Source organism: Homarus americanus, unplaced genomic scaffold, assembly GCF_018991925.1.
Source record: "Homarus americanus isolate GMGI-L3 unplaced genomic scaffold, GMGI_Hamer_2.0 scaffold8240, whole genome shotgun sequence".
Lineage (NCBI taxonomy): Eukaryota > Metazoa > Arthropoda > Malacostraca > Decapoda > Nephropidae > Homarus > Homarus americanus.
In genome coordinates, this window is record NW_024711224.1 from 1 (window position 1) to 242500 (window position 242500).

At 42.7% G+C, this 242500-nt stretch overlaps 1 protein-coding gene across 1 annotated transcript; it reads right to left on the reverse strand.

Annotated features, from left to right (window-relative positions):
* Positions 1–55665: 55665 nt before the first annotated feature.
* LOC121861063 (guanine nucleotide exchange factor for Rab-3A-like) lies at positions 55666–167297 on the reverse strand. The gene is made up of 9 exons (XM_042358635.1): positions 167119–167297; positions 135627–136426; positions 75540–75735; positions 74677–74834; positions 73231–73445; positions 67595–67615; positions 66440–66542; positions 65861–65927; positions 55666–64380 (listed from the first exon to the last, which is right to left on the reverse strand). The coding sequence occupies exons 2-9, from the start codon at positions 136398–136400 to the stop codon at positions 64313–64315; spliced, it is 1602 nt and encodes a 533-aa protein (XP_042214569.1). The 5' UTR covers positions 136401–136426; positions 167119–167297; the 3' UTR covers positions 55666–64312.
* Between the last annotated feature and the right edge of the window lie 75203 nt (positions 167298–242500).

The window sequence follows — 242500 nt, forward strand, 5'->3', positions numbered from 1 at the left end:
GTCAAGAGCGATCAGCAAAATAAATAAATAAACAAATAAAAACAATGACAAAATCCCGGGAGACAACACAACTAAATGTTACCAAGAAAGAGGAGACGAGAGAGTGAAACATGATGCGGAGACAAAACAACAACAGGTGGCGCAATGACAAGGAAAACAAACGATAATACAAGGCATGAACAAACAAAGTCCTGCATTGTTTATTCATGCTGAGCTGTATACCTGCATTGTCTATAAACATGCTGAACTGTATATGCTAAACTTACTATTAGTTTGTAAGATGATTTTTACTGAATATCATCATTATTATTATTATTATCATTATTATTATTAAAGCTATCAAAGGTACAAAATATAATCAGTCATCAGAATAAAAAAAAATATAATCCACTACAAAGACAAATAAACTAGACAAAAAAAAAAGACGTCCACAGACTCAGCTGATGAGATAAACATAAGTCAGCTGACGATGGTGCTAGTGTCTGTCACCAGGCGGCGCGCGAGACACCTGGTTTATTATGCATTACGGGAGGAGGTGAACAAGGCGGCCCTCAGGAAGGAATGTTGATAACAAGAGGAGGAGGATGGAGATGAGGATAATGATAGGAGAGGACAGGATAAAAGCTAAAGTGACGAGAGAGAGAGAGAGAGATGAAACCACAAAGAATTGATGAATAAACGGGCGATGGGGAAAAAATAATAACAGTAAGAGAAGATGGATTTAGACGACGAGGGAAGTCATGAGTGGGGGGAAAGGAGAGGATGAGTGGGGAGGGAGGAGGCGAGGAGAGTGTAGAGTGGGAGAGGAAAGCATGGAGAGGAACAACAGGGGGGTGGGGAAGGGAAGAAGAGAGGATGGAAGGGAGAGAAGCAGAGAAGAAGGAAGAGAGATGGGGAGAAAAGAAGATGGGGAGAGGGACCAGGGTGCTGTAGGCGAGGGGGGATGATATGTGGACAGCGTAAGACTAGGTGGAGAGAGAGGGGGGAGGGACCGGAGAGAGGGAGGAGGGGGGGAGGAGGAGGAGGAGGAGGGGGAGGGAGGAGAGAGGGAGGGAGGGAGGAAAGGGGTACAGGACTTTGATGGAGGGAAAAGAAAAGAGGAGGCAGAGAAGAAGCAGGAAAATAAGAAATGAGACAGGCGAGGCAGGGAAAGAGTGGTAACAAGGGCGAGGCAGGGAAAGAGTGGTAACAAGGGCGAGGCAGAAAAACTGCCAATGGGAAAGTGTGTGTGTGTGTGTGTGTGTGTGTGTGTGTGTGTGTGTGTGTGCAAATTTAGCCATCTCACACTGCTCACACTGAACACGACCTACAGGAGACCCTGAACACCTACGCAGATCCGCATGCACACTTCGGCCTTGAGGTGAATGTACATAAGACTCAGATTCTCCTTCAGCCTGCCCCTGGTTCAGCCACACCTCCACCATCCATCCAGCTTAATGGTACTACCCTCACTAATGTTGCCCACTTTCAGTATCTCGGCTCACACTTGTCCACCACCGCGGACATCGATAAAGAAATTCAGCATCGGATCAGATATGCCTCTCAAGCCTTTGGTAGACACCGAAACGGTGTCTTCAGCTGTAGGGAGTTGAAATTATCTACAAAGTTACACGTATATCGAGCAGTGGTCCTCCCCACCCTGCTATATGGCAGTGAGACATGGGTCACATACAGGGGGCACTTCAAGGCACTTGAAAACTTTCACCAGCGTAGTCTACGTTCCATCCTCCGAGTTCACTGGGAAGACAAGAGAACAAATGCCAGTATTCTTGCTGACACCAACTGTAGGAGCATCGAGGCTACTATTATCCATGAACAACTACGCTGGACTGGCCATGTTACCCGCATGGACGACAGTAGACTGCCAAAGCAGCTACTGTACAGTCACTTAACGAATAGTAAACGTAATGCTGGCGGGCAAGTGAAGAGGGATAGGATATCTTAAGACAAACCGCAACGCTTGGAGGAGCACCACACAAGAAGGTGTCAATACTTTCGAGTTAGTCCGACTGCATAACGAGGCAGACAAGCCCCAACGCCGGAAGACGCTGCCGCCGCCCACAATCATTATAGTCTTTTTAGTCTACCTCCTTCACCAACCTCCTTAATAACTCATATCATTATATCATAGCTGGACGATCGTCATACTCGATTCAGTGACAGTAAAATAATTGTGTGGGGACTAGCACGATCGTCATACTCGATTCCAGTGACAGCAAAATAGTGTGTGTGTGGAGGGGGCCTAAGGTGTAAATGTGTGTGTGTGTGTGTGTGTGGGGCCTAAGTGTGTAAATGTGTGTGTGTGTGGGGGTTAGTGTGTAAGTGTGTGTGTGTGTGTGGGGGAATGTGTGTGTGTGGGGGGTTAAGGTGTAAGTGTGTGTGTGTGTGGGGTTAAGTGTGTAAATGTGTGTGTGTGTCGCTATGCCTATACCTGCATGATCTTGTTTACCAACACCTGATACACTGTCACACACTATGGGGGCCTCTGGCTCTTCTAAAACACAATCTCTGGTAACTTCACAAAAGAGAGTTGTACGGACAATGACCTACTTGAAAAAAAAAACAGATCACACAAACGAAAAATTTGCTATATTGAAAATTTTAAATTCAATGATATAAACACCTACTGCTGTGCCCTCTTTGTTTACAAATATATCAATCACTTGCTTGACAATAATTATTTCCAGTTCCGGAATAATCAGAGATACAACTTAAGGCACCCAGAGCTACTAAGACCACCCCCCATGCGCTCCTCTCAGTCCCAAACCTCCATAAAATATCGCGGTGTGAAGGTGTGGAACAACTTACCCCACCCAGCTCTTAAAAAATATATATTGTCTAAGTATTAATATTTCTTGTAACACCTACTATATTTACAGTACCTGCTTTTATTGTACATCAAAACCCTTTTATCGGAAATTATACTTGATTTTTTTTCAATTCCACTGTAATTTATGTATATATAAATAAATACATAAAAATAATAAATATTAAAGTGATAACCGTGGTAACATTATGAGATGTTCATATTACCACCATGTACTATTCCAGATGATACTAAATGTTACATAACACTTCCTTGAGATAAATGTATAGTATATATCAGGTGCCTAAAAGAGAGCTCAGGTTCTCAACTGGCTCAGCCATATTAATATTGTTATTATTATCCACTCTGTATCTGTGTTTTTCTGGCTAAATAAACTGTTTCAATTCAATTCAATTCAACATATCCTCAGGCCAGGTAAGCTCGTCAATACACAAACATGCAAATCAAGGCAACACACGAGTCTTAACCCACCCCCACACACGCCCCCTCTACCACCACACTCCACACCACCAGAAACAACAATGGCAATATTCCATCCACTCCACTGAATACTGGAGGAGTTAATTAGGTCCATCCACTCCACTGAATACTGGAGGAGTTAATTAGGTCCATCCACTCCATTGAATACCGTAGGAGTTAATTAGGTCCATCCACTCCATTGAATACTGTAGGAGTTAATTAGGTCCATCCACTCCATTGAATACTGGAGGAGTTAATTAGGTCCATCCACTCCATTGAATACTGTAGGAGTTAATTAGGTCCATCCACTCCATTGAATACCGTAGGAGTTAATTAGGTCCATCCACTCCATTGAATACTGTAGGAGTTAATTAGGTCCATCCACTCCATTGAATACTGTAGGAGTTAATTAGTTGCTATGGGAATGGTAAACGTTAACAGTGGGAGTATTATTAAAGGTTTTAATGGGTTTCCAAGGCACCATTAAGCACCAGTCAACTAGAGGTCTACAGTAGTGGTGTAATGTGGTTCATATAACTCCACTAAAACGTGTAGGAGTTTATTATATGGCCACTTCATCATAGGACCATAGATAATACAGTTCAGTGCCTGGGTGGACTGGGAGTACCTGGGTGGACTGGGAGTACCTGGGTGGACCGGGAGTGCCTGGGTGAACTGGGAGTGCCTGGGTGGACTGGGAGTGCCTGGGTGAACTGGAAGTGCCTGGGTGGAATGGGAGTGCCTGGGTGGACTGGGAGTGCCTGGGCGAAGTGCCTTGATGGACTGGGAGTGCCTGGGTGAGTGTCTGGGTGGGGTGCCTGGGTGGACTGGGAGTGCCTGGGTGAAGTGCCTGGGTGGACTGGGAGTGCCTGGGTGGACTGGGAGTGCCTGGGTGGACTGGGAGTGCCTGGAAGTGCCTGGGTGGACTGGGAGTCCCTGAGTGAAGTGTCTGGGTGAAGTGCCTGGGTGGACTGGGAGTGCCTGGGTGAACTGGGAGTGTCTGGGAAGCGAGCTAGTGACTCTTAGGACTGGAGGAGGATGGCCCTATCGATTCGACAGCTTCTGTATAGGTCTACTAAATGACTGTATAGGCCTACTAATGTAATGTAACCCGACATAATCTACCAAATCGAACCGAGCAATAAATCATAACCTAACCTAACCAAACTAATCCCATCACCCATCATCGTTATAGGGTCACTTTCCACGCATGCTAAGCCTAACCTAACCTAACCTAACCTAACCAAACCAAACCTAACCAAACCAAACCAAACCTAACCTAACCAAACCTAACCTAACCAAACTAAACTTTTAAAAAATCTTCAAAACTATTTTTCATTTCAGTTTTTATATTTTGTAAGGTTAGGTTAGGCCAGGTTAGGTTAGGTTTGGTCGGGTTAGGTCAGGTCAGGTTAGGCCAGGTTAGGTTGGGTTAGGCCAGGTTCGGTTAGGTCAGGTTAGGTTGGGTTAGGCCAGGTTCGGTTAGGTCAGGTTAGGTTGGGTTAGGCCAGGTTAGGTTAGGCCAGGTTCGGTTAGGTCAGGTTAGGCCAGGTTAGGTTAGGTTTGGTCGGGTTAGGTTAGGTTTGGTCGGGTTAGGTCACGTCAGGTTAGGTCAGGTTAGGCCAGGTTAGGATGGGTTAGGTTAGGCTGGGTTAGGTTAGGTTGGGTTAGGCCAGGTTGGGTTAGGCCAGGTTAGGTTGGGTTAGGCCAGGTTCGGTTAGGTCAGGTTAGGCCAGGTTAGGTTGGGTTAGGCCAGGTTAGGTTGGGTTAGGCCAGGTTAGGTCTGAAGGGATTGAGTCGTAAACACTCATGAATAATTTAGGGTCGTAACCCCCCCTCACTTACGTCGTGTTTACAGCGAAGGCGAGTCGTAGTAAGCAGAATCCAGGATTATTTACTTAACTTTACATTCATTCTGTATAATTTGACGTCACTCTTGAAACACTATAATCATGCTGGACAAAACAATGAGAGAGAGAGAGAAAACCAATATACCGCCCACACCGACAAATCCCATAATAAATAAATAAACAAATACAATAATATACAATAAAAAAAAATTCCCAACGTTAAGAAATCTCAACATCTGACATGACAACAACAAAAAATAACCCGTCTGGAAACCGTCGCTCTGATACGGCTAAAAGTCAGAGGAGGAAAAAAAACTAGAAATCCGGCACGTCAGAATTTTCCCTCGATCATGGACGCACCCGTGAAATAAATGGACGGTCCCGGAATCTGAGCGGAACCAAGTTGTCATAAACACAAGTTGAGACTCACCGGCGCCCGTAGTCACCAGGAGAGAGAGAGAGAGAGAGAGAGAGAGAGAGAGAGAGAGAGCATATATAAGACCCAAGAGTCAGACACAGACACACACACACACACGTACAGAACTGGCCGGGGTTTATCGTCATAAATCACTGACGTATGAGGGAGAGACCTGAGCTAGGTTACCCATCCATGGCACCGTTCCAGGGTGAGCAACACACACACACACACACACCTCTCTCTCTCACACACTCACACGCATTAACTCTCTCTCTCTCTCTCTCTCATTAAGGCCTACACTACCCCATCTTGCCAGCCCCGGTAAAAGCCTGCACGATATATTACCACTTACAGGTGGCATAAACTGGCCAATGGCGTGTTTATGTTGCTCTCTTCACGTATACCGTTCACCTGTGCACCGTTACCTCAGTTTTGTCCAAGGAAATGACGAAACATAACAATAATAACCGTAAACCAACAGCAAGAATAATAACAACAATGACAATAACAACATTAATAACAAAACTATCAAGACAACAACAAAAATAATAATAATAATACCAATAGTAGTAGTATAAATAGTAACAACAATAATAATACTGTAATAAATAATAATAATATCAAGAGTAACTCCACAATCAACAATAAAAAGTAAGGTAGCTCTATCGTGAAATATATATACAGTGACCACAACAAAAATATATACGGTTTACACTACATAAACCCAATTCTATATACAACCTCGCCATCTACTATTTGGGGGTCATGTACTGTAGGTAAGCAGGAGTGGGATTTTACCATTAATTTATATATTATTTCTATTCTCTAACTTTCATGGTATTCTATAAACCAACAGCTATATATGACCCACAAGGAAATGCCGGATACCACTAAGTATCAGGGAATTTGGCCTTAACTGTGCATAAATTGTCCTCCACGGGTGAAAATGTAGCCCCATAAGCCCTGCCAGTGGTACAATGTTCACTCGTAAGCTACGGTGTAAAAGATTCCTCGGTCTAATACATGCCAAGGGGTGGGGCCGGATTCTCTTAGGTTCTTGTGGTAATGTATATAATAATGATGGTAATAACGAGTGTGGGGCCGGATTCTCTTAAGGTTCTTGTGGTAATGTATATAATAATGATGGTAATAACGAGTGTGGGGCCGGATTCTCTTAAGGTTCTTGTGGTAATGTATATAATAATGATGGTAATAACGAGTGTGGGGCCGGATTCTTTAAGGTTCTTGTGGTAATGTATATAATAATGATGGTAATAACGAGTGTGGGGCCGGATTCTTTAAGGTTCTTGTGGTAATGTATATAATAATGATGGTAATAACGAGTGTAGGCGGATTCTCTTAAAGGTTCTTGTGGTAATATGCCGTAATGATGGTAGCAATAACGACTGTGGGGCCGGATTCTCTTGGTTCTTGTGGTAATGTATATAATAATGATGGTAATAACAGTGTGGGGTGGATTCTCTTGGGTTCTTGTGGTAATGTATATAATAATGATATGGTAATAACAGTGTGGGGCCGGATTCTCTAAGGTTCTTGTGGTAATGTATATAATAATGATGGTAACTAACAGTGTGGACGAAAGTTCTCTTAAAAGGTTCTTGTGGTATGTATATAATAATGATGGTAATAACGAGTGTGGGGCCCGGTTATAAGGTTCTTGTGGTAGGATGGTTCTTGTGGTAATGTATATAATAATGATGGTAATAACGAGTGTGGGGCCGGATTCTCTTAAGGTTCTTGTGGTAATGTATATAATAATGATGGTAATAACGAGTGTGGGGCCGGATTCTCTTAAGGTTCTTGTGGTAATGTGTATAATAATGATGGTAATAACGAGTGTGGGGCCGGATTCTCTTAAGGTTCTTGTGGTAATGTATATAATAATGATGGTAATAACGAGTGTGGGGCCGGATTCTCTTAGGTTCTTGTGGTAATGTATATAATAATGATGGTAATAACGAGTGTGGGGCCGGATTATCTTAAGGTTCTTGTAATAATAATGATGAACATGGGCCAGTTCTCTTAGGTTCTTGTGGTAATGTATATAATAATGGTAATAACGAGTGTGGGGCCGGATTCTCTTAGGTTCTTGTGGTAATGTATATAATAATGATGGTAATAACGAGTGTGGGGCCGGATTCTCTTAAGGTTCTTGTGGTAATGTATATAATAATGATGGTAATAACGAGTGTGGGGCCGGATTCTCTTAAGGTTCTTGTGGTAATGTATATAATAATGATGGTAATAACGAGTGTGGGGCCGGATTCTTTAAGGTTCTTGTGGTAATGTATATAATAATGATGGTAATAACGAGTGTGGGGCCGGATTCTTTAAGGTTCTTGTGGTAATGTATATAATAATGATGGTAATAACGAGTGTAGGCGGATTCTCTTAAAGGTTCTTGTGGTAATATGCCGTAATGATGGTAGCAATAACGACTGTGGGGCCGGATTCTCTTGGTTCTTGTGGTAATGTATATAATAATGATGGTAATAACAGTGTGGGGTGGATTCTCTTGGGTTCTTGTGGTAATGTATATAATAATGATATGGTAATAACAGTGTGGGGCCGGATTCTCTAAGGTTCTTGTGGTAATGTATATAATAATGATGGTAACTAACAGTGTGGACGAAAGTTCTCTTAAAAGGTTCTTGTGGTATGTATATAATAATGATGGTAATAACGAGTGTGGGGCCCGGTTATAAGGTTCTTGTGGTAGGATGGTTCTTGTGGTAATGTATATAATAATGATGGTAATAACGAGTGTGGGGCCGGATTCTCTTAAGGTTCTTGTGGTAATGTATATAATAATGATGGTAATAACGAGTGTGGGGCCGGATTCTCTTAAGGTTCTTGTGGTAATGTGTATAATAATGATGGTAATAACGAGTGTGGGGCCGGATTCTCTTAAGGTTCTTGTGGTAATGTATATAATAATGATGGTAATAACGAGTGTGGGGCCGGATTCTCTTAGGTTCTTGTGGTAATGTATATAATAATGATGGTAATAACGAGTGTGGGGCCGGATTATCTTAAGGTTCTTGTGGTAATGTATACAGCCAACGGTAGTTCATGGAGAGACACAGAGGGAGCCAAGTCAAGCAAGTAACTCACGTGGTTGCTGGGGAACTTAACTTTAAGTATTTCTTGTGAGCTAAAATACTTGATGGACAGAAATATAAGTTTTGAGAGATAAACGACCAAGTACTATAAGTGGAAGCTTCCAAAGATATCAAACTACTACAGGTGGAGTTAGTTAGGCCTATCAACTCCAACTATAATATCCGGCCGATTTTTTTAAGCTATCTGGTTATCCGACCTACTGGTGCTCACGATGAACAGTTCAGCTTACCTCAAGATAAAAAAATAATCAAATTAGTTAACTTAAGCCAAGACACAAAAATATAGTACAAAATGGCATTAAAATTCTATTTTTGAACGATAGTTTTGTGTTTTAGTTTAAGAAACACGTTATTACATCTGCCGATACCAGATGTGTTCAACGAGCGACCCTCGGAGGCTGAGATCCGTGGTCATAGTGTGTAAGTTTCCTTCAGGCAGCCGGGCGAAATACCAGAGGAAGCATCTTTAAAAGGACTCCACCAAGTCTGCCGGAGGAACACAGCGACGGTGGGAGAGATACAAGGAAAATAAACATCAGTGTGTGGCAGCGTAAAGCTCAGTGTTGGTCAAAACACGAGGATCGCCTCGTCAGCGAGAATTATGGCGGATCTTACTCCTGGGAAAAATGGAGGGAGCAGCTGGCCTGGGTCCGCCTCCCTGATACTGCTTCTTATTCTAATTATTCTTATTCTTATTATTATTATTATGAACATTACTTAACTAATGGCTCATAGACACAAGTCGACATACTATGTTTAAAACCCGATATTTTCACTAAATCATAACAGACAAAGAAAGAAGTCTAGAGACGAAGAGATACGGCGTAAAAATATCAAGTTTCATTTCATACCACACGAAATAAACTGGGTGTGTGTGTGTGTGTGTGTGTGTGTGTGTGTTGGTCTGGCAGGTAATCACTAACCTATGAGTGTAATGCAAATTATGGATCAACATATGAAGTAAAAATGAGCTGAAATATCATAACATCGAACCATATCAAAGAAAACGGGTACAAAATATCAAAGAAAATGGGGGTGGAATATTATATACCAAAACATGAAAGAGAAAAACAAAGAAAATTTGGCCAAATATAAAAAAATATGGCGATAATAACACGGAAACCTAATAAATATATAAATAGAGGAAAATGGGACAAAAAAGGACAAATATCACAGAAAAAGGAGAAATAAAAAATTTAATAAATAAAAAAATAGACAAAAAGTTCACGGGGTAGGAGGGGGAGGGATAGGAGGGAGGAGGGAGTGCAGTCTTCCTTTGTACGACCGTTTGGGAATTTTATAGGGACGATATTACGTGCTTGACAACTTCATTACCCTTTACAACTGGCAGCACTAGGGGGTGTCATTCATTGTTGGTAACGTTGTTGTTGTCAGTGGTTGATGGGTGATTCGCTACGACCATCGCCGCAGTTGTCACTTCCAGCTTGGTAAGTCATTGATACCACCACAAATGTTGTCAATACCCACTTGGTGCGTCAAAATCACCCCCTCCAATGTTGTCACTGCCTATTTGGTGGATTACTGACCATCACAACTGTTGTCACTGTCTGCTTGGTAAACCACAGCCACAGGGACTATTTTAGTATCTCACTGTTGGCAATGATGCAGTGTTCAGGTGTTGGCAGCACTGGTGTTGTTTGATGAAGGAGTCAGCCCAAGGTGGAATATTACCTTATCGAATATACTGTAATACGAACTTGTGTGTGGGTGTGTGTGGGTATGTGGGTGTGTGTGTGGGTGTGTGTGTGGGTGGGTCGAATCCTTTAACCGCATCTCTCCAAAAAACACTTTCCCCCGCGCGTGTTCACTTTCTCCCAGGATACAAGGCAACTTTCTCCCCAACTTCCTAAAACAGTGGTTCGCTTTTATGACATTTCAAAACATCGTCTCTATTACACCTACACAGTTATATAAGGTAGAACATATAGTGATAATGTTGGTCGCTTTTACCTCACAAACAAACAAACAAACACAGAGAGCACGACCAGTAAGTCAGTGCTCGGCCACCACAGTCAGCAGCAGTGGTGGCGGGAGCGGATATGGGGCCTGGGGGGTTAGGGCGTGGGCGGGTATGGGGGGGTCAGGGCGGGGACAGGGACGTGGGCGGAAACATGGGTGGAGGCGGGGGCGAGGAGAGGGGGGGGGGGCTGGCATCCCACACACACACATATATCACTGGAGGTCAACCATTCACCAATTCCCCCAGTCAAGGAAAACCTCCGAGTTTTTCCTCACCTACAACTGAACTGTGTTTCTTCACTTATAACCAGTGTTTGTCTTCACCAATAACCAAAGTGTTTGTCTTCACCAATAACCAAAGTGTTTGTCTTCACCAATAACCAAAGTGTTTGTCTTCACCTATAACCAAAGTGTTTGTCTTCACCTATAGCCAAAGTGTTTGTCTTCACCTATAGCCAAAGTGTTTGTCTTCACCAATAACCAAAGTGTTTGTCTTCACCAATAACCAAAGTGTTTGTCTTCACCTATAACCAAAGTGTTTGTCTTCACCTATAGCCAAAGTGTTTGTCTTCACCTATAGCCAAAGTGTTTGTCTTCACCTATAACCAAAGTGTTTGTCTTCACCTATAACCAAAGTGTTTGTCTTCACCTATAACAGTGTTTGTCTTCACCTATAACAAAGTGTTTGTCTTCAATGTTTGTCTTCACCTATAACCAAAGTGTTTGTCTTCACCTATAACCAAAGTGTTTGTCTTCACCTATAACCAAAGTGTTTGTCTTCACCTATAGCCAAAGTGTTTGTCTTCACCTATAACAAAGTGTTTGTCTTCACCTATAGCCAAAGTGTTTGTCTTCACCTATAGCCAAAGTGTTTGTCTTCACCTAACCAAGTGTTTGTCTTCACCTATAATAAAGTGTTTGTCTTCACCTATAGCCAAAGTGTTTGTCTTCACTATAACCAAAGTGTTTGTCTTCACTTATAACCAAAGTGTTTGTACCTATAACCAAAGTGTTTGTCTTCACTTATAACCAAAGTGTTTGTCTTCACCTACCAAGTGTTTGTCTTCATATAACCAAAGTGTTTGTCTTCACCTATAACCAAAGTGTTTGTCTTCACCTATAACAAAGTTTTGTCTTCACTATAAACCAAAGTGTTTGTCTTCACCTATAACCAAGTGTTTGTCTTCACTATAGTGTTTGTCCCTATACCAAAGTGTTTGTCTTCACCTATAACCAAAGTGTTTGTCTTCACTATAACAAGTGTTTGTCTTCACTTATAACCAAAGTGTTTGTCTTCACCTATAACCAAAGTGTTTCCTATACCAACACAAAATTGTCTTCACCTATAACCAAAGTGTTTGTCTTCACCTATAACCAAAGTGTTTGTCTTCACCTATAACCAAAATGTTGTCTTCACCTATAACCAAAGTGTTTGTCTTCACCTATAACCAAGTGTTTGTCTTCACCTATAACCAATGTTTGTCTTCACTTATAACCAAAGTGTTTGTCTTCCAATTTCTTCACTATACAAAGTGTTTGTCTTCACCTAAAAAGTGTTTGTCTTCACCTAAAAGTGTTTGTCTTCAACCTATAACCAAAGTGTTTGTCTTCACCTATAACCAAAGTGTTTCCACTATAAAGTGTTTGTCTTCACCTATAACAAAGTGTTTGTCTTCCTATAACCAGAGTGTTGTCTTCACCTATAACAAAGTGTTTGTCTTCACCTATAACCAAGTTTTGTCTCACTATAACAAAGTGTTTGTCTTCACCTATAACCAAAGTGTTTGTCTTCACCTATAACAAAGTGTTTGTCTTACCTATAACCAAAGTGTTTGTCTTCCCTATTAAAGTGTTTGTCTTCACCTATAACAAGTGTTTGTCTTCACCTATAACCAAAGTGTTTGTCTTCACCTATAACCAAAGTGTTTGTCTTCACCTATAACCAAAGTGTTTGTCTTCACCTATAACAAAGTGTTTGTCTTCTCTCTAAAGTGTTTGTCTTCACCTATAACCAAGTGTTTGTCTTCACCTATAACCAAAGTGTTTGTCTTCACCTATAACCAAAGTTTTGTCTTCATCTATAACCAAATGTTTGTCTTCACCTATAACCAGAAGTGTTTGTCTTCACCTACCAGAGTGTTTGTCTTCACCTATAAAACCAAAGTGTTTGTCTTCACCTAACTATAACCAGAGTTGTCTTCACAAAACAAAGTGTTTTCACCTATAACCAAGTGTTTGTCTTCACCTATAACCAAAGTGTTTGTCTTCACCTATAACCAAGTGTTTGTCTTCACCTATAACCAGTGTTTGTCTTCACCTATAACCAAGTGTTTGTCTTCACCTATAACAAAGTGTTTGTCTTACCTATAACCAAAGTGTTTGTCTTCACCTATAATTGTCTTCACCTATAACCAAAGTGTTTGTCTTCACTAAAGTGTTTGTCTTCCTATAACCAAAGTGTTTCACCTATAACCAAAGTGTTTGTCTTCACCTATAACCAAAGTGTTTGTCTTCTAAGTGTCTTCACCTATAACCAAAGTGTTTGTCTTCACCTATAACCAAAGTGTTTGTCTTCACCTATAACAAAGTGTTTGTCTTCACCTATAACCAAGTGTTTGTCTTCACCTATAACCAAGTGTTTGTCTTCACCTATAACCAAAGTGTTTGTCTTCACCTATAACCAAGTGTTTGTCTTCACCTATAACCAAGTGTTTGTCTTCACCTATAACCAAAGTTTTGTCTTCACCTATAACCAAAGTGTTTGTCACCTATAACCAAAGTGTTTGTCTTCCCTATAAACAAAGTGTTTGTCTTCACCTATAACCAAAGTGTTTGTCTTCCAGTGTTTGTCTTCACCTATAACAAAGTGTTTGTCTTCACCTATACAAAGTGTTTGTCTTCACCTATAACAAAGTGTTTGTCTTCACCTATAACAAAGTGTTTGTCTTCACCTATAACCAAAGTGTTTGTCTTCACCTATAACCAAAGTGTTTGTCTTCACCTATAACCAAAGTGTTTGTCATACACCAAAGTGTTTGTCTTACCTATAACCAAGTGTTTGTCTTCCTATAGCAAAGTGTTTGTCTTCACCTATAACCAAGTGTTTGTCTTCACCTATAACAGTGTTTGTCTTCACCTATAACCAAAGTGTTTGTCTTCACCTATAACCAAAGTGTTTGTCTTCACCTATAACCAAAGTGTTTGTCTTCACCTATAACAAAGTGTTTGTCTTCACCTATAACCAAAGTGTTTGTCTTCACCTATAACCAGGTGTTTGTCTTCACCTATAAAAGTTTTGTCTTCCTATAACAAATGTTTCACCTATACAAAGTGTTTTTACCTAAAAAGTGTTTGTCTTCACCTATAACCAAGTGTTTCTTCCTAAAGTGTTTGTCTTCACCTATAAAGTGTTTGTCTTCACCTATAACCAGTGTTTGTCTTACCTATAACCAAAGTGTTTGTCTTCACCTATAACCAAAGTGTTTGTCTTCACCTATAACCAAGTGTTTGTCTTCACCTATAACCAAAGTGTTTGTCTTCACCTATAACCAAGTGTTTGTCTTCACCTATAACCAAGTGTTTGTCTTCACCTTCTAAAGTGTTTGTCTTCACCTATAACCAAAGTGTTTGTCTTCACCTATAACCAAAGTGTTTGTCTTCACCTATAACCAGAGCGTTTGTCTTCACCTATAACCAAAGTTTTTGTCTTCGTCTATAACTAAAGTGTTTGTCTTCACCTATAACCAGAGTGTTTGTCTTCACCTATAACCAGAGAGTTTGTCTTCACCTATAACCAAAGTGTTTGTCTTCACCTATAACCAAGTGTTTGTCTTCACCTATAACCAAAGTTTTTGTCTTCGTCTATAACCAAAGTGTTTGTCTTCACCTGTAGCCGAAGTGTTTGTCTTCACCTATAACCAGAGCGTTTGTCTTCACTTATAATTTATATCCAGTTTTAATGATAAATTTGGTAGTAATTTAGATTATTAATTTATTATAAGAAGCTATAGTAGTTTAGCTTTTAACTTTAATCAACACCCTTCAGTCCTAGGAGCATAGTCATGATACCTAAACCTTCTTCAGAGATCCCTAAGTAATTAATATCAATTTAGTTAATAATTCCATATAATGATCATTACTTCTGTCATTACTATAATTATTTTTATTCTACTTGGCCTTATAAATTATCTAAAATAAATCTTTCAATCTACGACTCCTGGCAACTAAGAACTCCATCACCTCCCTGTAACACAGTGTAAAATAGACAGCCGCCTCCTCCTCCTCCTTCCACACACTTCCTCCTGCTGAACTAAGACCCCCCACTGCCCTGTACCTCCCCCAGGAGCTTAGTCTTCTTCACCATCAGCCAAACTTGCTGGCTTCGTCACCTCCTTAAAGCTGAGGCCGTCTAGAATCACCACCAAGTCCTACCCCCTACCGCTCCCGCCCGGAATTTCACATAGACTGACCAACCATCCAGAAATTCCAGCGACCATCATCAAGGCCCACACGAGGTAGAAAATACCATAACATTAATCAGGATATAATCTACTTTTCCCGTTTATAAAGCAGATATTACTACACTGTTTGACTACCAGGTAAAATACGCAGTAATAAATGACGTTCACCCCAATGGCAAACTTCATATAAAGTTGCTAATTTAATACTGGTAAGCTGTGAACTGAAAACGAATATTTATATACTTTTTACACACCAATATCCTTCTCTTTTAATAGTACTTTGCGTATCCAAGTTATAAATTATTACATAGCCAATTGTGCATCATTCTATCTAAAAATGCTTCGGATTCACGAGTCTGAATCTTCGGGGTTCGTGGTTCGTGAGGAGAGACGACATGACTGTACTGTACCAAGGTTGTGTATGTGCTTTAGGTTAGGTTAGTTACTACAGTGAGATGCAATATAACTTCAATGTGAGTTTTACGTGAATCACAAGCTACTTAATGCTATACGATGACCTAAATAGTTGACCTTTTCCATGTTCCACCACCAATAATAGTTGACCTTTTCCATGTTCCACCACCAATAATATTTGACCTTTCCCATGTTCCACCATCAATAATATTTGACCTTTTCCATGTTCCACCACCAATAATATTTGACCTTTTCCATGTTCCACCATCAATAATATTTGACCTTTTCCATGTTCCACCACCAATAATATTTGACCTTTTCCATGTTCCACCACCACCAATATTTGACCTTTTCCATGTTCCACCACCACCAATAATATTTGACCTTTTCCATGTTCCACCACCAATAATATTTGACCTTTTCCATGTTCCACCACCACCAATAATATTTGACCTTTTCCATTTTCCACCATCAATAATATCACTCTAACACACAGGTAATCCCCCACACACTGCCAATAAACCTGGTCATGACAGTTAGTGATGGAATTTAAGTACGGATCACCTGAAGATCAGACACTCAGTTTATTTCACCTGATGATTGATAAACACGAACGCCAGATTAGGGTAGGGTAGGGGTAGGGTAGGGTAAGGGTAGGGTAGGGTAGGGTGGGAATGGGTGAGGTAGGGTAGGTTAGGGTAGGTTAGGTTTGGTTAGGTTTGGTTGAGGGTAGGTTAGGTTTGGTTAGGGTAGGTTAGGTTAGGTTTGGTTAGGGTAGGTTAGGTTAGACTTGCGTTTGATTAGGTTAGGTTATATTAGGTTAGCATAGACTGATGAGGTTAGGTTATATAGGTTATGTAGTTAGAATTAGGTTATGTTAGGTTAGCATTAGGTTGTGTTAGGTTATCATTTGGTTGTGTTATGTTAGGTTACGTGAAATAAACTGGGGTGTCTAATTACCAAGTGACCCGAGCTCCACTAACAAGGACAGGTGAGGATGAAGTCAATTCCAATCTCACGCTGGTTAATTTACTTTACCTCCCAATACTGTGATGGAGGAGCTATTGGAGGTGTAATGAAGGAGGAGTAGGAGTAAAGAGGTAGGAGGAGGAGAGAGAGAGAGAGAGAGAGAGAGAGAGAGAGAGAGAGAGAGAGAGAGAGAGAGAGAGAGAGAGAGAGAGCTGAATAAAAAAGAATAAATATAACGGAGAAAATAAAATAAATAGAGGAGAGAGAGAGAGAGAAAAAGAGAGAAGACTACCGCATAAAACCATTATACTCCGTCCGTGCCCTAAGAATATTTCCCCATAATAACAATATATCGTTGAGGCAGAGAGAGAGAGAGAGGAAGGGGCGCTTAAGGTGCTCGCTTGACCGCACCGATAAACAATTCAAGAAATGTCGCTCGTTCAGAAACTCAATTGACTCGACGAATTGATTGAATCTAACGTCCGTATTTTAAGAATTCTATTGTGGTATAAATATTTCAAATACAATCACGTCTTTAGAAATGGTTAATATAAAAGTAAAATGATGATTCTGATTGTCTAGATTGGACCCTGTGTGTGTGTGTGTGTGTGTGTTGGTTAGATTAGGTTTAGAGTAAAGTTTAATGACTTCACCGACAAAAATTATCAACGTCTTCTCACACACACACACACACACACAGTATCGTGACAACATGAGCCCCTGATTGCACCTGGTGACGAAACCTATAATTAAACAAAAAAATATTAACAACATCTATAATCCATTTTTTTCCGTCTTAACACAATTAAAATTATCTCTCATACATAGATATATATTCCACATCTTTTCACATAACTAAGACAATTAATAAGTATAAATTACCCAGTTCTAAAATTAAGTAAGGACATTATTTTTTTTTTATAAACACATCGAATAGCAACGTGTAATTTCAGTGTCACAATAATGTTAAGTTCAGTATACGATCACGCAATATCTCAAGGAATAGTCCGGTTAATGTCTAAGCCCCTAAGGAATGTGGAGCTGCCCGGTGTTTTATTTATATCTGTCACGACATACGAGGCACTTGGGTATACAGGTTAATATAGTTGAAGGATAGGTCAAGGGTTAAGTATTACTAAGGTCAGAATAAAAGGTGATTAGTTATGTTTAGTCGACTAACCATGAGGTATTCGTGACCTGACTGATAATGTCTTTCGTGCAAGATATTTTTATTCCTTTACATGCAGTCTAAAACATAACCAATTACTAATTTTTAATCGACAATTTTTAGGTTAAGTAAAAACTACAAATGGAAACCCCGTCAATATGTTATCTTTTCCCCGTTCTTGAAGTGACCTTATACGCTAAATAAGGCTAAAGGTCAAAAGGTCACGTGTGATCTGTACTCCTACCTACTCTTTGGTGGAGAGGATCACTAAGACATAAAAATCTCGAAGGTTGAAAGACTATGAGATGCGATACAAAGATAAGGTGTAGACAGCGAGAGGATAGGGGGAAGTAGACTAAACAACAGCTAGATACACCACACATACAGCTGAGGGGACGAACAACTATACATGTGGATATTTCACTCACTGTCTACCACACACACACACAACCTTCCAAGCTCCCGTTTCACTTGATCTACTCTACTGTATACAACAATAAAACAGAATAACAATACTTTTAACCTCTGATCATAAGCCCATAAAGATAATCTCGTATGGGCAATTTATATTCTAACTTTAATCACAATACGGGAAAAAAAATAACTTGAACTCGTTATGTTATTCGTCTGTTTACATTGACGGACACAACCTGAGGTAAATATCAACAGATGTTTGAGAAATGATAAGATACGTCACTTAAATATTTACGCATCATTTATACCTGACATAATTTATAATGAAAAACGAAATTCATTACCAATAAACCAAACACGAACATGATCTATACTCGTTTGTGTTTGATAATGGTAAGGTTCGGAGGGAATTTCAGCAGCGACTACACATAAAAGTCTCAAAAGGTCAAGAAAAATGGGCCTATTACGAGGGTCATGAGTCGCAGTTTTCAATGTCATCGGTCTAGGCGTTGGCGTCGTGTCGTTTAGGAAAAAGTGCGGCCCTAAAAAGACGGAAAATGGGTTTCCCAATACTGCCACCAGGAGGGAGGGAGGGAGGGAGGGAAACACACAACGCACTTAAACACCCATACACACACATAAACACATGCAAACACACAAACACATACATCTTTACATACACACATACACACTCTAAAACAAACATAACACCTATATACACACACACACACAAACATACGCATATACACATATATTCACACAAACACGCCACATATACATACATGCACACTTAAAACACAAACACACCCACATACACACAGGCAAACTACAAAATATTTTGGAATTCATGTCCGACATATTAGTAAACAAGAAAAACAAATAAAGAAGGAAACGCTAACAAATAACGATAAACAAACAAAAACAAAGTCAAATAAACAATAACAAACAAAATATCAAGCAAACAACAAAACCAAAGAAAACTCACACAGCATACATACATACACACACACAGATGAACGTTGCCCCCAGCTAGCTAACACTGGGTCCTCTGGCCCGGTCTTCAGGCTCAATATTGGCAGTCGTACCGATATTGATGTCAGATGAAGAGTGAAGGGATTACGATATTCATCAGTGAGCCGCTCCGGTGGTCTGATTACATAAGAACATAAGAAAATAAGGAGGTGCAATAGGCCGGTTGGCCTGTGCATGGCAGCTCCTGTCGAGAGTTACTACCACTCTCTATCCTCCATGAATCTATCTAGTCTCCTTTTAAAACTTTCCAGCGTTCCAGCACTTACAACAAAGTTGCTAAGCTTGTTCCACTCGTCCACCACCCTATTTGTGAACCAGTTCCTTCCTATCTCCCTCCTAAACCTAAACTTATCCAACTTAAATCTGTTGCTTCGAGTCCTATCCTGCTCGGATATTATAAGAACTTTATCTATATCCCTTTTATTGATTCCTTTCACCCACTTAAATACTTCTATCATATCTCCCCGCACTCTTCGTCTTTCTAGGGAATGCAAGTTAAGTTTCTTTAACCTATCCTGATATGGAAGGTTTCTAAGTCCCGGAATCATTTTGTCATTCTTCGCTGCACCGACTCTAGTGAATTTATATCCATTCTATAATAGGGGCACCAGAACTGAACCGCATCAAGGTGCAGCTAACTAACAAAGACATAGTTGCAGAAAGACCTCTACACTCTTGTTACTTACACTTCTAGATATAAAACCCAATACTCTGTTTGTCTTATTTCGAATATTAAAGCACTGTTTTCTAGGCAGTAGGTCCAGGCTTACAAGTACCCCTAGGTCTCTTTCTCAAGTCGACTTCTCTACGTTGATGTTGTTAAGGCTGTATACATTGACAGTATTTGTTCTTCCAATGTTAAGTACTCTGCACTTGCTGGTGTTGAATTTCATTTGTCAATTTTCAGACCACCCCTGCAGTTTATTTAGATCCTCCTGTAATACATTTGCATCCTGCCCTGAATTAATCTGCCGCCCTATTTTGGTGTCATCCGCAAACTTGCTTATGTCACTGTTGATCCCAGTATCTAGGTCGTTTATGTAGATTATGAACAAGAGTGGGCCTAGTACTGGCCCCTGGGGAACCACACTGGTTACACGGCCCCTCTCAGATTTAACACCATCTACGCTGACCCTCTGCTTTCTATCGGTGAGCCATGATTTTATCCAATTTAAAACTTTCCCTCGATACCATGAGCCTTAATTTTTCTTAGAAGCCTCTGATGCAGTACTCTGTCAAATGCTTTACTAAAGTCTAAGTAAATAACATCGTAAATTTCGTCATTATCTACTACCTCGAAGACATTCCTAAAAAACGTCGGCAGATTTGTTAGACAATATTTTTCCTTTGTAAACCCATGTTGAGAGTCGTAGATTAATTTGCTTTTCTCTAGATGCGATCGGATGCTATCTGCTATAATTGATTCAAGAAATTTCCCCACTACTGACGTCAAACTGATCGGCCGTAATTTGACGCTGATGCTCTGTCTCCCTTTTTGAATATGGGTACTACATTTGCCTGTTTCCACAACTCTGGCACAACTCCAGTGTCTAATGATTTTGTAAATAAGTTTACGAGGGGTCCGCTAATCTGTTCCCTACACTCTTTTAAGACTCGAGGAAAAATTTCATCCGGCCCTGGGGATTTTGTATTCTTTAGTTTATTTATCTTCTTAAGAACATCCTCTTTTCTGATAGTGATATTCTTTAATTTCTCTTCTTCCTTTCCCTTAAATATCAGTTCCACCTCTGGAATTTCATAGCAAATTTCTTCTGTGAAAACTGATAAGAAGTAGCTGTTCAATGCTTTGCTTATTTCTTCACAGCCATTTATCACTTCTCCCCTCCCTGACTTTAAAGACCCAACTTTGTCCTTGACCTTTGTCCTATATACCTGGATTACTGCCCATCAGGCTTTAGGCATTCCTATGTATGACGTAGGTACTCTGATCATCCTTCTTTCTCCTTTCTTTATAATTTTTGTCTTTCTATCATTATCATCATCATCATCATTACTCTGTGGTGTTCGTATGATGATATTCTTACATTATTATCATTAAGTAAAAAAGTCTTGTACATATAAATCATTATCACCATGTACTTACGAGTAGTGGCAGCAGCATTAGTCCTAGCACCGCAGTTATCATTAACAATCGTCGTAAACAAGACCTTTACTCTACATGAACTACAGTACAGTACATGTTGACGCCCACACCTCCCGCTGAAGGGGGGGGGGGATTAGTCTTGTAAATAAAAGAATAATTGTCCAATGTGAAGGAAAATTATATAAATATTCACCCGTGGAAATTACGAGAGGGAGGGTTGGTCCCAAAGGTGTTTGGTTCCCCTCTCCATTATTGCTCTCTCTCTCTCTCTCTCTCTCCTTTTGTGTAGTCCGTCATAGAGCCGAAAGGCACTTAAAAAAAATTAATATTCATTTTGTCCATTCAGTACCCACATACTACACTACGCGCGCGCTCACACACACATATATTCTCCCGTGTGCTCCTCCTTTGTGGAGTCACTGTCGATTACAAAACACAATGTTAAAAACTTGGATCCTGTATTAATATTGTCTTTCCAACGTAAACATCAAAGTATCTCTCTATATACACACACACTCGATATCCTCTCTCTAAATATCCACTTTGAATTTCGTCACAACAGAGCGAACATTTCCCCGGAGCTCCACCACAAACAAAGCAGCTGGTCATGACGAGACCAACATGTTGCGTCTCGCTGCCGTACTCCACTAGTCCACGACCCCGCTCCTCCCTCCCCTGTACTACCCTCACATTACACTGCCTCTCCCTCCCTTAAGTCGATATACGCTGTGGAGGGTAGGGGAAGCGTGGCTAAGGGGAAGAGGTCATTATAACCAGGGAGAGAGAAAGAAGGGAGAGGGAGGGAGGTAGAGAGGGAGGGGTTGTAGGTATGGGGTTCCAGGTCATGGAATTGGACAAGAGGGAGGGAAGGAGGAAACAGGGAAGGTTAGTGCGTGACTCAGGGTAGTGGCAGGGGTTCGTGTGCTGATGACTTGTGGCTCGGCGGGGAGTTGACGCGGCGTGAAGTATTCGACAATACCCTGAAGGAGGCGTCGGCTGTAATCTGGTGGCTGCAGGTGGCGCGTTCCAACTTGCCCTGACTGAGCACGTTAGTAACCAAGAGACACTCACTCCTCGTCACTCGGATGATTAGGTTTCCAATACGGCTGTGTCCTGTTGACAACGTTACTGACTGTTCCTCGGCGACACAGAGACCAGGCGACCAGCCATTCAAACAGCTTTTTAATGTATAAATAACCTAACCTAAAACAACCTTATCCAACAACCTGACCTAAGATAATCTAATCTAGCAACCTAACCTAACGTACCACATTCTAATTCATCAACCTTAACGTAACCAAATCCAACAACCTAATCCAAACTAAACTAAACTAATCCAATAACCTAACCAGACCTAATACATCAGATCAAACCAACCTAACCCAACCTTAAAACCAACCAAACACGTGAGACTGAAAAACCAACTTATCCCTAACCTACTTAATTAAAACTCTACAACGCCTGGGTACACCACAGCAGCGGGGAAAAGAGTTCACACACACACACACACACACTAAACTTTTGCACAGACTCCTAAAGATTCTTGCGGGTCAATAAAGATCCATACACGAGGGAGGGAGGTAGTACCCCCACCCACTCACTCACCAACCTGCCCACCCCACCCGCCCACCCAACCCACCAACCTGCCCACCCCACTCGCCCACCTACCCACCCGTTGCTAGTCTGAATGATCTGAGGTGTGAGGAGACGTAGTGTTTCTTATACGAGTTTGTGTGGTTACAGAAACATTCTATATTATCCTAAATACATTTTATTATTTTTTTTCCGTAACACAGGGATCTATATTTCCACATATATACATACACATACTCACATAAATACACACAAATATAACACATACACACACCTGAACGGATAGACATAAAAACACTTGATACGTGAATGTGTGTGTGTGTGTGTGTAGGCGTGTGTGTGTGTGTGTGTGTGTGTGTGTGTTAAGCCTACACCAACACATTTCTCAAGTGCAATTTAGGATCCTTCTGACGCGTTAATACAGTATGGTGGATAATTTCTCGGGTTGTATTCCAGCTTATCACTTGAGTGGTTGCCGTGACGTGCAGTTAAGTAGGAAGGTGTGGAAGGAAGATATACAGTATTTACCTTAATATAACACCCGGAATAATATATACGGCGGGAGCAAAATTAAGAGTTAAATGTGGGAGGGCTGGAGAGAGGAGGAGGGAGGGAGAGAGGGAGAGAGGGAGGGAGGGAGAGAGGGAGGGAGGGAGGAAGAGAAGAAAAGGGGAGAAATTGAGGGAAAGAAAGAATGGGGGGTGAAGGGGAGTGAGAGAAGGAAAGAAGGAATGAAGGAAGGAGGGAAGGAGGGAGGGAGAGAAGGAAAGAGAAAGAAGAGAGAAAGGGAAGGAGAGAAGGAAAGAGAGAAGGCTAGAGGGGAGTAACAGGTACTCTTCGTGGCTGCTACTTGCACTTCACACGAGGCTACTCAATTATTTAAAAGAACCTTGAGTGAGTATGTGTGTGTGTGTGTGTGTGTGTGTGTGTGTGTGTGTGTACGCGCATCACCACACCAGCCAGGTACGTACTGTATATACTTCACATCCTATATCTTAGACAATTGGTTTTATGCCAAAATTTTTGTTATTTGTTTACCACTAAAAACCTTTCCAATGAATCTCCGGACCAATGGCTCTGTGACCTATGAATCTCCGGACCAATGGCTCTATGACCTATGAATCTCCGGACCAATGGCTCTGTGACCTATGAATCTCCGGACCAATGGCTCTGTGACCTATGAATCTCCGGACCAATGGCTCTGTGACCTATGAATCTTCGGACCAATGGCTCTGTGACCTATGAATCTTCGGACCAATGGACCTATGAATCTTCGGACCTCTATGAATCCCCGGACCAATATGAACCACGGTTTGTGACTCTAGAATCTCCGGACCAATGGCTCAGACCTATGAATCTCGGACCAATGGCTCTATGACCATGAATTTCCGGACCAATGGCTCTGTGACCTATGAATCTCGGACCAATGGCTGTGACCTGTGAATCTCCGGACCAATGGCTCTGTGACCTGACCTTCGGGACCAATGGCTCTGTGACCTATGAATCTTCGGACCAATGGCTCTGTGACCTATGAATCTCGGACCAATGCCCTATGACCTATGAATCTCCGGACCAATGGCTCTGTGACCTATGAATCTTCGGACCAATGGTCTATGACCTATGAATCTCCGGACCAATGGCTCTGTGACCTTGAATCTTTCGGACCAATATGACCTATGAATCTCTATTAATGGCTCTAGACCAGAATCTGGACCAATGGCTCTGTGACCTATGAATCTCCGGACCAATGGCTCTGTGACCTATGAATCTTCGGACCAATGGCTCTGTGACCTATGAATCTTCGGACCAATGGCTCTATGACCTATGAATCTCCGTACCAATGGCTCTGTGACATATGAATCTCTGGACCAATGGCTCTGTGACCTATGAATCTTCGGACCAATGGCTCTGTGACCTATGAATCTCCGGACCAATGAACCGTCGGATTACAGAACCGAAACCGACGTCTACACAATAAATAATGATCCCGACAGCATAGAGGGAGCTGTTGTATCTACCAGACCACAGAGGGTGAGGGTAAGTGGTGCTGGGGTGAGGTTAAGTGGTGGTGGGGTGAGGTTAAGTGGTGAGGTGAGGTTAAGTGGTGGTGGGGTGAGGTAAGTGGTGACGGGGTGAGGTAAGTGGTGGTGGGGTGAGGTTAAGTGGTGGTGGGGTGGGGTAAGTGGTGGTTGGGTGAGGTTAAGTGGTGGTGGGGTGGGGTAAGTGGTGGTTGGGTGAGGTTAAGTGGTGGTGGGGGTAAGGTTAAGTGGTGGTGGTTGGGTGAGGGGTAAAGTGGTGCTGGGGTGGGGAGTAAGTGGTGACAGGGGTGAGGTAAGTGGTGGTTGGGTGAGGTTAAGTGGTGGTGGGGTGGGGTGAAGTGGTGGTTGGGTGAGGTTAAGTGGTGGTGGGGGTAAGGTTAAGTGGTGGTGGTTGGGTGAGGTTAAGTGGTGACAGGGTGAGGTAAGTGGTGACGGGGTGAAGTAAGTGGTGACGGGGTGAGGTAAGTGGTGGTGGTTGGGTGAGGTTAAGTGGTGGTGGTTGGGTGAGGTTAAGTGGTGGTGGTTGGGTGAGGTTAGTGGTGGTGGTTGGGTGGGGGTTAAGTGGTGGTGGTTGGGTGAGGTTAAGAGTGGTGTGGTGGTTAGTGAGGTTAGTGGTGGTGGTTGGGTGAGGAGTAGAAGTGGTGGTGGGGTGAGGTTAAGTAGTGGTGGGGTGAGGTTGTGGTGGTGGGGTGAGGTTAAGTAGTGGTGGGGGTGAGGTTAAGTAGTTGTGGGGTGAGGTTAAGTGGTGATGGGGTGAGGTTAAGTAGTGGTGGGGTGAGGTTAAGTAGTGGTGGGGTGAGGTTAAGTGGTGATGGGGTGAGGGTAAGTGGTGATGGGGTGAGGTTAAGTAGTGGGGGTGAGGTTAAGTGGTGATGGGGTGAGGATTAGTGTGGTGGTGGGGTAAGGTTAAGTGGTGGTGGTGGTTGGGTGAGGTTAAGTGGTGATGGGGTGAAGTTAAGTGGTGATGGGGTGAGGTTAAGTAGTGGTGGGGTGAGGAAGTGGTGATGGGGTGAGGTTAAAGTGGTGATGGGGTGAGTTAAGTAGTGGTGGGGTCAGGTTAAGTAGTGGTGGGGTGAGGTTAAGTAGTGGTGGGGTGAGGTTAAGTGGTGATGGGGTGAGGTTAAGTAGTGGTGGGGTGAGGTTAAGTGTTGATGGGGTGAGGTTTGTGTGGTGGTGGGGGTAGGTTAAGTGGTGGTGGTGGTTGGGTGAGGTTAAGTGGTGATGGGGTGAGGTTAAGTGGTGATGGGGTGAGGTTAAGTGGTGATGGGGTGAGGTTAAGTAGTGGTGGGGTGAGGTTAAGTAGTGGTGGGGTGAGGTTAAAAGTAGTGGTGGGGTGAGGTTAAGTAGTGGTGGGGTGAGGTTAAGTAGTGGTGGGGTGGAGGTTAAGTAGTGGTGGGGTGAGGATTAAGTAGTGGTGGGGTGAGGTTTAGTGGGGTGGGGTGAGGTTAAGTAGTGGTGGGGTGAGGCATCCCTAACAACAACACAGCAACACATGGAGAAATAACACAACACCCTCCACCCCCCCATCAGATGATCGATACGTCATACATGTCCCTTCACCACCTCCTCCCCCTTCAACCTGCCACCACTTGAGGGAGAGGCACTGCTACACACCACACCCCCGTCAACACTACTCTCCTACACCTCACCAGGCCAGCAGTGAGAGGGAAGGGAGGGGAGAAACTATAGAGAGGGAGAGTAGTCACCTGTTAGCGTCTGAGGGAGGGAGGGAGGGAGGGAGGAGGAGGATATGACACAATACCCTCCCCTCCTACCTGTAATTATCCTACAGCTGGAGTGTGTTGTCACCTGGTCGCGTGATGTAAACATTAGCGGGTTGATGCTATTACCGTACTGTGAATAATTATCCTCTTCCACCTTATTACTCTCTTTGTACACAGATACATTACAATGTTTATAGAGCATTAGTTTCATATTTTCTGAAGCATTATCTTGTTCGGTCTTATTTCCCCTGAGCTAGAGTCGTATTGAGTGTTTATACAAGAATTAGTTCAGAAATGATTCGTATATTCAGTGTAAATCAACACGACCACTCATCTGTTTCCTTGTTTATATATATACAGTTAGGTTAGGTTTTGGTTAGGTTAGGTTCTGTATATAATCTTCTTTTAACAATCTTGTACATAACCCTCGAAGATTTGGGTACGAGTATTGAAGATTAAGGCAAAAATCATTAAAAATATTTAGGTACGAATATTGAACAAAATGATATTGGGGGAATATAAATAACAAGGCCCCGTTGAAAGTGACCAGGATATTGATTAAGCGTATGAGTCAGTGGACGGACCGAGGACACAGCGGCTAGTACTAACTTAATGGGGGAAAACGACTGGTTGTAATATATTGCCTATACACGAACGGCGAAGAGGGTGGGAGGAGGGGGAGGAGGGGGATGGTAGGAGGAGGAGGGGTGGTAGGAGGGGGTTGGTAGGAGGAGGGGGTTGGTAGGAGGAGGGGGTTGGTAGGAGGAGGGATGTAGGAGGAGGGATGGTAGGAGGAGGGGGGGGGAGGAGGGGGTAAGGAGGAGGGGAGGGATGGTGGAGGAGGGAGGAGGGAGGGAGAGAGGGAGTAGAGGAGGGAAGAGGAGGGGTTGGTAGGAGGGGTAGGAAGGGGGTAGGGGAGGGAGGGAAGAGGGGGAGGAGGAGGGGATGGTAGGGAGGTAGGGAGGAGGGTTGTAGAGAGGGATGGTAGGAGGAGGGGATGGTAGGGAGGGATGGTGGAGGAGGGATAGGAGGAGGAGGGATGGTAGGAGGAGGGGGTGGTAGGAGGAGTGGTAGGAGGAGGGGGATTGGTAGGAGGGGGGACGGGGTGGAATGGGGGGGCTGGGGACGAAATAAAATAAGAACTGAAGGATTTAGGCAGCGATAAGTTGGAGTATTGACTGTATTGTATATCGTAATCAAGACAGTAGCCACTAGCCATATAAGTTTCCTGTTGGGAGATGAACACCTTCCTTGATCTCCTGTGTATAGTGAGGTCTTATACACAGTCCTCCCAAATCTAAAGTCGTGTTGGTCGTTTAACTCCGTTCACAAAATTCTGCTATAGTCTCATACAGATCAGGACCAAACTGGTAAAAAGCTAAACCCATGAATTTCAGAAAAGGTCCCAAGGTGGTCGGAGGTAACTGGCCAAATGGATCCCAATCTTTACCTAGCCATTAAGATTGGGGCCCAGTCCTAAAGGTTAGACTGGGGGGAGGGGACATTTAACTTGCAACTGGGTGAACGTCTCGAGGGTGAGATTTTGTACCTGCACATCTCTTAAACGGTTGGTTCACATTGATCTTCCAGGTATTAACAATATTTTTTTACTGGGTTCCTAAATATACGACACCACCAAGGGTTTTAGAACACCTGGGACACACTAACTCCACCAACACTGGCAGCCAACAAAGAGTTCGATCACTATAAAGGCTAACTTGTGAGTTGTCGAGCAAGTTGTAGTTGCCTCATGGTTAACAAAGGTAATCTTAGCCAACTTGTGTGCCTACCGTCTTGATACTGTACCAAGTTAAACAGATATTGGTCACGCTCATGGAGAGTCTCAAAGGCTCGTTAGTCCTCCCCAGTAAACATATAAGAATATACAGTACCTAAATGGTTGACTTTTAATTGAAAAACCTAACCAAACCTGACCTAACCTGACCTAACCGAACCTCTCCTAATAAGACCTAACCTAACCTCTCCTAATAAGACCTAAACCCAACCTAACCAAACCTCTCCTAACCTAACCTGACCTAACCAAACCTAACCTAACCAAACCTCTCCTAATAAGACCTGACCTAACCTAACCAAACCAAACCTAACCTAACCTAACCTCTCCTAACCAAACCTAACCTAACCAAACCTCTCCTAATAAGACCTAACCTTTCCTAATACATGAAGACTATTATTGTTGTCACACATCCCAACTTGTGTGTCCAGACTACAGACAGGCAGGCCGCCCCTTTTGGTCAACAGGCTGTCAAGTGAGTGTGAATGAATGAAGGTTCCACATCCAAACACAATATATTCATACGATCACCTGAAAACGAATCCAGGTAAAAAAGTCACAGGTAAAAAAAGTCACAGAAAAAAAGTCTCAGGAAAAAAAGTCACAGGAAAAAAAGAAAAGTTAACTATCGAATTCTCACAATTTTTTAAGGTTAATATGTCAATCAGTTTCAGTAAAGGAATATGCAGAACCTAACCTAACCTAACCTTACCGGCCACCATAAATTAATTGTGACTTTTTTTCCTAGCCAAAATTGTGACTTTTTCTGTGACTTTTCCTGACATTTAATACCAGCCACCTAACTCCCCATAAGCTAATTCTACCTTATGATTAACCTCCCAAATGCTACCTGGAGGGAAGAAGGGGAGGGTTAAGGTAGGTTAGGGTGGTTAATCTTTAGGTGATATAAGCTCGTCGGGGGAGGACAATTTTCAGGTGATACGAATAATGTTGTGTGGAAGACCTTGGAGAACACTACTGTTGTTGATGTTAACCCTTTGAGGACGATGTTTTGACCCCTTTGAGGACGATGTTTTAACCCCTTTGAGGACGATGTTTTGACCCCTTTGAGGACGATGTTTTGACCCCTTTGAGGACGATGTTTTGACCCCTTTGAGGACGATGTTTTGACCCCTTTGAGGACGATGTTTTGACCCCTTTGAGCACGATGTTTTGACCCCTTTGAGGACGATGTTTTAACCCATTGAGGACGACGTTTTAACCCTCCAGGACTCAAATGGTTAAAAGTCACAAGATTTTGAACGCTTTTGAAAATTGATAAGGTGCTGATTTTTATGATGGCAGGTGCATAGGGAAAAAACATCAGGCAAAATCCTACGTGAACAAAATCCCCACCAGATAATTTCCCTTGAAGAAAATCCCCACCAGATAATTTCCCTTGAAGAAAATCCCCACCAGATAATTTCCCTTGAAAAATCACCAGATAATTTCCCCTGAACAAAATCCCACCCAAACAAAATTCAATAGAAAAAAAATAACACTAAAATAACAAAATACCAATAACATTAAATAAACCGACCATAATGTTACCCAGTCAAGTTCCTAGCCTCAACACCCAACAGTACAGCATCACATTAGGTTAACGTTAAAGGCTAAGTGTGATTACGTTCCCTTAGCTCTCTGCGGTGTCGTGACGGAGGCTATCAAGAGCTCGTTCACTCTAAGCAGCTAATTGATCGACGTCCTGGAGTGACATTGTGAGAGGGTTGCCGTCTTGTTTATAGTTATTTCCTTATTTCATTTATTTATTTTAATTCTGTGACGAGTCTTGGTTTTTCTGTGTGATCCAGGATTTGTTAAGGTCTCAAAAAAGGTTGGGTTAGGTTAGGTTAGATTAAGTTTGGTTAGGTTTTGATTGGGTCCAAATGGGCTAGGTTGGTTAGGTTGGGTCAAAAATAGGTTAGGTTACTGTATTAAGCTATGGTACGTTGGGTTAGATTATTAAGCTGGGTTTAAGTTGGATTAGATTAAGTTAGGTTAGGCTGGGGTGGGTTAGATTAAGTTAGGTAAGGTTAGGTTAGGTAAGGACTATAGTTCTCCAATTAAATTCATTAAACAAACACTGACAATTATTCCATTTCCAATTATCACAGTCATTCCAATTATTCCAGTCATTCCAATTATCACAGTCATTACAATTATCACAGTCATTCCAATTATTCCAGTCATTCCAATTATCACAGTCATTACAATTATTCCAGTCATTCCAATTATCACAGTCATTCCAATTATCACAGTCATTCCAATTATTCCAGTCATTCCAATTATTCCAGTCATTCCAATTATTCCAGTCATTCCAATTATTCCAGTCATTCAATTATTCCAGTCATTCCAATCATCCCAGGCATTTAAATTATCCCAGTCACCTCAGTCATTCCAATCATCCCAGCCACCAGACCACCCTCTTATTAAATCCTTAAGAGGAGAGAGGAACGTGTTGACAATGTCCTACTAAACAAGAGGCCTCCTGCAGACGTCATCTCTACGGCTGCTGGGGAGACCTGAAACACCTTCACTCAACCCTCATATTTTTCTTCTCTTCCCAAATAGTTTCGGTATCTTGAGTGTTGAGGAGATGAAGGTAATTATATGTACTATAAACATTGTAAAAAGTTATAATGATAAGCTACGAAGAAGAAGAAGAAGAACAGTAATAATAATAATAATGATAATAAAAATAAAAATAACAAATATAATTCTAAAAATAATAATATATAGCGTAAATTTCAAGCTGTAAATTCACTAATAGACCTTTTAATTTTTGGTAGATCTATAGGCATCAAAACTCGACTATACTGTTTATGTATGAAGTATGATTATGTGACCCGTATCTATGTTAGTCTTTCCATAATAAATTGTCAAAAAATGGGGAAGATCATTTGTAATCACGGGGGGTATAATTGGCATGTTGGTTTTCCCGCTGCTAAGTGCCAATTAAGTGCCGATTAACAAGTGTCATTAATCTGACTGAATGTATGCAGTTAAGTGCCAGTTTTGTGGAGGAACTCTTCTTTTTAATAATGATCTGATATTCGACTTTTTACAAGACCTGATTGGCTGACTGATTAGAGTATTTGTTTGTTAAAGGACCTTAATAGTGAGTGATTGGGTGAGTGAATAGACCTCTTGTTAATGATTGGCAGATTGGAATATTGATTAGATTACCACTTTTCAAAACGACCTCCCATGTTTTACTTACTTTCATACAATATTTACTCTTACTTACGCCAATTTCTCCCTCACTGCAGTGTGTGTGTGTGTGTGTGTGTGTGTGTGTGTCCATCAAATAATTCCCCAGTGGACGAGATCCCATCATCAAAATGACAAGAGATGCAGCTTGTCGGAAGAGAGGAGACAGCTCACATTTCTTTGTTTTTTTTTTTACATTTTCTGGATCACCTGAAGATTAGCCCCCCTCAGCGTTACCTAGGGGGGGGGTGGATTAGGTTAATTTGGGTAAAGATGAAGCTCGGTTAGTGATGTAAGTTGAGTTAGGTAATCTTCAAGGGACCATTTTTTTCCCCTTCGTAGTTTCAGTAAGAACATGAAAATTCCTTTCTTTTTTAGGAAGGATGGGAGAGGGAGGGGGGTGGAGGGGGAGGGGAGAATTAATTTAAAATATAGCAAAGTGAAGCACATATACTAGGCATGGCCAAACCCTAGCTCGTAAACCACACGAGTTACCGGGGGGGAAAATTAACCAAAATACCCCTTTTCAGTCCCAAACCAATTTCAGCAGGAAATAAAAAAAATAAAAAGTATAAAAATATAAAATCAATTACAACAAATCGTGTGTCAGTGATTTGCATAAATTCATACCATTAAGGAGGAAGATACTGATACAGGAGGTCATAAGGGTTCATTACTGTTACAGGAAGTCTCGTAGATCTCCTTCCTGATTGTAAATGTTTGGAAATTGGGCTGCAGGAAGGAACTCCGTCAGGTGCAGAGTCTTAGGGACGGCACAATGTTTCGAATTTATATTTTTTTTACAAGGTTTAGTGAATCACGTGCCGTAAATATGTCGTGCTAAAAATGGAAATGGGTCGCACGGTAGTTTTCATGAGTTAGGGGATATCCTGTATACCCCGTTGCTGCCAGAACTCGACTAGATTATAATTTCTGCATCTGGTCCTCCTGCAAGTCTAATAGTTATATATATACATAGCCGAAATATTCTCATTACCATCGGTTTGAGAATCAGACAACCATCGTAGGTCACATCAAATATAAAGGGGTTTACAAGAAAGGCGAAGAAGGTTATTAATTTGTGTAAGTCATTAAACCTTGCCCAAAAACCACCGAGTTTATCTGTATACTGTACTTCTTGATTTTGTATCGTATCTGCCTTACTGTATTCTTAAAGCTTTAAACTGCCTGAGTAATAATCCTACCCTTCCCCTGGAGTGCCACCCTGATGTTACATAATTCAGAAATAAATAATAATTGGTCACCATCCAGTTGTGAAGAGGAGCTTGTATTGTTTTCAAGAGAAGCTGTGTGAAAGGCTCCCAACAGTCTCACAAATTAATTCCAAATATTTCTGGTTGTTTGCTGCCTCTCAGTACAACAGAAAGAGACCTCGTTAGGGTTCTCCTTAAGAGCCAACACTTAAATGACGCTTTTAATTGTCGATGAGGCTGCCCATTTAAGCAGAGGAAGTTGACAGTTTCAAGGACCGTTTTTATAACACGTTCCTCCTGGCACCAAGAGGCTCACGATAAATGGTGCGATAACGATTGAGAAACTCCAGAAATTTGGGAACGGTTTTCAAGAGTTCAATTAGGTCTACAAAATTTGTCACCCTTACAGGAGGTCGTCCCGTCACAACACTGGCGAGTTTATCCTGTGGTACATCTGTATTAGTGTTCCGTCAAGTGTGTTCTTGACGTTAACACTAAGAGTTAGTTTTTGTAGCGCCATTAAGTCCAACATGTCACTCACCGTTATGTCCACGGAAACGTAATTAACAAATAACGCTAATTATTGATTATCTTGTACACCTCCGTAGTGTGACTGAAGTATTGAATTATTTCCATCTAAAACTGCAACAACTTCACCATCATTCTTCTTACATTCGCCATCAAAGTTTGGTCGTTAATCACCACATAATAAAACAAGTCTCGGTAGTTGTGTCAGCTTCGTCGTTGACCTTTGACAATGATTTGAGCTTTTACAGCTCACCAATACACAGTACCCCTCATGTTTGACTGTAGTGTCCCAGAAAAATGTCCCTGCCTGCTCTCTCTCTCTCTCTCCTACTCACAGTGTCTCAATGAGCAGGCAGGGAGGGACACTTTTCTGGGACACCTTATATAGAATACTTACTACGATATATAGTGTTCAGAATTATCCATAGTTCTTTCTCCCTTTAAGTTTTATATTTTCCACCATTATTCTTGTTACTATAAATCCTCAAATTTAAACAATACATTCATCAATATTTTTCTTTTGGTCTAATTAATTTCTTAACAATGTTCAAAAAAAAAAAAATATTTGTAAATTTTGCATATCTTGCGGCTTTGGAATTTCTGAAAATTATTACACCCCGGCTGTAAGGATCAATAGGCCTAAGTTTGACCCCCCCCCCCCACCCACCACCCCTATGGACCATACGCCATAAAACATTATTCTCGAGGCAGGATTTATACTCAGTGCAGCCCTACCCTCGAACTCTGCCCAAGTAGGAAGCAGACGATGAAGCTGGTCGACGACAGGTAGAGTAGGTCCCTCTGATCCGAGTTGGCGAGCTAATGGGTTATACACAGACCAAGTTCCTGAAGTACTGATGGGATACGGTGGGTGGGTTGGCTTAAGATGAGATGGGTTGGGATGGGTTAGACTGGGATGGGATGGGTTAGGCTAGGATGGAATGGGTTGTGCCGGGATAAAATGGGTTGTGCTGGGATAGACTGGGATAATAGGGACTTGGTTGGATTAGACTGGGAGAGGATGGATTTGGCTGGATTTGGCTTGGGTTAAATTATATTAGATTAATTAGATCAGGTTAGGTTGGGTTGGGTTAAGTCAGGTCAGGTCAGCCAGGAGTCGAGGGGTTACCACTAGTTCATCCCGTGCTGGATGACGTCTAGGTGTAACCATTACTGTGTGAAGTGACGCGCGCGCGCACACACACACACACACACACACACTTCCATACTATACTGACATCTATGATAACATTACGCAAGGTGACTGGGGGAGTTGGTTGGGTTAAGTTAAGCTGCTGCTCGTAAGGGTGTTCAATCAAGTGAAATAAGGTGGAAGGACTAACGTTCAGGTGATGCAATGAGGTGATTTATATAGGCCTATAGATGAGACAGCAGGAAAGGTTTATTTACACTGCATGATCAGGCTGAATTCGTCTTAGTAACCTGTCGCCACATCATGTCAACCTCATCGAGTCCATCACCAGTAGCAGGTAAGGAAGACGCACGAGAGGCAACATTAATTTACTAGCCGGGGTACGTAGGTGTCCTGTAGGGCTCGGGAGGTGGTAAAGGCACGTCCTCACTTACTCATGGCTAGTGGGTGAGTGGACGAGAGGCTAATGGAGAGCAGGAGTGAGAGGCTGGAGACACGACTAATAGACAGCAGTGTGAGAGGCTGGGGACGAGAGTACACCATTACTGACAGTATACCATGAGAGGCTGGGGATGAGAGTACACCATAACTGACAGTATACCATGAGAGGCTGGAGACGAGAGTACACCATAACGGACAATACAGAGGTTGCACGTATCGTCATCATAAAAGGGTCCGCCATGTTAGAAACACTCCCACAACCCGAGGCAGTGGCAGCAGCTGAACACTGACGAATTTATTGAAATTTAGTCGTCGGAGTTAATGAATACCGAGGCTGGGTGACAGATTTCAATGGTACTCAATTGGTCTGGATGGGAGACTGAACTCGATGTTTGAAATATAATTTTATTTGCCGTAAACCTTCTTATATCGGCAGCCACGATAAACGACATTACTGCAGGACATTTATTTGTTTACAATTGTTATAACAGCAAACCATAGTGAAATATATAAGCAGTCGGGTCTGTATCGTAACCTTGGAAAACACAGAAAGGTAAACACTGTAACCTTAACACGACGCTGGTCATGACTAGCCAAGATGAACTAACGCAACACAAGTTAAGACCTACAGTAGACATTTAAAGACTGTTCTCCGGTCGCTTTGTTTACATCAGGTACTGTCGCTTTGCTTACATCAGGTACTGCACTACACTCCTAACTTTACACTAACCAAAATAATGTGCTGACGAAGACGCGGCTTGTCGTCGTGGAGCGCTGTACTCCATCACTCGCCACGCCCGACAATGTAAACTTTTGAAGTGATTTATTTTATGCCCACCTCTCCCCTCCAGCCATAATTTACACCCAGTCCTCGAATTATCAACCTCGTCTAGCACCAGCACGCGAGGCACAATCTACAGTATGTGGTATTTACCTTAACTATCACCACAAAAACTTAAGTACCCAACCCAAGGCAGACGAGCTATATGCCTGGATGAACTCGGTAACTATCTGCGTTAGCGTGTAAATTGAAGGCATTACTTTCAACTTGTCTTTGCACACTCATCATGTTAGGGACAGAAATTTCTCATGTGTGATTTAATGTCAGTGATAATTTTCACCACGTTTCACCAATTTCATTTAGTCATTAACAAATATAAACACCACGGCATCAAGTTGCGCTTAAGAGACGCGGCGTTTATACCCTAGATGGTGGACGGTCTCCGTTACCAAGGAAACGTGACATCACTCAACCCTTATAAACAAAGCACAATACGAGGCTGAGAACGAGAATACAATGGACGGCAAAGATGAGAGACAAGAGTAACTGTATAATGAACAGATGCGAGACAAGAGACGTTAGTACAAAGGACATGTCTGAGAGGCTGGGGAGGCACTGGTATAATGGATCGGTGCTGGGTACAATACAAACATTGTATTACGAGGTGCTGAATACAACTACTGCGGACAATAGTGGAAGAGACTGGGAACGAGAACTTTAAGGGGAGCAGAGAATGAGAGGCTGGGGACGAGTATTGTTGCCAGTATCATGTGAAAGGCTGGGGGGAGAGAATATACAGTGAATGTTGACACAGTGACAGGCTGGGGACGAGATCATTCCACACCGCTGCATAAAAACAAGAGTTTATACGGTATCACCAGAGTAGAAAATAAGTGAAACATCATTCAGAGGAGTGTAATCAATCACCGCATGCTCCCTTGTTGACGGGAGACACATTCCCCCTCCCTCACCACAAAATGTAAACAAAACACCTTTTACCGTCACCTCAGAAGTGTATTAAATTTCAAACGTAATATTCCCTCCCTAAATGAATTACCTTGTTTCCACAGACGTTTCCCAATTGAGTTATATGTTCACAGTAAATGCTCCCTCCAGTGTTGTAATTTCACATTAGATGGCTACCGGTACTAATTGAATTATGAACCTCACTGATACTACAATAAAGCTGAAGGTCTTTTAATGACTCTCGGCTATTATTTCTGTATTAATGATTGGTAAACAACAGCTATTTATGTTATTTTATTACAATAGCGTTAATACCTCATGATGACATCACGAATCATACATAACTTGCATAAATACAATCAACAACAACTACAAATGACAGATGTATCGCCACTAACCAAGTCTTGCTTTTCATGGATACTTTCCCAAGCGTGTGTGTTTGTGAGACGACTCAGCTTTACACTCAGCTTTTACCTCACAGCTTTACACCAACAAATATAAGCTAAATTTTTCTCAATGGTAAAAAAAATAAAATAAAAAAATCAATAAATAATGAATAAACACTAACACACGTGGATATGTATCACAAGTTGACGATGGCCACATATGTACAGTGTGTCCCAGAAAAAATGTCACTACCTCCGTCCAACTCGCAGTGTCTCAAGGAGCAGGCAAGGGAGGGAGGGAGGGAGTAGACAAAGAAGGAGGGAGGCAGGGAGGGAAAAAGGAAAAGAGGGAGCAGGCAAGAAGGGTAGGCAGGGAGGGAAAGAGGGAGGCAGGGACATTTTTCTGGGACACCTTAAATACTGTATTAGTATCTGATGACTTACAGAGACCATTAACAAAATTGTGTGACCATTTAGCGATTTGGTCACTAAGTTAAGAAGTTTTTATCGTCGTGTTAAAGTACTCTGACGATTTAAAGACCCAGAATCGTATCAGTGACATGTTTTACTTAAGAAAATCACTAAGTCAAAAAAGTAATTTTATTTTATTTTTACACGTACCTAAAAACCCATCTGAAAAAAATCTTCGATATTTTTCAATCACCCTCATACAGGTATACACTTCATACACTATCACAGTACCTCATGTATCTTCCTTATACGGCCTATCATACATCATATAGACATCTTCATACATACATTCATTCATACTACCATACAACCTAATGTTTCTCCCTTGTACACCTATCATACATCAGTTACCCTCATTCATACATCAGTTACCCTCATTCATACATCAGTTACCCTCATTCATACATCAGTTACCCTCATTCATACATCAGTTACCCTCATTCATACATCAGTTACCCTCATTCATACATCAGTTACCCTCATTCATACATCAGTTACCCTCATTCATACATCAGTTACCCTCATTCATACATCAGTTACCCTCATTCATACATCAGTTACCCTCATTCATACATCAGTTTCCCTCATTCATACATCAGTTACCCTCATTCATACATCAGTTACCATCATTCATACATCAGTTACCCTCATACATTCATAAACTTCATACAATACCCTATACCCTCCCTTATACATCACACACTCATACATCCGATGGAGGAAATCTGTCGTCACTCACCGACGGAGGAAAGTTGAAGGAAAATAGATTATCACCTGACCTGACCTAATTCATCTCAGGACTAAAATGACCTGACCTGACCTAATCCATCTCAGGACTAAAATGACCTGACCTGACCTAATTCATCTCAGGACTAAAGTGATCTGACCTAACCTTATCCATCTCAGGACTAAAGTGACCTGACCTAACCTAATCCATCTCAGGACTAAAGTGACCTGACCTGACCTAATCCATCTCAGGACTAAAGTGACCTGACCTAACCTAATCCATCTCAAGACTAAAGTGTCCTGACCTAACCTAATCCATCTCAGGACTAAAGTGACCTGACCTAACCTAATCCATCTCAGGACTAAAGTGACCTGACCTAACCTAATCCATCTCAAGACTAAAGTGACCTGACCTGACCTAATCCATCTCAGGACTAAAGTGACCTGACCTAACCTAATCCATTTCAAGGCTTAAGTGACCTGACCTAACCCAATCCATCCTGACCTAACCTAATCCATCTGAATATTAAAGTTTACCTGATCTCACCTAATCCATCTTGACCTAACCTATCCATCTCAAGGCATAAGTGACCTGACCTAACCTAACCATCTCAAGACGAGTGACCTGATCTAACCTAATCCATCCTGACCTAACCTGTCCATCTCAAGGCTTAAGTGACCTGACCTAGTCCATCCTGACATAACTTGTCCATCTCAAGGCTTAAGTGACCTGACCTAACCTAATCCTTCCTGACTTAATCTGTCCATCTCAAGGCTTAAGTGACCTGACCTAACCTAATCCTTCCTGACTTAATCTGTCCCTCTCAAGGCTTAAGTGACCTGATCTAACCTAATCCTTCCTGACCTAATCTGTCCCTCTCAAGGCTTAAGTGATCTGTAAATTCAAATAAACTAATCTCATTTAAACTCAATTTAAATGAAATGACGGAGCAAATTGGATCTCTTAGCTGACTCTGTGTAAGAGTAACTCCCCTTGGTTTAACCCTTTGAAGATGTTTTAACCCTTTGATGATGGCGGCTTAACCCTTCTGAATACGATAATTTAACCCGTTAATAACTGATTTAACCCTTCCTGAATAATGGATTAAACCCTTGAGAACGCAGGCATAACACTTTGAATACTATGGTTTAATCCTTTAATGACGATTTAACCCTTTCAAGACGATAATTTAACCAACTACGGTCTATCTATTTCAGGACGATGATTTAACCCTTCCATGACGATGATTTAACCCTTTGTGGAAGATTATATAACTCTTTCAGGACTGTAATTCAACCCTTTCAGGACGATGATTTAACCCACTAAGGACGATGGTAATCCTACTCGTCCTCAAAGCGGTATATACAGTAATTACTCTTCAGGAAGCCTTTACACAATCTTTTTCTCTCCTTTTCCTACACAATGATACATTAGTTTTTATTTTAATGTGTAATGTATTAACTATGTAATTTTTATTCCTGTTAAAAAAATAACAACAATATAACAACAATTTCCTCCTGCTTTTCATACATATTATAAACTCTCTATATTTTTTTATTTACACCGATATCTTTATGACAACTATATTCAAGGTTTATTATGTACTGTATTTAAATTATTTCACCTGCATGCAATATTTTCCTCTAGTTCACTCTTATTAAAGTACATGAGTTACCTGAAGATTAAACACCTGAGCTTATCTCACCTAATGACCTAACAACCTAATCCCCAGGAAGTGTTAGGGTGTTTTATCTTCAGGTGAAATAAACTAGGGTGTTTAGTTCTCAGGTGAAATAAACTGAGGGTGAACTGATTACACTAGCTTATGTAAAGTGTCGCTCTTAACAGATATTAAACCTGCAATCACGGGAACTACCTCACATTACAAGTTCTCGGAGTCTCAGCTGTGATATTATGCTAACAATTACACAAAACACTTATATTTGACCACAACAATTAGTCTCACCTCTTACCCACACAAACCACAGTTAAGAACATACTGTGTAAATCATGTCCGTTTACGAAAGATAACCACTAGAGTACGATGTTCACCTCTTTTAATACAATGAACCAGCCTTCGAATAAGTTGTCAACCCCCAGAGTACAATGAATTAGTCCAGTAAGCTATCTTGACCTCTTGAGTACAATATCCACGCCCCAGTGCAAGTTATTTCAATCTTTCGAGTACAATGACTTACACCCCTCGATCCCTTGAACAGAAGTTATATCGCTTGAGTACAATGACTTAATCCCTCGAGTACGATGTCATAACCCCATGAGCAGAGGCTATACCGCATGAGTACAATGACTTAATCCCCCCGAGTACGATGTCATAACCCCATGAGCAGAGGCTATACCGCTTGAGTACAATGACTTAATCCCCCCGAGTACGATGTCATCACCCCTGAGCAGAGGCTATACCGCTTGAGTACAATGACTTAATCCCCCCGAGTACGATGTCATAACCCCATGAGCAGAGGCTATACCGCTTGAGTACAATGACTTAATCCCCCCGAGTACGATGTCATCACCCCATGAGCAGAGGCTATACCGCATGAGTACAATGACTTAATCCCCCCGAGTACGATGTCATAACCCCATGAGCAGAGGCTATACCGCATGAGTACAATGGCTTAATCCCTTGAGTACAATGTCATAACTTTTGCAAAACGACAACTTATTCCCCGTGAGTACAATGATCCTACTTAGAGTACAGTTGTTATCGTACTCTTGGGATTAAGGTCATTACTTACTTACAGTTATCGATTCCCAGTCACAATATCTGTCATGAAGCCTCAGTCATGAAGCCACAGTCACCAATGGCTTATGTCAGTCACTAAGACATAGTAATCATGTCTCAAACAGTCACTAAGTCTCACAGTCAGTCACGAAGACACAGTCAATAAGTCACAGTTAATTTTAAATAGTAAGCAGGACTCAAACAATCACAGTTAGTCTCAGTCACTAAGTCTAGTCGTCATTATTGTCACTTTAAGTTATTAAATCTCACACAATCACTACGACTCACAATCACTACCGCCTTATAAGTCACAACACTCGTCACTAAACAATCTAAACGGGAACGAGAACAATAACACGTAACATTACCTGCAGGAGACTGGTCGTGAAGGTCTTCTCTGGAGGCGGAGTAATATTGACAGTCAATTCACAGTAACACCGGTCAAGTCACTCGAGGCAGCCTGCGGAACACACTAACTATCAAACACTATGTTCATATTTCACAGAACAGTCTTGTCAATATTATCGTTGGTATACTAAAGTAGTTTTTGTTGGTTCAATGGAAATGCTTGTTTGCCCTTTATCACTGTGCGTTTAAGGGGGCACCGGAGACTGCATGAAACATCACCTATTGATAGAAGTTCATCAGAGAAGCATAACTGACAGAATGAGAGGGAAAGGGAAGCGGTTCAATGAACGAGTGTCCGTCATCCTCCATCAACAGCGTCAGGAGGGCAACTGAGGGTCGGAGCTCGGGTCGGACCTTCGGACGGTGTTGTGAGGTGAGGGAGTTGCCAGGTCGTTATTATTGATGAGCGACTGTGTGTAGCATCCCACTCACTATTCTTGACCAAAAACGTTTATTAATGTTTGTCAAAAGTACGTAATAAATATATATTCTCACACTACAGTATATATTAAGTATATATCGTACGCTTTTACAGACCACCATATAAATAGCCCTGATTTATACAGTACTCGTGTAGTAAACTGACAAACCCAGTGAGTTGAACATCCCACTGCTACAATTCTTTCCAATCTACGGACCAAGAGGCACACATTTCACTATACTTTTAGTAATATGGATGATAAACTGCATTTGTTTACACACAAATATAATACTACAAACACTTCTTATTACTATATTAATTCATTAGAACTTAAGAAAAAATGAGATGAAACTTAAACAACTGAGCAACGCCTCCGACTGTTTAGATGATCATTAACAATTTCACTAGAATAGCTGAGCAAAATTCAAGTAATGAAAATTTCAATATTTAGCATCATATTTCCTGAAACTTAACTTAATCCAAAGAAGTCGAAAAACACTTCATTGGGCAAACTGTGCTGAGCATGTGAGGCAGATGTGTGTTCTACAGTAAGTAGTGAGGCAGAACACATCCGTCTGGCATCTGGTATGTAGCACTGCTGTTATCTGGTAAGTGGCACTGTTGGCATCTGGTATGTAGCACTGTTGGTGTCTGGTATGTGGCACTGCTGGCATCTGGTATGTGGCACTGCTGGCATCAGGTATGTGGCACTGTTGGCATCTGGTATGTGGCACTGCTGGCATCAGGTATGTGGCACTACTGGCATCAGGTATGTGGCACTGCTGGCATCAGGTATGTGGCACTGTTGGCATCTGGTATGTGGCACTGCTGGCATCAGGTATGTGGCACTACTGGCATCAGGTATGTGGCACTGCTGGCATCAGGTATGTGGCATGTGGCACTACTGGCATCAGGTATGTGGCACTGCTGGCATCAGGTATGTGGCACTGTTGGCATCTGGTATGTGGCACTGCTGGCATCAGGTATGTGGCACTACTGGCATCAGGTATGTGGCACTGCTGGCATCAGGTATGTGGCACTAGGCATCAGGTATGTGACACTGCTGGCATCTGGTATGTTGCACTACTGGCATCTGGTATGTGGCACTGAGGCATCTGGTATGTGACACTGCTGGCATCTGGTATGTGACACTGCTGGCATCTGGTATGTGGTACTACTGTACTACTGGCATCTGGTATGTGGCACTGAGGCATCTGGTATGTGACACTGCTGGCATCTGGTATGTGGTACTACTGTACTACTGGCATCTGGTATGTGGCACTGAGGCATCTGGTACGTGACACTGCTGGCATCTGGTAAGTGGCACTACTGGCATCTGGTATGTGGCAGTGAGGCATCTGGTAAGTACTTTTTTCTAAATAGAGAATATATAATGCAAGTACTGTACAGTATGTGGAGTGGACAAGGTACTGTTCACAGACCTTGATATTTAGCGCAGACGACATCTTTTGTGCACTTTATCTAGTAATATTAAAAAAAATAATGTGAAGTTTTACCACATCCGTATCGATACATGACCAATACCCTGCACAAGGTTTTGACCTCTGGCCTCTCTGTGACCTTGATCTATAAGTACAAACTTCAACTTGGTGTTTCGCACATCGCCTCATTATATAAGGCACGTAAAATTTCACTCATATCGGTCAAATTCTCGAAAAGTTTCAGATGTGTACTCGGCGATTCCCAAAGTTCAATTATGTGATGGAGATTAAAGTAAAGAAATAAAAACCTAAACAGTAAAAAATAAATAGGTTCACCTACCTTAACAATATATAAAAAAAAAAAAATTACTTGTTTATAAAAATATTAATACTACAAATAAATGAATGGACATTTGAAATAAAATGAAATGCCAAGAGTAAAGGGAAGGGCCCTCCGTGGCCTTTGAGTACGATGACTTGACACTTGAGTACGATGCTTTGACCCTTTAACCCTTGAGAACGATGCTGTAACGCTTGAGTACAATGACTTGACTCCGTAAGTACGATGGCTTGATCTCTTGCGTATGGTGGCTTGACCTCACGAGTACGATGCTTTGATAGTTATTTAGTGGGTCCCTTATTTTTGACCTGACCTGACTAGTCACGTCACCCCCTTCTCTTAAGCTCCTCTACGTGTGTGTTGGTGTGGGGATTAGTGGATGACATCATTATGACCTGACCTCATGTTTTTAAGGTAACCTAACTTCATAAAGATTAGAGGCTCGTTAGGTTGGGTTAGGTTAAGTTAGGTTTGGTTAGGTTAGGGGTTATCAGAGATGGACCATTATCATGTTGTTTAGGTTAGGTTAAGCTTGGTTAGGTTAAGTTAGGTTAGATTAGGGGCAAATGAGAAGTGGACGCCCACGTGACCTGTGTGTTATCGTCAGTCACTAGAGGTTGGTCGGGCATGACCCTTAAATTCGTTCTACTCCGCGGCCCCGTCACTCTAAAACTTGGCATTTCTTAAAGGTGACCGTCGTGGGTGATGCTGGCTGGATAATGTCGTGTTCTCTCCTCACTCTTCAGTCTCCCCTCACGGTCCTGACGCAAGAAAATGGGGTTAGAAATGTTTCCTTTGTGTTCTCTTTGGTAGTACCTGTAGATTAGCCCCCCCATTCTCTCTCCTCCTCCCCCCCTCAAAAATAGAAGCTGCTTTCACCTAATGATTGATTGATTGATTGAAAGCACTTTAATTCTACGTGATACGGTTAGGTTAAATTAGGTTGGGTTGGGTTACGTAACGTTAGGTTGGGTTGGGTTACGTAACGTTAGGTTGGGTTAGGTTAGGTTAGGTTAGGTTAGTTTAGGTTAGATATCGATATATAGATAGATGGATGGATGGAGCTGTTACTATATTGTATATGACATGTGTTATTATTATTATTATAAGGTATCATTTCGACAACAAGACGAAACATACTGAGAATTTAATCCCCAATTACAATTGTATCTTCCTTTTTTTATCTAAACATATTTGTATTAATTTAGAAAAAATTACTTTATTCATCATTTTATATTTTTTGATACAAAATTATGCCTCCCCCAGTAAAATTTAATTTGGTCGGCGTGTCCTTACTCAGACTCGTCATGATGATCGGTGTGACTACCATCTACATGTGGCGTGAGAGCCAGCAGCACGAACTCCTGAAGGCCCAGCACGAGCTCCCGAAGGCCCAGCACGAACTCCTGAAGGCCCACAAGGCGACCTTGAACCCTGTAGTGGTCGCTCTTGGACGAGTCCCCTTCGTGAGGCAGGCATTTCCCAGCAGCGACCCCGAGGTCTGCTCAGGGGAGACTGGAGGCAGGTGGACCTCACTGCCCACCATAAAGAATCTCAGGTGCGCGGTACACATACACCGAGCTCTCGGAACTTTTAACAACACTGACCCTGGGGATAAGTTGCAGGAGAAGAAGACCATCGTGTCTCTCCCGTTGTGCATCTTCTTCGCCATCCGCCTTCTTCATGTTGGTTGGCTCTCAACCAAGCTGGTCTCGACCACCTCACCCGGTCCAACACCTCACGAGAGGAGGCCCACGATCCCCTCTACCAAACCCCGCACCCCACAACCCCCATCCCACCGTCCCTCCCCACTAACCGACCAACTCGATCCCCCATCTCAACACCCCAACCCCCCTCCCCACCGCCCAACCCCTTATCCCCATCCCGTAGACCCTCAACCCCCTCCCCAACACAACATCCCCCCGCTAACCATAATGGTCCCAACCGTATTAGCCATGCCTCCCGGGGTAACTCGTTGTTACTTCGAGTCTTATCACCGAGTATGTTCCCCAACCGAGCCAACGAGTTCCCCACCCCAGCCAACACCGTATGAGAGGATGCCCTCCTTCATTAGCGCCTGATTCCCCTCTCAATACCATTTTCATTGAATTTTTTTGCAACAGTAAACAATTCCTTATCTATAACAGTTAAGTTAGATGAGTTGATAATTAATTGATTAGTTGAATTTGTTTGTTACATGTTTTATTTTATTGTTTTGCCTTTGTTTGTATTTATCGTTATTTATTTGCGTTCTTCGGGGGGGGGGGGTGAACAGAGGCGATGATGATACAGGAACATTGTAAGTGAAGGTAATAATTATAGTGAAAGTAGTGACTTAAGGCGCACAACTCGGTGTGTGACGAGAGTAAATAACATCCTCTCTAGATGTGAAAGATGCGACAATTGAGCTGTGACAGGTCGGGTCAGCTCCCATGGTGTGAAAAGAAGGGTGTGACAGCCAGGGTGTGAAAAGAAGGGTGTGAAAAGAAGGGTGTGACAGCCAGGGTGTGAAAAGAAGGGTGTGACAGCCAGGGTGTGAAAAGAAGGGTGTGACAGCCAGGGTGTGAAAAGAAGGGTGTGACAGCCAGGGTGTGAAAAGAAGGGTGTGACAGCCAGGGTGTGACAGCCAGGGTGTGAAAAGAAGGGTGTGACAGGAGGGTCAGGTGGTCAACACAGTCATACACGTGTTCCTTGAGGCGTAAGACAGTCACCCTCCCTGTCTCCCTCTCACGTACCCTCCCTATCTCCATGTCTCCCTCTATCTCCCTCTCACGTACCCTCCCTGTCTCCCTGTCACCCGCCCTCTCTCCCTCCCACTCACCTATTCCACATTTTTTCGCGTTGCATAGGCCTGATCTCTCCCATGCACTTCCCCTGTTCCATCTATTCCACCTGTGTCATTTATTAACCTCTCTCTCTCTCTCTCATATTCCCTACCCACTCACCTCCCCACTCATCCACCTCCCCTCACCCACCCACTCATCTTCCCAACCCACTCATCTCATCTCCCCAACCCACTCATCTCATCTCCCCAACCCACTCATCTTCCCAACCCACTCATCTCCCCAACCCACTTATCTCCCCATCCCACTCAGCCTTAAATGGATTAGGGCGTGGTTACAAGACGAAACAGCAAGTGAGCATTAACGGCACTAAGTCCCATTGGAGCAAGGTCACAAGTGGAGTTCCCCAAGGCTCAGTACTTGGACCATTATTATTTATTATATACATAAACGACATAGATATCGGCATAGACAGCAACATAAGTAATTTTGCTGATGACACTAAAATAGGACGTGTTATTAAATCTGATGAGGATTCAGCAAAACTACAGGAAGATCAAAACAAATTTTTCGAATGGTCTGAAAAATGGCAGATGAAATTCAACGTGGACAAATGTAAAGTACTCAGTATAGGAGATGTAAATAGAGAAACCAGATACCAGATGAACAACGATGCCATAGAGAAATCCGACTGCAAGAGAGATTTAGGAGTAATGATAAGTAGAAACCTTAAGCCAAGTAAACAATGTGTTTTTGCTCGTAACAAGGCTAATAAAGTACTTGGGTTCATACAAAGGAGTGTTAGTTACAAGACTAGCGAGGTCATCCTAAAACTGTATCTTGCTCTTGTGAGACCACACCTGGATTACGCAGTTCAGTTCTGGTCACCGTATTACAGAATGGATATAGAATCATTGGAAAGAATTCAGAGGAGAAAGACAAGATTAATCCCGGGCATTAGGAACCTTGAGTATAGAGACAGGTTAAAGCATCTTAATTTGCACTCCCTCGAGAGGCGTAGAGCGAGGGGCGACCTGATAGAGGTGTATAAGTGGAAGTCAGGGCTAAACAAAGGGGACATTACAAAGGTACTCAAACTATCCAACCAGGAGCGAACTCGTAACAATGGTTTTAAATTAGACAAATTTAGATTTAGGCGTGAAATAGGTAAACACTGGTTTGGAAACAGAGTAGTGGATGAATGGAACAAGTTACCAAATATCATCATTAACTCGAATACGCTGAATAGCTTCAAACATAGGTTGGATGCTTATATGAGCAATAGGGGTTGGGTGTAAACGGGACTGCCCAGTATGGGACAATAGGCCCGCTGCAGTTTCCTCCATTCTTATGTTCTTATGTTCTTATACTTCGGTCCCTCAAGCTTCTAAATACTAATGTTGTTTTCAAGTATGACTCAACCATTACCAATATGTTAATAAGAAATAGCCCAAGTTTGAATGTAAATGGAAGTGTTTATTGTATTCCATGTAGCAAATGTAATTGTAATTATGTAGGACAGACAGTAAAAACTCTGCAGCTCAGAATCAAACAACATAAGTATAATATCAAAACAGCATCTGAAAGCAGTGCCTTGTTCATTCATGTTAGAAATAATAATCATCCCATTGCTTGGGAAAAAAGCTTAGAAGTATTTAAATCATCTTGTGTCACAGAAAGACTTCTGGTTGAAGCTAGTTTGATTAAGGAATTAAAATCAATAAACCTTAGTGATGGTCAGTTCAAAACTGATATGTTACATAAATTGACCCAGAGTACGATGACCACTCCTTAAAATATGATGGCCTGACTCCGAGTACGATGACTTGACCCCTTGAGTACCGTCCTCATATCTGAGGGTTGGTGACCACAGTTCTCCACCCTAAACGTTCTTGGGCTGTTTTTACCAATCTTCTAAGGTTTTGTATCTCTCTGGGGACCAAATTTTTAATTGCATTCATCCATCCCAGTCTCTGCCTTCCCCTGACCCCCCTACCCTCAACTTTGCCCATTAATATTTGCTATTATCCCACCATCCCTAATTATATGACCAAAGTTTCTCATTTTCATTTTTCTGTACATTTCAAGGATTTCTCTTGAAGTTTTTCCTACCAGTGTAGCCTATTTAGTCGGTGGTGATTTGGGTGGTAAATCTGGAGCGAAAATGGTAAGTAGAAAAGCTCCATATACTCCCCAAATATATACAGACACACAAAATAATTAAATGTAAGTCATAATATTATACGTATGTTCGCTCGCCCGAGATTTCCCTTGGCAGTAAGCCTATCCAATTCTTCACAACGTACACACAAAATTATAAGACTATAATACTGTATACAAGGGAACGGGATTTAATTTTTCAGACCTTATTAGATAATTCAGATAAAAATGACGAAATACATTTCAAAACTACTCGATGCATTACAAACTTCACAATTCGTCAAAAAGATATCCAGTGCTCTGTATGAAATTTCAGTACATGACGCATTCATTAAAAGGAGAAGCATTTCGGAACAAGATGCAAATACATGACATTTGAGAAGTTGACACAATAAGAATTACAAGGTGATCATTTCAGCAGCACCAGAAATAGAGGGCTGGAGTCTATTTCTAGCGGGCCAAGCAGCTTAGGAGCAGTAAGCGGAGTAGTTTATCATAGTGGCCCAGCAGGGCACCAACACATCACCACCTCACTCGCTATTATCATATTGCGAACGAAGGCCACAGTATTAATGAATGTAACATAGCCAAAGTTACCCAGTGTTGTTAGATATGAACTTCAACACAGTAACAATAGCGATTTATTAACATAGGTACAGTATAATAATGGTTGCCCCCTCATGTAACGAAGATGGCCGGCCCGAGGGCCACCTAGGCGTGAATCTGTTTAAGGTATAGAAATATTCGTCAACACAACAACCACACCCTGAATTAACGAGCTGAGTAACCCAGTGTCAAGGAATAGTCCGAGAAGACCGGACAACTCGCCAACTGCACTGACTAACCATTACCCCAGAACACGATCCGCAAATCGATTAACATCCAGGTTCCCAATTACTGCTGGGTACAGAGGCAAATTGCGTAAGAAACTTGCCCATAATTTCACACAAACACATTATGCAGGATATATATATATATATATATATATATATATATATATATATATATATATATATATATATATATATATATATATATATATATATATATATATATATATATATATATATATATATATATATATATATATATATATATAATATATATATATATATATATATATATATATATATATATATATATATATATATATATATATATATATATATATATATATATATAAGCATTACCCAACACAAAAAAGTAATTAACATCATAAATTTCAACACACACCAAAACGAATAATGCAGTTCACTGTGACAAATGAAAAGGTGAAAGTGGGTCCTATAAGCATGTCTGCCCGTTAGGGATAATGTGGATACAAGACACTGTATATACTGTACTGCCTTCGGTACTGTACACAAGGAAGCAGCATACTCGATGGTCTTCACTTCCCCAAGTACAGTCTTGTCCATAAAAAAAAATATTAGCTAACAGTAGTTTGAATATTCGTCTGTATTTGTGGCCAGTGGTAACAAAATTACTTTAACCTCAAGAGAAACAAGATAAAAAGTTTCGTGACCTTAAGAACAGACATGAAAACGCTTTAACTGGGTAAGTGGAACACCATTGTAAAAATAATGACTTTATTTGCATACATACTTCTATAGCTACAAATAAGTTATCTAATTCTAACTCATGAAAATAAATTCCAGCTTAGGGTTGTTTAAGAAACCAAGCAAAGGTTTGTGTAAATAGGATTTTTCTTAGTCGTCCCCAGGTGTCAGCTCGACGTCACGCCCATCACCACGGAAATTACCACTTAATGAACAACAATATACACATCCAGCTCTTTCTTACCATAAATTTTCAAAAGGTCATACAGTTTTACCTTGCAAAGATAAGGTCACAGACTGAGTGGTTTTCATGTCATTATGATTATTTACGAGGACATTTTTCTGACTTTCCAGTTCGACTGGCACAAACTGAGTAGTGTCCAGTCTTTATTGTTTCCAAATTTCATTTAAAAGTACAGCAATTATGGCAATACCTCACATGAAAACAAAACAATACTCAACAATATTAGCGTATTCACCACAACTCATTGAAAACATAAAACAAGCACTGAAAACCTACTGAATTTGTGAGACAATGAATGTGATGTTTTATTTTCTGGTTACTTTCTGCAAATACTTACCGAGAAAAATATTCCTTCTTACAATAGCTCCGTCGAAACTAAATTTAACACTTTGTAGGTTTTTCTTCATTATATCTCTCACTTTTGATTTATCCATATCCTTGGTTGAGAAACGTTAAGTTAACTTTGGTTGCAATACGATCAGTAACTCAGTAGCAAAACGGTGATTGTGTAATAACATCAGTCTTTACGAAGGATAGGCAACTCTGAATACGTCGCAAATATTTAATGCATCACTGATCAACACAGTGAACACTTGGCTGAGCATTGCACTGAAAAATTCTTAAATTTTACCTTTCTCAGGCTCAACTTGTTGCATGTAGTAAGAGATGCTGAATTATTCACCCCTCGTTTCAATCCTTTGTTTTACATACAGAATGTGTTATGTAATGCAGCCTATGATATATTCTTGAGATTTAAGTTTAAATTAGGAGAAAATGTGGGATGCAACGAGCAACGAACGTTTCCTCAACAAATTTAATACAAAAAAATAAGACTTTGCATACGTACATTACGCGGTAACCTTGTGTTTATAGAGCGCAAAATCATGAGCGCCGTTGTTTGACGTTTGGCGAGAATGGGAACTTTCCGAAAGAACCAAATACTGTTACATTATAGTTTATCGCCCATAAAATGAACCAAACTAACCTATCGAACCTAAATCATATAATAATTTTTAGGTGAAGCTCAAAAAATTATATAATGTACTTCGCAAAGTTCCCAGTCTCACCGATTGTCAAGTTAACAGCGCGCGTGATTTTACGAGCCCAACCCAACCAGACGGCCATAAAATAACCTTCGTATATGACCGTGCTGACGGCCGTGAAATTCAAAGAAGCAAGCAAATCAGACCTAAACAAAACTTTAATATCTTACCGTAACTTAAATTTGTGTAGGCAACTGGAGAATCGTCTTGTACATAATGTCCTGCTTCACAAAATAATCTATTGCATTACCTTTGTTGCAAATGTGTATCGTTTCTCAATGTTAGAGAAAGAATAATTACAGCTCAGTCACACGCCCAACTTTCTGGAGGGAACACACAACTGATTTGAAAACCGGGAAATAACGAGTCACGAGCCATTAGTGCTCGCTGTTGATTGGTCGAATCGAAACCTCTTCGACGTTCATTGGACCCCCTCACGGAGACACGATGATCCTCCCCACACTGGCCAGATATTATGTAAATAACATTGATTATGTGTTAAAGGAATATCCGTCCTTCCTTAGGCTTTAGTAAGCCCCTTTAGAATATTTATAATGCATACACTTGTCACACTTGCCAGATGCTTCTGGTGTTATTGTACAGGGGGTACCTAGTGACAGTGTAGTGGATACCTCCCCTACAAACGCTATTTGTCGCTGAGTAGCCAACCCCGCGAATTCCCCAGTGTATGCCTCGTGGTCTATGTCAACCAACGCCGCCTTACATGACGGAGGTCAACTATTAAGCCACGCCTACCTCCGCTACAATTAAGACCTGACCTCGTGGTGACCTCTCTCTTCTTCTAGCTACAGCCGCAGCCAGCAACACCACCTGGCGGCCCTCGCTCCCGCCGGCGAGCATGGCGACCCACAAGCTGTCCTCCTCTGAGCACCCTCACCAACCAGCTCTCTCTACTCAACGCTTGTAACCATGCTGCCTTCCCAGCACCAAGCTGCATTGTACATCCAGTACAATATATGTATACAGAGAGCACATTGTGAGTTTCCTTTCTCCACCCCATCCTGAGAGTGAACTAAATAACGTACCCCACAACAGCACTAGGATCCCGCTTCCTCTATCAGGGAATAAACAATTGAAATTGAATTGACGTTCATTGTCTTAATTCGCCGAAACGACTTACATAATTATTTTAATAAACAGTATTTGGCGTTTGGTATAAAACGATACCTAAAAAAAGGGCCATTTCTCCATAGGTTCAGCCATAGGGAGGCTTAACTGGGCATTACGGAACTCAAGTCATAACCGCCATTGTTTTATGGAGTGGTCTCCCACTGAGGCCCATCAGTGGCGAGGAAGACCATAGTCATACTTGGGAACGGTACGCTGTGCGATACATTTCTTAACTATTACTTGACTTGACTTTAGTTTCACAAGTGGCAACTATATATACAATATATTTACGGCACTGTACTACAAATAACATAAGCAGTTTTCATATTTAATTGCTAATAGCAACTATATATGAAAAACCCAGACAACCTTGTCGCCAAGATGTCAGAGAAGGTTTGTGCCAAAATCTACAGTATTTACTCTTATTTACGTAAGTAAGAAAACAATAGACAATTCCAACTATACCTGCACTGCTTTGTGGCTCTTAGATTTACAATAAATCCTAACACTTGTAAAAATATATTCCTTGTTAGCGAACTTTTAGATAATCCACAACGCCACGTCTCACCAGTCACCACCACCAGTTAGGACTGAATCAGGTCACGTGATTATGACATCAACAAACGCTTTCCAATTTTTTTATTTATGATAAAATACAATATTATTTACCGATAAATAATGTTCACTTCAAATAGGGTGATATATATTTTTGGGAACATCAGACGACAGTAGTATTTTTTTTTTTTTTTTAGCATTCTGTAAGCCTACACATTTTCTCGAGATTTTCCCTATTATACATTTTTCTTCCGGCCAGTTTTTCTTTCAATGTGTCGCCGTACTGTACATGGGTCAGACATATTGATACCTTTATATTGACATAATAATCATGAACACTAAATATATATCGACAGGGCAGTGATTTAAATCCCCCAGTGAAAATAGAGTTTTCATTAGGTTTCCTTTATTTGAATCAATTTAATGTTTGTTATTGTCTGTATACCTGCACAATGTTTGTCCTATGTACATACAGAACTCATGTGAACTTGCATGGGGATTTTACTGAATAATTATATAGTATGGAATGGACCCACACCGGTGGACAGGAAAAAAAGTTACATGACTTGTACACATTGACAACACAACATATATATGATGGCACGGCACTTAGGTTAGGTTAGGTTTTTCCGTGCCTTTTTATGACTTTTTTTTCTTGTGACTTTTTTCCTGGATTCCCGACACCATCGTCTCCTCATACAAGTATACTGGTAACCTGTTGTTTGTACTGTACATAAGAACATAAGAAAATAAGGAGTCTGCAATAGGCCGGTTGGCTGAGTGGCTGATTCTGCTAACCAATCCTATACAATCGCAATTCAAGAATGTGGCCCAAGTGGGTGAGAAATATTTACTAATACAGTAAAGTGCAATTTCACTCTATTATGTACTGTACCTTGAAATTTGTTTCTGAAGTTAAAGCTGAAATTACCAACACAGCTGTATCACTAAAACGCATTTTAAGTGTACCCCATAGACCAAATAGAGCATTAGAGGCACTGTCAACATATAGCACACTGTAGAATGACAACAGTGAAAGGCTCCTGTATACCCGATTAATGCACTTGACTCATGGAACAACCCCCCACTCCCCCAAAAGGTACTTACTGGTTATAACAAATACTGGACACATGACCTTGGTGACGTACTACTCACTAATACTTCCAACTTCTGTTTAATGTCAGTACAACATCTACATATTCCAACTACAGTAGCGTACTTCCCCTACATCAATTTATTTTCAACACATTCCAGTCGAGTCAATTACAGTACAGGCACTTCCCAAATCACCCTCAAATGTGTTTCTGACACTTCCTTGTCCTCTTGGTTAACTAATGAGTCCACACATCCTCAAAACTCTCAGGATACATCAGCACTTACCTTTGATATCCTTACATTACAGAGTTCTCTTGAATGGGAGTAGTTCCAGTCTCCCAAGCTCTCTCTCTCTCTTGACTGTGTAGGTTGTGTCGTTTGTCATTCATCTCCAATATTGCCTCCATCAACCTTAATCAGACTTCATTCTAAACTGAAATATTTTGGCACCTGCTCAAAACATAACACACTGCATGATTCAAATCTGAAATTATTTGGTCAATGTGTTGCCAATATATAAACTGGTAACTGAATGGTAGGAAAAACTTAATGTAGTATATCTTGATTAAATATGGAAATTGTACAGTAGAAAGCTGTGTTAACACACCAGCCTGTGAAACTATCAGTGTATTGTTAACAAAGATGTTACAATGGAGCATAATACATATATGAATTATTTTGTATACAAAGCTCCACTCAGCTTTCAAGGCCATTTACAAAATACTCTGTAACTGTAATGTATATATAACACATACATTTATTATAGATTAGAAGATATTGTCTTAAGGCTTATCTTTCTTTTTGTCCCAGAGTTGGCAAAACCTACTGTGACTCAAGTCTGACCCATCTAATAAGGAATCATGTCAGGTCAGAAGAAACTTCCTAATTCCACTTATATTACTGATCACATATATTTGATACACCACTCCTAATGCTTGTGCTCCCTTCAAATAATTCATGACAGAGACAGGAAAACAATATCAACAGTAAATTCTCTTCCAAATACCAGTACTGTACAGTATTTCCAATTTATACAGAATTCTCTGGTACTTTGTAATGCTGTTTGGCTTAATAAACATGAGATTTGTTAAACATTTCCAGGTATTTGGGACACTGTGACACAGAGTGTGAAGAAAATTTACAATGTTACTTTTTTATATAGCATGATCATAGAAAGACTTAATTTTCTTCAGAAATCTGTATTTGTGACACTATATATATATATATATATATATATATATATATATATATATATATATATATATATATATATATATATATATATATATATATATATATATATATATATATATATATATATATATATACTGTATAAACTTAGTGCAATATAGTACTGTATATGCACAGATTTAATTTCCATAAAGAAAGAAGACTTGCATAGAAATTATTGAACAATATAAAGTAACATTAAACCATGGGCTGATTGCACTAATGATAAGACAACAGGAAAATAAATAACTAAATATTTGTATAACTATTCAGATAACTTACAAGAGAGTACCAATCATCCTGACAATATACTTGGTATAGTTACTTCCTGTTATAAACTGCTAATTTTCCCTCATTGAAAAGATACAGTATGTACTATCTTGTTAAAGAAAGTGTTGGACATCATTACAAATTATTTCATTGTTGATATACTGTGCTACCACATACTGTATTTAAATTAAAATGGGTATACCTGTATTTGTTTTTTTTTTCACAGCATATCAATTTAAACATTTCATGAAAATGCCTTTACTTCCCTGTCAAAGAAATGTGACAACAACCTGAGTAAACAAAATGACATTATTACAATTAAAAGTATCAAAATGTGTTACAGAGAGACATGTCTCAAAAACTATGAATCATATGTTGAAGTATCTTAAAAATGTTATACAATACGTAATAGGTTTCAAAAACATTGAAGATATAAATACATAATAATTGCCTTTTTATATAACAAAATTGGTATTCCACGACAGTAGACTTGTGTCTGTGACGGATAGTGCTCAGTGTGTTCCGAGTAAGTAGCTTATATGCTCCGAGGATTATTTCAGGGTCTGGCAAGTAGCTTGAAGTATGCTTAGAGTACTACTTTCTATTCTAGTTAGTACAATACTTAATTTCATGCTCACCGGACTACTTGTCTAGTAAGTAGCATTTTGTATGCTCAGAAGGTTACTTCATTTAAAAAATAGTTAATTGTATACTCACAGTCAGAGGACTAGTTCACTGTTTAGTAAATTGCCTGTTGTATGTTGAATCAGATCAAGCAAGGTCTGGAAGTCCAAGTGTAATACAAATTATTACTATTAGATGTCTGCAAAGCGAATTAATGTGTTCAAGACTTCACAAACTATCTTGATTCATCTAAAACCTTATGCTGCGTGTAAATGGAGTAAATTCGTTCATCACTAGAGCAGCAAGCATATTTAATTTTTTTTTTTCATCTTGTACGGTACAGTTTAGTAAACCCTTGTCATTCACGGGTTTGCGATTCACGGTTTCAACTATTTGCAGTAAGCAGATGGTGAGAAGGTGGCTGGCTTACGAGCCTCTCCCGCAGAGCAACGAGTCACCCCAAACGCCTGCAGCGTCTCTTCTCCCTTGTTTGCTCTCAACCATTGCCTGCGCTGCAGTATCTCTTGTGTTGTCCTCAAAACTTTAGTGTTTCTGTGTGAAATGGTCCCTAAAAGACTGCCTAGTGTTAGTGATGCTAGTGGAATGAACTGTAAAAGGCAGAAGTCAGTGATGACCCTGACAAAGAAAGTTAAATTATTACACAAGTTAAAATAGGGGTTGAGTGCTGCCGCAGCTGGTCAGTTGTTTGGTATAGGTATACAGTAGTGCACTAAGGTAGTATTAGTTGCTATTCGCAGTTTTGCCTCTTCGTGCCATTCCTTGGAACCTAACCCCTGCAAATAACAAGGGTTCACTGTACAGTAATTGCCATACTTAAGTACTCTTCTTCATTTTAATCCTTCAAACCTTCCTGCTAATGCTGCCTGGTCTTATACAGTATTTCAAATATATTCAATAAAAACTTTTAAAGTTGCTTAAAAAATGTTTATAGGTATATCATTGGAGATTAAACTCATAAGCAATACAAAGACTGTTGACTTATAATCACACCATGAGGGCACACTGAAGATTTCATGTTAAAGAATACAACTGCAAGATGTCCCAAAAGTAGGAGAAAATTAAATCTAGTAAACAAGATGTGTGCCCTTCATGCTCCCTCAAATTTCCCCAGTAATGGATATGAGAATAGTACCAGATTATGCCTGAATTTGAACCTTCATTGTACAGTAGACAGTTATGTGACCTGTGTAAAGTATATTTTGACATGGACCACTTTACATGCCACCACTCTGAAACAAATTCAGAATTTCCTCTGGTATTCTATAACAAAGCTATATTAACAAGACACACAATTCTTAAACACCTATATAATCTTTTACTTTGTTTTACATGTAATGTCAATAGGTTATTGGATACATACTAGCATCATAAAAAGTTGATTATAATTTATGATGTAAAGTGTCATTGCAGTACAGCATTTGAAAACTTGTCCATTCCCAAATTTTTACTTATGAACATAAATATCTACTAACACTAAGAATGTTACTGTATAAGGCAGGATATATAATGTGTTTTTTTTTTAAATCTCAATATGTAGTTAAAGAGCAAGACGTCTCCCCACCATGGTTAAAGATTATGATAAGTCTGAAGGAAATGAGTCGACCCTGTATTATACAAAAGCTCTAGTGCAAAGACAGGTTTACTATAGAATACACTCACATGACAAATTTATAACTATACTATATACTGTATACTCATCCCTCACATTTGTGTAGGTTATACCAAGGAAAGCAGAAACTGTAAGAAAGGGGGAAATGGTAGAGGAGAGGTGAGTGTCAAGTTTAGAAAGTAACATGAAGAAGCTGAAATGTTAAGGGATACTCCACACATATGTTCACACATACACATCCCCATATCCTCAGTTTACAATAGGATACAGAACCTACATTCTCTTGTTATACAGATCCTTATCTTCATTATTGTAACATAAAACACTGATCTCGCCTTTAGCATACGTACAATCTTAATATTTTAGTCTCGGATGTGGAATATAATTATCTGGGCTTCTATTGTAGTTGTACTGTAATGTTAATATTTCTACAGTAAATAAATATGGTTTCAATTTAGGTTTTATACTGTTAGAGAGAGGAGGCCACTAATGAAAAATCTAAATTTAAAATTAAATTAAAAAAAATTTCTTTGTACAAAATTTATAACAATTTTATACAAAAATTCAAGCAAGATATTTTATAAAATAATCAAAACTTGATTTACCTGTATATACATAAAATTAATATATTAATGTCCTATTTTAGTTATAGGAGAACCTTGTCATTATGAAAACCACAGAATCAATGATACAACATTAGAAGTGAAGGCTACATGCTGTATACTGTGAGATACTTTAAGATGTGTGCACAATGTACAATTACACATACATACAAGGTTTTCACTAATTACCGAAGTATAAAGCCCAGAGAGGTTTTGAAGAGGCTGATGAGTATGTGTCAAAGGCCATCTGCTTTATGTCCAGTAAATTAATCAAAGAAAACTAACAGCAGTGACAAAATGATAAGAACATAACTTTGTTTAGAAGTTAACTAGGATGGTGGTTAAGAATTTGTCTATTAAGGTAGAAACAGACAATGGACAATTTTGTTGTAGAGACCTTCAATCAGTTTAGATATTTACTCGGGTGAAGTTAATTTGGCTGGTGGCAGATTCATGAAAACCAAGTACAGTTCTGTATAGTGTGTAAAATATTAGAATCCATAATTATCAAAGTAACTGATATTTAACATTTTATCTATGTTTTAAAATGTGATGACTGTACAGATCTTTAGGTAAACCACAAATTTATTTTAATATGTTTTTTGAGGCCAACCCAAACATTCAGTTTGCATTGGAGATGAGTTTTCTTTACCAAACATATAAAATTAAGCCAAATATTTGAGAATCTCATTTAAAATACTACAATAGTACTATAACCAATTTTATCATACTTTCAGGAAAAAACAATCAGTTACTTGTACAGTACTTTTACAACAGAAAATCTCTTTCACTGAGCTGAATAATAGACTAAATATTTTTGGGTGGTGAAAACATACATACTGTACTGTACCAAATACCACATCTCAACACCATAAACTTTTGGGATAAAAAATAATAATTGCACTCTCAATACATAAAGGAATGACTTTGGTTAAGTTTTTGTCTCGAGTACTTCCCCACACAGTAACAAGAGATTTTTTGAACGAGTGAAAAAAAGTACAGTATTTCTAAATCTACGTTTGGTCATGGTAGCTCATTAAGCTATATTAAGGGCAGTCTAAACCAATTTAAAGATCTCAAGATTATTTCAAATGTAAAACTATTCCTACTATGACTCCAGTATATCAGGGGCATATTGAAGGAGGGGAAGAGAGTGATCACCCCCCCCTTAATTTATAAAATATAACCGCTTACCACTATCTCATGATGTCTTATTGGTTTGACATACTGTATTAGAATCTGTTGGTGCATCATATTACAACTAGATGTTTTAATGTTAACGTATGAACGTATACTTTCTCCAATAAAAGTACAATGTTGTATACAGTATGTTCGTTTGTCTTATTTAAATATTTGGTAGCAGTGAATGCCGTTTTACTACCTCTTAGCCCTTAAACACTGACGTATGTTTTATAATAAAGTTTTTTATCAGCAAAAGTGTATTTAATTTAAGCTATTTATTGTTAACAGCTGCTTTATCTATTAACTATCAACCACATTAAGTCAATATTGCCAGGCTATGATTCATAATATATATCAACTATGAAATCTGAATGAGAGATATAATTTAGTTTTATGAGAGTTAAGCCAATATTAGACATTAAACAACGAAGTAACTCAAAATGCATATGAAGATACTACAATACTTAGTAGAGTATACATGAGAAAGATAATGTGTACTTCATCATTATTTTGGGAAGCTGATAATTATATCCCCCCCCTCTTAAACAAACCTTGTGTATGCCCCTGTAACAAATAAATAATTTCACTTAGCAAACCAGATCCAAATTTTCAATAAACTTTTAAATTATAATTAAGATTTTTTTTATTTTTGATTATTAAAAAGAATTAGTGACAGTTTCTAAAGCACAAATTCAGGGATCAAATTTGGCATGATACTGTTTCTGGATCACGTGTGCACAGGTGGCATTTATAGTGTATGGACACAAAAATCAACATAGTCACACTGTTAGCATCTCTTGTACACATATTGGCGACTAAACCAGTAATTTGCCAACTTTAAATCCACGAGCTAGTCCCTTAACAGATACTGTACATCGAATATATTTAAACAATAAAAGCTAGAATTGAAAACTTAACATTAACTAATTAAACTTACTAAAGATAAAATGCTGTACTACTTAGATATGTCTTCCTCAGACAACAGGAAGATTAAAAAATCTGTCTTTCCAGCTAGACAAATTTAATTTCTTCACTATAACTGTTGTCCAAAATTCCAAATACAACTGTGTTTAATTACAGCAATTTGCATTCTTTGGAAGTCTATTCACCCAACAGCACAGAAGATCTTTTGGCAAGTATAATTACTGTACTTGTTTCAATTGTGTAATGACCAGAGAGCATGGCACTGGTGATAATAAAGGACAGACAGGCTGCTCATGCTTGGTCATGTGGAGCAACAGCTGTAAACCAGAAAATAGAAATAAACATTTGCTGCCTTACTTTTTAAGGGAAATACTATGGTAGAACATATAAATTACAGCAATAATGTGACTTAATGAAAGCAAATGAAGGGAGAAGCTGTTTGCTCTTCACTTGGCCATTCTGCATTAAAGTGTAATTGGCTTGTAAAGTAATATCAGTAAACCATAAAGATGTCTTCGGGTTTTGTTGTATAAAAGGGCAACCTGAAGCATAAATCTAGTTAAGCAATCAAAAAACATAAACTGGATGACAAAGGGATAGCAAGTGTTGCTCTTTATTCTAGTCACCCTGCAAATATTAAGAAAAACTACATTATGTATGAATGAGTTTTATTACAATGAAAAAAAAAAGAAAGTGAGAGAGAATGTACCCCAAAATTTATCAAACTACAGTACCTGTTCACTTGTTTTTCAGTTTACATACTTTTTCCTTTTATACATAAATTTTTACAATTCAATCATATCATAGGAAGAGTTTTCTAACAACCTTGCCTTAACATATGGGACTTTAACCCCTTCAGTACTGCCAAGCCCCAGTGCTGTACAGGAAATTATCAACATACTGTATCTGTACACCTACATGTGCCTGTTATATCACCTGGAAATAAGAGCCCAATATATACCTAGTGAAGTGATAGGATGAAACAATATACCTGTTTTTGACATGATGATTATGGTACCTGTCAGCCAAAGGTCCATTAAAAAGTTATTGTTAACACATGGACTCCAATACAGCAGTAGGAATGGCAAGGTAGGTATGTGTGTGTAGGGGGAGAAGGGATCAGCCCAAGTATGAAGGCTAATAAAAAACAAACATTTATTCAATCAAGTAAGAGATTCAGTCTCATTTGCTGGCTGTAAGAAGGATGTAGTATAATGTAATGACACATCTACACCACATCTTAAGGAGCTAAAGGAAACGTGACCCATGTGGAAGTTTAAGGATCTTTCAATCACTTAGTCATGTCTGAAATGCTAAGGCAAAACATTTCCATCATTTGGAAATATTCTTCAACAAACATTAGTATACTGTGGGAGCTTATCCTTGAGACATCATCCAAACCTGTGTAATTCAAGGCTGATGTACTGAAGGGGTTAACACATGTCAAACAATATAATTATTAAATCATCCTGAGTATTCTGTTACTTGTGTAGGACAGCCATTAAACTTTACACTGTCATAAAACTCTTCCTGGTCAGTTTCATTAAGGGTGAATGGTCACACTATTTCCTAAATTTATATTGTTATTATTTCAAGAGAACTAGCATTTTCCCTTGTAATTTGTTTTAAACTATTTTTCCCTAAATTGCACAATATTATACTAGTTACAGTTAATTGAAAGGCAATATGGGTAAATTCAGATATCAAATTATATATTTCACGGTCTTAAAAACTCTGGTTGTCAACATTTCTTCACCTCTACAGTACATGCCACCAGCCTGGGGGTGAAGAAACACACATTTTCATTTCCTAACACAATTGGCAGTAATACACAATCACTTTCAAACCAAAAGATACAAAAGAAAAAATAATGTACAGTACTATAACCATAATAAAGTATTAATAAAAGTATTTATAATCTTTGTAAAATACAGATTTATATATATATATATTTACTTTATATATGTATATATTTACAAAATATCAGATCTACAGGGAGTGAACATTAAGCGTCTAACAATAATTTACTAGTAACCAGTAATTTTCATTCTAAATTTTTAAAACGTCTTGTCTAATACAAATTTTTAATTATGTAAAAACAGTAAAAATATAAATTTTTACCTCAAAACGAAACCAAAATTTACACACGAACAATGTTTTCACCAAAATTCCATTACAAATATATCAATATAGATATTCTATTACTGTACCTGTAAATACTTATATCTTATAGATTAAACCCACAATATTCATATAACTTTACTGAATTTTCTGGTAAATGCTCAAACTTTTCTTGGTTGAACAAAATTACTCAGCATGAAATACATCGGCTGTCCAAATAGAGAACATACACAATATTACTGTACTGTACATGTATATTGATGCAGGAGTCCTAGTGGTAGCCTTTATTACATAGAATGGAGCCTATCATCTCATACATAGTAAGGCTACAGCAGCACTTGTCAGTACAGGTGTCACTAAACAAGCACTTCCTTACTCAGATAAAAGCCTAAACTTTATAAAGACATTAGTGCAATATTAAATAACAATACAGTACTGTACTAGTAAATTCTTAAAATCGACCATTCTCCCCTGCATCTTTTCATGTGGACTCATATTGTTCTTGTAATATCCAGCAGGTGGTGTGATGCCTGCCAGTACAATACCAAGAATCACATTCACATATATATGCATTTACCATAGGGATAGGATGGTAGGCTATAGCTTAGGACCAGCACCATGAACAATGAAATTTTATGAAAAATGCCTTCCAAATGACTAATATACTGTACACCAGTTTGGAATTTGACTGGTTCATCAGGTATTATCCTTTAAATTCCTGAAATTCAATGTTTTAACCCCAAATTTCACTTCTGAAAAAATTGATCACAGCTTCAATATCATATCCCTATGTTTCTTGCTAGATAGTAGAATAATGTCTTGGTACAGTTTTATAAAAGGAACAACAGTGGGGAAGAATAAAAACTGAGCTTCTGGTAAATAATCTGAGGAAACTTGTAAAATTCACTTCATCATCCATGCATCACAGACTGTATAATGAATGACTTGATAGTACTACCAATGTTATCATCATCCCGAGTTCTACCAAAAAAAGTTACTTTGAAAGTGATGTTATTAACATATTTATTAAACAATGAAGTTTACCAAACATTAATTTATCACATTAATATATGTAATCAGATACGAACTCTACTTACATATAACAATAAACTAACAAGTCACAATATATTTGTATAAAAATCGAGCACACTGAGAGTACAGTAGTACAAGGAAAAGATCAAGATTAATGGTAAAACAGATCTCATTACACCTCACTGATGTTTCCACTCTAATTTCATCCAACTTAAAGTAAGTTCCATATTCCACTATTAATGTTATGCTTTGTCCATAATACCATACACTGGCAAAGGATCAGGTATTTTTACATATCATGTAAATATTGGCATTTATCACAAGTTTCACAATGTCAAGAGGAGTATCTCACCAATTTTCTTGTCCATGATTACTACAGCATAAAGATATACTGTATCTTGATGCACAAGTGCTGTACTTATACTGATATCCATTTGCTGTGTCAATACAGTAAACTCCTCAAGCATTCTTTTAATGATTTAATTTAAGACTTCAAAAATCAAATACTGAGGAAACTCAAAACCCTAGACGAGCAAGGGCCATCTGGCGTCGAAGCTTCACGATCTCCCAGTACACGTCATGAACTGCAGAAAATAAAGTGGATTAAGCAGTTGTCCTTATTCAGACATGATGAAGATGTTAGGAGCAGAACCTACTGAAAAAATTTCTGAATTCAGTAGAAGACAAGGTTATCTGATGTACTACACTGTAGGGTTTAATGACGAATATCATATAAAATTTAAAATAATATTTTGTGAAAGTATAGGAGATGAGGAATGATGGGAAAATACTGAATATAGGATGTAAATGTAAAATGAATACTGTTACTGTAACATTGAAAAACAAATGTAAGTACAGTATAGTATACACTATGTGAAGATAATACATAGAAAATCCAAAATGGGTGTCTCTTTTTCTTCTCAGCAACACAAAACTCTCACTTTTAAGCCTGCCAGCCATTTAAAGGGAATTACAAATGAAAATTTTGTCAGTACACAGAGCAATCACTAATGTCGGGACTCGAAAATACATAATTTGAAAACAATTTGGTACGACTGGGGCGGTCGTATGTCCGGGTGGTCGTAAGTCGAGGAGTAGCTGTAGTTCTATGTGTGCCTAACACCAGCCATTCTTCATGCAGAAGGCAACATAACATTTTAGTGAGTACTGTATAATCATTTATAATGTTATCTAGTGTAAACCTATAAAATAATGCAAGTTTTAACCAGGTACATCTGTTTTCTCCTGTATTGTGCTGTACTGTACTTTACATATATACAGTGATATCCCCATTTGCCAGAACAATTGCTGCAGAACACTTCCGGCAATGAGAGATTTCCAGGTGACGAGACGACTCTCCCAAAGCCGGAAAAAAATACCCCATCCCCATAATTTTCCGGGTAACAGAAAAATGTTCTTGGAAGTTCCAGAAATTGCCCATTACATCATCTCTCGAACCCGGAAAAATATCCCTCATCCCCAGAATTTTCCAGGTAACGGAAAATTTTCTCGGAATTTCCAGAAAATGCGCCTAATTTTCATTTCTCAAACCCGGAAAAAAAACTCCCCCATCCCCGAAATTTTCCAGGTAATGGGAAAATTTTCTCAGAAGTTTCTGGATAATGTGCCCCTCGGAAAATTGTTCCCAAAGTCGGAATACATGTGAGTGTATCAATTAATTATAGGCATTATTAATATTTTAATTATTGTACTAATGAAAAAGGTCACACATTACCTCACTTAAGTTAGCATAACCATGTGTGTGAGAGAACTGTTTGAATGGTATCATAACATCATCTGGTAAGGGAGCAAGAACATCACACAAAGACAAGAACAGAAAAGTGTATAACTGTAAAATGACTTATTTTGGGTACTATTACTTTAAGTGATCAGGAAGATTGCCTGAAATCACGGTACAGTACAATACTGTACATAACAATTCAACATGGTGTTCCTAGACGAGACTCACCGGATAACAGCAAAAAAACAAACACCTAGAATGAAGACAGCTATTTAACCTTATCAGTACTGTGTATTTAACATAATAAAGAAAATTACACTTACTTGAACTCTTGACTAGACCAAGTTTAATATATCTTAAGTAGTTGAGAAAGTCACAGATGGCAATAATCTGAAACAGAATTTTCTGTGTCAATATTCCTGACCATATACATTAGAGGACAACATGTAACCCCAACAATTATTCATGTACTGTAATAGCATGATTTTACCGAGTGGTTTGAGTACAAAAGTGTGTCACTCTGAAGTGCCTTGACTGGCTGTTGCCTCAGTGGGTAGGGCTTGGGGATATTTCAGTTGTTAGCCAGTTAATGATTAAGTCTTTAAAATTTATCATTTTCTTAAAGTAATTACTCTGGATGATGAAATTTAAGGCACTTTTGTTTCTTTCATAATAAAGTGTTCTTAATGATCCTCTACTAAAAGAACTATCAGTGTATCAGAACACAAACATTACTAAATTTTGAGATGTTAGACACATACAATATTTTGTATAAAAAACTTATCTGCACTCCAGCACCATTCCTGCAGGTCTACAAAAACAACTACAATCATATGACCAATGGAATGCCTTCCAGTAACCTTACAAGCAGCTCATTTAGATTATTGCCTTTGCTCTCTTACCCTATTTCTGGCCAGCTGTGAGATATAGTACCAGTTGTCATCGCTCTCTCCAAGTCGGAAACGATACTTGCAGAAGCGAGGAACATCCAACAGCACACATTTCCTGTGTAATTATAAAATAATCCACATTAAAAACTCAAACAATATATGTACTTTAATATTTTGAAGAAAAAAAAATAATAAATTTTGAATTCTAGTAAGATAATCCTGACAGATATTAATAATTACAAAATATCTGATCTGCAGTGTGGGAATTCACAGCTATTAGTCAGATTAGCCTTTATACCTTCTGACATGACAGAGTGACCAGCTCTAAGTCCATCACACCAAGTAAGGTACATACTGTACCACTAACCCTGTCTAGCTGCTGGCAAACCCTTATTTTTTGGGGTGGGATTCAAATACCACCACTGAACTAATCATTCCCAGTCATACCTTGTTTATTAAGTACTGTAGGAATGTGTAAGGAATACAATATTTTATTCTAATCTTTATGAAATTCCTTGTTAAACTCAACAAGTCTCAAATCATTTGCCATGGAACTTTGCTGGGATAATTTACCTAAAAATACAACACTTTTTCAGATATGTAAGAAACCTATCATAAGCTTCAATTACTTTTGATGACATATCACATAATAGTACATATACTAAATATATCATTCAACAGTACCAAGCTTATGACCTACGGGAGCACAATACTGTACTGTACTTATACACAGGCACATTATTAATTCTGCTACTCGTAATGAATATGCAAGGCTTTATGAAAGGCATCAAACAATGGGTTTTCTTGCAAATGCAAACTTCATGCATGAAGGATCTATAAATTTTTAAAATACATTCCTTACTGGAATATGGAGATGGGCACTGTACAATGCATAATAAAATTCACAGGAAGGCAAGAATCTTAAACCATTCGATAAACACAACAAAACCACACATACACGTTTTATAAAACAACCAAACACATTACAGTAATATTTTGGCTTCGTACAATCAAAATGCTATTGTTTATTTGACAACTGCTGGGATAATAGGACTGTCATGTCGTTAGTGCAATCCACTGGTCATACAACATTCAGAGCAGAAGGGAGGGTTGGGAGAATGCATAGCTGGTTAACAAGCTAAACAACAAGATGGAACTAATAGTAACCTGGTTTCATCTGGGTCAACTCTGAAAAAGAGACCATACACAGGATCTCAATAAGGATTGTGGTAGTTTATCATTTTATAATAAATCTCAAAACAAAAGCTAATTTAAGGTTACAAGGTATTATAGAGATGACTATACAGTATAAAGTAAACACTTAGACTTTGCACAGATAAAAGTTTACATCTAGATTTTATGCAGTTCGTGGCACCAGCTGGTATTTCTTTCTCACCTTCCATGATTACTCAGGTGCCCTAATATTCATACATGGCTACCTGTGCATTTTGTCAGTAGGAACCTGCCATTTCCTCACATTCTTCTCTGCAGAGCTACATAAGAACTGGTGAACAGCTCACAAATATTTTTTAGTAACTTCCAGTACAAATGTTGTTGGCAGAAATGGTCAACAACACAAATATTCAAGGTAAACACCATATTAAAAATCTTCCTTACACATTTACTCTCTTGAACCCACAATCTCTATGACCAAACTTTATTTCATCCATTCGCAGTGCTGAGAATTTTGACAATACCCCAGTATTTAGAATCTAAGTCTTACAGCAGTGGGGATTATTTCACACTTTCCATTGGTACACAGGCAATGCTCCTCCTACTCACTAGCCTCTCTCTAGTCTGGTATGATTGGTCCCAGAACTATATTTCTCTATAATCTGGTATGGATTATTTGTACAGTACAAAAAAGAAGAAAAAACAACAAAAAACATACATAACAAACTAAAACACCGGACAAGGGCTTAAAACAGTTCTGTGGTTATAGTTGGCATGTATTAGTCCGCCCCTCTTGCATGGCAGTGTTACTATAACTGCATATCATGAAAATTCCATATCTATTCTGTACCCAATACTGTATTAGACTACCAATATTGCTCCACGGTCGTTCTTTTAATAACGGAGAATACCTATGCATTTTTTTTTTATTTCCCTCAAACAAAATACTGTAATTATATCCTAATAACAAGTATTTTTCCTAAAATATAAATATAATTAATGATTTAATAACACTATACAGTCTCTCCTCGACTTGCGACGGGGTTCCGTCTCGACGACCAGGTTGTAAGTCGAAAAGGCAAAAATAATACATAGAAATTCTAAAATGGGTGTCTCTTTTTCATCTCAGCACCACGAGAACTCTCACTTTTACGCTTGCCAGCCATTTAAAAGGAATTACAAAGGAAAATTTTGTCAGTACACAGCGCGATCACTAACGCCGGGACTCGAAAATACGTAATGTGAAAAATATTTTATACGACCATGGCCGTCGTAAGTCGAATATGTCTTAAGTCGATGAGAGACCGTACTGTAAACAAAATACAGTATAAACAAACCATACAAACTGTATTCACATTGTATTTTAGTCAATGAATTTACTTTCTCTTGATTTTCTCCCAAACATGATACAGTACAGTACTGTATTTATGAAAGGCAACTCATCTTGTTTCATAAATGACATGCCTGACGTTGTACACTCCTCCATACAAATGTTTGCCGATGACACCAAGTTATTTCGGGAAATTAAGAACCAAGCGGACTGTGAAGACATGCAGAAGGACCTCTGGGATCCAGGAATGGTCGAAGAAATGGCTGCTGAGATTCAATGTCACGAAGTGTAAGAGGATGCACCTGGGGCGTACCAACGGTAAGGAGGCGTATCATATGTCCCAATGGGATGAAGAAACTGCACTAGTTGAGACTGTGTGTGAGAAGGACCTAGGTGTGTATGTTGACAATGAGCTGAAGTTCTCGGGCCATTGCGAGAAGAAGGTAAATCAGGCAAATAAATTATTGGGTCTTATAAGAAGGTCGTTCAGATATCTAGACGGTCCGTCCCTCGTAACGATCTTCAGGAGTCAAGTGCTTCCCCATCTGGAGTACTGTCACCCCATCTGGTCCCCGAGATATGCTAGGGACTGTCAGTTGGTTGAAAATGTTCAAAGGAGGGCCACCAGACTGGTGCCTGCACTTCGGCACCTCAGCTACCCTGAGAGATTGGAGCGCCTGAACTTGCCTAGCTTATACTACAGACGGGCAAGGGGGGAACTAGTTGAGGTGTATAAGCATCTCAGGGGGCACTACTCAGTTGAGTGTCCTTACTTGGAGCTGGCGGACGCTCGCCCCACAAGGGGTCACAGCTCAAGATTGAAGAAGCCGCTAGTCCAGAAAACCGTGAGGGCAAACTTTTTCGGAGTGAGGGTTGTAAACTCTTGGAACAATCTACCAGAAAGTGTTGTGACGGCACTGAGTGTGAGCTCTTTCAAGACAAGACTTGACCAACACTGGAGCGGGTTCAGGTACATTCAGGAGCCGGTGCATGCCCAGTATTTGCCAACAGTGTGTGACAGAGACGTGACCGATCGTCCGGGCGGCTAACGAGCCGATCTTTTGGTGAAGAAGATAAATGAAAAGGAAAAGTAATCAGAGACGTGACCGATCGCCCAAGCGGTTAACAAGCCGATCAGTGGCGAAGAGGATAAAAAAGTAAAAAGTTGTGGTTTACAACAATCCTCCTACCATATTGCACAAATACATCAATATTTATTTATAACTAAAGTAATACCTGTACATTGCACATGTATGGTTTATGTCATTCAAAACATTATTTGACAAACTTTCATCAAAAAACATTGTATGAGGATGGATTTTGTAGTCAAAGGTGCCAATCTATCCAATACATCAACACATTTTCAGTTCCAACAGACCATGGGGGTGTAGGTACTTTTTTTGCTGACTGTACAGCTTCATTAAGTCAATAATTTATAAGAGGCAACACCACAGTAGTGCTATTCATCTGTTTCTCAACACATAAACCAGTTTAATTAAAAAAAAAATTGGGAAGAGCTTTAGTCTTAATCTGTGCTGGTCTCCTCCATGGGGTTGGGAATCATTTGTGACATTCAAAGGCAAAGGTTTATATCTACACTTGGTGGACCCTCTAACACCTTGATTTAGTGTTAAACAGAAAGTGACAAGTGTGCTTGAAGTCTCAGCCTATGGCAAGCCACCATCAAGTGGCAGCAGTAGGGGAGCCAGCTTGTGGCCAGGAATTTTCACTGCACATGGAGTGTAGTGCAGCTGTGTCACCAGAGCATGGAAATTAAGACTAGAAATGGATGTAACTGTACATAAATATTTTGTCAAAGGAGACTAGGCATGAGAGAATTTGGAACTTTGTCACATTTAAAAAATTTCCAGGACTACCAATATGTTATGGTATAGAGTGGCAAGACTGGTATTATTCTCCTAATGCTTAGGATTCATCAGTTATTGGGTTATTCCACCACTTTGGCAAGATGCAAGTCTACTGATTGGTTGTTCCACCACCAGCAAGTGCACCTAATGTGGTACCTGTACAGTACGTACTTGTTTATCACTGTGTGCACAAGGGCACATGTACAGTTGCCAGTAAAAGTCCTCCCACAAACTTGCTACACAGGGCTGTGGGAGAACTTTTGCTGGCAACTGTACAAGGAGGAAACCTAATCCTCCACAACAGTTGGAAATCTAACTTGTGACCTTTCACTTGTGAGGCAAATGGTCTACCAACTGAAAACACACACACACACACATACCAATAGGTAGTAGGCAGCTATCAAACTGGGAGGTACTACTGCCTGGGAAGATATTGTAAGAATAATGTATTGTCTAATGGTAGACCCTGCTGCCATATGGCATCACGAATATTGTGACCAAGTCCCAGGTTGCTGATCTGTCTTTCTGCCTCATTTACACACAATTGCAGGGTCTCAATTGTTTCTCTTACTATTGACAAAACAACATACCCCGTACACTACGTATATTGTTTCTCGCTTTTGATTTTGATTTTTTTTTTGTATTTCTTCATGGTTCTTTATTATTATTATTATTATTACAGTACAGTGTTGTTACTGTATATTATTATTACTATCATTATTATTTGGTTTCCAATTTTGTATTTTTTATTATAAATTTTTGCCCCCCAGGCCCCAATGTGGGTCAGTGATCTGTGCCCAGGTGGGCTAATCCCCGTAAAAAAAAAATACACATACCTGTACACGTATGCATGCACTCACACACACTCTCACTAAAGCCATGATATAGAACACAAAGAAATATAAATATGAAGATTTTTTACAAATGGTGCACATCTTGTATCAAGCTTCTTTTGTAATAAATAACTCCAGCTTCAGGCAGCATTAACAGGAAGATTATTTATGCAACACCACTCCCCCTACTATTTCATCACCTACCTTATTACCCTCACTGAAAAAATACTAATTTTCTGTCTTCACAGAATGAAGTGATTTAATGTGACCCGTTCCGGTGAAAATTACAGTGACCCCTCGTTTAACGAACGCCTCGGTTAACGAAATTTCGGTTAACGAACTGCCTTCCATAAGGATCTTCAATTCGGTTAACGAACAAAAATTCGGTTAACGAATTTCTTAACGACCGACATGTTTTCGCTTGCACTGGGCAACCAGCTTTTAGTATCAGTCCGCCAATACATTAATCGGTTCTAGGGCTTAAATTCCTTACTATTTTAGTAAATATCAAGAAGTTTATACTATTCAATAATTTTAAAAGTTTAATATTCAATTTTTTTGTCATTTTAACGATTATTGAACATAATTGAAGGTAAAGTGACTAGTTTAATGCGCGGCATCCAGCCTCTTAACACAGCAAACAGGCGTTAGTCTCTCTCTGTTTTCACTGGAGGTAACATCTTGCTTGAGACTCTCTTCAGCTAAACACTTTTTTTCTGTGTTTCCAAGCAAATTATTGGTCATTTTGAAATACATTTTACATATTGACAATATATAATGCAGTGCAGTGTTGATTTAAAGAAAATAATCTTGAATTACACCAAGAGAGCTAAAATTTTATGGATGAAATGGCACCATGGGGTGACTTCTCTTCCACCCCAATGCCTTCTCTTCTTCCTTCTCCTCCACCCCCATTCAAAATCCCATCATCATCATCCAGGAGCCTTCTACAAACACACCTCAAAGTAAGTGAACTTTTCTACCATTTTTGTTGAATTTAGGAAATTTTCGGTGAGCTGGAACCAATTACCCAAAAACCCATTGAAACAATGGTTTCGGTTAACGAACTTTTCGGTTAACGAACGACCTTCTAGAACGGATTGAGTTCGTTAACCGAGGGGTCACTGTATTCCTTTATCAAATACTATAAAGTAAACCTAAACTGTACGTAAATCTATGTCTCTTAGTCTCCTTCAGGAAATTATTCATACAGAATTAAAAAAATAGTTATTTTATGTATACCTGGTACATAACCTAATTTCAATACAACTTCTCAAGCACTGTATACGGTAGTACAGTACAGTACTACAACTTGGGTTTCTTATGAATAATTGAAATCTCATCTTGTGTAAGATAAGAGACAAAGAAACAATCTTACTACCACAAATAACAACCCCCTGTACTAATGTCACCTAAAGCTTGACTTTTGCAGTACACCATTTACAGGCTTTACCTATTAATAAATAAATGTCCAGTACAGTATATAGAAATTATGTACCCAGTAGATCTCATTAGTTTTGATAATTTTCTGTAATTGTAATAAACATTTAAAAGTAAAATAAAAAATCAAATGAGGCCATTGAGAAGCTTCACACTCACCTCGGGCAACTACTCTTTTGTCGTGGGTTGACTTCCTCAATATACACAGCATTATCCTCTATGGCCCTCTGGACACGGTGTGCCAGCATGGAGTTAGGAAACGCCAGACACAGGTCTATGTCTTCCTCATATATACGCTGCATAAAGGTATCTGACCGGTCTAACGTTGGATTCTGTTTCCAAGCTATAAACTCTTTATGTACAACTGGATCCACCTACAAGAAGAAAGAAGAGAAGAAAAAAGTGATATTACTTAGATGTCTAATATGAGCCGTAACTACAGTACTGAGTTTTAACAAGAACTGGAACTATCTATTACATCAAGACCTAATTTGAAATGCAAGAATTAAAAGAACACACTACAGTATATCAGTGTACGGCTAGGATGTTGAAATGAAATATTTCTTGATGTAACAAGGGCAGCCTACTTTGAGCACTACAATATCCATACAGAATATTTGTAAGTAGGAACCTAGAAATTAAAAACCATGACAGACATGTCTTGGAATTTTCAGCTAAATGCCAATACAAAAAACTGTGAATTTCAGAGATACTTTAATGAATTTACCGTATTTACAAAATGAAGATAAATTTCCAAGTATATTGCATGTACTGTTTCATGTGAAAGATAAGATTAAGATAAAAGCTAATGTCCCCAAAATAATAAATAAAACATAAGGCTAAACAGTAAAATTAGTAAATCCATCTAACATAAGAATGGAATAATTACTGAAAAGAAGACTAATTTTTGCTGTATTTTCTTGAGTCTCATATGGAGCCTTCCTTACACACACCAACAAACACACGATTATTCTGACTTACTGCAAGAATTACACTGTATGAGGAGAGGAACTATTTTGAGCTAAGATTATCAGCAGAAACTTGTTAAAGCTTGTTACTGCACCTAAACTACCTTTCTAATATTGGTCTTGATTGAAATTCAGTATGTGTTCAGTATTCCAACAGGAGGCTGCTGGATGACTACCGTATCCATATTTTCCTAAACTTGTGGCCAAATAATTTAAATATGGATCATTGGTGTTCGACTGATTTGTTCTAAAAGGCTAGAGATTCCTTTTTCATGGTGTAGCCTTGATTAAATTGTCTTTTATAAACATGTAAAGTTGCCTCCATTTATAACAAGTACAGTGACTGGCATATTTTATGAGATGTGGCACCACGTAATCTATACTAAAACTATAAACCATGCCATTTTGATTTTTCCATTTCTGCTATAACTGAGCCACTCAACTTTCAGGTAAATTACTGTACTGCTATATTCCTTCTCATTAATTTACCCTTCCAACCACTGAAGCATGGTAATGTAATACTATGTGACAGCAGATTTTTAAAGCAGTTAATAGGGCGAGGTTATGGTTTTGTGAGTGTATGTTCTGTTTAATAAAACAATCCAGAAAGAATACTGAAACATTAAGACAGACTCACCTCCCAACACTCAGGGTCCAGTGGGAACTGTGATAGAGCCGCTGCATCATTTATTCGGCTTTCCTTCAGTGGAGAACTTGGAGGTGTCGTGTCTCGGCCGTATTTTAGGTCAAAATCTGATGGTGATTTACGATGACCCCTTTGGAATATTTTTTTCCCTGGAATTTTTGTTTTAGTTTAGTTATACATGCAATACTGTATTATTTGAAGGTGTGTCTTGCTTAAATTACAAGCTAAGATAATTACAAGTACAATCCAGGACAGCTGTGACGAACTCAACTAACAACCAATCTACGACTCTATCAAAGGTGACATGCCGTGAGATTACCTGATTCCTCACTCAGCTGCATCAAAGGTACCAGTGACGAACCTACACTCATTCAGACAAGTTTTAACAAGTCAGATATTTGTCATCTAACCACAACTAAAACAATGGTGGCGATATACATACGTAAAAATAAAGAATAAAAAATATTACTAAATCCTAACACCCATCATCTAGGTTTATCAACAGAGTATTTCAGGGTTCTAACACCTGTACCATACAGTACTGACTTTTAACCAATATACTAATGCAAGAAATCTCCTTGTCCTAAACATGGTACTGTATGTCATCTTCTTGTTTCAAACAATTACAGTACAGTAGTGTACCGTACTGCACAATTTTATTATAATACAAATAACCCATTGCAAATAACAGCCTTCATAGCTACTGTATAAAAAACTTTCCAAGTGTACTGATAGTGAGGCAAGTACTGTACTGTACTTTGTTTTTAGTTAAGGTATTCTAAAGATTTCCCTGTAGCCTAGTTTAGTATTATAACTCATCACTTAACATACATAACAAAGTTTGTTTCCTTCACCTGTCTCTGCCACACTCTTGGTGATGAGCTGAGGGTGGAGGTGAGGGTTGGGTGCTGCTGGCGTGGAGGTGATGACCAGGGCTTTAAGGGCAGTTACCTCCGCCTGTAGCACCTCCACCTGCATCTCAGCCTCCCGAAGTGACCTCTCTGCACTGGCTGCACGCTGGTTGGCATTGTGGACCATACTGTGGGCTTCCTGCAAGGCAAATAAAATAATTTGAAGACACTCAGGATGTTACTGTACCTCCTTATTAGTACTGTATTGCAGGAAAAAAAACAGTACAGTATTTGTACTATACGACATGGCACTGAAGGTGGGAGACAGAAAAAAGTATGAGGTTGACTGTAAGGAAAATTATCTGTGCTGTACAGTACTGTTCTCATTCTGCTTACAGTATATCTGGCAAAAAAAATAATTGCTTATTAGAGAAAGACCATTTTTACCGACTTGTGTGAAATGTGAAGATTGAGTAAGTGGTCTTATTAATATTAAGTACAGACCCCCACCCCCCAAAAAAAGTAAATAAAAAATAAAAATATATAAACTATTAAAATTATAATAAAACACATTCTGAATCATCCTAACTAAAATCAGGTGACATCCTCATCTGAAATCAAACATTATAAGTCAACATTAATACTGCATACTATAAATAGGTACAGTATTGCCAAGTGCTTATCTAAGGATTAGTGGTAATCACCGGAATGTTCACTATCACAGATACAGTACACGCTGGCACTGGTGGTGAACCTTACACACACAGATTACCACAATAATGTTGTGCCAGGTGTTGACCCTTTGTCCTCCCCCCGGAGCTCCTACCACTGGAATGTTCCCGCTATTCACCTACCGGGTAGTGATACTGCTAACATGTGGTGGTCTCTGTCTACTTGTGTGCCTGCCAGATGGGGTGCAACCATTTGGTGTTAAACATTTGCACTGAGTACTGTATCACATTTAATATTTTTATTTAACTTACCATAATGGAGTAATTAAAGTCCTTTGGCCAAATGAAATATTAAAAAAGTACGGGACATATTAGTGTAAAGCCTTCGTCCTGAATCCTAGTACACAATGATCACAAGATGACTGGTGGTATCATCAGTTACTACTGGGTGTAGATAAAACTACCTGTACTTCAACACAGACCAACCTGCACCACGGTACTTAACACGTTACCCCGATAGAAATGTCTTCTACGAGACTCATTATCTTTATTATTACGATTTTCATATGAGAAATACAGGGTACAGTAGTTTGCAAAAAGTAATACACACACTATATATATATATATATATATATATAGGTCAATAACCTAAGTTTAACTTCACTTTCATAGTTAACACAAGTAGCGCGGTAAATACTGTACTTGCTTCACTCCCACAGCTGTGATTCCCGTCATTAGTGTTGCTGCCATATGCCGCCACAAGTCTCACCTTTTTCAGGTGTAAAATTAAACTACTACTACTGCTGCTCCAACACATCACTACTGTTCTCCCAGACACATATCTAACTGTACTGTAACACCAACTGATGACAACTATGTGAGGGAGGTAAGTGACCGGTCACACTGGTACAAAATGCTTGTCATCACATGCTCGACACAAGCTGTATGTTATTCCTCATAAACATTCATCACTCGTGCACAACACACTAATCTTTCCTCACTTAGATATGTTCAAGATTACAATAAATGGTAAGTACAACCAGCTGTAAATGGCCGCCTGACTTTACAGCTGAAAACTTGAGGACGAACAAATGCGGTAGCGGCCACACTAGGTACAGTTCCTTGTGTTCCATAAATGGCGTTAGTAATTACTGTTAGTATAAAATTACCTGCATACATTACCAACACTTAACAAACTGATATAATTTAGAATGAGAAGTAGCGTTCACCAGCTAAGGACAATCACAGTACATTCTGGCCGCGACTGTACACATTTAAGCATATTTGGTAGGAGAATAATCTTGGAGTATTGGGTGGCATATGTTAACACCTTATACTGCTGACAGCAACAAGGAGCCACATCTTTCTTTAAAATATATTTTCTTTATGTTATGAATTATCCATTGTATATATATTCTTATCTTCCAGGCCAGGTTGTGTGTGTAACGTATAATGTACTGTATATTGTACAAACAAAACAGTCTTGCATGACCATTACCATAAAACTTAATCGCCTAAATATCTCCATAGTATACATGCGATAAGTTCATCAACATAGATACAGTGTTGTCAGGAAACACACATTTAACATTGGTCTATTCCTCTCCCTTTATGCAACATGTATAATTCATAATACAGTGCATAATGCAGAAACGTTTAGAGTTCAACACTAGACACCCTTCCATTACCTGGAGATGGGCGAGGTGAAAGGTGAGAGCAGATTAATTTAGATTGGGTTAGGTTATACCGCATTAGATTAGGTCAGTTTGGGTTACACTATACCTTAGGTTGTATTACATTAGGTTAAACTAAGCTAAATTATATTAGGTTAGGGTGTTGAATCATCAGGTTAATCTTCGTATCTGTATCCTAGTTACAAGAATGAGGTAACTGTCATCCGTCAGTAGTTAAGCTGTCACTAGATCTTGGCTGTGACTTGTACAACACAATCTGACCTGAGCCTGATATTGCTCGGTTACACACACACACGACCTTGATCTAATAATAATACAAGTGACTTTGCAGATATAGTTTTTAAGTACAGTACAAAGGCAGATTATATGCATGTTCTTGGCGTCAGTTACACATGTTAGGTCATTCGTGTGAAGGTCATGTTAGTTCAGGTTAGGTTAAGTTATTTTAGATTGGTTAGGTTAGTTAGGTAAAGTTCGGTTAGGTTTGGTCTGTTAGGTTAGGGATGTTAGGTGAAGTTAGATTAGGTTTGATCTGTTAGGTTATGGAGGTTAGTTGAAGTTAGGTTAGGGAGGTTAGTTGAAGTTAGGTTAGGGAGGTTAGTTGAAGTTAGGTTAGGGAGGTTAGTCGAAGCTAGGTTAGGGAGGTTAGTCGAAGCTAGGTTAGGGAGGTTAGTCGAAGCTAGGTTAGGGATGTTAGATCAATTAGGTTAGGGAACAATGACCTCTCACATTATGTAGCCTTAACCCCTATAAAAGTGTGTATGTGACCCTGAAGTGATGGCCATATTATCTACTCTTAAGTAACCTTCATCCACACAGCAGTAATCTTTTATCTTCATATTACCTAACATTGCTGACATAAATCACCACCCCTCACGTAAACCAACAACATATCAAAGTCCAAATCAGTGTATTTTTGGAACCTATCAGATATTAGAGCGTCATACTACCGGCCAGTGACTGTGGGCGGTGGTCGAAAAACACAACCCTGGAGCCAGCTGACAGACTACGTATATCTACCAGGGATCCTCTTGATGTGTGGGGGCAGGTTGGTATTACATGGTACAATGGAAGCAGCAAAACACACACACACTGATAATTATCGTCCTTTTGTTGTGGTTGATAAACAATTACACCCATTATGTGATAGTTCTACTGTGCATGACAAAAGGTTAACCACAGATCTGGTTCACTGCCCTAGTATAACACCACTTATTAGATATTCAATGTTCATTATCGAAATCCCATTAACCTTATCAATACAGATCAAATATTATTATTCACATCAACACAAATATCAGAAGACCTACAGGATACAGGTCGTTACGTAGACAGACCCACAAGTCGCTTCCCACACACACTAAAGGTAACTGGAATTTGTGTGGTAATACATAACCTTAGTCTCCTAACCTAATACTATACATTAAAATAAGTAATAGTAAACATTCGTAATCTTGTGTTAAAATTATTTCACATTAATAAAAACAACTTTTCCTAAAATGGGAATATAGTACATAAAAAAGCGGCTTTTACCTACATAACACGAAAGGGTATTATGTTGAGCCCAAGTGAACGTTTACTTGCAAGAACTGATCATTGTACTCTTATGACGGTGACTCCTCGCAGATAACCAGGAGGTATTTGAATCACGTGAAGATCACACACTCAAGCTTATTTCACCTCATGATTACACAACCAAACCTAACCTAACCCCCCCAGGTAGTGATAGGATGTTTTAATCAGGTGATATAACCTACGATGTCTAAATTTCACGTGATCCAGGTACTTTAAGCCTCGTTTATCTTATCCCTGAGTGACGACCACAGATACTGTACTGTACTGTACCATCAGAGGCTGGGAGCTTGCACTGAACCCTTATGTGTGGCGCGCTCCCAGCTACTGATTGTATCTGTAGTAGACGAAGCTTAAAATACAATCACCTATTCAGTTACTGCTTAATGGAGTCTGTTGTGATTATAGTAGTGAATCAGTGTCATGCTGAACCGGGTATATGCTTGACACCACCAATCATAGCGCCAGTAATATAACTCTGAGAAACATATAACGATGCAAGGTCAGAATAATACCCAATGAATATATAATTAATATTTATCCTTAAAACTCTGACGTGAGGTTAGAGACACGTCACCCACCCTGACACACCTGTACACCACCCGACTCACATTACTTGCATGGTGACTCATACAACGATATTTGTGATGGCGTGTGAGATGTTATTCTTTGTGTTATTCATATCGGCCCTCATAATAATTAACGTTAAATGACTCATTACTATGTATCCGTGGCTCTATCTACACCTGTACTTATGACTCGGAATAAATCTCTCAGAATTTACTAATCTACGCTCCACAAAGACTTCCAGGAAGGTAAGAGTTAACATGAAGTGTCACAAGTGTAGGTTGAGAAACACTTAATACTAAAGTGTTAACCCGGACGCGCGCTGGCCAGCAGACACAACGCACCACTGTTGTGTTTATTTGTGGAATTATGGAATAACGTCAAGAAGCAAGCGTCTGTAGAGTTTATTTTGTTAATTTTTTATAAAATCTTTCAAAATATATAATCGCATGGGGACACCGAGAACCTATGGGAAGATTTGTGGAGGTTAGCAAGACAAGCCAGCAGCACCCAGTGGACCTTGTGGCCATACTGTAGGTGTTCACATTACTACCACCTCAGTTTTGAGTTAATCTTTCATAATCAGGAAGCACTTGGTATTAATCAGGTTACTACTCAACAGCAGCTGGGGGTCTATGGTCAAGATCTCGTATTTTATAAGGTTATATCTCGACTCTGCCCCCACTGTGTGTTGAGGGCGATAATACATGGTAAGTTTTGGTATAGGATGTGGGCGGTACAAGAGGGTGTATGTAGGTGGGTGATGTATGAGCAAGTGGGCGGTGTGCGTGTCATGGGTAGGTGGTACAAGAACTATGTGAGAGTGTGTGAACAGTATGTAGGATAGAGGTGGGCGGAGGGAGGATGTGTGGGTGGGGTAGACAAGGTGGGTGGATGGATAGGAGGCAGGGCGGCAGAGGAGGTGTGTGGGCGGTGTAACAGGTGGAGAGGGCTGGGGTAGGCACGAGAGCAAGACAAAACTGAACCAAATATAAACACAGATTAAATTATTCACAGCGATAGACCTCACCTGACCACCACCACCACCACCAGCCTCGTCTCTCCATATCACCTGGTGAGAGAGTGCGGCCGTCAACACCCACGTCACTGCCTCACAGATAACACCACCTCCACCTGGTACGTCATACCGAGTCTCCTGAAGACCACTGCACCGTGATGGCAGCTGTCTGGACCTTCCCATGTACTCGTATACTATGCTACCTACGCTTGATACAGCTTCTTTGTTTTCAGTAGGTTAGGCTAAAGATAAGCTGGATCACTTAAGGAATCTGCACCCAAGCTTATTTCACCAAATGATTAACCACCCTAACACTAACCTAACCTAACCACCCTAACACTAACCTAACCTACCCTTTTCATCCCTTAAATAATGTTAGGGTGTTTCATCATCAGGGGAAATAAACTGGGGTGACTAAAATGTAAATCCAATTCTCATATATCCATTACACCATAACTAACGTTTATAGGAGAGTAGGTAAACGTCACTTGTATTATATATTAAAAATTTGGGTCAAACTGTACTGCTGCTCTCTCTCTCTCTCTCTCTCTCATTCACTAGACAGCTTGCTACTTACTATTTACGCTGGGATACCCTACCCTGCACACCTCCCTCCCTCCCGCCCACACACACCACTCATTCATATACTACACTACACGGGTCAGTCTGCGCATTCATTTACCTAGCCATTAATTACCTTTACCTACTCTTCAAGTCTGGTGGTGAGTTTTGTCGGATCACCTGCAGATTAGCCCTACTAGAGAAAGCTACAGGTGTGGGTTAAGACTACCACACTAGAGAAAGCTACAGGTGTGGGCTAAGACTACCACACTAGAGAAAGCTACAGGTGTGGGTTAGAGCTGCCACAACACGAGTAAGAGAGTGACCATGAAAGCCAAAAGCCTGCAGACAGAGCTCTAAGCCATCTACTCATACTTACGTGCAGTGTCGTGTATTCCTGAGGTTTGAGCTTATCTTAGTAGGTCAGGCTGAGATTGGTGTTGCTCGTATTATTGTTACCACTGTTAGTATTATCACCACTATTATTATTATTATTATTATTATTACCATTATTATTATTACTACCGTTATTATTACTACCACAACTACTATTATTAGTATTACTACCACCAGTCCACCACTATTATTATTACTACTACTACTACTACTACCACTATTATTATTACCACCACCATTATTATCATCATTACTACTACCACTATTATTATTATTACTACTACTACCATTATTATTTTTTATTTATTTTTTTTATTTTTTTATAATGGCGTTGTGCGATGTGAACGTATTGTGGTGTCTGTAGTGACAGTGGTGTAGTGGTGAATGTGGTGAATGTGATGATTGTGGTGACTTGCGGTGAGTGTAGAACAGATGTAATAATAATTGTGGCGTGGGCGTGAAATGATTGAGGCATGTGCGGGCGGTATGCGGGCGTGGCCTACATTAAAAGTCTCAACACATTACACTTTCTCACACATGATCCGTGAAAGTTCTCGAACCTAGAATACTGAACCTCATAAAAAAACTGACAGACAGACAGACAAGAGACAGACAGATAAAGACAAGAGACAGACAGATAAAGACAAATTATGACGATTGATTCATTTAGAGCGACTAACAGACACTCGCTTCGAAATTTCTCTCTCTCTCTCTGTCTCTCTCGCTCGCTCTCAAAAAATATATTCCTCTGAAAATATTACCAAACTGTTTAAGTAACATCCCCACGCCACTATCAGTAACACTCCCACGTCTCTACAAGTAACAGTAGCATATCTCTCTCACGTATAAGTAACATCACATCGTCTCTTACCTTCACCAAGTAACACCACGACCCAGTATCAATGAAGTAACTGGACCTAACACGACACGCACGAACACCCACATGCAAAAAAAATAATAACTTGTACGATGATTTTCCACGTTACTTTTTGGCAGACATTTTCTTCAAGTATCTTGTGTGTGTGTGTGTGTGTGTGTGTGTGTGTGTTTCCGAATTCATTCTTATATTTCTCTTATTGCTTTATTTCTTTCGTTTATTAATTTTTCGTTATTCTTTTGTTTTTATGGCAGTATTTTTATTTGTTTACAATTTGATCTGTTCTTTCAATGCCTAATCATTCCATTTATTTATGTTTTAATGATTTTTGTTCCAATTTGATAAGTGGTTATTATTAATTTTACATCTACTCTCTTTATCATTCATTTTGTATATTGTTATTTATTTGTTTCTCTCTAAACCCAATTATATATATCTTAACGTTGTATATAATTGTACTTTTATATTTCACTGTAAAACAATTCTATTTCAATACATTTTTCTAATATCAAATTCTACTTTCCTTTACTTTCTCTTTTCTTATTTGATATTAATACAATTTTATCTCATTATTTTATTCTACTTTCTGATTTTACTCAAGACAAGAACAATTTTATTTCAATTTATCTTCCTAATATTAAATTCTTTCATTATTATTTTTTATTTTGTTTGTCATTTAACATCATTTTATCTTATTTAATCATCCAATCTTTTTACTCTTTTTTGTTATTTACACCAAATTATTTTAACACTAAGTTACCTTTTGTTATTACCAACGGTATATTTATTCACTTCAATTATTATTTAACCTGATTTAACATAATATAAACCTAACGCATTATTAACATGCAAAATATTACCTAAACCTAACACAATAACATCTAAACAAATATTAACATAATTATCATCTTAACACAATATTAACACAACATTATCTTAACATACAACATTCATCCTTCAACATTCTCACTACCAAAGAGTATCTCAACACATCATTCACTCCCATGACAGTCACTACCACCCCCCCCCTCCAACTCTCTCTTCCGTCCTCTAAGTTTCCCGATGTTATACTTTCAATACTTTCTAAAAACTAATTACTGAACAGAGAGATGTATGAATGATTTCCAATGTTTTGTCGTGTCATTCTACCTCCTCCCCCTCCCCAGCTTGGTGTATTGACAAAAAGTGAAAGGTATTTGGAATGAAAGTCACCTGAAGATTAACCCCACCTCCTCGATCTGTATTAACCTAAAGATTAACCACGCTAATGCTAACCTACCCTGAACATAACTTTAATCTAACGCTAACAAAACCTAACCTAACCTAACTATCCGATCCTAACCTTACCTAACGCTATCCTAACCTAACCTAATCAAACGCTAACCTACCCCCTCTCTCCTCCCCCTCAGGTGGTGTTAGGGTGGTTAATCTTCAGGTGATCCGAAGACATTTAGACAAAGAGACGAGGGTGAAACTGTTAATGGTGGCAGGAAGTGTTTTATCAAGTGACGTCTGACACTAGAACAATACATGTGACACTACAGGTCTGGTGTCAGGTATATGCATATCTGACACTACACTTAATACGTCATATAACCCGTGTCAAGTACCTGCAACATATCTGACACACCACATACACCCAGCATATCCACATACCTTAGTTGTAACTCAACATGACAAAACACATATGTAACCCAGTTCCCACATATTTACAACACCACATCTCACACGACACACACACCACACACACGACACACACACACACACACACACACACACACACACACACACACACACACACGAGTCAATTTAAAACTTTATATTCAAGAGTATTTGCAAAAAGATACAAAATGGAGAATGTGTATTTATTTACATATTGTCCATTATTTTTATCGTCGTTATATTATTCCGGGCTGAGAGAGACATTACACCATTCAACACTACCAACTGTCATAGCTTCAACAACGTGTAGTATAGTGTTCATCATCACCATCACCATCTCTCCGTCACCCCACCAGCCAGACCTCGACACAATTCCTTACCGGGACTGAGACAATGTTTACAATCGAGTCTTATGCTTTTCCGGAGCCATTTTTATCCTGTCATCATTGTGTTCCAACTGGAGTGGGTTCAGTTAGATGTATATACGAGTTAAAGGAGATTTATTACCTCAGTTAATTAGTATATTTATTTAATTTTCTGTTAGGAGGAATATTTGGGGGGACCTAATGTAGTGTTGCCAACTCCGTATCTGTACCACAAGGAGGAAAGGACAGTGTTACCAAGGAGTGGAGAGTTGTACCACCTGGCGGGTCACAACACAACTATTTAACAAGAGTGCAGCCGGGAAAGTGAGACACCCCTCCCCCACGCCCCTTCGTCAAGTCTCCTCCCCACCTCCCTCCAATCTCCTCCCCACCTCCCTCCAGTCTCCTCCCCACCCTACTCCCCTCCCTTCCGCTCCCCACCGACCCGATCTTAAATTTCTCTCTCACGTCCATCAGACCGAGTTATATTCCCTCCCCTCACACTATGGTCCTCCCCTCCCGTCACACTATGGTCCTCCTCCCTCACACTGGTCCTCCCCTCCCTTCACACTATGGTCCTCCCCTCACCTCCCACACCCTCCCTCATGGTCCTCCCTCCCTCACACTATAGTCTCCCTCACACTATGATCCTCCCCCTCCCCTCACACTATGGTCCTCCCCCTCCCCTCACACTATGATCCTCCCCTCCCCCTCTCCCACATCAATACCCAAAACTACACCAGTACACCCCTACCACACACTAGTACACTCACCCTCACCACACCAGTACACCCTACCACACACCAGTACACTCACCCTCACCACACCAGTACACCCACCACACCAGTATACACCCACCACACCAGCACACCCCCACCACACCAGTACACCCCCACCCAGTTGTCATATAATACAGCAGGCGCCCACACATGACCCAGCCAATGTTTTCTTTCTACAATAAAATTAAACTTTACGGTACATTTACTACGGTAGCTACGGGCATTGTATAGTCGTGTGTCCGTCATCCACTACGAACACGGGTATTTTAATGGTTTTATTTCGTTGTGACCTCCTCGTTATAAGCCTTTACAACGAAGTCCAACGATTTTCTAACTACGAATTTTTATAACCTTATAATGCAAAAATTTTCTATCAATTATGAATCGCATTTTTTAAATAGAAGAATAGCAATAATTTTCTAACTACGAAATACATTTTGTTAACTATGAATCGCAATATTTTTTTATTTTTTTTTTTTTATTGACTAGAAAAAAAATGTATCACCTATGAATTGTTATGATGTCACGCGACCCCCTATCATTGTACTCCTCCTCCTCCTACCAGAATTATGGTGGCCGCTTTTGACGTCTAACCTTACTTCACACCGCTTCTCTTGCCTGAGGACCCGACCATTCCTCAGGCGGACCAAGAGACTATAAGCCCATCATGTCCTCAGGATAGGATACGCATGTCTTCCTCGATTATATCCTGCCTTTGTCTCTTAGTCTGGGATTAGACAGTGAGCCGGATGGTAATGGTGCTCATACATGCAAACATATACAGACATGCAATGTATATTCCCCCGCACGCACGCACGCACGCACACGCACATACACACACACACACACACACAGGGTCACTGCACAACACTTCTCTTATGACAGTACCTCGTGAGAGCCTGGGTGGTGGTGGTAGTGACGGCGGTGGGTGGTGGTGATGGTGGGTGGTGGTGATGGTGATGGTGGGTGGTGGTGATGGTGGGTAGTGATGGTGGTGGGTGGTGGTGATGGTGGTGGGTGGTGGTGATGGTGGTGGTGGTGATGGTGGTGGTGACAGTGGTGGGTGGTGACAGTGGTGGTGGTGGTGAAGGATGGTGATGGTGGGTGGTGGTGGTGACGGTGGGTGGTGATGGTGGTGGGTGATATGTGAGATAGGTGTGTTGGTGGTGGTACAGTGGTCAAGTAGTGATATTGCTGTGATGGATTGTGGTTATGTGGTAAGACTGGTGTGGTAAGGTGCTATTATGTTTCGTGGGTGAGGTTGGTTAGTGTTGAGATGGAGTGTGGTAGTGTGGTGATGGAGTGTGGTAGTGTTCAGGTGGATTGTGGTAATGTGGTGGTGGTGGTGGTTGAGTGTGGTGGTGGTGGAGTGTGGTAGTGTTCAGGTGGAGTGTGGTAGTGTGGTGGTGATGGGTGGGGCTGGCCTGCAGGTATAGCGGGGCTCCGGTCAACGGTACTCGTGACCTCCCCTTACCACACACCAGCGTGACCTCCCCCCCCCCAACACACACACACACACACACACACACACACACACACACACATTACACAACAAAGCACACGATAAGAGTCACTTGAGAGAGAGAGAGAGAGAGAGTATCTCTGGTCACGAGTCATATATAAAACACCCTGCGCTTAAGTGTGGCTCAGGTGCGTGTGTTTAATGGTGAGTTTAGGCTGCTGCTACTTCATTCCCTCCCTCCTCCAACTATTTGCCTTCCTCCACCAACCATTTCCCTCCCTCCATCACCTACTTCCTTCCCTCCATCACCTACTTCCTTCCCTCCATCAGTCTTTTCCCTCCCTCCACCACCCATTTCCCTCCCTCCATCACCTACTTCCTTCCCTCCATCACCTACTTCCTTCCCTCCAACACCACTTCCCTGCCTCCATCCCCACTTCCTTCCTCCATCCTTACTTCCTTCCTCAACACCCACTTCCTTCCCTCCATCACCCACTTCCTTCCCTCCATCACCTACTTCCTTCCCTCCATCACCTACTTCCCTCCCTCCATCACCTACTTCCTTCCCTCCATCACCTACTTCCTTCCCTCCATCCCCTACTTCCTTCCCTCCACCACCCATTTCCCTCCCTCCATCACCTACTTCCTTCCCTCCATCACCTACTTCCTTCCCTCCAACACCCACTTCCCTGCCTCCATCACCCATTTCCCTCCCTCCATCACCCATTTCCCTCCCTCCATCACCCATTTCCTTCCCTCCAACACCCATTTCCCTCCCTCCATCACCCATTTCCCTCCCTCTTTCACCCATTTCCTTCCCTCCAACACCCATTTCCCTCCCTCTTTCACCCCAATCCCCTTCATCCCTTCACGAACTCCCTTCCTCCACCATTCTCTCCCCCCCTCCACCAACTAGACAGAGAAATTCCAATTACCCAACAGGTCACATTCCATCCTCCACGACCCAAGAATTTCATCAGTCGGTCAGAGTTTAAGACCAATTCCGTCAGACCATTTGTAAGTAGAATTTATTTTCACATACATTAACACAAAGACCCGACCCATTACTGTATTATTTTCATGACTAAAACATCTCATTGGAATAGAATCTAATTATATTTACCTGTTGTGTACACTCACGAACCAAAGTTGGTCTACACGCCAGGTGACTTTTTTGTGGTTATTATTGTGAAAGAAAAAAAAAAGTTGTCAGGGATATTCACCCAAGTGACCCTTCAACCACAGAGTGAACCTGAAGAGTAATGAAACGATGTGGCCTGAGGGAGAGAGGGAGGTTTTATGGCCGGAGAAAAACTGAACACACATACACACACTCCCTCTCTCTGTCACACACTCACTCTCTCTCTTTCACACACATACACACTCACCCTCTCATACATACATACATACACACTCTCACACATACACTATCTATGGAAACAAACAGACCTACACACCCTGTATATATAATAATAATAATAATAATAATAATAATAATAATAACAAATCTTACTAAGTTTAATAAAATACCTAAATATATAAGCACCTTAAGTGTTTTTCCCGGATACAACAAAAAATATAAATATTTTTTCTGCCCCGGTATTGAAAAAAAAATACATAATTACTTTTGATAAGTCTCATTAATATGCTAATTGCAAACGGATAATAATTAATATATAGTTTTGGTTAATAAGGTTGTCCGTTCGTTCGCCTGTCTGATTTCCACTTACCGAGTGTCGATAATAATTACGTTACATGAGTGTCAGTTTATTGCTTACATGTACACGTGATTTTGTGTTGTTTATTTATTATTTATATGCACGTGATTTTATTTATATTTAGTGTAAAAAACTAATGACAGATAAAGACAAAGGGAGACATTTTATACTAAAGGAGGAACAGAGAAGACCCAAAACACTGCCCTTGTGAGATGCTGACGATGACGAAGACGATGGCGAAGACGATGTAAAATCCCTCAGTTCTTCGTGTTAGTGAGGTAAAATATTATCAAGAGGAGGGTGAGGGAAAGGGGGGCGAGTGGTGTTGGTGGGGAGGGAAATGGGGACGAGTGGTGTTGGTGGGGGAGGGAAATGGGGACGAGTGGTGTTGTGGGGGAGGGAAATGGGGGACGAGGTGTTGGTGGGGAGGGAAATGGGGACGAGGGAGAAGGGTGGGGAGGGAAATGGGAACGAGGGTTGGTTGGGGAGGGAAATGGGGACGAGGTATTGGGGGAGGAACGGGGACGAGGGTGTTGGTGGGGGAGGGAAACGAACGAGGATGTTGGGGGAGAAATATGGGATGAGTGGTGTTAGGGGAGGGAAAGGGAGGACGAGTGAATGATGTGAGTGGGAGCCTAGATGAAGATAAGGAGAGAGGGAGGGAAGGGTGGGGGGGCAGGAAGGAGGGAGAGGAGAGACAGGAAGTGAAGGAGGGAGGTTAGTAGGGTGAAAGGCCAGCACCACCCCGAAATGTTGCCCACACACCATTACCATCTCCTCCTCCTCCCTCCTGCACCACCTCCACCCACCATCACCATCACCTCTTCACCATCACATCTACCTCCCATCACCTCTTTCTCACCATCACCACTACCTCCCATCACCCTTTCTCACCATCACCACTACCTCCCATCCTCTTCTCACCATCACCACTACCTCCCATCCCCTCTTCTCACCATCACCACTACCTCCCATCACCTTTTCTCACCATCACCACTACCTCCCATCCTCTTCTCACCATCACCACTACCTCCCATCCCTCTTCACCATCACCACTACCTCCCATCCCCTCTTCTCACCATCACCACTACCTCCCATCACCTCTTCTCACCATCACCACCCACAACGTTCTAATAGTGAGGTACAGGACTCGATTCCGAAATAAATGAGAGTTTTAATTGGATTTGGTTCCCTCTCTTGGGGTAAATCCTTCCCAGCCGAACGTCCGCTTTGCCAACCTTCTCTCCCCTACGACTCGTCCCGGCAGACTGACACACCGGAAAGGCCTCTCTCAGTAACCAGTCGTTATATTTTCCCCCCCCGTGAAGTTTCTCTAACAGGAATGCCTTTCTCTAGGACGTTTCTGGTCACACAATAAATGATCCGAAATATTGTAATATCCTGTAATCCGTTCCGAGATATCATTCAGTACCGGAAACTGTAGTGGAGGGAATACAGTGGTTCAGTAACTTAACAGCAGTACAGTAGTGATTGTTCCTCACTAAGGATCACACTTTAATGGTGAACTCTGTGAAAGGTCAACCATACGGCAGAACTTTTAACTACCATTATTTTACGGGTTCAAACACATCAGCTGACTAACCTAAACAAGAAGCATTATAGTTAACATGTAGCGTCTCACATTCTTACGGGATATTGCATAAAAATAATTATATACTCGGTAAATAAGTCCACGTTAACATCTACTTTCCCTGATAGAATTAATAAAAAAGTTTGAATTATTTCGTTACGTGTTCACGGAAGAGGTAGAGGGAAGTGAGGATGGGAGAGAGAGGGAGGCAGTCTGTGAGAGGAACCGTATCTCCGCGAGAGTTGCTGGAGTGTGGGTGAGAGGAGGAACTTGGCTGTAATGATCAACCCACTCTCACGCCCCTTCTCCCTCTCATGCACACACTCACACACACACACACACACACACACGCACACACATCCTTTCTCTCAGATACTCTCTCAACACGTGCGTGCTCTATCTCTCTCACACAACCACCACACGTGCGTGCTCTCTTACAAGCTCAACTCTTTCTGTCTGTTATATACACACCCACGCTCTCTCTCTCTCTCTCTCTCTCTCTCTCTCTCTCTCTCTCTCTCTCTCTCTCTCTCTCTCTCTCTCTCACAGTAAGGAGGCAGGGGATGGAGGAGTAAGCTTCATATATATCACGTCTCCTCCAATATTCTGCTACAACGATGAGAACCACCACACCTGTTCATGTCCTACCTACCACACCCACACGCACCACATCCAACGCTACCCCACACCCACGCACCACATCCACGCTACCACACCCAAGCTACCACATCCACGCTACCACATCCGCTACCACACCACGCTACCACACCCACCTTACCACATCAACGCTACCACATCCACGCTACCACACTCACCTTACCACCACGCTACCACACCCACCCTCTACCACACTTGGGTTGGGTTGGAATGAGTGAAACAGAAATAGGAAAGACAGACATACAAAACAAGAACAACTACAGACACAAAGACAAACAAACAAACAAGCAAGAACAATCACCCCCCCCCCAAACATAAACACTTGGGGCACACAACACAATCAACCACCAGGACCACAGATAAGGTTCAATTTATAATAATGGTACCAAGTAACTAACTAATGTGACCACCTCGTAACAGGGGAAGTTATGGCTCGTTCCATATAACTACTGTCATTACCGCCGCGCACACACACACACACACACACTCGTTATACCCCTTACACATACACACACATGCTACACCCCTCACACATACACACATCGTTACACCCCTGACACACACACACACACGTTACACCCCTGACACACCCGCCAGATATCAAGGCCAATTTTACACTACGTTAGGAAGGAAAATCATGATATATCAGTCAATGGTTATTGTTGAGGGTGAATTGTGCTATCGAGGCCGCCTAATAGGGATGAAAATTGGGTTATTTGGCCATTTTAAGATAGCGAAAAAATAGGATATCTGGCCATTTCAAAATAGGCAAAAGTATGATATTTAGATTAATTTTTAAAGTTGGGGAAAATTTGAATTACAAAATAAAAAGTTCAGGAAAATATTAAAAAAATCAATGAAAATAATTAAGGAAGAGGAGTAATGCCAAGGTAATTATATAATAAGGGCAAATAAATAAATAATTGTACATTTTCTTCAAATTTATGTAAATGAAATAACAATTGGTTTTAAATCACACACACACACTACACACCACACGTCAAAACACACACACACCACACGTCAAAACACTCACACACACAAACACACTCACACACACGTCAAAACACTCACACCACACGTCAAAACACACACACGCACACACACACGCACACACTACACACCACACGTTAAAACACACACACACCACACGTCAAAACACACACACACACACACACACACACACACACACACACACTACACACCACACGTCAAAACACTCACACACACATAAACACACTCATCTAGCCAACTATATAAGGTGATAACTCCCTTTCCAAGTTTCCGCTTCTCAAATACAATAATTTATACAGGTAAACCTATAAGCAATTAACGCGTGTACCTGTGGTAAATAGTGGGGGTATAGTGTGGTAGGATCACCTGATGATTAGACGCTCCAGCTTATTTCACCTTAAAATTAGACGCTCCAGCTTATTTCACCTTAAGATTAGACACTCCAGCTTATTTCACCTTAAGATTAGACACCCCAGCTTATTTCACCTTAAAATTAGACACCCCAGCTTATTTCACCTTAAGATTAGACACCCCAGCTTATTTCACCTTAAAATTACACTCCAGCTTATTTTACCTAAAGATTAGACTCCCTAACGCTAGCAGGTGGGGTTAGGTTAGGTTTGGCTAGGTTAGGTTACATTACGCTGGATTAGGTTAGGTTAGTGTAAAGGCGAAATAAGCTGGGAGGGCCTAATCTTCAGGTGAAATAAGCTGGGAGGGCCTAATCTTCAGGTGAAATAAGCTGGGAGGGCCTAATCTTCAGGTGAAATAAGCTGGGAGGGCCTAATCTTCAGGTGAAATAAGCTGGGAGGGCCTAATCTTCAGGTGACCCCTAATCAAAAAATCAAAATGTCATCATCATTATCTGAGGGTTGGCGACCACGGCCCTCCACTCCAACAGAAAGACGGAAGTGGGTCAAGTGTTATTGTTGTTCTGTTGTTGTTTTGTTGTTGTTGTTGTTTACCATCTGGATCTATATCTTAATCCTGACCAGAATCGACCTCGTTATTAGGAAGCCATTATGAAGATTCTCTGGCAACGCGCGTGTGTGTGTGTGTGTGTGTGTGTGTGTGTGTGTGTGTGTGAAGCAGAATAATGGGCAGTAGAACCCCCCTTCCCCCCATCCTACATTTTATGACCAAATAAAATGTTTCATCGACGTACATACGCACACAAAAGCTCATCCATTCTCCCTCACGCACACACACACAGACTACATACACACAAACTAACACACATACACACACACACACAAACTAACATACGTGCACACAAACCAACACACACACACACACACAAACAGTACAAACACACCAAAATACAGGCCTGTCCATCCTAGGTGCACTATACATGAAATAGTTGCTGCATATCTCAGAGCAAACACAGCAACAAGCACAGAGAGAGAGAGAGAGAGAGAGAGAGAGAGAGAGAGAGAGAGAGAGAGAGAGAGAGAGAGGAGCAGATGACTTTAACCACACGGCAGCCACACTAACTTCCCCCCCCCCACACACACACACACACGTTTAGCTGTGACCCACATTACTGCCACAACAATAACAACAACCAAAATAACCTGAGAAATATATTAAAACTATTACCCGATTATTTTTTGAGGATATCATTCGTGAGACAAAACTTAAGACAACAACTTTATATGTAAAATTATAAGGTAAGAATCTTATTAATAGAATCATATACAGGAAGTTTTATACAGATAAGAGAGTCATAGAGGTGTCCATCTTATGAGACACCGAGCCTTCTATACGCCTTTGATATGTAGATTAGGCGCCGTCCATATCACCATACTAAAGCTTCATCAACACACTCTAACATAACTTTTTTCCCTGGACACCAAAATAACGTTGTCTCTTTCTTCCCCGTACTCGCTGGGTCTCACCTGAAGATTACGCACCTCAGTTTACTTCACCTGAATAATATCCACTTTAACCTTACCTGGGAATGGAGGGGAAGGGAGGGGAGGGGGAAGGAAGGAAGGGAAGGAAGGAAGGGAGGGAGGAGGAGGAAGGGGAGGGAAGGGGTTGGTGTTACGGTGAAATAAGCTGGCATTAATCTTTAGGTGAATAATCTCGGGCTAATCTACAGGAGCTCAGTCACTAAGGGTCGTAAAATACACAACGCCAGCACGAGCAATCAACACCGTCTGACGTGACTCTCTCCCCTACGATAGCATGTTCTTAGACGCTCCGCCAGATGATCGCTCGTCAAGTCTTGTGTCTCTTGTAGCTTAATAAGATCCTGCAGGAAAGGCGGCCACTATCCCCTCCGTCACACACCATCACCCAGCCCTCCCGCCACACCATCACCCAGCCCTCCCCGCCACCCACCCTCCTTGCACACCATCACCCAGCCCTCCCAGCCACACCATCACCCAGCCCTCCCCGCCACACCATCACCCACCCTCCTTGCCACACCATCCTAAATAATCAACTTGTGGCTAACACGTGTTCAGTTTTTCTGGAGGGCGAGTCGAGAGGAAGGTCTGGCGCGGCATGGTGGTGCGGCTTTAACGGCGGCGACTGTGTCAGAAGCGGCAGCGGCCACGGCAGGAAGTTCCTTAGGACTAACCCAGGGGAGGTGAGCCAACTAGCAGAGGTAGTGACGTCACGTGGTGCCTCCCTCCCCCCTCAGGCACCACCATACACCCTCCCTGTCCACACGTCCACAGTCAATAACCATCTCAACACCGTCCTTGACCTTCACACACACACACACACACACACACACACACACACACACACACACACACACATCTCTCTCCACTTAAAGTACTCCTGCAGATTATTCTGGGTCAGATTTAACGACAGTGTCCTTCTTGTGTGAAAGCGTGAAGGGTGGCAGGCTGGACCCGAGTACCAGTCATAATATGGTCTTCAGGTACACTTCTTATTAGTGTACCGTCACCTCATTACTGTACCGTCACCACATTACTGTACCGTCACCACACTACTGTACCGTCACCTCATTACTGTACCGTCACCACATTACTGTACCGTCACCACACTACTGTACCGTCACCACACGGATATTGTTGTATCAGTACTATATACCTAAACCTGTACTTGTAAACAGTACTGATGTTACGGGACAGTGATAACCTTGGTATGTCTCCAGGTAGCTGCATCGTGCAATACACCACCACCCATATGATCGCCTCACTCCCCGGGATCACTGGTGTTATGGGGTAAACTTTAGGACTGATGAAGCATGTTACAGGACCCAGGGCGGGGACACCACACACTGCTGTAACATGTGGCACGGGAGCGTCAGGTGTGAGCCAGTAGGTCCTCTGGGAAGCTGAAATGTAGTTACGTGTCAGGCCAGGACGGGGAAACAATTAGCTAACTAGTTCACACACACGCTGGGCGACCCTTCTGTTTACACAACAAATACACGATACTCTATATTCCGTTTGGATCACTATTACGAATTTGGATATTCATTTTCCAGCTCGAAATATATACACTGGAAACGTGGCTTTATATATCCAGTTTCTTAATCCAGGTCTAAAGTGTAGTATCAGAGTTAACGATGGTTCCACCCAGAGGTTATCCAACAGTGACGTGACAACCAATTCCTTTGTTGTAGTGCGTCACTTTCTAGCGGTCACCCACGACGTTTACTTCAAACAGCGTCCAAGTCACAGCGGCTCCACAACATAACATGAAATTGAAACACTTTATTTAGCCAGAAAGAACAGAGTGAACAATACTAACACGGCTGAGTAAATGAGACAAGCCGAGGCAGCTCTTGAGCCACCACGAACACACAAAAAAGTCTCTTGTGTTTACGATTGAAATAAACGGATTAACCGAACGACAAGAGAGAAAAAAAATCTCCATCTTCAACACTAAAATATAACCCCTTTACCGCCATAATCCTCCTACTTCTCTAACACTGCACCACCTTCTCCAGGCCACCAGCAGGAGAGCCAACACCTACAGGAGGACACTGGGCTTCCCGGTGAGAGTTTTCCCAGTACTGTGTTAACACGTGGGCCGCCAACATCCCGCGGGGCTGTGTTGACCAATACCACGCCACGACCCGAACCACCAGGCACCACCCCACACCTTCCCTCCTGACGAGTCGCTCCCACTAGCTCTGTAATCAACCCATTAGCTCTATAATCAACCCATTACCTCTATAATCAACCCACTAGCCCTATAATCAACCCATTAGCTCTATAATCAACCCATTACCTCTATAATCAACCCAATTGCTCTATAATCAACCCACTAGCTCTATAATCAACCCACTAGCTCTACAATCAACCCACTAGCTCTACAATCAACCCACTAGCTCTATAATCAACCCACTTGCTCTATAATCAACCCACTTGCTCTATAATCAACCCAATTGCTCTGTAAGGTTGGGGGTGTGGGGAGATGGGGTGGTGGTAGTGGTGGTAACTGTGGGTGACATCTGCATCAACCACCACCAGCAACCACAACCACCAACCACCACCACCAACCACAACAGGCGTAGATACACGATGCGTCAAGCAGCATGACAGCCTCCACGCCTCAAGAGTTACGACGTTTAGCTATGCACGCACAAGCTTCCCACACACGCAAAAGATCGTGTGCGTGTGTGTGTGAGCTGCACACCACAAACAAGCAGCCATACAAAATCCATCCACTCACGCAAGAATTGGCATGCATCCACACACCTACAGAAACCCTACAGGTAAATAACCACTCATCCACCAATCCGCCCTTACACTCACCCGCCCACCCACTCATCCATCAATCACCAATACATACCAGAGTTCCACCACCAGACACGTGACGTCACTGTACATAAATCAAATAACCTCCTAAACTCGTCCTGGGTTCGACTCCTGCCCCGACCCACAACACAGGAGCAGATCTGAGTTGGTACTGAATATAAACCACGTGAGGATTCGAACCCAGTGGTAAGGAGTGGGTTCGAGGTCTTGGGGGTGTTGCTAGGAGTGGGTTCGAGGTCTTGGGGGTGTTGCTAGGAGTGGGTTCGAGGTCTTGGGGGTGTTGCTAGGAGTGGGGGTTCGAGGTCTTGGGGTGTTGCTAGAGTGGGTTCGAGGTCTCCACCACAACGGTACACCACCACACAACAGTGCCACCACAACAGTACCACCACAACAGTACACCAACCACCACAACGGTACACCAACCACCACAACGGTAACCAACCACCACAACGGTACACCAACCACCACAACGGTACACAACGGTAGTACACCAACCACCACAACGGTACACCACCACCAACGGTACACCACCACAACGGTACACCAACCACCACAACGGTACACCAACCACCACAACGGTACACCACCACAACGGCAACGGTAAACCAACCACCACAACGGTACACCAACCACAACGGTAACGGTACACCAACCACCACAACGGGGTACACCAACCACCACAACGGTACACCAACCACCACAACGGTACACCAGCCACCACAACGGTACACAAGCCTCCACAACGGTACACCAACCACCACAACGGTACACCAGCCTCCACAACGGTACACCAACCACCACAACGGTACACCAACCACCACAACGGTACACCAACCACCACAACGGTACACCAACCACCACAACGGTACACCAACCACCACAACGGTACACCAGCCACCACAACGGTACAGGAAAGTTACCAACGGTACTCAAGTCACGTCTTGTTCCTCTGTTACTTTAAAATGTCAGGGTGAGCCGCGTCATGACCCACCACTCTCTCCATCCTTATACCTGTCCAGTCTACCTGATACTCCTCATACCTAACTCCTAATTATTGTTCCTCTTACCTAATTAGTATCTAACTACTACACCTACCTAACTACCCTTTCCTATCTAACTACTCTTCATACCTAACTACCCTTTCCTATCTAACTACTCCTCATACCTAACTACCCTTTCCTATCTAACTACTCCTCATACCTAACTACCCTTTCCTATCTAACTACTACACCTACCCCCTCCTATCTAACTACTACACCTACCTAACTACCCTTTCCTATCTAACTACTACACCAACCTAACTACCCTTCCTATCTAACTACTACACCTACCTAACTACCCCTCCTATCTAACTACTCTTCATACCTAACTACCCCCTCCTATCTAACTACTACACCTCTCCCTAACTACCCCTCCTATCTAACTACTCCTCCTACCTAACTACCCTCCCATCTAACTACTCTTCATACCTAACTACCCCCTCCTATCTAACTCTCCTCCTACCTAACTACCCCTCCTATCTAACTACTCTTCTCTAACTACCTAACTACTACCTCCTATCTAACTACTCCTTTACTATACTACCCTCTCCTATCTAACTAACCTACTACCCTCCCATCCTACCCCTAACTACCTTCCTATCTAAATACTACACCTACCCTATTACCCTTTTCCTATCTAACTACTCTTCTACCTAACTACCCTTTCCTATCTAACTACTCTTCATGCCTAACTACCCTCACCAACACAGAACCCTCCTCCCTTCTCACCATCAACCATCTCCAAGTAACAAAGTAAGAGCGCACCTATGCCCCCCAGCACGTAACACAACACAAATAACACGTAACACTATCAAGCCTGGTCACCACAGAGACGTCACACCATAAATCCTCCTCTTTACACGGTAAGTTAAGATTAGTTACTACTTTACGGTGTCTTGGTTGGAGTTAGGTTGGGTTAGGTTAGGTGGGATTAGGTTAGGTTAAGTTAGCCCGAATGGAGATCTTTCCGTGATCAACTTTTGAACTGCCCACAGCTTTCCAGTCATCTCACCACACCACACCCACCACCCACACCCACAACCTGACACAGATCACCACTGAGCCTCGGAGATCACTCACCATAACACAACATTACATAACAGGGGGGGGGGAGGGAGGAAATTCGCTTCATTCACGACTTTAGAAAAAAAAAAATACTAGTTTTAAAATACTACAGTGTGAAGACGTGTCCAGGGAGGGGGAGGGGGGGAGGGAGGGGAGAAAGGAAGGGAGAGGGGAGATAGAAACGAGAGGGGGGAGATAGGAAAGGGAGAGGGGGAGGGTTGGGAAGGGAAGAAAAAGAAAGGGAGGAGAAGACCCGGTGGTTGTGGAATGAAGACGAGAGGGAAGCCTAGCAAGGAGGGAAGGAGGGAGGAAGGCAGAGAGGGATATTCCCAAGGGAGAGGGGGGGTGGTAGGAGGGAGGGGGATAGGTGAGGGGGGGTGGGCAGAAGTCCTTGGCGGGCAGCGAGAACAGGTGAGTTCCCACGTACACCACCCCTCCCTTCCCCCCATCCACTCACCCTGACACCCATCCCTCCTCCATGCTTTTCCTCACCACCACCACCACCACCACCCCCCGGCTTCCTTCCTGCCTCAAAACCCCTATTCCTCGATCACAACCTGCTCCCCCCCCCTTCCCCTGTTCTGTGATAGATGATCACAACCTGCTCCCCCCCCCTTCCCCTGTTCTGTGATAGATGAGTGCATCCTCTCTCTCTCTCTCTCTCTCTCTCATATAACGTTCTACTTTAAAAAATTACCCATTCAAAATATAATACCATGATGAGACAAAGTTAAAATATCACAGACAAACAGGCGAACGGACACCACGCCATTAGCACCAGACCTTGCATACTACAGGTCACGTACTCGACAACTATTTAATAATACCACGAGATGTCATGGGTTCGATTCCCGGGCCGGTGGAAGTTGTTGGGACACACTTCCCAGCCTCCCTTGGTCCCTGTTCACCTAGCAGTAAGGTAGGTACCTGCTGTAAATCGAAAGTTGTGAATTCGTATTCAGGGACAAGTTGTTGGAGCTTCCAATAACTTGCTAAGACATAAACCATTAACTCTTCAGGCTTCTACACCCTTAACTCATGAGACATAAGGCAAGCATGAACTTAGCATGCTTCCCTGTTGGGCGCTGTAAACGCGTCTGCGCTTCACCTTACACAAGGATGTAGGTGAGTGCCCCCTCCCCCCCAAAAAAAATGTGTTATAAAATGGACGGCAGGATATGTGACGTAATGCCCCCCTGAGCTTCCTGTATCCTGGCTGTACTCAGAACCACCACCACCACCCAGTGTGTGAGTCAAGTCTTGAACCACCACCACCACCACCCAGTGTGTGAGTCAAGTCTTGAACCACCAACCCGGCCACTATGGTGTTTGATCTGTGGTAGACTACACTAACAAGAATAACCTAACCTATCCAATACTAATCCATCCAATACTAACCTAACCTAACCCAACCGCAATTATTCTAACCTAACCCACCCAATGCTAACCGAACCTAACCTAACCAACCAACCTATCCAAAACTAACCAATTCAATACTAGCCTAACCTAACATATCCAAAACTAATCTAACCTATTCTAAACTAACCTAACCTATCCTAACCTAAGGATGAACGTCCGTTATATCGAGGGTCCGTTAGATGATTGTGAAAACTTCCATCTAACGGTTTACATGGAGAGAGAAGTCCGCTATATGGAGGTTTTACTGTATATAGTAATCCTCAAGGTAATCCAAACCCTGTGTGTCATAATCTGTTATAATCTGCGAGCCATAAGTTATCTGTTTTAATCTGTGTCATAATGTTTTATTATCTGTTCTAATGTGTCTTAATCTGTGTCATAACGTGTAATAATCCGTGTCATAATGTGTAATAATCCGCCATAATGTGTAATAATTCGTCATAATGTGTTATAATGTGTCATAATCCGTGTTACAATGTGTCATAATGTGTTATGTGTCATAATCCGTGTTATAATGTGTTATAATGTGTCATAATCTATCTTAATTTATCTAAGTCAATGGCTGTATATGGGAACTCACTGGTGTCACTACACACCTTGCAACAGCTTGTCCCGTTACACTTTCTGCCCTAAAATTGAAGTTCACTGAGTTTGTAGGAAGTCAGAGTGAGAACCACATCTGCCTTGAACGACGAAATGAAGTTTGTCATTGCTAAATCCTATAGAGTTTTCTGTTAGGGGATAATAACAACAACAACAATAATAATAATAATAATAATATAATAACAATAATAGTAATGACAATAATAATAATACTAACAGCAAAATAATAATAAATAATAATAATAATAATAAAATAATAAAGCACAAATAATCATGATTCCTTTCTATGAAAAAATGACATAGATATCGGCATAGACAGCAACATAAGTAAATTTACTGATGACACTAAAATAGGACGTGTTATTAAATCTGACGAGGACTCCGCAAAACTACAGGAAGATCTAAACAAATTTTTCGAATGGTCTGAAAAATGGCAGATGAAATTCAACGTCGACAAATGTAATGTACTCAGTATAGGAGATGTAAACAGGGAAACCAGATACCAGATGAACAACGATGCCATAGAGAAATCCGACTGCGAGAGAGATTTAGGAGTAATGATAAGTAGGAACCTTAAGCCAAGTAAACAATGTGTTTTTGCTCGTATCAAGGCTAATAAAGTACTTGGGTTCATACAAAGGAGTGTTAGTTACAAGACTAGCGAGGTCATCCTAAAACTGTATCTTGCGCTTGTGAGACCACACCTGGATTACGCAGTTCAGTTCTGGTCACCGTATTACAGGATGGATATAGAATCATTGGAAAGAATTCAGAGGAGAATGACAAGACTAATCCCGGGCATTAGGAACCTTGAGTATAGAGACAGGTTAAAGCATCTTAATTTGCACTCCCTCGAGAGACGTAGAGAGAGGGACGACCTGATAGAGGTGTATAAGTGGAAGTCAGGGCTAAACAAAGGGGACATTACAAAGGTAATCTAACTATCCAACCAGGAGCGAACTCGTAACAATGGTTTTAAATTAGACAAATTTAGATTTCGGCGTGAAATAGGTAAACACTGGTTTGGAAACAGAGTAGTGGATGAATGGAACAAGTTACCAAATATCATCATTAACTCGAATACGCTGAATAGCTTCAAACATATGTTAGATGCTTATATGAGCAATAGGGGTTGGGTGTAAATGGGACTGCCCAGTATGGGCCAATAGGCCCGCTGCAGTTTCCTCCATTCTTATGTTCTTATATATCAGGGATCCTGGTAACAGCAGATTTGTATTAAAGAAAACGTAATAGATTGTCTCATCACAGCCAGAGGGTGAAGTGGACACAGGGGGGCAACATGTCAACAAACCCGGACACCCTGAGTAAAAACTGGTGCTGGGGGTGTACGTGGTGTGGTGTAGGTGGTGTGGTGTGGTGTAGGTGGTGTGGTGTGTGTAGGTGGTGGTGGTGTACGTGGTGTGTGTGTGTGTGTGGTGGTGTGGTGTGTGTAGGTGGTGTGTAGGTAAGTGGTGTAGGTGGTGTGGGTGTGTGTAGGTGGTGGTGGTGCATGGTGTGTGTAGGTGGTGTGGTGTAGGTGGTGTGGTGTGTGGTGGTGTGGGTGTGTGCAGGTGGTGGGTGTGTAGGTGGTGGTGGTGTGTGCAGGTGGTGGTGTAGGTGGTGTGGTGGTGCACGGTGTGTGTGCAGGTGTGTGTGTGTGTAGGTGTGTAGGTGGTAGGTGTGTGTGGGGAGGTGTGTGTGTAGGTGGTGTAGGTGGTGTGGTGTGTGTGAGGTGGTGGTAGTACGGTGTGTGTGTGTGGTGTGTGTGTGTGAGGTGGTGGTGTGTAGGTGGTGTGGTGCAGGTGCCAGGTGTAGGTGGTGTGGTGTGTGTAGGTGGTGCATGTGGTGTGTGTAGGTGGTGTGTGTAGGTGGTGGTGTAGGTGGTGTAGGCATGTGGTGTGGTGTAGGTGGGTGTAGGTGGTGGTGTGTAGGTGGTGCACGTGGTGTAGGTGTGTAGGTGGTGTGTAGGTGGTGTGGTGTGTGTAGTGGTGGTGATGTAGGTGGTGTGAGGTGTGGTGTAGGCAGTGGTGTGTGCAGGTGGTGTGGGTGTGCAGGTGCTGTGGTGTAGGTGGTGTGGTGTGTGTAGGTGGTGTGGGTGTAGGTGGTGTGGTGGGTGTAGGTGGTGTGGTGTAGGTGGTGTGGTGCGTGTAGGTAGTGGTGGTGGTGTAAAGTAGGTGATGGTGATTGCAGAGTAACGAAAGGAATGAGAAAGATGGAAGAGGGGGATGGTTAGCAAGGAAAATCAGAAAGAATAAAGAGAAAAAGAAGAAAGAAGAGGAGGAGGAAGAACTGCAGAAGGGGACAAAATAAGGAGGAGGAAGAGGAGATATAAACAGGGACTAAACAAGGAAGAGGAGGAAGAGGAGAATGGGGAGGAACAGCAAAAAAGACGAAGAAGCAGCAAGAAGAAATAAGAAGGACAGTAAACACGTAGAACCCTCACACAGCCAGCGGTCAAGAGAGAACATAAGGCCATGAAGGGTACAACAAAAACAAGTGTTGGGAGGAGGAGGACCTTGGACACACGAGACACGACCCTATCAAAATGTGGACAACTCCTCCTGACAGCCACACGATAACATGAGATGAAGAAAGAACTGGACGGAAAAACAACATGACAAGTGATATTAAAGAAGAAAACAAGAAAGGAAAGCAGAAACAAAGAAAACAAGAAAGAAATAAGAAGATAAAAAGAAAGAAAAGAAGAAACAAGAACAAAAAATAGGGAAATATATGAAAAAAAAGAAAAGAAAAAAAAAGATGATAAAAGAAAAATGAAAAGAAAAAAAAAGAGAAAATAAGGAAAGCAAGAAGACAAACGTGGTGATAAAGTGATTGCTATCCAGGATATTGTGTTAAAAAGAGACGATTTTATTAGGGACACATCGACTTGAATCCACTGAGAGCGGCTAGATCAAGGCAACACCTGTACACGATATGGTTACCAGGTCCATGTCCGCTGTCTATATAAGCCTACTTAATACCTCACGCTGTACGCATACTCTTGTTATGTTCTATTAAATACGAGGTCGTGTGAGGGTCGTGGGGAGGTCGTGAGGGGCCGAGGAGGGTGGGTGTGAGGGGGCGTGTGGGAGGGGCCGTGTGGGGGGGCGTGAGGGGCCGTGAGGCTGTGAGGGGGGTGTGGGGGGCTCGAGGGGCGAGTGAGGGTCTGTGTGAGGGGGTCGAGTGAGGGTCGTGTAAGGGGGTGAATGAGAGTCGTGTGTGTGAGGGGGTCGAGTGAGGGTCGTGTGTGTGTGTGTGAGGGGGTCGAGTGAGGGTCGTGTGTGTGTGTGTGTGTGTGTGTGTGCACCATCAACATAATTGGGAAGACAACTGAAAAGACGACACGAACAAAAAATTCACAAGGCCATACCATAAAAACAGCGCCAGCTCGAGCAGTGAGTGAACAACATCTAGCGTTTCCTTTCACTCTGGATTGGTACGACAGACTAACGTTCGCCAGCCTACAGCAATACCCAATATGTTACTAACACACACAAAATAAATCCCAGGAAGATATACTTATAGTTGAGTTAGAACAAATTTCACACCATTTTGGAAGCTGATTTTGTGCCTTAGGTGAAGTTAAACCAGTTAGAGGCGTTCTTAGTTACGTCTCCAGTTACGAGGTGAATCCAGGTCCTGAATACCATGCCAAGAGGAAGGCAAAGTAATAAAATGACAAAACTTCAGACGGCATCAATAACAAACCCTGAAAAACAATAACATCCTTGGTAGAGCAAAATTGGATCACCTGAAGAATCTTCCCCCACCTACCCAACGCTACCTGGTGAGGAGGATTCTTCAGGTGTTCCTCAAATCAATCAAGAAACAGGTAATATATATATATATATGTGTGTGTGTGTGTGTGTGTGTGTGTGCGTGATAATGATACACAGGTGGGTAGAGTACAGACACTTAACTCTCCCTGGGTGGTTGACCTTGAAACCTTGCCTGACGACGTATGCTTCTATGGACAGGTGTTGGTGGGGAGCGTTACGGAGACTTCAAGAGAGACTACATGAGCGTTGAGAGATTGAAGGAGTGACGAGAAAGGAGATATATAACAAAGGAGAGAGAGAAGAGGGGGAGATATACTAGAAAATTCGGAATAAAGTTTGCAGTGGCTGAGGCATTTGAGGGAGGGGGCTGGGGAGGAAGGGGCTGGAGAGGTGAAAGTAGGGGGGTTGGGGAGGGAGGTTGGGGAGGGGGTTGGGGAGGGGGGAACTTTGAGGCTGTAAGAGGGTTTGTTGACACGGGCTCTCAGCTGGCCTTTTGTTGACTCCCTGCGGCAACCACGTGGCTTACCCCCTCAGCCCACGTGGCTCACCTGCCCCTACCCCTCCACTCACCTCTTCCTACCCTTACCCCTGACCTCCCCCTACCCCTTGGCATCGCCCCTATACCCAACTGATATACTTAGTGATTTAGGTGACATGATCCCACGAGAGAGAGAGAGAGAGAGAGAGAGAGAGAGAGAGAGAGAGAGAGAGAGAGAGAGAGAGAGAGAGAGAGAGAGAGAGAGAGAGAGAGAGAGAGAGAGAGAGAGAGTCCAAAATTGGCTTCACAGATACGTTCTCTCCTCGCTCTCTCTGGAGAAGAAAATTGCGATGCAGAATATCCTTGTGAATTCCGATACAGGGATTCGAAGGGTCAGCCAAGTCAGGTGGGAGCGGAACAGAGCGTGCTTGACCACTACACCACGGCTTATTTCACCAGGTAGGGTTAAGGTCTTTAATCTTCAGGTGGAATAAACTGGGGGTGTCTAATCTTCAGGTGGAATAAACTGGGGTGTCTAATCTTCAGGTGGAATAAACTGGGGTGTCTAATCTTCAGGTGGAATAAACTGGGGGTGTCTAATCTTCAGGTGGAATAAACTGGGGTATCTAATCTTCAGGTGAAAATAAACTGGGGTGTCTAATCTTCAGGTGGAATAAACTAGGGGTGTCTAATCTTCAGGTGGAATAAACTGGGGTGTCTAATCTTCAGGTGGAATAAACTGGGGGTATCTAATCTTCAGGTGGAATAAACTGGGGGTATCTAATCTTCAGGTGGAATAAACTGGGGGTGTCTAATCTTCAGATGGAATAAACTGGGGGTGTCTAATCTTCAGGTGGAATAAACTGGGGTGTCTAATCTTCAGGTGTTCCAAATTTCAGCACGAAAGTGTGATTAAAATCCATCCAAGAAAACTTTTAGTTACTAGTGCGAAAACAGACAGACAGACACACAGACAGACAGACAGAGACAGACAGACAGACAGAGGACAATAAGACGATGCAATCTTCCCTTTTCAGTCAGTAGAGGAACACTAAATCTACATAAGTATTCTAAATAAAACAACAAAATAACAAAGGAATTTACATGAGAACACCCCAACTTAATTTGTTTACATACATACATACATACATACATACATACATACATACAAACAAACATACATACATACATACATTACATACATACATACACACATACATTACATCCATACAAAATCATGAACAAAGTCGTAATCCACACGCCTAGGATCATTGTCATGGTAAATGATTAGCGGATAAAGTGGATTACCTGAAATAATGGATCAGCTGACATGGTGGATCAGCTGACATGGTGGATCAGCTGACATGGTGGATCAGCTGACATGGTGGATCAGCTGACATGGTGGATCAGCTGACATGGTGGATCAGCTGACAAGGTGGCTCAGCTGACATGGTGGATCAGCTGACATGGTGGATCAGCTGACAAGGTGGCTCAGCTGACATGGTGGATCAGCTGACATGGTGGATCAGCTGACATGGTGGATCAGATGACATGGTGGATCAGCATCAAGGGCGGATCAGCTGGCGTCACACAGTTGAGGACGGGCAAAAATCGACCTAAGTGACGGGAAACGCGCTTCCTGTGGCGTGGCTGTCTGATCCATAAATACGATACCTCCGTGTGTTGTATTATATGTATCGTAACCAACATAACCACGGTCTTGTAGCCAACATAACCATGGTCTTGTAACCAACATAACCACGGTCTTGTAGCCAACATAACCAAACTCCTGTAGCCAACATAACCACGGTCTTGTGGCCAACATAACCACGGTCTTGTAGCCAACATAACCACGGTCTTGTAGCCAACATAACCACGGTCTTGTAGCCAACATAACCACGGTCTTGTAGCCAACATAACCACGGTCTTGTTGCCAACATAACCAAAGGGGTACAACAAGCCACATTGCAACCTACCACAACACGTCTACTGGTATAAGAGACGTACCGAGTACCTGTAATGTACCGTTAAGCACCCAGCCGTTTATACGTGGTAGCTGAAGCACTGTGTAAAACCTGGTCAGTGAATGGTACCAGGCAGAGTCAGGGCCGAGGGGGGTGAGGGACGAGGGCAGAGACAGGGAGGAGGGAGAAGAATGGGAGATGAGGCGGGACGAGGTGGAGATGTGGGGGAGGAGGAGGAGGATTCATAACATATAACCCACCCCATCCACAGACCTATCACCTCACCCTCACCCATCCTCACTCACAACCTCCTCCCAACACCCACCATCATCCATCCCCCACCCATCACTCCCTCAGACCCATCACCACCCCCCTCATCCTTACCCTCATCCATCACCCACCCTCACCCCATCACCACTCAAATCCACTCACTCCCCAACACCCACCCTCATCCATCACCCACCCCTCACCCTCACCATTACCCACCCACCCCCATCCACCCTCATCCATCACCCACCCACAAACCTCATCCATCACCCACCCTCATCCATCACCCCCACCAGTATAATACAAAATCCAAATAATACTAAATAAATTAATTAAATAAACCATTGGAAAAATAATTAAACACTGAATCGCAAATTAATTAAAAAAACCAGTTGAACAAAATTTTAATTAAAACAACAAGAGAAATTAAAATCAAATAATGACTATGATAAGACCGTGTAAACATTGAATTAAGCTAAGAATACCAGTATCATTAATTATAACTTTTAATATTAATACTTAAATACAACACAGTCTTTCCACAACACAGTAACTACTGGAGAGAAGTAATGTAACAACACAGTAACACTATCAGAAGAGAGTAATGTAAACACCAACTGATAACACTAAAAAGCAGAAGTAATGTAACACAACACAGTAACACTATAGAAGAGTAATGTAACACAACACAGTAACACTACATAAGGGAGTAATGTAACACAACACAGTAACACTATAGAAGAGAGTAATGTAACACAACACAGTAACACTACATAGGAGTAATGTAACACAACACAGTAACACTACACAACACAGTAACACAACACAACACCCATCCTTTGACAACATCGAACTATGGTCTGGTGGGTGAAGTGTAGAAGTAACACAAACGCCGCCCTACAGTGTCAACAAAAGATGACCGTCACGTCTGGCTGCTGCAGGAGATGATAACGGGCGTGCACCTGAAGAAGGCGATGAAGGGGGAGGAGGGGGAGAAAGAGGAGGGGCAGGAGAGGAGGAGGAGGAAGAGGGGGAGGAGGGAAAGAGGAGGAAGAGGGAGGAGGAGGAAGAAGAGGAGGATGAGGGGGAGGAGGGAGGAGGGAGAAGAGGAGGGAGGAGGAGAGGAGGAGGAAGAGGGGGGGAGACGAAGCAAAACAAAACAGAAGGTTGGAAAGACTAAGTAAATAATACAGCAGCGAATGAAGAAATAATCAAGATAACCTTGGAGATTCTTCATTCCAAATACATTATAACTGAACGTTCATCAACGCTCTTTTTGCCTACCGATGAAAACAAGACAACAACTGCAATGACTGAACAACACACACACACACACACACAGACAGAGACAGACAGACAGACACGAACGACAGACAGACAGACAGACAGACAGACAGACAGACAGACAGACAGACACACACACACAGACACACACACAGACACACACACACACAGACACACACACACACACACACACACACACACAATAAATGAAAACCACGCGCACGCACGACAATAACCACTACTACACAGATACACAAGCACACGCCTCGGGCAAAAAAAAATCCAGCAACAGTTAGTGACCAACACACACACACACACCAATGATAAAGGAAAAGTATTACCCGTTTACCTCGGCAGGGCACGTAACGGCCACCACTCGTGCCCTGCCCGACCTCACAATTTGGCATCAATCTACACGAACGTGGGCATGTTGTGCGTTGATTGGTTCCCGCCTAACATGACGTCAGCGAATGTCCCTTCCTCTATTGGGTAATATTAAGCTTGGATTACATGAAGATTAGGCACCCCAGCTTATTCCACCTAATGATTAAACACCTAAAAGGCAACTTAACTTAATCTAACACTATGCCAACTATAACTAACCTATCCCAACTCCAACTCGCCTAACCTAACCTAACCTAACTCTACCTTCTTCCTAACTCCTTAACCTAACCTAACCCTGAGGTAACATGGTTGTTAGCTGTCAGGTGAATAATAAGCTAGGAGGGGGGGGGATGGGGGAGGGAGGGAGGAGGAAGGGAGGAGGAAGGAGGAGGGGAAGGGAGGAGGGATAAGGAGGGAAAAGGGAGGGGTGAATCTTCAGGTGACCCAACTCGTCATTTCACTACTCAACACCCGGAAGCAAACGGTGAAGGTGGTCACAGGCGTGGCTCTAGTGCCCCACTTGTGCTAGTGTGTGTGTGTGTGTTTGTGTGTGTGTTGGTGTGTGTGTGTGTGTGTGTGTGTGTGTGTGTGTGTGCGCGTGTGAAAAAAATATGTTAGGAAATTAAACACAGGAAGGAATGTCGCTCAGATATCTACAGTAAGGAGTTAAAAATGGTAAAAAAGTTGGGTTAGGTTATCATCCAAAGTGGTTAGGTTAGGTTGGTTAAAGTTACCATCAGTGGTTGGGTTAGGTTACCATCAGGGTGGTTAGAGTTGGATTACCATCAGGTGGTTAGGTTAGTTTGGTTAGGTTGAGTTACCATCAGGGTGGTTAGGTTAGGTTACCATCAGGGTGGTTGGGTTAGGTTTGGTTAGGTTAGGTTACCATCAGGTGGTTAGGTTTTGGTTGTTAGTTACCATCAGGGTGGTTAGGTTAGAGTTGCCATCAGGGTGGTTAGGTTAGGTTTGGTTAGGTTAGGTTACCATCAGGTGGTTAGGTTTGGTTAGGTTAAGTTACCATCAGGGTGGTTAGGTTAGGTTACCATCAGGTGGTTAGGTTAGGTTTGGTTAAGTTACCATCAGGTGGTTAGGTTAGGTTACCATCAGGGGTTGGGTTTGGTTAGGTTGAAGTTACCATCGGGGTGGTTGGGTTGGGTTACCATCAGGGGTGGTTGGTTGAGTTGGTTACCACATGGTTGACATCAGGTGGTTGGGTTGGGTTACCATCAGGGTTAGGTTGGGTTGAGTTACCATCAGGGTGGTTAGGTAGTTACCATCAGGTGGTTGGGTTAGTTACCATCAGGTGGTTGGGGTTAGGTTTGGTTGGGTTACCATCAGGGATTGGTTAGGTTGGGTTACCATCAGGGTGGTTAGGTTAGGTTTGTGTTAGGTTACCATCAGGGTGTTAGGTTAGGGTTTGGTTAGGTTACCATCAGGGTGGTTAGGTTAGGTTAGGTTTGGTTAGGTTACCATCAGTGGTAGGTTAGGTTAGGTTTGGTTAGGTTACCATCAGGGTGGTTAGGTTAGGTTTGCTAGGTTACCATCAGGGTGGTTAGGTTAGGTTACCATCAGGGTGTGGTTAGGTTAGGTTACCATCAGGTGGTTAGGTTAGGGAGGTTAGCTACCACAGGGGTTAGTGGTTAGGTTACCATCAGTGGGGTTAGGTTAGGTTACCATCAGGTGGTTAGGTTAGGGTTTGCTAGGTTACCATCAGGTGGTTAGGTTAGGGTTGGTTAGGTTACCACTGGGTATGGTTAGGTTTGGTTAGGTTAGGTTACCATCAGGTGGTTAGGTTAGTTGGTTAGGTTACCATCAGGTGGTTAGGTTAGGTTTGGTTAGGTTACCATCAGGGGTTAGGTTAGGTTGTAGGTTACCATCAGGGTGTAGGTTAGGTTTGGTTAGGTTACCATCAGGTGGTTAGGTTAGGTTACCATCAGGGTGGCTAGTCGCAAGGTGCAATAAGCAAGGAGGTGGGGGGCTAATCTTCAGGTGATCCTAAACTAATTACATTGATACTGATTAGATAAATTGATCGAAGCGGCAATAATATCAATAATTGAAGGGAGAGAGAGAGAGAGAGAGAGAGAGAGTCTAGGCACTTGAGATATCTGAAAAGTAAAAACAAAAGAAAGAATAAAAAAAAAGACCCAAAGGAGAAATGGAACAAATGAACAAAAAGAAGGAAGAAGAAGAAGAGGAAGAAGAAAAAAGGAAGGAAGAAAGGAAGAAAAGGAAGAAGGAAGGAAGAAAAGGAAGAAGGAAGAAGAGGAAGAAAAAAGGAAGGAAGAAGAAAGGAAGAAGGAAGAAAAGGAAGAAGAAGGAAGGAAGAAGGATAAGAAGAAGAAAGGAAGAAGGACGAAGAGGAAGAAGAAGAATAATCTGTAACAACTAGCCCGGTACAAATGGGGACGCGTGAGGAGTTCCCCAGACTACAGTACAAGACCTTAAAGCCACACTCCCCTCCACCCTGGCCTCTTACTGCACCTTCAGGCGTACCTGTCCCCAACACCTGTCTCTCACACACACACACCTGTACCCTCCTACACCTGTCAGCCACACACTTGTACCCTCCTACACCTGTCACACACACACTTGTACCCTCCTACACCCGTCACACACACACACGTGTACCCTCCTACACCTGTCAGCAACACACGTGTACCCTCCTACACCTGTTACACACACACCTGTACCCTCCTACACCTGTCAGCAACACACGTGTACCCTCCTACACCTGTCACATACACACCTGTACCCTCCTACACCTGTCACACACACACCTGTACCCTCCTACACCTGTCACACACACACCTGTACCCTCCTACACCTGTCACACACACCTGTACCTCAATTTTCTCTTCATCTCCCGGTGGCTGTGGGTACGACCTGCCAACCCCCGCCCCCCTTTATGATCAGCGTCTATCAAGCTTGTATTACATCTATCAAGCTTGTATTACGTCTATCAAGCTTGCATTACGTCCATCAAGCTTGCATTACGTCCATCAAGCTTGTATTACGTCTATCAAGCTTGTATTACGTCTATCAAGCTTGTATTACGTCTATCAAGCTTGTATTACGTCTATCAAGCTTGTATTGCATCTAGCAAGCTTGTATTACGTCTATCAAGCTTGTATTACGTCTATCAAGCTTGTATTACATCTATCAAGCTTGTATTACGTCTATCAAGCTTGTATTACGTCTATCAAGCTTGTATTACGTCTATCAAGCTTGTATTACGTCATCAAGCTTGTATTACGTCTATCAAGCTTGTATTACGTCTCTCCCCTTGTGTAAGAGAGCAGGTGGGGTGAAGCCTCAGTGATCCACCAGCCAAATGTTACTCTCAATTACTAATGGCTCTTGAGGGCGTCTATATCCAGGTATAAGAACACGTGGGAGTTTATTACGCAGGTGTTGTGTTGGGTTGTGTGTGTGTGTGTGTGTGTGTGTGTGTGTGTGTGTGTGTGTGTTAGGGGGGAAATTGTAAAAACAAGAATGGGTTTAACGTTAGCTATTGTAATAAAACAAAAGGTTTAGGGTTTAAAATATATATATATACCTGTATACTGTCTCGGGGTAACACTGTGTAATATCTACCAGACTGAAGTACTTAGCATCCTATCTACCAACATTCACCTACCAGCAGCAATAACATCCATCTACCAACATTCACCTACTAGCAACAATAACATCCATCTACCAGCAGCAAAAACATCCATCTACCAACATTCACCTACTAGCAACAACAACATCCATCTACCAACATTCACCTACCAGCAGTAGTAACATCCATCTACCAGAAGCAGAAACAACAACATCCATCTACCAACATTCACCTACCAGCAGTAGTAACATCCATCTACCAGAAGCAGAAACAACAACATCCATCTACCAACATTCACCTACCAGCAATAGTAACATCCACCTACCAACACCAACATCCACCTACCAGCAGCAGTAACATCCACCTACCAACACCAACATCCACCTACCAGCAATAGTAACATCCACCTACCAACACCAACATCCACCTACCAGCAGCAGTAACATCCAACCTACCTCCAACAACAACCACCATCTTCTAGTGTATTATGACCAAACTACCACACAACCAGTAGTACCATACATAACAACCAATTACAACTGTACTACATCAGCTGTTACAACCCAGGAACACAGTGTTGTTGTTGCTGTTCTCTAGGTGTTGTTGTTGTTGTTGTTCTCTAGGTGTTGTTGTTGTTGTTCTATGTGTGTTGTTGTTGTTCTCTAGGTGGTGGTGTTATATACACTACATGGTCAAGGTCTCTATCCTCAGGCTTAAGGACAGGACCATCCCCCTCCCCCAGTTCCTATTCCTATCATCCAGTCAAGTTAGGTTAAAGTCTATGAAAGGTTAGGTTAAGGTCAGGGTAGGTTAGGTTAAGGTCAGGGAAGGTTAGGTTAGGTTAAGGTCAGGGAAGGTTAGGTTAAGGTCAAGGTAGGTTAGGTTAAGGTTAGGGAAGGTTAGGTTAAGGTTAGGGAAGGTTAGGTTAAGGTCAAGGTAGGTTAGGATAATGTCAGGGAAGGTTAGGTTAAGGTTAGGGAAAGTTAGGTTAAGGTTAGGGAAGGTTAGGTTAAGGTCAGGGAAGGTTAGGTTAGGTTAAGGTCAAGGTAGGTTAGGATAATGTCAGGGAAGGTTAGGTTAGGTTAGGGTCAGGGCACACACACACACACAGTGGGCTAGCTCTCTCTCTCTCTCTGGTACAGAATGGGTTTACATGTAATAAACACTGGATACACCAAGTCTCATCGCTGTGACGCCCACATATGAAAAAGATCACAGGATGCACGACACAATGTAAACAAACACCGCCATATGATCAGTGAGAGCACACACACACACACACACACACAGTGACCCTCGTAAAACGTTGGTGTTGTGACAGAGGAATCCTCCACAACCTGAAGGTGGTGGTGGGGCGTCCCCCTACATGACAACACCGACCAAATATCAGGCTGACAGAGCTCACCCTAAGAATACTCCCGCTCTACACTACACCCTCGCTGATGACAACATCCAAAATAGCGGCTTTACTGGGGCACGGGACGGGATACTGGGGAGGGGGTTATGGGCAGTTGGAGGGGGAGGAGGAGGGGGTGAGGGGAAGAGGAAGGGGTGAAGGTTTCATACAGAGGAGGGAGGAAGCGTAGTAACCTCAAGTGGCCACAAGCAGCCACTGTCCAGAAGCTCTTCACCACCACACTGCTCCTTCCCTCAGGACATTCTGGCGCCAACACTTACATCATCTCCTCCACGGCCTCACCTTTACTCCACCACCACCAACACACCCCAACTTTCCACACAGTAATTCTCTGACTCGTTTATTCTTCAGTACAGGTCACTCTGTTGGCTATACTGGCCTTCGGAGGGCAATACATCATGTGAACTTTCCTCTGTTAGCCATTAAAAAAATTCCTTTGTTATAGATTTCAATTAGCGACAGCAGATACTTCACATGTGGAGATAGAACGGAGGTCAAGAGGTCGCGCCACACAGCGAGGTATTGCATCATAGGTCACACGACCAATAAAACAGGTGGGTGAGTGAACCAGCACTGTGTGGGGCTTTTAATATACCACCTATGTATGTAATAAGTCATTTATGTCCAATGTATATTTTCAGCCTTCGGGCTGCAGAACTTTTCAATAAACCGTAAATTATTATCATTATTATTATTATAACACCCCACGTGCACCTGCTGTCTGGCTTACTGATATTGACTCTTATATCAACTCTTAATCAACTATATTAACTATGGGATATAAAGTGAGTGTTAGAAGACATGATATATTGATATAAGAGTAAGATGTAAGACTAGACGTGAGGGCCTGACGTGTGGCACAGCTGAGGCTCTCAGTCTTGGTCCTCACCAGCGGGGAGTCATCACTCACTCGACTACACTAGAGACATCACCCCACCTACTATCTCCGTGCCGCCACACAGCCTCAGATAAAGTACAACGCCAGTGTCGTCACCCCTGAAATACACGCCAGCATCCCAACACAATGCAGTTATAATATGCAGCAGTGAGGCGATAATGTACGGGTACTGACCTTATCATAGCTATCCCACTGGTGGAGTTCACGCTCCAGGTCAGCCAGAGACTCGGAGAGGCGGCGTAGCGATGCCATCACCTGTGTGGCTACCTGGCCTGGGAAGTCACACGTGTCGGCGGGGAGGGGCACCTGTTCACGCCTCGGGGGTTACACCTGCTTCCTGTGTCGCCACCGACAATTTCCGCCCTCACTCAATCTAACTATTTCGGCTGTTGCCGTGTTATGAGTCACGGCCACTCTACCCACTTGACACCTGTGATCACGTGGTTCAAAATGATGTTGTGATGGAGATTTAAGGAGGCACGATGCACTAGCACGCTCCCAAACACCACGCTAACACAAGAAGACTTCCACCTAGCATGTTGAGCGCCACGAACTGTCAACCACAAGATGGATACAGCCACACCCACAACCAGCTGGTAACCACAACACTGTCCTTACGACTGACGAAGCAGAAGGACCGCCAGCATCGACCGTCTGCCTAGGTCGAGTAAGACACACTGACTGGTGTGGGGGAGCGTCCCCCTGGCGTGGGCACACAGGAAACCCACCAAGACGCCGCTGGCTCGTGGCTCATACCCACTGCCACCACTGGTCAACACGCCTTTCCGGATGCGACGACCAACCCGGACCGGATGAGGCGAGGCGCTCACTCTCACTCCCTCGCCTTGATCTTAACACCTCGTCACACACGTTTTCTCCGTCTTCACTTCTTCCTCTGAGGCGCCGCTGTTAGCGACTGTGGCTACCTAGCTGTTGCCTACTGACAGCTGCGGCATCTCACGAGAAGCGGAAATGGCGACCAGCTGAGTGCCGTCACAGGTCTTGCGGCAGCCTTGTATTGCGACCGCACACCTCCCACTCCCACAAGTAAGGAGTGGAGAAGGAGGATGGAGAGGAGAGGAGAGGGGGAGGGGGAGGGGGAGGGGGGTGACTCACTGGGCGGTGATCACACTTTGTAAATCCCGGGCTAAGTTTTTGGTCGCATTCATACCAGTTGTTAATCCAGGTCAGGAGAGAGTGTGCTCCAAGTTACGGACTGGGACGTGGTATTTAAGGATTAAACATTCACGGTGAGAGGCACAATGGAGGCTTAGCAAAATCAAGAACCTGGTAGAGTTATGAACACTGCTGCCAGACTCTGCTTGTGAGAGACTCGTTGGCGTGGTTGAGTCACAGACGCGGTAGTCTGGAGGGCGAGGTACAGTAGTCATGAACACCGCCGCGCCGTGGAGGAAGACAACACTACCTGGAACTATGACACGAGAGAAGCCAAGGAGGAGGGCGTCGGGTGAGCCACCAACAGGGCGGCGGCGTCAGTCGAGAGAGCGGGAAAAAGCGCACCAAGCTCCCCCCCCCCCCTCACCAGGTGACTCTCTCCTCACCACCTCGAGGTGAGAGGAGAGAGGGTCATTGACTGCTAAGTAGGAGGCACTGAGTTCTAAAGTGTGACGTCCGCCTCAGGTACAAGATGAATAAGTGAGAAGAAAGAAGAAATATGAAAGAAGGAAAATTATGAAGGGTAAAGAAGAGGATAATGACGAGGAGAGAAGGAGGGGGGAGACGACCCGACACTGGGCTATCATGACCAACAATGCATCACTTCACAACACAGAAGCCATACAAAAAATAACAGCTGACTCGTACTCGATGATGATGTGTGTGTGTGTGTGTGTGTGTGTGTGTGTGTGTGTGTAGCAGCTTTAAGACGAGAGATCAAAATAAGTAATGAGCACAAGCAACCCCAGCAACTCTCATCGTGCTCATAATGTTGTCATCGTGCTCAAGGGGTTAAGTCATCGTGCTCAAGGGGTTAAGTCATCGTGCTCAAGGAGGTTAAGTCATCGTGCTCAAGGGGTTAAGTCATCGTGCTCAAATGGTTCAGTCATCGTGCTCAGGGCGTTAAGTCATCGTGCTCAAGGGTTAAGTCATCGTGCTCAAGGTTAAGTCATCGTGCTCAAGGGTTAAGTCATCGTGCTCAAATGGTTCAGTCATCGTGCTCAAGGGATTAAGTCATCGTGCTCAAGGGGTTAAGTCATCGTGCTCAAGGGGTTAAGTCATCGTGCTCAAATGGTTCAGTCATCGTGCTCAAGGGGTTAAGTCATCGTGCTCAAGGGGTTAAGTCATCGTGCTCAAGGAGGTTAAGTCATCGTGCTCAAGGGGTTAAGTCATCGTGCTCAAATGGTTCAGTCATCGTACTAAAAAAATTTGTACTTTCCTACTTCCCATCATGTTCACAAGCTGACCTACTACATCTACTAACCACTAAAGCTACTTCCTCTAAAATCTCCTTCCCTCCCTAGTGGCACTTTCGACTATAGAGAGCCACTACTGTACCCCTAAAGAGCCACCCCTATAGATAAGGGCATCTTGAACCCCTTTCCCTTCGCTTGATTCCTTTCCTTCTCTTCCCTCACCCCCTTCCTTTCCTTCACCCTTACCCTTCCCTCCCACCCCTAACCTTCACATCCTCCATCCCCTCATCCCCTTCCTTCCCTTCCCTTCCCTCACCCCTTTCACTGACAGACCCCTTCACCAAGACCTCAGTATTTGCCTCACTCATAAAAACAGGTCCCCAGCCAGCGATACGTGTACACAGACCGCATTCTTGGACGGCGTGTGTATTTGGGGCCGTGACGCGCGACTAGCATACATCACGGACACTGGGGGTATGTTGCCACCACGGACACTGGGGGTATGTTGCCACCACGGACACTGGGGGTATGTTGCCACCACGGACACTGGGGGTATGTTGCCACCACGGACACTGGGGGTATGTTGCCACCACGACACTGGGGGTATGTTACCACGGACACCGGGGTATGCTGCCACCGACACTGGGGGGATGTCACGGACACTGGGGGTATGTTGCCACCACGGACACTGGGGGTATGTTGCCACCACGGACACTGGGGGTATGTTGCCACCACGGACACTGGGGGTATGTTGCTACGGATATGGGTACTATGAAGCGATCCTCAATCTTGGATACCAACAAAAAAGTTTAAGGAAATGAAAATAAAATAAAAAAGACGTAGAAGTTCATAAGAAGAAAAGAAGTACACAAGAAAATAGAATATAATGAAAAAATTAAAAATAATTAGGAGTTTCCAAGACCAGAGAGAGAGAGAGAGAGAGAGACGAACTATGACGAAGAAAAGTTTCGCAAAAATTCAATGATGTCACCACTAAGACATAATGGCGTCACTACTAAGACATAATGACGTCACGAACTGAGGCCTCATGACATCACCACTCGGTACTTCCCCGTTGCCAATTTCCTCCTGGGGAAGATTACCTCCAGTCACCACCACTTCTCGCAACTACCTGGAGGAGAGGCAGTGTCACCGGGAGGAGTAGAGATAGCAGGATCAGGAGGAGGAGAGGCACCAGGAGGAGAGGCAGCAGAGACCATCACCAAGACAGCCTTCACTATCACAACACCAAGAAAACCTGTTTGACTTCACTATAAAACCTGCATAAAATTATTCGAGCCAAGAGAGGGGGAAGGGGGGAGGGGGAAAGGAGGTGGGGGAGGAAGAGGGAAAAGGAGGTGGGGGCGGGGAGGGGGAAAGGAGGTGGGGGAAGGGGAGGGGGAAAGGAGGTGGGGGAGGGAAGAGGGAAAGGAGGCGGGGGAAGGGGAAGAGGGAAAGGAGGTGGGGGGAAAGGAGGTGGGGGAAAGGGGAGGTGGGGGAAAGGAGGTGGGGGAAGGGGAGGGGGGAAAAGAGGGGAAGGGGGGGAGGGGGAAAGGAGGGGAGGGGCAGAGGAAAGGAGGTGGGGGAAGGGAAGAGGGAAAGGAGGTGGGGGGGAAGGGGAAGAGGGAAAGGAGGTGGGGGAGGAGGGAAGTAGGTGTGGGGGAGGGGCATTGCAACAGCTGACATACAAGTTAGTAGACCAATGAGGATTTGAATGCCCCCAAGCTACTTTACCTCATGATTAAACGCCCTAACGCTACCTGGGCGGGTTAGGGGTAGGTTGGGTTGGGCAGGGGTTGGGCTGGGTAGGGGTAGGTTAGGTAGGGTAGGTTAGGTAGGGTAGGTAGGGGGCTTGGCAGGGCAGGTTAGGCAGGGTTGGGCTGGGCTTGGTAGGGTAGGGTTGGGCTGGGGCTCTGGGCAGGGCAGGGTTGGGTTTGGTAGGGCAGGGGTTGCTGGGTTTGGCAGGGTAGGGGTTGGGGTTGCTGGGTAGGGTAGGGTAGGGCAGGTAGGGTAGGTGATAGGGTAGGGTAGGGTAGGGTAGGTTAGGTAGGGTATCATTAGATGAAACAAAGCTGGGGGTTAGGTTAGCGTTAAGGTGGTTGTGTAATTAATCTTAAGGTGATGCAAACTTTATGTGATCCAAAATTAAATACACTGTAGCCTTTATCATCCTCACTCAGGTGGAAACAAAAAATTACCGTAGGTGGACCTTTGAGAATACCAGCTTGGCTTATCTTACGGGATGACCTCACTAGAAACCAGAACATTTAACAGAACTTTTACCAGGGAACAGTAGAGAAAGTATGGCGAGCAGGAAGAGGCTGAGTGTTGGTCTGACGCGGTGCACCTGTAAACGTTTCTATAGCAGGCAGGAGGCGTAGGAGTGTTGGTCTGACGCGGCGCACCTGTAAACGTTTCTATAGCAGGCAGGAGGCGTAGGGAGCAAGGGGCTGACGCGGCGCACCCAAACGCTTTACAGCGCGGGGAGATGAGAGTGTTGGTCTGACGCGGCGTACCTGTAAACGTTTTCTTTGTATAGCAGGCAGGAGGTGGTGGATGTTGAATTGACGCGGCGCACCTGTAAACGTTTTACAGCAGACAGGAGGCGTAGGAGTGTTGGTCTGACGCGGCGTACCTGTAAACGTTTTATAGCAGGCAGGAGGCGTAGGAGTGTTGGTCTGACGGTGGTGTAACGGTAAACGTTTTATAGCAGGCAGGAGGCGTAGAGTGTTGGTCTGACGCGGGCGTACCTGTAAACGTTTTATAGCAGGCAGGAGGCGTAGGAGTGTTGGTTCGACTTCGAAGTGTACCTGTAAACGTTTTACAGCAGGCAGGAGGCGTAGGAGTGTTATTCGACGCGCGCACCTGTAAACGTTTTATAGCAGGCAGGAGGCGAGAGTGTTGGTTTGACGCGTGGCGTACCTGTAAAACGTTTCTTTTACAGCAGGCAGGAGGCGTAGGAGTGTTATTCGACGCGGCGCACCTGTAAACGTTTTCATAGCAGGCAGGAGGCGCAGGAGTGCTGGTCTGACGCGGCGTACCGGTAAACGTTTCTATAGCAGGCAGGAGGCGTAGGAGTGTTGGTCTGACGCGGCGTACCTGTAAACGTTTTATAGCAGGCAGGAGGCGTAGGAGTGTTGTCTGACGCGGCGTACCTGGTAAACGTTTTATAGCAGTGCAGGAGGCGCAGGGAGTGTTGGTCTGACGCGGCGTACCTGTAAACGCTTCTATAGCAGGCAGGAGGCGTAGGAGTGTTGGTCTGATCGCGGCGCACCTGTAAAACGTTTTATAGCAGGCAGGAGGCGTAGGAGTTATTCGACGCGGCGTACCTGTAAACGTTTCTATAGCAGGCAGGAGGCGTAGGAGTGTTGGTCTGACGCGGCGTACCTGTAAACGTTTCTATAGCAGGCAGGAGGCGTAGGAGTGTTGGTCTGACGCGGCGCACCTGTAAACATTTCTGTCACGGCGTGGAGAGGCGGGCCGGAAGCTACTAATTACTCGTACTGGCTGAGGTACAGAATACAATGCGATGACGTAAGGAACATTAAAATCCCTCAGTAGGAGAAAATAAAACCCAGATAAAAGAGAGAACTATATAGTGTAATAATAATAACAGGAAAATGTCCCTCCCTCCCTCCCTCCCTCCAACTCACAGTGTTCAGGAAAGGGAGAGAGAGGAGAGAGAGAGAGAGAGAGAGAGAGAGAGAGAGAGAGAGAGAGAGAGAGAGAGAGAGAGAGAGAGAGAGAGTAGGGAGGGAATTTTTTCTGCGACACCCTATATATATATATATGTCGACAGCAGCAGACGAAGTTGAAATGGGAAGAAATCGAACCATATCAACTCAGGCATAGCACCAGTATAGTCACGCCAGTACCCCAATACTGACACTGAGTGATTATCAAAGCTTAACGTTAACTTAATCTAATTCCCGGGTTAATCTTCTGGTGAAATAAGCTGGGGTGTCTAATCTTCAAGTGAAATAAACTGGGGTGTCTAATCTTCAGGTGAAATAAGCTGACTAATCTTCGTGGTTAAGCTGTGTCTAATCTTCCGGTAAAATAAGCTGGGGTGTCTAATCTTCAGGTGAATTAAGCTGGGGTGTCTAATCTTCATGTGATCCAATAATTTGACCATAAGTGACGAAACTGATAAGCGCCGCCTAAATCGCTTCATTAGCTAAGTGTTATATCAAATATATTTAACCTAAAGAAACACTGAATTTACCGTGTGTGTGTGTGTGTGTGTGTGTATGTGTGTGTGTGTGTGTGTGTGTGTGTGTGTGTAGACCCTGGGGACGCGTATCCTATGTTGACGTCACAGGGGTAAGAGGTTATAATCATTTCCTGCATACTTGCGACGCTACAGGGCCAATGACGTCACATGTTTATATTAAATCAGCTGTGAGGCGTCAACAGGACCAGAGATTAGGTACAACAGCTGATGCTCTCTCTCTCATCCCGTCGAGAGAGAGAGAGAGAGAGAGAGAGAGAGAGAGAGAGAGAGAGAGAGAGAGAGATAAAACGTGTATATAATTCCATTCAAATAAAAAATCTATTCAAGTGAGAAAATTTTAGTGTTCCTTTAAATTATTGAATCACCTGAATATTAGCCACCCCAAGCTTATTTCACCTGATGATTAGACACCCAAGCTTATTTCACCTGAAGATTAGACACCCCAGCTTATTTCACCTGAAGATTAGCCACCCTAAAGCTTATTTCACCTGAAGATTAGACACCCCAGCTTATTTCACCTGAATATTAGCCACCCCAAGCTTATTTCACCTGAAGATTAGACACCCCAGCTTATTTCACCTGAAGATTAGCCACCCTAAAGCTTATTTCACCTGAAGATTAGCCACCCTAAAGCTTATTTCACCTGAAGATTAGCCACCCTAAAGCTACCTGGGTGAGTTAAACTTTCACCAAACGTTTACACCAACTTTCACCAAACGTTTACACTAACTTTCACCAAACGTTTTAACCAACTTTCACCAAACGTTTACACTAACTTTCACCAAACGTTTTAACCAACTTTCACCAAACGTTTACACTAACTTTCACCAAACGTTTACACCAACTTTCACCAAACGTTTACACTAACTTTCACCAAACGTTTTAACCAACTTATCACCAAACGTTAACATTAATACTGGCCCATCATGCACCAGGCTGGCACCAGGGACACATATAAGTGGTCTCGTTTTCAGTTCCATGCCTCAACCAGTATCACCATCCACCAATTAGCAACAACCTACACCCCCCTCCACCAATCAGCAACAACCTACCCCCCCTCCACCAATCAGCAACAACCTACCCCCCCCTCCCCAATCAGCAACAACCTACCTCTCCCCACAAATCAACCTTCCCCGTCTCCACCAATCAAACAACCTGCCCCCCCTCTCCCCACCAATCACATCCAGTATAAAAAAATCGACTTCCATCCACCAATGTAATTTCTCAGAGACTCTCCTCCCCCCCCACACGAACACTTTTTAGAATGAAACGTCCAATTACTAAGGAATTTTTGCCTGCGTTAGTCAGCTCAATACCCGCCTTCCCTGACTGACTCACATTTTGTTTTATGTTGATTTTGTTTATAAAATTACGAGTCACTATAATAACTCGATACTAACGCAACTTTGATTTATTCTTGTTGATGTATATAAACCTCTTTAGTGATAAGTATAAGTGGTTAACTGCCATTCACGTATAACAACACAGCCTTGGCATAAATTCAAAGAGAGTTACTTGTATTAAAACATATTTATTAGCGTTTGATTAGTATAATATTCAAAAGCTTTATTCAGTTACATTTCAAAACACCTCGGCCTGTAATTGGCCAATATAAGGACGGAAAAGTAATGTGGTTGGTCACATGGATACAAAATCTGCGCAAACAAACTTCACTTTCAGTACTTCAGCGCACATTATGGACGGCCACAGGTCAAAGTTCGGCCAATGACTGTGCGGGAAAACCGTGACGTCACAGCGGTCACCTCAACAACAAGCTCGTAACCTTGCCTTCGTGTTCAGGCTCACTTCTTTACATAAACATTTCCCAGAATGTTTTCATGCAGTAAACATCATTTTCCAGCAAGTTATTATGTTTAAGTACACACTAAGTTAATGTTATCTTGTGTGAGTTATTTTTTTAGTCTTAACACTGTGCTGGGCCAGAAGTACATTTACATGGCACTTAATCTAACATAACATAAACATAACCTAACCTAACCTAACCTACCACTAACATGACAGAATTGTGAACAGGCAGCCATTACAGGTGTTGAACTTGTTGATACTTTATTCACTTAATAATTACCTAAATGATACGATACCGTCCACCCACCCACCCACACACACACACACACACACACACACACACACACACACACACAAGCATTGACAACTCTACCTTGAGTGAAGAAAAGGCCAACCCACACACGAGAAATCACTAAAACACCTTGATCAATTAACCTGCTGAGAAGTTTACCTTGAGAGAACAAAGGTGTAATGTTATCCCGACCACATATACAAGTGTCACGGATGTAATATCACCAACAGGTGTATTTTAACCAATCGCCTTGAATTAGCAGATGAACAGGTGTAACAGCTGTACCGATCCCATTAAGGTAATATACTCTGAGAAGGACAGGTGTGTTTACTAGTCCGTCACGTGGCACTTGTAAACTAAATGAACACATCCACAGGCACTGCCACGTGTGTAACCCGGAACTAAAAGGAACTATAATATCAGAGTTACATCAACCTTCCACAGTATGGACGAGTACCTAACCTAACCTAACCAAACCTAACCTAACCAAACCAAACCTAACCAAACCTCACCTCACCTAACCAAACCTAACCTAACCAAACCAAACCTAACCAAACCTCACCTCACCTAACCAAACCAAACCTAACCAAACCAAACCTAACCATCAGCTGACGCACCACGAGGAAATGAGTCTCATACTGCGTGTTGTATAGCTATTAACTGGTCCAAACTGAAGTGTACAATAAACACAATTTTCCGAGAACCGCGACACACACACACACACACACACACACACACACACACACACACACACACACACAGCCTTGCTTTCATTACTCCAAACACAAGGTCTAACAACACAATTGGTTCCGGTTTTAGCAAGTTACCATGAGCCTTATTTTTTATTACCCAGGAAGTGAATAACTTTACGATACATCCGAATGTTATCTTCATGCTGGTTAAAGTTAAATTATCCATCAAGATATCGTAACGTTATCCTCTACCACACATGAAGTAGCTAATGTTATGATATCAAAGGTTAAAGTCAGGTATCGTAACTTTATCCATTCATATAAAATAGATCAAAGTTACGATATCGTTAAGCTATCGTCCTGGAGGATAGGTAAGTGTCCTTCACGGTGTTAATGTTGTGATAGCGTAACATTATCCAGTCACATGAAGTAGATATGGTTAATGTTACGGTGAGGTGAATCTGATATTCGTCATGCTATCCTCCTGACCTTGCTATCCTCTACAGTACGCCTCTACCCACAGACGGCCCAGCACTCAACCTAACACCATACACATGAACGACTGAGGGAATAAAATTGAGTAGTGTATGAATACCTTCTATTTACACTCTACAGGGAACACACTTGTCCAGCTAGTACAATACAAACATACACAAGCATACAGATCATACACACACATAAATAACACATATACACATACACATACACCACCACTACTACTACTACTTTTTTTTTTTTTTTTGAAATGGCCTCCAGCCTCCCCCAATAGCCACACCTTCGCCACCATACTACTACTACTACTACTACTACTACTACTACTACTACTACTACACACATACTGGTCAGGTAGAAACAGAAAGTAGCTGATGGTCTCGTGTAAGAGGTCCATTACCTGGTGGTTATGTGTAATGGCGAAAAGCTCATGTGTAATGTACTTATTACCTCAGACAGAACTACGCAACTACGCCCTGTGGTCTGGCGTAACACTTGAGATCCCATACCAGCGGGGATGGGGGTGACGAGAGAAGTAATATAACGCTTCATTAATCACGAAACTACGCCTCTAAACACCAAGTATACGCACGAGAGAACAAACACTTACCCCCCAATACCATTTTAAAAGCACGACACAAACCCTACTCTCTCTCTCTCTCTCTCTCTCTCTCTCTCTCTCTCTCTCTCTCTGGGGTGAGGTTGTTGTGTGAAATATAACAAAGTCTAGACTGCTTTTAGTGTCCTAGTGGTCTAGAGGTAACGTTCCCCGGTCACACACATAAGATCGTGGGTTCGAGTCCTGGCAGAAACACTTACCACCAACAATAACAGGCAACACATTTCCCACGAGACTCATCACGTGAAGGAAAAGTGGTTGTAATATTGCGTGGAAGGCGGAGGAGGAGGAGGAGGAAGGAAGGAAGGAAGGAAGGAAGGAGGCCAGACCACAGCTCCCACGGTGGCTGTGTGGAGGCCGGCCGTGAGATAATGACACCACTGAGGCTGACTGAAGCATCGACTCCGAGACCCCGATACCACCACAACACAGCTTCCTAAGGTTAAATTCCCCTATACTCAGAGAGACTATGGGGACGGAACTAACCCCCCCCCCTCCCCCACCTCACCCCAAATTTAATAACTTAATTCTTTAAAATAAGGATAATTTTTTTTTGCCCTTGCTTTAAGATATATAGATGTACCTAACTGGCTCTCGGTAGGACTCACCGGATTCTCTAAGGCTCCTAAGGTCACCGTCCCATAGTAAAGGAAACTGTACTTGTAACGTAGGCCTAATAGAATTATCCAATTATCCATAACAACAAAATTTCACCCAGGGTTAAACTTTGGTTCCTTTCACTTCACTTTCACAGACGAGAGTAAAATTTCTGTGATTAATACAGTAAAGGAGAGAGAGTGACCACACGACGGGGGGGTGGGGTGGGGATGTGGGGGGGTGGGGGTGTCGGGTCATACATGTGGAAGTTGGCAATCAGAATGTGTATATGTATGTGAGGGGGGGGGGACACGCACACGCACACACGCACCCTCTCCGTCATCCAGGCTTGGGTTCTCACAGTCATGTTTTGCCTCAGATATGAACCAGTGAGAACATATCAATCTAGTTCACTTCAGTTACGACATAATGATATATTTCCCCTTAACGTGAGAAATGGCAACGAATATAACTAACTCAATTAACTTACTGAGGTATGAACTATTTCACTCCCTAACTGGAAATACAAGAACACGCCTAATTGGCTCAGTTAAACGACATAAAAGATACTCAAACGACTCAAGCGATATTTTTCCACCAACTAGAGCTGCGAGAACACATCTAATTGGCCCACTTAAGCAACAACCAAAAAGACACCCCACCCACCCCACCCACTCCCTCTCCGCCCCTTAAGTGGAGACGCGAGAAGGAATTGAAGTGCCTTACTTACGCCACGACACCAAGACGGATTCTGGTGGATTCTGTCAAGTTCGTAACGTGAGGATGAATCAAACTGGCTCAATAAACTCCAAACTCAAATATTCTTGAAACTTCGGAAGACAAAATTTTGGATCACCTGAAGATTAGCCCCTCCAAGAGCTTACAGTATTTCACCTGAAGATTAACAAACCTAACGCTACCTTGAAGGGTTAGGTTAGGTTAGGTAAAACACAAAGATGGATATAGAGAAAGAAATTAAAAGGGTCTAAAATCTCGAAATGACGGGGAAGAAGAAGGGAGAGTGAGGAGGGAAGAGGTAGGGAAGTGTGAGAGAAGAGAGGAGAGGAGGGAAGAAGAAGGGAGAGTGAGGAGGGAAGAGGTAGGGAAGTGTGAGAGAAAAGAGGAGGGAGGGAGAGTGAGGAGGAAGGTGGGAAGGTGTGAGAGGAGGAGAGGTGAGGAGGAAGAGGTGGGGTGTGAAGAGGAGGTGGGGAGGGAGGTGGGAAGGTGTGAGAGAGGTGAGGGAGGGGTTGGGAGGTGTGAGAGTGAGGAAGAGGTGGGAGGTGTGAGGAGGAGGAGGAGGGAGGTGAGGAGGGAGGTGAGAGAGGTGTGAGAGGAGAGAGGAGGAGGAAGAAGAGGAGGTGAGGAGGGAGAGGTGAGGAAGTGTGGGAGGAGAGAGAGAGGAGGAGGGGGAGGTGGGGAGGAGGAGGTGGGAGGTGTGAGAGGAGAGGGAGATGGTGACAGCGTGAGATGAGACCATAATGGAGTAACCAGTGAAGAGCCAAGTGGTGGTGGCGAACACGCATACTTTTTTCTATGCTAAGTGGGGGAATGGCGGCGGCTTACTGCATGTACTCTGATGAAACACTACAGCTGACCCACCTATGAATGTTCAGGGTCTGCTTAGTGCTTGTCCAATAGTGTCTCGTACATTAGTCCAAACAAACCAAGGCGTAGAATGGTGTCTGTGTTCCCCATTGTTGTTATTATTCAATTGTTTTGTATCTTGTATAATAACTCCCACGTGTACACCACCACCCCGCTCCGCTCCCTCCCACCCCTATTCCCAGAACAGGACGCGGCACGGGTTAAAAACTTTCTACCAGGAATCAAATTAACCTTAGTTATGGCCGGGACATTCATTCTCCACCACCACCACTGCTTCCCGCCCAACAACAACACCACTTCCCTCACACACTCACCTCCCTAACCATCACACACTCCCACACACCACCACCACACACTCCCGCACAGTCGTCACACAGGTTCCTCCCGCACGCAGCTTATTCGCACACACCTTGTTGTACAAAACTGGTCCATCAGCATATATATTACATTTTAGCTACAATTAAAATTAGAGGCCTTAAAATTTCGGTTAAAATATGACACTAAGACCTTAAATTTTCAGCTCAAGATTAATTTCAGGTCTTAAAATATCCGCAGATAGAAAGATAAAATATCCCAGAAAGCCAAGGCCAGAATATGTACCTAAGGTCTACCCTACAGGCGCAACACAGCATCCCGCGGTATTCACGTCAACACACCTTTGTTTGCACGGCCTCTCCGGAGTTTCCCGCGTCACCAAATCTCTGTTGACACGTCTTCTCAGCTGGGAGCGAATCAGCTGATGTCTGTTGACAATTTCATCACTTGGCATCACCGAGGTTTACATGTGAGATTTCCATCGGAGCAAGATGACGATTTTTGTCGGATTGGGTAAGATGAGAGTGACGCGTTTACTTAATAACAACACGAGTGCCTGATGAAGTAGCGAATTTATAAATACTGTATATATATTCTCCAGGTTTACAAATATATTACAGTATGTTATGAGACACAAGGCACATCTGTACTAATAATTTATACAGTACATTTCAAGACACGGACAGACGGAACACCACATCAATATTCGCCTGAATCTCGAGGCGCTGGAGAATAATACCCACGGATATTGGTGGCCCCGTCTTAACAATAGAAAAGGTCGGGTGCAATCGTCAGTACACCAGAGGGAAGGTCCTCACACGCGCCCTCACCATCACCACTACACTCACGTCGTCACCCTCACCACTACACTCACGCCCTCACCATCACCACCACACTCGCCGTCACCCTCCACCGCTCACGCCGTCACCCTCACCACCACACCGCCGTCACCCTCACCACCACCTCACGCCGTCACCCTCACCACCACTCACGCCGTCACCCACACCACCTCACGCCGTCACCCACCACCACACGCCGTCACCCTCCCCACCACCACCCTCACACCACCTCCGCCGTCACCCCACCACACACTCACGCCGTCACCACACACCACCTCACGCCACACCACCACACCACGCCGTCACCCACCTACCACACCACCACCTCACGCCGTCACCCACACCACCACACCCCCCTCACCACTACACTCCACGCCCCTCACCACACACGCCCTCACCATCACCACTATAATCACGCCGTCACCATCACCACCACACTCCACGCCGTCACCCTCACCACACTCACGCCGTCACCATCACCACTACCCCTCCCACCACACCACTATAATCACCATCACCCACCACACTCACGCCGTGCATCACCATCACGCCGTCATCACCACCACCTCACACCGTCACCCTCACCACTACCTCACGCCGTCACCCTCACCACCACACTCACCACCATCCACTACATTCCTCTCACCATCACGACCACACACACGCCGTCACCATCACACACACGCCCTTACCATCACCACCACACGTCCTCACCATCACCTACACTCACGCCGTCACCCACCACCACACACGCCCTCACCATCACTCACGCCGTTACCATCACACACTCAGGCCCTCACCATCACCACCACACACGTCCTCTTCAACCTCACTCACGTCACCCCCACCCCTCCCCGTCACCACTCACCACTACCATCACACCACACGCCCTCACCATCACCACTATACTCACGCCGTTACCATCACACACACGCCCTCACCATCACCACTACACTCACGCCGTCACCATCACCCCACACACACCCTCGGGGAGACACCATCTACAATGAGCTAAATAATCGGTTGATATATCCCCCCCCCCTCCTCTCCCACCGAGTTTGCCTCCCGCTGCGCTCCTCTGTCGTTATCTCCTCTCCCACTATGGTCCCTCCCATTCAGTCCTTTCCCAGTGTTTCTCCTAGATCCCTTCCACCTACTACATCAATCTCCCAGTGTGTGCCAATGAGTCATCAGCTATCGTGTCCACCGCCCTCTCTCTCTCTCTCTCTCCTCCCCCAACTACCTCTGCTCCCCCCTCTCTCGGGCCCCGCGGGGTGCCTCACCAAACACGGGGATCTTTGCACGTGTTCCGCACAGTGCCACTCTACCACGAGTACCCTCACTCAACACAAGTCCCGCCCTCAACACTTTCACAAACACTATGACGCTTCATTCACAAAACATTTACGTTATTCATGAAGAGACACAGAACGAAAAAAACTAACTTTCATTTTGCCATCGATATTCTTCTTCTACTGTAGTATGTGGATGATGACGTCAGACAATGTAGGAGGGAGTGGTGGTGAAGGTGGTGGTGGTGAAGGTGGTGGTGGTGAAGGTGGTGATGGTGAAGGTGGTGGTGGTGAAGGTGGTGGTGAAGGTGGTGGTGGTGAAGGTGGTGGTGGTGAAAGTGGTGGTGAAGGTGGGGAACCAGACAGCTCAGAGGGTCAACTCATTCAAGATTAAAACGAACCCGCTCGTTTCACTCTCAAGTTCATTTAATGAACCCCCAAGCTCTCATGTGGCAACACACGCATCCTCTTCCTGGCTTATGACTGCTGACGTGAGACGAGGACGACCCCCGGAGCTTAAAGTAATGAAGATGTTCACTTAGGGAGCAGCATCAGTGACACAGGTGTACAGAGGCGAGATCCCGACACCCCAACAGGAAAGTCTGGCCGTAAACACGTGGACTTGCATGAATACTTCTTATCCCTTCACCAACACCCCCTCCCTCTTTTGTGTACCAGCCACCCCTCCCCCTAGTCTTGTTTAAGCCCAAGTGGAGAGAATTAGTGGGTGGGAGGGAGGGAGGGAGGGGGAGGGCGGCACCAGCAGCTGTGGCAAGCCTCAACCCTCTCACGTTATAACACATATTGTTGTGTAATGGATGATACTCACCCCTGATACTACCACCTTCACTACAGTGCTGAGAGAGAGACACACCCCCAGCAGTGAATTGGTTTTTGAAAGGGTTATTTCCCAAAGGTCAAACCTCTCACCCCATTCTCACCCCCACAACCTCCTTCCTCCCCATCCACCCCATTCTTATCCCACCAACCTCCCCTCCCCCCTCACCCCATTGTACCCCATAACCCTCCCTCCCCACCCCATCACCCCATTCTTACACCCCGCCAACCTCCTCCTCAGACCTCTCTTCCCATTCTTCCCTCCATAACCTCCCTCCCTCAGACCTCTCACCCCCCCCATAACCTCCCTCACACGACACCCTGCTTATCACAATAACACAGTGAGCCTCATTACCATCAACAAGGATCTCCATTCCTGTCATTCTTTACACACAAGATGAAAGGGAAGCATGAAGCCCTGTCTGTATTGATGTTGGCCGGGAGAGAAAGGAGGGGGAGGGAGGAGGATTCAACCATTCAACATTTAGAACAAGTATGTAAAAAGTGAACCGTAGTAATTAAGTACTAAAGTAAGTAACTCATAAGTGTTAGCTGAAGTACATCAATAAGTACATCATAAGTGCATAAGTTACTAAGGCAAGTAACTCATAAGTGTGTAGGTTAACAGTTAGTGGAAATAAGTAAATTAAAGTATAAGTGAAGAGAAGTGAAAGAGAGCAGAGGTCAGGGCAATACAGTGCCAACAAGATCTGAGTGTCAGGTGTGGCTGATGAATCTGACCCTCGACTCAAGGCTTGGCACTCTGGCACTCTAGGGAGGGGAGGGGTGAGGGGAGGAGTGAGGGGAGGGGTGAGGGGAGGGGTGAGGTGGAGTGAGGGGAAGAGGGGAGAGGAAAGGGGAAACGTGAGGAGAGAGAGAGAGAGAGAGATAATGATGCTGGTTGTTGACGGAGATGAACAAAGGAGAGAGAGGAGAGGACAAAGGATGGAATAGGGAACAGGAAGAAGGGAGAGAAAAGAGACAAAAAAGGTTGTGTAAAGAGCATGGAATGAGTAATGAGGGAAGTGAGTGGAGAAAGCAATGAAAGAACGTCAGGATAGAAGATGAAATAACGAATGAAGAATATAAGAAAAAGACGGAGGAAAATAAGAACAAAAAAGACGATAGATAAGAAAAGAATGAAATTAAAGAAAGAAGAACAAGGGAAGTGAAGAAAGGAGAACGAAAATAGAAATATAAGTGGAGGAACAGCTCTCTCTTTCACACACACACACACACACACACAGCCTGTCCTTCCCTCCTTCTCTACCCTGTCCTTCCCTCTTTTTTTCCTTCTCTGTCCTTCACCTTCTTCCTCCTCCCCACTCTATCTTCCCTCTCTCACTCCTCCTCTTCTTTCCTCATCATCATTTCCTATTATACTATATTTACTACCTCATTTCTCCCACAATCCTTCCTTCCCTCTCTTCCTCAATCATCTTCCCTCCTTCATCTCCCTCACACGCATCCTCCCTCCCACACACGCACTCTCCCTCCCTCTCTCTTACACACACACACACACACCTCAATCTCACATCATCTTGACACACACACACACACACGGGAGGAAGACTGCTGCCAGACACACACACACACACACACGGGGAGGAAGTATCACAAGACACACACACACACACACACGGGGAGGAAGACCGCTGCCAAGACACACACACACACACACACGGGGGAGGAAGACTGCTGCCAAGACACACACACACACACACACACGGGGAGGAAGACCAAGACACACACACACACACACACACGGGGGAGGAAGACCAAGACACACACACACACACACACACGGGGGAGGAAGACCGCTGCCAAGACACACACACACACACACACACACACACACGGGGAGGGAAGACTGCTGCTAAGACACACACACACATTTGGGAGGAAGACTGCCAAGACACACACACACACACGGGGGAGGAAGACCACAGCAAGACACACACACACACGGGGGAGGAAGACCCCGCTGCCAAGACACACACACACACACACACGGGGAGGAAAACCGCTGCCAAGACACACACACACGGGGAGGAAGACCGCTGCCAAGACACACACACACACACACACACACACGGGGAGGGAAGGCTGCCAAGCACACACACACACACACACACACACACACACACACACACACACACACACACACACACCTGCCAGCAGAACCAGCCACCTAAAACACCCAACTCCCATCACCAGAGTTTAATGACCACGCAGCCTCACAACACCGCAGGCAATAATCTCACTAAAGGCTGAAGACATCACATGAAGATTAGGCACCCCTCACGTGAAGATTAGGCACCCCAGATAGCTTATTTCACCTGATGATTAACCACCGCTAATTTCACCTCATACACCCAGCTATAGGAAGTGTGTATTATCAAGTCAATAAAATACTCGTAAAACAATAAAAGTGAACACGGATGAAACACTCAAGCGGTACATAGTCTCTCTCTCTCTCTCACACACACACACACACAAACTCACTCACTCACTCACTCTCTCTCTCACACACACAAACTCTCTCTCTCTCTCTCTCTCTGTTTCCTCACACACACACACACACTCTCTCTCTCTCTCTCTCTCACACACACAAAGCCAGATTATCAACAACAGAGAACTTGTGATCTGACGAACTAACGAACCTCTGAACCCTTTACGGAAATAACGAAGCCATTTTTCGAAGCAATGAACCATGATTTATATATATATTTTTTTAGTTTATATCATTATGGCAGCCATTAATAAAAGTAAAATTAATTCATATTATTTTTATTTAGATCTAAAGACTGCAGAGGATAATCAATGGAGTATAAGAGGAACAAGACTTCAGTGCTTCAAGACTAAGCAATCTTAATGTTATCTGATATAATTGACGATACTGTATTTATATTATCATTATTATTATTATTATTATTATTATTATTACTATACAAAAAGTGAATTAGTTAACGTTATTATTCCCTATATCTCTAATAATTTCCTATAACCAACAACAATAATAATATGTTTAAATAAAATTACTGTAGTTTAAGACCAAACCTACTCTAAATAGTATCTGACCTGGAAACAACAATATGACCCCCTGAGTACGATGAGAACCCCCTGAATACGATGACTTACCCCTGAATACGATGACTTACCCCTGAATACGATGACTTAACCCCCTGAATACGATGACTTAACCCCCTGAATACGATGACTTACCCCTGAATACGATGACTTAACCCCCTGAATACGATGACTTACCCCCTGAATACGATGACTTAACCCCTGAATACGATGACTTACCCTGAATACGATGACTTAACCCCTGAATACGATGACTTGAACCCCTGAATACGATGACATAACCCCCTGAATACGATGACTACTCCCCTAGATACGATGACTTAACCCCTGAATACGATGACTTTACCCCTGAATACGATGACTTAACCCCGAATATGATGACTTACCCCTGCATACGACGACTACCTCTGATACGACGACTTGAATACGATGACCCTGAATACGATGACCCCTGAATACGATGACTTACCCCTGAATACTGAATACGATGACTTAACCCCTGAATACGATGACTTAACCCCTGAATACGATTTAACCCCTACGATGACTTACCCCCTGAATACGATGACTTAACCCCCTGAATACGATGACTTAACCCCTAAATACGATGACTTACCCCCTGAATACGATGACTTACCCCCCTGAATACGATGACTTAACCCCCTGAATACGATGACTTGGTTAAGATAAGAGTTTCAGTGTAATTCTTTTCCTGTGTTTTAGCTTTGAGTTAATCAGTTATGAAGGTTTCAATACCGTCAGATACCAGCAACTCTCATTGTAAGAACCTTTGAAAATCTGGACCCAAAGCCAACAACTTTGTGCCGTAACTTATATGAGCCAATTTGGGGAGTTCTCACATCTCCACTAAGGGGGAAAAGTTAACGTGTGAATCTTTGAGAAATCGAGATCTAGCCAGAGATTCTCATAAGCTCTTGCAATGAAGTTTCCTCTTACACGTATTAGTCGCTACGCTTATAACCGGCTGACACGGGGGAGAGTAACAAATAAAATGACATTAAAATTATACTTTACGTAACCTTGAAATGTTTACTTGGCCCCAGGTGTCTGTCCAGCCTCCACAGGTATACAAGGTTTAACAACGTCTTAAAAGGCGAAATGGGTGCAGGAGAGCCCTCAGTACCAGCTGTTGGGGTTACGAGCCTTCGTCAGTAAACAATTCTAAAACCACCTTAAACTTACACAGCTTCTATAAACAGAATGTGTGGGTGCGTCGTGTTGCTGGGTTCAGGTAAACAATCTTGTGGAGGATGAAACAGTAAAAACAAATCACTTACATAACCGGATCAGTACCTACAGAGTCCTGGAGGCGTAACATTATAGGTCCTTGTCAATAAACTAGCACACACACCCTACCTGCGGCGGAGAACGGTTATAGGGGAACAAGAGCCCTCCACTAGCCGTACAAGGAGTGTTGATGGGGTACTCACCTGAAATAGATTAGCTGTAAGTTCCTGGAGCTCGCTTTCAACCTCGTCCCGTATCTTGGATAACCGTTCCACCTCGTCCTCCTTGTGTTTGAGTTCGTCCTTCACCTTTTCCAGCTCCTCCTCCACGTCTTCAAGCCTCGACGGCGCCGTTCCGTTGATTCCCTCACACGACCCGTTCAAAGAGTGTCCGTTCACTTCAACCACTTTCGCGGGCGAGTCCGTAGAAGAGGAGGCCGACGAAGATGAAGAAGAGGAGGCGGAGGAAGAAGAGGAGGACGAAGAGGAAGTGGAGGACGCATGTGACCTGGCGGAGATGCTGGATATAGACTTGGTTGGGGATGAGGCTGGGGTCACTGAGATCTTTGAGGCGTCATGACCATTACTGACCCCGGACTCCTGCAGGCGGAACTGTACGTCTTTGAGAGACAAGGTGTCCACGGGGCCTTCTTCACTAGAGCCGTTCTGGCCCTGCTCAGCTTTACTCAGGTACCCGGTACCATTCTGCAGCGCCTCAGCGTACGCCTCCAGGTCCAGATTAGCTGCATCGAGGAGCAGGCGAGAATTAGGCGCATCCAGGAGAAGCCGCGGGGAGTAGGGCTCCACGATATGCCCGTCGGAGGTGAGTCCCCTAGAGGCCATGACGTGGCATTTGAGGGCCGTCACCTTGGCCCTTACGTCATGCCGCCAACCATCCATCTCGGAGACCTGGGTGTTGTCCTCCTGGGGCGGCCGCGACCCCATCAACCCCGCCGACGATGATACCGCCACACTCATCACGTTCACTCCGTCGCACTGCCCATCTGAAACAACAAAGACCGGTTAGTCCTTCCTCGCCTCCACCACACCGCACTACACCCCGCCTTACACTTTAATGGTACACCCTAGTACTTACCTACACACTCACAATATTACACTTACCCTCCACAACACCCACCAGCTGGTCTTGCCTAGACACCTCACTATTTTTCAAAATATAGCGTTGATAACAAGTATGATATGCCAACACCCCCACCATCCCCAAGGCCCCACACAGCAGCAGCAGCCATTACACAACTAACGCCTCACCACACTTTCCTCCACAACCTCGCAGTAACCACAACAAAAATAACCCTCTCCCCACTTCCTCACATTATCAACTGGGAAATGGTTACGTTGGAGCATAACATAACATCCTGAAACTACCATACCCTTTTGTTTTGCTTAAGACAAACAGTGAACCTTGCCAAGAAAGAGCAGAATTTTCATGTTATAATTCTTAAAATACTTCGACTTGGCCATAAAATTAAACTCGAGTGAACATTTGAACACTGAAGAAATGTTTCAGCGATACGACTAACCCCATACCCCCATGTGTTCAACTTGCCAATAACACAATACAAAACTTTAATCTGTAACCAAGGAGAAAAATTCAGAAGGTCATCACAATATTTACAAAAAGTTGGCTAAGAACAAAGTCGTCTCCTTTACAGGGGCCCCGGGGTGTTTACTCAGGGCGCTCCGTGTTGATATAACCAGCTAAGACATGGCAACTCAAGACCTTCCTCTCCCCTCATCAAAACATGGCAACACAAGACCTCCCCTCATCAAAACATGGCAACACAAGACCTCCCCTCACCAAAACATGGCAACTCAAAACCTCCCCTCACCAAAACACGGCAACACAAGACCTACCCTCACCAAAACATGGCAACACAAGACCTCCCCTCATCAAAACATGGCAACACAAGACCTCCCCTCATCAAAACACGGCAACACAAGACCTCCCCTCACCAAAACACGGCAACACAAGACCTCCCCTCACCAAAACAATGTCACATTAGCATCACAACCTTACGCGTTAACTCTCCTTCGCGTCATGCAACACTTACGACCAATTCAAGACAAGAGAGAGAGAGTCGATTCATCACCACAACAACTATGTTTCCCGTCATTATATCTGTGTGTGTGTCTCAGGTATACAAGGGCGAGCACAGGTAGTAGGGTAGGTATACAAGGACGAGCACAGGTAGTAGGGTAGGTATACAAGGACTAGCACAGGTAGTAGGGTAGGTATACAAGGACTAGCACAGGTAGTAGGGTAGGTATACAAGGACTAGCACAGGTAGTAGGGTAGGTATACAAGGACTAGCACAGGTAGTAGGGTAGGTATACAAGGACTAGCACAGGTAGTAGGGTAGGTATACAAGGACGAGCACAGGTAGTAGGGTAGGTATACAAGGACGAGCACAGGTAGTAGGGTAGGTATACAAGGACTAGCACAGGTAGTAGGGTAGGTATAGGGCGAGCACAGGTAGTAGGGTAGGTATACAAGGACGAGCACAGGTAGTAGGGTAGGTATACAAGGACTAGCACAGGTAGTAGGGTAGGTATACAAGGACTAGCACAGGTAGTAGGGTAGGTATACAAGGACTAGCACAGGTAGTAGGGTAGGTATACAAGGACTAGCACAGGTAGTAGGGTAGGTATACAAGGACTAGCACAGGTAGTAGGGTAGGTATACAAGGACGAGCACAGGTAGTAGGGTAGGTATACAAGGACGAGCACAGGTAGTAGGGTAGGTATACAAGGACTAGCACAGGTAGTAGGGTAGGTATAGTTATTTCTGGTGTTTTAATGAAGTTAGAATTCTTAGATCAACCACAAGATTAGCCACCCCAGCTTATTTCACCTGAAGCTTAGACACTCCCAGCTTATTTGACCTGAAGATTAGACACTCCAGCTTATTTCACCTAAAGCTTAGACACTCCCAGCTTATTTCACCTAAGGCTTAGACACTCCCAGCTTATTTCACCACAAGATTAGACACCCCAGCTTATTTCACCTGAAGCTTAACCAACCTAACACCTCACCCTAAGGCAGTGGTTAATCATCAGGTGAAATAAGCTGGGGTGTCTAATCTCGTGGTGAAATAAGCTAAACGTCGCATTACCAACACAAAGCTAACTGGAAAGGGGGTAAAATAGTTTGTTTCTTTTTATATACATTATAAATATACCAATTAATTATTAGTTCAGTAAGATGTACACAAACACAGTCCCAACGTTGCCTCACTGATTAAGGGTTTGTGGTTACGTAGAGTTTTGCGACATCTCTACAACACAACTATTTGCTACTTAAAAAACGATAATATATTGTAAGAAAAATAAGATAATTCATAAAAAAAAATAAAGAAATATATAAAAGAACAGCTGTGTGATGACGTGATAAGAATATTAAACTTTATTCTTATCTTTAAAACAAGTGTGTGTGTGTGTGTGTGTGTGTGTGTGTGTGAGTGTGTGTGTGTGTGTGTGTGTGTGTGTGTATGTGTGTGTGTGTATGTGTGTGTGTGTGTGTGTGTGTGTGTGTGTGAGTGTGTGTGTGTGTGTGTGTGTGTGTGTGTGTGTGTGTGTGTGTGTGTGTGTGTGTGTGTGAGTGTGTGTGTGTGTGTGTGTGTGTGAGTGTGTGTGTGTGTGTGTGTGTATGTGTGTGTGTGTGTTATTTCACAATGTTGCAGTAAGAGCCCCTCAAGTCCACACAGGATGAGATGCGATTACCAGAGGAGGGAGAGTAGGGGGGAGGGAGGGAGGAGGAGAGGGGGGAAGGGAGGGGGGAAGGAGGAGAGAGAGGGGAGGGAGAGAGAGGGGGAGGGAGGGAGAGAGGGAGGGAGGGAGAGAGGGAGTGAGGAGAGGGAGGGGGAGAGGAGGGGAGAGAGGGGAGGGGCAGAGAGGGGAGGAGGAGAAGGAGAGGGGAGGAGGGAGAGGGAGGAGAGGGAGGGGCCTACAGTCACAGCACAGTACTGAGTTACCACTGCAGCAAGACTTCATTTAACGGACTATTATAAAGATGAAAGTCCGTTATATCGAGGGTCCGTTAGATGTGAAACCCCCGTCTAATGAACCATATTGAGATGAAAGTCCGTTATATCGAGGGTCCGTTAGATGTGAAACCCCCGTCTAATGAACCATATTGAGATGAAAGTCCGTTATACCGAGGGTCCGTTAGATGTGAAACCCCCGTCTAGTGAACAATATTGAGATGAAAGTCCGTTATATCGAGGGTCCGTTATATGTAAAACCCTGATCTAATAGAGAGAGAAGTCCGTTATATGGAGGTTTACTGTCAGAGGAGCCGCGGGGTTAAATTCTGCTTCTTCAGCTGCTGGTTAGTGCATCATCGCCAGAGCCTCAGCCATACCACGCTGACCCTCTCTCTACCTCCCTCTCAACCCTCTCTCTCTACCTCCCTCTCAACCCTCTCCCTTTACCTCCCTCCCAACCCTCTCTCTTTACCTCCCTCTCAACCCTCTCCCTTTACCTCCCTCCCAACCCTCTCCCTTTACCTCCCTCTCAACCCTCTCCCATTACCCCCTCTCAACGCTCTCCCTTTACCTCCCTCTCAACCCTCTCCCTTTACCTCCCTCTCAACCCTCTCTCTTGAGTATTATGAATTACCTCAGTTAGTTCGTCAGGGTGGGGTGGGGTGGGGTGGGGTGGGGCGGGGTGGGGGGAGGCAGTAAATGTAAGAGTTGTGTCCGGCTTTGAAAACTTAATTCAGGAATCAAGTAAACATTAAGACATCTAAGATTATTTTACGCTGGTTAGGTTAGGTTAGATTAGGTTAAGCTGAGTAGAGTTACGTTAGGTCAGGTCACTTTAGGTTAGATTGAGTTAAGTTGAGTAAAGTTAGGTTAAGTCAGGTCAGGTTAGGTTAGGTTGAGCTGAGTAGAGTTACGTTAGGTCAGGTCACTTTAGGTTAGATTGAGTTAAGTTGAGTAAAGTTAGGTTAAGTCAGGTCAGGTTAGGTTACGTTAGGTCATTGAGGTAAGTTTAGTTGGCTTTTAGATGACGTTCCCCTCCAGAAAAAAAATCGTCTTCTTTCAGCAGAGATATTGTCTGTGTACTGAGACACAGGGTACTGTCCCACGCCCCGTCAGGAGAGGCAGGATGGTGGGTACAGAGGTAGCCTGCCGCCATCAACACCACAGGAGTCACCCACTACAACACCCTGCCATAGCGGTTTCCTTGATTGCGCATCACTTGAAGATTAGAGACCCCAGCTTATTTCACCTGATGATTAGACACCTTAAAGTTAACCTAACCTAACCCACACACAACACCTTGACTGCGCATCACTTGAAGATTAGACACCCCAGCTTATTTCACCTGATGATTAGACACCTTAAAGTTAACTTAACCTAACCTAAAGTTAACCTAACCTCACCACAGTAGAAGTATGGCTAATCTTCAGGTTAAATAAGCTGGGGGTGCCTAATCTCCATGCCTAAATTTTTCTTTAAGTTACATATTGAATAAACATACCCTAATGAACGGTGCTTTATTGACCTTGGTACTTGAATAATCTATAACAAACATAACAAGTAACACATACACACAACATACATATACAAACACAAAAAACAACCACACAAAAACACACACACACGAAATTTACGGTAAATAACTTTATAAAACAGTGTTAGGTGACAGCGCACTTCTTCGACAGTGAAACAAAAACAAGTTCCACGTCTTGTCTCGCCTTAATATATCAAACACAAGCGGTGGATGATGCAATGTACAGCTACACCCATCCCTCCTTCACCACCACCACATGACACTATACACCTTCACCACATCATAAACACATACCACACTATACCATAAACACACCCTACACCATCCCACACACTACATAATACCCGTCACACTACATAATACCCGTCACACTAACATCAACATCCGCACCTATGTTTACTTCCGTCTTCAACTCACTACAGGACCTTATTTTCCTAAACATTTATTTGGGTTAACACTATACAGTTTGATCAATGATTCCTTCTATATATATTATGTTTAAACAGTTAAAACATACACAGCCGAGTCTGAGTAAATACAAAATTTTCTCCTTCAGTGAGTTATTGAGTGTGTGTGTGTTGTAGTGGGTGAGTGTTGAGTGTGTGTGAGTGGGTGAGTGTTGTAGTGGGTGAGTGATTGAGTGTGTGTGTGTGTGTGTAGTAATTAGTGATTAGTGTGTGTGTGTGTGTTGTAGTGGGTGAGTGTTGAGTGTGTGTGTGTGTGTTGTAATGGGTGAGTGATTGAGTGTGTGTGTGTGAGTGGGTGAGTGATTGAGAGTGGGTGAGTGACTGAGTGTGTGAGAGTGGGTGAGTGATTGAGTGTGTGAGAGTGGGTGAGTGATTGAGTGTGTGAGAGTGGGTGAGTGATTGAGTGTGTGTGAGTGGGTGAGTGATTGAGTGTGTGTGAGTGATTGAACGTGTACGTCTGTGTGGTTTAGTGGGTGAGTGATTGAGGGTGTATATATGTGTGTGTTTGAGTGGGTGATTGATTGAGTGAGTGAGTGGTTGAGTGACATTCAATTCCTGGCAGAGTGAGTGACGCGTGGAGCATCAGGCTGGAGGGAGTAACGAGTATATTGTGTAATATTAATTAAAGGAATAATGTATCTGAGTTATGAGGTGTCCGGCAATAGACACGGCTACCAGAGAGCTGTTGTGTTGGGTGTAGGGTGGTGTAGTGCAGTGTAGGGTGGTGTAGTGCAGTGTCGGGGTGTACTGTGTTGTGTAGGCGGTCCAAAGTTGATGGCATTTCTGAGCAATGACTTACCCTCAACGATTTATGTGTACACACACACACTAGCCCTCAACGGTTTATGCATACACACACACACACACACACACTAGCCCTCAACGGTTTATGTATACACACACACACACACACATAGCCTCAATGTCACATACATGCGCACATACAAACACAGTCTAGCCCTCAACGGTACACACACAAACCTGTTTTGTTTCACGGCCAGCCACCTCCACTACTCACAGCTAGTTATGAGCCAACCACCTCAATGTCTAGCTCGAGTCAAGAAAAAAATATTCTATAACGGGAGAAATCATTAATGTTTTGACGACAGCAACAATGAATAGCACTTAAACAATGATGATGATAATGATGACAATGATGATGATAATGATGACAATGACGATGATAATGATACACTCTCACCAACAAAAACAAATGTCCCAGAGTGTCAATAAACCGACGACTTTAGCCAAGTAAAAATACACTACTACTTGCCCCCTGCAGCCAACAATGCGCTCTCTCTCTCTCTCTCTCTCTCTCTCTCTCTCTCTTCTTCCCCCGTTCTCCTTCCCACCCCCCACAACATTCCTCTCTCCCACCTCACTCACACACGTTTTCACCTTAGTATAGCGGATGAATGACGTCAAACGGAGAAAGGAAAGTTCGGCAACCTCCGTGCTATAAGAGTACAATTGTTTCAGAGAGAGAGAGAGAGAGAATTATGACTGTCTAAAACTTTCCATAACACCAAAATCTGTCTATATGCACTGAATAACTAGCTACCTGAAGATCCTGTACACATAATGAGTCAATGTAAACTGCACTGTCTATACACATAACTTAGCAATGTAAATTTATATGACGATCTTGCTGTAATAACATATCTATAATATATCCATTGCCATAAGCCCTTGGTGATCAGAGACTGGGAAGGCGGGATACTCACCCTGCTGGAAACGTGAAATGACCCAGCCCAAGGTGGTGTGTGTGTGTGTGTGGCAGGTAAAATATGTATGTATGTATGTATGCTTTGTTCTTACATCCAGTCTAGTTCACACACCCTAAGACCCTCAGCCACACACCCTAAGGCCCTCAGCCACACACCCTAAGGCCCTTACCCACACACCCTAAGGCCCTTACCCACACACCCTGAGGCCCTCAGCCACACACCCTAAGGCCTCAACCCCACACACCCTAAGGCCCTCACCACACACACCCCTAAGGCCCTCAGCCACACACACCCTAAGGCCCTTTACCCCACACACCCTAAGGCCCTCACACACACACACCCTAAGGCCCTCAGCCCCACACACACCCTAAGGCCCTCACCCCACACACCCTGGGGCCTCAGCCCACACACCCTGAGGCCCTCACCCACCCACACACCCTAAAGGCCTCACCCCACACACCCTAAGCCCCTCACCCACACACCCCTAAGGCCCTCACCCTGGGAATAAAAACAACTATCTGCAAAGTAATTTCTCGCTTCCTTCTCTCCCATGGTCAACGACGCGCCATCTTCAGTGTACCATGATGTAGCTGTACCATGATGTAGTTGTACCATGATGTAGCAGCACCATGATGTAGCAGTACCATGATGTAGCTGCACCATGATGTAGCAGTACCATGATGTAGCAGCACCATGATGTAGCAGTACCATGATGTAGCTGCACCATGATGTAGCAGTACCATGATGTAGCTGCACCATGATGTAGCTGCCAGTATATGATACCATGATGTAGCTGCACCATGATGTAGCTGCACCATGATGTAGCTGCACCATGATGTGCTGCACCATAATGTAACAGTACCATGATGTAGCAGTCCCATAATGTAACGGTACCATGATGTAACTGCACCGCCTATGCTCTCAAGGTCGTTGTAGGGAGTGATTCTCAGGCACCACACACCACCATTAATACCATGATTCCTACCTGTACAAAGACTCCCGTACAGACAGACAGACACAGTTTCCAAGCTGGGGTGTCTAATCTGCAGGTGAAATAAACTAGGGTGTCTAATCTGCAGGTGAAATAAACTAGGGTGTCTAATCTGCAGGTGAAATAAACTAGGGTGTTTAATCTGCAGGTGAAATAAACTAGGGTGTCTAATCTGCAGGTGAAATAAACTAGGGTGTCTAATCTACAGGTGAAATAAACTAGGGTGTCTAATCTGCAGGTAAAATAAACTAGAGGTGTCTAATTCTGCAGGTGAAATAAACTAGAGTTCTAATCTCAATAAACTAGGTGTCTAATCTGCAAGGTGAAATAAACTAGGGTGTGTCTAATCTGCAGTGAAATAAACAAAGTGTACAATCTGCAGGTGAAATAAACTAGGGTGTCTAATCTGCAGGTGAAATAAACTAGGGTGTCTAATCTGCAGGTGAAATAAACTAGGGTGTCTAATCTGCAGGTGAAATAAACTAGGGTGTCTAATCTGCAGGTGAAATAAACTAGGGTGTCTAATTCCAGGTGAAATAAACTAGGTGTCTAATCTGCAGGTGAAATAAACTAGGTGTTTAATCTCCAGGTGAAATAAACTGGGTGTTTAATCTGCAGGTGAAATAAACTAGGGTGTCTAATCTAGGTGAAATAAACTAGGGTGTCTAATCTGCAGGTGAATAAACTCGAGTGTCTAATTCCAGGTGAAATAAACTAGGTGTCTAATCTGCAGGTGAAATAAACTAGGTGTCTAATCTGCAGGTGAAATAAACTGTGTCAATCTGCAGGTGAAATAAACTAGGGTGTCTAATCTGCAGGTGAAATAAACTAGGTGTCTAATTCCGTGAAATAAACTAGGGTGTCTAATCTGCAGGTGAAATAAACTAGAGTGTTCAATCTGCAGGTGAAATAAACTAGGGTGTCTAATCTGCAGAAATAAACTAGGTGTCTAATCTGCAGGTGAAATAAACTAGGTGTCTAATCTGCAGGTGAAATAAACTAGGGTGTCTAATCTGCAGGTGAAATAAACTAGGGTGCTAATCTGCAGGTGAAATAAACTAGGTGTCTAATCTGCAGGTGAAATAAACTAGGTGTTTAATTGCGTGAAAAAACCAGGTGTCTAATCTGCAGGTGAAATAAACTAGGTGTCTAATTCCAGGTGAAATAAACTAGGTGTCTAATCTGCAGGTGAAATAAACTAGGGTGTCTAATCTCCAGGTGAAATAAACTAGGTGTTTAATCTGCAGGTGAAATAAACTAGGTGTCTAATCTGCAGGTGAAATAAACTAGGTGTTTAATCTCCAGGTGAAATAAACTAGGGTGTCTTAATCTGCAGGTGAAATAAACTAGGGTGTCTAATCTGCAGGTGAAATAAACTAGGTGTCTAATCTGCAGGTGAAATAAACTAGTGTCTAATCTGCAGAAAACTAGGTGTTTAATCTTCAGGTGAAATAAACTAGGGTGTCTAATCTGCAGGTGAAATAAACTAGGTGTCTAATCTGCAGGTGAAATAAACTAGGGTGTCTAATCTGCAGGTGAAATAAACTAGGGTGTTTAATCTTCAGGTGAAATAAACTAGGGTGTCTAATCTCCAGGTGAAATAAAATAGTGTCTAATCTTCAGTTGATACGTGGTGTTCCGCCTCACAACACCGACATGCACTATCAATCACGACAGCTGGCACTATAACGGTCCACTACTCACCATCAACGTACTGTGCATACTTTCACCTCACCATCTGTCTTGGAGTCTATGGTGTAATTCTATCTCATCATAACACCATCGTCATCACTATTACACTAACTGTCAACATGCGTCATCGTAAACACTGACTGACAGCCGCCCCATCACAACAGAAATTTCCCTACACCACGCAAAAATTTCCCCACCGCACACAAAAATTTCCCCACAACAGAAATTACCCCCAAAACCCTTATCTCGTCTACATTGCTAAACCCCCTATAGTATCTTCTGTTAAGTAACTGTTAAGAGATTACGGTGATAAGGTTGATACCATATTTACCCTCGACAGATAAACGTGTGCCCACATATGTTTAGTCTGATAGGAATTTAGGGTGAAACCTCGATATAACGGAATTTCTATCTCGATATAACGGAATGTCATCTCTATATAGTTCGTTAGATGGAGGTTTCACATTCAACAGAACCTCGATATAACGGACTTTCATCTCTATATAATCCGGTAGATGGAGGTTTCACATTCAACAGACCCTCGATATAACGGACTTTGATCTCCATACTCCGTTAAATAAAGGTTTTACCGTTATCCGTATATAAACAGAACCGCTAACAGGTGATGACTGAAGCCCTGATGGCGATTTACCAGTTAACTGTTACATCAAGGCGGACTGGTTAAATGGGCCCCAGTCTAAAGTGGGGCCCAGTTCCACGGGCCCCGATTCTCAAGGCTAGCTGGGGAGGGGGGTTATGTATCACCTGAAGATTAAGCACCCCAATTTATATCACCTGATAATTAAACACCTTGACACTACCTGGTGGGGTTAGGTTAGTGTTAGGGTGGTTAATATTAAGGTAAGGTTAACGTTAGGGTGGTTAATATTAAGGTAAGGTTAACGTTAGGGTGGTTAATATTAAGGTAAGGTTAACGTTAGGGTGATTAATATTAAGGTAAGGTTAACGTTAGAGTGGTTAATATTAAGGTAAGGTTAACGTTAGGGTGGTTAATATTAAGGTTAGGTTAACGTTAGGGTGATTAATATTAAGGTAAGGTTAACGTTAGGTGGTTAATATTAAGGGGTTAACGTTAGGGTGGTTAATATTAAGGTAAGGTTAACGTTAGGGTGATTAATATTAAGGTAAGGTTAACGTTAGGGTGGTTAATATTAAGGTTAAGTTAACGTTAGGGTGATTAATATTAAGGTAAGGTTAACGTTTGGGTGGTTAATATTAAGGTAAGGTTAACATTAGGGTGGTTAATGTTAATGTAAGGTTAACGTTAGGATAGTTAATATTAAGGTAAGGTTAACATTAGGGTGGTTAATGTTAATGTAAGGTTAACGTTAGGGTGGTTAATATTAAGGTTAGGTTAACGTTAGGTGGGTTAATATTAAGGTAAGGTTAACGTTAGGGTGATTAATATTAAGGTAAGGTTAACGTTAGGTGGTTATTAAGGTTAGGTTAACGTTAGGGTGGTTAATATTAAGGTGAAATAAGTTAGGTACGTAATCTTCAGATGGGCCAAATAAACTGAAAAAGATTTAAGACCAAAATTTACACAAACTGGAACTCTAGAACATTCCTCCCAACATAGACATATCATACACCATCCGAGACATAATGATACGTAATTACAGCACTATATATGGTCAACTTTCACTATTAAACAGCACTATACTTGTTATAAAGAACACACACTAGCACAGTTCGGGGTGGTAATTAACATCAGATCTGACGTAATCACAGCCTTTAATGTATACTAATATTAAAGGAATTTCCTATCATTATCTGTTATAAAAGAGATTCACCCAGACACAGGGTAGGATTTGCGTGTATGTACAACCCTGAACCCTCACTTACGAGTAGAGACCAGCCAGCCCACACCACCCCCTCCCAAGAACCAGTCGTGGACGCTTATGCTACAGCTCAACTAACACGGGTTATTCTGCTCTCATACTTAACATGGTGGTTTGAACCTCTAACACCGGGATTTAAATCCTCAAGAGGTTCAAGTCACCAGGAAAACTTTAAGCTTTGATCCCTCATCTGTAAGGAACCCCGGAATGCTTGAGTGTGTAGCCACGCTGGTCTCATGCTGGAAGTTGCCAAACACTAAGACACTATTTCCTGGTTAGTTTCACCGGGGTAACACCATTGATGACGGAGGAAAAGTGAGCCACGACGTGACTGAATAATGATGACTATTAATGAATGTTACAGCCCCGTGGTAGTAGTGTTCACCTTGGGGAGCCATCAGGATGTAGGGGCTAAACCAGTCATTCCTGCTGAGTTATGTACTGTGAGAGAAGGAGGTATCTTACCGGGACTGTGAGAGAAGGAGGATCTACTGGACTGTGAGAGAAGAGTATCTTACCGACTGTGAGAGAAGGAGATCACCGGGATGAAGAAGGAGTATCTTACCGACTGTGAGAGAAGGAAGTATCTTACCGACTGTGAGAGAAGGAAGTATCTACTGGGACTGTGAGAGAGAGAGAGAAGGAGTATCTTACCGGGACTGTGAGAGAAGGAAGTTCTTACCGGGACTGTGAGAGAAGGAAGTATCTTAGACTGGAGAAGGAAGATTACGGATTAGAAAGGAAATACCGGACTGTGAGAGAAGGAAGTATCTTTACTGGACTGTGAGAGAAGGAGTATCTTACCGACTGTGAGAGAAGGAAGTATCTTACCGGACTGTGGAGAAGGAAGTATCTTACGGACTGTGAGAGAAGGAAGTATCTTACCGGGACTGTGAGAGAAGGAAGTATCTTACCGGGACTGTGAGAGAAGGAAGTATCTTACCGGGACTTGAGAGAAGTATCTTAGGACGGAGAGAAGGAAGTATCTTACCGGGACTGTGAGAGAAGGAAGTATCTTACCGGGACTGTGAGAGAAGGAAGTATCTTACCGGGACTGTGAGAGAAGGAGCTACGGACAAAGAATACGGACGAGAGAAGGAAGTATCTTACCGGGACTGGAGAGAAGGAAGTATCTTACCGGACTGTGAGAGAAGGAAGTATCTACCGGGACTGGAGAGAAGGAAGTATCTTACGGACTGTGAGAGAAGGAAGTATCTTACCGGGAAACTGTGAGAGAGGAAGTATCTTACCGGGACTGTGAGAGAAGGAAGTATCTACCGGGACTGTGAGAGAAGGAAGTATCTTACCGACTGTGAGAGAAGGAGTATCTACCGGGACTGTGGAGAGAAGGAAGTATCTTACCGGGACTGTGAGAGAAGGAAGATTCACGGGACTGTGAGAGAAGGAAGTATCTTACCGACTAGAGAGAAGGAGTATCTTACCGGGACTGTGAGAGAAGGAAGTATCTACCGGGACTGTGAGAGAAGGAAGTATCTTACCGGGACTATGAGAGAAGGAAGTATCTACCGGGACTGTGAGAGAAGGAGGTATCTTACCGACTGTGAGAGAAGGAAGTATCTTACCGGGACTGTGAGAGAAGGAAGATCTTACCGGACTGTGAGAGAAGGAAGTATTTACCGGGACTGTGAGAGAAGGAAGTATCTTACCGGGATGAGAGAAGGAGGTATCTTACTGACGAAGGAAGTATCTTACCGGACTGTGAGAGAAGGAAGTATCTTACCGGGACTGTGAGAGAAGGAAGTATCTTACGGACTGTGAGAGAAGGAAGTATCTTACCGGGACTGTGAGAGAAGGAAGTATCTTACCGGGACTGTGAGAGAAGAAGTATCTTACCGGGACGAGAGAAGGAAGTATCTTCCGGGACTGTGAGAGAAGGAAGTATCTTACCGGGACTGTGAGAGAAAGGAAGTATCTTACCGGGACTGTGAGAGAAAAGTATCTTACCAGGACTGTGAGAGAAGGAAGTATCTTACCGGGACTGTGAGAGAAGGAAGTATCTTACCGGGACTGTGAGAGAAGAGTATCTTACCGGGACTGTGAGAGAAGGAAGTATCTTACCGGGACTGTGAGAGAAGGAAGTATCTTACCGGGACTGTGAGAGAAGGAAGTATCTTACCGGGACTGTGAGAGAAGGAAGTATCTTACCGGGACTGTGAAGAAGTATCTTACCGGGACTGTGAGAGGAAGTATCTTACCGGGACTGTGAGAGAAGGAAGTATCTTACCGGGACTGTGAGAGAAGGAAGTATCTTACCGGGACTGTGAGAGAAGGAAGCATGTTACCGGGACTGTGAGAGAAGGAAGTATCTTACCGGGACTTTGACACACACACATGTGAAGCCCATAAACAGTTGGCAGGCCTGTTAAACCTTGGAAAGGGGTCGCCATTGACACCATTCACAGTGTTGGGTTGTCAGGTGTATTATACTTCACCCAAAGCTGGCGAGATCCTCATCATCTCACTATATATTAACTAATAACTGACACAGGATCAGGTGAAGATTAGACACCCCAGTTTACTTCACTAACCTAGCGTAACCCGACTCTACCTCTCCCCTCCGGACAGCATTAGGGTGGCTGATGTTCAGATGACCCATTGTTTTATTACAAGTAAACAACAAGTGGTTTAACTAGAGAAGACAATTATTCTAATAGTCGTGCTCAAACCTCATGAAAATTCCAGCAAAACAACTCTCCCATCTACCAACACCTCAAGTTAGTGGCCCCGGACCTGCCTCTGGCCTCCCCATCCTTCCCCCACGACCACAGACTGGTTCAAAGGTCACCAGGAGAAAGGAGAGGAAGGCTCACCTGGCCAGAGCTAACTATGATTACCGCCTCCACTACACGTGAGGTCAAAGTCGACACACAGGTCACGTGTGCTGGGCCATCACCACCTGATACCAACTTGTGGCATTACTCAACTTTTGGCTACAACATTGTCGGGGAAACCTCTGGCCTCCTAATGAGTAGTGCAATTGATTGTGTTTATATTGCGATTTTCTGACCAATTATATTTGTCTAATTTAAAGGTTTCATTTGAGGAACAAATGTGTGAGTATTTTTAAACACAAGAGGGTGTAGCAATATATGACCAGCGCTCCTCCACACCCAGAATAGTCCAGAGCAGTTCCCGTATGGACCAACCTCAGCCGCATACATGATGATGGAGAGTTCATGTGACCTTTACCTCCCTCCCCTAACCTATCGGAGCCCAGATAACACCTACACTTCACTGGCCAATGACAGCTCACATTAGTGTTACCGTCTGTCCCGGATATATAAAATGTGGGAGAATCGGTAACGATAATCTGTTGAGGGCGAAGGTTGCCGACCCTCAGGTAGGATGAAGCTCTTGAGTGATCTTCCCACAGCCTCGACAGTAAACCTATATTACCTCCTACAAGGAAAGCCGAAATCTCAGACTCCCCGCCCCGTCTCCTCCCTCGGGAACCATCAGGTGAACCCCATCAATTTACACGACCTCCAGGTGACCTCCGCCAGGAACCAGGTGGCACAGTGTTCGCCTCACCGCGCATGACTGCTCACAGCGGAATGTTAAATATCAAGGCCTTGTCACCCCCCGCCCCTCACACCCCTTTCCTGTACCCCCTCCCCCCTCTAACTTCCTGCGACTCTCAACCGTGGCGTCGGTTGGCAGTTATAGGGAAACCTTTACCCCTTTAAAACCATCACAGAACCCCCCTCCCCCCACCTCTTGTACAGCCACCGTCATTAAAGAGAAGAAAAAAAATACTTTCTAACTGGCGCTGTTAACAACTACTACGAGGAAGTGAGCCACCAGCACCCGGGAGGCTACACCAGTAACAACACGCCAACTTTACTACTACTGAGGTGCCTGTTATTAAAACCCAGGACACAACCTCGCCCACATACCAGAGGAGCCCTTTAACGTCTATTAACACAGGATAGGGACATCTACACCGCCTCTCTCTTCTGAAATAGTTATAAGCAACAGTACTACCAATCACAGGTGTTGGTGTACCATGTTTTAATGACCCTACACTGTTGCCATCACCATACCTGTGTTGATGCTTCTGTATAAAGTTGTAAAGACGAACATGAATATTTGAGTCATCACTGAAGGGGCGGGGAACAAGACTCACCCCGGACACATACCCTTAATACGATGTCAACCCCTGAATACAGAGAATTAGCCCACTGATTAAGATATTTGAACCCGTTAGGTAGCCTTTAAATGCGATGACTTAGTTTCTCAAATGATGACACCGTACTCGTGGGGTTCAGTCATCGTACTCGTGGGGTTCAGTCATCGTACTCATGGGGTTCAGTCATCGTACTCGTGAGGTTAATGCCATTATCACTAAGAGGCTACAGCTCATCCCAATACTCATCTTTCTTCACGATCAAACACACATACATAAATACACACCCACAAACACAAGCGCGCACACATCCCTTCAGCAATTTCTGTATTGACTCAACAAACTACACAGAAGCTCTTGTAATGACCCAGATATTGAGTGGGAGGACGAGCCCAGCCAGCAACCAGCGCCAGGAAGGGACCTGCCATAAAGCCTGGCTAATGATCCACCACGGCCCTCGGGGCTTGTCTGCCTTCACTCTGGTGAAGTGAACTACACGGCCCCCAGGGCTTGTCTGCCTTCACTCTGGTGAAGTGAACTACACGGCCCTCGGGGCTTGTCTGCCTTCACTCTGGTGAAGTGAACTACACGGCCCTCGGGGCTTGTCTGCCTTCACTCTACAGAACTATACTCCACCAGACAAAAACTTGTCCGAGACATAAAACTAAAGAGAAGGTAAACCTATCACTGTGTTAGTGTCCCCAGGAACACAATGAGCTCCAGGTCGCCGGCAAAACTTGTGCGGCGCATCAAAACACAGACTAATGGAAGAGCTGCAGTGTTGACATTCTTACCTAGATGAAGTTGCCAGATATCACATATTATGGGTCGGGAAATTTCACCGGTACAATATTTCATATTTTCTTCCACGAAACAACACATATTTGTGATAACAATCTAACTGACTTTACAACACTAACTTAGCTGCAATAATTCACCAGCATTATTCGCTGATAATCCATGATGTTGTGCCCAAGGTCAACAGCTCATTGACCAAGTTACTGTACATACATTATCTTCTTCATAAAAAGGAGCGGTGGTACAGCATCACTAGACATGACCAGTAATAAAAGGAGTAAGACCGTAGACAATATTAGCTATTGCTGCTAAACTCAACATCCCCGCACCACAACAACCATTATAAACAATACAATCAACTAAAGATCAATGGCATTAATGGAACCAAATACACAATCCCTATAAAACAAAATCCCAGTGAGAAACGGGATTATATATTAAACTCCCGAACTTACCTACAACGCCAAGAACAGTCGCTAAAACAACTACCTGTACATACTTTGTGAGAAACAATATGAGACCATGACTTAGAAGATTCTATTGACCAATCTTAAACCACATATAAAACTTGATCAATCTTAAACCAGATATAAAACAATCATACTACCCTGTTAGGTGTATAATGTAATTGACAGTTTATTGTAATAATGATAAAAAAAAACAATAAAAACCATATCACGTTACCAAGATATAGTGAGACCTCCATTTAATGAACTATATGGGAGTGTGTATTCCGTTATAGCGAGGTTCGTTAGATGTAAACTCACTATAATGAAATATATCAGTTAGGCTGATGTCCGTTAAATGGAGGTTTTACTCAAGGGTTAAATAATTATACTCAAGGGGTTAATGCCATCATACTCAAGGGGTTAAATCACTTTACTTATAGGGCTAACCTTGAGTTAATAACGTAAAAATTAATAAGACTCACTACAAATATTTAAATAAGACTCAATACAAACTTATAAATAAGACTCCACAAATATTAAATAAGACTCTACAAATATTTAAATAAGACTCACTAGAAATATTTAAATAAGACTCTACAAATATTTAAATAAGACTCACTAGAAATATTTAAATAAGACTCTACAAATATTTAAATAAGACTCACTAGAAATATCTAAATTAGACTACAAATATTTAAATAAGACTACAAATATTTATATAAGACTCACTAGAAATATCTAAATAAGATTCTACAAATATTTAAATAAGACTACAAATATTTAAATAAGACTACAAATATTTAAATAAGACTAAAATTATTAAATAAGACTGTACAAATATTTAAATGACTCACTAGGTAAAAGTATTCTGTGTTTTGAAAAGTTTAAGTGTGTGAAATTACAAGTATCTAGGAACGTGTTCAGGGTTTAATCTATATGCAAATTATTTACCTGTATTCTCCACTCGCCTACGTACACCAACAAACACACAGTACATACATTACAAGCGAGTACACACACACACGCACACGCTACACACATACACAAACACACACTTACCACCTCTACACGACAATAACTCTCTCTCTCTCTCTCTCTCTCTCTCTCCCCACACACACACACACACCTTGACATACTCGGGGGGGAAGTGACACCACCACCACCACCACCACTACCACTACTACCACCACCACCACCACCACCACCACATATTACTATTCTTTACACCACATATTACTATTCCTTACACCACATAGTACTATTCCTTACACCACATATTACTATTCCTTACACCACATAGTACTATTCCTTACACCACATAGTACTATTCCTTACACCACATCCCCTAGATCCCTCCTACACTACCACCAGGATTACTTATATTGACAAAGTTAAATTAGGTTAGGTTAGGTTAGGTTAGATTCTTTTACGTTATCTTAGGTTAGGTTAAGGTGGATCAGGTTAAATTTGATTATATTCGGTTAGCATGTTTAATCAACACGTGAAATAAGGTGTGTGGGTGTGTTTGTGTGTGATGATTGAGTGTGTGTGTGTGTTTTTTCTGTGTATGCATGTGTGTGTGTGTGTTTTTCTGTGTATGCATGTGTTTCTGTGTGTGTGTACGTGTTTGTGTGTGTGTATGTGTGTGTGAGTTTGCTTGTGTGTGTGTGTGTGTATGTGTGTGTGTGAGTTTGCTTGTGTGTGTGTGTGTGTTACTCTCCAAGTGATCCCAGAGAAACAGTTATCATTACCTATAGAAACCTTGCCATCATAGCCTCCCACCTGATCTAATATCACTACTAATATGGACTTTACTCCCGTCATCCTGAGGCGGAGTAACGGGGCTACAACACAGTGTACAATACCTCCTTAAGTGTTTCCTGATGCTACTGGCGAGGCAGGTAACGTGTGGAGTGACAAGACAAGGAGGAGAAGGTTGACAGGTGGAGAGAGAGAGAGAGAGACGTGGACAAAATCCGCCATAATCCACAAGCTTGGTTAATATTAAGGTGAAATAAGCTGGGGGTTAATCTTAAGGTGAAATAAGCTGGGGGTTAATCGTCAAGTAATCCAATATTACTACTACTGCTACTAATAATAATAATAACAATACTCTATGTTACACAAGTGCATCACATAACGAGTGAACAGGCTGTATGGTGATGCAAGGCTGTATAGTGATGCAAGGCTGTATGTTCCCCAGCCAACAAGAGACAGGACTGAGCGACAATGGACGGGATGCAGTACAGTAAACGTTTAGCATTCAAAAGTTTTCTTGAGGTTACCCGGTTTCCGTCGTTCAACCAGACCGCAACTTTTTCTTGTTATCCGAGAACGTTTTTACAATGGTCTATTACTGACAATAATGTAATAATAATAATAATAATAATAATAATAATAATAATCTTAATAATGCAAAGACAATATTAATACAAAAATATACTGTAATAATAATAATAATAGTAATGTTTAAAAATGCAAAGTCAATATTAATACAAAAATATACTGTAATAATCATAATAATAATAATAACCGAATTTCTTATAAATAACCAAGTGTTTTTTTCTTAACCCTGTCTGTTAATTCCTATCTTCCTTTCGTCATTTCCATCATTAGTTCACCTCTATGATACAATGGAACTATTTCACCACTTTTGGCGTCGAGGGTCAGGATGTTGTTAAATGGGAAAACAAGTGAGGTTTGTAACTAGCTGGGAAAACAAGTGAGGTTTGTAACTAGCTGGGAAAACAAGTGAGGTTTGTAACTAGTTGGGAAAACAAGTGAGGTTTGTAACTAGCTGGGAAAACAAGTGAGGTTTGTAACTAGCTGGGAAAACAAGTGAGGTTTGTAACTAGCTGGGAAAACAAGTGAGGTTTGTAACTAGCTGGGAAAACAAGTGAGGTTTGTAACAGCTGGGGAAAACAAGTGAGGTTTGTAACTAGCTGGGAAAACAAGTGAGGTTTGTAACTAGCTGGAAACAAGTGAGGTTTGGCAGTGAGGTTGTAACTAGCTGGGAAAACAAGTGAGGTTTGTAACTAGCTGGGAAAACAAGTGAGGTTTGTAACTAGTTGGGAAAACAAGTGAGGTTTGTAACTAGCTGGGAAAACAAGTGAGGTTTGTAGCTGGGAAAAACAAGTGAGGTTTATAACTACTAGGAAACAAGGAGGTTTTGTACTAGCTGGAAAACAAGTGAGGTTTGTAACTAGCTGGGGAAAACAAGTGAGGTTTGTAACTAGCTGGGAAACAAGTGAGGTTTGTAACTAGCTGGGAAAACAAGTGAGGTTTGTAACTAGCTGGGAAAAACAAGTGAGGTTTGTAACTAACTGGGAAAAGTGAGGTTTGTAACAGCAGGAAACGGTGAGGTTTGTAACTAGTTGGGAAAACAAGTGAGGTTTGTAACTAGCTAGGGAAAACAAGTGGGGTTTGCCAACTAGCTGGGAAAACAAGTGGGGTTTGTAGCTAGTTGGGAAAACAAGTGAGTTTGTAACTAGCTGGAAAACAAGTGAGGTTTGTAACTAGCTGGGAAAACAAGTGAGGTTTGTAACTAGCGCTGGGGAAAACAAGTGAGAAACTAGCTGGGAAAACAAGTGAGGTTTGTAACTAGCTGGGAAAACAAGTGAGGTTTGTAACTAGCTGGGAAAACAAGTGAGGTTTGTAACTAGCTGGGAAAACAAGTGAGGTTTGTAACTAGCTGGGAAAACAAGTGAGGTTTGTAACTAGTTGGGAAAACAAGTGAGGTTTGTAAAACTTTGTAACTAGCTGGGAAAACAAGTGAGGTTTGTAACTAGCTGGGAAAACAAGTGAGGTTTAACTAGCTAACTTTGTAACTAGCTGGGAAAACAAGTGAGGTTTGTAACTAGTTGGGAAAACAAGTGAGGTTGTAACTGTAACTAGTTGGGAAAACAAGTGAGGTTTGTAACTAGCAAGTGAGGAAAACAAGTGAGGTTTGTAACTAGTGGGAAAACAAGTGAGGTTTGTAACTAGTTGGGAAAACAAGTGAGGTTTGTAACTAGCTGGGAAAACAAGTGAGGTTTGTAACTAGCTGGGAAAACAAGTGAGGTTTGTAACTAGCTGGGAAAACAAGTGAGGTTTGTAACTAGTTGGGAAAACAAGTGAGGTTTGTAACTAGTTGGGAAAACAAGTGAGGTTTGTAACTAGCTGGGAAAACAAGTGAGGTTTGTAACTAGTTGGGAAAACAAGTGAGGTTTGTAACTAGCTGGGAAAACACGTGAGGTTTGTAACTAGTTGGGAAAACAAGTGAGGTTTGTAACTAGCTGGGAAAACAAGTGAGGTTTGTAAAAACAAGTGAGGTTTGTAACTAGTTGGGAAAACAAGTGAGGTTTGTAACTAGCTGGGAAAACAAGTGAGGTTTGTAACTAGTTGGGAAAACAAGTGAGGTTTGTAACTAGCTGGGAAAACAAGTGAGGTTTGTAACTAGTTGGGAAAACAAGTGAGGTTTGTAACTAGCTGGGAAAACAAGTGAGGTTTGTAACTAGCTGGGAAAACAAGTGAGGTTTGTAACTAGTTGGGAAAACAAGTGAGGTTTGTAACTAGCTGGGAAAACAAGTGAGGTTTGTAACTAGCTGGGAAAACAAGTGAGGTTTGTAACAAGCTGGGAAAACAAGTGAGGTTTGTAACTAGTGATTATTTGTGGGGTTTTTTTTTCTGAACGTTAAAAAGATGAACAGGTAAGTGGTAGTAGTGGTGGTGGTATTGGGGAATGAGACTGGCGGTCCACATCAAGGCCCAGCTGTACAATGACACCTCCTTGGAAACGCTGCCCACGTAAACACACCAGCCAGGGGGACAATTAAGAAAACACAGATACCAATGCTAACCACAGATACCAATGCTAACCATAGATACCAATGCTAACCGCAGATACTAATGCTAACCACGGATATCAATGATAACCACAGATACCAATACTAACCACAGATACCAATGCTAACCACAGATACCAATGCTAACCACAGATACCAATGCTAACCACAGATACCAATGCTAACCATAGATACCAATGCCAACCATAGATACCAATGCTAACCACAGATACCAATGCTAACCACAGATACCAATACTAACCACAGATACCAATGCTAACCGCAGATACTAATGCTAACCACGGATACCAATGCTAACCACAGATACCAATACTAACCACAGATACCAATGCTAACCACAGATACCAATACCAACCACAGATACCAATGCTAACCGCAGATACTAATGCTAACCACGGATACCAATACTAACCACAGATACCAATACCAACCACAGATACCAATACTAACCACAGATACCAATGCTAACCATAGATACCAATACCAACCACAGATACCAATACTAACCACACAAAAATATATAAACAAACTACATATAATATACATGAAAAAGTCCCAAGGATCACATGAAGGTTACCCCCCCCCCACAGCTTTAATTCATCCTAAGATTAACCAACCTACCGCTAATCTAATCACCCAAGGACAGCGTTAAGGTGTTTAATTATACGGTGAAATAAACCGGGGTTGAAGTGGGGGGGGGGGTTAAAGTTCATGTGGTCCAGTTACACATCGTCTAGTCTTCATAAACGACCCACAGAAGAATCTAAGTAGTAGTGCGGTAAGTTGATTGATTGATTGATAGATAGATCGATAGATAAACCCGACACCCCCTCCATCTCTCACCTTATCAGCAGAGAGCCACAGTGTAGTATTAGGGTGTGATAAGACAAATGCCAACAGTGTGGGTGAAGCAAAAAGTCCTACAAGTGTGCTGGGGTCACTGGTACACATCACCTCTACCACGCCTCTCACTGTAGCCTGGAGCCAGACTCACCAACGTTCATACTTGAGGGTTATGTAGGTAAGAGGGCTGGGATTTTAACATTATCTGCTCTGACTGCTTTAATAATGTGCTTTTCCATGTTACTTAGGGAATAATAATGAAAATACCGTTTGCCAGCAATAGACTAATCCACAGAGAGTAGCTATATATCCCACAAGTGTCAAATATTCCTCAGTGTTGAAGGAATTTTGCTCAGACTGGTGTGACAATATTCCTATTTTCTGATGAGATTTTAATCTGATGTGAAATCTTTCTAAATTCACTCATTCGTGAAATGACTTTTGCATTCCATTAAATCTTTGGTAATTTTTTTGGTTTTGTTTTTCTTACACGGTTGCCACACTTTGCACGTCATAAATGGCTCAGCCGAGACATAATATCAGAGAAGGTCGCAGTGTGTCGCCTGCTGCTGACTGTGTTCTTGGTATAGATAAAAATTCTATAAATAAACTTGAGTTGTGTATATAAAACTTGTACGCCTTCACAGTTTACAAAATATTTAACAAAAAAATTAAGGAAAATATTACAGATTAGGAAAACCAAACAGCATGAATAATAATCAGGTTACGTGAAGAAAAAGCGTGAAGACTTTATTTTATCTCCACCCAGTTCACTTTACGTAACCCTTTTAAAAAACTTGACAGGGAAAATAAGTATACGGTAGTTGTGGACGAGCGAGCAGACGGATATTCATTCACCCAATGTATAAGTAATTGGGACAGAGAAATATACCTGATACCTTTACTTGCTTATAAATAGTCGGGAGAGTAATGTAAGCTGACACTGTGGAGAGGCAACAGAGCGGGTGACACAGGTGACCACAGTGAGCCACCTGTGGTCAGAGATATTGCACTGAGTTCTTAGTTTTATACTGTGGTAAGTAGCGTGAGAGCCACAGGTCCAGACAGGTGGTGGACCCGTTGTGGCACTCCTCACTCGCTACCAGGTAACACTCGAGTCAACGCCTCTACTCTAGTGTGATCTTTGTGCTGATGATTTACGTCAGTCAGTTAAATAAATCACTACACTTCCATTTACGAAGATAAAAAGACAAACCATGAATCACATATATCCCTCACCAAACACATAATGACTCAACGACCTACACGACTTTACTGCAAGATGTAGTTCAGAGCTCCTGTACTAACAAGGCGGCAGTGTGAACTAAATAAGTAGGTTGGTGTGGCAGCCGGGCATGAAGGTCGCCGACTGACATATATAATGAAACGCTCAGATCTGGGACCTCAGTTACCAGGTACAGTACACGGTCATCAGGAGACGACTGCAAACCTGGGAGCAGTAGTAAACACAACCAAAATTTACACGTGCACTCACCAAATATTTTTACTCATCAACCTCTCAGTCATTCTGCGACACATCACTACGTGTAAAAATAATGAAAATAAATTGAGGTTTTTTACATCTGGCCAAATAAAAAAATCTCAGACGTTACATTTACCACACACAATAAGTGGTGCAAGTTAGACATTTATCAATTCCTCCCCGAGAACTCTTTAGCCAGTTAGAGACCTCGGAGGCCAACCACTAGATAACAAACCTAGAAAAATAGAGAGTTTCCAGGGTCGTCACTAACACTCACGAGAGGCGGTAAACAGCGCCCACTCGTAACGGGTCGTGAACCTCACACACAATAGTTTGGAAGACAAAACCGGAGAGGAACAATGGGGACTATAGGTTAGGTTAGGTTTTACGAGAGAGAGAGAGAGTAACCTATGCCCTTGGTCATTGGTCAGGAGGTTAGGTGACTTAGTGTAAATCTTCACCTCAGTATAATTATATGCAAATGAGGATGATGTCCTTGCTTTGTTGATTTCCTGAAGAACAAAACACCATGAAATTTTTTTTATATCACAATCACATCCTGAAGTAAAGATATGGTCACAGTCTACCGAGGGCACGATGGAGGCAGTGCTGGATTAGGTCTTGTACATAATTAATAGTAAAAATAAATAAACGAGTACAATAGCAGCCGTCAGTGTGATCCTGGACCTCCCGGAGAAAAAGACTTCACATTAACACAAATACAAACCAGTCCTTCACATCCTCCCTCCTTCCCTGACTTCGAAAAAAAAAATTGTACTAAAAAAATGTTAACCTAGACAATACACAAATCTACAATCACTAATTTAGTTTGGAATGTTAAGGTGATTAAAGGTGAATGTTGAGTTTAAATCTACAGTTCAATTATAAATAACTCACTCGTATATCAACAACCAGAACCCGGAATAAAAAAAAAGACGGGATTCTTAGAGCGTCATGCGTTAAATTATTCTCTAAAATGAAGATGTGATCATGTACCAAACTGGCCGACTTATGCTAAACTACATACAATGGCATCAAAAGTGTACCAAGGCAACAATCTTTCTCTCAGTGCCAGCAGAGAGATTCACAGAGGACCTCCGTGTATAGGACCCACCTGCTGGTGATGTAAACGAGGCTATACGTTTGAGAGGGATATAGAATTTATTGTAATTACGTTTGGTTATGTTAGTTAGGTCGAGTAGGCAGGTGTGGTCACGTTAAAACTACACCTCCCTACCCCCCCCTGCCTTGGCGTGTGTGTGGGGTAAACAGGGAGTGTGTGAGGGCAGGACGAACACCACTATCCCATCCTGCCTCCCACCCAGCTAACATCCACACACCAAGGTCACCCCCACAGCTCCCACCAATGACGTCTTGCAATACTCAACCACGCTTCATAAAATACCCTCACGGAATTATTATAAAATAAGACTTGACCGAAATTATAAGTTCACCCGATCTACCTGAGGATAACAGCAACACAGTAAACCATAATATAGGTATAATTGCATGTCATTATTCCTGGTGAATGTGTATTAAATGAAGGCAAGTTCGGCCGTGTTAAAAGTTTACAATAATGACAGTGCAGGAAGAAGCAGCAGCAGGACAAACAAGACTATTATTTACCAAGCGCTGATACACTGCTGACGCCAACTTGCCGGTTTGTTCATCTTTCGCTTCCATTACAAAACTTTCTACGAGTCAACAATCACGCAGCGGTAACTGGGTTAAAATACTTCCTGGTGGAACGAAAAACAACAGAGAAAAACAGAATCACTTCAGGAAGGGAGAGAGGACGCAGATACACAAACATGGAGCAGGAGGAAGCCCCACGGCGTGACGCATGAAGTGTCCAGCCGGCCGTGTGTCTGCTTGCCTCGGGCGGTTTACTTGTCATGTTTATCTACGTCTAAAATAAACCTTATATGGGTAAATAACCAAAGCAAGGCATCATTGACGTCTTGGCTACTTTAGCACCACAACACGTGCTCACATAAACATAAGAAACTGTACTAAGTATTGTTTACCATTAAATGAATTTCATCGATCAATTTCATTCTCGTTGTTATTAACTACGATAACACGTCTTCTTGATGTCCAGAAAATATATAGAATTTTCGTGCCTCAACTCTTTGTCAGGACACAACAACGTTACGGATCTTTTGACTCATTTTACTAAAGTTAACAAAAGTAAAATACAGCAAAAGAAAAAATAGTCAATACTTTTAGCTCTATATCAGTGTTGCCTATCATTTCCCGCCATATTTCAGGGTAGCAATAACCATAAAACACAAACTATTAGCTACAAGCACTACAACACCCACTGGACGCCATACTCCCCTGCTATCAACGTACTCTTAACATAGTCAACAATATTATGAACATCCACTTCAGGCAGCCTCCAGCTTCAAGGAACATCTGCCATGGACACGCCGGGAGCCAGTGTGGGGTCAGCCTCGGCACTCATGTCATCCGCTCCAGGAAATACCCAATTACGGAGAAATGCAAATATTCCAGATGAACTTAAACCAGAAAACTGGCGAGTATTACTGGCGGGATAATGTTGTTCTTTTTACCTCTGTACAGTGTGACCAGTTATTCCAGTGAAGGCTTTATATATATACTGTACAGGATGTTGTCAACTGAGCACAACATGCAGGGTCAGGCAGGAGCCACTAAGAACAGGTTGGTAGCCGAAGAATGCAGTTTTACGAGTATAGAAGTCGCCAAGAATTTATCTCCTGATATATGTGTTTTGCATAAACATGGACACGCTTGCCCCAAGTTAATACACCGTGAGGGTAACTCAGCACTACAACTGTATTTCCTTCATATTTATATCATCAAAGTATAGTAAGATCATAAAACTCATCATGTGGTAGATGAACACTGGTTGGCAGAGGCTTAGTTGTACTCAAGCAGAGGTCAGTGACCACATGGAGGTTACGTTACCAACATACGTCAGCTCAGGTAATTCAAGATGAGAGAACCTGCCACAGGGGGTCGCGGTGAAATGCTGGAATTTAGCCGGGGTACACAGGCCCAGCCTAAGCACAGGGACGGTAGGGGCCAAATATTAAGTTACAGTTACTAAAAATCTTCTCTACAAATTAAATGCACAGAAAACTACTAAATACTACAAGTATATAAGTACCGTACAACGAACCCTGAGAATCTTACACAGTATAAGTAGTAAACATTATGAAACAAGGGTGAGAAAGGATTGGTCACAACAGGCGAGGCTGATAGCACAGTACGCCCTGAGTGTGTAACGAGGCGTCTTTTAAACAAAAAACTCACTTGTGCTGAAAAACATCAGTCATGTCAGGAAGGAAGGACGCAGACAAGAAAGCGAATATATACAACAAGGTATAATAATCATACCATAACAGTACGTCATTATACCGCCGCCTCCACCACCACTAAGACGCACCATGTTCCAGATATAGATTGCACTTGTCTTAGTTGTTCTCTTGCTTATACGGTCACTCCAATAACTCGGGGAAGCACAGTACAGTAGAGTCAGTCGGCCACTCTTCACTAGGCTAAACGAACACAGGACATTAACACAGTATAAACAAACAATCATCTAAGACATTATAGATTATTGCTCCCAGTTTATTTCACCTGATGATTAACACCCTAAACGCTACCTGGGCGAAGGGAGGTAAGAGTATTTAATCATCAGATGAAATAAACTAGGATGTCTAATCTTCAGATGATCCAAATAAACTACCGATCTAGAAACCTTCAGGAAATAGGAAGAAATCTTGTCAAAACCCTGAACCTTTCACGACAACGTATTAGGAAGCCGAACACACACACACACACACACCACTACTTAACTCTCCCTCACCACCATGACACACACAAGATATGAACCATATTCCCACACTAACAACACACAGAAAGCCCCCACAATGACAGGAGGGCAAGGAGACACTCTGACCTTGATGTAAACAAACATACTCCCCAGGTGCTTGACCCGACCTTAAACTTCACGCCTGAGCAACAGCAACCTTCCCCCTCTCCGCTGTACACACCCACCCTGCCTCCCGGAACCCTCGCTGACATGGACATACACAAACCTACCTACAGTACACGGCTACACCCACACGACAGAGAGCGTGTGACTGTAAATGTATCTTTGGGAATAAAAACAAACACATACACACACACACACAAGGTCACAAAAGCGCGCGCACGTAGACCCAGAAAAGCACAGGTGTAAATAATTGGAATTGTAAAAGAGTCGGACTCACAGCTGAATATTTAACTGGATTCCCAAATATAACTCTAGAGCACTTGACAAGAGCCGCCTCCACTTGGCATAGTCTGTGTAAGTCGCGTCATCACCAGTGTATACGACCACAACACCGGACACTAAAAAAGTATTAGTATTCTCAGCTTCCATAACTAATACACAATTAGCTATAACCTCTCAAGAAATAATTCACCTTGACAGCCCGTCTCCGACCTTGCTGATAACGTCGACTATCTACCTTCTGTTAGGTGGTCAAATACTAGTGATGGAAAGGCACTGTGTATGATCCCGAGACGACCCAACGTAAAGCCACCAGTGATACATGAAACACAATACTTCAATTATAAAAAAAAGTCAATCACGGTGGCCTCCTCACGCCCCAGGGTTGATGACCATGGCCATTCACTCAACTGAATTGAACGTCTCGATACACTTAAAACCTTTCCTTCCCTCCACTCAAGGAGAACAATTATTATTATAAGATTGAAAGTTTAAAATATCGTCCTGGCATTTACCAGGTGTCACCCACATTCCTGCCTGCCTGCCACTTGAGAAGTCATCTGTCACTCGAGGCGGAAGACAATAACCTAAGTGGCACAAGTCCATCTAGTTTCAACCTTTATATTTGAGTAACCAAAGCCTGCAACTCCCTTCCTGAACAAGTTTGTAGTGCTCCACCATTAAACAACTCCAAGAATATATGAGATAAAGTTACAACAAATTACATACTTTCTAAATGAGATCAAGGTTTAGTCCAGAACTGAACACACACAATCCTAATCCTAGTCCACAAATACCAGCAAAATCTCAACTGGTTTGTCTGAGGAAAAGCCAACAAGACTACAGTACTTTACCTCATAAGAGACTGTGTGAAGTACAAGTGCAAAGTGAAGAGGAACAAACCAGTTATCGACCAGCTTGGAGGGACTTGAGACTCGACTAGCAAAGACTCACTTCCACCAGTGAATCGTATGAATAAACTACTGACGGGTTCATGGGTCATATTAAGGGATCTATGGTGACATGATACTTATGTTGAGTCAATACTTGTACAGTAGACGCCCATACATAGTCTTTAACGTAATCATTAATTAAAATAAAAGAAATCGGCTAGGTTGAGGGTAAAAATATCGCGCTTCAACTCTGGCGAATTTCTACACAGGTTTGGGATTTGTTATAAATGTCCACAACACACACGACGACAGTTTATTAACAGTTTATTAATTCCTCATGTATTTTTCTGAGGTCAAACATGTATGGTACCACCTCTGAACGACCCGTGAACCAAGGCCAGGTGGAGTATAGTTTGGCAAGGATGGGTCAGGCGGAGGAGCACCTGTAACAAAGGAATGAATGACCTTGTACAGACTTCCGCTACCCACCACCACACTACCAGGTGATACCAGGCACAATTGGCGCCACCACACAAAACTCCCATTGATATTAATAAAAAACATACATCACTAGCTTAACTGACTGGGGCAAATAAGTGTTACACTAGCTTACCTGACTGGGGCAAATAAGTGTTACACTAGCTTACCTGACTGGGGCAAATAAGTGTTACACTAGCTTACCTGACTGGGGCAAATAAGTGTTATTATATGTACTTCTCATCAATTGGTTACCGTACAGATTTTCACAAGGGAAAATGCCTGCAGCTGTCAACCTTCAAAACACAATAGGACAAATTATTACAGGAAGAGACAGAACGTGGAAATGGTAGTCGGGGGACAATGTGACTGAAACTGTCATCTGGAACAAAATGTCCAACTTCCTGTCAGACAACAGAAATGCCAAATGTTGTCTGAAACTTTAAGATATTCATCGATGAACAACCAGGGTCTTGGTCTGTGTGTGAGGGTGATTATATATAACTCAAGGTACAGTATGTTGGAATAAATGGGGCCCCTCCGCTTTATATTTTGTAAACAATGTGAGTTTGTGTACGGACGGTATTCATTGTTTATCTACGTCTAACGGTGATCCAGCTGGACCTGCCAAACAACAATAGGCTCCACCACAGCTGTCAACAAATATACGAGGTCGGATTGTTACCAGATAAATGAGGTTGGTTTGAAAAAATAAACAACAACGGGGTCTGTCAAAGGATGGGCAACATATTTAAAACTGCCTCACTCGACAACTCATCATATTTACATGTTAATCAATGTACCATAATATCACTACACGAAGTTTCAATTTATCAGTATAATAATTATCATGAGACAAAGCACACTGCCATTTTCTCAACTTCAAATGACAAAGGCATTGTCACACAGCTACACATAGTACAACAAAATGAGATCAGGAATCCCTGCATTGAAGAATTCCTGAGAAAGTGATGTGAAAGCTGACGGAGAAAGCCTCCCGTACATTCCTGCCAATTACTAAAAAACACAAACATGTATTCCTGTCATTATAGTATTGTACCATACTGGACTACAGAAACTCTTGAAACTCAACACATGTCCGTGTGTCACATCAGGACGGTGGGGAAGTGAGACAGTGTTACACAGAACAGCTTTGAAAGATCTGACGTTACAAACTGATTTTGGCGTAAAGTTTCTTTTAAACGGAACATATGCAACTCACCTTATTAGTATACGGAGTTAATATCCAACACGCCCAATAAAAGTACTGATTCCGGATAAAAGGAACCCCTTCAACACAATAAACACCAAGTTTGGAGTTGACTTATCGAATGAATCACAGAGAGCGAGAGCGCACACCCTCCACCACCAACGTCAAGCTCTATACTGGCGGTGGCGGCGCTTCCACCAGCACCAATGAGTCGACCCAAACGTAAACATTCCGATGGCTGGGCTAGTTGGTGGGTTGGGAGGGGAGGGGTGGGGTGGGGAGGGGACAAGGGGAGTGGGTGGAACAGGAAACGCTGAATAACAATGCCATATTAAAAATACTTTCCTAGTTTTCTTTTTTATATAAATTCCGTTCTTAATATGGAGTAACAAAACGAGTTGACTGTGATATAAGTCAGTCTGTGGTGCTGATACTCGACAACAAACACGTGAGTGAAATCGTACTGACAAGTCTCTCTCCCCACTGCCATGAACAACTACGACGTGAAAATCGGAGAAATCAAATTATTATAAGACGGGGCCCCGGCGGTAATTTCACCCAACACCTTCCAGCCCAGATTCTCGTAACTGTAGAAGATGAAACACACTGTAGATGAAACACACTGTAGATGAAACACACTGTAGAAGATGAAACACACTGTAGATGAAACACACTGTAGAAGATGAAACACACTGTAGAAGATGAAACACACTGTAGATGAAACACACTGTAGATGAAACACACTGTAGAAGATGAAACACACTGTAGAAGATGAAACACACTGTAGAAGATGAAACACACTGTAGAAGATGAAACACACTGTAGAAGATGAAACACACTGTAGAAGATGAAACACACTGTAGAAGATGAAACACACTGTAGAAGATGAAACACACTGTAGAAGATGAAACACACTGTAGAAGATGAAACACACTGTAGAAGATGAAACACACTGTAGAAGATGAAACACACTGTAGAAGATGAAACACACTGTAGAAGATGAAACACACTGTAGAAGATGAAACACACTGTAGAAGATGAAACACACTGTAGAAGATGAAACACACTGTAGAAGATGAAACACACTGTAGAAGATGAAACACACTGTAGAAGATGAAACACACTGTAGAAGATGAAACACACAAGACCACTATAAATCACCACGGATTTGTAGATTACGGTCGAAATACACTTTACAGATATACCCAATTGTGTGTTATATTTTCTACAGTGAGATAGTAGTGATATTTATTTTAAGGGGAATTAGCCCACCATTTCTCTTCAGTTACCTGTATAGAAGATTACATACGGGAATGATGTATAGTTCTGTAGTCACTGTGTGGTTTGAATGCTATTTCGAGTGCTAGTTTGGTGCATTGGTTTGTGTCAATATATTAAATGCATTCTTAAATCCTCTTACGGGAGAAATATTCATCTTACGAGCTTTTGTATATCAAGACTCTGAGGAACAGATATTGTAAATAGTCTCCAGCCATCACCACCCAACTGCCAGCCACAAATGGAAGCCTTTATATACTACAGATTGTTAAAGGAAACTATAACATACACAGCGGAGGAGGAAGTAAGGGGACACTACAAAACACCACACCACACCACACCACGAAACACCACACCACACCACACTAAACACCACACCACACAAAACAACACACCACACCACAAAACACCACACCACGAAACACCATACCACACAAAACACCATACCACACCACAAAACACCACACCACACCACAAAACACCACACCACACAAAACACCACACCACACAAAACACCACACCACGAAACACCACACCACACAAAACACCACACCACGAAACACCACACCACAAAACAAAACACATCACACCACACCACAAAATAACACATCACAAAACATCACATCACACCACACTACACTAGCCTTGAGGGAGAGTTAGGATACGCAAGAAGTGATAATGAACCAAGATTTACGAGGAGCCTTTGAATACAATCTGAAAATAGACGAAATGAAGGGAACCCAAGTGAGAGATAAAAGTGTCTAGCTGGAGGGAACCCAAGTGAGAGATAAAAGTGTCTAGGTGGAGGGAACCCAAGTGAGAGATAAAAGTGTCTAGGTGGAGGGAACCCAAGTGAGAGATAAAAGTGTCTAGCTGGAGGGAACCCAAGTGAGAGATAAAAGTGTCTAGCTGGAGGGAACCCAAGTGAGAGATAAAAGTGTCTAGCTGGAGGGAACCCAAGTGAGATGACGACAAAAAGACCGGAGACGGGGATGAAGCAAACAATAGTGAGGGAATAATACATACAGACAGTCGTGGGGAAAAAGATATCAAGATAACACGTGAGTTTGGAGGATGGGGGAAACACGGCACAGGGTATAGGAAACTGGATAGAAAAAGCTTCATTTAAGTACCGCCACAGAAATTATTTTAAGATTAGTCTCTGTTGTGGTTAAAGTCTCAAACAATACCTGGGTTGGGTTCGGTTGGCTGAGGTCAGGTTTGTGTTTACAGTTCCTCGACGTATGTGTTTACAGTTCCTCGACGTATGTGTTTACAGTTCCTCGCCGTAAGTGTTTACAGTTCCTCGACGTTTGTATTTACAGTTCCTCGACGTATGTGTTTACAGTTCCTCGACGTATGTGTTTACAGTTCCTCGACGTTTGTGTTTACAGTTCCTCGAGGTTTGTGTTTACAGTTCCTCGAGGTTTGTGTTTACAGTTCCTCGAGGTTTGTGTTTACAGTTCCTCGACGTTTGTGTTTACAGTTCCTCGACGTATGTGTTTACAGTTCCTCGACGTATGTGTTTACAGTTCCTCGAGAGTGTCACACACCCAAAACATCATTACATTCTCCATGACTTTCTGTATATAACTTTTCTTCACTATGGCCGCTGTAACTTACACTTACAAACGGGAAACAAAAAGAATATATTACGGACGGCTGGTACGTTTTTTCCTGTACGTGTACGGACCAACGGATATAATGAAGTAACTAATGTTTATGATGTATGTAGCTTCTTCAAGAGACTGTAAACACAAACAATAAGAGCTTCTGTAAACACCTCCTTGTACGCAGTAGTTGTGTTGGAGGGTGAGTATGTGTGTGTGTGTGTGTGTGTGTGTGTGTGTGTGTGTGTGTGTGTGTATGAACGGACATAAAATATACAATGGTCACCCACTCACCCAGCTACCTACCAACCCACCTACTGACCCACCAACCCACCTACAGACCCACCAACCCACCAAATCCCCCACCCACCATTGGCTGAGGGATCGTCTTCACAATATCCTCGCCAGAATCGGAAAACGATACTTCTGAAACGAGTATAAAAAAGACACTATAATATCGGGTCTTTTCTGAGATAGATATTTTTTTAATAGGTGTTGGCTACGTTTAGACTGTCCCTCGGGTGCCTTTCCAGAGAGGAGAGGAGAGAAGAGAAGAGAAGAGGGAGAGAAAAGAGAAGAGAGGGGGAAGGAAGGAAGGAAGGAAGGGTACCGACACTCCCAAGGAAATACCCTCGGAAATTTTTTTAATACAGGTATTTTAAATGCCATTGAGGCCAAACCCACATCCTGCAGAGTACCCGCAGTGGACTTGTCATGTGTTCCTTCCCCCCCCCACCCCCCTTTGGTGATGTTCAGTGTAAGTTTGAGTGGAATTACGTGTTTGTTAATTTTAAAGGGAAGATTATATAACCTGTATCGATTATTATATGAAAAAATAACCACCAATAATTCTAATAATAATCACAAAAAATAACAAATAAAAAATAATAATAGAAAATAATTGTGGGAAGGTGAAAATAATATAATTTTAACAGGTAATGTCACTACTTAATAAATACAAATGACACTAAATATTATGACATTTAAAGAGAGGCGAAGTCGAAGCCCGATTCGTTGTCAAGGTTTGAGTGAAAGCTGCCTCATGAGCCAGCTGTCGATGATGTAAATAATGTAAACACAAAAGCCCGCGCAATCTAGATACTGAGATACTGAACGTAAAAGGTCAAGGTTAGAGAGGCGAGTTCTGTTGTTTAGCACGGCTCCCATAGGCCTGGCACTTACATTATCAGGGACCTGCCACACTTTGCCGTAAACAGATGAATTCTCCCCCCCCCCTACACACGCCCTCCTGCCACTATATTTAACATGCCGACATAATCAATGGCCCTTCAGGCACTTGCGTCCTTAATGCACGATCCACGAAGGCAAGCATGAACTCCGCATGGTTACCTGATGGGCGCTGTAAACGCTTTTGCGCTTCGCCTTGCACAGGACACAAGGGGGTGCCCAATAAACTAGCCCTCTCGCGGGACAAATCTGAAATCTGGTGATGATACTCGAAGGAACTATCTATCTACTGTTGTCTATGGAGAGAGAGAGAGAGAGAGAGAGAGAGAGAGAGAGAGAGAGAGAGAGAGAGAGAGAGAGAGAAATATATCGCAAAAATGAAGAAAAAAAAATACAAAATTTAATCAAATCAATATACAGTAATTGCAAAAAAATCACTGGAACTAAATGATGACTAATAACTGTACAGTGAAGGATGTGTCCATGGCGATAACCCACCAGGTACTGAAGGGGGGGTGAAACAAGCCTTGGGTGACCTGGCATCCTGTAAGGGGGCAGGGAAAACCCAGTACCTGCAGAAGGCTAAGAACCACGTGAACAAGACCTTCTCCATAAACACCACAAAAACAACAACTTAACAACACTACCACTAACAACGATACAAAAAATAAGTAGGTCAAGGTATAAAGTATTACAACACCGCTACTTACAAATCTTAAAAGTAGGAAAAGTTATATGCAATTTCCCTTGATCGAGCGCCGGCGGCCACACAGCACAGGCAGGAAAACACAATGTACTATATACTGGGAACAGCAGAATGACGTTGACAGCTAAATGACGCCAGTGCCTAGAGCTGTAAGACTGTGTTAGCTATAATCTCTCTCTCTCTCTCTCTCTCTCTCTCTCTCTCTCTCTCTCTCTCACTCTATCTCTCTTGACTTTTATTCCTCATATTCTTCTCTTCTTCTCTTTCTCTCATTGTAACTTTCATCCTTTCTCTTAATTTCTGTAACTTCTCCAAACTTTCTCCCCTCCCCCATCTGACTCCTCGCTCACTTTCTTCTCGTTAATGTCTCTCATTCTATCTGTTTTTCCATTCTCACTCTCTCTTACCCCTATCTTTAATCCTCCACTGTTTTCTCACTTTCTCTCTTTGTCTGTTTTGCCTTTTCATTCTCTTTAAATATTCTCTCTCTCTCTCTCTCACAAACACAATCAAAATAATATAAATAATTTCATCCATAATGAACGCACTTCTCTATCCATCATGAACGTAATCTCTCTATCCATAATGAACGCACCTCTCTCTCTCTCATCCATAATGAACGTAATCTCTATCCATAATGAACGTAAATCTCTCACACAAACACAATCAAAATAATATAACATTTCATCCATAATGAACGTAATCTCTCTCTCTATCCATAATGAACGTAATCTCTCTCTCTCTCTCTCTCTATCCATTATGAACGTAATCTCTCTCTCTCTCTCTCTCTCTATCCATCATGAACGTAATCTCGCTCTCTCCCTATCCATAATGAACGTAATCTCTCTCTCTATCCATAATGAACGTAATCTCTCTCTCTCTCTCTCTCTATCCATTATGAACGTAATCTCTCTCTCTCTCTCTCTCTCTATCCATCATGAACGTAATCTCGCTCTCTCTCTATCCATAATGAACGTAATCTCTCTCTCTATCTCTCTCTGCACAATGAACGTAATCTCTCTCTCTCCACAATGAACGTAATCTCTCTCTCTATCATGAACGTAATCTCGCTCTCTCCCTATCCATAATGAACGTAATCTCTCTCTCTATCCATAATGAACGTAATCTCTCTCTCTCTCTCTCTCTATCCATTATGAACGTAATCTCTCTCTCTCTCTCTCTCTCTATCCATCATGAACGTAATCTCGCTCTCTCTCTATCCATAATGAACGTAATCTCTCTCTCTATCTCTCTCTGCACAATGAACGTAATCTCTCTCTCTCCACAATGAACGTAATCTCTCTCTCTATCTCTTTCTCCTTAAGGAACGTAACTCTCTCTCTCTGCATTAAAACGAAGGTAATTATTTCAAATATGATTCCTTTAGTGAATACCTCTGTCAAGGAAGGAAGGAAGGAAGGAAGGGGGGGAAGGAAGAAAGGGAGGATGGAAGGAAGAAAGGAAGGAAGGTATAGCAGGAGAGAGGGGGGTAAGTAGGAAGTAAAGAAGGAAGAATGAAAGTAAGAAAGATGATAAAATACTCAAATGATAAAATATACTGTAAAGAGAGAGAGAGAGAGAGAGAGAGAGAGAGAGAGAGAGAGAGAGAGAGAGAGAGAGAGAGAGAGAGAGAGAGAGAGAGAGAGAGAGAGAGCATCCATCCCTCGCTATAGTAAATACCCCATCCATCAGCAAAGTCAGGTAAGACGGTAGTAATTATAATAATAATAATAATAATAATAATATAAATAATAATAATAATAATAATAATAATATAAATAATAATAATAATAATAATAATAATATTAATAATAATAATAATAATATAAATAATAATAATAATAATAATAATAATAATAATAATAATAAAAATAATAACAATAATAATAATAATAATAATAATAATAATAATAATAATAAAAATAATAACAATAATAATAATAATAATAATAATAATAATAATAATAATGATAATAATAATAATGATGATAATAATGATAATAATAATAATAATAATAATAATAATAATAATAATAATGATAATAATAATAATGATGATAATAATGATAATAATCTCTGTGTTTCTATTATAACTGATAACCTCAATAACGTGTATGTGATTTGACTTAATTTCAACAATAACAATTACCAACTGATAATGTTATTGATAAAGTTGCGTTAGTATCAGTGACAACCACAATTACCACAATCATTCACCACCACCACCACTACAACCAAGAATAATAACACTAGTTTGGGTTGTTATAACATTGACCTAAACAACCACCAGCACTACGGTCATAACCTCCACCACTACGGTCATAACCTCCACCACCACCACCACCACTACGGTCATAACCTCCACCACAACCACCACCACTACGGTCATAACCTCCACCACAACCACCACCACTACGGTCATAATCACCACAGCCAATTACCAGCACTACGGCCGGTAACCTCCACCACTACGGTCATAACCTCCACCAGTACCACCAACACTACGGTCATAACCTCCACCACAACCACCAACACCATGCAGGTCATAATCACCATAACCACTTTGCCACCACTAAGTAATAACCTCCAATCACAACCACCAACACTACAGTCATAACCTCTGCACATACAACCATCAAATACTACAACATAACCTCCACCGCCATCACGGTCATAACTCTCCACCACACCCACCACCACTATGGTATCATAATTCCACCATAACCACCACCACTACGGTCATAACCTCCACCACAACCACCACCACTACGCCTATAACCTCCACCATAACCACCAACACTACGGTCATAATTCCACCACAACCACCAACACTACGGTCATAACCTCCGCACCATAACCACCAACACCATGCACAGCAACTCCACCATAACCACTCAACACCACGGTCATAACCTCCATTCATAACCACCAACACTACGGTCATAATTCCACCACAAACCAATTAACACTACGGTCATAACTCCACCATAACCACTCAACACTATATCATAACCTCCACCATAACCACTCAACACTACGGTGGTCAGTAACTCTCACCATAACTAACAACACTGGCTACCAAGTAATCTCCACCACAACCACCAACACTACGGTCATAACCTCCACCATAACCACCAACACTACGGTCATAACCTCCACCATAACCACCAACACTACGGTCATAATCTCCACCATAACCAACAACACTACGGTCATAATCTCCACCATAACCACCAACACTACGGTCATAATCTCCACCATAACCACCAACACTACGGTCATAACCTCTACCACAACCACCACCACCACAATGCCCTCCACTACAAGCAATCCCACCACCACCACCACCAGGGCCGTCCCTAGGAGGGTGCGGGGCCCGGGGCAACTCAGCCACTGCGGGGCCCGGGGCAACTCAGCCACTGCGGGGCCCGGGTCAACTCAGCCACTGCGGGGCCCCAGATTATGGGGTCAGAGGAACCCACCCCCACGGGACTGTCGCTATGGATGGTAAGGTCACGGTTGTGATGGTGGCGTAAGCCGTCAGGTCAGATTAACCTGTCAACAGGTAATGTGTCCGAGGTCACTGGGTCTAGTGCTGGGCCCCGCGGAGCCCCCACACGCATGGGGCCCCGGGCGGTCGTCCCTGTTCGTCCCCCCTAAAGGACGGGCCTGACCACCACCATCAATCCTCCTCAACAACAGAAGCAGTGGGTGGCAGATTGAGTCATGGTTGAGGGAGGGAGGGATGGTGTTGTTGTCACCTCGTCCGCTGGCTGTGTTGCCCAACCCATCTGACGGTGTTTGCTGCTGCTGCTGCTGTTGCTCTCACACTGTACTCGCTGGCACTATGAAAGCTCTGGTTATTACTGCCGCTGAAAATACTGCTATAGGTACTACAGTCAGCCAGTCAGTCAGTCAACTAACCTGTAAGCCAGCCTGTCACCCTTACATCCATCCAGCCTGTCTGTCTGTCAGTCGGTCAGTCAGTCAGTCAGTCAGCAATACGGCCAGCCAGTCAGTCACCCATCCATCCTTCCAGTCACGATAATATATATATTTTTTTATATATGCCCCCGAAGGGGCTAGTTTATTGGGCACCCCCTTGTCATCCTGTGCAAGATGAAGCGCAAAAGCGTTTACAGCGCCCATCTGGGAAGCATGGGTAGTTCATGCCTGCCTGTATGACTCGTGCATTAAGGGCGTAAAAGCCTGAAGGGTCATGGGTTTTGTCAGCAAGTTACATAAAGTGACAGAATGATGAGTGTGTGTGTGTGGGGGGGAATTCCCGGCACAATTTATCTGTTTATGACAAAGCGAGTAACGATAAAGAGTAGCTGATACCCTTGACCTTTGAACCCAGGTATCTCGGTGGACCATTCTAGCCACCCGACTCTCACACCAATTCATCTGTTTATGGCAAGTGTGGCAGGTTCCTAATAACGTCAAGTGCCAGGCCTGTCTCTAAGAGGAGGGAGATTTGGTCAGGGAGGGACGAGGTGTAGGTGACAGCTGAAGACCTGTAGGAGGAGGTCATAGGGCAAGTTAGGGTGTGAGAGTCGGGTTGACCACAAAGTTTACAAATAGTGCGGCCAATGTAGTACTCCCATAGGTGCCTGTACCCTAGATGCAGTCTCATGTACACAATCTATTGGGACCGAGGCAGACTGATGCTCTTCGTAATGGCGGTTGTCATCATCAGTAACTGCGTCATAGAGCGTAGTGTGGCACTTCCCCGATGTTTGAGATGTGACCAGTGTTCGTCGAATGGTTCTCGTTGTTCGGTGTGTATGAGGTGATGGAGGGAGAGGGCGAGGGTGACTTCAATGTCCTCTTGTGTCGCTTCTTTGGCAAGGTGATCAACAGTGTCACAGGCAGCAGTTATGTCTATATGTGACGGGACACAAATAAACTTGACACGGATGTCATCAGTTTGCTCTTGCCCTGCGACGGCTGCTAGGGTGTGTTGGGCGGCAGGGGAGGGGGGAGAAGGCAATTTGAGCCTCGCTAGCGGCGCAGAAGTGCTGTCACTGATTATGAGGAGGTTCCGGGTGCATGAGTCACGAAGGCAAGCATGAACTTCGCATGCTTTCCTGTTGGGCGCTGTTCAACGCTTCTACGCTTCGCCTTGAAGAGGATGCAGGGGGATGCCCAATAAACTAGCCCCCTCACTGGGCACACACCCTACCTCACTACATCCTCGCTTGCTAAGTCTACCTGCTACGGGTCTCCCCAGCCGTCACCAGCACCTCCCCCGAGTGACAGGCCTGGCACTTGACATTATTAGGGACCTGCCGGGAATTCTCTCCTCACACACTCATCATCCTGTCACTTTATGTAAATTGCTGACAAAACCAATGGCCTTCAGGCACTTGCGTCCTTAATGCAAGAGTCACGAATGCTAGCATGAACTCCGCATGGTTCCCTGTTGGGCGGAATAAACGCATTTGCGTCTCGGCTTACACAGGATGCAAGGGAGTGCCCAATAAACTAACCCCTTCGCCGGGCAAATCTGAAAAAAAAAATCTGAATCTGGGGCGGGGTTCCATCCAGGGCAGCTCTACCTGTGTTCCAGCCCTAATGACTTGGTTTCATTGTGCTGTTTGTTATATGACTGTGTATAACCCACCCACACGCCCACACACACATCCACAACCTACCCACCTCACCCACTCTCCACCTCATTATTCCTCTCACAAAAATATTCCTCACTGACGCTTTTACAAATTTCTGGCACCTGTGTCTACCTGATGGCGCCTTTGTACCTGTGTGTATTGACGCTTGATATACGAGGTAGAGTTACGGTGGTTCATATGTCCAGCAGTGTGTGTGTGTGTGGGATAATTTAGTGGGATTCTCTCTGTGCAATTTCATACTGGAATTGCAGCCATCCCTACCCGATCACCATCCCCTCTACCGACCACCATCCCCTACCCGGCCACCATCCCTCTGCGGTCACCATTCCCTCTACCCGGCCACCATCCCCTACCCAGCCCCCCCCTCCGGCCACCATCCCCCTACGGCACCATCCCCCTACCCGGCCACCATCACCCGGCCACCATCCCCCCTACCGGCACCATCCCCCCGCCCATCCCTCCTGCAGCCACCATCCCCACCCGGCCACCATCCCCTACCCGGCCACCATCCCCCCTACCCGGCCACCATCCCCCCTACCCGGCCACCATCCCCCTACCGCCACCATCCCCTCTCAGCCACCATCCCCCCACCCGTCCACCATCCCTCTACCCGGCCACCATCCCTCTCCCGGCCACCATCCCCTCTACCGGCCACCATCCCCTACCCGGCCACCATCCCCTCCTGCCCGCCAACATCCCTCTACCCGGCCACCATCCCCCCTAACCCGTCCACCATCCCCCTCACTGCCACCATCCCCCCTCTACCCGGCCACCATCCTCCTATCCGTCCACCATCCCTCTACCCGGCCACCATCCCCGGCCACCATCCCCCTCTACCCGGCCACCATCCTGCCAGCCCACCATCCCCTCTACCCGGCCACCATCCCTCCCTACCCGGCCACCATCCCTACCCGGCCACCATCCCCCTAACCTGTCCACCATCCCCCTACCCGGCCAACTACCAATGGTGGGCGATTTATAATGGAGAGGGAGAGAGAGGGGAGAGGGGAGAGGGAGAGAGGGCGGAGGGAAGAAGGTAGGAAGAACAGAAAGAAGGGAGGGAGGGTGGGAGAGGAATGGAAGGAGGGAGAAAGCGGTAGGAGGATGGACTGGAAGGAAGGAAGGAGGTAGGGAGAAGAGAGGTGAAAGGAAGGGGGAAGTGAGAAGAGATGAAGGAAGGAAAGAAGGAAGGAAGGTGAAAAAGAGGAGGTAGGGGGGTGGAAGAAATAGGGATAGGTAAGGAGGATGGAAGGGAGAGAGAGAGAGAGAGAGAGAGAGAGAGAGAGAGAGAGAGAGAGAGAGAGAGAGAGAGAGAGAGAGAGACCATTAATAAATTAAACCCAACACAAAACAACTAATTCCTACCTACTACACAGGTTATTAAATCTACATAAACAAACCATAAAAAAACAAGGATTAATTGTCTTAAAAATCCTTAATAAAAACCCAATCCCCATTTTGTAGTTAACGGGTTTATGTAACAAGTTAATTTCCTAAAACACACGATAAAACATTAAATTAAACCATACAAACTCAATACATTTTTATAATATCAAAATAAACCACACAATAATGTATTAAATTAAACCTTGTAAATAATACTAAAGGATATTCACAATGATGTCTTAATTAAAACAATACAATAATACATTACTTAAACCCTCAAAACTAGAATAATAACTGGATTAAACCCAAACAAAACATACCTCCACTAATTAAACCACCTAAATCACATATACTAGTTAAACACCATAAAACACGTATCAATTAATTAAACCACATAATTACATATCTATTAAGACGTGATTAAGACACACACTAAACCACGTGTCCACCAATTAAACCATATAAAACACGTATCTACTAAGACACGGGATCAGGGTGGACACACAACACCGTTTATTAATCTCTGGCGGCGTCACAGCCAGAGGTCAACACCAGCTGAGGGAGGGGTTAGGGCTGTAGGAGGGAGGGAGAGAGAGGGGGTGAAGAGGGAGGGAGAGGGCAAGAGAGGGAGGCAGAGGGCGCAGAGGGAAGGAGGGAGGGAGAGGAGCAGGGCGACATCAACCTCAAAACTGGCAACACCGGTTCAAGACGCTACCAGTCGAGTTAAGTTTCCCCAAATGGAGTGATCAGGGGGTGAAGGTCCGCTCACGACCACCACGATAATGACACTCAAGCAACGATACCGGTGAAATATTGTACCATTGTGTGTGATGGTGGTGGTGGTGTGGTAGTGGTGTGTGATGGTAGTGGTGGTGTGGTAATGTGTGATGGTAGTGGTGGTGTGGTAGTGGTGGTGTGTGATGAGTAGTGTGGTGTGTGTGTAATTGGTGATGTGGTGTGGTAGTGGTGGTGTGTGATGGTAGTGGTGGTGTGTGATGGTAGTGGTGGATGTGTGTGGTGGTGGTGTGGTGGTGTGTGGTGTGGTAGGTGTGTGGTGGTGTGGTGGTGTGTGATGGTAGTGGTGGTGTGTGATGGTATGTGTGTGGTGTGGTAGTGGTGGTGTGTGATGAGTGGTGGTGGTGTGGTGTTGGTGGTGTGTGATGGTAGTGGTGGTGTGTGGTAGTGGTGTGGTGTGGTGTGAGTGTGTTGATGGTAGTTGTGGTGTGATGGTAGTGGTGGTGTGGTGTGTGTGGTGTGGTAGTGGTGGTGTGATGGTGTTGGTTGTGTGGTGGTGTGGTGTGATGGTGGTGTGGTGTCATCCTCAACACACAGCACTGGATTATCGCGTGGTGACGAATGGGCCAACCATAACCTATGATTTTAAAGTGTTGAAGGTCTTTTGTGTGTTTTCAGGAGACGAAATAATAAAAATAGTGAAAATGTCGACAATAACAACAGTAATAATACTAATAATAATAATAATACTAATAATAATGTATTTTTTCTAACTTTCAGGATACGAAATGATAATAATTATAATGCAACAACAACAACAACAATAATAATAATAATAATAATAATAAACTGCACACAATTAATAATAATGTGCATAATACAACTAATAAAAATAGTAGTAGTAATAATTAAGGATCTTGTCATCAGCCTTATACTGTAGTGGATACCTCCCCTACAAACGCTTGTCACTGAGTAGCCGACCCCGCGAATTCCCCAGTGTATGCCTCGAGGTCTAGGTCAACCAGCGCCGCCTTACATGACGGAGGTCAACTATTAAGCCACGCCTACCTCCGCTATATAAGACCTGACCTCGTGGTGACTTACTGTACCTCTCTTTCGACCTACACCAACCAGCAAGCAACACCTCCTCCTCCTGCCAGGCGGCCCTCGCTCCCGCCGGCGAGCATGGCGACCCACAAGCTGGTCCTCCTCTGAGCACCCTCACCAACCAGCTCTCTCTACTCAACGCTTGTAACCACGCTGCCACTTCCCAGCACCAAGCTGCATTGTACACCCAATATAACATGTATACAGAGAGCACATCGTGAGTTTCCTTTCTCCATCCCATCCTGAGTGTGAACAAAACATCCCATACCCCACAATACATCATCAACCTCTACAATCAAGTCCAATAAACTAGATAAATAGCAAACATATTCCTCACTTAACGATTACAAGACCTGACCCGCTGGACCATAAATGTTCAAGAGTTATAAAGAACAAGGATGATGAACACACACACACACATCTTCACTACCTAGAGCAGTTCACCCACACTGCCCACTAACCCACTTTACCAATAAGACGGACGGTGCTACAGACAGACAGACAGACAGTCATCAAAGCACACCATCTAGATACATATATATACAGCATCCATGTATATGCACCATTTGTACACTCAATGGCGTGATATTCCAGCAAAATGTATTGGGAACGAAGTGATTTTAAAAGTTTGGGGATGGGCGTATGGACGGACGGGCACGCACACGGACACACACACACACACACACACACACACACACACACGGACACACACACACACACACACACACACACGGACACACACAGGATTTTCATTAGAGTGGGGTTTTACATCTAATGGACCTTTTTTACATTACAGACTTTCCTCTATTTAGTCCGTTAAATACAGGTTTCACTGTACTGTACACATCAATTATTATACAATATATTTCTCATTTAAATCCCAGGTACAGTTTTATACATAAGCTCAGTGTTGATGTGTAACCATTAACTGAATCATCACACTGTACCATAACTGTAAGCGATCCGTCACTTCAACACGTCTTGGTTGTATCGTCTCGTGAGGGCTGTGAGACGCGACCACAGTGTCTCGTTCTTGACCAATATTGACCACACAGGGATAATCATCGTTGTGGTTCGTGTATCGATTATATGACTGTGGTTTACGTATTATGACTATGTTTACTGCGTAGTGTATTGTGTGTCATGACCCCCAGTGTGTTGAGGCGTTGTTATAACCAGGAACTGACGGTTAAATTAACCAACAACAGCTGCTGGATCCTATTACTTCACCAGAGATCAGTGTTGCCATTATCATTAAATCTCTTCCTGGTACTAGATGTATTTAACACACTCACTAAATAATTATGTGTAATCGACTGGCAACACTTGTATCTACTCAATCAATGACCATCTATATAAAATTGTGTTGAAAAAATATGACACAACGGACGAAGCATTTTGACAACCCAACCGAGACAACAGGAGTCATAGTGTTCATTCTGAAATTCATCGATCACCCCCAAATACAGAGTTTTTGGAGTGATTACACAAATGGCAAGACTACTCTATGGTAACCCAAACACAGTGGTAATTTCTCCCGCCAAATCATTAAACACAGCGCCATCAGCATTCACTATAAACCTCATAACACTTTACCTACGTACCCATTACGTTTATTTACCATTTACGTTTAATGAATATATTTACCCGCCAGAGGTCTCTAATCAACGTATATTTTAGCGGGAGAAAATAGCTTCATGCTCTACTATTTAGCTGTCGTAGTCTGCTTTATCTTTATAGTAACATAAAGCTATATTGTTCGTGTCTGCTGGGGAGAAATATTCCTCATTTAGTATATTCCACTTATACAGTATTTTCCTCCTATATAAATCATCTGATAGTGACAAGTATAAATAGTTACATTGTATATACACGAGTGGGAAGGATATCAGCTGATGGGACTTTGGCGGGAAAACGTAATATATTTTCGTGTTTATTTACTATTTTGTTTATATATATTTTGGCGGGAAAACTTAATATATTTTCGTGTGTTTATTTACAATTTTGTTTCTATATATTTTGGCGGGAAAACTTAATATATTTTCGTGTGTTTATTTACTATTTCATTCATATATAAACAAGAGATTATCAGGGTTAATATTATAAGCTACTTAAATCCACTTGGTTCCTGTCTAGTTAAAAATGAATTACGAGAGAGAGCTAATGCTAAAAAATATATGGTTTTTATTTTGGTTATTACATCGTTAAATATTCAACCTCGTAAATATCTCGTTAAGGACTTATATCAGAGAGAGAGATTTGACGTTAAAATATCAATCTCGTTCTTTTATTTTGGGTTCATACCTCGTTACCTACTCGCCAGAGAGAGAGAGAGAGAGAGAGAGAGAGAGAGAGAGAGAGAGAGAGAGAGAGAGAGAGTTTTTTATAGCAAACCACTCATGTCATAAAAAACGAAAGGCAATTGCATCCAAAGAAGAAATTCTAGGCAGACTCACCACCACCACCACTCATGACTCACCACCATGACCACCACCACCACTCTCATGACCTCCACCACCACCACTCATGACCTCCACCACCACCACCACTCATCACCACCACCACCACCACCACTATGACTCCACCACCACTCATGGACCTTCTCCACCACCACCACCACCACCATGACCACCACCACCACAATGACCTCCACCACCACCACTATGACTTGACCACCATTACCACACTACTCACCACCACCACCACACCACCACTACCACCACTATGACCACTCACCACCACCACCACCACCACTATGACCACACACCACCACCACCACCACCAATAACTACAGGTCGACACGTGACATAAACTCAATCACCGGGGAATTCAGAGCGCTAGTGACGTCATGTTATTATATGTTATGAGACTTGATGGTAAATTAAACCTTTTCTGGTTATTTCTGGTATAAAAATGACACCAGTATATATATATTAGTCCTATATTGGTTTAGGTTAGGTTAGGAAGTTAGTTAGGTTAGGCTAGGTTAGAAGAGGTTGAAGCTGGGCTGCTGGGCTTGCTGGGTTGGGCTGGGTTGGGTTGCTGGGTTGAAGGCTGGGCTGCTGGGTTGGGCTGGGCTGGTTGGGTTGGGTTAGGGGTTAGGTTAGGTTAGGTTGGTTGCTAGGTTAGTTAGGTGTAGGGTATATTGTTCTAAATAACAAATCTGTAACTCAAGAGAGATGATGAGTGTGTCTGGCTGTCACACAAAAACATTTACTGTTTCCACTATGTGTTTGGCCAGTACTCAAGGTGTCCACTATGTCCACTATGTCTGGCCATCAATAAAACATTCTAGTAGCTCTGTTGTGTCCACATGTATGTGTTCGGCTATCAATAAAACATTCTATGTAGGTGTCCACTATGTCCATGCTATCAATAAACATTCTTCAGTTCCAAGGCAGTCCACTATCATGTGTCTGGCTATCAATAAAACATTCTAAGCTTCCAAGAGGTGTCCACTATGTCCATTTCAATAAAAACATTCCCAGTGGCCATCAATAAAACATCTCTACAGTAGCTTAAGGTGTCCACTATGTCCACTATGTGTTCGGCTATCAATAAAACATTCTACAGTAGCTCATGTGTCCACTATGTCCACTATGTGTTCTGGCCAGCCAACAAAAACATTCTACAGTAGCTTCAGTGTCCACTATGTCCACTATGTGTTCGGCCATCAATAAAACATTCTACAGTAGCTTCAAGGTGTCCACTATGTCCACTATGTGTTCGGCTATCCACAGTACAGTGTGTCCACTATGTCCACCATGTGTCTGGCTATCAATAAAACATTCTACAGTAGCTTCACAGTGTCCATAATTATGTAGTGTGTCTGGCCATCAATAAAATGATTCACAGTAGCCTGGAGAGGTGTCCACTATGTCCACTATGTGTTCGGCCATCAATAAAACATTCAGTAGCTTCAAGGAGTCCACCACTATGTCCACTACAGCCCGGCTATCAATAAAACACAGTAGCTTCAAGAGATGGTCACTATGTCCACTATGTTCAATATCAATAAAACATTCTACAGCTTCAAGCTTCAAGGTGTCAAAACATTCTACAGTAGCTTCAAGGTCCACCAGTGTCCACTATGTGTTCGGCTATCAATAAAAACATTCTGCAGTAGCTCTGCTAAATTCACTATGTCCACGGTGTGTTCGGCTGCTACTAAACATTCTAAGTAGCTCTAAGGAGTCCACTATGTCCACTATGTGTTCGGAAGCACGGTAAAACATCTCACAGCAGCTTCCAAGAGATGGTCACTATGTCCACTATGTGTGTCTGGCCATCAACAAAACATTCAGTACAGCAGCCAAGGTGTCCACTATGTCCAATTGTGTGTCTGGCTATCACACAAACAGGGCCCCACAGTGCTTCTGGCAACCATGTCCAGCCAAGTGTCTGCCATCAACAAAACATTCTGAAGGAAAGTAGCCCATGTGTCCACCATGTCTACCATGTGTTCGGCTATCAAAAAACATTCTGCATAAAAAGAATTCAAGAGGTGTCCACTATGTCCACCATGTGTCTTGGCCATCAATAAAACATTCTTACAGTAGCTTCAAGGTGTATGTCCACTATGTGTTCGGAAGTCATCAATAAAACATTCTGCAGTAGCTTCATGGTGTCCACTTGGTGTCCACTGTGTGTTCGGCTATCAATAAAAACATTCTACAGTAGCTTCAAGGTGTCCAATTATGTGTTCGGCTATCAATAAAACATCTCTACAGTAGCCCAGTGTCCACTATGTCCACTATGTGTTCGGCTATCATATCACAAAACATTCTACAGTAGCTTCAAGGTGTCCACTATGTGTGTCTGGCTATCAATATCAATAAAACATGTCCACTATGCAAGCCCGGCCATCACAAACATCTCTACAGTAGCTTCAAGGTGTCCACTATGTCCACTATGTGTTCGGCCATCAATAAAACATTCTACAGTAGCTGTCCACTATGTCCACTATGTGTCTGGCCATCAATAAACATTCTACAGTAGCTTCAAGGTGTCCACTATGTCCACTATGTCTGGCCATCAAAACGATTCTACAGTAGGTCAATGCGTCCACTATGTCCACTATGTGTTCGGCTTATCAATAAAACATTCCAGTAGCTTCTTGCCAGGTGTCCACTATGTCCACTCTGTGTCTGGCTATCAATAAACATTCTATAGTAGCTTCCAAGGTGTGTCCACTATGTGTGGCCATCACAAAACATTCTCACAGTAGCTCAAGGTGTCCACTATGTCCACTCTTGTGTCTGGCTATCAATAAAACATTCTGCAGTAGCTTCAAGGTGTCCACTATGTCAAACCAGTGTGTTCAATATCAATAAACATTCTACAGTAGCTTAAGGTCCCACTATGTCCACCATGTGTTCTGGCCAACAACAAACATTCTCACAGTAGCTTACAAGGTGTCCACTATGTCCACTATGTGTTCGGCTATCAATAAAACATTCTACAGTAGCTTCAAGAGGTGTACATTATGTCCACTATGTGTTCGGCTATCAATAAAACATTCTACAGTAGCTTCAAGAGGTGTACATTATGTCCACTATGTGTTCGGCTATCAATAAAACATTCTACAGTAGCTTCAAGGTGTCCACTATGTCCACTATGTGTTCGGCTATCAATAAAACATTCTACAGTAGCTTCAAGGTGTCCACTATGTCCATATAATTACTCCAGATATATTCTCTACCTCTACGTAATGATGTTAAAACTATTTCAATCTCCAACAAATAATATACAAACACAGAACAAAGACAATCTCTAATTACTGTCACAAGTTCCAACAAAGATATTTTAATGGCTGTCACATGCTTCAGCTATTGGCTATTGACCTCTTAGGGAAAACACACACACAAGGGTCACAGGATATTGAGTGCGTCACCCCTGCCCCCCACACACTCATTATTCCGTCACTTTATGTAACTTACTGACAAAATCCATGACCCTTCAGGTTTTTACGCCCTTAATGCATGAGTCAAAGGCAAGCATGAACTACTCACGCTTCTCAGTTGGGCGCTGTAAACGCTTCTGCGCTTCACCTTGTACATGATGTAAGGGGGTGCCCAATAAACTAGCCCCCTCGAGGGCAAATCTAAAATCCAATCTGCATAAACTTCACCCGCCTTACAGTCTGAGAAAAACGCGTCTTGGCTACAACGTAGTAGTCTTACTCGTATATGTATAGCCGTAAAACACGTAGCCTTAAAACACACTTATTAGCCTTAAAACACACATATTAGCCTTAAAACACAGACACTACACACATATTAGCCTTAAAACACACATATTAGCCTTAAAACACACATATTAGCCTTAAAACACACATATTAGCCTTAAAACACAGACACTACACACATATTAGCCTTAAAACACACATATTAGCCTTAAAACACAGACACTACACACATATCAGCCTTAAAACACACATATTAGCCTTAAAACACACATATTAGCCTTAAAACACACATATTAGCCTAACAACATATATATTACCTACAACTCTGCCATAAGTCTTATAGCCTCAAATAGATTTATTAGTTACAACTCTGTTTTGACTCAGCTGTCAGACCAAAACAAACGCAGTGGGACTTGGACGGCGGCCAATCAGAACCTGAGGCGCACCACAGGGGGACGACTCGTCTTCCCCTCTTCCTGTGACTCCCCTCCTCCCCCTCCTACCACTTAACCCTCCATCATCACCATCTCCTCCAACTTCCCTAATCCCACCCTCCACCCCTTCCAATCCTCCCCATCACCATCTCCCTTCAACTTCTACTCCCTCCAACTCTCCTCCTCCCCACCACCACTCTCCAATTTCCCTTCCTCCCCCATCACCTCCATCTCTCTTCCACACTACCACACCCTGAAATCTCCTCCCACCCATCACCACCCTCCAACTCCCCTCCTCCCAACCACACCCCACCGCCCCCTCCTCCTCCTCCTCACACACGGAAAGCCTCACTGTTTCACCTCAATAGAAATATGAGGCCGATTAACCCTAGAACGACTGACCACCATTATATCTTCTTAACGCCGAGCTTAACAACACACAAGACAGGGGCTCTCTTAAGACCTAAACATCATTGTATTAGAGTTTCTCATAACAAAATATATCAGTGTGTTAAATTGATGTTAAAATTCCTTGAACACTTCTGGCAATATCTGGTCTATTTTAGGGTGACGTAGATAAAGGTGTTTGGATTTTTAACATTAATTTGAATTAATATCTATTTAATTTTAATATATTTTTACATGTAGCTTTTTATTGACTAAATTTTTGATACTATATAATAGGATTTTTCTTTAACATGAGGAATAGACACATCAGCTTATTGACTAAACACCTTAACGCTACCTGAGGGACGTTTAGTTTAAGTTAGGTTATGGTTAGGTTACGTTAGGTTATGGTCAAGGTTAGATTCTGTTAGGTTAGGTTATGGTTAGGTTACGTTAGGTTATGGTCAAGGTTAGATTCTGTTAGGTTAGATTATGGTCAAGGTTAGATTCTGTTAGGTTAGGTTATGGTTGGGTTAGGTTAGGTTATGGTTAGGTTACGTTAGGTTATGGTCAAGGTTAGATTCTGTTAGGTTAGATTATGGTCAAGGTTAGATTCTGTTAGGTTAGGTTATGGTTAGGTTACGTTAGGTTATGGTCAAGGTTAGATTCTGTTAGGTTAGGTTATGGTTAGGTTACGTTAGGTTATGGTCAAGGTTAGATTCTGTTAGGTTAGGTTATGGTTAGGTTACGTTGGGTTATGGTCAAAGGTTAGATTAGGTTAGATTCTGTTGGGATTTAGGTTATGGTCAAGGTTAGGTGTGTTAGGTTGGAGTTGTAGTCAAGGTTAGATTCTGTTGGGTTAGGTTATGGTCAAGGTTAGATTCTGTTAGGTTAGGTTATGGTTAGGCTGCGTTAGGTTATGGTCAAGGTTAGATTCTGTTAGGTTAGGTTATGGATTTGGGATTACATTTGGGTTATGGTCAAGGTTAGATTAGGTTAGATTCTATTGGGTTGGGTTATGGTCAAGGTTAGATTGTGTTAGGTTGGGTTATGGTCAAGGTTAGATTCTGTTAGGTTAGGTTATGGTCAAGGTTAGATTCTGTTAGGTTAGGTTATGGTCAAGGTTAGATTCTGTTAGGTTAGGTTATGGTCAAGGTTAGATTCTGTTAGGTTAGGTTATGGTTAGGTTACGTTAGGTTATGGTCAAGGTTAGATTAGGTTAGGTTAGGTTATGGTCAAGGTTAGATTCTGTTAGGTTAGGTTATGGTCAAGGTTAGATTCTGTTAGGTTAGGTTATGGTCAAGGTTAGATTCTGTTAGGTTAGGTTATGGTCAAGGTTAGATTCTGTTAGGTTAGGTTATGGTTAGGTTACGTTAGGTTATGGTCAAGGTTAGATTAGGTTAGGTTAGGTTATGGTCAGGTTAGATTAGGTTAGATTCTGTTGGGTTAGGTTATGGTCAAGGTTAGATTGTGTTAGGTTGGGTTATGGTCAAGGGTTAGATTCTGTTAGGTTAGGTTATGGTCAAGGTTAGATTCTGTTAGGTTAGGTTGGTTGGGTTACGTTTAGGTTATGGTCAAGGTTAGATTCTGTTAGGTTAGGTTATGGTCAAGGTTAGATTGTGTTAGGTTAGGTTATGGTCAAGGTTAGATTCTGTTAGGTTAGGTTATGGTCAAGGTTAGATTCTGTTAGGTTAGGTTATGGTTAGGTTACGTTAGGTTATGGTCAAGGTTAGATTCTGTTAGGTTAGGTTATGGTTAGGTTACGTTAGGTTATGGTCAAGGTTAGATTAGGTTAGATTCTGTTAGGTTAGGTTATGGTTAGGTTAGGGTCAAGGTTAGATTAGGTTAGATTCTGTTTGGTTAGGTTATGGTTAGGTTAGGGTCAAGGTTAGATTCTGTTAGGTTAGGTTATGGTTAGGTTACGTTTGGTTATGGTCAAGGTTAGATTCTGTTAGATTAGGTTAGGTTATGGTTAGGTTACGTTAGGTTATGGTCAAGGTTAGATTAGGTTAGGTTAGGTTATGGTTAGGTTAGGTTAGGTTATGGTTACGTTAGGTTATGGTTAGGTTAGGTTAGGGTATTCAATCCTCTGGTGAACTAAGCTTAGGTGCCTAACTTAACGTGATCCGGTATTTTCTATTATTCAGACAAATTCCTGTATAAAAGCGCCGTTCACATATATAACCCACAAGCTTTCATATATTGTCAACTGTCCTGGGAGTTATGACCAAAATTTTGCATATATAGAATGTCCTAGTCTCCCCCCCTCCAACTCCCAGTGTCTCAGGGAGCAGTGAGAGAGGGTGGCAGGGAGGGTGGCAGGGAGAGAGGCAGGGAGGGAGGCAGGGAGGGAGGGAACAGGCAGGGAGGGAGGCAGGGAGGCAGGGGAGAGAGGCAGGGAGCAGGCAGGGGAGTAGGGGGGAGGGGAGCAGGGGAGCAGGTAGGGAGGGAGGGAGCAGGGTGGAAGGGAGGCAGGAGGGAAGGTAGGGAGCAGGCAGGGAGGGAGACAGAGAGCAGGGAGGGAGGCAGGGAGCAGGGAGCAGGGAGCTGGGGAGCAGGGGTGGGGAGGGAGCAGGCAGGGGAGGGGGAGGCAGGAGCAGGGATGGAGGGGAGCAGGCAGGGAGGGGAGGGGAGGGAGGGGAGGCAGGAGCAGGCAGGGAGCAGGGATGGAGGGGAGCAGGCAGGAGCAGGGAGGGAGGGAAGGGAGGCAGGAGCAGGCAGGGAGCAGGGATGGAGGGGAGCAGGGAGGGAGTGTGGTGGGAGGCAGGCAGGGGTGGTGAAGCAGGCAGGAGCAGGCAGGGAGCAGGGATGGAGGGAGCAGGCAGGGAGCAGGCAGGGGAGAGAGTGGGAGGGAGGGAGGCAGGGGAGCAGGGGATGGAGGGGAGCAGGCAGGGAGCAGGTGGGGAGGGAGGAAGGAGGGAGCAGGCAGGAAGGGAGGGAGGGAGCAGGCAGGGAGGGGAGGCAGGCAGGAGGGAGGCAGGCAGGGAGGAAGGGGAGGGAGGCAGGCAGGGAGGAAGGGAGGAGGGAGGAGCAGGCAGGGAAGGAGGGAGGAGCAGGGAGGGAGGGAGCAGGCAGGGAGGGAGGCAGGCAGGGAGGGGAGGCAGGAGCAGGCAGGCAGGGAGCAGGCAGGAGGGAGCAGGGAGGGAGGGGAGCAGGCAGGGAGATATATTTTTCTGGGACACCCTATACATTATATGACGTAAGAATGGCCATTTAACTTTTGCCTTACCTGAACAAAACTCCCTAAATTGGAAAAACTCTTTCAGTCAGGTCAGGAACAAAGGGCACTGGGCTGATATACACAAACAAACCTCAACATCTATAGCACCTCCACATAATGGTAAAGAAACACAAACAACAAATATAAACAAACACAAACATATGTAAACAAACACAAACATATAAACAAACACAACATATAAACAAACACAAACATATACAAACAAAAACAAACACCGTTACGAGTGATTCAGTGACAATAAAAGTTTAAAGGAAATAAATTCTAACCCAACAATTTTGCCAACAAACATAACTGACTGAACCTTAATAGTCAATAAAGAGCATCAACAATAAATTAATAAATAAATAAACGATTAAATAAGTAAACACGATAAAAGGTGCAACACAATTCCCTACGATATACATATACATACATACATACATACATACATACATACATACATACCATACATACATACATACCATACATACATACCATACATACATACCATACATACAATATACATACATACATACATACATACATACATACCATACATACATACATACCATACATACATACCATACATACATACATACATACCATACATACATACCATACATACATACATACCATACATACATACCATACATACACACATACCATACATACATACCATACATACAATATACATACATACATACAATATACATACATACAGTGAGACAAAACATCAGCGTAGGAACACAATACTACAAAAGAACTTAACAGTGTATAAAAACATTCAATACAAACAGCCTAAGTTATATTAAACACGTAGGAACAATTAATTTAAATACATTACTTAACATCCAAGAAATTAATGGCCGGCAACACTTCACGACGCAGTAGGAAGGTGTCCGACCATTAACACTACACGACGCAGCAGGAAGGTGTACGACCAGCAACACTACACGACGCAGTAGGAAGGTGTACGACCATTAACACTACACGACGCAGCAGGAAGGTGTACGACCATTAACACTACACGACGCAGTAGGAAGGTGTACGACCAGCAACACTACACGACGCAGTAGGAAGGTGTACGACCATTGGTCAATTACATGACGCAGAGGAAGGTGTACGACCAGCAACACTACACGACGCAGCAGGAAGGTGCATGACTATTAACACTACACGACGCAGCAGGAAGGTGTACGACCATCAACACTACACGACGCAGCAGGAAGGTGTCCGACCATTAACACTACACGACGCAGTAGGAAGGTGTACGACCATCAACACTACACGACGCAGTAGGAAGGTGTCCGACCATTAACACTACACGACGCAGTAGGAAGGTGTCCGACCATTAACACTACACGACGCAGCAGGAAGGTGTACGACCAGCAACACTACACGACGCAGTAGGAAGGTGTACGACCATCAACACTACACGACGCAGTAGGAAGGTGTCCGACCATTAACATTACACGACGCAGTAGGAAGGTGTACGACCATTAACACTACACGACGTAGGAAGGCAGGTTTAATTATTAACACTACACGACGGTAGGAAGGTGTCCGACCATTAACACTATTAACGACGCAGTAGGAAGAGGTATTACTGGCTCAACACCACACGACGCAGTAGGAAGGTGTACGACCATTAACACTACACGACGGTAGGAAGGTGTACGACCATTAACACTACACGACGCAGTAGAGAAATGACTGATACTACTACGACGGTAGGAAGGTGTACGACCATTAACACTACACGACGCAGTAGGGAAGGTGTACGACCACAATTACACGACGTAGTAGGAAGGTGGTACATGACTATTAATACCTGGCTAATGACGCAGTAGGAAGGTGTACGACTGGCAACACTACACGACGCAGTAGGAAGGTGTACGACCATTAACACTACACGATGCAGTGTGAAAGGTGTACGACCATTAACACTACAACACGACGAAGTAGGAAGGTACGACTATTAACACTACACGACGAAAGAGGAAGGTGTACGACACTAACACTACACGACGTAGTAGGAAGGTGTGTACGACCATTAACACTACATCTATCGCAGTAGGAAGGTAAAACAGACCATTAACACTACACGACGCAGTAGGAAGGTGTACGACCATTAACACTACACGACGCAGTAGGAAGGTGTACGACCATTAACACTACACGACGCAGTAGGAAGGTGTACGACCATTAACACTACACGACGCAGTAGGAAGGTGTACGACCATTAACACTACACGACGCAGTAGGAAGGTGTACGACCATTAACACTACACGACGCACCACAACGTAACCTGAGGCGGAGGTTCTCCCCTCAGTGTAAAATAAACAGGTTGAAGGACCACTTGACACACTTCACACTGTTATAGATATACTTAAGGTCTCTCTCTCTCTCTCTCTCTCTCTCTATCTCTTTATTTATCTTACATTCTCTCTCTCTCTCCCCTAAACACCCATTCTCTTTTTTTTTCTCTATCCTTTATCTTAATTTCACACACACACACACACACACACACACACTGTATATATATCTATCGTACATAAGCACAACTTTCCAGAGGAGACATTTTAAAGGGTGGAGGAGGCAGCCGGGCCCATGAATATATTAGTGTGTGTGTGTGTGTGTGTGTGTGTGTGTGTGTGAATAACGATTACCCTCTCTTGGGATAGTCACATTATAAGATCTCAGAGTATAACCGATTGATCAAATGGCTTCTAGTCTTAAAATCTTCACTACAACTCTAAGTTATGTTAATCCAACTTGACCTACTGAGTGTTATAAGGCCCTACTCATGATGGTTAGAGTAGGACAGGCTCAGCTAAGGTAGGCCAGGTTAGGTCAGGCCAGATAAAACTTGGGTAAGGTAGGTCAGGTTAGGTCAGGCCAGGTCAGATAAAACTAGGGTAAGGTAGGTCAGGTTAGGTTAGGTCAGATAAAATTAGGGTAAGGTAGGTCAGGTTAGGTCAGGTCAGATAAAACTAGGGTAAGGTAGGTCAGGTTAGGTCAGGTCAGTAAAACTAGGGTAAAGTAGGTCAGGTTAGGTCAGGTCAGATAAAACTAAGGTAAGGTAGGTCAGTAAAACTGGGGTAAGGTAAGTCAGGTCAGATAAAACTAGGGCCAAGGTAGGTGGAATGAATCAGGTCGACAAAACTAGGGTGGTAGGTGGGTCAGATTAGGTCAGGTCAGTAAAACTAGGAGTGGTGGGTCAGGTTAGGTCAGGTCAGATAAAACTAGGGTAGGTCGGTCCAGGTTAGGTCAGGTCAGATAAAACCAAATTAAGGTAGGTCAGGCTTCTGGGTCAGGTCAGTAAAACTAGGGTAGGTAGATTGGGTCAGATAAAACTAGGGTAAGGTAGGTCAGGTGGGTCAAGGTCCAGATAAAAACTAGGGTAAGGTACGTCAGGTTAGGTCAGTAAAACTAGGGTAAGTTCGGTCAGGTCAGTAAAACTAGGGTAAGGTAGGTCAGGTTAGGTCAGGTCAGATAAAACTAGGGTAAGGTAGGTCAGGTCAGATAAAACTAGGGTAAGGTAGGTCAGGTTAGGTCAGGTCAGATAAAACTAGGGTAAGGTAGGTCAGGTTAGGCCATTCACTAAACCTTTAACCAGTAACCAGGACGTCAACCTCTGCACTATACCAAGAAATATTCCTGTGTTTACAAGCATGACTCAGCCAGGTAAGCCAGATCGATCCTTGGCCACAGGTCTGTTGTGAGAATTCCTGTCCACCCTGCCACGGCAACCAGGAAGTATATAGACACATATATTAACTACAGGTTCAGATTTAAAGTATAATGGAACAGATTTAGACACAAAATAATGGTACAGATTTAGACACAAAATAATGGTACAGATTTAGACACAAAATAATGGTACAGATTTAGACACAAAATAATGGTACAGATTTAGGCACAAAATAATGGTACAGATTTAGACACAAAATAATGGTACAGATTTAGACACAAAATAATGGTACAGATTTAGGCACAAAATAATGGTACAGGTTTAGGCACAAAATAATGGTACAGATTTAGACACAAAATAATGGTACAGATTTAGGCACAAAATCATGGAACAGATTTAGGTTCGATGGGCCCCAGTCCTAATAGGCCCCAACCTAACCTAACCGTAACCTAACCTAACCTAGTCATTGGGACTGGTTACGTGTGTTAAAATTGGAGCTCTTTATGCTAATCACTTATACACTTAATGTCTTAACGTTAAGTATAATAAGTGCACTTAACATCTACTTCACATCTCCCACTTACTTGAGAACAATAAAACTTAAGTGGTTGAACATTTAAGTGCAAGAGGTCAACTTTGGTAAACTTCTTGACACTTAATTTATAGCTGTGAGAGAGAGAGAGAGAGAGAGAGAGAGAGAGAGATTTCCGTTAACCAAAATTTGAGGTCACATGAATCAGGAGCAAAAAAAATCGTTCCGTACTTTTTGGATGTTCCTTATTTCCAGCTGTTGTATCCATTCTGATGTTCCGTGAGACTGTTCCCCGGAATAAATCTAGCGGCGTTCCTTTGTTCCACCAGGGTTCCGCGGAAAAGGAGCCTAATTTCACAGTGATCCGGTTCCAGTGGTGCTATGGGGAAAGCTTGGGCGCTATATGACCGTAAATTGTCGGATTATCGTGTTACTTCCGGACTTTCTACACACACACACACACACACACAGACACACACACACACACACACACACACAGACACACACACACACACACACATACACACACATACAGACACACACACACACACACACACACACACACACACACATACAGACACACACACACACACACACAGACACACACACACACACACACATACAGACACACACACACACACACACACACACACACACATACAGACACACACACACACACACACACATACACACACATACAGACACACACACACACACACACACAGACACACACACACACACACACACACACAGACAAGATATTTAAAGCCACCTCGACTATATATATACAGCCTGCTAATAGCCTAATTAACCACAACTATTAGCCCACCACCACAACTAGCACACTACCACCATCACCACTTTCACAACAACTAGCTCATAATAATAATAACTACTAGTTCACCTTCACTACCTCCACTAGTAGTCCATTTTCGCCACTAGCAACACATTCACCTTTACCACCACCACTACACCACCACCACTACACCACACCTCCACCACTCCCACCTACACAATTTCCACCACACCACCACCACCACTCCTAGTATACCACACTACCACCACCACCACACCACTAGCATACCTTCACCTCCTCTACCACTACTAGTACACCACACCACCATCACCACTCCTAGTATACCACACCTCCACCACCACCACACCACTAGCATACCTTCACCTCCTCTACCACTACTAGTACACCACACCTCTACTAGCCAGGCCACTAGCAGCACACGGGTTCATAAGTAGGAAATAATAGGGCGGTGGATCAGTGTGTGTCAAGCCAGCTGGACGGAGGCTGCTGCTGCTGCTGCTGCTGCTGCTGCTGCTGCTGCTGCTGCTGCTGCTGCTGCTGCTGCCAAAATCAATACACATCTGACAAGCGATGGTGCGTGGGGGGTGTGTATGACCCTGGGAGATGTGTGGGGGTGTGTGGGAGCATGACTGGGGGATGTGTGGGGGTGTGTGAAGGAGCATGACTGAGGGATGTGTGGGGGTGTGTGAGGCATGACTGAGATGTGTGGGGGTGTGTGTGAGAGGAGGAGTGTAATGTGACAGGAGAGAGAGAGTCACCGACTATCATTCCTTTACATACACTAATTACCAACACACACACACACACACCCACACACACACACAGACCTCATTAGACGACGGTGATGATGATCCTTGAGGGAAAAGTTTGATGACAAGTTGATCACGAGATTTGATCAAACACGAGAAAGAGTTCATACTATTTAATGACGGGGGATTGAAAGGGGGAAATGGTGAAGAAGGGAGAGGGGAGATGGGAGGGGGGGAGTGGGGGGGGTTAGGGGAGAGGGAGGGGAGGGGGAGAGGGAGGGAATTGTGTAGCCGATTCAGTGTAGTGAGTGTAGTGATTAGGTGTAGTTAAGGTAGTTAAGTCAAGCACTGTAATACTATTTTCAACTGGACGTTATTGTGTTTTACTGTTGTCTAATTAAAATCAAGTTGCAGTACTATATTTTTTTTCTGATACAGTTGTTTGTTATGTTTTAATAAATACGGAAATTTCTGTAGTTTTCAGAGTCTGTATCGGAGTGAGGTTAACTAGGGTAGACAGTGCAGTAGTAATCTGGCACCGTGACAGCCTCAAGTGCCACTCACCTCACATCTACGTATAACAACTCTTAACACACCAACAACACCATAAAGTTATTGGCGCTAAAATAATTTGCCTGACAAAATGTGTTGTATCTCTGGTTGTATTTGTTTGCCTTTATTACCCACATATGGTTGGAACTAACTTTAGGGCCAGTTCATGTTTGTTTATTAATTTATTCATTCGTTTATTTATTTGATAATCAATTTATTTTTCAATTAACTGGGGATTATTGTATCCGCGTAGGAACAGCGTCAGTCACGTGGTTTTGTTGTGTTAATCAGCTGATGAGTCAGGCCACCACGGTGAGCTTCATGGTTCACGGTTAGGACGCCCGGCTGACATGGAACTGACGAGGATGCTGACACGGAGCTGACATTCTCCGAGCTACTCACGCATCAGCGTCACCAGGTGTCTCAGCTGACTTTATCAGACCACACAAGGATATGACGTCAGTATGTTTCTAGATAACGATACCAGAGTTAAGGCGGGCATCATGACCCGGTACTGGCCGACACTACCCATGGCATTAAAATAAAACAAAATGGATGACGTTTTAGTTAATAAACCTTTTACAGTATCAGTACATTTCTAGTATCACCTGAAGATAAACCGCCCTATTATAAACCTAACCTAACCTCACCAACCCCAAATAACATTAGGGTGGTTAATCTTCAGGTGATATAAGCTTACGGGAAGGACACTAATCTTCATGTTATGTCTTTACTGTATTTTTAGTTATATATTTATCTACCTCTATACACACACACACACACACACACACACACACACACACACACACACACACACACACAGACACACACACAGAACACACACACACACAGACACAACACACACACACACAGACACACACACACACACACACAGACACACACACACACACACACACAGACACAGACACACACACACACACACACACACACACACACACACACACACACAGAACACACACACACAGATACACACACACACAGACACACACACACACAGACACACACACACACACACACACACACACACACACACACACACACACATCCTTCTCCTCAGTGACTTCCTTTCCTCCCTTCATATCTACCACCCCCCCTTTCTCTCTCTCTCTCTCTCTCTCATTCACTTCCTGCCACTATATAGTTCAAGTGTTATCATTATCACCATCAACACCGCACCATTACCACTACCACACCATCGCTACCACCACCACCACTACTACCACCACCACTACCACCATCACCACCACCACAACATCACCATCAGCTTACCTTCAGATCCCTAAGCTAAAAATTCCCTTAGCATCTTGAGCCTTGACGATGCATCTGCCTGACTCACTTACGACACACACACACACACACACACACACACAAGGCGTCGAAACTACATCAAGACTCACCAAAATTAGACATATTCTCTCGTCCATATCTAGTGAGAGAGAGAGAGAGAGAGAGAGAGAATTATTGCCCAAGGTTCAGTTTTCAATTAGGTGCATCGCGTGTGGTTAATGTGTACAAAGGAACCATGTAGCTATGAGGGGCGACACACACACCTAACCTTATACTCCCTTAAGGTCAGACTGCGCCTGTGTAGGTGGAGACATGATAACCTTGTCAGTAAGATCGTCATACAAGAGCCCATGAGACGTGGAGAAGCCACTTATTCTGCACTGTAAACAATATATATTAAGTTAATAATCATTCATACATACATACATACATACATACATACATACATACATACATACATACATACATACATACAAACCTGTACATACGAGGATGGCGGGCTCAAGGGCCACCTAGGCGTGAATTTGTTTAAGGTGTAGAAGCTGTCGCCAACACAACAACCACACCCTGAGTTAACGAGCTGCATAACCCAGTGTCAAGGAATAGTCCGAGAAGACCGGACAACTCGTCAACTGCACTGGCTAACCATTACCCCGGAATACTATCCACAAATCGATTAACATCCAGGTTCACAACACAACACAGCACAACACAACACCACACAACACAACACCACACAACACCACACAACACAACACAACACCACACAACACCACACAACACAACACAACACAACACAACACAACACAACACCACACAACACCACACAACACCACACAACACAACACAACACACCACACAACACCACACAACACAACACACACACAACACCACACAACACAACACAACACCACACCACACCACACAACACAACACAACACCACACAACACCACACAACACCACACCACACACACAACACAACACACAACACCACACAACACCACACAACACCACACAACACAACACAACACACAACACAACACAACACAACACAACACAACACCACACAACACCACACAACACCACACAACACCACACAACACAACACAACACAAACATACATACACACATCAAAATCATATCAACATAAATAAAATAAATAAATAAATAAATATCCAAATTACAGTAAAATCAAATAAACATGAATAAAAACAAACAAAAATAAATAAACACATACATAATAAATAAAAATAAAAATAAAATAAACAAGATAAATAAAACTGAGAGTAGGACCTGGATATAGTCACCTCCCCCCCCAAAAAAACAACAACAACAACAACAACGTCAACATAGGAGAAACTACACACGTAACAGCAGCAGACCCGTCAACCCACCCTCACCTCAACCCACCTTCACCTCAACACACCTTCACCTCAACACACCCTTACCCATCCTTCACCTCAACCCACCCCTCACCTCAACCCACCTCACCTCAACCCACCTCTCCACTCAACCCACCTTCACCTCAACCCATCCTTCTTCACCTCAACCCCACCCTCACCAACCCACCTCTTCACCTCAACCCACCCTCACCTCAACCCACCCCTCACCTCAACCCACCCCTCACCTCAACCCACCTTCACCTCAACCCACCCTCACCTCAACACACACCCTCACCTCGACCCACCTTCACCTCAACCCACCCCTCCTCAACCCACCCCTTACCTCAACCCACCCTCACCTCAACCCACCCCTACCTCAACACACCTCACCTCGACCCACCTTCACCTCGACCCACCTTCACCTCAACTCCACCCTCACCTCAACCCACCTCACCTCAACCCACCCTCTTACCTCAACCCATCCTCACCTCGACCCACCCTACCTCAACCCACCACCCTACCTCAACCCACCCTCACCTCAACCCACCCTCACTTCAACCCACCTCACCCTCAACCCCACCCCTCACCTCAACCCACCCTCACCTCGACCCACCTTCACCCTCAACACACCTTCACCTCAACCCACCTTCACCTCAACCCACCCTTACCTCAACACACCCTCACCTCAACACACCTTCACCTCAACCCACCCTCACCTCAACCCACATCCTTCACCTCACCACCTCATAACACACCCTCACCAGACATCTTACTCTAACACACCCTCACCTCAACACCCTCACCTAACACCTCACCTCAACACACCTCACCTCAACACTCACCTCAACACACCCTCTAAATACTGCTCCATTCATCGTCTCAACTGGTCCCTGGTATTGGGAAAATCTCATGAGAGGAAGATTAGACGCTGACGTTGAGCAATATAAACGAGTCACTGAAACGTTGAGCAATATAAACGAGCCACTGGAAACGTTGAGCAATATAAACGAGTCACTGGAAACGTTGAGCAATATAAACGAGTCACTGAAAACGTTGAGCAATATCGAGTCACTGGAAACGTTGAGCAATATAAACGAGCCACTGGAAACGTTGAGCAATATAAACGAGCCACATTAAACGTTGAGCAATATAAACGAGCCACTGGAAACGTTGAGCAATATAAACACATTAAACGTTGAGCAATATAAACGTGTCAATAATTAGGTCAAGAATAGCCCAGGTGATTATTGGTTAGGTTAGGTCAGGTTAGGAACGTGTCAATAGGTCAAATATAGCCCAGGTGAGTATTGGTTGGGTTAGGAACGTGTCAATAATTAGGTCAAGTATAGCCCAGGTGATTATTGGTTAGGTCAGGTTAGGAACGTGTCAATAATTGGTCAAGTATAGCCCAGGTGATTTTGGTTAGTTTAGATCAGGGTTAGAACGTGTCAATAATTAGGTCAAATATAGCCCAGGTGAGTATTGGTTAGGTTAGGAACGTGTCTCAATAGGTCAAGTATAGGGTGATTATTGGTTAGGTTAGATCAGGTTAGGAACGTGTCAATAATTAGGTCAAGTATAGCCCAGGTGATTATTGGTTGGGTTAGGAACGTGTCTCAATAATTAGGTCAAGTATAGCCGATTATTGGTTGGGTTAGGAACGTGTCAATTAGGTCAAGTATAGCCCAGGTGATTATTGGTTGGGTTAGGAACGTGTCAATAATTAGGTCAAGTATAGCCCAGGTGATTATTGGTTGGGTTAGGAACGTGTCAATAATTAGGTCAAGTATAGCCCAGGTGATTATTGGTTAGGTTAGGAACGTGTCAATAATTAGGTCCAAGTATAGCCCAGGTGATTATTGGTTAGGTTAGGAACGTGTCAATAATTAGGTCAAGTATAGCCCAGGTAGTATTGGTTGGGTTAGGAACGTGTCTCAATAATTGGGTCAAGTATAGCCCAGGTGAGTATTGGTTAGGTTAGGAACGTGTCAATAATTAGGTCAAGTATAGCCCAGGTGATTATTGGTTAGGTTAGATCAGGTTAGGAACGTGTCAATAATTAGGTCAAATATAGCCCAGGTGATTATTGGTTAGGTTAGGAACGTGTCAATAATTAGGTCAAGTATAGCCCAGGTGATTATTGGTTAGGTTAGGAACGTGTCAATAATTAGGTCAAGTATAGCCCAGGTGATTATTGGTTAGGTTAGATCAGGTTAGGAACGTGTCAATAATTAGGAAGTATAGCCCAGGTGATTATTGGTTAGGTTAGATCAGGTTAGGAACGTGTCAATAATTAGGTCAAGTATAGCCCAGGTGATTATTGGTTAGGTTAGATCAGGTTAGGAACGTGTCAATAATTAGGTCAAGTATAGCCCAGGTGATTATTGGTTATGATGCTAGTTAGTTTTAGAACCCTCTTCACCCCTACACAGCACAACACAACACACTGCAGCACAACACAACACGATAAATCACAACACAATACAACACAACACAACACAACAAAACAAACCCAAACATAGTATAACAAACAACGTATAACAAAACACACACACACAACACTTAACAAAACACACACACACACACACACACACACACACAACACAGTAAACACACACAACAAAACACACACAGACAATTATGAACCCCTGAAATAAGTTAGTCACCCCTTAAAAATACTATGAATTATATACACTGCATTGAACACACAATTAACCCTACGAATAGAACACATAAGAAACACTCTATATATACCAGTGTAACATAATGTAACTCAATCTATGTAACACACACACACTTACCATGTGATATAATAACACTCATAATTACGAAGATATAAAATTAACACTAATAATAACTACGTAGATATGAGTAATAACACTAATAATAACTACGTAGATATATGAAGTAATAACACTAATAATAACGTAGATATATGAAGTAATAACACTAATAATAACTGCGTAGATATGTGAAGTAATAACCACGAGTCTCATCTCTAATAAACAAAAATCATTCCCAATATGTAGTGGTGTAGGAGACTGGGGGAGGAGGGAAGAGGGAGGAAGGGAGAAGGGGGTGTGGAAGAGGGGTGGGGTTGAGGAGGGTTGTTGGGGGAGGGTGTAATGCTGCTCCTCTCCCAACACATGCGAGGCAAACATCAATGCTGCCTTGTTCTGCCGTCACTTGGGTGTATAATCTCAGCTGTTATGTGATTATAGACGCTGGTGTATAATCTCAGCTGTTATGTGTTTATAGACGTTGGTGTATAATCTCAGCTGTTATGTGATTATAGACGCTGGTGTATAATCTCAGCTGTTATGTGATTATGAGCTGGTGTATAATCTCAGCTGTTATGTGATTATAGACGCTGGTGTATAATCTCAGCTGTTATGTGATTATAGACGTTGGTGTATAATCTCAGCTGTTATGTGATTATAGACGCTGGTGTATAATCTCAGCTGTTATGTGATTATAGACGCTGGTGTATAATCTCAGCTGTTATGTGATTATAGACGCTGTGTATAATCTCAGCTGTTATGTGATTAGACGCTGGTGTATAATCTCAGCTGTTATGTGATTATAGACGTTGGTGTATAATCTCAGCTGTTATGTGATTATAGACGCTGGTGTATAATCTCAGCTGTTATATCTTATACTAGCTGTTGTGATTACTTTCAAGCATAGTTAAATAATTTCAGTTCTATATGGTTCAAATGTATAGACAGCAGCAACCAACCCTAAGTCTTGAACCCTTGGCTGACACATTGAACCCATAACCTAACATTTGAACCCTTGGCTGACACATTGAACCCATAACCTAACATTTGAACCCTTGGCTGACACATTGAACCCATAACTCTTGAACCCTTGACTGACTTGAACCCATAACCTAACTCTTGAACCCTTGGCTGACACATTGAACCCATAACTCTTGAACCCTTGGCTGACACACTGAACCCATAACCTAACTCTTGAACCCTTGGCTGACACTGAACACATAACCTAACATTTGAACCCTTGGCTGACACACTGAACAACTAACTCTTGAACCCTTGACTGACACACTGAACCCATAACCTAACTCTTGAACCCTTGGCTGACACTGAACCCATAACCTAAGTTTTGAACCCTTGGCTGACACACTGAACCCATAACTCTTGAACCCTTGGACTGACACACTGAACCCACAACTAACTCTTGAACCCTTGACTGACATTGAACCCATAACCTAACTCTTGAACCCTTGGCTGACACACTGAACCCACAACCTAACTCTTGAACCCTTGACTGACACATTGAACCCATAACCTAACTCTTGAACCCTTGACTGACACACTGAACACATAACCTAACTCTTGAACCCTTGACTGACACACTGAACCCATAACTCTTGAACTCTGACACTGAACCCACAACCTAACTCTTGAACCCTTGACTGACACTGAACCCATAACCTAACTCTTGAACCCTTGACTGACACACTGAACCCATAACCTAACTCTTGAACCCATTGACATTGAACCCATAAGCTAACTCTTGAACCCTTGACTGACACACTGAACCCATAACCTAACTCTTGAACCCTTGACTCGAGAGCATACACACAAACTGACAAAACACACACACACACACATACTGACACCAAACAAACACAACAAGTTCAAAACACAAACAAACTCGTAACAAACACACAAGTTCAAAACACAAACAAACTCATAACAAACACTTAGCCCCGAGCTACACCAATGACCTCGTAAAATTAACATAAAACACTGAGACCTCTCGCTTCTTCCCGCCAGCCGTTGTCATCACGCACCTACATTATACCTGTCTCACACTCTACCCTACTTGACCTGATATGGATCACCTGAAGATTAGCCTCCCCCCTTCCCAGCTTATTTTACCTGATGATTAAACACCCTAACGATACCTGAGGGGTTGGGTTGGGTTGGGTTAGTCGGGTTGGGTTGGGTTGGGTTGGGTTGGGTTGGGTTGGGTTGGGTTGGGTTGGGTTGGGTTGGGTTGGGTTGGGTTGGGTTAGGGTTGGTTGGGTTGGGTTGGGACGGTTGGTTGGGTTGGGTTGAATTGGATTGGATTGGGTTGGGTTGGGGATTGGGTTGGGTTGGGTTTGGGTTGATTGGGTTGGGGGTTGGGTTGGATTGGGTTGGATGGATTGGATTGGGTTGGGTTGGGTTGGGTTGGGTTGGAGTTGGGTTGGAGTTGGATTGGATTGGATTGGGTTGGGTTGGGTTGGGTTGGAGTTGCCACTTTTTATCTATCTTAAGAAAATTTGGATTAAAGTTATGTATTTGAGAGAGACCTGGCACAAGGAACTTCGGTGTAGGAGTAAGAGGAATTCACATGCCACCTCTTTCTCCCTCCACTTGGCGCCGAGAAGGCAGACGGAGGAGGAGGAGGAGTAAGAAGAAGAAGAAGAAGAAGAAGAGAGGAGGAGGAGGAGGAGGAGGAGGAGGAGGAGGAGGAGGAGGAGGAGGAGGAGGAGGAGGAGGAGGAGGAGGGAGGAGGAGGAGGAGGAGAAGGAGGAGGAGGAGGAGGAGGAGGAGGAGGAGGAGGAGGAGGAGGAGGAGGAGGAAGGAAGGAAGGAAGACCAAGGAGAGATAAATCAATAAGAAGTATGTGTGTGTGTGTGTGTGTGTGTGTATGTGTGTGTGTGTGTGTGTGTGTGTGTGTATGTGTGTGTGTGTTAAAGCAGCCGTACTGTACTGTTATCGTCGTCCATGCTGTCACTCTACCTCCTTCCCTCCCTACTTTCATCACCATTTATTACCCATTTACCTCTTCCATCCACTCGTATATAATTTCACACTCATCCTTCATTATCCTTATTATCTTTCTCTACTCCCCTATTAACATCAGCTTCCTTATTCCTCATTTTCTTCCTCTTTGTAATTATTCATCATTATCTTATCCTCCTTCCTTCTTTATTATCTATATTTCTTATAATTTTCATCAATTCACCGTATCATACAGTGCCCCCCTCTCCCCCTCCTCTCCTCCTCTCACTCTTTACCCCCTCTCTCTCCCCTCCTCTCACTCATCTCACTCATCCTCTCCCCCCTCTCTCTCTCCTCTCACTCATTTTACCCCCCTCTCTCTCCTCCTCCTCACGCCCTCTCACTCATTTTACCCCTCTCTCTCCCCTCCTCTCCTCCCTCATTTTACCCCCCTCTCTCCCCTCCTCTCACTCATTTTACCCCCTCTCACTTATCTCTTTGAGACTTCACTCTCCCTTTACCCTTCCTCTCTCCCATCCCTCCTTCTCACCATACCCCTACAACTGCCTTCCCTTCCCTCACTCACCCTTCCCTTCTCAATCGTCTCTCCTTCCCTCCCTCACCTCTCCCTACGACTGTTCCCCTTGAAACGCCACCTCACCTCCCTTCCCCCCCTCACTCACCTCTTCCTTCCCTCTCCCGCTCACTCTTCCCCTTAATTCCCCTCTCACACCGTTCCCCACGACTGCTCCCCCTTGAAATGTCACTCTCCCTCCTCTCATTCACCATTACCCTTCTCCCTCACCTCTGCCTCCTCCTTCCATCACCACTCCCTCCCTCCTCCCCTCCCTCCCTCCCTCCTCCCTCACCTCTCCTCCCTCTCCCCTTCCCTCACCTCCCTCCCTCCTCACCTCTCCCTCCCTCCCCTCACCTCTGCCTCCCCTCCCTTCCATCCTCTCCCTCCCTCCTTCCCTCCTCTCCCTCCTCCCTCATCTCTCTCCCTCCTCCTCCCTCTCCCTCCCTCCTCCCTCCCCTCCCTCCTTCCCTCACCCCTCCCTCCCTGCCCTCACCTCTCCCTCCCTCCCCTCACCTCTCCCTCCCTCCTCACCATCATTCAACAGGGCAGTGGACTTAATGGATTAATACTTCAATATGGCAGAGAGTGTGGAGTGGGTGTGTGGGGAGAGTGGGTGGGGTGGGTGTGTGGGAGAGTGGGTGGAGTGTGGGGGAGAGTGGGTGGAAATGTGTTGGGGAGAGTGGGTGGAAGTGTGTTGGGGAGAGTGGGTGAAACAGATGGGTGAGAGAGAGTGGGTGGAGTGTGTTGGGGAGAGGGGTGGAAGAGTGGGTGTGTGTTGGGGAGAGTGGGTGGAGTGTGTTGTGGAGGAGAGAGAGAGTGGGTGAGGTGTGTGTGGGTGTTGGGGGAGAGAGTGGTGGGGAGTGTGTGTGTTTGGGAAGTGGGTGGAGTGTGTTGGGGAGAGGGGTGGGGTGTGTTGGGGAGAGGGGTGGGTGTGTTGGGGAGTGGGTGGAGTGTGTTGGGAGAGTGGGTGGTGGGGTGTGGGGGAGAGTGGGTGGGTGTGTTGGGGAGAGTGGGTGGGGTGTGGGGGGAGAGTGGGTGGAGTGAGAGAGTGGGTGGGGTGTGTTGGGGGAGAGAGAGTGGTGGGGTGTGTTGGGGAGAGTGGGTGGGGTGTGTTGGGAGAGTGGGGTGTGTTGGGGAGAGGGGTGGGGTGTGTTGGGGAGTGGGTGGAGTGTGTTGGGGAGAGTGGGTGGGTGTGTTGGGGAGAGTGGGTGGGTGTGTTGGGGAGAGTGGGTGGAGTGTGTTGGGGAGAGTGGGTGGAGTGTGTTGGGGAGTGGGTGGGAGAGTGGGTGGGGTGTGTGGGGAGAGTGGGTGGGGTGTGTTGGGGAGAGTGGGTGGGGTGGGAGGTGGGTGGTAAGTGAGATGAATTATGGAGTGCGTAGAGAGAGAGAGAGAGAGAGAGAGAGAGAGAGAGAGAGAGAGAGAGAGAGAGAGAGAGAGAGAAAAAAAACTTAAGGGAAATAAGTCAGGGAAAAAACTATGGGAATAATATATATCTCACACGAACGAAAAAAAACAACTTCTTTTATCAGATTTCGTTTTTTTTCGTAAAATATTGGAGAGAAGTTTGAAGTCGGATGAATAATGTATGTCAATCAAGTCCCTCAAGTTCTGCCGGGCGACAAGATTGACTCACTTAAACATAATGTATCTTTCTCGTTAAAATGGTGTGAGTCACTTAAATATATCTTTGTTAAGTGTTAAATATACCTTACTTAAGTGTTAAATGGTGCGAGTCATTAAAATATATCTTTCTTAAGTGGAGAAGAACAAGTTGATCAATGATTCCCAACATGTCTGACCAATCTATTAACATTCTTTTCAACTGTTTTCGAATCACTGGACGACGGGCACGATTATGATGTGGTATATATGAACTGTAGCAAAGCCTTCGACAGTCCCCCACGAGAGAATAACACAAAAAGGTGGAGGTTCATGGCATTGGAGGAGATATACTAAAATGGATCAGAGCGTGGTTACGGGACGGGAAACAGTGAGTGAGCATTAACGGCACTAAATCCGATTGGAGTAACGTCACTAGTGGAGTACCCCAAGGCTCAGTACTTGGACCATTAATATTTATTATAAATGGAAGTCAGGGCTAAACAAATGTGATATAACAAAAGGTACTCAGACTATCCAACCAGGAGCGAACTCGTAACAGTGGTTTCAAACAAGAAAAATTTAGATTTGGGCGCGAGACAGGTAAACACTGGTTTGGAAATAAAGTAGTGACTAAGTGGAACAAGTTACCAAACATCATCATTAACTCGAATACGCTGGATAGCTTCAAACATGAGTTGGATGGATATATGAGCAATAGGGGTTGGGTATAATGGGACTGCCCAGTATAAGCCAATAGACCCGCTGCAGTTTCCTCCATTCTTATGTTCTTAACCAATACAGACTACACACCTAAAACAATATCATGGCACCTTACAAGGGTCCCTGAAATAGCCCATAAAACACTTTATATCCCCTGGCCGTGGTATATTACACAACATAGGACCATAACTCACTCACACGTCACTAGAAAGGAAACAATCTTGGCACAGTACCACAACACCCCCAACCAGACTCCTCCTGTACTTTGTTCCACGTTACTCTAATGAATATTCTTGGTTGAGATAATTTAGTATACTTGTAATTACACACACACACATACACACACACACACACACACACACACACACACACACACACACACACACACACAAACAAAAACACAAAATGCATCCAACCCAAACACAAACCCACACACGATGTTTTGTTTGTTAAATATACTCACAAAAAAGGGGAAGAGGAACACCAGGCAGGGTGAGTGGTGGCCACAAAAGCCTGACCCACTTTTATACACACAAACTTTTACTCTCAAGGTGAAAATATGGAGAAAATATGAAACGGTGGAAAAAACAAGCATCAGTGGACGTATACCAGTGTGTGTGTGTGTGTGTGTGTGTGTGTGTGTGTGTGTGTGTGTGTGTGTGTGTGTGTGTGTGTTTGTGTGCCACTTGCGTGTGTGTGTGTGTGTGTGTGTGTGTGTGTGTGTGTGTGGCCTGTGTGTGTGTGTGTGTGAGACTTTTATAAACGTAATATACCAAGTTCATGAATTTGTGCGCCATTGTTGAGAGAGAGAGAGAGAGAGAGAGAGAGAGAGAGAGAGAGAGAGAGAGATGATGGATGGTCAGTGTTCTGGTGCAGGTGAGGTCGTCTTACTAAGAGCTCAGTCCTTACTAAAATAAAAATTCCCCAAAATTACGAAATTCACCTTTCCACCTCCTCCATTTCTTAACCATTTTCACCCCTTTCCACCTCTACCTCCTCCATTTCTCAACTATTTTCACCCCTTTTCACCTCTACCTCCTCCATTTTCACCCCTTTTCACCTTAACCTCCTCCATTTCTCAACCATTTTCACCTCCATTTCTCAACCATTTTCACCCCTTTTCACCTTCATTTCTCAACCATTTTCACCCCTTTCCACCTCAACCTCCTCCATTTCTCAACCATTTTCACCCTTTTCCACCTCTACCTCCTCCATTTCTCAATCATTTTCACCCCTTTTCACCTCCATTTCTCAACCATTTTCACCCCTTTTCACCTTAACCCCCTCCATTTCTTAACCATTTTCACCCAAACTCACAAGAAATCCTGAAAATACCAGAAGATTTCACCGTAAAATATATTAAAAAAAAATTCCACTAAAAATAACAGAACAAAAATATTCAGTCATTAATCGTGCGCCCGGAAACGCCATCGACATGCTGCCAGTCATTCGGTTAAAAATATCGTACGGCCACTCCAGCCGGATAACGAGGCATAGGCAGTTTAAATAACATATTTCAGAGCCATTAGCACGTATAATCGGATATTCAGAGTGTTTACGGCGAACTATATTTTGGATTCGAATTCAAGTAATGTATGAAATTGTGTGCGTGTGGGGGTGTGTGTGTGTGTGTGTGTACAGTTCGAGAGAGAGAGAGAGAGAGAGAGAGAGAGAGAGAGATGACGAAGGGTTAAGCCTACCAGGTGATGCAAAGATTAATCAGCACCAGCTTCCGGGGATCACACCAGAACACTCACACCTGCCTGACCCTACACCCCTGCCAGTACCTTTAGGGGAGGTATGAGGACCTAAGGTGGTAGAGACGGCACTAACGACCTTATCTAAGGGTTAGTTTAGGGATAATTGGGTAGTTAACTGTATCCCCCTGAAAGTCATTACGTCAGTTTTATCAGCTATATATATTCACGCCCCAATTACACCAACCTTATTTTATCATACCTTCCCTCGAGATGCCTAAGACTCTCTCTCTCTCTCTCTCTCTCTCTCTCTCTCTCACATTTACAGAGAGAGAGAGACGCTAACGAACTCTCTTACTCCCACACATACACACAGTTATATATTCTCTCTCTCTCTCTCTCTCTCTCTCTCCACACACACACACACACAGTTCAGCATTTTTACCAAACACCATCCATTTGTGACGTCCATGCAGGTGGAGGAAGATTGGGCTGGGGGCGTAGGCTGGGGGTGTAGGCTGGGGTGTAGGCTGGGGTGTAGGCTGTGTAGGCTGGGGACTGGGGGGTGTGGGGCCACAGGTGTAGGCTGGGGAGGTGTAGGCTAAAGGTGTAGGCTAGAGGTGTGTTGTGAAGTGTAGGCTGGGAGGTAAGCTAGAGAGCTAGAGGTGTAGGCTGAGGTGTAGGCTAAAGGTGTAGGCTAGAGGTGTAGGCTGGGGAGGTGTAAGCCAGAGGCATAGGCCAGAGGTAGCTAGAGGTGTATGCTAGGAGGCATAGGCTAAAGACGTAGGCTTAGAGGTGTATGCTAGAGGTGTAGACTAGGAGGTGTGGCAAGCAGAGGTGTAGACTAGAGGTGTAGGCTAGAGGTATAGGCTAAAGGTGTAGGCTAGAGGTGTATGCTAGAGGTGTAGACTAGAGGTGTATGCTAGAGGTATAGGCTAAAGACGTAGGCTAGAGGTGTAGACTAGAGGTGTAGACTAGAGGTGTAGACTAGAGGTGTAGGCTAGAGGTGTAGACTAGAGGTGTAGGCTAGAGGTGTAGACTAGCAACTCTAAAAATGAACCCTCCTCGACCCAAGGTGGTGCATTACCCTGATGAATATCGGGGGAAAAAACCGCAGCCACCAGAGATACTAAAAACATATCGGGAAACACGACCTGGCTCCCCACAACTGCTGAGCGACACAATGTCCCCCACCTCATGTTTCTATAAGCAGATGACAATATTTTTTTTTTTATGTAATATATTTTTTTTAATATTATATCTATTTAATACAAGGACCATAGATGTGTGTGTGTGTGTGTGTGTGTGTGTGTGTGTGTGTGTGTGTTTTGGGTAATAATACGAAGATTAAGACAACTCAACTTATTTCACCTGATAATTAAACATTAACTTTAATCTAACCTAACCTAACCTAACCTAACCTAACTTAACCTAACCCCCTAGAGAGAGAGAGAGAGATAGAGAGAGAGAGAGAGAGAGAGGCCTTTGTGTCTCTGGGTGTCTCAAGTCTTGGAAGATGGAAGAGAGGAGGTAAAGGTAATGAAAGTGGAGGAAGAGGGAGCGATACTGGAGGGTGATGGAGGAGGAGGGGAGGGAGGAGGAGGAGGAGGAGGAGGAGGAGGGTGATGGAGGAGGAGGAGGAGAGGATGGAGGGGTAAAGATGGCTAAGGAGGAGTGAGAAGGAAGAACAGAAGAAAAATGGAAGAATTAAAAAGGGGAGACAAAGTGGATAGGAATTGGACGTGAAGGAAGGAAGGAAAAAATGTAGGAAGGAAAAAAAGGAAAGAAGGAAAAAATGAAGGAATGAATGAAGGAAGAAAAGGGGAAATTTTTTTTTTTTAGAAAATTTATCATTCAAAACTTTATAAGCATCAGATAGGAAAATTAATGTCATCACGTTACGTAAAAACCACATCTAAGGCAGACAGAAGGCAGAGACAGACAGACTGACAGAAGGCAGAGACAGACAGACTGACAGAAGGCAGAGACAGACAGACTGACAGAAGGCAGAGACAGACAGACATAAGGCAGACTGACATAAGGCAGAGACAGACAGACAAACAGACGGGGAGAGCACTATGTATATATACCCCCTCCTAAGACTAAAAGTGACGGGAAAAAGACGTGTTAGACAGTGAACCAAATGGACAACGTTTACAGCCAAGGGATGAAAGACGAGGAAGAAGAAGAAGAAGACGAAAGAAGAGGAAGAAAGAAAAAAGAAGAGGAAGAAGAGGAAGAAAGAAGAGGAAAAAAGAAAGAAGGAAGAAGAAAGAAGGAAGAAGAAGAAAGAAGGAAGAAAGAAGAAATAAGAAGAAAAGGAAGAAAGAAGAGGAAGAAAGAAGGAAGAAAGAAGAGGAAGAAAGAAGAGGAAGAAAGAAGAGGAAAAAAAAGAGGAAAAAAGAAGAAAGAAGAAAGAAGGAAGAAGAGGAAGAAAGAAGAGGAAAAAAGAAAGAAGAAAGAAGGAAGAAAGAAGAAAAGGAAGAAAGAAGAAGAGGAAGAAAGAAGGAAGAAAGAAGAGGAAAAAAGAAGAAGAAAGAAGGAAGAAGAGGAAAAAGAAGAAAGACGGAAGAAGAGGAAGAAAGAAGAGGAAAAAGAAGAAAGAAGAAATAAGAAGAAAAGGAAGAAAGGAGAGGAAGAAAGAAGAAATGGAAGAAAAGAAGAAGAAATAAACACACAAGATAGGGGGCAGCACCACGACCTTCACTCCCGTCAGTCTGTCTGTCAGTCTGTCAGTCTGTCTGTCAGTCTGTCTGTCAGTCTCCCCTCATTCACATTACCATCAACAGTATCACCGTCGCTATATTTCCTCCTCATAACAGTAAAGCTGGATTAGTGTCGTATGTTGAACCCTGCAAATGGTGAGGAAAAGTGTGTGCGTGTGTGTGTGTGTGTGTATGTATATATGTATGTCTGTGTATGTATATATGTATGTATGTGTGTGTATATATGTATGTATGTGTGTGTATGTATATATGTATGTATGTGTGTGTGTGTGTATGTATATATGTATGTATGTGTGTCAGTGTATGTATATATGTATGTATGTCTGTGTATGTATATATGTATGTATGTGTGTCTGTGTATGTATATATGTATGTATGTATGTATGTGTATGTATGTATGTATGTATGTATGTATGTACTGTATGTATGTGTGTATGTAAGAGTGAGAGAATGGAGTGGGCGGGTCTTACCACTCTCACTAATTCCCTCTCGCCATCTACTATCACAACCTAACCTAACCTAAGTGTCGCAGTGTTATTGATGGTAATCTTTGTGCTATACGTTCAGCTTACACGTGTGATAATATCCCCAAAGGTAGTCAACAACCTGGGTAAAAGAACTGACTCATCACTCTTTGTGTATACAGCTTTAGTACCAAGACCTGCAAGACCTCGTAACCAGTTCACACGACATCAAGAGACAGATTCACTCTCCTTTCATCTCCTCTCATACACTTTCTTCTCTCATTCTCCTTATCTATTTCCTTCTACTATCTACATTCTTTCTCCTCGCCTGTGTGAGCTGCTGGTAAAGGTTTCGCATCTACATCCCTTTTATGGATTTCTGGTCGGGGAACTCTGCCTTTCAACACGACGATGGTGATGGTGGTGGTGCCTCGCCTCTCTTGGGTGTCTCAGAATATCACAGCAGCAACAGTCGTCCGCCTCACAGCTACTCACCCGTGCTGCTGTGAACCGCCCACCAGTAAGTTATCCCGGAGTGAATGGATGGCGCAGGTAATACTCTCGTCAATTACTGTAAGTCTTCCCTCCAGACTCTGTTGGGAAGACCTGCTGATAGGATTGAGCCATCTTGGACTTCGATCTTATAATGGGAGACACTAATAAACCTCATATTTAGACGCTTAAACATGTAACGCATCTGGTGTGACGACATTATTGTGCCCTTCAGTTACAAATGAGAACAAAGAACCAAGTTTGTCACGTCGCTGCCACCTTTCACCTCTTGCCGGAAGCTCCACAGAAACGAGAAGTTAAGACTGAGGTGGGAGGAAGGCGGGAGAGACCCACCACTGATAAAGTCATCACAAACTAAGTTAAAAAGAGTTAACACCTCCAGCCAGCCCACAGTATATGACGACTAGCTTCACGAAAATTTAATTTGTCTTTTGATATCTGGCGGCGAGATGAAGGCGAGCCCCGGGTGTCTTGTGGCTGTTGGGAGCTGCTGTGTTAAGCAAAGTGATGCTGTTCAAATGAGAGAGACACGATGAAACACCTCTGCACTGACTGAGGAAAGTAAGATTACCTCAGGTGATCAGACTTATACAAATCATCACGAAAATAAGAGCAATTTCGTATGACTGAAGCAGTTTAATGTAATGACTGAGGAAATAAGGCAATTCCAATGACCTCAGCATGGCAAAGACCTGGCATCCTGAATGATCAAGTGAAGAGAAAGCATTAAGTATGATTACACAACTTGGAGATTCTGGAACTATTTTACGAGGGGGAGGGCGACTCCCAGGTGATGGATGGAAATTAGATATTCTACATTTATGGCCTCTGAAATGTCTAACCAATGGAAAAAAATATCTAGATAAATTGACACGAGGGAACCCTAGTGGCTTAACAATAACATATACAACCACTGGAATTACTGGCCATATACTCCAAGATATGAGTGAAAAATACTTACCGGGGGGGGATGACACAGTTAACGTATATAATAACTGATATATATTGAGACTTAATGAATAACTGAGGGAAGATTGGGCGACTGAACACACACAGACACACCCACACAGACACAGACACACCCACACACAGACACAGACACCCATACAGACACAGACACCCACAGACACAGACACCCATACAGACACAGACACACCCACACAGACACACCCACACACACAGACACAGACACCCATACAGACACACACCCACACAGACACACACCCACACACAGACACAGACACCCATACAGACACAGACACACCCACACAGACACACCCACATACACACCCACACAGACACACCCACCCACACACACCCACACTCAACACAAGACTCTCACCCCGGCCAGTATCTAATTTACTAACCCTTCATTGCAACGTCCCACCCATTAGCATACACACCCTCGACGCCCCCTCCCCTCCCCTCACCCTTCCACCTCATGAGCTAATCTCTCTCTCTAAATATATCTCCCCCCCCTCTCTCTCCACTACTTCCCTTCTGTCTTTCTCCCTCCGTCTCCTCCCCCTCTCTCTCTCTCCCTCCCAGCCATTGTACAGTCTGCATTTCTCACTTAACGCCTCTCTCTCTCCCTCCTCCTCTCTCACTTAACACTCTCTCCCTCCTCTCTCACTCACCTCTTGCAAGTTGCCTGTCTGTCTCTTTATCGAAAAATCCCTTCCTCCCCTCTTCCACTTCTTTTCCTTTGTCTCTCTTTCTCTGTTCTCTCCCTTCTAAAGCATCGTCTCTTTTGTATTCCTCCTCTCCCTTTCACCCCCTTCCATATTGTCTTTCTATCTCCCCCTCTCTCTCACCCCTTCCACACTGTCTTTCGCCCCCTTCCACAATGTCTGTCGTCCCCTTCCACACTGTCTGTCGCCCCCCACACTGTCTGCCCCCTCCCACACTGTCTGCCCCCTTCCACACTGTCTGCCCCTCCCACACTGTCTGTCGCCCCTCCCACACTGTCTGTCCCCCTCTCCCACACTGTCTGCCCCCCCCACACTGTCTGTCGCCCCTCTCCACACTGCCCCCCTCCCTCCTCTCACTCTGCATCACAGGCGGCCACAAACAATGGGGGTCCACGGGGCTTCCCTCATTATAATGCACCTCTCCTACAGTGTTAAAGAGGCCTTGGCATTTCTCATACTGCAGTGCCTCACAGTTGGAACTTTACGTGGTTGGGACTTTACATGGTTGGGACTTTACATGGTTGGAACTTTACATGGTTGGGACTTTACGTGGTTGGAACTTTACGTGGTTGGAACTTTACATGGTTGGAACTTTACGTGGTTGGAACTTTACATGGTTGGGACTTTACGTGGTTGGGACTTTACATGGTTGGAACTATACATGGTTGGAACTTTACATGGTTGGGACTTTACATGGTTGGAACTTTACATGGTTGGGACTTTACATGATTGGGACTTTACATGGTTGGAACTTTACATGGTTGGAACTTTACGTGGTTGGGACTTTACATGGTTGGAACTTTAAATGGTTGGGACTTTACATGGTTGGGACTTTACATGGTTGGGAGTTTACATGGTTGGAACTTTACATGGTTGGAATTTTTTGCACGTTTGAAATCTCACCAACTTGGAACTTCGCATGTTTGGAATTTTGCATAATTGGAAGTTATCACTGTTAGTTAAATTTACATTAATTCTTATGTTCTTTAATATATTGTAATTTTATCTTTCCACCGAAATATATATAGACACAACTCAACCTAAACACACACACAAACACACACACACACACACAAACACACACACACACACACACAACACACACACACACACACAAACACACACACACACACACACACACACACACACACACACCCCCTCCCCCCCCCACACACACCCTCCCCACCCACAATCCCTCCCACCCACACATCCCTCCCCACCCACACATCCTCCCCCCACCCACAATATCTCCCCCACCCACAATATCTCCCCACCCACAACATCCCTCTCCCCCCACCCACACGGCCCAGGCGAATAACAATATCAATTTCCTTCACTGTGAGAGGTTGAGTGATCGGCTCCTGGCAGGAAATGGTGATTACATACACACACGCACATACATACATACATACATTGTAGGCACATAGAGACACACAAACACACACACACACACACACACAGGGCATGAGTAACGAAATACACCTTCATTAAAACTGACCGAGGGATAGATTTTGCAATTTCCTGGACAGTATTAAAAAAAGTGTGTGTGTGTGTGTGTGTGTGTGTGTGTGTGTGTGTGTTATGAGTTTGGTTTAGTACGGGACGATGGAAAATTCCTCCCGCTTACGTACATAATTAACACTACAGTTGTTCTGCCTACAGTTATACACCTTGTACTACCTGTAGCAAATATGTCCTGTGAACATTTACAATAAGTACTTCAAATTCACCATCTGTAGTCACTGATCACTGAGTTCAGGAATACAGTTACAGTTACCGGTACAGAGAAACACTTCAGTAATTAATAGAGTACAGTGTAAATTAATTTCTTTGATAAACAGGTGAATTAAATAGAGATTCAGAAATGCCATATTAATTATCATTCATTTCTTACGTTAAGGTACAGGTACAGATTACAAAATTACTAATTAGCCCCTGAGTACACTGATGTAACCCCCTGAGTATACTAATGTAACCCCCTGAGTATGCTGTGTAACCCACTGAGTATGCTGTGTAACCCCCTGAGTACACTGATGTAACCCCCTGAGTATGCTGTGTAACCCACTGAGTATGCTGTGTAACCCACTGAGTATGCTGTGTAACCCCCTGAGTACGCTGATGTAACCCCCTGAGTACGCTGATGTAACCCACTGAGTACACTGATGTAACCCCCTGAGTACACTGATGTAACCCCTTGAGTACGCTGATGTAACCCCCTGAATACGCTGACAATACCCTGAGTACGATAACACCCCCTTAATACAGTGACTTACCCAGAGTACGATAACGTGACCTCATGAGTACGATGACGTAACCCCCCAGAGTACGATAACCCCACACCTTGAGTACAATGTCCTCTTAATGAAGGGTGTTAGGTTACTATGCTTTTAAGTAAATTGATTGGAAGTGATGAAATTAAAATAGGGTTTTCTTGAGAGTACATTGTAATAAAATGAATAAGTAACGTTAAAAATTATATATTATGAGTTTACTGAGTCAGAATGAAACTAATAAAAGATGTGTAGTATTAACGATAGATAAACCACCTAAGAACTGCTGTCAATCAGAAATCCAAACCTGAGTGGACACAATGTTTTAACGACCATTTCACTGTAACCTGAAGTGTTCTATCTGATGAGCCAATTTATATAATTTAACAGAAATCATATCGATCTATGGCCACTTTACTGTATATCGTAAACGTGAAGAATTAATAAAGTTTTATTTAATTAAACTTGGTAAAAATTATTTTGTTCCTCCGAATAAAACTTGGCAGCGGTTGAGGGAGAAGAGTGAGTGAGGTACCCAGGGGTTAATGGTGCATCTCGGCTGGTTCCCCCCCCGGAGGTGAGGGACTAAGATGGATGATGGTGGTGGGGGTAGTGATGGTGGTAATGGTGATGGTGGTAGTGGTGGTGGTGGTAATGGTGATGGTGGTAATGGTGATGGGGGTAGTGGTGGTGGGTGGTAAATGGTGGTAGTGGTGGTGGTATGGTGGTGGTGGTGGTGGTAATGGTGATGGGGGGTAGTGGTGGTGGTGGTGGTGTGGTGGTGGTGGTGGTAATGGTGGTAGTGGTGGTGGTGTGGTGGTAGTGGTGGTGGTGATGGTGGTAGTGGTGGTGGTGGTGGTGGTGGTGGTGATGGTGGTGGTGTGGTATGGTGATGGTGGTAGTGGTGGTGGTGGTGGTGTGGTGGTGTGGTGGTGGTGGTGGTGGTGGTGTGGGGGTAGTGGTGGTGTGGTAATGGTGGTGTGGGTGGTGGTGTGGTGGTGGTGGTGGTGTGGTGGTGGTGGTAGTGGTGGTGGTGGTGGTGGTGATGGTGATGGTGGTGGTGTGGTGGTATGGTGGTGGTGGTGGTGGTGGTAGTGGTGGTGTGGTGGTGGGTGGTGGTGGTGGTGGTGGTGGTGGTGGTAGTAGTGTAGTGGTGGTAATGGTGATGGGGTAGTGGTGGTGGTGGGTGGTGGTGGTGGGTGGTGGTGGTGGTGGTAGTGATGGTGGTAGTGGTGGTGGTGGTGTGGTGGTGGTGGTGGTGGTGTGGTGGTGGTGGTGGTGGTAGTGGTGGTGATGGTGGTGGTGGTGGTGATGGTGGTAATGGTGATGGTGATGGTAGTGGTGGTGGTGGTGGTGGTGGTGGTGGTGGTGGTGGTAGTGGTGGTGTGGTGGTGGTGGTGGTGGTGGTGGTGGTAGTGTGGTGGTGGTGGTGGTGGTGGTGGTGGTGGTGGTGGTGGTGATGGTGTGGTGGTGTGGTGGTGGTGGTGGTGGTGGTGAGTGGTGGTGGTGATGGTGGTGAGTGGTGGTGGTAGGTGGGTGTGGTGGTGGTGGTGGTGAGGTGGTGGAGTGGTGGTGGTAGTGGTGGTGATGGTGGTGGTGGCTGGTAGTGGTGGTGGTAGTGGTAGTGGTGGTGGTGGTAGTGGTGGTGGTAGTGGTAGTGGTACTGGTAGTGATGGTGGTGGCCGCCCCAAAACTGACACACTCACCCGCCACACAGATGGCCCAGCTCAGACACGTTCCCACCTACTGGCTTCATTTTATTTCTTGGAGTGAGTCTCAACACTACTGTATTATATTGTAGTGTAGCTATAAAACTATACACCTACCGCCCTATTGCTACCCATTACACTGCCAACCTATCTACAACGTTAACTTATCCGCATCGACCACCTGTCCACAACGATTACCTGACAACAACGACCAGCTGTCTATCATGTTACCGTCTAACTGTACAAAACGACTGAATTGATGCTGGGAAACCGACTTGTTGAGCATTAATGACCCAACAAATCAGGGTGAAGGGTCAGTCCGATATCTATAACACTTTATCAAAGGAAAGTTCTCCCTCTGATCTTTGTTCTAGTTTTCTACGAAGGAAACAAGATTAGGCTCAGTCAGTTGTCATTTCACTTCTTCCAAGAGTGACCTTTTACAAGCTCTCCTTGATCTTACTTCACTATCCTCACCAGCTCTCTCAGTGACAGTTAAATTCCCCAACTCAAAGCTGAATACTGTTCAGCTTAACCTCATTCACAGTACAATCACTTACAATAATTTATGAAGGTAGTACAGTAGTTATCACACAAAATAATAAACAGATTTAATTTTTCAACAGTTATTATCTTCTGGTCAGTTAAAAAAAAAAAAAAAACCGCGGGTCTAAAGGCTGGGGGACACACTTATCACAGCACGGGTTAAAACACTTACCTTGTAGGATGACTTGATTCTCTCCGTCGTCACACCTGTAAATATTAAAAAAAAACATTACACATAAACACACTTACGTCTTTCATTTAAGAGACAATAAGACAAAATAAATGAACACTAATTATATATATTTACATCGAATAACATAGTGACCCATCTAATCTATCTTTCGTTCCTAACTAAATATGGGAAAAGGAATTAGTATATTTACATCGAAAATATAGTGACCCATCTAATCTATCTTTCGTTCCTAACTAAATATGGGAAAAGGAATTAGTGAATAGTATTTGTACTGTATTATGCTCGGGTAAATTAGCATACGGTAACTGGGACGCCCGACTAATGGTCCTGTAGGTGATGATTGTGGAGAACTATTGACCCAACGACACGAGGCAACAAGAGATACATCACGGCGGTAAACGGAGGGAGTTTAAGTGGTCAACCTGGACATTGTTTAAGGCAAAAGACTTAGGATTTTGTTCTCATGTAAGATCTTCTACCGCCAAGGTTGTCTGTTCTGTCTACAAGGTTTCTTCTGGTGTGCATCTTGTCTGATACATAAACTCTGTAGGTCTGTGTGTGTGTTTGTATTGGTCGTGTGTGTGTTTGTATTGGTCGTGTGTGTGTTTGTATTGGTCGTGTGTGTGTTTGTATTGGTCGTGTGTGTGTTTGTATTGGTCGTGTGTGTGTGTATTGGCCGTGTGTGTGTTTGTATTGGTCGTGTGTGTGTTTGTATTGGTCGTGTGTGTGTTTGTATTGGTCGTGTGTGTGTGTCTGTATTGGTCGTGTGTGTGTTTGTATAGGTCGTGTGTGTGTCTGTACCTGAGTGGACGGTAGACTCGTGGTAATGTTTCAAGCTGAGGAGAAATACATGTGACTCAGGCTGCAGGTATTTCTCTGACTGAATGAATGTATGTATGTATGTATGTATGTATGTATGTATGTATGTATGTATGTATGTATGTGTGTATGTATGTATGTATGTGTGTATGTGTGTATGTATGTATGTGTGTATGTATGTATGTGGATCGTGTTCAGGGGTAATGGATCACCAGTGCAGCAAGTGAGTTGGTAGTCTTCTTGGGTTATTAACTCAGCAGGATGCGGTTGTTGTTAGACGACAGCTTCTACTATTAAAAGAAATTCACTCCTAGGTGGCTCAGAGCTGGTCAGCCTCCAACGTAAGGGTCACCTTTTATGCTTTTAAGGTGAACGTATGTGTGTGTGTGTGTGAGAGCCAACAAGTCTCCACCATAAAGGCGTAAACATCTAAAGGTGAAGCGTAGTACCGTGTGAACGTACATTTACTAGGCTTGCATTCGTGGGTAGATGATGTTGATAAATTTTGTGTGCTCAGGTGAGGGCATCGTTTGCGAACGTGCATGTGTGTGCTGGTGTCGGCATTGTGTTGCTGTGCGCGTGGTGGATGGGAGAACTGCCCTTGTGTACAGAGCGTCCCCTGACCCACGTAAACCCTGAGGCGCTCACCACACAGATCAAAGGTTGAATCTAAATGGAGGATTTAGCGATAGTCCACAGGATCAGCTGATGTAAACTAATGCACAAATGGTGTGTGTTCCAGAGACCTTTGTCAGGCCCGCGGCTCAGCTCCTCAACTTTCTCTGTTGCTGAGGTTTTGTTTAGCGTGTGTTTGTATTGGCCGTGTGTGTGTTTGTATTGGTCGTGTGTGTGTTTGTATTGGTCGTGTGTGTGTTTGTATTGGTCGTGTGTGTGTTTGTATTGGTCGTGTGTGTGTTTGTATTGGTCGTGTGTGTGTTTGTATTGGTCGTGTGTGTGTGTTTATATTGGTCGTGTGTCTGTTTATATTGGTCGTGTGTCTGTTTATATTGGTCGTGTGTGTGTTTATATTGGTCGTGTGTGTGTGTGTGTGTGTGTGTGTGTGTGTTTTTGAAAGTATTTGTGTATGTATGTATGTATGTATGTATATATGTATATTTGTATATATGTATGTATGTATGTATGCATGTATGTATGTATGTATGTGTGTGTGTGAATGTATGTATGTATATATGTATGTATGTATGCATGTATGTATGTGTGTGTGTGAATGTATGTATGTATGTATGTATGTATGTATGTATGTATGGCGACACGAGGAAGAGAGAAATACCGAGGCTGATTAAAAACAAACCCAATCAACTAATCCTTATTCTCAGGTTAAAATAATCACCCGAACATTAGACACCTTCACTTATTTCACTTCTGACGCTAACCTGTCCTAACCCAACCATACCAAACCTAACCTAACCTAATCTAACCTAACCTAACCTGTCCTAACCCAACCATACCAAACCGAACCGAACCGAACCAAACCTAACCTAACCTAACCTGTCCTAACCCAACCATACCAAACCGAACCGAACCTAACCTAACCTAACCCAATCCCAACCTGGAACCATACCAAAACCGAACCGAACCGAACCCAACCTAACCTAGTTCCGTCCTAACCCAACCATACCAAACCGAACCGAACCGAACCCAACTTAACGTAAACCAAACCGAACTGGAACCGAACTTAACCGAACTTAACCCAACCATACCAACCGAACTGAACTCAACCAAACTTAACGTAAACCAACGAACCCAACCGAACTTAACCCAACCATACCAAACCCAGCCTAATCCCAACCCAATCCTAATCCAGCCATACCAAACCCAGGCCTAACCTAACCGAACTTAACCCAAACCGAACCGAACCTAACCGAACCTAACCCAACCATACCAAACCGAACCGAACCTAACCGAACTTAACCTAACCAAACCGAACCTAACCGAACTTAACCTAATCGAACCGAACCTAACCGAACTTAACCTAACCATACCAAACCAAACTCCCCAGAGAAGTATTAGGGTGTTTAATCTTCAGGTGAAATAAATTATGGGTTCTAATCTTTACATGAACCAAATTAATACAAGAACTGGGGCCTATTAGTACCAGTTAGGGGGCCTATTAGTACCAGTTAGGGGCCTATCAGTACCAGTTAGTGGGCCTATTAGTACCAGTTAGTGGGCCTATTAGTACCAGTTAGGGGGCCTATTAGTACCAGTTAGAGGGCCTATTAGTACCAGTTGGGGCCTGGTGGTACTCAGTTAGTGGGCCTATCAGTACCAGTTAGTGGGCCTATTAGTACCCAGTTAGTGATGAGCCTATTAGTACCGATTAGGGGCCTATTAGTACCAGTTCGGGCCTATTAGTACCAGTTAGGGGGCCTATTAGTACCAGTTAGGGGCCTATCAGTACCAGTTAGTGGGCCTATTAGTACCAGTTAGTGGGCCTATTAGTACCAGTTAGGGGGCCTATTAGTACCAGTTAGGGCCTATTAGTACCAGTTAGTGGGCCTATTAGTACCAGTTAGGGGCCTATTAGTACCAGTTGGGGCCTATTAGTACCAGTTAGGGGGCCTATTAGTACCAGTTAGGGGGCCTATTACAACTGGACCCATATGACCGACAACCCTGAATTAAATAGCCACTCGGTCAATAGGTCAAGGTAGCGTCGTTAATGAGCTGTTTGCATTCTACGTCTGGTGGAGGACTCGTGGGGAGAATCGATACCTCTCATTAGGTTGAGTACACACACACTAAACTCTACCCTTTATCCCTTGAGTACGATGATATAATCCCTTGAGTACGATGACATATTCCCTTGAGTACGATGATATAATCCCTTGAGTACGATGACAAACCCATGAGTACGATGATATAATCCCTTGAGTACGATGATATAAACCCTTGAGTACGATGATATAATCCCATGAGTACGATGATATAATCCCTTGAGTACGATGATATAAACCCTTGAGTACGATGACATAAACCCTTGAGTACGATATCTTCGCATCATTTGAATGACGATTAGGCATTTATGATTATTTCACCTGAAGATTAGACACTCCCTTAAAACAATATGAACCCCTTAACAATAATATGAACCCCTTAACAACAATATGAACCCCCTTAAAACAATATGAACCCCTTAACAACAATATGAACCCCCTTAAAACAATATGAACCCCTTAAAAACAATATGAACCCCTTAACAACAATATGAACCCCTTAAAACAATATAACCTAAAAACAATATGAACCCTTAAAAACAATATGAACCCCTTAACAATAATATGAACCCTTAACAACAATATGAACTCTTAAAACAATATGAACCCTTAAAACAATATAACCCTTAAAACAATATGAACCTTAACAACAATATGAACCCTTAAAACAATATGAACTCCTTAACAATAATATGAACCCTTAACAACAATATGAACCCCTTAAAACAATATGAACCCTTAAAAACAATATGAACCCCAACAATATGAACTCTTAACAACAATATGAACCCTTAAAACAATATGAACCCTTAAAAACAATATGAACTCCTTAACAATAATATGAACCCTCAACAATATGAACTCTTAAAACAATATGAACCCTTAACAACAATATGAACCCTTAAAACAATATGAACCCCTTAACAACAATATATGAACCCTTAACAACAATATGAACCCCTTAAAACAATATGAACCCTTAACAACAATATGAACCCTTAAAACAATGAACCCTTAACAAATAATTGAACCCCTTAAAACAATATGAACCCTTAACAACAATATGAACCCTTAAAAACAATATGAACCCTTAAAACACATAAACCTCAATAATAGAAACTTAACAACAATATGAACTCTTTAAAACAATATGAACTCCTTAACAATATGAACTCTAAAACAATATGAATCCTTAACAACAATATGAAACCCTTAACAACAATATGAACTCCTTAAAACAATATGAACCCTTAACAACAATATGAACCCTTAAACAATATGAACCCTTTAAAACAATATGAACCCTTAACAACAATATGAACCCTTAAACAATATGAACCCTTAACAACAATATGAACCCCTTAACAACAATATGAACCCTTAAAACAATATGAACCCTTAACAACAATATGAACCCCTTAACAACAATATGAACCCCTTTAAACAATATGAACCCCTTAACAACAATATGAACTCTTTAAAAACAATATGAACCCTTAACAACAATATGAACCCTTAAAACAATATGAACCCCTTAACAATATGAACCCCTTAACAACAATATGAACCCCTTAAACAATATGAACCCCTTAACAACAATATGAACCCCTTAACAATATGAACCCCTTAAACAATATGAACCCCTTAACAATATGAACCCCTTAAAACAATATGAACTCCTTTAACAATATGAACCCCTTAACAAACAATATGAACCCCTTAAAACAACAATATGAACCTTTAACAACAATATGAACCCCTTAAAACAATATGAACCTCTTAACAACAATATGAACCCCTAACAATAATATGAACCTTATAAACAATATGAACCCTTAACAATATGAACCCTTAACAACAATATGAACTCTTAAAAAACAATATAACCCTTTAAAACAATATGAACCTTAAAAACAATATGAACCCCTTAACAACAATATGAACTCTTTAAAAACAATATGAACCCTTAAAACAATATGAACTCTAAAAACAATATGAACCCCTAAAACAATATGAACCCTTAAAACAATAAGAACCCTTAACAACAATATGAACCCCTTAAAAACAAGAAAATTAAGACAATACTAACAAAGAAAAATACAAAGAACAAATAAACGAAAGAGTCATGATGCGAATGAGGGAACAGAAAAAAAGGTTGATAAAAGTGGAGGAGCAACATTCAGTAGACGGTAATAACAAGGATTAAAGAAAATAGTGAATAAAGGAGAAAGAGAGAATAAGGAACAATGAGACGAAGAACAAACAATGGAAATAGAACAAGAGAACATATTGTATAGGAGATAGAGAGAACAAGAGAGAACATAATGTATAGGAGATAGAACAAGAGAGAACATATTGTATAGGATAGAACAAGAGAAATATATTGTATGGGAGATAGAACAAGAGAGAACATATTGTATAGAGATAGAGAGAACAGAGAACATAATGTATAGGAGATAGAACAAGAGAGAACATATTGTAGATAGAACAAGAGAGAACATATTGTATAAGAGATAGAACAAGAGAGAACATATGTATAGGAGGAGAACAAGGGAAATATTGTAAGAGATAGAACAAGAGAGAACATATTGTATAGGAGATAGAGAGAACAAGAGAGAACATAATGTATAGGAGGAGGGAAAGAGAGAACATATTGTATGGGAGATAGAACAAGAGAGAGAACATATTGTATAGAGATAGAGAGAACAAGAGAGAACATATTGTATAGATAGAACAAGAGAGAACATATTGTAAGGGGAGATAGAACAAGAGAAACATATTGTATAGGAGGTAGAGAACAAGAGAGAACATATTGTATAGGATAGAACAAGAGAGAAACATATTGTAGGATAGAACAAGAGGAAAATACTAGGAGATAGAACAAGAGAGAACATAATGCATAGGAGATAGAACAAGAGGAACATATTGTATGGGAGATAGAACAAGAGAGAACATATGTATAGGAGATAGAACAAGAGAGAACATAATGTAGGAGATAGAGAACAGAGAGAACAGATAGGAGAGAACAAGAGAGAACATAAGAGGAGATAGAACAAGAGAACATAATGTATAGGAGATAGAACAAGAGAGAACATAATGTATAGGAGGAGAGAACAAGAGAGAACATATGTATAGGAGATAGAACAAGAGAGAACATATTGTATAGAGATAGAACAAGAGAGAACATATTAGTATAGATAGAACAAGAGAGAACATATTGTAGGAGATAGAACAAGAGAGAACATATTGTATAGGGAGATAGAACAAGAGAGAACATATTGTATAGGAGATAGAGAACAAGAGAGAACATATTGTATAGGAGATAGAACAAGATAGAACATATTGTATAGGATAGAACAAGAGAGAACATATTGTATAAGAGATAGAACAAGAGAGAACATATTGTATAGGAGATAGAACAAGAGAGAACATATTGTATAGGATAGAACAAGAGAGAACATATTGTATAGGAGATAGAACAAGAGAGAACATATTGTATAGGATAGAACAAGAGAGAACATATTGTATAAGAGATAGAACAAGAGAGAACATATTGTATAGGAGATAGAACAAGAGATAACATATTGTATAGGATAGAACAAGAGAGAACATATTGTATAGGAGATAGAACAAGAGAGAACATATTGTATAGGATAGAACAAGAGAGAACATATTGTATGGGAGATAGAACAAGAGAGAACATATTGTATAGGAGATAGAACAAGAGAGAACATATTGTATAGGAGATAGAACAAGAGAGAACATAATGTATAGGAGATAGAGAGAACAAGAGAGAACATAATGTATAGGAGATAGAACAAGAGAGAACATAATGTATAGGAGTAGAGAACAAGAGAGAACATATTGTATAGGAGATAGAACAAGAGAGAACATAATGTATAGGAGATAGAGAGAACAAGAGAGAACATAATGTATAGGAGATAGAACAAGAGAGAACATATTGTATAGGAGATAGAACAAGAGAGAACATATTGTATAGGAGATAGAACAAGAGAGAACATATTGTATAGGAGATAGAACAAGAGAGAACATATTGTATAGGAGATAGAACAAGAGAGAACATATTGTATAGGAGATAGAGAACAAGAGAGAACATATTGTATAGGAGATAGAACAAGATAGAACATATTGTATAGGATAGAACAAGAGAGAACATATTGTATAAGAGATAGAACAAGAGAGAACATATTGTATAGGAGATAGAACAAGAGAGAACATATTGTATAGGATAGAACAAGAGGCCAATAGTGATAATTTAACGAATAAAGTGGACAGAGAAAGAGAGAGATAACAAAAAATAAAGAAAGAAGAGAAAAATGGGAAATAAAAAAATGGAGAGAGAGAGCAGGACAAGGAATAGAGAGAGAGAGAAGAAAAGAAATATAAAAATGAGATAGAGACAAGGAATAAGAAGAAGGAGAGACAGGAGGTGTCCAAGAATTGGGGAGAGACACACAAGAGAACAAAGGAGAGACTCAGATGAGAGACAAAGGAAAATGTACAAGGATGACAGACAGACACCACGAGCACTAGCACGACATGAGCACAGTGAACACTACTACCTGGCACGACATGGCACGGTGAACCGCTAGGCCAGTGACACTACTACCTGGAGCACGACATGAGCACGGTGAACACGACTACCTGGGCACGACATGAGCACAGACACCACGACTACTAAGCACGACATGAGCACAGTGAACAGAACTGCCAGGTGCACGTGAGCACGGTGAACACGACTACAGAGCACGACATGAGCACAGCGAACGACTACCTGAGCCGACATGAGCGCGGTGAACATGACACCAGAGCACGACGAGCACAGTGAACCTGACTACTGGCACGACATGAGCACAGTGAACATGACTACCTGGAGCACGACATGAGCGCGAGTGAACACGACTACCTGAGCACATGAGCACGGTGAACACGACTACCTGGCACGGCATGAGCACGGTGAACACGACTACCAGGCGACATGAGCACGGTGAACACGACTACTGAGGACGACAGGCACGGTGGAGACGACATGCAGTGACGACACCCACGGTACACGACTACCTGAGCACGGTGAACACGACTACCTGAGCACGGTGGACTACCTGAACGGCATGAACACGACCGACCTGGCACGGTGAACACGACTACCTGGGCACGACATGAGCACGGTGAACGACTACCGAGCACGACATGAGCGCGGTGAACACGACTACCTGGGCACGACATGGCGCGGTGAACACGACTACCTGAGCACAAGCCGTGAACACGACTACCCACCAACACTGAACGACTACCTGAGCCATCCTAAAGACACACAACGGTGAACACCCCAACAACAAAACACAACATGAGCACGGTGAACACGACTACCTCACGACATGACACGGTGAACACGACTACCTGAGCACGACATGAGCGCGGTGAACGACTACCTGAGCACGACATGAGCGCGGTGAACACGACTACCTGGCACGACATGAGCACGGTGAACACGACTACCTGAACACGACATGAGCACGGTGAACGCTGACTACCTGAGCACGACATGAGCACGGTGAACACGACTACCTGAGCACGGTGAACATGACTACTGGCACGACGTGAGCACGGTGAACGACTCCTGGGCACGACATGAACACGGTGAACACGACTACCTGAGCACGACATGGGCACGGTGAACACGACTACCTGAGCACGACATGAGCGCGGTGAACATGACTACCTGGGCACGACATGAGCGCGGTGAACGACTACCTGAGCACGACAGAGCACGGTGAACGACTACTGAGCACGACATGAGCACGGTGAACACGACTACCTGAGGACGACATGAGCACGGTGAACACGACTACCTGAGCACGACATGAGCACGGTGAACACTACTACCTGAGCACGTGACTATATTGAGCCCGTGGGGGTGGTGAGGTATGTAGGTGTAGTTGTGGGTATTGATGTTGGGTGTAGGCTGGTGAGGTGTAGGTTGGTGTAGTGGGTAGGGAGCAGGCGTAGGGGTAGCTGTAGGGGTGGGTGTAGGCGTGGGGGGTAGGAGTGGGAGTGGGCGTGGGGTAGGGTAGGCGTGGGGGTAGCACTGTGGGGGTAGGTGTAGGCGTAGGGGGTAGCTGTAGGAGTCAGGGGTAGGTGGAGGCAGTAGGGTGGCTGTAGGCGTGGGGTAGCTGTAGACGTGAGGGGTAGCTGTAGACGTGAGGGTAGCTGTAGGCGTAGGGGTAGCTGTGAGCCAGGGTAGCTGGGCGTAGGGGTAGCTTGTAGGCGTAGGAGGTAGCTGTAGGCGTAGGGGTAGCTGTAGGCATAGGGGAGTAGCTGTGGATGAGGAGGAGGTCATTATTATATAGTGGGGGAGGAAATACTCTTGAGATGGGGAGTTTCACGGAGGGAGGAAGAGAGAGGGGGAGACAGATGAAGGAGGATGGAGAAAGGAGAGAGGCGGGTATGACAGGGGAGAAGGGAGGACGGAGAGAGAGAGGAGAGAGAGAGAGAGAGAGAGAAATGTGTTTGAAGATTAAAAGCGTCGTAATGGCGTAAGTAATAATTATGATAAACAAACAATAATTTAGAGCATAAATAATAATCGTAATAATAAAAATAATAATAATAATAATAATATCAAGAGTTTTATGAAATACAAACAAAAATGCGATAGTATAACTGTGTGTATTATGTTGATTACCCTACAGCTGTATTCTAATAAATTTATACAATATATATATATACAATCTTGTAAACTGGATTCTGTACAACCCTCATCATTAGTTTTATTATCATCATCACCACCATCATCACTATCATTACAGTATCATTATTTATCTTCTCACCATTACTAACTTTACTAAAACCATTATCAGTAACTCGAAAGGATCATCACAACAACCTCAAAATTTTATAAACACATCACAACAATAATATTAAATACCAAAAACAAAATACCGTGTGAGGTAGAGTCTCCCCAGTGTGTTGTGTATATGGCGCCAACAACCCACTGTGAAACACGGAAATGAGGCTTGAAATTATATTGTTTCTTGTGTAGAACCATGATTAAAATAATGAGAGAGAGAGGTGTGTGTGTGTGATCCTAGGATATTTCTCAAGTGTATAAAAGTCGAGTTACAGAGGGCACCATCCATATTTTCCCGCCAACACGGTACTGGAGGCGGAAAGATATTCAACCGGTACGTTTTAATAAAATCTAAACACACGCTGGAAAAAAATAATAAAATAAATGGAATAATATATTTTTAACGGACTATTTTCACATTGTCAAATATATGGCAGGACGTATTTTTTTATGGAGATTGTAGCAGTTATCTTACACGTTACTCCTATCATCTAATACGTATCATAATTTTTTTTCATCACAAAATGAATCCGAAAGTTTATGTAATTTAACTTGTGTTATTTTATATTGGTATATATTTTCCGGCCAGCACTATCCATTAAAGTATATTTCCTGTCATTATCTTTTTCCGTCGCCATCCACGGTGTACCGAGCTTCATAACGATAATGGCAACACTGCTACATTTTAACGTTGTAATATCAGAACATTAGCAACTAGGAGCTAAATTCTATTATTAGTGTTAAGTATTTCAGTCATAATTAAATTCACTTTTATGGTTAATAATAATGTTAATATATCGAAACATAACGAATTTTGGAGGATAGGTAACGTAACTAGGCCTAACTTTTAACCACCCGGGCAATAACGTTCTGATATAATAACATTAACCATTTTTCCATTACAACGATCCACTACCTGAACATAACACCGTGATTCAAAAACGTCCTGAATTAAATGCAAATTACACTCTCAAACGAGCACTGCGACACTCACCTCAGTTTATGCCTGCGTTAGTAACTGTACCCGCGTGACGTCAGTGTTGGTACTATGACATCATTGTGTTTACAGCTTCCATTATCTGAGAACGACGTAGTTTATTTTTGTTTACGAAAATTTAACCTCCATCGCTTAACGAGCGATATAAGGTGACTAAGGGCACACAGTACTTCTTTATGTTACCAAATTCTCTGCTAGAAATAGAAACGCATTGTAGTCAGAAATTTGTAACAAATTCACCAAATACGCGACAAACGCACAAATTTAAGCAAATACTCCACTGAGCATGAATCATTACGCATGAACTCAACACAACTCTATTCCAAAACCTGCACTTGTGGGACATTGACAGCCTACTGAGACAACAGGAGTCGCAGTGTTCATTCTGAAATTCATTCCTTCCGTAAAGTACTGTCTTGAAGTGAGTGTACCTGTAACTAATAAACGATCACCTGAAGATTAATCAACCCAGCTTATTTCAGCAAGACTAACCACCCAAACACTAACTTAACCTAACCCCCAGATAGCGTTAGGATGGTTGATCTTCAGTGAAATAAGTTCAGTGGGTCAAATCTTCCAGGTGAAATAAGTTGGTGGGTCAAATCTTCAGGTGAAATAAGTTAGTGGGTCAAATCTTCAGGTGAAATAAGTTAGTGGGTCAAATCTTCAGGTGAAATAAGTAATAGGTGCGTCTTCAGGTGAAATAAGTTGGTGGGTTAAATCTTCAGGTGAAATAAGTTGGTGGGTTAAATCTTCAGGTGAAATAGTTGGTGGGTTAAATCTTCAGGTGATTCGTAATAGTATACTTACCTCTTACCTCACCGACACTTGTTCCCCAGACCTAACACCCAGCATATACCTGCCCTCTCCACCTCCTGCCCCTCCCCCTACCCAGACTGGTTCCTTTCACCTCATAAGTCACCTGACCACAACCCCCTACACTGGACTTTCACCTAGCACCCCTACCCTCACCTACTGCCACAACCCTATTCATCAACCCAAGAGAGCTACTTTCATGCCACCTAGACCAATGACACTCACTCGATCACAGCCTTAACACCAAACCTTCACCTACCTTACCTTACCCTCACACCTGTTTCTCACCTTCACACTACCCTCACACACCTGTTTCTCACCTTCACCTACTACCTTACTCTCACACCTGTTTCTCACCTTCACACTACCCTCACACCTGTTTCTCACCTTCACCCCTACCCTCACCTGTTCTCACCTTCACCTACCATACCTTACTCACATCTGTTTCTCACCTTCACACTACCCTCACACCTGTTTCTCACCTTCACCTACCTTACCTTACCCTCACACCTGTTTCTCACCTTCACCTACCTTACCTTCCCTCACACCTGTTTCTCACCTTCACCTACCTTACCCTCACATGTTTCTCACCTTCACCTACCTACCTTACCCTCACACCTGTTTCTCACCTACTACCTTACCTTACTCTCACATTTCTCACATTCACCTACCTTACCCTCACACCTGTTCTCACCTTCACCTACCTTACCCTCACACCTGTTTCTCACCTTCACCCCACCCTCACACTGTTTCTCACATCCCACTACCTTACCTTACTCTCACACCTGTTTCTCACCTTCACTACCCTACCTTTCTCACCTTCACCTACTACCCTCACCTGTTTCTCACCTTCACACTACCCTCACCTGTTTCTCACCTTCACCTACCTTACCCTCACACCTGTTTCCCCACCTTCACCTCCCTTACCCTCACACCTGTTTCTCACCTTCTCCCTCACACCTGTTCTCACTTCACCCTCACCCTCACACTGTTTCTCACCTTAACCCTACCCTCACACCTGTTTCTCACCTTCACACTACCCTCACACCTGTTTCTCACCTTCACCTACCTTACCCTCACACCTGTTTCTTACCTTCACGCTACCCTCACACCTGTTTCTCACCTTCACCCTACCCTCACACCTGTTTCTCACCTTCACCTACCTTACCTTACCCTCACACCTGTTTCTCACCTTCACCCTACCCTCACACCTGTTTCTCACCTTCACCTACCTAACCTTTCTCACCACCCTCCTCACCCCCTCTGAACTCCTCCGTGTGGTGCAGTAGTTGTAGTATGACCACATTCCATCACCTACCCTTGAAACCCGACCCTGCAGGAGCTGGCAACACATCCTCCCCCGTCAGGTTTAGGTGTCACTTTGGACGCCATCAGTTCAAGAGGTTCCAGTGTTTCTCATCAGTCTAGTTGCTTAAATTGCTAATCAGTCAAACTGGTTTTTTTTCTTCTCGCTAGTCAGTCTAAATATAACCTGTCCAGTTATTTTTGTTGCTTATCAGTCACTTTTTCTTCTCGCCAGTCAGTCTAAATATAACCTGTCCAGTTATTTTCATTGCTTATCAGTGAATTTGTTTTTCTGGTATAGGTAATCAGTCAATTTGCGTCGCATTAACAATCAAATTGCTTCTATCGTAAATGCCTCTACATTAATTAATCCAGTTACATAAAAATAACACACACCAACACCACAAACACTCCATTAACTTACAAAATAATGAACCAAAACTAAAAAATATTAAAAAAAAAAATTAAAATCATATAGTCACTCCAAAAAAACTATCTGCACTTGGGGTGAACGATGAGTTTCAGAATGAACACTATGACTCCTGTTGTCTCGGTAGGGTTGTCAAAATACTTCGTCCATTGTGTCATATTTTTTCAACACAATTTGGTAGAGTTAGTTTTTTTTTTGGAGTAACTTTACATATCATTGATCAAATATGAATGGATATATAAATTTTTAATAATCATTTTAACTGCCCAAGGGATTATATCGTTCTCTAATCACCTTGTTGAGTAATTAAGGGATTTATTTTTAATGATAGAAATATATTAAAAGATGTGTGTTTATTTTAACATAATTAATAAATGATGATGATGATGATGATGATGATGATGATGACGATGATGATGATGATGACAATGATGATAATGGTCTGCTGGGAATGATACGTTAATGAGGGCTTCATATATTATGTATTCACTCACACACACACACACACACACACACACACACACACACACACACACACACACAAAACTCACACCACAAACCTCACATACACACCACAAAACTCATACGGTTTAACACGGCAATATAAAACACAATAAACCAACCAGTAAACCAAATAAAAAAAAGCAAAAAAAAAACAAACAAATTATAAATCGTTAAATTAAATATAAAACAAAACCTATATAATTCACTCATTCTTTTACCCATTCATACAGTGAGACATTCTTTACTAGCCATTCCCTAATCTACAGTACTGTCAATAAATCATCCAATCATTCACTTACAGTCGACCTCATCCAATCATTCACTTACAGTCGACCTCATCCAATCATTCACTTACAGTCGACCTCATCCAATCATTCACTTACAGTCGACCTCATCCAATCATTCACTCACCCAAATACTTTCATTTCATCCGTCAATCAGCCAAACATCCACTAACTCGTTCATACCCCCTATATGAAGTGAGGGTATGGCGGGTCGCGGGGGGCCGTGGGGGTGGGGTGAGGGGGGTGGGGTTGGGGGGTTGACTGCTCCCCCCACCGAGGGTCAGTACAAATGGACGTATAGAAGAAACGCCCACTGAACCTGTCTGTCTGTCTCTCTGTCTGTCTGTCTGTCTGTACTACTGGAGCTCTGACATTCACTGACTCAACCTAACCCTGCCTGTGTTGCTATGTGTGTGTGTCAGTGTGAAGCCTTGTGTGTGTATGTGTGTGTGTAGTAAAAGTTGTGAATGTACAGTACAGTGTGTAGTGAGTATATAGTGTAGTGTGTATATAGTACGTAATGTATAGTGTAGTGTGTATAGTGCATAGTAAGTGTCCTCAAGAGCTTAAACCATCGTCCTCAAGGGTTAAACCATCATCCTCTAAGGGTTAAACCATCGTCCTCAAAGGTTAAACCATCGTCCTCAAAGGTTAAACCATCATCCTCTAAGGGTTAAACCATCATCCTCTAAGGGTTAAACCATCGTCCTCAAGGGTTAAACCATCGTCCTCAAGGGTTAAACCATCATTCTCAAAGGTTAAACTATCATCCTCAAAGGGTTAAACCATCATCCTCCTAAGGGTTAAACCATCATTCTCAAAGGTTAAACCATCATCCTCAAAGGGCGCTAAACCACTATCCTAAAGGGCAAACCATCATCCTCAAGGGTTAAGTCATCGTCCTCAAAGGGTTAAACCATCGTCCTCAAAGGGTTAAACCATCATCCTCTAAAGGGTTAAACCATCATCCCTCAAAGGGTTAAACCATCGTCCCCAAAGGGTTAAATCATCGTCCTCTAAAGGTTTAAGCCATTGTTCTCAAAGGGTTAAATCATCGTCCTCAAGGGTTAAACCATCGTCCCCCAAAGGGTTAAACCATCGTCCCCCAAAGGGTTAAATCATCGTCCTCAAGGGTTAAACCATCGTCCCCAAAGGGTTAAATCATCGTCCTCAAGGGTTAAGCCATGTTTGGTGTCACAACTCAGGTCAACCTTGAATTATTTATTGTTCAGAAACATCCACCACCATTCTGGGAAAAATGTTTACTCCTGCCAGAACAAGTTTTTCCCAGTATCATTATTTTAATTATTATTATTATCGTTATTATTATTATTATTATTATTATTATAATTATTATTATTATTATTATTATTATTATTGTTATTATAATTATTGTTGTTATTATTATTATCGTTATTATTATTATTATTATTATTATTATTATTATTATTATTATTATTATTGTTCTTATTATTATTATTATTATTATTATTATTATTATTATTATTATTATCATCATTATTATTATTGTTATTATTATTATTATTATTGTTATTATTGTTATTGTTATTATTATTATTATTATTATTATCGTTATTATTATTATTATTATTATCGTTATTATTATTATTATTATTATTATTATTATTGTTATTATTATTATTGTTATTATTATTATTATTATTATTATTATTGTTATTATAATTATTGTTGTTATTATTATTATCGTTATTATTATTATTATTATTATTATTATTATTATTATTATTATTATTATTGTTCTTATTATTATTATTATTATTATTATTATTATTATTATTATTATTATCATCATTATTATTATCATCATCTTGAGTGTTCTTGTTTCTCGTGCTTCACACTTCTCTGTTATTTCTCTCTTTATATAAAGTTTTTGTACCACTTGATCCATCCCCTCACAAAATTGGGGGAGAGAGAGAGAGAGAGAGAGAGAGAGAGAGAGAGAGAGAGAGGGAGAGAGAGAGAGAGAGAGAGAGAGAGAGAGAGAGAGAGAGAGAGAGAGAGAGTATTTAAGGATGCACAATTATTCTGATTAAAAGGATTTATTTCCCTTGTTAATGGGGCACAATTATGATGTGGTATATCTCGACTTTAGCAAAGTCTTCGACAGAGTCCCCCACGAAAGACTAATTAGAAAGGTAGAAGCACATGACATAAAAGGTAACATCCTTAAATGGATTAGGGCATGGTTACAGGACAGGAAACAGAGAGTGAGCATTAACGGCACTAAGTCCCATTGGAGCAACGTCACTAGTGGAGTTCCCCAAGGCTCAGTACTTGGACCATTATTATTTATTATATACATAAACGACATAGATATCGGCATAGACAGCAACATAAATAAATTTGTTGATGACACTAAAATAGGACGTGTTATTAAATCTGACGAGGACTCCGCAAAACTACAGGAAGATCTAAACAAATTTTTCGAATGGTCTGAAAAATGGCAGATGAAATTCAACGCGGACAAATGTAAAGTACTCAGTATAGGAGATGTAAACAGGGAAACCAGATACCAGATGAACAACGATGCCATAGAGAAATCCGACTGCGAGAGAGATTTAGGAGTAATGATAAGTAGGAACCTTAAGCCAAGTAAACAATGTGTTTTTGCTCGTAACAAGGCTAATAAAGTACTTGGGTTCTTACAAAGGAGTGTTAGTTACAAGACTGGATTACGCAGTTCAGTTCTGGTCACAGTATTACAGAATGGATATAGAATCATTGGAAAGAATTCAGAGGAGAATGACAAGACTAATCCCGGGCATTAGGAACCTTGAGTATAGAGACAGGTTAAAGCATCTTAATTTGCACTCCCTCGAGAGACGTAGAGCGAGGGGCGACCTGATAAAGGTGTATCAGTGGAAGTCAGGGCTAAACAAGGGGACATTACAAAGGTACTCAAACTATCCAACCAGGAGCGAATTCGTAACAATGGTTTTAAATTAGACAAATTTAGATTTCGGCGTGAAATAGGTAAACACTGATATGGAAACAGAGTAGTGGATTAATGGAACAAGTTACCAAATGTCATCATTAACTCGAATACGCTGAATAGCTTCAAACATAGGTTGGATGCTTATATGAGCAATAGGGGTTGGGTGTAAACGGGACTGCCCAGTATGGGCCAATAGGCCCGCTGCAGTTTACTCCATTCTTATGTTCTTATTTTCTTATGAAGCTGCCAGCCACTGTCGTCCTAAATATGTGTGTGTGTGTGTGTGTGTGTGTGTGTGTGTGTGTGTTGAGAGGGTGGAGGAGGAATGTATGATAGCTGGGTGGTGGGATGGGGGGAGGGGGGGTAGCAGGAGGGGGCAGGGGGGTGGGTGGGGAAGCCCTGGCAGAAGGTTGTGCAATATAGGATACCAGGAAACCTCCATCTCCACCCCCCCCCTCCCCTCCCCACCACCACCAGGGTCAATCCTCATCCCAGTGTAAGGAGGGCAGGAGGTGAAGGGAGGAAGAGGAGGAGTTGGAGAAGGACGAGGAGGAGGAGTTGGACGAGGAGGAGGAGTTGGAGAAGGAGGAGGAGGAGGAGTTGGAGAAGCAGGAGGAGGAGTTGAAGGAGGAAGAGGAGTTGAAGGAGGAGGAGTTGACGGAGGACGAAGACGAGTTGAAGGAGGAAGAGGAGTTGAAGGAGGAGGAGTTGACGGAGGACGAAGACGAGTTGAAGGAGTTGAAGGAGGAAGAGGAGTTGAAAGTGAGGAGTAGAAGCAGAAGGGGGAGTAGGAGGAAGAATTGAAGGAATAAATGAGCAGGAGAGACAAAAAGGTGTGGTTGAGTGGAGTGGTGGAGTAAAGAAGAGTTGGAGGAGAGGCTGGTGGTGCTGGAGTGGGGGAGAGGAAGGCCTTGAACCCCCCTCCCCCCACCCAACCCCGAGTCACGACACTGCTGTAAACAACACAGACATACATACATACATACATACATACATACATACATACATACATACACACACACACATACACACACATACATACATACACACATTCATACATACATACTGTAATGTGTAGAAGCACGTGGTGGGTGTTAAGAGGCACGTGGTGGGTGTTAGAGGCGTGGTGGTGTTAGAGGCGTGGTGGGTGTTAGAGGCACGTGGTGGTGTTAAAGGCGTGGTGGTGTTAGAGCACGTGGTGGTGTTAAGGGCACGTGGTGGTGTTGAAGGCACGTGGTGAGTGTTAGAGGCACGTGGTGGTGTTAGGGGCATGGTGGGTGTTAGAGGCACGTGGTGGGTGTTAGAGGCACGTGGTGGGTGTTAGAGGCGTGGTGAGTGTTAGAGGCACGTGGTGGTGTTAAGGCGTGGTGATTGTTGAAACACGTGGTGGGTGTTAGAGACACGTGGTGGGTATTCGAGGCACGTGGTGGGTGTTAGAGCGCGTGGTGGGTGTTAAGGAGCACGTGGTGGATGAGGTTTCGAGCATTGTGGGTGGTATATCACATGCCATCATCCTCTGTGCCCGGATTGCCTAACAACTTAGTACAGTGGTGGTGCGTCTTATAGGAGAAAACAAAAGGCACAGTTATCTCTCTCTCTCTCTCTCTCTCTCTTTTTCTCTCTCTCTCTCTTTTTTCTCTCCTCTCTTTTTTTTCTCTCTCTCTCTCTCTCCTCTCTCTCTCTCTCTCTCTCTCTCTCTTTTTTTCTCTCACTATCTTTCCTCGTCTGTCCGTCTGCCTTCACTTCCTCTTTATGTCTGTTTCTATCTTTCTCTCACTCTATATGTCTGTCTCTCTCTCATCTATCTGTCTGTTTTTATCTTTGTCTCACTATCTCTCCGTCTCTCTCTCTATCTTTCTTTCACTTCCTCTTTATGTCTGCTTCTATCTTTCTCTCACTCTGCGTCTCTCTCACATAAACTAAACCTTGATCATCAGTACATCAAGGACGTAAGAGTTCTCACCTTAAGATTCATTTGACAGAAATTGACCTAACCTAACCTAACCCTAAGATTCATTTGACAGAAATTGACCTAACCTGACTTAAACTAACCTAACCTGACCTAAATTAACCTAACCTAACCTGACCTTAAGATTCATTTGACAGAAATTGACCTAACCTGACCTAACCTGATCTTAAGATTCATTTGACAGAAATTGACCTGACCTGACCTAACCTGATCTTAAGATTCATTTGACAAAAATTGACCTGACCTGACCTAAACTAACCTAACCTAACCTTAAGATTCATTTGACAGAAATTGACCTAACCTGACCTTAAGATTCATTTGACAGAAATTGACCTAACCTGACTTAAACTAACCTAACCTGACCTAAATTAACCTAACCTAACCTGACCTTAAGATTCATTTGACAGAAATTGACCTAACCTGACCTAAACTAACCTGACCTGACCTTAAGATTCATTTGACAGAAATTGACCAAACCTGACCTAAACTAACCTGACCTGACCTTAAGATTCATTTGACAGAAATTGACCTAACCTAACCTAACCTAACCTGACCTTAAGATTCATTTGACAGAAATTAACCTAACCTAAACTAACCCGACCTGACCTAACCTAATGTACTAAAAATAATAAAAACACCACATATAAAATATACACACACCAAAAAAAAGGTAAACAAACAAACAAACACACTACAAGTAAGGCAAGCAAACAAACACACTACAAGTAAGGCAAGCAAACAAACACACTACAAGTAAGGCAAGCAAACAAACACACTACAAGTAAGGCAAGCAAACAAACACACCACAAGTAAGGCAAGCAAACAAACACACCACAAGTAAGGCAAGCAAACAAACACACCACAAGTAAGGCAAGCAAACAAACACACTACAAATGAGCAAGCAAACAAACACACACACTACAAGTAAGACAAGCAAACAAACACACCACAAGTAAAGACGAAACAACAAACAAACACACCACAAGTAAAGGCAAGCAAACAAACACACTATAAAAAATGAGGCAAACAAACAAACACACTACAAGTGAGCAAGCAAACAAACACACCACAAATGAGAGCAAGCAAACAAACACACCACCAAATAAGGCAAACAAACAAACACACCACAAGTAAGGCAAGCAAACAAACACACTACAAGTATGGCAAACAAACAAACACACACTACAAGTAAGGCAAGCAAACAAACACACTACAAATGAACCAAGCAAACAAACACACCACCAAGTAAGGCAAGCAAACAAACACACCACAAATGAGCAACAAACAAACACACCACAAGTAAGGCAAACAAACAAACACACCACAAGTAAAGGCAAGCAAACAAACACACCACAAGTATGGCAAGCAAACCAAACACACCACCAAATGAGCAAGCAAACAAACACACTACAAGTGAGCAAGCAAACAAACACACACCACAAGTAAAGGCAATGAAACAAAACACACTACAAGTAAAGGCAAGCAAACAAACAAACAAACACACCACAAGTAAGGCAAGCAAACAAACACACACACACCACAAGTAAGGCAAGCAAACAAACACACACACACACACACCACCACAAATAAAGGCAAACAAACAAACACACACACACACCACAAGTAAGGCAAAACAAACAAACACACACACACACACAAGTAAAGGCAAGCAAAGAAACACACACACCACAAGGCAAAAAGCACACACACACACACAAAACAGACAAACAATCACAGCCAAGGTAAAAAAAAACACTTAAAACACACACACACACACACACACAGGTAAAAAAAAATAATATAAAACAAACACCAAAACTAAGATAAACCAATAAAAAACACCCAGAGTAAAGGTAAACACACAAGCAAACAGAGGTGATATATAAACAAACACTTAAAGCGATTTCCTAACTTCCATGAGCAAACAATTTCCTGTCGGCCGAATTGACGATTGGTTATTTAATTTCCCGTACGGACGAAATCCTCTCAGTACGTGACCACCAGAGGGCCAGGGAGCTTAACCCTAGGATACTGATGCCTCTCTCTCTCTCTCTCTCTCTCTCTCTCTCTCTCTCTCTGGTAGGAAGAGAGAGATAGAAAGAAGAGAAAAAAAGAGGAAAAATAAGAGAAAAAGAGGAAAATGAGTCAGAGAAAAAATAGAGAAAAGAGGAAAAGGAAGAGAAAAGGGAGAAAAGAAGAGAAAAGATAAGTGGAAGAAAAGCAGAAAATTAAGAAAAGGAAGAGAAAAGAGGGAAAAATAAGAAAAAAAGAGGGAAAAAAGAGCAAAAAGGAATTCAAAGATAAAGGAAAAGAAAAGGAGAATGAAAGAAA

Bases quoted from the DNA above. Each gene is read 5' to 3' on its own strand.
- LOC121861063 (XM_042358635.1), bottom strand. From the start codon at position 136,400: ATGAGTGTGGCGGTATCATCGTCGGCGGGGTTGATGGGGTCGCGGCCG. The intron at 66,543-67,594 runs GTTACTATTAGT...ATAATTACACAG, and splicing joins GTTGACCCAGATGAAACCAG to GAAATGTGTGCTGTTGGATG. The intron at 65,928-66,439 runs GTAAGAGAGCAA...ATTCTGTTTCAG, and splicing joins CACAGCTGGCCAGAAATAGG to ATTATTGCCATCTGTGACTT.